The 288358-nt window shown below is 44.1% G+C and overlaps 1 protein-coding gene across 4 annotated transcripts; it reads right to left on the bottom strand.

Moving 5' to 3' along the window:
- Nucleotides 1-126174: 126174 nt before the first annotated feature.
- Nucleotides 126175-247339, bottom strand: SYK (spleen associated tyrosine kinase). Of its 4 annotated transcripts, XM_083187654.1 has the most exons (16): nt 247203-247339; nt 225238-225300; nt 217485-217549; nt 187297-187758; nt 165619-165779; nt 162031-162169; nt 160473-160554; nt 157838-157905; nt 155005-155073; nt 147903-147984; nt 143065-143248; nt 140690-140890; nt 138724-138913; nt 134299-134439; nt 128013-128125; nt 126175-126535 (listed from the first exon to the last, which is right to left on the bottom strand). In XM_083187654.1, exons 4-16 carry the CDS (start codon nt 187696-187698, stop codon nt 126463-126465), a joined length of 1905 nt encoding a protein of 634 aa, XP_083043780.1. In that variant the 5' UTR covers nt 187699-187758; nt 217485-217549; nt 225238-225300; nt 247203-247339; the 3' UTR covers nt 126175-126462. The 4 variants fall into 4 exon arrangements, with proteins under 4 accessions (XP_083043780.1, XP_083043807.1, XP_083043798.1 ...); XM_083187681.1 differs by lacking the exon at nt 155005-155073; XM_083187672.1 differs by lacking the exons at nt 217485-217549; nt 225238-225300.
- Nucleotides 247340-288358: the final 41019 nt, after the last annotated feature.

Raw genomic sequence — 288358 nt, 5'->3', positions numbered from 1 at the left:
CCTGCCATTTATTTGTAACATTTATCTTATTTGCTGTCCCTATCAAACCTGTTGAAACAGCAGTACTGTGTAAAGGAATAGGTGAACATGACAATGGTACTGATTCAAGCAGTACAGCAAATAAGCGATACCATGTAGCTAATATGTTAATGCAGCAGGAGATGTCTGGTGTAAATAGATGACCTAAGCCTGCTGCCACCCTTCTGCTCTGTACATCAAGGCCAGACTAGGGTATTTCACTCTCTCACTCTCCGACCAATACCCACGAGCAAGCCGGATGAGTAGCAGAAGTGATCCTCCATTTTTCTCTTACTACTTCTATTCAGCTGATATTATATTGTATCATTTCACAATTAATGGGTGAGGACCACATCCACACATCCCTTCTCACGTTATAAACCAGCAACACCTATAGAAAGTGCATACAGTAGATGTACATGCAATTTTGATCTGTATCCCCTGATGGTAAAGATTGGGATACAGTACATTGCTTTGTGATTGTGAATTACCCCCACAATGGAAGATCGCTTGCTTCAGTCATCAACCTGTTGGCGGTGAAGCCGCATATCACCGGCATTCTAACATGCTACCGGTACCTTTAAAAAAAAATAACTTGACTAAAGAGGGCCCTTCCCAAAGGAATTACTTTAAGCAATAAATTGGAAAGCAAGGTGTTTGGCATGTTATTCTGGTGTATTTCCAGTGACTTCAGCTGGCTATTATATACAGGTATTTGTATATTTTATATTACCATCCCTAAACTTAGCTTTACAGTCACTTTGTTGCCTAATGTACAATTTGTGCAAATGAAATGCTAACATTAATGTGTATTTTAAAAGGGTACACTGCTCTTTAAAAACTAACGCTATATTTCACATAAAAGCAAATGTATTTCAAAAGTTTACTAACGAATAAAGTACAAGTTTACTATTAATATAAATCATGAGCACAATTTAATTATTTTGTCATTGTTCAGCAAAAATAATCGTTAACACCTGCCTTTTAAGTGTGGGAAATAAATGACACAATAAGTCATTATGCAAGAAGCAGTTTTAGTAAACTATAACAATGTGGCAATAGAAGGATGTTTGCCAGAAATTTCACACAAATAAGCAGCTTCATAGTTGGAGTAGTGCCAGAACATAGATACAAAGAGAACTCACTTCTGAGCTTTAGTATGAGTTTTAGCCATGAGTATGAGTTTTAGCCATGAGTATGAGTTTTAGCCATGGAGTATGAGTTTTAGCCACGGAGTATGAGTTTTAGCCACGGAGTATGAGTTTTAGCCACGGAGTATGAGTTTTAGCCATGGAGTATGAGTATTCGCCATGAGTATGAGTTTTAGCCATGAAAACGGGTCTTTTCTAATAGTAGTGCCAGAACATAGATACAAAGAGAACTCACTTCTGAGCTTTAGTATGAGTTTTAGCCATGAGTATGAGTTTTAGCCATATTTATGAGTTCTAGCCATGGAGTATGAGTTTTAGCCATGAGTATGAGTTTTAGCCATGGAGTATAAGTTTTAGCCATGAGTATGAGTTTTAGCCATGGAGTATGAGTTTTAGCCATGGAGTATGAGTTTATCCACGGAGTATGAGTTTTAGCCATGGAGTATGAGTTTTAGCCATGGAGTATGAGTTTAAGCCACGGAGTATGAGTTTTAGCCATGTAGTATGAGTTTTAGCCATGGAGTATGAGTATTCGCCATGAGTATGAGTTTTAGCCATGAAAACGGGTCTTTACTAATATCTTAATTTAATCTGGTGTCATTTCTGGAAATATAACTGTGCATTGTTTTTTAATTAATGTTAAAATACTGTTGTCAGTTCTTCCCCTGAAACATTCGGAAACAGCCTCTCATTTTTATTATAAACAATGTCACAATGGAACTGTTACAACATGTTGCTTGTTAAAAATCTCTAGAGACACAGAAATTGTCCAGAAAAGATGGTTATCACTTGATGGAAAGAGGCTAGGAGCATGAGTAAGGAATGGAATTTGTCTCATAGAATGACTCATCTATTGATATGGAATGAAGTCATCAACTGCAGGACATGTACATGAGAAAAGTAAAGGAAGAGATGGGGACAACTAAAAAAGCTTATATTAATGTACAATCAGCAGACAGACAGGAAACACACACACACATATATATATAATATATATGTGTATATATATATATATATATATATATATATATATATATATATATCAGCATACCAACAGCATCAACGGACTATAAGTGTAACAAAAAACTTGCACACAGAGGCTGAAAAACTTCAGCAACATTTCAATGTAATTTCAACATGGTCATCCGGGTTAAACACAACATATAAATGCATACATTTAAGTAGACATGTATCACCCACAGTGAGATCTGCATTTACAGATGCGGGACTGCACACCCAGCCCGCCTGTGCAATCCTGACGTCATCAGGCTGTTCCCATTTCCAGGGACACCGGAGGCATCATACAGTGTATAATGGTTGCATAGCAACCCCCTTCACCTTACAATACCTAACGTGATTAAATACAAATGGACATCACTTAATTGCAATGATAAAGAATGACAGAAAAATACTAACATAAGAAGAAGTCTATAATATATGTTTAGAAACAGCTTAATCCCAGCTGGTCATTTAATCCATAAGGAACTAGTGTTTTCAATCGCATGCTCCATTGGCATTCTTTTATAAGTAAGACTGCTCCCCGGTCACCTCCACGTTTAAGAGGGGGGACATAGTCTATCATACGATACCTGATAGATGCTACAGCAAGCTATGTTTTCTGTCCACAAAATGTCTTGCAACAGGCTGCTCACTATCACCCGCCTCCAATGCAAGCTTTATCGCTGACCTGTGTGCAGCCATTCGTTCATAGGACGCCGTGTGGTCGGCTGGCGGCATGGGATATTTTGTAAATGTATATTTAGGTATGTATTTTCATTTGTTCTTTTAAGCCTGTTGACAATGACTGGCTGGCATTGAAACGTTGCTTTATGCTAAAATAAAAGTTTATGCGTCCAATTGGGCTAAATGAGGAATTTACTTTAGTACCTTTCATTTAGGTTTACTGTGTTACAACTACTGCTGCTCCTTATAGAATTGCACTGATGCCTCTATTTTATTCTATCTTATAAGCTGCTATTTTGTGTACTGCAAATACGGTTCTTTTTTATAATTGTTTATCTTCACATTATGTCTGTGTTTTTTCTTGTTATGTAATCTGGGGTGACATTCTATGCTTTGAGATAAATGCGCATGTTTTTTTAGAGCACCACATCGCCGCAAATCGCACTTTTTCAAATCGCACTTTTCAGTAATAATTTGCATATTTAATGTGATGCGTTTTGGAGGCTGAAAAGTGCGAAGTGGTGCGATTTGCGGCGAAGTGGTGCGATGTCTTTAGTCCTGAAAATGTGCGATTTTCATGTCTGAAAATCGCACGTTTGCAGGAAAGCGCAAATGAAAAAAAAACAAAAAACGAGCGCGGGGTCCCCCGCCAGAGCATAACCAGCCCCGGGCTCATTGAGCCGGTGCTGGTGACATAAAATCAGGGTCCCCGACAAATAGGGGTCCCCTTGATTTAATGAAACCAGCACCAGGCTCAAGGTCCGGCGCTGGTTCCCAAAATACGGGGGACAAAATGACTAGGGGTCCCCCGTATTTTAAGAACCAGCACCGGACCCAACCAGCCAGCAGGGTAATGCCACAGCCGGGGGACACTTATTAAATAAGGTCCCGCGGCCAAAGCATTAACCCCCTGGCTGGTCAGCATGGGCAGGGGTCCTGGGGAAGTGGGGACCCCCCCAATGAAGGGGTCCCCCCCCTCCAGGACTTACCAGCCCATGCTGATAGTCCGGGGCTGTCCCCGATGCCCCAGGGCGGTGGGCATCGGGCTGATGGATTGTGTGAAAATAAGAACAACTATTGTTTTCTACTGGCGAACTATGAGTCCCAGCAAGCCTACCCCGCATGCTGGGACTTGGAGAACCACAAGTCCCAGCATGCGGGGCATTAAAGGGCCAAGGCCCCGGAACCGGACTCTTCTGCCCTGGAGCCCCAGAGCCCGGACCCAGGATCCAGGGACCGACCGACGGGCTCAAGGTAGGTAAGTATCAGTGTGTGTGTGTGTTATGTGTATTAAACTTTTATTTTTCAGGGTGTCAGTGTGTTTTCTTTAACTATTTTTGTACTGTAGAACTACAAGTGCCAGCGGGCCCTTTAATGCCCCGCATGCTGGGACTTGTGGTTCTCCAAGTCCCAGCATGCGGGGTAGGCTTGCTGGGACTCATAGTTCGCCAGTAGAATACAATAGTTGTTTTTCTTTTTTTTTACACAATCCATTAGCCCGATGCCCACCGCCCCCTGGGGCATCGGGGACAGCCCCGGACTATCAGCATGGGCTGGTAAGTCCTGGAGGGGGGGGACCCCTTCATTGGGGGGGTCCCCACTTCCCCAGGACCCCTGCCCATGCTGACCAGCCAGGGGGTTAATGCTTTGGCCGCGGGACCTTATATAATAAGTGTCCCCCGGCTGTGGCATTACCCTGCTGGCTGGTTGGGTCCGGTGCTGGTTCTTAACCCCTTCCCGACATTTGACGTACATGTACGTCATGGTCGGGAAGTACTTCCCGACATTTGACGTACATGTACGTCATGGCTTCTAACTGTCACTGCGTCTATAGACGCGGTGACAGTTAGGAGATGTCTGCTGTCCCTGACAGCAGACATCCCCCCTCGCCGCCCAGGGGGGGCAGGGGTGCCCCCCCGGTCGGCGATCGCTGTGATTGGCTGTTCAAATCTGAACAGCCATTCACAGCGTTTCCTGTGTTACCGGCGGCTAAGCCGCTCGGTAACACAGGGATCGGTGGTGATCGGTGCTGTTAAGTACAGCACCGATCACCACCGATGAGCAGCACCCCCCTCCCACCCACCCGGCACTCACCCGGCCCGGCAGCAGGCTCACCCGGCAGGCAGGAGCGCACGCACCCCCCTTCCCCCCCCCCTGCCAGCCGCAGCAGCTGCATGAGCTGCATAAAAAGTTAAAAAAACAATGATAATGAACTGAATTATATATATATATGTGTGTGTGTGTGTGTGTGTGTGTGTGTATGTATGTATGTATGTATATATATATATATATATATATATATGTGTGTGTGTGTATATATATATATATATATATACACACATATATATATATATATATGTGTGTGTGTGTGTGTGTGTATATATATATATATATATATACACACACACATACATACATATATATAGATATATAGATATATATATATATAGATATTCCCGACATATGACGTATATATACGTCATGGTCGGGAGGTACTTCCCGACCGAAGACGTATATATATGTCATGGTTTTAAACTGTCACCGCGTCTATAGACGCGGTGACAGTTTGGAGATGTCTGCTGTCCCTGACAGCAGACATCCCCCCTCGCGGCGATCGCTGCGATTGGCTGTTCAAATGTGAACAGCCAATTGCAGCGTTTTCTGTGTTACCGGCGGCTAAGCCGCTCGGTAACACAGTGATCGGTGGTGAGCGGTGCTGTTAAGTACAGCACCGATCACCACCGATCGCCAGCCCCCCCCCCTCCCACCCGGCAGCCCCCCTCCCTCCCACCCACCCGGCTGCCGCAGCGCCAGCACCCCTCCCACCCCCCCGCCAGCCGCAGCGCCAGCCCCCTCCCAAAGCTGGTGACCAAAATGGGGTCACTTGTGGGGGGGTTCCACTGTATTGGTGCTTCGGGGGTCTTGCTAATGCGACATAGCACCCACCATTCATTCCACCACCAAATATCACTCCTTCCCTTCTGAGTCCTGCCATGCACCCAACTGGTATTTTTTGGTCACATGTGAGGCATTGCCGTACTCGGGAGAAATTGGGGCACAGATTTTGGGGTGCTTTGTCTCCTTCATTCCTTGTGAAAATGAAAAATTTTGAGCCAGAACTGCATTTTTCTGTAAAAAATTACATTTTTTTACACAAAAATGCAGATCTGGCTCAAAATTTTTCATTTTCACAAGGAATGAAGGAGACAAAGCACCCCAAAATCTGTGCCCCAATTTCTCCCGAGTACGGCAATGCCTCACATGTGACCAAAAAATACCAGTTGGGTGCATGGCAGGACTCGGAAGGGAAGGAGTGATATTTGGATTTTGCAGCACAGATTCTGGTTGAATGACCCCCGAAACACCCATACAGTGGAACCCCCCCACAAGTGACCCCATTTTGCAAACTACACCCTTCAGGGAATTCATCAAGGGGTATAGTGTACATTTCAAACCCCCAGGGGTTTCACCAATTTTGATACAACTGAGCTGTGAAAATGAAAAATAATTTTTTTTCATTTTCACTGCCCAGTTGTACCACAATTGGTGAAACCCCTGGGGGTTTGAAATATACACTATACCCCTAGATGAATTCCCTGAAGGGTGTAGTTTGCAAAATGGGGTCACTTGTGGGGGGGTTCCTAACTTTTAGCTTCTTATGGTGCCTAGAAACCTACATGGTGCCTAAAAATTAATCTCATAAAAAGAAGGCTCCAAAATCAAGTAGGTGCTCCTTCTATTATGAAGCCTGTGGTTTGGTCACCGTGCACACTAGGGCCACATATAGGATATTTATGAAAACCAAAGAATTGGGGGAATCAATTTTTAGTCACATTTCTCTAGTAAAATCTGCTGTGTTCCTTAGAAAAATGTATTAAAATTGAAAATCTGCAAAAAAAATGAAATTTTGAAATTTCACCTACACTTTGTTTTAATTCCTGTGAAACACCTAAAGGGTTAACAAACTTCCAAAATGCTGTTTTGAATACTGTGAGGGGTGCAGTTTTTGAAATGGCATCATTTATGGGGGTGTCTCACATACAAGTCCCTCAAAGTCACATCAGAACTGAACTGGTCCCTAAAAAAATCAGTGTTTGAAATTTTCTTGAAAATTTGAGAATTTGCTATTCATATTTTAAGCCTCCTAGTGTCCAAAAAAATGAAAATGAGGTTGAAATAATGATGGCAACATAAAGTATACATATGGTCTATGTTAGTTATTAACTATTTTGAGTGGTAAGATTATTTGTCTCACAAGCAGAAAATTTAACATTTTGCAAATCGCTAAATTTTCAATTTTTTTACGACATTTTGGTATTTTTCACAAAAAAACACAGACTGTATCGACCAAAATTTACCACTAACTTGAAGTACAATGTGTCACGAGAAAACAATCTCAAAATCACTGGGATAAGTAAAAGCAAAAAAAAGTTATACCCACTTAAGTGATACATGTCAGATTTGAAAAAAAGGGCTCTGTCAGGAACGCAAAAACTGGCTCTGTCAGGAAGGGGTTAAAATACGGGGGACCCCTAGTCATTTTGTCCCCCGTATTTTGGGAACCAGTGCCGGACCTTGAGCCTGGTGCTGGTTTCATTAAATCAAGGGGACCCCTATTTGTCGGGGACCCTGATTTTATGTCACCAGCACCGGCTCAATGAGCCCGGGGCTGGTTATGCTCTGGCGGGGGACCCCGCACTCGTTTTTTTTTTATTTTAACCGTTTTTTTTTTTTTTTTAACACCAGAACCCTGCACAGAACATTGCGATCTGTGCAGGGTTCTGGCTAATTCGCCAAACAGAACCTGGTCTGAAATAAGTGCGATAATTAGACACCTAAAAAGTGCGATTTGCAAATGCGCATTGCAAATAAGCGAGTTGTATACTGTTCTGTACGAAAACATCTGGATGCGATAAAAATGCGAATTAATCTCGCACTTTTGGTCAGCATGCATTAACGCACATAATATGCGATTTCTGTCCCTTAGCGCATCCTATTAAATATGCGATTTGAAGGAAAAATGCTATATCGCCATTTTTTTTACTAATTAACGCAAAAAAACACAAATCGCAACCCATAGAATGTCAACCCTGGTGTCTAGTATGTATTTTTCATGTAAAATTGCGTGGTGAACATACTATTCGGAATGCCGATAGCAAATTAAGGAACCATGGCAATGTGTAAACTGATGACACGCTCACTTCCGGCACTCCGGTACCCTCTGTTTATCCCGTTGCAGAATGACCACAACATTGGTTCCGTCCACCTGGCGTCACTTCTGGTGTGGTGGCTCCGTGCTGATGGTGGGCGGGAGTGGCAGCTGAGTGATGACCGGGGCTTGGGAGACCTTATTTAATACATCACTGTGCACTGTTTGTTGCATGTTTGATAACCCCTCTTGAAAAAGGTGTGGTGGGCACCGAAACGGCCGTTGAGGAAACGACCAGTTCTGATGAGTATAAGCCAGTTGGATGTCACTCTGTATATATTGTCATGCTGCATGAAGCACTGAGATGTTTCTGGTAGACAATTAAAATGCATACTTAAAAATTGAAATGGACTGGTGCTGGTCTTCCCTATGATATACACTGTGATATATATATATATATATATATATATATATATATATATATAACAACACAATAACAGTGCGCAAAGTTATATAGAGCAAGCCAGTGTCCAAATATTGACAATAGTACCCTTCCACACGATATCCTTTTTCAAATGTGTGAGTCTTTTTTGTAAGCACTCAGGAAAATTAGACCCGGCAGCTCCAAGCTCTCTGCCTCTCCAAGGCAATCCTGAATCCACAGGTGTTTTATCTAAAAAGAAATTAGGAGAGCGAGCGCTCTATAGTGCATGAATCCGTTTTAAAAAGAGGATTTATTGAGGGCAACAACAAGGTGAAAATACCGCAGGTAGATCGCATTGTATTTTCACCTTGTTGTTGCCCTCAATAAATCCTCTTTTTAAAACGGATTCATGCATTATAGAGCGCTCGCTCTCCTCATTTCTTTTTATATATATATTTGATGCACTCACCCAATCCACCAAGCAGACAGGGAAAGAAACGACCAGCACTCAAAACGAAGGTGAAAAGAAGAAAATTGTATTCACAATGACAGTATGGTTATACAGACATTGCTACAGCTGACCCGACAGCCGTTTCAACCAGGGGGTCCTGGTCTTCATCAGGACCCCCTGGTTGAAACGGCTGTCGGGTCAGCTGTAGCAATGTCTGTATAACCATACTGTCATTGTGAATACAATTTTCTTCTTTTCACCTTCGTTTTGAGTGCTGGTCGTTTCTTTCCCTGTCTGCTTGGTGGATTGGGTGAGTGCATCAAATATTATTCCTCTATGGACCCTGCACCTGCATAACAACTAAAAGTGAGTGCCTGCCTGCCTTCTCTTCTATATATATATATTATATATATATATATATATATATATATATATATACACTAAACATCGGCACTCACCTTTCCTAGTTTTGGGATGCCCTATGGCTTGTGACCACATTGTTTAAACAGACATTGTAGGGGCTCTGCACACTCTAAATTAACTGATAATAAATTGTGGAGATTTGGTTCATGAATTGACCAAGCATTTAAGCCTGCAGCCCCCTTCACGGGACCCCACTTTTCTGCAGGTCCTAACACTATCGCTGAAAATGGCTACAATACACATAGCTATCACATCAATGTTTGATTCTAGGCATGCTATCTGGTCTAAAGCTCACAGCAGACTGTGCTTTTATAGGTGAAGGGGGCTGCAGGCTTAAATGCATTGATCAATTCATGAACCAAATCTCCACTATTTATTATCAGTTAATTTAGTGTGTTCAGAGCCCCTACAATGTATATATATATATATATATATATATATATATATATATATATATATATATATATATATATATATGCAGGCAGGGTCCGGCACTCCAAATTTACTGACACAGCTGCCTTTGTGCCTTCCAAGATGGTAAGCACAGTAAAAAAGAAATAGGGATATAGTAAAGCATGACCCTGAAATTCCAGTGTTCAAAAATACAAGGATCATGCCATGCTATAAGAGGGGTCACAGCATCCATGATCATTTGTTTAAAACAGATGTAACCAGCCTTGGCAAAGGCCCTACCAGACACTTCTTATCTTGGAAGCCTGGCAACTACAGACCAGTGGTTGCGTGACCTGTGGATATCTTGAACCCAGAGACTCATTTACACATCCTTATTCAGGTGAAAGGTACAAAATCAGACAAATCCTGACCTGCACCAGTCGCTACGTGATATACATCATCCGCTGCCCATGTGGGCTCATCTATGTGGGCAAGACCACCAGAACTTTTAAGGAGCGCATGGCAGGGCAACGCTCATCGATCAAGGCGGCACTCGAAGGAGTGGCATCGGATTAACCAGTTGCCTCACATTTTAGCGACCATAAGCATCCTTTACCCACATTAAAATATAAGATGATAGACCCGCCATCCAAGTCTTTCGGATGTGAGTGTGGGACTCTCTGCATATATATATATATATATATATATATATATATATATATATATATATATGGATTAACAAATAAAGATTTTTCTACTTTTGCACAAAGACTCGAGAGTGCCGCTTCATTCCCTCATCCATATATATATATATATATATATATATATATATATTGGGCGTAGACGGCGGCACTCGGGTCCAAAGAAAACACGATACATGTAACTTGTGTGCAACGTTTCAGCCCCCGTGGCGCTTTTATCAAGAACAATCTTACAAGTGATAAACTCCCCATTTATGAGGGAGCCCAGGCCCAGTGCTGGTCACGTCGCCATCCCCTTCCGTCCTCCTGGCGTGTTGCCCAGTCACCCGGAAGTAACGCCGTGTCCCTGCTCCGGTTCCCTAGCAAATTGTATATACAAACAAAGTGCGGTGTTTATTATACATTACAATATATAGTCAATAGTGCAATAAAAATACAATATGAGGATACCAACATGTATCCATGAACTTATGTGCTAAAGATACAATAAAAAAACGTGACTACATGATAGATTATATCTTTTGCACATAAGTTCATGGATACATGTTGATCCAATTACCTAGGGTTTTGGATTATGTTAATATAAAAAGTTTGGTAGATCATGTTATGATGCTTACCTATGTATAAGTCTATCATGGTACACATGTGCAGCTATGCTCAGATTGGTTATTATTGAGGTGTGTACACCTGTTGCTGCCCTCTTGCCAACAGTTCAGGGGACACTTTCCGGCAGAGCCCCTGATGACAGATCGTGATGATACTTAGACTAAAGCATGTCTGTGAAAATTGCATTGCAATCGGTTATGTTGTTTCAGAGTTTATCACAATCAATCTGAACTAAAGCCCTACACTCTATGTCAGTGATGTGGCTTCCTGAGAATAATGGCAAAGCCAACAACTACAATCTCCCTCCTGTAATCTCTCATATTTACTCATCACACATACCACCTCATAATGAAAACAGAGCAATAGCAACATCACAACCTTATCCACAACAAATAAACCTAAAATGTATAGCAAGATATATGAAAAGTCCTCTCCGACTTATCTGTGTTTGGCATAGTTGATAGATTGTAAGCTTGCAGCAGGGCTCTCCTACCTCTGTTGTTACCCAGTTTGTTTTATCACTGTCTACTATTGTAAAGCGCAACGGAATCTGCGGCGGTATATAAGCTGTAAATAAATATATCAATAGTTGACTACCCTCCTGCATTCTGCAGGAGACTCCCTGAAATAGCAACAATCTCCTCTCTCCCTCATTACTCTAGAAATCTCCCTCATTTCACCTAACCCAAATTACACTGTTACATTTTTTGGGAAAAAAAGGAATGAGCGAAAGATACAGATACATTGAATCATCAGCACCATTTCCTAGCACTTTACCAAGTCCAGTAGCTCTTACTAACTGCTTTGGGGCTCATCTACATTTGGATAGAAGTACAGTAATTTTAAAATATTCTCTCAGATGTATCAGTACACACCCACGCTTCTAGGAGCCACATTCGCAATCTCTATTAACAGTTTCACCATATATGGAACTAGACACGCCCTTTGGGTTGAGCATGACACGCCCCCTCAATAGGGCACTTTGCACAATTGTACTGCCAACTATAATTTTCCTGAAACTAGTTTCCAAAACTAGGCAAGGGGGGTTGGGGGCTGGGGCTGGTCATAAGTTTGTTGGATCTGCTCAGGTGACTCCAAGAGGACAACAACCACATTACAGAAAGAAAGTGGAGATTACTGTAGAAGCAAGCTTCCTCTGGCTCTTAGTTCATCTGGAAGAGACTGCCTGGTTAGAGTGTTGGTAAAAGAGTCTCTCCCTGGGAAGTCAGTAGGACTGTGTCTGTCTTTATGTATGAGCGCTGTCCAGTGCTGGACTGCTGTGTACATGCTAATGGAATAACTTCTTGTGATGATGCCTTGATGATAGATCTACAGTCAATGGGTTGAAAAAAGGTCAACATTCATTAGGTTGACAAAAGCAAAATGTTGACATGGCAATGGTCTACACTTGAGTCAACATGAGTTTTTCACAATTGTTTTTATTGTTTGGACTTTTTCATGTTGTACAATATACATAGACTATGATTGGGAACAGTAAAGTTTGTTGATCGCAGCAGTAGTGAAGCGAGGCACCATTCCTGACAGTACGTATCCATTCACACCCCTTGTGATACACCCCAAATAATACCAGGAATGTGTAGGACTGATGCTGCAATAACAGTCCCCTTAAAGGCTCTCCACTGTGACCTAAAGTCTAATCATCAACTTTAAGGAATAAACGAAGGCCTTTTCAGTATCCCATTGATAATATTTTACATGGTTCTTTTTTTTTAACTGATTCAGCACATGGGGCCTGATTCTAGTTGAGTCAGTAAGATGCAAAGATCATGAAACGCCAATGAAAAGCTTGGTATTCCCATGCCTCAGCACCGCCCCAGTCCCCCCCGTGCGAGCACCAAGCCAACTGTGCAGGTCAGTGAAGGCGTCTGCACAGAAGCCCTGCACATGCGCACAATGAGAATATGCGCATGCGCAGTACTTCACCATAGTTCCCCCGTGCCAACACGCGGGGGGGCCAAACCAACGAGAATCGGGGTCAAGATACAGTTATTTCCCCCCTGTTAACAAGCTAATCTTCAGACAAATAATCTACTGTATAACTCTACACCTACAATATATACAGAGACTTGCAATACCAGTTACATCTGTAGATAATATATACACCATTGGCGAGGAGTACAGCTTAGTCATGATTGGTTTACCAACATAGGGGGTCATTCTAATTGTATTGAATGGGTTAATAGAAAGGTCTATCGCACATCCAGCAGACAGTAGCCTAATATTCCAAATATAAGGTCCCTCTATAAAGTCTAAACCTTCACCAACACCACAAAAAGAAAATAGGAATATGACTTATCCGGCGCTTGGGATCTTGATTTCACCTGGATCTCTCCGGTGGTAATTCACATAAAAGTGAGAAAATAAATACATGCAATAGTGAAGAACGTTTTAAACCCCTTCTTCATTTAATACATTTCTAGTCCTCTAGAAAAAGTCCTCCGTTAAGAGGAAGAAACGCGTTGGTGATTGTGCATATGGACTGGTGAGACTGACTGGAACCCGGGAGAGAACGGCAGGACCTGGAGCCCAGCTGATATATCCTTACAGGACTGTCATTACAAACTCATTTGGAACTGTTTACACATCCGTTCCTACTCATCCGGTAATTCTCAGTACCTTCTCACGGGATGCAGTTACAATCCCGGCAGTCGGGATCCCGGCGTTCAGAATCCCGACGCCGGAATCCCGACCACCGAAATGCCGACACTTTCTCCCTCTGTGGGTGTCCATGACACCCCTGGAGGGAGAATAAATTAGTGTGCCCGCAAGGGGGGGCTATCCACGTCCCCCCCTTGTCGGCATTTCGGCATTTCGGCTGTCGGGATTCCGGCGTCGGTATTCGGAACGCCGGGATCCCGACCGCCGGGATTCAATACTGAATCCCTTCTCACTTAGGATTCTGCTTATGCACTTTAAAACAGTGCTGTGTGTATTACTGTGTATTTGGGATATTTTACATGTTTTTATGTCATGTTTTTAATAGAAATGTATTAAATGAAGAAGGGGTTTAAAACGTTCTTCACTATTGCATGTATTTATTTTCTCACTTTTATGTGAATTACCACCGGAGAGATCCAGGTGAAATCAAGATCCCAAGCGCCGGATAAGTCATATTCCTATTTTATTTTTGTGGTCATTCTAATTGACCTGGTAAGCTGTGAAGCTCAGAATAGGCCCCATAGCCGCTTCCTAGTGCATAATGGAGAGAGAGGAGCTCACACTGACCTCTCAAATTCAGAATGTTACGGAGTGAACAAATCCGAGTGTTTCCAGCTTCAGAAACCCCTGTTAGCTACTTTATGTGCCAAGGGCCATATATAGGGTTATGCTAACATTAATGTGACTTTCCTTAAGGCTGTTGGTGGTGAACACTCTGTATGTTAGAAAGGAGCATTGTGAACATCATTCAATGGAATAAAATAGAGCTACAGTATTATTCAGTGTTGATTGAGTTGGTATGGAAGTTAAAAATAATATTAACCAACTACTTAGGCTAAAGGTGGCCATACACACGCAGATTTATCTGCAGATCTGTCTGGTTGGAACAAAAACATGGTTATGGATGAGAGCAAATGACAGTTGACCGTTTGCTTGGAAATGCTGGAAAACTGCCAAACTGTCACTCATCCATAACCATGTTTTTGTTCCAACCAGCCAGATCTGAAGATAAATCTTACTAGTGTATGGGCACCTTAAGAATCACAAATTAGAATCCAACTTTTGGATGTTTACACAATAAAACACAGGATTTATTAAAGACACCCCATAAGTGCACCAAAGATATTATGACCTATCTGAAAGGGCTTAACAGTATTCGTTTCATGACAACAGTAATAAGTTGATAATTATACTTTTGTTTAGTGTTAATAGGTTAACTCAAATTGTAATATATAAGTATTGAATTGTTATAAATGTGACTGCTAAGGTTAAGGACATTAGGAGGGTAGAATGTACTAAAATAGTTTTTAATAATCTACTGTATCACAGTTTAGAATTGTTTTGGTGAGGTACTGTATATTGCTTATTTTAAGAAAATGGAATATATTTAATATTAACTCTTTAAAGCAAGCCAGATCACGACAGTGAAGTTGGAGAGTTTGGTATAAAAAGTTGAGATTAACTTTGTTAATATTAATCAAAGCATGGAGAGAGATAAAGTGGAGAGAGATAATGGGATGTATGTAATAAAGTGTGAGTCCGGTAGTCATACGGGATGCTGGCCGAACTCGGAACAATGCAATGTAAATGATTGCCCATCTAAAGAAAACTCAGTGTTTGGCTGCCAATGGAATAGTTGGACTGTAACTCATAACTGGTGTTGAGGGCAGTTACACATAGACACTCTACAGTGTTCTGCCTCTTTTCCAAACTCTGCAGGTCCTAACAGTCATTTTTTTCCCCTAACATGCATTGTGGTTGTTAGGGGCATGGATTAAAGTGGTCCTGGAAAGCTGGTGGACAGGACTGCCTCTTGAAATTGTGGGGCCCGGGTCTGACCGAATATACAGCCCCCCCCCCCCCCCCCCCCAAAAAAAAATATTTTGGATTGGCTGTGTACTTACTCTCTGAGCACCGGGGCCAGTTGTTTATTGGATTTGAGTGCCGGCAGGTTTGGATTCTTTATATCTATATATATATATTCATCAGATGAAAACTGCTCACATGCAGTTGAAACGGCTGTCAGGTTGGCAGCTGTCTCTTTGTGCAATGATGTAATTGCAATAAACCCTTTTTTTCTTCACCTACTACCGTGTGCCGGCTCCAATCCTTTCTGCGAGGGGGTAAGTGCTTTCTATTAACCACATTATGTGCCTGGCACCGGAACAGTTTTATCTTTAACCAGAGTGCCAACCTGAGAACCCAACTGTCTATATATATATATATATACACTGTAGATATATAAGGCGATGAAGAAGTCCAGCACTCAATAAAATTCTGAAAATTTAAATGATACTTGCTGTGGTGCCTTCCTATGACCTAGGATAAGGTCCAATTCATATAGGCAGGGGGGTGAGGCGGCACTCAATCAGACTTGCAGCTGAGAATTAAAAGTCCTTTAATCGATCCCAAGTCCTTTAATCGGTCCCAATTATATATAGGTGGAGGGCATAGGGCTGGGAATGGAGGGCATAGATGGACAGATAGGTAGTGGGTGGGACAAATATTTACATTGTCGCATTGTCACGCAGTATGTCTGCATGTAGACAGTCACCACAATCACACTCATAGCGTCTGCCCAATGTTGTGCCCACATGATGAACTGTTGACAAACCGTTGCAGGTGGTATTGTGGGTACTTGCCTTCTCCCAGTGACATTGGTGGCTCTAGCATATTCTTTCAAGTTTCCACAGCCATTAAACAGTCGATTCCAGCATGGATCTCCAATGCTGCAACGGTCCGCTGAGTATTTCTGGCCTAACCCTACCCCTTTGTGCCTAACCCTTAACACCCCTCTGCAACCACATCCTAACTCGGGATTTGGTCCATAGGTCAAGAGTAATTAGGTTGACAGCCAAAAGGTTGATTACTATTGGTCGTCAGTCAATAGGTCGAAATGCATCAGGTCAACATAATCAAAAAGGTAGACACAAGCCATAGGTCAACATGAAAAAGGTCAACATGTGTTTTTTTCATACTTAACTATCAAGGAGGACATAGAGGGAAAATATAACAGTGTGCCTAGTGCGGCGAGGCACCATGCCTGAAGCATGGCGAGCGAAGCCATGTGGGGGGACACAGTACACTTATATGGTTTTCACGTCAACTTATGTCGACACAGCCACAAAAGAACCACCAAATTTTTTTTCTTTTTTCATGTCGACATATTGCTTCTGTCAACATTCTGGCCATGTCTACATTTTTATTGTGTTGACCTTTTGACTGTAGACCAATAGTGGTCGGCCTATTGACAGTCAACCTATCTACTGTTGACCCTATGACCCTTAGCCTCCTAACTCTATCCTGCCTGCAGCTTAACCCTAATGTCTGCATTCTAAACCTGTCAACATTTCACATAGTGACATTTAAGATGTCGAAAAGTATGAAGATTTGAACCATGTTGACATTGTTGTGATGGGGATGCGGTCATTTGGTCTACAGCATTATGGTCGACAGTCATTAGGTTGACACCATTAGGTAGACATGGGAAAAGGTTGACATGGGAAATGTCGACATGGTTCTAGGTCGAAAGGTCATTAGTTTGACAGGTCGTTAGTTCGACAGGTCATTAGTTCGACATTGTCTAGGTCGACATGGAGTTTTTCACTGTTTTTCGAGCCAACAGGCGGTATTTCATGCCCTACCATCCATTAGGGCGTGGTGGGAGAATAAAATAGTGTGCCCGACGCATAGCGAGCGGATGTGGTGCACTTTAAACTGTGTCCATGTCGACTGTGTTGACATTCAGGTAAAAAAAACAGTGAAAAACCCCATGTCATAGAAACATAGAATTTGACGGCAGATAAGAACCATTTGGCCAATCTAGTCTGCCCCTTTTTTTTACCCTTCAGGTAAACTCAACCCTTTTTAATCCTTATTTCTTTGTAAGGATATTCATATGCCTATCCCAAGCATGTTTATATTGTTCTACTGTCTTAGCCTCTACCACCTCTGATGGGAGGCTATTCCACTTATCCACTACCCTTTCTGTGAAGTAATTCTTTCTAACATTTCCCCTGAACCTACCTCCCTCCAGTTTCAGTGCATGTCCTAGACATTGGCGAACTAATGACCTGTCGATCTAACGACCTTTCGACCTAGAACCAGGTTTACCTTTTCCCATGTCGACCTAGACCCATGTTGACCTTTTCCCGTGTCAACCTAATGACTGTCGACCATCATGCTGTAGACCAAATGATCCCAACCCGTTGTGAAGACATTGTGGCATTGACCTTATTAACATTGACATGGATACTGTTGACCACTGGACTGGATACAATTTGAACACCAAACGTAACATATTATTGAGTAGATGTACTAAATGCTGCAGAGTGATAAAGGTGAGAGAGATAAACTATCACGCAATCAGTTCCACATCTTTAAAAAAAAAAATAAACACACAAATCAGCACCCTAGTGAAAATTTTGGTCCACAGGAAAACAAATGGGTAATATCATGCTGTTACTATACCATAGCTGCCTACCCTCTTGCATTCTGCAGGAGACTCCCTGAAATAACAGCAATCTCCCTCACTTCCTCATTAGTCTAGCAATCTCCCTCATTTCACCTAGCCCATATTACACTTTTACATTTTTGGGGAAAAAATAATAAGAGATAGATACATTTACAGTGAATCATCAGCACCATTTCCCAGCACTTTACCAAGTATAGTAGCTCTTACTAACTGCTTTGGGGCTCATCTACATTTGCATATACCGGTAAAGGTGCCCACACACTAGAAAGATCTGCGATCGTAAGATGTGCGCATAAATTAGCCTTGAAATCTTTTGTCTGTCCTGGACAAAAGATTTCAGGCAAGCGCACATTTTTACCAAAGATTTTTCTTAAGATCCCGTGTGCGTTCCTATGGATCTTTTGTTAAATCTTCTGATCTTTCGTGCAGCACGTAAGATCAGAAGATTCAGCTAAAGATCCACGGGAGCGCGCATCGGACGATTTACGACCGATTATCAGAAAACATCGGACGATATATCGTCCGATTTATCGGAAATCGGCCAATCGGCCCAAAAATCGTTCTAGTGTGTGGGCACCTTAAGTCATTTTAAAAGATTCCTCTCAGATGTAGCAGTACACACCCACGCTTCTAGGTGCCAAATCCACAATCTCTTTTCACAATCTCTCTATATATGGAACTAGACACGCCCTTTGGGTGGGTCATGACACGCCCCCTTAATAGGGCGCTGTGTAAAATTCTACTACTGACTATAATCTCCCCGAAACTAGTTTTCCAAAGTAGGCAAGTATGCACTATACTGAGTATAAAGTGAATCTCTCCCAAATATAAAATATAAGCAACAATATTGTAGGCTGTATCATTGTCTATTAGAATTCAGCCTACCGCCTTAGAAAGTTCCCTCCTAATGGACCTTGGAACGGTGTAAAGGATTACTGATATAAGATGAGTAATATCACAACAAAACAACATAAAACTATGGATAACGTGCTCCCTCTCTCCTAAGATTGCATGAACGTGTTTGTACTTCATCACAGAACTCTGTGTACGTGCAGTTTGCAAGTGAAACAGTTTATACTACACAGGTTGTGCATCTAGGGCATGATAATAACATCCTATTTATATTTCAGATTTCGCAAGTGTTCATTTGGGTAATGCTGATATGTCCTAAGGAGGTTATGTCATTCCAACTAATAAATAAGGTCTTGCTTCATACCGGTCCTCGGCAAAGTATAGCGGTCGAACCCCTGTGATTTTTTTTATATCTATATTACTTTTTCTGATCAAAGAAATTGAGTAGATTCATGTGTCTGTGTATCGCACATGCCAGGAACCACTTAAACAAAGTGCCCTTGTCTTTCAAAATAACTATTAAAAAGCAGAGCCAAGTTGGACCTTTTTTGTATTTAACTGCAGCCAAACACTTCAAAGATGCAGCTTCCCTGTATAACTGGAGAGTAATGCAAGTAAGTTTGTTTCTCTCCATATCATCAGACTTAATTATTAGCATTAGCTTACTGCTGGCAGCCGCCTTGCGTCACATGATTGCATTTCAGCTTCAGAAAAGGTCAGCATATGGCACAAACCCTGCTAAGAGTTATACAACCTTGTACTCTGATCACATTGCACATGCTCCAGAAAGCATTATGCAATGTTATGTTCTCTGATTAATGACTCCTTGCACAAGAAGTTTCTCATTACCCTGTATCCCAGCATCCTGGGAATGATTAACGCAGTGACATAACTCTTGTCACATGAATATGGAAGACTCAAGCCAGGCTTCAGAATAATGTGTTTCAGAAAGACTCTACATCTTTATTGGAGTGCAGTATATGTGATTTATAATGGTTTTTAAATTGTCGTTGTTCCTGTCAGCATTTGACTTGACATTTACAGAGCTGCATGCTTTCTGTATAGCAAGGTTGTCACTTAAACAACTTCTAGGCAGTTTGCTGAGTGTTTCCAGTACTTCTTGTTTCCGAAGGAAAACTAAACTTTTATCTGCGATAAAAGAAAAACAGGTGATTCTAGAAATGCAATTATAGATTGCGTTATTGATATCATGTAACAAACGTGTACTGTTTCTATTGTGGGCTGTGTTCTGGTCTTCTAAAAAAAATGTAAATTCTTTCATGATTATTTAAGAAGCTATTTCCACCACCACCACTGCCAACATGTATGTGCTCCCATTTTGGCACCCAGTACTGGAGAAGGCACTTGTTTTGGTGGTAAATGGTGAAACCAAATAGGCAGTACGTAGGGCAGGGTTGCCTACCCTCCTGGAAAGGGGGGCAACCCTCCAGCATAACCCCCCATCTCCTGCGATCCACCACTCGGCGGGGGGGTCCCTGGGTAAAATGCTGTGATCACTGCATTTTTGCCCTGCCCCCTCACTGTGCAATGCCTGAAATACAGGCATTGCACGGCGAGGGGGTGGGACCAGGGCCGGTGCAAGGTACCGGAGCGCCCCAGGCGAGTCGGGGTGGGGGCGCCCCAGTGCCGGGGTACCTGTTGCGACATCTGGGGAGCGGGCAGGGGGGTCCAGGCTGGCGTCTGACAGGAGCCAGCCCTGCAGTGATGTCCTTGCCGTGCGGGTACCTCCTGCGGCGCTGAGTATAAAGCTGGCGGCGGTGGGGGGTCCCTTCAGTGAATAAGAAATCACTAGAGCTATGCGGCGGCGCGGGAAGCGCTTCTGTTTTAAAAACACTGGCCGCACGGCGCACGCTGATGGAACAGCAAAACGATGTTTTGCTTTTTTTTTAAGTGCCGGTACATGGAGAATAGCTCCGCCCCCCGACACCCACAGGACAATCAATCAAACACAATGGATGACCATCGATATGTAAAAATATCGATGGTCATCCATTGCATAGTTTAGCACTATAGATGGTTAGTTGCTGAATTGCCATTGATGGTTGCAATGATGGTCATCCCTACTTGACTGTGCCACATTCTTTCTACTCACAACCACTACCATAAGATTGCAGCATAGCTAATAGGAGACAGGTGTCTGATCAAGAAGAACCTAACGTCATCAGTATTTGACTCTTCATTTCTGATATCCTAAAGCAAATGGAAAATGTTGACACATGAAAAGGTCATCAAGTTTTTTTTTTGCTCGCCATGCTTCGGGCTTGGTGCATGCATCGCTCCACTGGCACTTTGCTCGGGAACACTATACCGTTCCCTATTGTAGTTCACGTCGCTGGTAAGGTGTAAAAAAGGGCAAATTTTTTTAGAAAGTGTGAAAAACTCATGTCCACCGTTTGTCAATCCTGGCCTAGTGCATGTTGAACTTTCTGTTTTGAACTATTGCATGTTGACCTTCTGGTGTAGACAGATTCATGTGTCCTCCGTTAATACAGCTACAGTATGTATAAAATAGGTTTCTTTTTTCGCACAAAGGGGGTATTTATAAAAGAAGGAAAGAGAGAGAGAGATAATGTACTAGGTCAGCTTCTGTCTTACATGTTACAGCTGTGTTTGAAAAATGTCAGTTAGGTTGTCCCGCAATTGTATCTCTCTCCAAGCTTTGATAAGACTCTGTTGTACTGTGGTTAGTATGCAGAGCAGTAATAGCGACAGTACTGCATTTGTCACTCCAGAAGAACCATACAGCGTCATGGACCAGCATTCCAGCGTTCTGTATCAATATGAGCTCCGCATCTCAGGTCTGTGCACTAGTCTGAAGAATGCTGGGTTACACCTTACTTTGTCCCTACAAACCTTATGAAAGCGAGATAATCATTTCCCAATGCGGATTGCTGAAAAAAAGGTCTTTATCCCTCCACAGTATACATGAAACCTGATATTTTGTCTGGTTGCCTTCCTCATGGCTGACACATAAATCACTTGGCTTTGTGCAATAAAATACTTAAACCGCCCTTCCTTTTCTAATCATTATGCAATACATGTCTGCATTCTGTATCTGCATTGTTCAAAGTGAAGTGATTCAGCATCTTGATTGTTTCACACAATGGGTTTAGCTGAACAAGGGCCACACTGTACTTAATGTTAAATCAAACAACATTTGTGTTAGAATGTTTTCAGTGGCGCTTCCCCTGCTGCTCATCAGCATTTGCAGTCCATTATTCTCTTGCTTTTTCCCTTTTAGTCTTCGCTGCTAAAAGTAGTGTTTACAAGATGTTCTGGCCATGCAGACAATGCAGTGATGATTAGGCCTTGTCTTTTTCAGTAGCGTACGTGAGAGCGTAAATGTAGCAGAGCACTATGCACAATCCTGCGCTCGCAGAGTGACGTCATTGTGACTGTAATAAAATGAAAGACATTTGTGCTTTGAAGTGCACATAGCCAAAGTCACGCAGACCTCTAATCACCTATCAGTATGAGCAAGGAACCAAATGGATTGAATATAGCCCCATACACACTAAGGGATATTATAAACAATATCGCTTATTTTGTCCCTTTTGAGCGATATAATTTATAATACAGATGAAGCCCTCTTCATCTAACACTTTAATAGGATTAAGTAAGTAATAGGATTACTCTGCTAATCCCATATTGTATTGTTCTATGTATTGTATTGCTGCTGAGAACAATAGGATAACCATGGCTAGCCATGGTGGGCCATGAATTAAGGAAGATAGTTGAGAGGGGCTCCATCTGTATCATTCAGTGTGTACACTTAATATCGTGAACAATCCACCTCCGTTATCTGTACTTCATGCCTAATGTTGACTATATAATCAACGAGGCATGCCAGCTGCTGTGTGATGCGCTATATAATTCAACCGGGAATTAAATGATAATGTTATGCTGCTTTCAGACCGCATAACTGGCTTTGACCCTGTATTTGGAAACGTTTCCAAAAACGGGTCTGCCAGATAAAACCCCTTTCACACCGCAGCACTTAAACGGTATATTACCGTTTAAGTGCCGATTTTTTGACACTGGCAGACCCGTTTTTGGAAACTTTCCAAATACAGGGTCAAAGCCAGTGCAGCCTTCAGCCCTCCCCTCCGTGCAGCTCCCCCCCCCCCCCCTCGCGTGTCGACCGAGAGCATGTCGACGCCCCCCGCGCATGTCGACGCCCCCCGCGCGTGTCGACGCCCCCCGCGCGTGTCGACGCCCCCCCACCCCACCCCGCGTGTCGGCGCCCCCCCCCCCCGTGTCGACTTACCCCGTGCCGGTACCTCCGTTGTGGACTGCAGCTCAGTATGCTCGGAAAGCACTTATGAAAAAAGTGTCTTCCAGAAAATGGCTGCCCCATAGGAAACCCTGTTTAAAAAAACTGTCTTCCGTATGGGGGGCAGCCATTTTCTGAAAGACACTTTTTTCATAAGTGCTTTCCGAGCATACTGAGCTGCAGTGCCGGGAACCACAACGGAGATACCGGCACGGGGTAAGTCGACACGGGGGCGGCGCCGACACGCGCGGGGGGGCGTCGACACGCGCGCGGGGGGGGCTCCAGTGCTGTGAATACTTAATGAGCGCTCATTAAGTATTCACTGTGCTGAATTTAGGACCCAGCTCATTGGCTGGGTCCTAAATACCGTTTCTGAGCCGATTTTTGCGCTAAAATACCGGTTCAGAAACGGGTAGGACCCTGCATTTTAACCGGTTAGAAAAAACGGCATTTTCTAACCGGTTAAGTGGGACTGGACCTTTCAGACCGCACACATTACCGTTTTAAAACGGTAAAAAAACGGCAATTTACCGTTTTAAAAGTGCGGTCTGAAAGGGGCATTAGTGAAGTGTACCAGCTAGTTTGTATGCGGCTTGGTTGACCCAACGTGCGATGATTATAGATATTAGATGGAGCCTTTATTTTACAAGTTCTACAGCCACTCTGGGTTCTATCTGTGTGTGTGGGGGGGAGGGGGGGGGGGGGGGGGTGGTTGTCCTGCAAGGTCTTCTTGCTGTAGAAGGATGTTATAACATGTAAATATTGGTTATTCTCACATGTCTTATGGATATAATAAAGATATCGCATATAGCATCTGCCATGTCAGCCTCTGCTTTGCATTCACTATTATAGAATGGGTGACGCTCTCATAGCCCTAGCTTTGCCGATGTAACTGTAAAATCTTTTATAGTTACAAATGGAATGACGCCACCCAGTGTCCAAATAATCCTAGGATTGCTGATGAGTTTGAATATAGTTTTTCTTTTTAAACAAAGAAATCTGCAAGATGTCAAAGACTGTGCCAGTGTTATTAGGAGACAGATTTTAGTTCAGACATCTGATGTCTGTATTGTTCTATACCTTTAAATTGTAAGCTTATATGATATAAGCATACAATTTACAGTTATAGGAGAACAATACAGACATCAGAATATGGGTAGAGATCTCTGTATATGTTTCTGTCTTGTTTCCCCCCATTGCATTGCTTTAATGTCATAGCAACATCATTAGCGCCATACAGCTAGAACTATATGGGTCACATGTAGAAATCGCCTCTTGCTGACTGAGGACTCATAACAAAACAAAGAAAACATTCTACAATTTGTTTAACTGCTAGCTTCATTTTCCTACTAAAATTAATCTGGTTCCAAAACTCCCAAGTCCAATTTGTAACTTTGACATGTAGCTTCCATAGAAATATCATACCCACTGCAATGCACTGCACTGAAAAATGCGATTCATTGATAAATGGGCCCCTAAAGGCCCCCATACACTAGGACGACTTGTCCTAAGGACAAGTCAGCCCTGATTTACCCTGCGCTTCCCCGGCTGCTCCTCGGGGGAGCTTGATAACATTTGGCACTTGATGTGCCATATTTTACATGTGATAAATGAAAAATCCGGGGAGCTGCAGGGAACGGCAGGATGGGAGTGGGAAACGGCCGGGGGAGTGACAGGAGCAGGCTGGGTCCGGTCTTTTGAATAGGATGGTTTCTATTCTCCCGCTCGCCGTGGGGACCGCAGAGCAGCAGGAGAATAGAAACCATCCTATTCAAAAGACTGGGCGGCCGCTGATTGGCTGAGTTCTCAGCCAATCAGCGGCCGCCCAGTCCTTTGAATGGGATTTCTTTCTATTCTCGCGCCACGCACCCAGTCTCTCTGCATCTGCAGTCCCAGCTCCTGACCCTGCCTGCCGCAGCGCCGCTACATCTGAAGAGGCTGAGGCTCTCCCAGTGCACAATATAGATTACAGCCTGCACCTACAGGTACCCAGGACCGGACCCCTCCCCCAGCCTGCTCCTGTCACTCCCCCGGACGGCTGCACATGATTAATCTTATGTGCAGACCGTCCGACATCCGGATCTGACCCGATGTACACGGGACCGCGCATCGGATCAGATCGGATGTCATACACTACGCAATTTGCCCCGTTTCACCCGATTTCTCGGCCCAATCCTCCAGAATCGGGTGAAATCGGGGCCAAATCGCGTAGTGTATGGGGGCCTTAAGAGAATGATAACAATGAGTAGACAGGAAGTGACTGTTGAATAAACAAGATATCAGCGCATCAATAGCCTATTAATTAGTACATCTGTGATTTCTTTTACTAATTACTACAAAACAGCGGGGACATTGAGTTTGTCAGAGTCTTGGAGTAGGTACGTAATATAAAGTAAAAGTGTAAAGACTGTCTTACTAATGAGTGATGACTCATGCATGCTCAGAAAGCAATCACTCCGCTTTTACTGCCTGTGCTGTACATTATGTACTCTTTATATGAGCCACAGACTGTATTACATCTATGTTTGTTTAACCTTTAGCCATTGTTGTTTGCTATACTGTTAATATGGACAAAGTAATCTGATGTTCAGTAGATTTTATTGCTCTTAGTGCTACATGCGGCATGTAAGTTCACTTCCTTCCCAACAATACACATCTTACACCTCCACTGAGATACGTGTCAATTTAGTGTTTTGTTTTAAATCAACACCATTATCAATGTGGATTTAATTGATCTGGGAATGCCACAAGTGGTGGTTGTAAAGGGAAGTTCGGATTAAGTATTAACTACCACTGTAGCCACCTAAATATAGTTACCAGGACTTATCCCCCCCCCTCCCCTGCCTACGTGCACAGCCAGCAAGTATTTCAGCTGTGATGACGAAATGCCATACATTTCTTCCTGGAATAGTACAGATGAAAGGCCTCTTGTTAGGCTGAGGTTTCGGAGCTTACAAAACACTGTCAGACATCTACTGGGTGCATTTAGTCACTACTTAGCAAAGATTTTATGGAAAATAAAAGCAAGAGAGATCAGAGAGCTGATACAGGCTATGATGAAGTGTTTTAAACTGAGAATGTATTTATTTTATGAAAGATTTAAAACAGTGAAAACTGGCAGACTGAATCACTGTGATCTGCCCACAGGAAAAGCACGTTTCTACAGAGCTGTCCAAATCAGGCCTGAGAACACCGCAACCTGTTGCAAGTAACATTACCACTTCACTGTTTACATTGTCATCATGCCATGTGTCACACCGCCGGTACAGTAGGTGTTCTGTCTGTTTCTCGCTGAAACATATCAGCAGAAGATAAATATATTAAAATATATTTAAAGTGCTGATAAACAAGAGCACAGATGGTGTATTGTATGTACTTTGCATTCATATCTGAAAATGGAATTGTTTGGCCCTTTGTGAGATTTGGATGGTAACATAAATAGGGTTTAGGACCTGGTCATATCCCAATTTGCCCCCTATTCAGGGATTTGAATAAAATGAAAATGTATTTGTTTGCTGCTGGGCACTACATAGCCTGCATTGTTGTACAGATCATCAGCTAAAGGTTTGAGGTTGTAGCAGCTACGGAAAGTGTGACTTTGGGAATAGTCATGGAAAACTGGAAAGAATTGTTCCTCTATTTTGTTTGCCCATAAATCCAATCCAATATGGAGCTCATTCTGATTTCCAAACGTCCTCATGCGTTCACACGGGGGTTTGATGGTGAAGCTCTGGGCATAGTCGCTTATGCGCATGTGCAGGGCTTCTATGCGGGTGCCTTCAGAGACATGCATAGTCTCCGTGGTGCTCACAAAGTGGGGGAGTGGAGGCAGCGGGCAGGGGGTATTCATATGCAAACGCCCTGTGTTTCCTGGGTGTGCAAACAGGGAAATGCTGGGCGTCCCCATGAGAACGCGGGCGGGTGGCTGACGTAACCCGATATCAGCTGCCCGCCCAGTTCTCAGAGCAGGACGCTGCAGATCTAAGCCAGCAGAGCCTGATGTAGATTTGAGAGCACTAGAGAAATCATTCGATGGTCGGTGACCATCGAATGATTTTGGGCCTGCACGCTAGCCTGCAAATGGATGTTTATGCAAAACATCCCTTTGCGGTGTGGCGGGTACATTTGATGTGCTGCAGGGGGCAGGCATTCTCATGCACGGCGGGCGGCATTCCAAGGCTTGCTAATCAGCGAACTAACGCTGCTTAACGAGCCAGCCAGAATGACCTCCTATATTGTCAAGTAAACCTCTGCCTATCTCCCCCACCAGATTATTGACTTGGATTGGATATAAATTAACATGCTAAGTACAGTTAATTGGCATCTTCTCCAATAAGTCTAAATTGGACTGATCACAAAAGGGTAGAATACTCCCAGTCATTTTGTAGTTTAGATATACAGTACCAGACATCCCTCAATAGGATGGACACTTGTCCCAAACTGTGATGCAGAATTAGCAGACTAACAAATTATCTCACCCAGACATGCCAGGAATTACAGCTCAGACTGTGGAAAGGCTGGAATGCCAGCAAGTTCATGACATAGTAACTAAATATTCTACAGTCATTCTTGAGTACAACTAAAGCCCCATACGCACTAGACCAGGGGTACTCAAACTATTTTGCTGTGGGACCCCATCAGACAATAAAAATAATGACAGGACCCCAGCAAGTTACTGCAGAAGGTCATCACGTCACATGTATAGTCAGCAGACAGCACATACATGGCAGCATTGTGGAGGCACAAAATGATGGGAGGAGTCTAATATAACAGAAAATTCAAGAGATTTGTCAGATTCCTTGATTCACTGACTGAGATTAGAAAATTCATCAGTCGGATGGTCAGCAACATGGAGTCGCGACCCCATGCTGAGAAGGTCGGGACCCACTTTGGGGTCAGGACCCACAGTTTAAGAACCGCTGCATTAGAGGATGGGGGCCGCGGCTAATATAGTTAACAATATTGGCTGCTAATATCATTTGGTGACATCACCGGGTCCCGCTAAACATGCAGGTCGTTTGTCTATATTGCCTAATTGACTTGCATGTTTGGTAGATATCAATCATCATTAACTATGTGTGCTGCTTCACATCATTAACGATATCGAGCGTACACACTAGACGATATTGACTAGACGATATTGTGAAAAATATGGTTCAGAAAGTCCTTTCTGAACAATATATTTCGGGTGAAATCGGCCCAAAATCGCATGTGTGTGACATCCGATCCGATCTGAGGCGCGATCCACAATCACATTTAGCTTAGCTTTGTTTTTATACAGCTTTATTAACTCTTTGATTGCCAACGTTGCTGTGTGTAATCCTCCAAATATCGGCTAAAAATTACATAATCATTCACAGCGACTGTTCTTTTAGTGTAAATAAATACAAATACAGCCAAGTCAATTAATTGAAGTTTAGGTAAATATTGCGCCCGTCGCTGGCATTTTTATTATATATTTTGAGGATTGCTCACAGCAACGTTGGCACTCAAAGGGTTAAGGAGGGTTATTTAGCTTTAAACTAACTCTGTTCTAGAAGGGTCCAAGTGCTAATTTGAGACACAGGCCAAGCCTCATTTTTGAAGATGTCCCTGAACACTGTGCTCTGATTAAGTAAACTAAGAATATACTGTAAACTCAAATCTTGTTATAGCCTCTGTGTATGAAGATAAAGGAATGCACAGTATATAAACAGTGAGGCTATAAGAAAACTTAATCAGAGGACTAATTAGGAGATGGGAAGCCAGCAATGAATAGTTATCTCTAGCTATAGGGATCATTCAGACCTGATCACTGGGCTGCAAATATAAAAGGCTGGATGATTATCGATCAACTGCACACGGGTACAAATCATATCGCACATGCCAAAACATTCTGCATCTGCTTTTGATTGCTGGCCGTTTGTATGGTGACTGACAGGAAGCCAACTTTGAGGGGGGGTGTTGGTGGTAACCGTCCAATGTGATCTGGTTGAAAATGCACGGAGCACATCGCTCTGTGTATGGGCACCTTAAGGCAGCGAGTCACCTGTTTATTATATTTAGCTTGTTTGTGTTTAAATATGGATATGTAAGTAGACTGTTTTTTTATGAGGGAGAGGGCTTGTTGTGTTGGACCAGAATGGGGGCTGGTGTCGGGTTATATAATGGCAGTGTAAGGATTGGGGAGAGGTGTGGGTGTGTTGTAGAAGAAGGAAGCTGCAGGGTAGGATGTAAAAGTTGCAGTGACACATTAAAAATGTGTTCTTTTTTCCCCTGCTTATTTCCCTACCTTCCATATGCCTTTGCTCATTTTTTATTAGTTTCATATAGGCTATGTACTATCTACTGTAGCATACATGTATGCTTTTGCTAAGGAAAACACACTTTATGTTTTTAACAATTATATTATACTGTCCTTTTTTTCATTTAGCATTCACCGTGTGTGTATACAGTATGTATGTGTATGCGTATATATATATATATAGCACTGTGTACAATGTAATCATTTTTGCGAGAAAAATATCTTACATTCCAGTTTTCTACACCAAAGCTATGATTGTTTATCCAATTCCTCAATGTATACTTAGATAACATGATTTATAGATATTTTACTCATAGCACTTTGCATTAGTCATTCGACTTCCCGTTTGCTGCACTGAAAAGCTGTTTCCTGGTTGTACATAATTTACCTCACACATATGTCATACCTTTACTACACCAAGTGTGTTACTGCTTTTTTTCTTAGAACTGTGAGCACACCCAAAATTCTGTAGAAATGTTGCTGACAGGTGAACTCATTTTCTTTAAATCACATCCACTGAATAAGAGCATGTATAGTGCCTAGCTGCCTGTTGTGTTTCCGGTGTCATATCAAGAAAGCTTTTGCATTAACTCAACTTAATACATTGTCAGCCATTGACTTTGTTACCATAAAATTGGTAAAGGTTTAAAATGATAGAAGCAAATGACATCAGCATTCGATTGCCATTGTGTATATTTGTGTTGAGTCTTTGTATTTACTGTAGTATATACAGGTAGTGTAGTACACACTACCAGTGGCCGCTGAGATGAATACCGGAATTTGTGGTGCAGGGCTAAAGTTGTGGATATCACATTATTTTGCATCATTTTAGCTCTGTTCCTTCTCGGAACCACAAATCCCTACATTTATCTTGAAAAAGGGCAGGGTTTGATGATGTCAGACAACACCCCCAAAAGTGCAGCATCAGCATCTCTTTTGCAGGCTTCTCACAGAGAAAAGATAAAAAAGTACAGTAGGTATGTGTTTTTGGAGTTGTGAGTAAAACAAAAAATAGTAAAGGAGCCCATACATGGTGCGATGATCGCACCCATTATGGTCTGGATCGCATTGCATTGCAATGCATGCATTTTGCATGCGATTTGCATGCAATGCGAACATTGGGCAGTACAAAAAGTATGTGCAGCACATACTTTTTGTACTGTGCGTTGTGATGCCCGTGGGAGCGCGCATCAGATCCCGCGGTGCTATCGCACCGTGTATGGGCACCATTAGTAACTGTGCACCTGAATAAACAATGTTGACTTGTAATGCAAGAGAAAAAATACCTCGGTTTTTTTTTTTACATACAGGATAAATCGACAGAATTATTTTTACACTGCTATTTAGATTTGACTTTGGGCATGCACCTCTCAAATGTATCTCATTTTAAATCTGATAATCTGATATCTGTCCCATGTGCAGTGCAACATAGTTTTACCAAGATACAGTTACTTGCTCTTTATTGCTTTACTCCCACCTCAGAATCATGCCCCATAACTCTCCCTCATCCATCTACCCACAAAGATGAAAACAAATGCTCATTGTTGAGTGTTTAGGATGGTATGTTAAAAAAAACCCAGTGGTGCTGCTCAGTGTAGTGCACACATTAATTAAAATATATACTTGCCTTTAAAAAGAGACCTGGAACGTGAAATGCATCGATTTGCTGCCCATCATCCACCAGGACCACTGCCATGGACATTCATTGGCCGGACTGAACTTTATGCTCATGAGCCTATAAAGTGTAAGCAGAAATGTCTACAAATATGCCCATTCATAGTAATTTCTGGCCGTATACGGTTGTAAATTCATGTTTTTCAAATTTACTATGACCAATATACGACCATTCATATTCGTATTCCAGGCGTATTCCTATTCCTGTTCAGGAATACAAATGCATATGCCATCGAAGGAATACGAATAGGAATCACCATTCATTAGTATGGTGATTCCAAATATACTAACAAACCGGCCGTATGTAAAATACGGCTGGTAATTGACCCTGAAAATATGGTGGGCAAATATTCCTCATTTTCCAGCTGTATTTGGCAGAAGCCTGAATGGATCAAGCAGATCAGTGCAGGCTTCAGTGTGTAAAAAATAGAAAAGTTTAATAATTAAGAAACCTGACATGCTGTCCCCCCACGGGGCAATTACTAGCCCTGGGCTCAAAGAGCTGGTCCTGGTTCTAGAAATTCACAAATTAAAAGATGTAGGGGATCCCTGGAAATTCTAAAACCAGCACCATGCTCAAGAGCCGGTCCTGGTTCCCAAAATTTTGGGGACAAAATGAATAGGGGTCCCCCATATTTTGAGAACCAGCTTCGGGCCCAAAAAGCCAGCAGGGTAATGCCACAGCTGGGGGACACATATTATGTAAGGTTCTCCCAGCCAAAACATTTACCCCCTGACCGGTCAGCTCAGGAAGGGACCATGGGGGAGTGGGACCCCCCCAATAAAGGAGTCCCCCCTCCAGTATGAACCATGCCCTGGCTGAAGCCCTAGGCTGTCCCTGGCGTCCCTAGGAAGTGGGCACCGGGCTGATTGAATTGTAAAAAACATTCATAGGTACCCGGCCATACGTCATTTATTTAAAATTGATGACTTTACATGATCTTCTGTTTCTTATATATGTTTTTAATTTTTTTATTTTTATATATATGTATATCCTCCTGATGAAATCCGGCCCTACAGGTGAGGGCGTTTATGTAGGGGTGATTATTGTCTTTTTATCGATTCTTATCTTATATACTATGTTTTTATCTGTACATATGATATGTTATATTAAAATATTAATGTAATACCCAATTGGTCACCTTATATATATATCTTTTTAATTATTTAGAGCTCCACCACTCACCTTTTTCGTTGTGGTGTGTACACATGGTGAGATTCCTTTGCTATTCGACTAATGGTGTGTACACACGGTGAGATTCCTTTGCTATTCAACTAATGGTGTGTACACACGGTGAGATTCCTTTGCTATTCAACTAATGGTGTGTACATACTGTGAGATTCCTTTGCTATTTGACTAATGGTGTGTACATACTGTGAGATTCCTTTGCTATTTGACTAATGGTGTGTACATACTGTGAGATTCCTTTGCTATTTGACTAATGGTGTGTACATACTGTGAGATTCCTTTGCTATTTGACTAATGGTGTGTACACACGGTGAGATTCCTTTGCTATTCAACTAATGGTGTGTACATACTGTGAGATTCCTTTGCTATTTGACTAATGGTGTGTACACACGGTGAGATTCCTTTGCAATTCGACTAATGGTGTCTACACACTGTGAGATTCCTTTGCTATTGGACTTGCTATGCAATCTTTGTTAACTCATGTGCTATTTACATACAATTCATGCTATCTGCATTCGATCTCCACTATATAGTCATTGCTGCCCTGTCTATCTGGGTTTCCATTGTGCTGGCACGCATCGGGATCGCAAGGTAAAAAACCTGTGCGATCTGCATGCGATCCAAATGCGATTTTAACTATATAGTCAAAATCACATGCTGGATTGTACCGTGTGTACACACCATATCTCCATACGATGTATATACGATCCCGATTCGATTTTGACTATATAGTCAAAATTCAATGTCAAATTGTACACAGCATTACACAACGGTTAAGGTAAACTTCTATCATTGTCTCCCTCTTGTGGCATAATGCAGTCATGCAATATATTTTTACTGGAACATTGTATGCAACAATTTTGTGTAAGATTGTCACACCTTTTATTTTAAGCAATTTAGTATGAAATGGAGAAGTCATGCAGCACAGTTGCCTGAAAATGACAAAAGAGAAATGTATGCCAATTATTTCTCTTACGTATACTGTATAAAGTTATCTCAGCATGTTACATAATATACACAGACTTTACAGCAACATGAAACAACTGCTAAAAAGCTGCTAAACAGGATATTTAAATGAAATGTGAATATCTGAATAATAATTGTTATTTTTGTAAAATACATGTTAGCAATAAGTTCTCGGGCTAGGTTTACTTTGCAGGTAGAGCTACAGTTACATTTTATGTCATTTTGTTCTGTTCTTGGTTACAGTCCATCTATGTGGAGTTTGTATGTTCTCCATTAGTGTTCACTCTAGGATTTTTTAAGGGCAGGGTGCTGACCACCAGACACGGACTTTGAAGGTATCTAATGCACTTTTCATCAAGTAAATAAGAAATAGGTATATATACTCCCCTTCGAGATGATTGTTGTTTCTTCCTCAAGGGGTGGTCACTTGTGATGCTCCTCAGTCGACATATAGAGTTGGGAGACTTTTTGGAGTCCAGCGTCAGATGCGCTTGCCTTGTTCTCAACAATTCGCACAGCACAAGAGAAAATCACTGGGATTATAGATGCAGCACAGACTTTCTGGAGACCTGTAAATGCGCTGTAGGCTATTGCACAGTGCCAGTCTACTCACCTGTGCTGGCTGCTATAGAGGAGAGTACTCCTCTATAGCTTCAAGCGCAGAAAGTCTCCCAACTCTATATGTCGACTGAAGAGCATCACAAGTGACCACCCCTTGAGGAAGAAACAACAATCATCTAGAAGGGGAGTATATATATATATATATAAAGAGATATATATACCTATTTCTTATTTACTTGATGAAAAGTGCATTAGATACCTTCAAAGTCCGTGAGGAAAGCGCCTAGGTCCCGAGTACACTACTAAGATTATACACGTTTGCCACGGATAAGGGAAATATCCCATCACCTGGGACGGGCGAACTCCTATCATAATAGCGCCACAGATTTTTTCTAAAATCTTAAAAACCTGTAGGGTATTTTTTTTCAATTGAGAAGGCACATTTTATATTAGAAATTAATCAGAAACAAAAAAAACTCATATGTAAAATATTGCACACTGCACTAGGATTCCGCCCATTAAACATTGTCATACTCTGCTATGCCTATTACATATTTTTTCGGAATGCATCCCGTACACACACCAGCACACATCCCATCCCTCTGCATCCCCTACACCAGTGGTTCCCAAACTGTGTGCTGTGGCATCCTGGGGTGCCATGGGGGACTCGCAGGGGTGCCCCGGGTTGGCGATCCAGAACCAGTTCAAGTTTTTAATGTCCATTGTAATAGTCAAATTGTGGACAAACAGAAGGGAATCCTGTCCATTACCACATAATGGATACTAAGGATGAGATATAAACACAATTTATTTATATTAATATTTGTTTCTGACTTTCGCAATGAGAAACCTTTAGCCTAAGGGTGCCGTGAAAACATTTCTGATGCTTTGGGGTGCCGTGATTCAAAAACGTTGGGAACCCCTGCCCTACACACAGCAAGCAGACGTCCCATTCCTCCACGTCCCATACACACAGCGAGCACACGTCCCATCCATCTACATCCAGGTGTGTTATAGCACCCCGACAGTCATTAGCCCGATGTCGGGATCCCGACTGCCCGGACTCAGACAGCGGGGGGAGCACAAGGAAGCCCATGTACACACAGCGAGCACAAGCCCCATCCCTGCGCATCCCGTACATACAGCAAACACATGCCATTCCTCTGTGTCCTGTACACACTGGAAGCCTGGTTTTGCAGCGTATCAGCTCTTCCAGCCACAACCCGCCTCCCGCTGTGCTGACAGGTCTCTTAGGGGGATATTCAATGTCAGGGTCACGGCAGTCGAGCTTGCTCGACCGCCGTGACCCAGTCCCGTTCTCGGTCAGCTCAACCGAGAACACGCAGGCGGGATTCAATGTCCCGCCTGCCGGGGAGCGAAAAGGGGGCGTGGCCGCGAGTTGCGGCCGGGAAGAGGCGACCTGCAGCCGGCAGCTCGTCACTTCCCGGCTGTTCTCGGCAGAACGAGCCCAACAGCTTGTGATGTCGGGCTCGTTCTGCCGAGATACCCTGCTCAATGCTGTCGGGGAAGACAGCATTGAATAGGGCCCGGCGGGCATCTCCCCGGTGGGAGGTGCTCGCCGGAGATTGACTATCCCCGTTAGTCCTCACCTCTTGATGAGCACGGCTGTTAGCCTATAAGCACAAGGGCGAATTAGAATGTTTTCAAAAGGGGCAGGGCGCTGCAATAAAGGGAAAAAATGGGCAGGGCGTGGTGCCCCGCAAAATATAGCTAGTGGGAACGTTACTCCATGTATTTGCGTGGGTGTTACTCTTATAATTACACGTAGCAATATTGTGTCATTTTATAAGCAATCTGACTTAAGGACCCTGCATAGCTCCATGTGTAGGGGCCATAGCAATAGCAATGTGCGGCACCATGCATCACTATTGCCGGGCGATGTATGATAAACCTAGTCAGATCGCCAGTGTTCTCGCTGGAGAACACTGGCCCTGACAGATTGCTCAGCACACATAACTGGCACATCGCTGTGTGCTCTGCAACATTGCCAAGTGTGTAAAGCAATGAAGAAGGCAAGTCAGATGCTTGGTTACATAGGGAGAGGAATCAGCAGTAGAAAGAAATAAGCAATAATGCCACTGTATAGGTCATTGGTATGACCTACATTAGAGACTGTACAAAGAAGGGCAACTGAAATGGTGCATGGCCTACATCACAAAACGTACCCAGAAAGACTAAAATATCTCAATATGTATAGTTTAGAGCAGAGAAGGGAACGAGGGGACATAATAGAAACTTTCAAATATATCAAGGGTTTTAACAAGGTACAGGTGGGAGACATTCTTCACAGGAAGAGGAGCAACAGAACAAGAGGACGAGGAGTGAGGAAGATTCAGGAGAAATTTGAGGAAGAATTACTTCAGAGAAAGGAGTAGTAGATAAGTGGAATAGCCTCCCATCAGAGGTGGTAGAGGCAAATACAGTAGAGCAATTTTAAACAAGCATATTGATATCATTACAAAGAAATAAGGGTCAAATATGGTTTGAGGTAACATGTTTAAAAAAGGGGCAGACTAGATGGGCCAAGAGGTTCTTATCTGCCGTCAAATTCTATGTTTCTATGTTTTTATACGGTGTACCTGTGTAATTGCTGGTGAGGGATCATCTATGGTTCTGAGAAGGTCCAACAATATAAGGTATTATAAGTGCAGAGAAATCCGGAACCTTATATATGATTAGGCTTTAGTTTTAACACAAAATAGGCTCAAAAGTCACTGCTGTCAACATGTGCGGTTACTGATTACATAAATATGGTTACATTATGTAACAATCTGAAATACAGAATTTAAGTCTTGCATTCTACTGAAAATGATTAAATTGAATTATTCAGTTGAGAATGTACTTCACTGGAAAAAGTGGTTATTGCAATATTAAAAGCCTAAGATTTTTGGGGACTTTTTATTTACAGAGGAACTAGCGATGTGACTATACTCTTCATTCCCAGATTCACTTCCTGCTTTGACTTTACAAATGGGGATGTTATAATGGAAACTGTGAGACTGGGAAATGTGATTGTTTCTAGAAATCTACTATTATTAAGGACAATATATATTTAGACATTTATGATATTTGGGTATTTATGCTATTTCTTGCTATGGGGTTTATATTTCTGTATTTCATGTCTTTCCATAACAGCAGACTTCTGCAATAAGTATGCTGCATGACATCTGCAGATTAAAATCCCAACCCTTATGTTCAGTATACTATAGCATAAGTTTTGGTTCTGCTAAACTCTATTTTATATGTATTGCAAGTTAATTGTAAACAGAGTTAATTGAATTTTAATAATATAGAGGGGATTGGTAGATTAGGTGCTGGGCAAATTACACAGAAACATAAGAAATAAGAACCATTTGGGCCATCTAGCCTGCCCCCTTTTTAACCATATTGTTACCTCAAACCGTATTTGATCCTTATTTCTATCGAAGGATGTCCTTATGTCTATCACATGCATGTTTAAATTGTTCTACAGTCTCAGCCTCACCTCTGATGGGAGACTATTCCACTTGTCCACTACACTTTCCGTGAAGTTATATTTCCTCAGATTTCCCCTGTAATTGTGTTCCTCAAGTTTCAGTACATGTCATCGTGTTTTTTTTCCTCCAAACTCTACATTTTTTTAGTCTCTAATGTATTTATATTCTTCTGGAGATATGGCCTCTAGTACCAAGCTTAATGATATTTCCTCTGCCACTAGTTTATACAGTATAGCCATCATTTAACCTAATAAAGATCTCCTGTGTAACCAAGTTTCATAGATGGACAAAAACTCGTCACAGGAAATTTTCATCATGGAAATCTGTATATTTGTTTTAGAAGAATACAGTATTTCCTTTAGTTGTCTGTCACTTTGTAGACGTTGCTTACTCACTCAGCAGATCTAGTAAGTATACATGTATAATGAGTATGGGTGTGGTATAGGGGTCCGACAGTTGGGATCCCGTCAGTCATTATCCCGACGTCGGGATCTCGACTGGCCGGACCCAGACAGCATGGTGAGCGCAACTAAGCCCCTTGACCCTCCAACATGACCCCTTCCATTAGGTACCCAATGCTTGGCTCCTGTACTCTGTCATTTGTTGTTTTTGTTAGTTGATGACAAAGGTCTTTCAGAACATGTGCCGGAAAACATAAATTAAGAGGGAACTCTATGAGCAGAGTTATGTACCTGATGGAAGAGTCCATACTGGAGGGTCTGCATTGTTGGAGAGGTACCAAACAATCAATATTACACAGGTTCAGACAAACAGAAAAGATTCCCAACAGTAGAATACAAGAAATTAAAGAACCAAAATAGTGTGCAATGAAGAAAAGCAGCCAATAAGGTATATACTCCGAAGGTCCCTTAGCCCTTCACCATTCACGTGTACAACCAAAAATAATAGGTATAAAACCTATCTGGCGCTATTCATATGGAGAATTCTTGTGTCCAAAAAAACAAGCTGCTGTATGCCTCCATCAATTTGGCATGGATTTAACATGAAAAAAAGATGTCATATCATAGTGAAGTACAGCACACACAATCTAATGTCATATGAACACACATACAAAAGCACATATAATAATGCAATAAAATGTGGAATGAACCATATTAAAGAAATGCCAAGGTGTATGGTGGAAGATTACCAGATCATTTAGAACTGAGGTTAAATGGTTCTAAAACAGCATGAGAGTGTCATTAAGGTCTTATATCACCTTCCGTGACAAAGCTGCAGCGGCAGCCTGTCCTCTCTCTCCCTCTAATTTATTGTTATTTCATGGAGGTATGGCCAGGCCCCCTCTCAGAGGCCCCCCCGCCAGTGGCCACACCCCTCCATTTTACTGGGGCACGGCTGACCTCTCGGCACCCCTGCTGTATGATTCCCCAGGGGATCAGTATAATTGAATACAGGCAGCAGGCATCATACGACGCCCTGGAACCAGCATACATCACACATGCCTAAGCACACCCCAGGACTGCCATTGGCTTGTTTCACTGGAGTCAAATATACATACTAAAAAAATAAAATAGTAAGAAAATGAAAAACCTGTGATGTCGGCTACATCTGAGACCATTCTGTGTGTTTTCAACAAACATATGGTAATTTTTAAAAACCATTACTATTTTTGTCTAAAACAGATGTAATAAATCCTTAAAATAGACCAAAAAACCATCATGGCCGGAAGAAATATGTTGTCAGCTTTTTCTTCTTCGTCAGCTTGGTGAAAAACAAATCTGTCAGCGATTTCTCTAGGTTAAACTACATGTACACATGTGATTCTATTAGGAAAGCTTTTAAGGACTTGTTTAATTGAGAATACTTAAAGATTTAAGTGTCAACAAATTGCCATCTGTTGTAGGAATGCTATTTATCAAATTAGATGAACTGTGCGTTCTGCTCAATGTTTTACAGCAATTATGTTGCTCCTTACCTATGAATTGCCACTTACAAACTGAATGCGATATTTGAATATTACATTGTACCCTGATGGTACTCGCATAAAGTTTCGAAAATGAGATCCTATAATACACTTTTGTTAAAGTCACTACTCCATATTCTTGAATCCATATTCAGGGCCAGCAACAGAAATCTTAGGGGGGGCCGGTACACTGATATCACCCCCCAACCCCGCCCCCACCTGAGCAGCGGATTTTTATTACAATTCATATGGAATGTGTTTTTTATTATTACAAAAAAATATATTTATTATTTAGGGGGGTATTCAATGTAGGGTCACGACTGTCGGGCTGGCCCGATAGCCGTGACCCTGTCCCGTTCTCGGTCTGCTCGATTGAGATTTTCCAGGCGGGATTTAATGTCCTGCCTGCCGAGCACCGAGAAGGGGTCGTGGCCGCAAGACGCGGCTGGGAATCGACGAGCTGCAGCCGGGAGCTTGACAATTCCCGTCCATTCTTTGCAGAATGTGCCCGACTGCTTGTGAAGTCGGGCACGTTCTCCCAAGATCCCTGTTCAATGCTGTTGAGGAAGACAGCATTGAATAGGGCCCCGCCCACATTTCCCCCATCGGGAATGGCGGCGGGAGATAGAATATCTCCGTCACTACGCAATGTAAATAAATTCCGCAACACTACTGCTAAGCACAGTGGGAAATGACATCACTTCGACACTGTCACTTTTACCGAAGCACCTCACTGGTACTGCCGGCAGGGCCATCTTAATATATTTCTCAATGGGCAGCTGCCCAATTGTCCCTCATAATGGGCAAAACATTCGTTTGCTGACTTCTTGTAACAGCTACTTTGGCACACGTAAAAGCTTCAGTGCAAATATTGTTCATATATCACATATAACTTGTCATTGGCCTTGCTTATGGCAGCTTTCAGAATAAATTGATGGCATATTCCCATGTCTCCTCCATGATTTCACTGATTTGCTACACATCAAATTTCCACAAAAAGCAAGAACTAAATTAAAATGGACAATGTTTCATAAGATTCATGCATTACAAATATTTCATTGCATAAACTACAGTTCCTTGAAAATGAATAGCAACACAGTGACAGGACCAAAGTCAATGTTGTGTAAGATCCATTTCTCAGAATTGTTCAGCAATCCCAGCTATCCACCTTACACAACTTGATTACACACTGCAATCAGATGGCTTCTTGCTAAATCGTGTAGGCCAGAATGATAAGGGATGAAAATAGATGTCACATATGGATCTTGTTAAATGAAATTTATTATCTGCAAACAAATTTTCCCACATAATACATGGATGCTGTAATCTGTAGAATAGTTGTCTGTATCTGTAAGAATGTGCTTCGTCTGATTTGTCAGGGATGCGAGTGGTGTCCACCCTTTCTGGGACGCTTTCCCTCTATTCAGATATGAGATTAAGGTGACTGAGAGGAAAGTTTGTGTATATTAACATTTTTACCAAGTAGCAAAAATTTTATACTTCTTTCTCTCATCTTTTAAACCTATATATCTACCGATGGTAGACTCAGGCCTGAAACCCTTACCAAAAATGTCTTACCATGTAAAAATAATAATAATAATAATGATATTTATATAGCGCTTTTCTCCCAATCGGACTCAAAGTGCTTTACCATTGTCTTTACAGCTCGAAATACAAAACAAGCTTAACAGTAGATGTCAGTGAAATGCCTGAGTAAATGGGTACGTCTTTAGTTTATTTTTAAAGGATTCTACAGTGGGCGCTTCTCGCACTGTGCGAGGAAGAGAGTTCCACAGAGGGTGAGCAACAAAGTTGAAAGCTCGACCCCCAGATGAATTCAGGGAAATTCTGGGTACTGTTAGTAGCCCTTCTTCAGTGGATAGTAGTAATCAAGTAGGACAGTAAGGAATCAGAAGCTGCTGCAGGTACTTTGGGCCCTGGTCATGAAGGGCCTTGAAAGTGAGTAAGCCAATCTTGAAAATTATTCGCCATTTTACAGGCAGCCAGTGAAGTGAATGGGAGTTATGTGGCTGGAGCGGGGCTGGTTAGTTAATAGTCTGGCGGCTGCATTTGGTACCAGCTGCAAGCGGTGCAATTATTTTGCTGGAAGACCCAGGTAGAGAGCATTGCAGTAGTCTAGTCATGATGATATAAATGCATGTATGACTTTAGGCAGGTCTTCTGAGGGAAGAGAGAGGGGGGGGGGGGGGGGGGGACCCGCCGCACCATAAACTTATGCTGGAAATTTATAAATTGTGGATGGCACAACTGTCAGTCAGGAGGGAATTTTAGCATATATATTCCCCTACTGGCTTAGGGTGCTGCCTACTGATTTGGATATTTAGTACACAATACAAAAAAGAAGAAAGAAATCAGTTTGTTTAGACACACTCCTCATCCACACAGTCTTATTTGACTGAAAGACACAATTGTGTATTACCTTAAAGGTGTATATTTTATTAGATCTGGGGTAGCCAACCCTAGTCCTCAAGAGCAACCAACAGTGCATGTTTTGCAGGTCTCCTCACAGAGGGGCAGATGTATTAAGCTTTAACAAGAGATAAATGCAAGGGTGATAAAGAGAGATAAATGTCCAGCCAATCACCTGCTAACTGCCATTTTACAGGCTGTGTTTTAAAAAAGTCAGTAAGGAGCTGATTGGCTGGATGTTTATCTCTCTTTATCACCCTTGCATTTATCTCTTGTTAAAGCTTAATACATCTGCCCCAGAATCACAAGTGAGCTAATTAGCTCCATCTGTGTATCTTTTAAAATGTGTCAGTGATTAATGAGTGCAGCTGTGCAGCAGCTAGGTTGTCTGGAAAATGTGAACTGTTGGTAGCTTTCGAGGGCTAGGGTTGGCTACCACTGTATTAGATTATTATACTTAACTCTATAGCTAGCAGGCCATCAGCTTAAATCTTTATTGTATAATTTTATTAATTATGTGTGACCTGATAGTCTAATTCCCTGTGTCAGGGATTGATATGGCGAATATTATTAAAAAAAGAAAATAGTGAGTATAGAGAAAAAGAACATTTGAAAGATTAAAATTGTTCTCTGTAATCCGTTTATATTTGTAATCAAAGGAAGGCTTTCTTGATGCCTTATCAAATTAGATGTGCCAAGTGTACGTGTTCCTGTATAGACACTATGCTGCTTTAGTCACAAAAGGGTGTATGTCAGGTCTGATCCCAATTCTTCTGATGAATATGGGTCTCTCCGTAAACTTATCCTCACGTATGACCAGTGTGTATACTTCTCATTTGCAACATTTGTATTTTTGTATTTATAATGTGTGTACAGCCAAGGTATTTTGTAACTTGCATAAAAGTATCTATTACAAGTGCAATTGTATCCTGTGTTGATTTTTAGACTGAAATTTCTGTCAGCCTTATATTATCTACATGAAATTCACTAAAGAGCCCTATTCTTGTGCTTTATAGTGCATATATTCAATAGACAGAAACAATTTAATTTGCTTTTGGTGTCATTATTCTTGTGCAATTGGACTACCCCAGGCTTATGCTTTATATGCATACATTAAATCAAGACTCAGATAGGAGGTGTGTTTGCCGCCAAGCCTATCACCCTCCCCTTTGTGTCTGATATGTCACCGTAATGTACACACTGTGCAATTTTGAAATTGTATTATGCATATAAATATAAAAACACTGTGCAGGATTCAAATCGGGTAGTATCCACACTAGGTGGTTTTATGACATTTATAAATTAATGCTCGGGTATAGATTTTATATTATTATAATGCACTGTCATATATAATTGCACAGTGGTAGGTGATGATGTATTGGGTTATTGCCCGGGTATAGTTCACAGATATGTTGATACTAAGGGGGGAATTTACTAAAGGAAATTTGTAAAAAATAGGTGTAAAAATAGGTGTATTTGTATCCAGAAATACACTTATTTTTGACATTTACTATCCCGAAAATACGGCAATTCGTATTTGTATTGATGTTCTATCAATACTAATACGAATTGCCGTATTTTTGGGATAGTAAATGTCAAAAATAAGTGTATTTCTGGATACAAATACACCTATTTTTTACAAATTTACTTTAGTAAATTTCCCCCTAAATCTCTGTTAGAGATTGTGCTGACATGAATTTTATATACACACTGGGCGATTTGATCTCTGTAATAAACACATCACTGTTTTATTCAATCACAGGTTTTACACCCTGAGCAATACAATCTCTATCAGTGGCGGAACTACCGTGGGTGCAGGGGATGCAGCTGCTATGGGGCCCGGCGGCTGGGGGGGCCCGATAGACAGCAAGCACTCCCCTGCACCGTGCTTAGTTTTTTTTTTTTTTTAGGGAGCCGCGGCCGCCTGTATTCTGTTGTTCGCTGGAGGGGAGAGAGGCTGAGCAGCAAGCAGACGTAAGGAGCCGGGCGGGGGGATGGGCGGGGGCGCTAGTCCGGAAGAGAGACTACGAGGGAGGAGGGACTGTCTGCCTAGCGCACTAGCGCAGGCACGGCAGTGGAGTGCTACATTCTCATTCAGTGCTACTGATGGCGATGTGCAGCCGATTCCCAGTAATGTGCGGTGGTGGCTGTGTCCACAGAGAGGTACAGCCACTCACCACAGTAGTCGCCACCTCCTGCTCCCCGCCGGCTGCCGCCTATACCCTACCCTCCCCGCCGCCTAAAAATCTCACTCCCCTCCAGGCTCCTCGTGCTCCAGTCCCCACTAGGAAACCATGGACTGAGCTTCAGGAGCCTGCTGCTACTTTCTCCCCTAATACTGGCTATCTCTGCTCTGACAAGCAGATCGGGGACTGACAGCCAAACTTCTGGAGACAGCGCAGGGGCATTTTGACTTTGCTGCTGTCAGTGAGTGCTCACAGATAGGCAGTCATCCTGATTGGCTGCCTGTACGTGAGCTGTGATTTACTTCAAGAGAGCAGCACATTCAAAATGCTGCTGCGCTGTCTCTACAAGTTTGGCTGCCAGCCAGACTCAGTCAGTACCCAATCTGCTTGAGTCAGAGCAGAGACAGACAGTCCTAGGGGCGGAAGTACCACCGGTCTCCTGAAGCTTAGGAGCTTTGTATCTGGGTCACCAATCTCCTGCTATGCCGCCCGGGGGTCTTTGGGCCTGAGACACCAGTCCCATTTTCCATCTCCTGATGGTGGCCCTGCAGCAGCACGCACACCTGCCCCCCACTCCTGCTACTGTTGCATAATTAAATGGACCCCTATGCTCCCACATGCTGGTGTACAGGCCTCTCATACTCCCACACCTGTGAAGCAGAGAGGAGCCGCGGTGACTGAGAAGCAGCGTGGGACAGAAATGCGGTAAGTTTGTAATTGTTGCCTAATGTGTAATGGGCTTTGCGGTGTGTCACTTAATGTGTAATGGGCTTTGTGTGTTTTTCCTAATGTGTAATGGGCTTTGCGGTGTGTCCCATAATGTGTAACGGGCTTTGCGGTGTGTCACTTAATGTGCAATGGGCTTTGCTGTGTTTCTACTAATGTGTAATGGGCTTTGCGGTGTGTCCCATAATGTGTAATGGGCTTTGCGGTGTGTCCCATAATGTGTAATGGGCTTTGCGGTGTGTCCCATAATGTGTAATGGGCTTTGCGGTGTGTCCAATAATGTGTAATGGGCTTTGCGGTGTGTCCCATAATGTGTAATGGGCTTTGCGGTGTGTCCCATAATGTGTAATGGGCTTTGCGGTGTGTCTCATAATGTGTAATGGGCTTTGCGGTGTGTCCCATAATGTGTAATGGGCTTTGCGGTGTGTCCCATAATGTGTAATGGGCTTTGCGGTGTGTCCCATAATGTGTAATGGGCTTTGCGGTGTGTTATAATGTGTAATGGGCTTTGCGGTGTGTCCCATAATGTGTAATGGGCTTTGCGGTGTGTCCCATAATGTGTAATGGGCTTTGCGGTGTGTCCCATAATGTGTAATGGGCTTTGCGGTGTGTCCCATAATGTGTAATGGGCTTTGCGGTGTGTCTCCTAATGTGCAATGGGCTTTGCGGTGTGTCTTATAATGTGTAATGGGCTTTGCGGTGTGTCTCATAATGTTCAATGGGCTTTGCGGTGTGGCATAATTTGTGAGGGGCATTACCCTTTGAAGCGAGGCCACATACTTTTTTATAGAATCTGTCCATTCTTTATTTTAGAAAATATATATTGGAGGGGCACATTTTTTTCTGTTCACACTAATGGTGGCCACACCCGGCGGGATGCGCACTGGTAGAGACCTGAGTTAGGGGGGGCCCCATTATAATTTTTGCTATGGGGCCCACAAAGTTCTAGTTACGCCTCTGATCTCTATAATAGATAAATCACTATTGTTAAGTCACTGGCTTTATTGTCCACATTGCACACTGGTCTTTATCAGCGGGGGATATATGCTAACGTTACTTAGTAGTACGCATACTAGGTGTGTTGGTAATAGTGGGGTATCGAGTCTTTGCCGGATCAAACATATTTCACTGTCCGGCTTCACTAACACGCTGTCAGGAGTTTACTCTGCTTCAGACAGCGTGTGTCCAATCACTAGTATTAGCTCCCACAATTGTATGTATGCATACCTCCCAACTTCTGTGCTGATGAAACAGGGACACTTCGCCGCGCGAGTGTCCGAAAAGGGGGCGGGGCGTATGCAAATGAGAGTGCGGCTTATGCTAATTAGCCGTGACCTCATTTTCGTACTAGAATAGACGCTGTACGCATGCGCACAGCGTCTATTCTATTAGATTGGGGGGTCTCCCAACTGTCACCCCCCGCAGCGGGACAATGCCTGCCGCGGGTGGGACAGCGGGACAGGACCCGAAAATCGGGACTGTCCCGCTGTAATCGTGACAGTTTGGAGGTATGTGTATATATGATGCTGCACCTTTCAATATTTCTGGGCAGTACGTATATTTATACTATTACATAGCACTACTCATGTGGGTATTCTACTATTGTGATGGAATAACAACCCTGAGCCGGAGCCTACAGACAGCGCTATCCGGCTAGGTTAACACGCTGTCAGGCGTTTACTCTGTCACAGACAGCGTGCGCCAGCGCTTGTTTGAGTGCGCTCTGCTTCAGGGGCTCTCCAACGCTGATAGCACACTACGTATTAAGGTCAGCTGACTGTACATAATTACAAACAATACATTTGGCTACATCTATTAATCGGATTTACAGAGGAACATTGCCAATGCGCATTTCGCCCTTGCAGGCTGTTTCAAGGCTCAACCTAGGTCACCATATCAATCCCTGACACAGGGAATTAGACTATCAGGTCACACATAATTAATAAAATTATACAATAAAGATTTAAGCTGATGGCCTGCTAGCTATAGAGTTAAGTGTAATAATCTAATAAAATATACACCTTGAAGGTAATACACAATTGTGTTTTTAAGTCAAATAAGACTGTGTGGATGAGGAGTGCGTCTAAACAAACTGATTTCTTTCTTCTTTTTTTGTATTGAGGTCTTCTGAGGGAATGAAGTGCTTGATTCTGGCTATGTTTCTCAGATGAAAGAATGAGGATTTGATTGTGGCTGACACCTGATGTTTAAGTGTCAGGCCACTATCCAGGACAACACCAAGATTCCGCACATTTTCAGAGTTTTTTTAGTGCTGTGCCCCCCAGCTTAAGACCTTATAGGTGTAACTTATAGGTGATCAATTTTATACATACACCGAATAAATGTATTTTGGGGAGACAGATAAATGTGCTAATTGGATGAAATTACAGACCCTGTTATTGCAGCAGATTTAAAAGTTCAAAGGGATTTAACCAACCATCCTCAAGGTCCATGCACAGCTAGGTGGAGTTGTTGGTCTCCTGACTAGGGGATAACATCCAACGTCCCTGGGATGAAGAGTGTTCCTTTTATGCTCCAAATATATTGATCTGCCAGTTCTCTCAGATACCACTCTGCAAAAAAGACAAAGGGTAGGGAAGAGCTGTCATCAGGATCAAAGAGACACGAGTCACTGAGCAATAAGACAGCCCCTGATTCCCATCTCCACCTTCTCAATCCCTTCATTGAACAGAACTTAAGTTAATATGCCTAACAAACCAACGCTGCATCAGTGATTAACCCTCTACCAGGCCAAATGTGGGTCTTCTTTCAGCCTCATGTATTTGAAAAGTTGTAACTGAAGTGGAAACAAAACCCACTGATACTGTACATTAGGTCATTAGAGTTACTTCAGCACGTGTAAAATACCATTTCACAGCAATGTAATCTTTTCAATGGCTGCTTCTGACCATTCATGAAGGCTTAGACAAAAAGGATTGCATGTTAGTTAAATTATTTGGGTACCAAAGCCCTAAAATGGTCACCCCCTGATCTTCACTAGCTAGGCCTTCTGGCATGGTACAAACAGTGATCATAAATGTTTTTTTTTCCCATTACTGACAACACAGCAACTTTATTTCAGTAGAAACATTTTGATCAGGCCATTAATATGAATCAGAAGCGTTTTTGCATTCTCCTGCATGGTAAGCACCTGTCCATGCGTGACCATAGGGCATAGAACATTTTGTGGGAACATACTGAAGTCATCTAAAAGTGCCTGGCTCAGACTGACAATGTTAAAATCAATCCTCTAGTTTACAGATTACCACTGCAGGGACTGAAGGTGACTGAGCAATATAAAAATACCACGGCTTATTTGCAAAATGTAAACTGCAATAACTATAAAACGTCAAAAGGTCATGGTAGAGGGCACTCAACAAAAGAAGAAAAAGAAGTGTGAATTTATTTTGTATTTTGGTGCGTCCTTAGTAACCAGATGTTATTAATGTTTCTGATGGTGTGTGCATGCAGTATAGAAGTAAGTGTTATTTACTGGAGCAGGCAAATGGGTTCCTGATGAAGTATCATGTTGGTATTTCTGATTGTCACCTACAGGTGTCATCCTTCCAACAAAAACTCTATCACGAAATACTATATAAACCCATGAAGGGATAATGGGAAAGAAACATAGATAATTAATGAATTGGTGACAGCTTCTGTAATTGGAATGTCCAGACTAATGCTTTAAACTTTGCATTTAGATTAGTAGTAAAGACAAAATAAAATCTTTATTGAGAAGAAATGTTAATTGGTTTTTAAAGATTACGTTTAAAGAAAATCACTTAATGCATTTTTTACATTAACCAAATGTGAAGCTCTTCAATTAAATATAAAAGAGAATAATTATCTTGCAGAGAAGACTTTTGTTAACAAAACATTATGACAATCCCACTTAAATGAAATGCATGCTCTTTAATGTTGCTGTTTGCTTTGCATTTTTCTATTTGTGATTAGAAGAATAAAGATTATAATGTTTGTATAAAATGGAAAGGATTTTGTCTCCTTGATATCTTCCAAGTGATCTTAATGCCTGAATAATATTTCCATACTTATTAGGTGTTTCCCAGATTGTTAAAGTTTTTGTTTGAATCATGTTCATATTAATTGAGAAAGTTCTGCGGGTATTTTGTACATGCTTGATAATCGCAGCTAAGAAAAGCATAACATCTATTATCCAAGCCAAGTTGTGTTAAAATAAAATAAATAAATTATAACTTATAATAAATGTAAACAGCAGCAAACAGAAAGCATACCTCTCACCTTTTGAAAAATAACTTAGGTCGAGTGACACAGGTCATTCTTAAAAGCTGCTGATTGGCTGTGTATGCAGGGATAGGGATTCATATAATTTATGATAGATTGTTATTTAGAATGAAATCCACCCCCACAGCCCAAACTTTGACAATTTTGTTGCTGAATTGGTTTAGGGTTCACGCACCAATTTATGCCTCACTCCTGCTGTAGCTCCACCCACAGTATCCACAGCTCTGATGCTCCCCAGTTGGTGCCTATTTTGTCAGTACCAAGCACCAACATTTCTGATAGCAGCCCTGAGGACAGCCTTTAAATGACTGGTGAAGGCCCACCCAAATAAGGACATTTTGGAAAAGAGCATAGTGGGCCACTGCCATATTAAACAAAGTTGATAAAAAAAAAAGAACAGCTGGCACTGTGGTGGGAGGAGAGATGGATGAAGCCATTGAGCAGAATTAAGTAGATAAATGAATAAGCGCTGAGAGGGAGAGACTATGATAAGCAGAATGGCTGAGACTTGTGGTTCTATAAAGAAAGCTCCATTAAAGTGAGTGCTGTGTTCAGGGAGGGTGCTAGGTTCCTGGGTTACCAAGGCAACATGTCATCTATAGACCCTGCTCTATCTAATCCATAATAAGCCACACATTTACTCACACTGCCAGCCCTTATTAAACCACAAACAGACATTCTCCCTGTCAGTATTCAATAAATCCACCCATCCTACAAACACTCATATGTGAAAACTCAATAAATCCCCCCCCACACATTCACTTTCCAGCACTTATTTTACCCTCCACCCCCACACTCACCCTATCAGCACTCAATAACCACCCCTCACACAAGCATACAAATGCCCTACTAACACACATTAACCCTGCCATGTACACATATATACTATCCCTATTAGCACTCAGCACACACACACACACACACACACACACTGGCATACCCTCCAACATGACCCATTCCGTTAGGTACAACATGCTCTGTTTCTGGACTTCCTTGCCAGTGGCAGTTGTAGAGGTGGGCCTACAGCACAGTCCAATATTAAAAAAAATGGGAGCCACACCTAATGCCACTACAAAAATCACTGCCTGGACTCACTGGCAGTTGATGTGACACCCCCCCCCCCCTCTTTGACAGATTTGGACTGTGCTGGAGTCCAACCTCTGTAACTGCCACTGGCAGGGAAGTCCAGGAACAGAGCATTTTGTACCTAATGGAATGGGTCATGTTGGAGGGTATGTACTGGCTCAGTGGCATTCTCCAGTGTCCAACACCCTTAGGCAGCTACCTCATGGTAGCGCTGACCCCGGCTATGTTTCCTTTTGGAGGAAGAGTAGAATCCTGACATTACAATACTTTGGGGAAATACCCGTAAACCCATTTATATGTCCATATGCATCCATCGTTGTGAAACAGACATAGTTTGTGATACATTTATATAAAAAGCACATTGGGTCCTGTTGAAGAAAAAGCGCTATATACTGTACATATTTTTATTATTATTATTGTTATTATTTTTACTATATCAGTGCTGCAATATTGCTCTCTGACTCCTGACACTTTAAGGGAACTAACTTGCACATGTTCAAATGTGTCCCAAATTAGTTCTAGAAACCTCTGTTATAGGCTCTAATTGCTCAGAAATATCCATAAAATGCCAAGTCCTATCCCAAAATGCATGCCTTGAGAAAGGACTCAAAGGTCTAGATCTGAAGCCCCAATACCATTGAATCTCCATTAAAGTAAGGAGTCCAAGGAGTCCTATTCATAGCTTAGATTCCAACGAGACCCATTCACTTTTGTAAATTCTAATTCTCTTCGCATAGTGTGGAATCTTATCCCTGCGGAAGTCCTAATGATAAAACCCATTGGGTTTAGATTTCTTTATATGTGGATTTCATAAGAATACCAAATGGAATGAAATGCTTAATTTTTTTTTATATATATATTTTATTTGTGGTATTAAATTTGATATTTCCCAAATTGGTCATATTAATTGTGACCACCTAGTTATGAACATGGTATACTATTTCAGTTGGTGGCGGTATACTTTCTGGCACACTCTAATAACTGTCACTCTACCTACTTTTTCCTCCTCTAACAGGGGGGACTTATAGAGCTGCTGCCTATTTATCATAACTCATTGAAAGGGTTATTATATATATATATATATCAGGACTCAAAATCTCTAAAATTGCGCTCTTTGACTGTAAAAATTGTCGCTAATAACACTCAATCCCCTACTAGTTAACCAAATATCACCCAAATAGTGTAATTTTTAGAGCCCCAATATGATATTAATGGATAATTTATGTCTTTCAACTCCTTATAAAAACATCAAAGAATTTTGACATATATAAAACATTTATTAAAAACTCAAAGTTTAACAAATAAAACATTTTCTTATCAGTTATTGGTATACTGGTGTTCCTTATATCTTGTCGAGAACATGTACCCGACGCGTTTCGTCTCAACGAGACTTCATCAGGCGTATGAATTTTATAAATATAAATATTTAAAATTAAATACATCAAATGTAGAAATAATTTCTTTAACATAAGGAGAAAAAGGCAATTTAAACAGCAAAAATTATTGTTGTCCTAATTGGTCTATTAGGTCAACTGATTATAATTGGACGGATTATAATTTCATTGCATTTTGACATTTTTTTTACATTTTTTACATACAGAAAAAACACACATATACATACATAGATATATATGTGCTATATATATATATATATATATATATATATATATATAAAAATATACCCTTGGATGCGCTATAGTGCACCAGTGCCACCTCTATAAGGCCCCCCTGTTAGTAAGGGGCAGTAGATAGAAAAATGGACAAAAATGCAACAGGCATCATTAAGCCTGATGAAAAGGCCTATTAAAAGGCATTGAAACGTTGCCTTGAATAACCTTCAGTTTGAGAGTGGTTTATTTTGCTGTGAGTGCCGCACTCCTCCCCAGCATGTCTATGTCTATATATATATATATATATATATATATATATATATATATATATATAGTATACAGCAATAGGATATAGTATACAGCAATAGGATATGCAGCACTCCCGGCTCCAGAAAGGTATAAAGGAGTTACACAGGTATATCCTATTGCTGTATCCTACATGATGCTGATGAGGACACACGTGAAGTATAACACATATATATACAAGCATTAATGTGATAGCTATGTGTATTGTAGCCATTTTGAGCGATAGTGTAAAGACCTGCAGAGAAGTGGGGTACCGTGAAGGGGGCTGCAGGCTTAAATGCATTGATCAATTCTCCACTATTTATTATCAGTTAATTTAGTGTGTGCAGAACCCCTACAATGTCTGTTTAAACAATGTGGTCACAAGCCATAGGGCACCCCAAAACTAGGAAGGGTGAGTGCCGATGTTTAGTGTTTATATTATATATATATATATATATATATATATATATTGGGGTGTTCATGGTGGAAGGACCTGCTCTTGATACTGTTTGGCTTTGACAAAGGTCTGTGTTGAGACCGAAACGTTAGCCCTGTCATGTAATAAATCGTTTTTCTCTTCAAATTTATTCAACGATTGGTGAGTGCCCTCTTTTTTTGCTCTTTATTATCTGGATATCTCATCCTTGGAGCGAGCACCACCGTGGTGACTCGTCTGTGATAGGTGCGGAATTTCCAGGAATGTATATATATATATATATATATATATATGTATAGATATTTAATTGATCAGGTGGCACTCCCGGATTCTTAGTGAAAAAAACGTGCAGTTTAATATCAATCCGACATGTTTCGGGTTCCCTGAGGACGGGTAATAGCCCAAAATAAATGTTGGATTGATATTAAACTGCATGTTTTTTCACTAAGAATCTGGGAGTACCGTCTAATCAATTCTATCTACAATGTGTGTGGACTAAGGGGATTATTACATTTGGCATTTTTTGCCCACAAATGGTATATAGACCTCCAATTTTGTATAATTGTGGGTTTTTGTACTTCCAAATACCTGGGGTATCTAATTAAGAAAAAAATGGTTAAATGATTGTTTGCAGGCAAAATCCTGCATTAGGGGATATTTGTTAAATTAGCCTGCAGATGATGTGTGCAGATGCAAGGGGATAGGGTAATGTATGAGGGGAGCGGGTGCAGGGAAGGGTTATCGGTAGGATTAGGGGTAGTGTAGTGTGTGTGGGGAGTGGGTGCAGGGTTAACGGTAGTATAGTGCATGTGGGAAGCAGGTGCAGGGGGTGTTGAGTGTCGGGAGTGAGTGCAGGGTTAGCGGTAGTGTAGTGTGTGTGTAGGGGGGAGCAGGTGCAGGGTTATGGGAAGTATAGTTTGTGGGGAGCGGGTGCAGGGTTAGCGTTAGTATAGTGTGTGTGGGGAGTGGGTGCAGGGGTAGTGAGTATGGGGAGTGAGTGCAGAGTTAGCGGTAGTGTAGTGTGTGTATATGTGGGGGGGAGCGGGTGTAGGGTTAGGGGTAGTATAGTGTGTGGGGAGCGGGTTCAGGGTTAGGGGTAGTATAGTTTGTGGGGAGCGGGTGCAGGGTTGGCGGTAGTATAGTGTGGGTGGGGGGAAGCAAGTGTAGGGTTCTATGGCCTGTACACATGGAGCGATGTACAGGCATTTTCTTAGTGATTTAATGAAATCACTTAGAAAATGCCTTGAAATCGCCCTGTGTGCAGGCCCCATTAGGGATAGCACCTGTTCTTTGTCCAGTCCATGGATAGAGTTGTGTAGAGGTGACCATTTTAGGACTAATTAATTGAATTGTATGTGTATATATGTATATTTGTAAGCCACTCCCCTAACATTCTATTCATGCCCATTTTTACATGTCCCTTTCCCTGTGAAAACCACTTTCTTGTATCTGTCCCCCAGGCTGACAGTTGCCAGCCAGCCCCTGTTCCTGCGTACTCCTACTATGCCTTCATGTTGGAGATCTGAGCTTTCCAATCAACTGGTTAAATAAAACTAAATTATAATAAGATACCCAATGTAACTTGTACACTGTAAAAACTTGCTAGCAAGTAAAGCACATTTCCCTTTATGCTGGGAAATGAACTATTGTGTTAACATGGAAATGCTCCCTAGCTGCACCATAAGGAAGAGGAAGCTTTGCAGCAGCTACACTCACCGTCACACCTGTTTCTATCATTGGATAGCAAATCTTACTAAGCACAACTGTACATACTGTATGAACCCCCGAGGTATTCGATGATATTAGGAACAATGTGCTCACAACCCAGCAACAAATTAAAGGATAACTGCTGGCAGCCCATTGCAGTGATTGTTGCTTCTGATTAATTCTCATTTCTTCCTCTATTTTGGGATACTCTCAGGGACTTTAGGAATGTGTAGACGTGCTGTTTAGAAAGAAGTTCCTATAAAAAGGATGTGCTTGGCTAAAATAAAGTATGCTTTAATGGGAAATATTTAACTTCCCAATAAAAAAAAGTCTGAAACGCTTTACAAAAAAATAGCTCATAAGGGGTCATGGAAAAGTCATGTTTGTTGGGCTATAATGTTCCACCAGTAAACAGTATTATCTGTCAAGCCTAGCATTAATCATAATGTGCAGTACGTGCATTATACAGGAAGCGCAGTCGTAACATTAGCGGGAGCTGAATGCAGTTGTTTTCTTGTGAAAGTACGGGATTATGTAAGGAACATGCAATGTGCGTCAAGTATCTCATACTTCCAACGTGACACATCAAGGGTGGAATGTAATGCCGCCCGAGTTGGTGGCAGTGCGGGATGCCGGCCAATCTGAAACATTTTTTTAAAGGAACAATCAATTACAGTAGAAGGCAAAATCATGCCTTGTCAGACCTTTAAAAAAAGCTTCTGGGTTCAGCCGGCATCCTGCACTGCCGCCAAATCGGGCTGCATTACAATCTGACCAAGTTAGTAGTGGATTTTACAGAATATCTTTCTTCTGTTCATTTATTTGTGGAAATGTAACACTTACACCTGCTTGCACCTGGAAAGGTGGGACAGGGGATGGAAGGGGTAGACTAAAGCTGGATACACACCTAAAGACTGTCCAATTACAATCAGCCATTTGCTCCCAAACACTGGAAAATGGACTTAAACGATTGATCGGATACATTTGTTGTATTTATGGATTTACACACTTTTTCTGAATGACCACTGTCTGCTTTCCAGTATTCGGGAGCAAATGTTCCATTTTCATAAGCTACCATATATTACCAGATTTTTGTTCCCACCCCAAAGATTGGACAGATAAATCTTTACGTGTGTACCCAGCTTAACACTGGGCAAGTATCACAAAGTGTTTCTGTAATTATGAACAGACCCACGCAGACACCAATACAGTATAAGCCCATCCAAGCTTTATCTTCCGCAGGTCAGGAGAGGCAAATACACACTGATGATTATAGTCACTAGTAGTAAGCCGCGTATTATTGGCTCATTGTGAGTTTACCAATGATGTTGGGAGGTGCTATATAGTAAGCCTACTATTATATTATGTGCTTGTTTTAGTACATTTTTCTGTACCTAAGATGGGGAGAAGTGTCTCTTGTATTGTAGATAGATATTTTACATTGTATTAAAGGCTAAAAGAAAATGTGAATATTATGCATTACCATTTTATGACAGGCTTATAGAATGGCCAATGCAAAATTCTTACTAGGGAAAAATTTGCCTAAAAATACGAAGTACTGTAGTTTGTGGTAGAGTCCAGTAAGATAATATAAAGGCTAAAGATAAAGATAAACTACTGCATTAACCAAATGTGGCAAGTCCGCAATGGTACAGCACTCTACTTCACCATGAACTTTATCATAACTCGCTTAGAAAATGCCCCTACGTTGGTGTGTGTGTAGCGGCTATAGCAACAGCAATGCACATCCCCGCACGACGCTGTCGCTGGCCGAGATTGATGAGCAGTGTCCATCAATCTCACTGGTCACCAGTGTACTCCACCGGAGAACACTGGAGCTGTTAGCTTGCTCAGCGCACATTGCTGACAGCTCCCGCTGTGTGTGGGCTGTCAGCCCTGTATGCTGAGTGACATCACTGCAGCAGAGGCTGACCCAGCATAGCTACTGTAGGTCGCCCTACACACATCTCTGTGTGTAGGGCTCATTACCCTGCAGGACTTGCAAAAATTAGCTGGATCAGCAATTAGCTGCTAATCCATTTGCAAGCCACTCACCATCGATTGATTTCTCCAGTGTGAGCAGTCTGAGTAAAGCCCAACACTTACTCGGTGCCTGCCGTAGAAACATCAGATCAGGGCTGGAGCTGAGGTCACAAGCCTTCCCCTAAAATGCCTGGGCACCCCTGCGTTATCAATAACACTCCTAGAGAGCAGCTGGTTACCACCCACAAACGCTGTCTTCCTGTCCATCAACTTGCATAGGCCAGAGATAAAAAGTAGGAGGATTTTATCGCAGAATGGTCTTGCGCTTACGTGCTATGATCCATATGCATGTGCAGTCTATGGATAATTGCCCTTCCTCTGAACTCGCAGCCACGTGATCAGGTGTGAACTCTGAATAACCTCTGATGCCTACTGCTGGAAACCAAATAATCAAATAAGCATGAAATATGATGTACAGGCGACAGTAACAGTTAGATTGAAGGGGACTTTGCAATCTTCTTTTATATTGTGTAGTGTCATACAATCTTTGCTCCAATAATATGCTAACTTTATGGTGTACCGTAATGCTTTGCCTTGTTAATTTGTGCATACTTCTCAACTTTGCCTGAGCTGGAGGCGGGACGTAGCTGTGCGCACCGGAAATTGGGGGGGGGGGGGGGGGGCGTGGTCTAATTTCGGGGCATGGCCTATACTCGCGGCTCTCCATTTTGCCGCTATGGGGGCATGACCCAGAGGCTCTGTGAGCCTCTAGCCATGCCCCCAGCCCCCTGGCTGCGGGAATAGACGCTGTGCGCATGGGCGGACTCCCAAAAGCCCCCCCTCACCGCGGGTTTCTGCCAGCCGCGGGAGGGACAGCGGGACAGGCCCGCTGTAATCGGGACTGTTGGGAGGTATGTTTGTGGTGTATGGTGAATAACATCCATCATTTTTTGCCCTGATAGCATAGCAATTTAAGTATTTGTCATTAACTGAGTACATTAATTTCTCATTGTGCTTTGCTAAGGTAATATTTTAGTGGTAAATTAGCTTTGAAATGACCTGGCTAATAATCTTACAATCTCTCAATGTCACTCCAATTTAAAAAAAAATAAAAAAGTGTTAGGACTGTAGGCTTTCCATTCATAGAAGTGCTCTTGTACTTAGGGGAACTCCTTCATACTGATAATAAGTGAGTCCCTGTGACGTTCCCGGCCTACCACACTCTGAATAATAAGCAACTGTGTTAGTATAAGCCACACAACCGCTTCATCTATCCTGATATTCCCATTGGACTTTTCCAGTTGTTTTCTCAGCCAGGAATTAGCTACAATCACTGAATTGTTGAAGTAGCTGTGCAGTCACTTCCTATACAAGTGAAGAGGCCTGCCACAGAGGTCATTCAAGTTTATCAGGGATCTCAGTCTTGGCGAAAGCTATTCCGGATGAGTTGTAGAAGTGTAAAATACAAAATAGCATAACACTGAATTAGGCTAATAGGTAGGGTGAAAGTCCCTAACTCTGTTTCCTTCCTCCTCCCCTTTTCTATATGACACTAATGTATAAATGAATAAGGCATATTGGCAGTGTAGCATTGTGTTGGTTTCAGTCAGTCATTGTATGTGGCATATTTTCTCTATGGAATATATTCATGGAATGCACTTTGCCCATGCTAATTGTGTTGGTTAGCCCATTCCGGCATTACACAAATCGCAAGCATCTGTTTGCCCACAAATGCTGGAAAATGGACAAAAATGATTGTTTGGATCATTTTGTTAAATCAAATTGATTTAACCAATTTGTCTGAAGCACCATTGTCTGGTTTCCAGAGTTAAGGAGAAAATGGTTGATTATGATTTGCTCCCATACATTACCAGATTTTTGTTCCCACCAGACAGATTGGACATCTTTAGGTGTGTACAGTGGCGTAGCTATAGAGGGTGCAGGTAATGTAGCTGCTATGGGCCCAGTGGGTTAGGGGGGCCCAAGGCCATCCCTTACATCCACTACATTTTTTTTCTTAATTTCATTTTTTTTACCCTCCACAGCTTCTGTTAGCCATGCGCTGCCTGTGCTAGTGACTGCGTGCAGTGGCAGGACTGGCGGAACGGCGAGTATAATGTAAGTCTGCAGCGAGGACATCGTGTGGAGATTGTAGGCTGCTGCTGCAGGAGCCAGTCCAGCGGGGGTTGGAAGCTGCTTGGAAGCCACTCCGGAGGGCCCAGCCTGTAGTAGGGCTACTGGTAGTGTGCATTGTGGCATCAGCTGCAGAATAAGGTGCTGATAAATCATTCAGGTGAGAGTGGAGGGTGCTATGTAATCTGCAGTAATTGAATATGAAAAAGTGAAAAGCCTAGGGCTTCCCTGTCTCTGTGCTCCCTCCCGTCCATCCCTCCCTCTTTGTGCCCCCATCCATCTATCCCTCTCTGTGCTCCCTCCCATCCCTCTCACTGTGCCCCCTTTCATCTATCCCTCTCTCTCTGTGCCCCCTCCAGTTTGTCCATCCCTTTCTCTCTGTGCCCCTTCTGTCGGTCCATCCCTCTCTCTGTGCCCCCTCTCAGCTGTCCCTCTCTCTGTGCCCCCTCCTGTCCATTCATCCCTCTCAGGGCGGTTTCACATGCTCCAGCTAACGCCGGGCGGCGAAACCCTGCATGGTCAAAAGCCATGCCGTACACAGTAGTTAACAATGGACAGAATTGTGTCCATTCACACGGGATGGTCACGGCTATGTGGGCTGTGGCCATCCAGACCATTGTAAACTTTTTTGTACGGCATGGCTTCGTGGACGTGCGGGAATTTCGCCACCCAGCATTAGTCGGAGCATGTGAAACCATCCTCTCTGTGCCCCCTCTCATCCACCCCTTTCTCTGTGCCCCCTTCTGTCCATTCCTCTCTCTGTGCCCCCTCCTGTTCATCTGTCATCTTCTCTCTATGCCCCTTCTGTCTCTTCCTCTCTTTGTGTAGCCCCTCCCATCCATCCCGCTGTGCCCCCTCTCATCCATCCCTCTATGCCCCCTCCCCGCTGTCTTTCTCTCTCTCTGTGCCCCCTCCCATCTGTCTCTCTCTGTCTCTCTCTCTCTGTGCCCCCTCCCATCTGTCTCTCTCTCTCTCTCTGTGCCCCTCCCATCTGTCTCTCTCTGTGCCCCCTCCTGTCTGTCCCTCTCTCTGAGCCCCATCTCTCTCTGTGCCCCCTCCCATCCATCTCTCTCTATCTCTCTCTGTGCCTCATCCCATCTGTCTGTCCATTTTAGTCCTCTCCCGTCCATCCATCTGTTTATGTCCCCGCATGTCCATTCATCTTTCCGTTAATGCTTCTCCCTCTCTTGCTCCTCTTTTTCTCTCTTCCTCTCTCTCTCATTTCCTCCTTTTCTATCTTTTCTATGAACCCCCCCTCTCTATCTCGCTCCTCTCTCTCCCACTAAGGGGCATTGTAGTGACAACGGCTGGGGGCACACCATTATATTAGTACTACACACCACTCACTGCTTCCAATACTCCATCCCTATTGGCAGCTGGTGAATCTTACAGGGCAGTTTCATGTCTGCAGATCATTCAGAACTAAGAACATTTCAGCAGCCAATGAAAGGTGGAAGAGGGAGCAAGGACAAACAAGCTCCTACCTGAGGGATATTCTTCCTAATGCAGAAAATTTCACTTTGGTTGGAGAACTTAATTTTAGCATTATCCCTTTCTGGGACAGTACTAATTGCAGACATCAATCATAACCCTCAGCTTACTTCATAGAGGCAGTAATCAAGGATAAGTCTACTCTTCAAAGTGCTAGGCTCAAGCTGGTATAGGAGTGTAAGAAATGGATCAATGTGGTGCTTGACTGAGGGGAATATGCAAATACTACTACCTATGTGAGCACTGATGAGTTCCCCTTTCCAGGCCAGGCAACATGAGGGATCTAGCTGATTAACAACTACGCCCATGTAAACATATATGAATGCAGTTTTGGCATCCCACATTTACATGGATGCAATGATACAAACTTCTATCAATGTTCAAAATTTATATGAAATTTTATGGGAAATACAGTAACAGCTGACGTGTCTACTGAATCCAAACAGAAGACACTTATACAAATTGATACATTGTGAATAACAAGAAATCACAGGCTAAAATGTTTCTTATGGGAAAATGATCAGCTGAGACTTGGCAAGGAAAGAGATATGGAGCAGCATTCATACACAAGGCTGGAAATAGCAGTGCAATATATGTAAATAGAGAGCTTATAGAAGACTGTAGAGTAGCACCGTCACTCTTTTGCAGTATGTCTGATTATATACTGTACAGCACTACTAACAAAGGTGGATTTTCCACAAGGCAACCTAGGTGCCATCCTAGAGCCCAGCAGGTGCCACCAAGATATCCAAGCCATTCAGAATGTTCCTAGAGAAGCCTAACGTGACTACCGCGTGACATCATGGCATCACCCACACTCCCAAAGTCCCTTTGATCAGAAATGTTTGGACACATGGTTTCATCCACTGTATGCGGGCAGCCATTTTACTGTAACTGTACACAGTAATAAGCCGCCTGATCCAGATTTGCACGCAATAGCAATGTTCATGTAATCGGTAGACTGTATGCGCGCCAAGGTACTCTATCGATGCTGCCTGCAATCAGCAGCAAAAATACTGTGCTACCGATTGTTGGAGGGAGGAGAGTCCCAATCCGGTATCTTGCATAGGGCCCCCTACCATCTAAATATGCCTCTGACTATTAATGCTGAATAATAGCAAGCCTCAAACTAAGGAGTAAATTAACTAAGATGGGACTTCTCTTGAAGATGGGATGTTGCCAGCAGCAACCAATCAGATTCTACTTCTTAGTTCTTTAACACCTTCTAGAAGATAACAGATAGACTCGTATTAGTTGCTATTGACAACATCCCATCTTCAATAAAACTCCCATCTAAATAAGTTTGCCCCTAGGAGTTTTTAAAATGTCATCACAGTAAATTATACCCCATATATGAACTAATGCTGCAACTTTATTGCAAGCCGCTGTGCTCATGTACAGTGCTCACAGACCAACAAAAGCTTCAAATAAAATATTATCCCTGTAGTCAGCACATTCTCAAGTACTGTTATCATAGAGAAACAAACATAATCACACACAGATGATGAACTGAGATGTACAACCAGTGAAAACAGAGATAAACCACCCATCATGCAAAGCAAATCTCAGCAGACCCACAGTACAACATCTCTACTGTGAGATGCTAACAGTTGGTTTAATTTAGGACATTCATGAATCATAGCTGCCTACCCTCCTGCATTCTGCAGGAGACTCCCTCAAATAACAGCAATCTCCCTCTCTCCCTCATTAATCTAGCAATCTCCCTCATTTCACCTAACCCACATTACACTGTTACAATTTTGGGGAAAAAGGAACGAGAGATAGATACATTTACATTGAATCATCTGCACCATTTCCCAGCACTTTACCAAGTATAGTATCTCTTACTAACTGCTTTGGGGCTCATCTACAATTGGATATAAGTCATTTTACAAGATTCCTCTCAGATGTAGCAGTACACACCCATGCTTCTAGGTGCCATGTTCACAATCTCTTTTCACAATATCTCCATATATGGAACTAGACACGCCCTTTGGGGGGGGCATGACACACCCCCTCAATGGGGTGCTGTGCAAAAATCTCCTACCAACTATAATCTCCCTGAAACTAGTTTTCAAAAGTAGGCAAGTATGTCATGAATTACTGCATGCTGTATTCTTAAAAGTGTAATGAACACTGTGATCATCTATGTGTAAGTTAAGAAAGTTAAAATGCCACCGTTTGGGCAGCACTTATAATTGAACCTGTAAAATAATGGGTCAACAAAAGCATTAGGTCGACAATGGGGAGGTCAACAGTCATATGTTAGTAATATTTAATTGTATAGAAGAAGAATGGGTACTTATGTAGTATCTGGGCTCCCGTTTTTCTTATGACACCGCATACCCTCGCGGGGCTCGCTGCGCTCGCCACGCTTCGGGCACGGTGGCTCGCTGCACTCGCCACACTATATAAAATCAACTCCATGCGTAATTGGATAGTAGGGGTATGAAAAAATGGGGTGCATTTAACATGGGAGCCCAGATAATACATAAGAACCGAAGAATGTTGTGACAGATCTGTACTGAGCAACCCAAGGGCAGCATTTCACTTCATCTACAGCATAAAAGGCAGCTGTTTAGAGATGACCTCATTTTAACTGCTTATCAATCCGTTGCTGTTTGTTGGTGGATGTCATTTTGATCCCCTGTGCTCAGTGACATTGGAATTCAATATAGCTATAATGGGAAGTAACTTGTTTTGGAAATGCGCCCAGACAAAAATTCAAACAATAGTTAAACCACAAATGAGTTAGGGTATGTATCTGCATACTTCCAATAATACACTATTTGCCATAAACCCTTCGGAAGCTCTGCTTTATATTCCCTAGCAGACATTCAGGACACAAGTATATATTTTTAAATGAGCTACACTTAATTTACACTTCAGTACTGAAATGTATTTTCTCTAGCAGTTTAAGTAATCTGGTTCTTGTGGAACTGCCCACATAAAATATAACTGTAAATACTGTGTGTGACTACTAGTGGAGGCTATAACACTGTGTATTGGACCTTCAAAGACTACTGTGAGTTATCTGTGGAGATCCGGGACCTCCTAAAAGAAACTTCCATTTTCAATTTGAAATATAGGGGGGTATGCAATCTGGAATCACGGCTTTCGATCCCCGCCGACAGCCGTAATCCTGGCCCATTTGCTGTCTGATTGACTGCAGAATGACAGGCAGGATTCAATGTCCCACCTGCCACTAGGCACAAAGGGGGTGTGGCCACGAAAACGGCCGTGGATTGGCGATCTGCGGCCGGGATCGCGACAATCCACGGCCATTATCAGCAGAACGGGCCCAATAGCTTCTAAAGTCGGGCCAATCTGCCGTGATCCCACATCTTTGCTGTCGCTAAAGACAGCATTCAATAGGGAGCCGCCGCTATTTCCCATGTCGAAAATAGCGGCGGCACATAGCATACCCCCCACAGCCTTTGTATAAGGCCATACACTGTATTATGCCCCCTTGTGTATTTTTTAGATTGTTTTAATTTGAGTTGAATAAATGCTTACTTTACACTATGTAGAGTATTTATCTCATCTTATCAGAGGGAAAATTAAGACTTTACAAGTTTTTGAATGCTGGGAATATATTGTGGAGAATCTGTGAGACATCTTGTGGCCTAAGTTAAGGCCCCATTTGCATATAGGAACACCCAGTGATTCATGGGGGCAGATGTCAGCTGCCCGCCCACCTCCTCCTGAGCTTCCATGCATATGTAAGTGACTTGAGAGTCACTTTTACCTTCGCCATCATTCGATGGTCGCCAATCATTGAATGATGTGGGTGGATCCCCCTAGGCTGTGAATGGATGTGTTACGATCCGCCTCCAGCGGATCAGTGTAAATGTGCAGTTTTACATATTCTGTGTGTAGTTTGTCTGTTTTCCCTGGATTCTGCTCCCTGGGTTTATTCAAGCCTGTGTGTGTGTTTACTCGCTGGTGGCCTCCAGTGGTCAGCCTGGGCCATTGCAGCTTACTTTCAGTGGTGTGTTATCAGGACTCAGGTGTGTCTTAATTAGGCTTCTAGCCTGCAGTGCTCACCTGTAGGCAATGTGTAATCAGCACCACATTGTGCTCTCTATATAAACCCTCTTGTTATTCAGTCCCATGCCGTTTATAGTTCTGTCCTGCATGTCCAGAGTGTTCCCGGTTCCTTGGCATTACCCCACCTGTCCAGTCTGTTGGTTCCCGTGTCCTGAGGCTTGTCCTGTCTGTCAAGCTCAGTTTGCCTGTCCAAGTCACCTGCTGCTTCTGTCCTGGAACCTGTTACCATCCAGAGTGTTCCATACCTGTGAGGGAAGCAGTGGTGCCGTGGTCCGTGACAGTCCCGTCCGAGACACCCCTGTCACCGTGAGTCCGGGTGGGACACCCTCCGGGGGTTCCCCCAGTATATCCTTTTACATTCCTGATTGTTCAGTGAGATTTTGTTATTGGTGCCAACTTTAGCATTGTTGCTATTCACCATTGGGTTATACCATCCTGGCCCTACTGTCATTTGTTGTTATCTTTTAAGACCAATACGCATTGTTGCGTTTACCTGCGCTTCCCGTAGTCAGGTCATTAGCGGGTTTACCACTGTGTAGGCATCTCCCTGTGTCATCCACTCAGTTGTGGTTCTGGGGTTCCCCGCCTTCATTGGGTCTAGCTAGTTTATCCCCTTGTTCTCTCCTGGCCTCGGCGGACGAGTTGTCCATACTTAAGACCTGCCTGTAGCGGAGTGGGGCGGACCTAATTCGCCCTTCAGCCGAGACGGGCCCAGGTGAAGCCTAGCCCTGCACTCAACCGTTGATTCCAGGCAGAGGCAACGGAGTTAGGGTTTGCGGGGATACCCCCAGATCCTAACAGATGTTACTGTGTAACATCCATTCGCAGGCCCTGCGAGGGAGTCGCCCTTGCGAATGGGTGGCGGTCAGGTTTGGTGGTCTCGCAAGGCTGCGAAATCAGCCAGAATAATGTATGCTGACACTTACAGGAGCGTAGAAAGCATATTTTAAAATTATAAATTAAGTTATTTAGCCTTTAAATTCTACATTTTAGAGTTGATTGTAAGATCTAACTCATCATTTCCATTGTTCAAGCATGTCTTTTTTTTCAGTTCTAAATCTTGAGTTTTGTATGTCACACTTCAATAACTTTACCACATGATGCAGTCAATAAAGCACATCAAAACAGTAACTGGGGTTGTGGAAAGACATCATCTTCTAGGCTGTAAACAATGCGTGTGATTGAAACAAAGAATGAAAACCAAGAATAATGTTGACAGATTAGCGGGTATATTTACCAAATGTTCATTTCATTCGATTTTACATCAACCTAAATCAATGTTGTGTTTTAACAGCTAAAAACAGACATTTACTAACAGAACATTTTTATAACCATTTTTAAATATTAGTAAGTGTACAATTTAGCCATTGTTTAGTAAAATTTCATTTTTGCAACATATCACTGTATCTCTGTATTGGCTGCTAAAACTTTTTAGATAGTCCTTGTTAGTATAAAACTGTCTAAGGCTCATTCACTAACATTATTTTTAGCCACAAAGCTTGTACGGAATCACAGTTCCCAATCACCAACATGGATGGGCTAGGCTTGGATTTGGCCTTTCAGCTGCCTGCAGCTCCACACTGCATAGACATGGAAAGATCAAGCAACCATTGACCAGGTAACACAACCCAGAAATACTGTATGTCTTGTATTTTAAACGCAATCAGTGAAGCCAGACAACATCTTATGTATGCTTCAATTACTAGCCCTAGTTTTTGAAGGGCTTTTATTGTTTATTCTGTAGCCAATTTAGGTGGTGTCCACTTGATGCTAGTATATAACTGTTAACATCCGGGGCGAAATGTAATAGGGTGCGTTTTTTTAGACTAAAAAAAAATCGCACCAAATCGCACCTTTAAAAATCGCGTTTTTTGCAGCGAATTCGCATATGTAATGAGATGCGAATTAGCGGCAAAAAATGCGATTTGCCGCGATTTCCAGTCATGAAAATGTGCGCATTTTCAGTCATGAAAATGTGCGCATTTTCATATATGCGATTTTGGGTAAAAAAATAAAATTAAAAAAAAAACGGCGTGGGGTCCCCCCTCCAGAGCATAACCAGCCCCGGGCTGAAAGAGCCGGTCCTGGTTTCATAAAATCACAGGAACAAACAAGTTGGGGTTCCGTGCATTTTATAAAACCAGCACCAGGCTCAAGGGCCGGTCCTGGTTCCCAAAATACGGGGGACAAAATGACTAGGGGTCCCCCGTATTTCAAGAACCAGCACCGGGCCCAACCAGCCAGCAGGGTAATGCCACAGCCGGGGGGAGACTTTTTATACAAGTCCCCCCGGCCAAAGCATTTAGCCCTCTGACCGGTCAGCATGGGCAGGGGTCCTGGGGGAGTGGGGACCCCCCCAAAGAAGGGGTCCCCCCCCTCCAGAACTTACCAGCCCATGCTGAAGCCCGGGGCTGTCCTCGATGCCCCTGGGCTGTGGGCATCGAGCTGATTAATGGTGTAAAATAATAGATCAACTATTGTTTTTTACTGTGCCACTACAAGTGCCAGCAAGCCTCCCCAGCAAGCTGGGACTTGGAGAACCACAAGTCCCAGCCTGCTGGGCATTAAAGGGCCCGCTGGCACTTGTAGTTCCACAGTTAAAAAAATAGTGCACAAAACACACTGACACACATTTTAAATAAAACTTTAATACACACATTACACACATACTAATACTTACCTATCTTCTTCCCGTAGGTAGCCCTGGTCCTGATGTCCTCCGGTCCTGTGTCGGCGTTCCTCTTCATGTCGACGTCCTTCTTGAAGTCGACGTCCCTGTCGGCGATGGCGTCCGGTGTCCGGGTCCGACGAAATCCATGGAGGAAGCTGTGGAAGGAAACCATACTCACCTGTCCCAGCGCGACGTAGTCCAGGTAAGGGTCTTGGAAAAAAAACAAACCGACACCCGAATCCAAGCGGACACGACGGAGACGCACGTGTGTTTGTTTACATCGTGCGGCTCCGCCTCCCGAATGCCGCTATTGGCCGCCTTGCGGCCTAGCGGCTCCTGATTGGCCGCTAGGCCGCAAGGCGGCCAATAGCGGCATACGGGAGGCGGAGCCGCACGATGTAAACACCGTGCGTCTCCGTCGTGTCCGCTTGGATTCGGGTGTCGGTTTGTTTTTTTTCCAAGACCCTTACCTGGATTACGTCGCGCTGGGACAGGTGAGTATGGTTTCCTTCCATTGCTTCCTCCATGGATTTCGTCGGACCCGGACACCGGACGCCATCGCCGACAGGGACGTCGACTTCAAGAAGGACGTCGACATGAAGAGGAACGCCGAAACAGGACCGGAGGACATCAGGACCAGGGCTACCTACGGGAAGAAGATAGGTAAGTATTAGTATGTGTGTAATGTGTGTATTAAAGTTTTATTTAAAATGTGTGTCAGTGTGTTTTGTGCACTATTTTTTTAACTGTGGAACTACAAGTGCCAGCGGGCCCTTTAATGCCCAGCAGGCTGGGACTTGTGGTTCTCCAAGTCCCAGCTTGCTGGGGAGGCTTGCTGGCACTTGTAGTGGCACAGTAAAAAACAATAGTTGATCTATTATTTTACACCATTAATCAGCTCGATGCCCACAGCCCAGGGGCATCGAGGACAGCCCCGGGCTTCAGCATGGGCTGGTAAGTTCTGGAGGGGGGGGACCCCTTCTTTGGGGGGGTCCCCACTCCCCCAGGACCCCTGCCCATGCTGACCGGTCAGAGGGCTGAATGCTTTGGCCGGGGGGACTTGTATAAAAAGTCTCCCCCCGGCTGTGGCATTACCCTGCTGGCTGGTTGTGTCCGGTGCTGGTTCTTAAAATACGGGGGACCCCTAGTCATTTTGTCCCCCGTATTTTGGGAACCAGCGCCGGACCTTGAGCCTGGTGCTGGTTTTATAAAATCCAGGGAACCCCAACTTGATTGTTCCTTGGATTTTATTATACCAGCACCGGCTTTTTAAGCCCGGGGCTGGTTATGCTTAGGAGGGGGGACCGCACAACGTTTTTTTTTTTTTTTTTTGTTTTAACTATTTTTTTACAACAGAACCATGCACAGATCTCAATGATCTGTGCATGTTTCTGATAAAAGCGCCAGGCAGAACCTGGTCTATTTTTTTTGCGATTTTTAGTAAGCTTTACTAAAAATCGCAACCCATTAAATATGCGACTTCTATCCTTTTTAATGGGAAAACATCTGGATGCGATTTTTAGTCTAACTAAAAATCGCACCTTTAAAAAATGCGATTTTTCCCGCAAATCGCACCCTATAAAATATGCGATTTTCGGGAAATGCCCGAAAACGGCATATTTTACGGGAAAAATCGCAAAAAAAAAAAAAAACGCCTCCCATTACATTTCGCCCCTACTGTTTTGCGGAAGGTGTTGGTGTGGATATACAGTAGCCGTTGCTAAACAAATATACCAGCAGGACAATTTAAAAGACTTAGAAGACTTTATTCAGAATGAAGACTTCACAACTCAACATCAAGAACTTCAGAGACAGTTCTTTGAAAAAGCTATGACCAACAGCTGGTTCTAGATGCATTAACGAAACACTTAACCTAGATAGAGACTTCTTACTGACATACACAGTACAATAACTAGGCACGGCAACTACAGAAAATCCCCCAGTACCATTTTTCTAACTTTAAACTTAAAACACACATATTATCCTCAGCAATATTCCCTATCTAGTACCCTAGATTTCAGATATACACATAGCAATACTTAGAAGTAGAAACTGTTAGTGTCCATTGACTAGATATATTTGCAAATATCTGATCTAATAAAGTTTATCCAGTACTTTTGTGAATCCAAAATGGATTATTAACCCTAGCTTTACATACAGTAGCAACAATAAGCAGCATACACTGATAGCATCCTTGGATAATATACATTTAAAATGGGATGCAGTTACAATCCCGGCGGTCGGGATCCCGACGCCGGAATCCCGACCGCCGAAATGCCGACACTTTCTCCCTCCGTGGGTGTCCACGACACCCCTGGAGGGAGAATAAATTAGTGTGCCGAGCGTGGCGAGCGCAGCGAGCCCGCAAGGGGGGGCGATCCACGTCCCCCCCTTGTCGGCATTTCGGCTGTCGGGATTCCGGCGCCGGGATTCTGAACGCCGGGATCCCGACCGCCGGGATTCAATACTGAATCCTTTAAAATGATCTGCTACAGAGTATCAAAACACTGCTACATGTAAAGTGAACCACCAGCATTCAATGACTGGAGACCACATTGATAGACAGAAGTACCATCCAATGGAAATCCTGTTATTAATATCCAATCACCTTGAGGGCCAGATCCAAGATGGCTTCTTAACCCCATCCAAACTGGCCCATGCTACACACCAGTCCTGAAGAAAGCTTAATGGCAGAAACATGTTGGAGACACCTAGTGCACCTATTCCAACAAGAAGAAATCTTGAGTTGTCTAACACCAGTCCTGCTTCAATACCCACCTGAACCACTAATATATACCCCTGGTACATTATATTTACACAGGACAGCTACTAACTTTTTGGGACAATACTTTGATATACTGTACTGTATTGCTGCTGTAACACTATTACTGTACTGGCTAACAAATCATATTATTATAACAAGCAACAGAGCGTGACTCTCCATACTACTTTTATCCTAGTGAGGCCCCGTATCCTCACACGTATCAATTGCATGGTTGCTGCTTTTCATAGAATATGAATGGCAGAATATAGTATGTGTTCATTGTTTGACCTGCTCCTTCAGTAATGATAGTAGGTTGTCATCATGAGTGGAATAATTCACATGGGCTTTCCCTGACATGTTTGCATCTGATCGGACCAGTCAGAAACTCCCACTGGGTGGCTGCTGGAAGATAATCTTATTACTGTCAACAATCTCTAGGGGACCTCCCGGACCCTCTGCATCTTTTTCAACACCCCCAGAGCTGGCGGTGCTGCTGAGAGTAGCAGAAATGGGGGGAAATGTAGATGAAGTAGTCCCCAGTCTTCCAGCAGCTGCAGAGTGGAGAAGCTGCCAGGGAAAAGTGAAGCCATAATGTCACAATGTTCTGATAATCATAGATCATCAATATATATCGATGTTCTAAAAACCCAGTATTTTGAAAGTGTGTATATATATATATATATATATATATATATATATATATATTTATATTAAAAAGAAAAAGTATGGCATAGGTTTTAAACAGAAGTTATTGACCTAATTTAATCATTAGAAATGTAAAATTTTCTTAGCAGATTTTGGAAATAAGCGGTTAACAAAATACCCCAAACATCATCATATATCAGGCTTGCCTATCTCGTTCATATTTGTGGGATATCGCCCGACACCATCCAAATATAAATATTCCTGCAAATGAATGTATGGCGGACCCAGTAGATATTGGAGTTATCTGCTGCAGTCTCCAATTTAGTGCAAAAGTAGGCGTGAGATCACAAAATTACATTTGCGCTACGTAGAGCCACCCTGGGGTGAGCTACAGCGCATGAGCACAAGGCTTATGTGCTGTGGGGTACTGGCAGGGATTGCTGCGGGGGGGTTCATTTCCCCAAACCGCCAAACGAGATAATCATACATCTCGTCACTAGTGCTTACTGCTTTGATCTCAGTAAATTGGTGAAGCAGGAGGTCATATACTGATAAGATCTGTGCCAGTATCATACATTAAAATATATGAATGAATCATATTCCAGGTGTTGACTCAAAAAATACTGCATGTCCTTATAAAAGATGATCCCTGACTTCATCTGTGTTATACTGTATATCAATCACTTACAGTATATGAAAGACAGTGGAAAAACACCTACATATATAATTTTATGCTAGAACAATATTATGAGTGGGTGTCTCCTCTAGCAAGTCACATGTGCTTTTAGTGCCACCGAGTAGTCTCTTTTGTGGTGTAATGACTGTGAAGATGGAACTGAAAAGAGGAAACTGGTACCACAATTCACATCATAGTGGGTAGTTCCTAATAAACTAAGCTAAATTATTTGAAAATGTTTTTCCAGGTTCAGAAATACCTCTTTGGCTTGCAGCAATAGCAGAACTGTGGAGAGGTACTGCACACAGCTGGCTTTCAAAGTCACATTTTACTTTGAGAACCAGTAATGCTGAGAAGTCAGTAGAAATGACTTTGCACCATATTTGTTCATAGCTTTATAAAAGTTACTGCACAATATCAACGTAATATTTTTAATTGCATACTTGTCATCATTTGTTATATTTTGCAATTCTACCCTACGGAACTCTTTGCCTCTCACAGTATGATGCATTTTGTGGCTCGTCGTCTGGTTATAATCTTTCAATTAGTGGATTGGTTTCTATGGCATTTTAGTTTTGTTTTTATTAATATATCACTATAAAAGCAACGTTTTTTGTAGACATGAGCCTTTACGCTATCCATTGTAAATTGTCAGATGAGCAGACAAGTTGCAGTTCTTAAATGTGATACTGTACTGCATACCTCCCAATTGTCCCGATGAAAGCGGGACATTCCCAATTAGATGCTGTCTAATGGGCTGCATTGTCCCGTGGTTAGGGGCAGGTTTGGGGTGGCCTGTAGTCCCTGTTGCTCTGCAAAGTAAATACGCACAACACCTAGCAGGGCAGGGAGGGAATCCGGGGGCTGCCCAGCTGCTCCGGGAGCCATGGACACTCCCTCAAAATTATGATGAGGGGCCATGTCATGATGCAATGCCCCCCTGCGCTCGATTCGCATCTCCTGCACCCAAATACCGCCCCCTTTCCAGCCACATCCATGACTTCCAGTTCCAACCTCAGAAGGTTGGAAGGTATGGTACTGGGCCATACATACAAGTAATTATAACATGTTGAATTACTTCCTTTAAAAAGAGGGATACCACAACTTGGTTGGAACTCACCAGATGTATTAAAGCTCTGTACAGAACAATATAAATATGAGTAGAAAATGAATATAAGGTCACAGTACACATGGCAAGGGGGGGATTATCCAGCCATCAGGAACTGTACTCACAAAGATCTTTTAATCTCACCATACTATCACCATGCTATTATTATTATTATTATATATTATTATTATTATTATTATAGCTTCAATGTAGAATTTTAACCCTTATCTGGTCAGAATGCTGTTCTGAATATTGACAGCCAGAATATTTACATAGTCAAAATCTTGACATGTAAAATTTTGACATTTACTTTTGTTGTCATTGTCAATATGTTAACATTTTAATTTTAATTTTATTGACAGTTAAAGTGCCCGTACACTGCCTGCGATGCCGATACCCTGCGAGCCGCCGGGACCTTTACAGCTCCTACCTGTCATTTTTCAAACCAAGCCTGTAACTTCACAGGTAAGAGCTGATTGGCCGGTGATAATAACCAGACAGATTATCACTTCACGAGCTTAATAAATCTGCCCCTGAGCACTCTATATGAAGCCTATTTCTTTGAAGAAAGAATAAGGGAATGTTGTACAGAGTCAAAGGACATATTGGGACAATTATTAAAATTGAAAGATGGAGATGAATTGGGACCTAGGGCAAGATGCACTAAGCTTCAAAAAGTGATAAAATGGAGAGTGATAAACATCCAGCCAAGCAGCTCCTGCCTGACATTTTTCAAACCCAGCTTGTGCCATAGCAGGTAGGAGCTGATAGGCTGGCTACTTATCACTGTCCATTTTATCACTTTTTGAAGCTTGATGCATCTGGCCCATAGTGAGAGAATGAGACAATGTGTAAGTCTCCACAAGGAGAGCACAAATAATCTTAGAAAATCATTTTCATCAGAATAGTAGTTGCACAGTTCACACAGTCGGTATCTAGTGAACTTGTCATACTGGCGAAAAGAGATACCATTCCATCATGGATCAACCTATTGCATATACTATATAAATAATTTGTGTGTGATTCATGTAAGGGCCACTGGGTTGTCTGTCAGACAGAAGTAGAAGGGGGTGGAAGACAAAAAGGAGCTTTACAAAAGTATGTCAATTAAGTAATAGGAACGTTTAAGAGCAAAGGTTACATCACACTGTTGTCTTTAAGTAAACCTACTGTGCATCTCATAAGCATGTATTTCTTACCTGAAGATCCCTCAACCTACGCAAAAAATCCCAATAAAGTCTGATACTGTTTGATACAGCACTATGCACCCATAGGTCTCCTCTTACTTTATGGCTCCAGATAGCCGAGTTACTAAATTTGGAGAGATGTCAAATGTGCCAAATATGATAAATGGAAAATATGAACAAACAAGGGAACTTTTTTCTTTTGTTCAAGGAAAATGTGAACAGCGAGGACTAAACTTGTCATGACATTATGTGAACAGGATTAAGATGCAGAGTCTACCACAGAATGATTCAGGATCCCATGAAAATATAGGCGGAATCTATTATAAAGCTATGTAGCCTTCTGAAAATCATTATCATAATTACTTACATATGCTTTTGGAGACATTTTATTTGCACACGGTAACCTCTTTAATGTTTCCCTGCTCAATGCAGTGGTCAGAGAAAACACATAGACATAATTATTGCGAAACCATTGCTATAAATATTTGGATTCTCTCAATTCAACTTAATTAACTATGATGAATCCAAATAACAGAGTACTACCCAAAGACATTGTACTTTATTTGGATCTGTCCATAGTAGCTAATGCAATGATTTACTTTCTTTGTTCAAAGCTGGAGCTGTTTTAAAAGTTGTATTGTTACCTTAAATGACACAGATCTGCTCATGTGCAAGGAATAATAATGGGCAGTATTAAAGGGGTTGGATCACCTAGAATGACATTTATGATGTTATAAGTGCTTCCTGGCCAACTGATAGAAAACTGATGTTAAACTACATGGGAACTGGAAATAAACTTCCTTGGATAAGATAATGTGGTGTCATCGGTACTTTGAACAATGTACTTTGCATACAGGGCCTGATTAACCAATAGACTGATTAGGCTCAGGGGCAAACGCAGGATTTTCAGAAGGGGGTTTCCAGAGGGGCTGAGCAAAGCACGGAGATGGACACTTAGGTGACCCAGTATATGCCGGGTCAGTTAAAGTATTACAGATAGACCAAATGTATATAAATAACAATAATAATAAAATATATATATATATATATATATATATATATATATATATATATATATATATATAGGATAGTGAAGAAACAACAGCGGCACCCTGGGGATTTTTAGAAAAAATATATTTTCAGCAAAAAAAGCTTCCAACGTTTCGGGGTATGTGACACCCCTTTGTCAAGGGGTGTCACATACCCCGAAACGTTGGAAGCTTTTTTTGCTGAAAATATATTTTTTCTAAAAATCCCCAGAGTGCCGCTGTTGTTTCTTCACTATCCTGTACTTCTGTTCCTGAAGGCACCTGGGTTACTTATACTGCTGGAGGAGTGCCAGGCCTACACCTCTACCTCTATATATATATATATATATATATATATATATATATATATATATATATATATATATATATACACAGATATATATACACACACATACATATATATATGGGGGAAGCTTTGATGTCCCGCGGGTGGTAGGGGGTATTATATCAACCGCTCAGCATGTAGGGCCTGGATCAATAATTTCCACTAATTACCCCTTTACTGCACAGATGGTGGGAGACGGGGTGGGAGAAGGGGGCATTGGGCTGAATGAAGGGGCCCCTATACATAACTTCCAGGGTGGTAGAGGATGTTTAATATGCAGAGGAGGGGTGTATAGTGGAGTGAGCTTATTATTCATAATTTTCTGGTGGGAGGACAGCTTGGTTGACTGCAGATATCTCCAGTTCCCGGAAATAGATTTCTTAGATTTTAATGGAATTATAAACTAGAGAATCCCACCTACCAAATAGTACTGGGGACTAGGGGATCAGAGTTCAGGAGGCAGAGCAATCTGCCAACGAGTATACAAAACTACATACCAAGTGTGTGGAGCTGGAGCCGTAACCAGCTGCTGGAAGGCTGATCTCTCTGGTTCTGGGCAAAGTAGAGACAAGCTACTAGTGTCCCTCAAAGGGGGAGAGTCCCAGCTTTTGGAATATACCCTCAGAAAAACTCTAAGTCAGACAGAACCTGAAATATCTGACTGGTAAGTGTAATTAACAGGCTTGGATGGGGACCACTGCTTTGAAGTCAGATATCTCCGGTTCCCAAGGGCCGATTTTAAAAATTATTATACCCCTGGAAAGAGGGGACCCTCAGCTTTCAGCCTAGGGTCCTTAGACTCCTGGGGGGGTTTCTGGATACTCAGAAACCCCCCCTGCGTGCGCTACTGAGGCTGCAGCCTAGGGCACCAGGACTGGGGGAGGCATCATGCAGGTGACAGCTGAAGGCACCATGAAGGTGACTGCCGGATGGCTGTGCAAATGTGACTTAGGGCCAGATGTACAAAGCTTGAGAAGGGATAAAAGGGAAAGTGATAAACCACCAACCAATCAGTACATAACTGCCATGCCACATGCTGTGTTTGAAAAATGACAGGTATGAGCTGATTGGTGGTTTATCCCTCTCCATTTTATCACTTTTCAAGGCTTAGTACATCTCTCCCCTACTGATGGAACCATTACTTTATCTACAATGTTCTACAATGCCAGCCTAAAGCCAAAATCTCCTTCCCATGCCACAAGCATTATATCCTACATGCCAGTTGTATAACCTTCATTGCATGCACATGGGCAGTATGACTGACCAGTCCCTGAGCGCCCATACATGTGTGTCTAGCAGCATTACTAGGGGAGCTACATGTGTATTAGCCTAGGGAACCTGGAACCTGTAATTGGGCCCTGTTCAGATAAAGATTTAACCACGTTCATATATCCTGTTGGCCCGCCATCCTGGCTTCGTTGTCGGGCCATTGTCCCACAAAGGCATACTATGGTGAAAGCATGTAATTACACTGCTTTGCAGGTAGGTGGTGACTGCTCCAATAATGAAAACTACAGTAGAGTGCCGCGGATGAATATGTGAAGCGCCATTGCCATTTACTGTCAGCCTTTGCTTCCACCTTACCTGTGTACTGTATGCAAAGCTTACTATAGCTTCATAAATATGTGCTCCCTTGTGGCCGATAGTCTCGGCCTGCCAGCGTTTCAACAGAAATGATGCTACATAGACACTCATTCAGCCCCAGGGACTCGCTGTGGAAATGTATGCCGAGCTTTGCTGCGTAAGAGTGGGCTAAGCTTGGCATACATTTCACCACGAGCGACTGTACAACACGGTGGTGGGCCGAGCCTATCAGCCACGAGGGAGCCCTCCAACACCCAGCAGCATTTACATTAAATACACTTTTTGTAATAAAATCATTTTGCTTACATTGTAACAAACCCCGAGCTTAGCCCTAAGCGCCATCAGGTGTGACTGAAATGTCAGGATTGTGGTAAAGTATCCCTATTGGCCTTCCAGTTAAGCGCACTGCATGGCATGTGCAGGGCCTGGGCTTCGGATTATGGTTAAGTCAATTGATTTGTTGTTTTATATTTGTACATTAAAATGTGTCTATACTGTTATCAGGCTCTGCTTCCACTTTGCTTGTGCACATAATTTGGGGTGTGAAAAAACACCCAGTCAGTTTCTCACAAAATGCGTAGCTGTAGCTGTGTTCCTGCCCCAGACTTTAAACGGTATGCTTTGCCACTCTTAGCCCATATTGGATGCTACACCGATAATTGACCTCGTAGTGCACTGCAATGTACAGTAGCAAGACGGGCTGATTGGAAAGTTGTCACAAAACCACATTTCTATGGAAGAGAAGCTAACAAAAGACCCTCCCACCAGTGGCGTAACTATAGCACCGCAGCCCCCGCGGTCGCGGGGGGGGGGGGGGGGGGGCGCTGTGCATATAGGGGGGGGGGGGGCTGCGGTGCTATAGTAATCCCCCCGCCCCCCATGCCCTGCATGCTTACCTGTCCGCGCGTCCCGGCTCCCCTCCTGGCTTCAATCAATGCTATGGAGACGGACCACTATAAAATGGCTGCCCCATAAAGCAGACTGTTCTCTGAAACTGTCTGCGGTATGGGGGCGGCCATTTTATCGTGGTCCGTCTGCATAGAATTTATTGAAGCCAGGAGGGGAGCCGGGACCCGCGGACAGGTAAGCATGCGGCAATGGGGGGAGGGGGCCGGACGGACGGGCGGGGGCCCCCCCCATTAAAAAAGGGAAGGTCCCGCGAAAAACGGGACTATTGGGAGGTATGTAGTGCTGTCCAAAAGTCTTCACACACACACTGGCCACACCCCTGCAGATGGGCCCCTACCACTGGTTACTTGTTTTGATTAACAGAAATGCATGTTGGCCTTGCTATGTACGTCAGCTTAAAAAACAAATACTTTATTTACTCAGCTGTCTTTTCGTTACAGAGAGAACTAAAATTATTTTTCACTTACTGTACTTTAAATGTAGTGTCAAGAATGCAGGGACTTAATTTATTTAATTATCCAAGTATTTGCATTCCTAGCACCTGATGCAGTAGTATTAGACAAAGCACTTATGCTAATATGCACCTGTTTGCATTTTAATTTTAATTTGCTAATTAATCCATTGCTAATTTTACCTGAGCAAGTAAATGTATAATAGATATATACAAGTGATAACTTTTCTCTTCTTTTCTGGAAAGGTCTTTTATTTATTTGTAACACTTTAAATGGAGAGACAGACACAAATAAACCATTTGTCTTGTGTCTGCATACTGTACATACTTATATGTGCATCATTTTTTTGGGTATGGAACCTGCAGTATACTATTTTCATTTTCAGAAATTCATCTCTATACATACAGTATGTCTAGTGTCCATTTGTGTGTCTCTAAAACACTGCCATCTGTGGGCAGCAAGTGAAAATACATATTTTTCTCTCTCACACATGTACAAACACAGAAGGAAACACAAGGTATCAGACTAACCTTCTAAGCATTTGCTTTGAGCGGGTTCACTGGTCTAAAGTACGAGTCAATGCTCACTTTATCTTTGACAGTCTATATACTGTAGGGAAGATTACCATGCATTTCAAAAAATATTCTCTGTGATATGTTGTAATTGTGAGATTTATCCAGATTAGCATTTCACACTAAGGGGATGATTCAGGTTGTTTTGCAAAAGCAAACTCCTTCTAAATGCTGAATGCCAATTAAAATTCCAGTTTGAACACACCCCACCCGAATATATCTCTCTCTGCACATGTTACATCTGCCCCAACTGCAGTGCACATAGTTTGCCCATTAGAGAGAGATTTTGCTTTTGCAAGCCAACCTGAATTAGGCCCCGAGAGATGAAGCTTCCGAATTCGTTTCCAACACAGTTCTTTGGAAGACCGCAATGTAATCTGAAAGACTGTCTGGCTAGAGAACTATTGATAAAACCATAAGCATATGTCTCCAAGTGACTTTCTAAACTGACCCCTTCTACTCATTATCAAAATATCTGTTACTGAATGTCACTCTTACATTAATATTTCAGTAACTTTTAGTGAGTTAAAAAAAGTTAATTAATTAACTAATGTTTCAAAATTCCCTTCTCTTCAATTGTTTTAGCTAGCAATAGTTAATTATGGACAGTTTGGGGGTTATTTGGTTCACTCTTTCAGACAAATTCCTTCTTAAGCCCCATACACACGGGGGAGATATATTGCTCAGCCAATATATTGCTCAGTTTCTCCTTTTCATCAGCGACCAGAGATGGTTGCTGATGAAAGGGAACCTCTGCCATCTCTGGTCGCTGATGAACAGGAGACACTGAGCAATACAGTATATTGCTCAGCAATATATTGCTAGCAATATATTGCTGAGCAATTGCCGGGTGCGCGCTCCTGTTTTCAGCCCCGTTCTAATCGCTAGTCGCAGGAGCTTGCTCCTGCGACCAGCTGATTACCTCTGTGGCACCGCTGGCATAGGTTCCCTTTCATCAGCGACCATCTCAAGCTCCTGCGACCAGCGATTAGAACGGGGCTGAAAACGGGAGCTCGCACCCGGCGATTTATCACCGGGGCACACTCCCATCACTGGCAATATGGTCGCCTGCGACCATATTCCCAGCGATTTCAGCCCCTATTGCCCCCGTGTGTACACAGCTTTAGTGTGCGTACATACGGGGGAGATATATTGCTCAGTGTCTCCTGTTCATCACCGACCAGAGATGGTCGCTGATGAACAGGAGACTCTGCCTGGGTAAAGAGCAGGGAAACAGAAAGCTCCTGTGACCAGCGACCATCAGGGGCTGCACACGGGAGCACTCACTTGGCGATTTATCGCTGACAGCACAAACAAATCAATATTCCCAGCGATATGTGCTGAAATCGCCCCCGTGTGTACACAGCTTAAGATGACAAAACCATGTGCATCCGCAGGTGGGGCATATGTTACTTGTGCAGAGAGAATTAGATTTGGGTGGGATTTTACTTAAGTGTGATCTATATTGCAGTGTAAAAATAAAGCAGTCAGTGTTTTCCCTGCACAGAAACAAAATAACTCACCCAAATCTAATTCTCTCTGCACATTTTACATCTGCCCCCCTGCAGTGCACATGGTTTTGTCCATCTAAGAGGGAATTTGTCAGAAAGAGTGAACCAAAATTAACCTCCTTTGTGAGTAAAGTGAACTGCTGAGTCTGCCAACGGGATGTATTAAAGCAGGGGACCAGCTGGCAGGTCACCTATCAACAGTTGCTGATAATTCTGCTCCCCTGGCTTTGAAGGTCAGAGATAACTGAAGGTAGTTAGTTAAAGATGTAGGAGACCCAGGGCCAGATTCTCTAATGGTGCCCACACACGCACCGATCCCGGCGGTGCGATGCTATGCGATGGGGTGCGCGCTCCAGCGGCATCTCAACGCACAATACAAAAAGTATGTGCTGCACATACTTTTTGTACTAGCTTTTTATCGCATAGCATCGCATCGCATGCACATCGCATGCACAAGGCATACGATTGCGATGCTATGTGTGCTAGTTAAGCACAGAACGCACGCCGGGATCGATGCGTCTGTGGGCACCTTAAGCTTCAAAAGTGATACAATGGAGAGTGATAAACAGCCAGCCAATCAGCTCCTACCTGCCATGTCACAGACTGTGTTTGAAAAATGTCAGGCAAGAGCTGATTGGCTGGTTGTTTATCACTCTCCATTTTATCACTTTTGAAGCTTAGAGAATCTGGTCCCCAGTCTGGTCTGAAACTATAAATTTTGGGAGCACAAAGTCTGTCAATGGGCAGTATTCAACGTGAAATATTCTCCGTGCATGGCGAGAGATTTTTTCTCTCGCCATGCACTCGCCCTGTTCCGGAGGGCTCGCTGCCTCTCCTGCTCCCACTATTCAATGTGGTTAAGACTCGCCTCCACTCGCGGCGAGTCTTAACCCCTGGCGGCAGGGAGCTGGCAGGGAGCCGGGGGACGGTGGCAGCCAGGGAGATTAAAGTCTCCCTGGCTGCCCCAGAACATATGTGGAGTGGAGGTGGGCTCCCCGGGACCCAGGCAGCACAAGCTGCCCCCCCCTATAGCCAGCGGGGGACCCAGTATTCACTGCACCCGATCGTGCATATGTAATGATCGGATGCAGTGAATATATGAATATCTAATGAGCGGCTCGAGCGCTCCGGCCCCCTGCTGGCTGCTCTGTGTAAAAAAAATAAAAAAAAATTAAATGCTCCTTCCAACGCGAAAGAGCACAAACTCGCCATAAAACAAGGCAAATTTTTCTCATTGAATACTGGCCATTGAGCTATAGTAGGATTCAGCAGAGACTCCTGGCAAGGATTGCAGCCCCCTCCCTCCAATTGAGTACCAGATATGAGTTTCTTTAAATGGTAGATGAAGCACAGACACAGGAGAACCAGAGACAGGAAAATAAAAGGGGGCTCAAACACAAAGGGCGGTATTCAATTAGGCTGATTCGCCATGTTTTTATGGCGATTTTGTGCTGTAAGGCGAATTTTTGACTAAAACGGTGAATCACCCTATTCAATGACCAGATGGTGAATACATTTCAAGTTTTTTTTCGCCATGATTCACCGAGTAGCAATCACTATCTTTTTATGGTGAAGTGGAATGTGAACTTTTAAAATAAAGTGTTTTGTTTTTTACATTTGGTGTCAAAAAATCAGGAATTTTATTCTGAGGAGGGGCATGCTATTTTTATTCATGTGCTGTAAGCACATGAATATATATTTAATAAAAAAATATATATTTTTACAATATATTACATATGCATGATCGGGTGTAGTGAATATACCCGGTCCCTGCTGGCACCCCCGGGGGGCAGCCTGTGCTGCCTGGCACCCGGGGAGCCCACTTCCCCCCCACAAACGTTCTGGGGCAGGCAGGGAAACTTCCATCTCCCTGCCTGCCGCCGTCCTCAGGCTCCCTGAGGCATCCGCCGCAGGAGTTAAAATTTGCCGGTCAGGGGCAGCGAGCCCCTTACTCGTTGAATACTGGAGCCGGCGAGGCTCCGGAACGCGGCGAGCAGTGGCGAATGTAGAGCGAATCCTAAACAGGATTCGCTGCACATCACCAAAATGCTCATTGAATACTGCCCAAAGTAGTGAAGCACCAGAGACTAGATTCTAGAACAGAGGTCTTCGAACTATTTTGCTCTGGGACCCCATTAGACAAAAAAAATAATGACAGGACCCCAGCAAGTTACTGCAGAAGGTCCTCACATCACATGTGTAGTCAGCATACAGCACATACATGGCAGCATTGTGGAGGGATGTGAGTCTAAAATAACAGAGAATTCAACAGATTTTTCAGACTCCTTAAATCACTGACTGAGATTAGAAAAGTCATCAGCCTGATGGTCAGCAACATGGAATCGTGACCCCATGCTGAGAAGGTCGGGACCCACTTTGGGGTCAGGACCCACAGTTTGAGAACCGCTGGACTAGAATAACCAAATGTATTGAGACATGAAGAGCAGCTATACCCACAATGACTTAACATCTGATAATGACAAAAGGTACTTATCTGGTTTAAATAACCAACTAAATGAGGAGACAGTAGTTTGTGGTGCTTCTATATACATGTACATGTAGACACACACAAACACACACACACACACACACACACACACACATATAGTATGCCCATGTTCCAACATGACACATCATCTGGAAGACTTTCTTGACTGCGCCACTGAAGAGGTCCTAGATAGCGATTTGGAAGGTCAGGCGAGTGACATAAAGATCTGCCTACACACATTGAACAGTGAGGTACCAAAGTAAAATCTGGGTGCTTTTTTGGTTTTGGTGGGAAAAGGGAACTTATTATAAATTGACCTTTCATAATGGAAACTCTTTGAGAATAGACAAATATAGATTTATTTTTAGTCCGTAATGAGTCATTAGTTAATTTAGGGCCATCGTGGTAACTGTCAAGGTCACATGGAGGTATCTGCTGCTTCATGATGTCCTCTGCCAGCTCCTCCTTGTAGCTGGTAACAGGTGTGGCAAATCAATCTTGGCATCATCTGATATCAGATCCCGCTGAACACAGCAGTGGTGGTGAATAGAAGAAGGGTGGGGAAACACACCTGTAGCTAGGGCAAAGTCGAGTATTGGCCAGCAGCAGAAAAAATATAAAGAGAATCAGAGAGCACTGAGGGTGGTGGGAAGCAAATAGAGCTAAAGAGGCTCTTGTGCAGCAAAGGTATCTATTCAGATGATCACCCCCCATTGTTTCCTTTCCTCCCTGCTGCAACTCTCCCTCCTCCCCAATCCACTACTCTCACCAGCTCAGCCACATGAAAGGGGGGGATCTCACATCTCTGGTGGTGTTATAAACCTGTCTGCATATCATGGCTCTGGCTGTTCCCTCTGATAATGTTGCCCTGCTGTGCTTTGTTCCTGCTGCACTGGTCTTCCAAAGTACTTCACACGTCTGGGCCTGATTCAGCATGGCTCACTAAGCAGCGCACCTATGCTGCTTAGCGAGCAGATAAAAGCCACCTGGCCGAACACCTGCCCCAAACCACCGCAAACGGTACGTAAACACATTCCCTCACATTCGGCCGAAGGGTAGAGAAATCAGTCAATAGTCACTGACCATCAAATAATTTCTCTCCCCATTGGTAATAATTTGGTCTAAATTTACTGATGGGCACTGATGTCATGTGACGTTAGCTGCCCGTACCAAGCAGGGAATGCCACACCTGCCTTCCCAGGGGAACGCCCAGCAATTTCTTGGAGATTTCCATAAAACGCTGGGCGTTCCCATCCAGCTAACCCCTGCATGCCTCCCTCCCACCCCTACCCATGCAACGTCCCGGCAAGTGTCATACTTGCCAAAGGCGTTCACACAGGTGGTCTGCACATGCGCAAATATTTATTCTCATATAACTCACTTTTTACATGATAAATAGACCCAGGGGCGCTGGAACGTTTTTAGGTTGGGGGGGGGGGGGCAAGATATAATCTCATTTTGGCGCCCCTAAATTGCTATATGTTACCCCCGGGCACTATACACACTGGCAGCGGCATATACACGTGGGCATTATACACAGGGCAGCGGCATATATGCGTGGGCATTATACACAAGGCAGCGGCATTTACGCATGGGCAGTTATACACAGGGCAGCGGCATTTACACGTGGGCATTATACACCGGGCAGCGGCAATATACATGTGGCCAGAGACACCAGGACTGACATTAATCCAGGGGTTGTCATTTACTCGTAAAAAGTGGAAAAAGTGGCAGTGTCACCCCCAAACAGATTTATGTGATTATGTCTGATTATGATAATCAGACATAATTACATAAACCTGTTTGGGTGTGAATCCAGGGGTAAATGACAACCCCTGGATCTGTCAGTCACTGGGGAAGGAGGGTGAGAGGAGCAGCATTTACCTTTAAGTTTTAGTTGTGGCAGCACAGCGTGATGGCTGCTGCTGCGGCTGTTGTAGGATGCTCCCGCGGCTCCCGCCCATGCACTGATCCACGCGACCAGTCTCCCTCCCTACGGCCCGCATCACGCCCGCCAATCACTGTGGACGCATCACATCCACAGCCACTGTGATTGGCGGGCGCTGGTTCTCAACATCTCCCCGCAGCAGTCATCCATGTGGGCGGACGGCTGCGAATAGGAATCGGATTCTTGCTGAGGCGCTAAAGCAGCTGTGCGGGCGGGCGGCTGCGATTAATCAGTAATATAGGCGGACGGGCGGGAGGCTGGATCAAGCTTAATCAGCCCACCGCCCGCCCGCCTATATTACTGATTAATCAGCCGCCGCCCGCACAGCTGCTTTAGCGCCTCAGTAATTTTGGGGGGGGGGGGGGGGGGGGGGGAAGCTGCCCCCTCGCCCCCCCCGTTCCGGCGCCACTGAATAGACCACTGAATGTGTGTGCTTCCTCTGAATACTTTTCAACAACCCTAACTGATAGGTTAATTGTCTTCTGACAAAATAGATCCTAGCATTACTATTAATCCTCTGTACAATATATCTTAATGTGATTGACAAATAAACAAACTAACGTAATAACCTTTATTTACATATATGTGTATGTAGGTTACGGTATAAATGGTAGATGTCTAGGTTGACACTGACTAGGACGACCACTAAATATAAACAGGGACTAGGTCGACACCTTGAAATGGTCGACATACCCAAGGTCGACATTGACAAAACGTTGACACAAGCTTATATTCGACGTAGACATGGTTTACATGAATAAGGTCGACAATAGTTTTTCATATTTTTTGTGTCTATGTCAATATATGTCAACATGGACACCGTACAAGTGTACCGCCTCCCCTTGCTTTGGGCACACTGCCTTGGTGTTCCATGCCCACTTGTATAGTAAAGTATGAAATACCACCTCTTTTTGAGAAAAAAAAAGTGAAACCCCATGTCAATTATAAGCTTGAGTCGACCCTTTGTAAATGTTGACCTTGGGTATGTTGACCATTTTGAGGTGTCGACCTAGTGATTGCCGACTATGACCGCATACTGTGTAAGTAGGAGGGCACACAACCTACAGTATGTTCTTTAGATTTTATTTGACAGTTTTTGCTATAAGAAGATTTCCGATGGCTAACAGCGCCACCTGGAGGACAATATGAAGGAAATAATAGTTATCAATTCATTATTATCTGTTTCTATTTGGCCACAATTTGGTGAAAGACAAATATTGAATTTACTTTGAGAACTTCAATTGTCTGTTCCAGATAACAAAGGACATTCAGCAAGGGGTGGTCTTCATTACCTGAATTTTGTGCATTAACAAGATTTGTCTTTAAAACAAAAAAAGCTCTGGATAAAGTGGTTTAATAACAGGCACCCAGCTCAGGGGTAAATGCAGGATTAGCAAGGGGGGTTTCCAGAGGGGGTAATGAGACACATTTGGTTGAGACTGAGGTGAATAGGTATATACCTGGTCAATTAAACAAGTGTAAGTAGATACAAAAATGATATATATAATATCTGGGCATGGTATGACTAGCCAACGGTCATGATCTTGATGGTCAGTATACTGACATCGGAATCCCGGACGCCAGTACTCCGACAGAGGGGTAATCGCAAAAATAAGCCCCTTGCAGGCTATCTGGCTCACTGCGCTCACCACAGATTCCATTCTGCCTCTATGGGGGTCTTGGATCCCATGAGGGAGAAAAGCCCCTGTTGGGATCCTGACTGTCGGGCATTTGGGATTTCAATGTCAGGATTTCGTCACCAGTATATGACCATCGGCATGCCAAAATCAATCAATAAAGACAATTTAAAGCATGTGGTCAACACTCATTGCCATAGGGGGTTACATGCTCGTTGTTAGGAATTCCATGCTCATTGCCATAGGAAGTTTACATGCTCGTTGCCCAGGGGAGTTAAATGCTCATTGCCCAGTAGGAGGTAAATGCTCATTGCCCAGGGGGAGTTATATGTTTTTATTGTTGGGAGGAGCGGCACTGTGGAGGAGCAGAGTCTCTGACAGCATTAGAGACCCAGTGTCTCTCCAAAAATGGCCGTCGCTGTAAAGGAGACAGCCTGTAGAGGTCCTCCTGCACCTCTAGCATCTGTCATTATGACAGACACTAGAGGTACAAGAGTACCTTTAGCATGTCTTCTCACCATTTTTGGAAGGTAGCAGGGCCTATGTACAGGGGCGGATTTAGGGATGAGGGCGCCCCTAGGCACAACAATAATGTTTACTAAGTAGGACAGTTTATAGGGGCAGTATCTGCATGTCCTATCCATTTACACTCTCTTTAAGATGGAATATAGTACAGTACAGTGGATATTTTGCAGCTATTGGTACATTTTGGGCTGACAGTACTATCACAGGCATCCAAGTGCCGCCCCAAAACATGTGCCGCCCCTAGGCCGGTGCCTCACGTGCCTAATGGGAAATTCGGCTCTGCCTATGTAATGCTGTCAGTGACACTGCACCTCCATGGTGCAGCACCCCCTAGCTTGTTAATGCACTCAAAACTTTTTTATCAACGTTATAGTGCTACAGAGTTGATGTGATAATAGCGCGCTATTCTGCCCAGCACCAGCACTAATATATATACACATACATACATTAATTAAATAAATAAATAAATAAAGCCTCTTACAATTGGCCAGCAGCAGTTTCAAGCATTTGGAGTGGAGGACAGGACAGAGCCATACAGGAATCACACACACACAGTAGCTGTGTGTTCTGTTGACAGGTTATCTGTTTTCTTCACAACCCGGTGTTTAAAAAAGGGGCGGGGCTAATTTCAGGGAGCGGGGCTTAATCGTGGGCCGCGGCAGTGGGTTTTTAAAGATTTAAAATGTGTTTTTGTATGTATGGGGGCCGGGGGGGGGGGTGTTCTGGTTACCCAGAAACCCCTCCTGTGTGCATCACTGATCCAGCTCTACATTACCACCAGATATACCTGCATTGTTGTTCACAAGGGGCCTAATGCTAAGAGCAATATGTTAGGTCAACAGTGTCTAGGTTGACAGTCAAAAGTTTGACCATTATTGGTCAACAGGTAAAAGGTTGACACATGAAAAAGGTCCACGTGCATTAGATCGACATGGTCAAAAGGTCAACATGGAAAAAGGTCCACATGAGTTTTTCATGATTATCTTTTTAAAACCGACCTGTTCATACTTTACCATACCATTCTGCATAGAGGTTGAACATGATAGTGCCTGAAACATGTTGAGCGGACACGGTACTAAAGTGTCCATGTCAACCTATGTCGACATTGAGACCAAAATGAGAAGGAGAAACAGCCTCATGCGAAAGGTGACTGCGAGTTTGCCATTGGTATTACAAGTGAAAAGATCAGCAACATCTTTATCGCTGGAACATCCTGTAATTATACATCTGGTGCTAAAGGCCCCCATACACTAGTAAGATTTGGGCCGATTTCACCCGATCCCGATGGATTGGGCAGAGAAATCAGCCCAGATTGGAGGTGTCCCCTCCAACCCAATGCAGCTGTCCCGGGCCCCAGCCTCTGCGGTTTTGCCCACCGCAAACCCCCCCCCCCCCCCCAACTGCCTCTGCTGTGCTGCCTGCGCTGCACTCGGTGCACTGAACGAAGCACAAGCTTCTTCAATGCAGGACACTGGCAGCCAATTAAAATGCTGCACCGGCTTTTGAGCCAATCAGAACTCGCGTACCATTAGCCAATAAGAGCGGCTGCCGGTACACAAGCTCCAATTGGCTCATAAGCCAGAGCTTCATTTTAGTTGGCCGCAGGCGTCCTGCATTGAAGAAGCATATGCTTGGGGACCTGCTGCGTTCAGCAGGAGGGGATGAGGGAGCAGGAGTCAGGCAGTAAGTGAAGGGATGCTCTGTTTCTAAAGGGCAGACTGAAGGAGGCCATCTGAGCTCTGGTGAATGGTTTTCTTGGTTTGATTACTTTTTTTACCCTGATTGAGGCTGCTGCTGTAAATGAACTGAGCTTGAACCATAAAGAGATTTTCTAATAATAATCTATAATGAGCATAATGAGGTGAGAAACTGAATATGTATTTATATCTAATAATTATACATATTTTACAGTAGTTTAATAAACATGACCATGTTTACCACATATACTGTACCATTGAGCATCGCTGGGATCCTCTTATCGACTGTATATGGTACATCTCTCAAGTATTGTAACCTCTTTGGGTTGTGGGGGAAAACTTGCATTGTGAGTGGACTCGATGCGCCATTCTAGAACGGCACACGTCTAACTGGCTGAATTGAATTGGGCCCTACTGCATCTCAGAAGAGTACTTAATACATAATAAATATAATAAATGTAGCACTATTACTTACTATAATCATGCTATAGTATATCAAGTAACATTTTTTTCAAAGTTAAATTTTTTTCACAAAAACAGGAAATATAATTTAAAACAAACCATCTATGTGGCGTTACATATGATATAGACAATTATAGAATCACTCCAAAGTGTAAAATTGATGCATTTGGAAATACCACAGCAGGAAGTACAATGCCAACCGCTACTCTCTTTTAATTGTAGAGCGGGGCAAGCACGTGACAAATAGAAGACAATCTGTATAACATCATTTAAAAATAGAAATGAAAGATTCCAAAGGCAACTGACCACACGGTGACCACACATTATACCGTAAAATAAGCCACGCCCAAGTGGAAGATTTTTTAAAGCACTGAAGTTTGATATATCGCTAAATCCTAGCATCACATATGAACAAGACAAACCATCACGACGCCTGTGGCATCTTACTGTGTTAAATGATAGAGCTAGAGAATAAAACAAATGAAAGCGTGTAACCACTTTTCAAATACATTATTATAAAGTTGTTTTTTTTAATCTGGTTTCATAGCATGTGGGATTATTCAAAATAGTGTAATAAATATTTCAATTTTTTATTGCAACAGAACATGTTATCCGCAGAACACATATTTTGCAGCAGTGAGTTTCATTTTACTCCATGTAGGTTGCAATATGACAGAAGCCAGTATAGGTTCAGTAAACATTGAAGAAATGTGATTACAGATTACCCATGACCATGGCCTAAAGTGGTCATGCAGAGGTAGGGGAACTCATTTCTCTATGACACCTAATTACACCCCCTGGGTCAGTGGTAGGGTTTTTGGCATCCCCTGCAAACTAGAATGATTTTCTGTGAGAATTATTGTGCAGGGGCAATGTGGAGGTTAAAATGTTCCACCTCACCATTATAGGTGGTGGGACTCAATTCCACCCAATTCACCTTCACTTTAACCCATGCCCATGACTATGAAGACAGTGGCTGAACTTGTGGATGGTGAGCCCTGGTGCAAAAATATAATTTGCCCCCCCCCTCCTGCAGGGTTGGGATCGTTTGGTCTACAGCAAGTTGGTCGACAAGCGTTAGGTCGATACCGTTAGGTTGACATGGGGAAAGGTCGACATGCTTCTAGGTCGACATGGGTCAAGTTCGACATGGGTTTAGGTGGAGAGGCCAATAGGTCAACATGGGGTTTTTCGCTGTTTTTTTATCCAAATGTCGACACAGTTGACATGGACACAGTTTCCAATGCACCGCATCCCCTCGCATTGCTCGCTTAACTCGTGATGCTTCGGGCATGGTGACTCGATGCACTCGGCACACTATTTTATTCTCCCACCATGCCCTAGTGAATGGTAGGGCATGAAATACCGCCTGTCAGCGCATTTCGGCTAAAAAAACTGTGAAAAACCCCATGTCGACCTTTTGACTGTCGACCTAGACCCTGTTCACCTAATGCTTGTGTCGACCTAATGACTTGTCGACCTAAACCCATGCCGACCTAAACCCATGTCAACCTAGAACTATGTTGACCTTTCCCCATGTTGACCTAACGGTGTCGCTTGTCAACCAACGCTTGTCGACCAACTTGCTGTAGACCCAATGACCGTATCCCCTCCTGCACCCCAACCCAAGTTCACAATATGCAACAAGAAAGTGGGTAATAGGGAGAGGGTGACAGGGGCAGCAGTGGGCCGTTTAGTGATATCTGCACCCTGGTCGAAAATGCCAATAGAACATTGTAACGTTGGATACACAGCAGGTGGACTGTTGATTATTCTCAGTGGAAAAACACACAGCATAAATTATATACCTCTGCCCAGGGTGACACAGCAGAGCCTTCACCATGAGCTCCAGATTGCATATATAGTGGAAAAGAAGAAATGTGCACCCACTGGAGAAGTTCACAGAAACGATTTACACAAATGTTAGATGACATATGGTGCTTGATAATATTGTTTTATCTAAAAGAACTCAAAAAGAAGAGGACCATAGTGCAATAATGCCTTAGGAGAAAGTGATTTTATTTTCACATAATGCACTCACATGTACATGTGGTTAGAAAGCATGTCATTATCTTTTTCCAATCCGCACTGTTTTTCCTCTTTGGGTCCTGAGTGGAACTTTGATAGAGATAGATATAGTGTAAATACCGTTTTCAAATATATATATATATATATATATATATAAAACACAATTTATTATACAAACTTACATGATAAAGATAAAATCAAGCATATAACCCTTGAGGGTAACGGATCCCATCAGCATAGAGCTGGTAGTAGCTTGCTAGCACCATCGAATGGATCCACTTTGTAAGGCAGCAAGATGATCCTACGTTCTCAGCATCAAAGACGAAGGTTGCAAATGGTGGTGAGGACGGCAGAAAAGATCAAAGGGGCAGACCTCTCCACTGTTCAAGAACTATACCTAGCCAGGGTCAAGAAGCATGCAGGAAAGATCTTGGGGGACAAGCTATACCCTGGCCACAACCTGTTCAAACCCCTCCCATTAGGTAGATGCTATAGGTCCATCCCAGCAAAGTCGACAAGAACTACAAAATGTTTCTTCCCAATAGCTACCCACCAACTGAACAATTTTGAACGTGCTAAATTCTAACATGAACTGTTCTATATGCATGATATGTTTGTGATGTTTGTTTAATGCCTATTTTACCGTTCCCCCCTTGTGTTCCCTGCTTGATGCTGCACTGTTACCAGGAGTATATGCAAGTATACCTGGCCAATAAAGCTGATTCTGATTCTTGTTACTGTCACCGCTGTTGCTGGATCCTGCAGTCCTTATGAGGTGAACTACTTCCAGCTCTATGCCGATGGGATCCGTTACCCTCAAGGGTTATACTGCATGCTTGATTTTACCTTTATTATGTGAGTTTGTCCAATAAATTGTGTTCTATTTATATCAAAATGGTATTTGCCCTATATCTCTAACAAGTTACACTTAGGACCCAAAGAGGGAAAACCAGTGCGGATTGGAAAAAGATAATGTCATGCTTTCTAACCACATGTACATGTGAGTGCATTATGTGAAAATAAAATCACTTTCTCCTTTAAGGCATTATTGCACTATGGTCCTCTTCTTTTTGAGTTTATTTAGATAAAATTATTTTATCAAGCAACATATATATATATACAAGGGTGGATCAATAAGTACCCGTGTTTGAAGACAGTTGACGTTGCTGAAGAAAGTTGGTATTACTATCGTGTACTACCATCTTTCAAACAACGCCATACCAAATTTCACATTGATTCATAGGTTATTTTTTATTCCCTCCACGACAATGCACCAGCTCCTTAATCTGGAATTGTTGCGTCCAAATTGCATGAATTGTGCTATGAATTGTTTTTTTTTCCCCTCAAGCCACGTTTTCAGGTTAGGGAGCAGAAAGAAGTCACAGGGAGCCAAGTTCAGCGAGTACGGTGGATGTGGCAACAATTCATAGCGCAATTCATGCAATTTGGCTGCAACAATTTTGGATGAGGGAGCTGGTGGAAACATTTTGTGTTTTGTATATTTTTGTTACTTTTGTCTTTTTGGGTTTGTATGCTGCCAGCAGGAAGTTGATCACTCCAGTGTCCACAGAAGATCCATTCCATTCCAGCCCAGCCAGACCAGGCTGTTAAGGCAGATGGAATGCACAGCGATGCCCTTTGGATCGCACACTGTTGGTTCCTATGGTAACGCCAGTGCCGAGACTGGAAGTATGGCTGTGGTGGCTTCCGGCGGGACAGACGCGGCAGTGAGTGAGACACGGGCTGCTGGTAAGTGACAGGGTATATGTACAGTATGTGTGTCTTGTGAGTTCTTAATTTGGCTGTATGTGGTTCTGAGAACGGGAGTGTACTCCCGAAAGTACTAAACCCTTAATACAGGGTGGAATTTGTTTCAACATTATACAGTCTCCGAGTGCCTTCTTCATTGTATATATATATATATATATATATATATATATATATATATATATATATATACAATATATATACAGTCCACAATAACCGGCACTCCCTCAGCGTCAATCCAATGATTCTTTTACCCGGTGCCTCCCTATCAGGAACTCGTCCTTAAATATAGAGTGTAGGCAAGAAGGTGGCACTCCCAGATATAGCAAGTGAAAAAAAAGCTATTTTATTGCTAGTACAAGTCCTCCGACATGTTTCGGGCACAATCCGCCCGTCCTCAGGGATCAAAGTACAAGTGGCAAGTGACCGTTTTTAAATACAGAAAAGAAACCCACCCCCAACAATTATTTGTGTACATTCTACTCACCTGTATATATACACTTAACATCGGCACTCACCTTTCCTAGTTTTGGGGTGCCCTATGGCATGTGACCACATTGTTTAAACAGACATTGTAGGGGCTCTGCACACACTAAATTAACTGATAATAAATAGTGGAGATTTGGTTCATGAATTGATCCATGCATTTAAGCCTGCAGCCCCCGTCACGGGACCCCACTGTTCTGCAGGTCCTAACACTATCGCTGAAAATGGCTACAATACACATAGCTATCACATCAATGTTTGATTCCAGGCATGCTATCTGGTCTGAAGCTCACAGCACACTTTGCTTTTATAGGTGAGCAGCTACCAACACACCTGTCACTAATCATCTAGGGAAATGGTTAACATAAGCTATGGACAGTGGCGTAACGAAAAATTTTGCTCCCCCTGCCGGGACAATTTCGCCGCCCCCCCCCCCCGACAATTTAGCCGCTGCCCCCGTTAAAAGACCCCCCTGGGGAGCTGGCAGGGGGGTCCGTGCGGCGCGGAGGTACCTGTATTCAGGGAGAACCTGAAGGTCCCTGCGCCTGCGGCGCTGAGTATGATGTTGCCGGGGTCCCTGCAGTGAAGTGGAAATAACGCGCTATCTCCGGCGGAGAGTGGGGAGCTGGCAGAGAAAAAATAGCGCCCGCAGACCCCCGGCGCCTCCCCGCCACCGCGGGGGCTGCGGCCTTATAGTTACGCCAGTGGCTATGGAGTCTTAGCTAAAACATGGTGCATGAGAGAATGTGACCACAATAAGACTAATTTAAAAAATTAATCTAATAAACAATATATACACTAAACATCGGCACTCACCTTTCCTAGTTTTGGGGTGCCCTATGGAATATGACCACATTGTTCAAACAGACATATATATACACACACACATACACACACGCTATAAACATACTGATTCTTACCAATAAATGCATATTAAGCCTTTAACTTGAACACAGGGGATTTATGATCTACTTACACATCCCCATTAAATTCTGATTATGTTGTTCTACCACTTTACAGTTGCATAATTTGGAAAACATAATTATTACTTTTGAAACTACATATCACTTTATTCCTCATTACCACTAATATGGAAGACTTCATCTATGAACACTACATAACATAACACTAATAATGTGAGACCTAACTAGTCATAGTTGGCAAGATGTATCAAGCGGAGAGTGACAAACAACCAGCCAATCAGCTCCTAACTGTGATTTTTAAAACCCAGCCCGTAACATGGTAGTTTGGAGCTGATTGGCTGGCTGTTTATCACTCTACAATTTATCAGTTTTTGAAGCTTTTTACATCTGTCCCAGTATAACAAATATGACTGAGATATAATTGTCCACTTAATAATTAACACAGAGAATGCAAATAACCAGCAATACACGCAGTATCAGTAATCAACAACAGCTATTCAGTATAATGATTGACATAGCAATAATTTAATTTGCTGCAGCTATATTTCTGCAATTTATGTTTGTCATGTGTCCGTCTCTAAAATCCCTGTGAAGCATGCAATCTCCTTCCATGTTAGTAAAGCTTTGCTTGAAATGAGGAATGTGTACTGTAGATCCGGATTTACAGGGATCTCAAAGAGATCTTATTGGCTATCTGGCTGTCACATGATTTGGAGCCAAAACATGTGACAGCCAATAAGATCCCATTTTGAGATCCTGGTAAATCCAGATCTGCACATGCTTACTTTATATTTGAGGAGCTCGGCAGACACCTTTTGTAAAGTGAAACCTGTGTAACCGATTTTTTTCCGTGCTTTTTTTTTTTATCCTAATGTTAGTCAGTCATTAAAGAGTACACGTTATATTCTTTCAGTAAGAACTATTTGGTTTTATGTAGAGAACTGCAAAGATTTATCAACACATCTGCTTTAAAAAAAAAAAAAAAAAAAAAGTAATCAGAATTCTGTATGGCTCTTTTGGTATTTTCACACATTAAAAAATTAACCACAAGACTTTGATGCAGCTGCTGATCATGTAATTGCCTTTTCAGTGTTCTAAAATCCCTGTGAAGCAGGCAATCTCCTACCATGTTAGTAAAGCTTTGCTTGAAATGAGGAATGTGTACTGTAGATCCGGATTTTCAGGGATCTCAAAGAGATCTTATTGGCTATCTGGCTGTCACATGATTTGGAGCCAAAACATGTGACAGCCAATAAGATCCCATTTTGAGATCCTGGTAAATCCAGATCTGCACATGCTTACTTTATATTTGAGGAGCTCGGCAGACACCTCTGTGAAGCTCCTCAAATTCGCAGCTGATACCACACTGATAGGTCTTATTTCATAAGGAGACGAGTCTGCCTACAGGGCGGGGGTCGAACGGCTGACCTCCTGGTGTGGCAAATTCAATCTACTGCTAAACGAGAATAAAACGGTTAAGATGATCGTCGATTTCAGGAAGAACCCACACTATCATCTACCACTGGTTATTGAGGACAGCATAGTAACTATGGTTGACTCCTTCAGATTCTTGGGCTCCACGATTGCCAGGGATCTAAGATGGGGACACAATATAGAGAGCATAGCAGGCAAGGCCCAACAGAGGCTATACTTTCTCCGGCAATTAAGGAAGCTTAAAATGCCGCAGGAGCTTCTCGTACTCTTCTACACAGCGATCATCCAATCAGTACCCTGTTCTTCATTCATTGTATGGTTCAGCTCGGCCTCAGTTCAGGACAGACACAGACTACAACACATTGTGAAAACAGGAGAGAAAACATAGGCATGTTTTCATGTTTTTCTCCCTGCAGCTAAGGACATCTATCATGCCAGGGTGCTGAAACGAGCAGGCAGAATCATTAAGGATGAGTCACACCCTGCGCATATCATGTTCAGGAGGCTACCGTCTGGCAGACGGTACAGCTTAAGGCCTACAAGGACTACTAGACACAGGAACAGCTTTTTCCCACAGGCAGCTATCCTCATCAATTCCTCATTACTGTAACCCGCACCCTGTCCCGATCATATAGTCATGTATCTATAATTGCCTCTTACCTATGTCGCGTAAAGTATGTTGTGTACTGTTATTGTGTCCGATGTAAGGAACTACATGTTTTGTAATGTCACAATGGGTGGTAGTTATTGGAAACAAATTCCTGTGTATTATGCCTTTTGTATTGGTACACCTGGCAATAAGATGATTCTGATTCTGAATCTGAAATACAGGAAAAATACATCGGGCAACAATTTAATGAATTTGTGACAAAACATTAAGGCTGTAAGACTGAGGCAAATGGACAAAAGAAACAAAGTAAAACTAGGTGTATTGCATGAGCTAATTTGTTTAATAAATTACTAAATCATTTCCATTTGCGGAATACAATTCCCTGTTGCAATTAGGATACATACATTTTACTAAACACTGTGTAACGAGAGAGAAAAAGCACAGTTAAAAACATAAAAGTTGTTAATTCTACACAAATCTGTCTGCGACAAGTCTAATTTCATTTTTATAGTTATAGTACAGTATCCAAATAATATTCATAGTAATGGATTGGTAAGATTGCTGTTACTACTTCAGCGATGGCTCACAACATTGGTTCTCAAACTCAGTCCTCATGGACCCCCAACAGTGCATGTTTTGCAGGTCTCAACACAGAATCACAGGTGAAATAATTATCTCATAAAATGTTTCAGTGAATAACGAGTGCACCTGTGCACCTGCCATGTGACTGGAAAATGTGCACTGTTGGGGGTACTTGGGACCGAGGCTGAGAACCACTGGCTTACAACATATAGAATTATAAAACAAAGCAACACATATTTCTTTAGAGTTAATTACAGTTCTAATAGACCCAACTAAAATATACAATACTACTGTACTGTATATCAGAGATATTATATTTTACAAAGCAAATCTATATATTATTGAATGCATTATTTAAATGTGAAACATAACTTAAATGACAATAATTGTTATAACTTCCACTTTTTTATATTTATTCATTTTATTTGTGCTTACAGTATTTTTTTCCCTGTAACTATAAGGGGAACCAGGATTGACAAGTTACAGTTGAGCCGTTTAATATATGGAGCTCATATTAAAGGCCCCAAAAATATCCTATACAGTATCTAGGAGTAACAGGTGCTGTGGTCCTACGCTTTGTGTACCACAGTCATGAATGTTAACTGCCCCCCCCCCCTTTCTTACAGAAATAGGACTGCTGGCCTCAGGTTCTCTGTTTTGAACAAAATACACCTAATATGGAAACACAAGGGATGATATCAGATCAAACAGGCAATGCTTTCTTAAGCAGCCCTGAAGACCCATCGTTGGTTGTGGCTACATAACCGGTACAGTGCGGACAGCTGAGATGAGAGTTGACTCCCACAGAGGAGGTCCTGTTTCCGGCAGATGTCCAGATACCAGGTCTTAAGATCCCACCACAAAAAAAGTTGCGTAAAATATAAGTATAGTATCTCTGACAAGACAAAGATGTATCACTATGTAGATGTCTTGAAACTTGTTTTACAACCATTTATGACATGTGGGAGATGCTTAGTAACGTCTCAATCTATAATTAACCTAAAGACACAAGGCAAAACACACACACACATTTTCCTGATTCCAATCTAGAAAAAAATAGCTATATAATAATTTATTAAATGTTAGTATAAAATAAATTTGCTTTACTACATATTCATACTGGTGAATCTTATTGTTTTCTTTTTCTTTTTTCTTTTAGTATCGCTATCTATCATATGGCTTTCCATAATTTTACACATCACATGATACAGATAATAGAGAAAAATGGAAACACCTAGATAAATGAGGTATAGATAGAGGCCTGTTGAAAAAGGTAGGTTCCACGCAACTGTGATCCTTGTGTTGCTTATGCAGACAACATTGAGTTTACGTACAAAATGTTAGGCTTCCCGGGATGCTTATAATTATGTCCTACCTACCTGCAAGTACGACTCTGAGAGAGGAGTGATTGTTGTGGTAAGCTTTAGTGACCAATACTGTGTGCCCTGCTAATATATCACAATCTGCAGTGTCTAAGGATGTCAGCAATGGGCAATAGTGATATGATATTCATGCATTCATTTGAAATGCAAGAACAAGCAAATAAGCAACTGCACATAAAATGATTCCCAACCATTTCAATAATATAAATCTAACAAATGCTCTAGCCAGCTATAAAATGGGATAAGCGTTGCAGTGCATACTCCTCTCCTCACACTTGGCAATGACTGTTTCTGAGTACAGTGGTGCAAAGGGCACCAACTAGTGGAATAAAGTGAAGACCTCTTGTGGTTTCACTACATATTGTAAACATTTTTCTCTGCATGGTTTTGGTGCAGTTATTCCCTTAGAAAGCAATGATAATGTATATTGCTACCTACATTATTGGTGCAGAATGTTCATCTTCACCTAATCTTCAGCACACAGCAGAGTGGTCAAATAATGCTTTGATGTAAATTATATTGATATTATCCATGCGCCATATATGAACCTAACCATGAACTTGTGGAATCTTCTAGAACACAGGTTCTTAAAGTCGATCCTCAGGACCCCATGCAGTGCATGTTTTGCAGGTCCCCTCACAGAATCAAGTGAAATAATAAGCTCCACCTGTGGATCTTTTAAAAAGTGTCAGTCAGTAATGAGTGCACCTGTTGGGTGACGTCAAAAATGTGATCTGTGTGGGGTCCTGAGGACCGAGTTTGTGAACCACTGTTCTAGAATTATGATACATCATTTAATACCACATCCCTTACGTGAGTTTCTTGTAGAAAGGCAGTGATGATCGCAATTGCATAGCACATAGTGGTCAAACTGGTTGCATGTGATAGCCCAAAATTATATTAAGTCACACTAGTGTTTCATTTGTTTATGCTCCACCTGTACTTAGTGCACTATACACAGTATATATCATTCAGTACTTCCAGACTTAGGGGGTTATTCAGAAAGGATCTCAAAAGCAAGTCTTTCTCTAATGGGCAAAACCATGTGCACTGCAGGTGGGGCAGAGTTAGATTTGGGTGAGTTATTTTAATCTAATGCTCTCTGCACATGTTACATCTGCCCCATCTGCAGTTCACCTAGTTTTGTCCATTATGGAACAATTTTGCTTTGAGATCCTTACTAAATTACCCCCTTAGTTCACAGTTTAAAATTAGTTTTCCATTGCCTGTCCGCATAGCAGTTTTCAATAGCACTTAGAGTATTCCAAAAGTGAATGTGTGCATGCAGTGGTGGAACAATGGTGCCGTAGACCCTGCGGTGGCTTGGGGGAGCCAACGCTGCACGGGGTCTGCGGCTGTGCTGAGAACACACAAGCTGCCATGCAGTGTTGAGCTGCTCCAAGTCCCAATCAGTGAACAGGGATATGGGGTCTGCAGGAAGTATGGGGCATAGTGCAGGCATCCCCAGCTGTCCTGCGTGCCGGGTCTAATCTCTCTTGTTAGTATCAGCAAAGATTGCATGTGTTCAGCTCAACATGTGGATGACCTGAAACATTCTATCCTGAATTTGATTTGATCCTGTCTAGCGAAAGGTTCAACTTTGAACCAAAATGTCGACAACACTGTATAAATGGATTGCATTGACTGACCAGTGACACAGTTGGCTTATCTGCAATATACTGAACTATAAATTGGTGAGTGCCTACCTTTGGATTAATTCCATAATATTGCCTATTATTGTTGGATTACCCCCAGTGATCCCACAGTTGTGCACCTGTATAGTTGTGCTACACTTATGGATATACTGTACTAGGGATACATTATGGAATACTTCTTTAACTTTTTGTGTGCCAAGCGAATTTGTCAAAATAGGTGTTAAAATTGCCAAGCAAACATTTTTGTTCATCATAATGACCTGAATATTTTACTTTGTATAGAAAATATAATCTTTTACACATTTTTATTTTGAATTTATATAAGAAATGTGAGAGACGCTGGCATTTTCAGCAGGTGCCGCACATTGCACATCTCTCACAGAGATGTTGGCACTCAAAGGGTTACAGGCACTCTCTAGTGGAGCACTCTGACCTTCAATATGTCTGGATGTGAGTGCAGATACTGATGCATGTATATATGATAGATAGATATATTGATATATTATATACACACACACATTTATTATGGAACACTGCAAGAAAATGTATCTGGATGCAAATCCTCTTCTTTTATACCTTTATGAATTAAAATATTTCAATATACTGCCATAACCAGTATTCTAAGTCATAAACTGCTGCATTTCAGTCAAACACCCTACTTATTGAGGTATTTGATCCTGCATTTGAGCTATGAGATTTCTAACTATATATAGCTTTTTGAACTTTTTTTTCAAAATAATCAACCTTGCAACTAAGCAGATCTATATTATGTAGTGTGTAGCCACACAGCCAATCCCTTGCAATCACACACAACCTAGATCTGTGCAGCTGCAATGTTGATTATTTTCTTCACAAAGTACAAGGTGAGCTTCAGATATTTAGCATTTTCTAGCTTTCTATGCAGGGTGCAATTGAGTGTTTGGCTGCAATGCCACAGGTTATGAGTTCAGTGTGAATGAATAACAAAGACCTCTCAAATTAAGTTCATGAATGTTGTACAGGTATTAGTGGGGGAAGGATACAGGTGTAGTCCGATGTCAGGCTTCAAATAGGAGGGAAGCTATATGTGAGAGTAATTAAAACAGCTAACAGTTCCTCTTACAATGCAGTGCTCTGTGCAAGGCACACTCAGCACCACTCTAGTTGTAGCCCTGTTGACCAGTGTTCCCTCTAAGCTGTGCGCGTGTGTGCGCGCACACAACTCACCGAGCATGCGCACAGACATTACAACAGAGCGCACAAAGCAGCAGTGGTCAACTTTTTGCAGTTGTGGACTAAATTCATGTGTGTTTCACCCATTAACTACATTGTGTGCTGTGTTTTGAATGTTTAAATGTTTTGAATGTTTAATATAATTTTGAAGAAAAGTTAACACAAATGCTGAACGTCGTTTTCCAGTTATATATATATAGGTGACGCACAAAAATAAAAATTTCCTTCCAAAGTTGCACAGCCAAAATCTTTTGCCGCACACAGTCTTCATAAAATTAGAGGGAACATTGCTGTTGACCCCCACCAGTGATAGCTAGCCATGGTCAGGGCATGCTAGACTTACTAAATATCAAGGAATGGAATTTGGTTAACAGCTGTCGGGATACCAGCAGTCAGAATGCTGGATCCCAGTTTGCTGCCAGAAGACTGGTGCCAGAATATTGTTATCAATGAATGCTGACAATGGAATTCCAACTCGCGGCATGCTGATCATAATCATGTGGGGCAGGTTAGCTTTAGGTTGGGGGGGGGGGGGCGTGTTAGATGTTAGGTGTAGGCACTAGCAGTAGATTTAGGGTTCGGCTGCCCTGCTGCAGGGGCGGTGAACGTTTGGGTTACGCTCTGGGGATGGAGGACTAGGGTTATGCACTTTGAAGCGGGGGCTAGAGTTAGGCTTCAGGGTGGGAGGGTTAGGTTTGGGCTGCGGGATAGGAAGGTTAGGGTTACGGTATAGTGGGTGGACAATTTCTAGGTTGACAGTCACTATGTCGAACACTAATGGTCAACAGTGACTATGTCGACACCTGAAAATGGTCAACATAACATAACATAGGTCGACATTGCCAGGTCGACATACTGTTAAAGTTGACATGGTTGACACTCAAAAGGTCGACACAAGTTTTTTTTCACGGTTTTTGGTGTATATGTCAACATGGACACCATATAAGTGTACCCAAATCCCCTCGCATGCTTCAGGCATGGTGCCTCGAAGTGCTAGGCACACTATTATATTCTCACTCCAGCTCCTGAGAAAGGTGTCGGCTTACCACACCAAAACACGCGGAGCCTTATTCAAACCAGTGGTTGCGGACCAGCATATCTTTGGAGAAGTTCCATTGCGTTACCGTCACCGTGCCTTTTGTAAGGACGCCTTGCTAAACATGGAATTCACCTGAAGGACCTCTATTTTGAGTACCATCTACCTCCACCTTGGCAATCGACCAGGACTAGAAAAACTGGTTGACCTTCCTACCACGCATATTTATGCCCACTGACCACCAGCAGCTCACCTGCACATACACTGCTTGGTATTTTATCAACTACTTACCAAAATATTTCCGATGACCACATAGAGTTATAGTAGTCACCTACAACAACATATGGAAGATGACAGCTCAGTATCTGGGGTTAATAGTATTTAGAACCAATTGTTGAAGTTGACTAAACACAAAGAAATCATGGTCACCTACAGCAACATATGGAAGATGACTGAACACCCAGCACAATAGTAGTCACCTACAACAACATATGGATAATGACAACACACAGGGCTATAGTGTCACGGCCTGGACTGTCTGTGTTCCCGGCACTGACCTGGGTGCGCCAGTGGAGGGCGCAGGAAACTGGAAGCGAGGAGGCTTGAGGTAGCTGGAGCTCATGCACGGAGGCTGGAGGGAGATGATCTGCCGGGGACACAGAGGATTGGCTGAGACCTAAAGCAGAGGCGCGGGGTCTAAGCCGACAGTGGTATTCACCAGGGACCCCCGCAAGGGGATATGGACTTCGCTGCAACTGCCGACCAGGTCGCGGCCCTCTGCCCAGGTTCCCCTGTGGCTTTAGCAGAGTTTGGACAACAAGAGTCTTTAATGGGGTACTTAAACCATCGATGGTGATCGATGGCACTGAATGCTATACAGCAACACGGAGGGTACTTGAGGAATGTGAGATGCGGCCTGGAAGCCGGGAATGACACGGAGGTAACACAGGGAGACGCTGGAGACACTGAGAAACACTGGAGCGGCTAGGGAGCCGATACTTGAGATCACAGGAGATCGCTGGAGCGGCTAGGGAGCCGATACTGGAGATCACTGGGGATCGCTGGAGCGGCTTGAGAGACGAGGGGAGACGGGCACGGAACCCACGGATAACCGGACACTGAGTAAGTAACCTGGGCTGCACGAGAAGACAGGATCACACGGCAGATGGAAACACGTGGAGACTTCTGGCAGGAGTGGAATGACCAGGACGCTGAGAGTAACACAGGTGACAGCGGACTCAGGAAACCGGACCTCTGGAGCACGTGGGGAGTCTTGACAGGAGCTTAACGCTGGAGAACTCACAGGTAAACTGACGAGTTGTTCAAGACAAGGAGGAGACTGTGAGCTGGGTTTTTATCCCTCCCGGTGATTAGGGAATCAGACGCAGGTGATGGAATCAGCCGCAGCACACAGACCAGGAAGTAAGTTGGAGCTTACCTGGATCATGTGACCCGCAGCTTGATCAGGGAATACACCTGGAGCTCACAGTGATGCAGGGGCGACTTGGAAACAAAAGACATCACGCCAGGGATTGCCGACTGTGCCGGCAACCGACCTACGGAGGACACTACCCCAGCGTGCCGGTAAGGGGCGCATGCGAGCAGTGCGAGAACCGGGGTTCATGACATATAGTGATCACCTACAACAATATATGGAAGATGACTGAACACAGAGCTATCATGGTCACCTCAACAACATATGGATAATGACAACACACAGGGTTATAGTGGTCAACTGCAACAATATATGGAAGATGACTGAACACATAGAGCTACAGTAGTCACCTACAACAACATATGGATCATGACAACACACAGGGCTATAGTAGTCACCTACAATAACATAGGCATAATGACAACACACAGAGGGCTATAGTGATCACAACAATATGTGGAAGATGACCCTACACAGTGCTATCACGGTCACCTACAACAACAACCTATGAATATGATTGAACAGAGGGCTATAGTTATCACCTACAACAATATATGGAAGATGACCCTACACAGAGCTATCATGGTCACCTACAACAACATATGGTTATGACTGAACAGAGGGATATAGTGATCACAACGATATATGGAAGATGACCCTACACAAAGCTATCACGGTCACCTACAACAACAACAACATATGAAAAGTTTGGTAAAGGGATTTTTTGAAAGGCAGACATGAGGATTGTTTAATTGAACACATTTCAGTGCATAAGAATGTAATAGAAAAATAATTTGTATATAAATCATTGCCTGCATTTTTAAGAATCCCATGATTCTGACTTTTTATAATAATTTCAATGATGAACAGATGCTATTTTACTCATTCATTCGATGAAGTCATCAAATTTCAAATTGGTTGAGTTTATTAATAGCGCTTGATTAGGTTTTCTTCTCAGAATGATTCAAGCTACATTTTCTTCATTAATGCAGACTCTAGGAAAGTAAGATGAAGATGTAGCATGGAAATAGAGCCGTTCATTCTTATTTATTCTGATTGGTTTACAATATTTAATCAAATGCTTGTTTTTTATGTAATATGCATTAATTGCAACAATTTGTCTTATCGGAACACTGAAAAGGGCAATTACATGATCAGCAGCTGCATCGAAGTCTTGTGGTTAATTTTTTAATGTGTGAAAATACCAAAAGCGCCATACAGAATTCTGATTACTTTTTTTTTTTTTAAAGCAGATGTGCTGATAAATCTTTGCAGTTCTCTACATAAAACCAAATAGTTCTTATTGAAAGAATATAACGTGTACTCTTTAATGACTGACTAACATTAGGATAAAAAAAAAGCACGGAAAAAAATCGGTTACACAGGTTTCAGTTTACAAAAGACCATCTTGTCTTTTAAACTGGAATGGACTGCCCTCTGGGTTTTGTTAATACCAAACCATCACAATAGGTGTTACTCATTGAGATATTGATATAAATTTTATTTTATTAATGAACCATTATTAAAAAGACAAATTATTCAATATTATTATTTCCGGACTGGACTACTGTGGAACGTGCACCCGAGAAACAATTCCTTGTTATTTTAAAGCCACCGGTCTAGAGGAATTTTAAACTCTGATCAGGGGTGTAACTAGAACTTTGTGGATCCCATAGCAAAATCTTGAAAGTCCGTCCCCCCCCTGTGCAGGGCCGGCTCTATCACAAAAGTCTGCCAGAGTCTGCCTATCAAAAAAGTATAGATGTTTATGATGAAGATAGCTTTGTTGTACTTGATTCAGGTGGCGACTGAGAGATGTCTAAGATGTCACCTCTACACATAATTGGGTATTGGTGGCAGTGTTGGGTTTGGAGGAGAGGGGGGGTCAGTAGATTGAGGTTTTGCCTAGGGTGCTGAGAAACCTTACACCGACCCTGCCCCCAAGTCCCCCAACTGTTGTCACTGCAATGTCCCTTAGTGGAATGAGAGAAAGGGGAGTGAGAAAGAAAGAGGGTGTCGGGGGAGAGATAGTAGCGAGTTAGAGAATGAGAGACAGTGTCAGGGAGAGAGAAATGGAGGAGTAAGAGAGAGCAAGTGTTAAGGAGAATGAGTGGTGAGAGAGAGAGGTAGAAGGAGAGAGCAGGAGAGATAATTCTTGACTACAGCACAGGACGCACGTGGAGGCATATTCAGACAGATAGAGGAATGGACAGACAGGGTCATGGGTGGATTGGGCATAGACAGATGTTGACAGCATTGATGGATAGACAGAGCACCCTATGGGGAAATAGACAGACAGACAGGAGGGGGCATAGGTAGACAAATGGCTGGATAGAGAACCATATGGGTCTATAGACAGATATACAGGAGGGGTTATAGAAAGGTAGATGAGAAGGGGGAATGGATGGACGAACGGGAAGCGGCATAGACGAGCCCTCTAACTATACTAACAAATCTGCAATGTTAGGCTGTGGGGTACGCACTTGTGAGTTGGATTAGGGTCAGACTGTGGGGATGGAGGGTTAGGGAGTAGGGAAGAGGTGATTGGCTGCCTAGCAGAACCCAGCGGCCAATCGGGAGCCGCTAGGCGGCCATTAGCACTATTTGGGGGGAGAAGCCACAGAAAGTAAACAATCTCTCTGCAGCTTCTCTTCAGTGACTGCAGGGCATTGCAGAGGTCGCGATCCAAGCATAGAAGGAGATGAGTATGGCTTCCATCCACAGGTACTCAGCAGTTGGATTTCTACTGGACAAGGGGACCGATCTACAAATCAAGATAGGTAAGTTGGTATGAGTGAGCTATGTATAAAATAAAGTTGTATTTTTCTGCTGTGTCAGCATCTTTTTTACCTATTGGTTCTGCTATGGAATGAAGGTCCCAGCAAGCCCAAAGCCAAAGCTTGCTGGGACTCATAGTTCTACAGCCGAACCCAATAGGTTTATCTTTCATTTACACTTACATCAGCCCAGTGCCCAAAGCCCAGGGGCACCGGGGACAGCCACAGACTTCAGCCCGGGCAGGGGTATCTCTGGAGGGGGACTCCTTTATTGGGGGGGTCCCCACTCCTCCAGGGTCCTGGCCTAGCCATGGGGATGAATGCTTTGGCCGGTTGAACTTGCATAAAAAGTCTCCCCCCGGCTGTGACATTACCCTGTTGGCTGTTTGGGCCCGGTGCTGGTTGTCAAAATACGGGGGACCCCTACTCATTTTGTCCCCCATATTTTGGAACCAGGCCCGGCCCTTGAGCCTGGTGCTGGTTTTAGAAACCCTGGGGATTCCCTATGTTTTTTGATCCCTTAAGTTCTAAAACCAGGGCCGGTTCTTTGAGCCTGGGGTTGGTTATGCTCAGGAGGGGTGACCCTATGCGGGTTTCTTTATTCACAAATCGCACATATGCATTACTTCACACATTTCCATGACTAAAAATGCACCATATTACATTTTTCACCCACTAATTTGCATCCTATTAAGTAGTCAAATATTTTTACAAAATTCACGATTTGCAAAAATGCAATAAGGTGCAATTTCAGAGCCTTAATAAAAAATTGCATCCTATTCAATGTCACCCAAAGTGTAATTTTGTAAATGGCCTTATTTTATATTGGATTCATCAAGGTACAGTATAGGGATTGACGGTGCAGTGTTGCTGTAAAACATTTGGGTCTGATTGCGAGTCATGTGCAATGCCAGCATTCACACAAATGGGAAATGTTTTTCAACTGAGCATAATTCATTAGGATTCACACATGCGTAATTTGTTAGAAAGTCAAAATAATTATTGATGATATAGAACACAGGTCTTCAACCTGTGGCCCTCCAGATGTTGTGGAACTACATTTCCCAGTATGCCCTGACAGTTTTGGCATGTTCTTATAGGAAAAAATGTGGCAATGCATGTTGGAACATGTAGTTTCACAACATCTGGAGGGCCATAGGTTGAAGACCCATGAAAAAAGATGGCCTACTAAGTAAAATATTTATTTTCATGGACGATACTAAATTGTGCAGGGTTGTCAAATCAAATCATGATGTCTCGATCTTACAGGGGATTGGGCAGACGTATGGAGATTGTGGTTTAACGTAGATAAGTGTAACAGCGTGCAACTTATAAACTAAATGGAGTAGGACTAGGTGAATCACTAATGGAAAAGGACCTAGTGGTACAAATTGACAATAAACTTAGTGCCATAGGGCCTTATTCTAGTTCACTCTTTCTGACAAAATCCTTCTTAGATGGACAAAACCACGTGCACTGCAGGGGGGCAGATGTAAAATGTGCAGAGAGAATTAGATTTGGGTGAGTTATTTTGTTTCTGTGCAGGGAAAATACTGTCTGCTTTATATTTGCACTGCAATATAGATCTCACTTTGAAGTAATACCGCACCCAAATCTAACTCTCTCTGCACAAGTAGCATCTGCCCCACCTGCAGTGCACATGGTTTTGTCCATCTAAAAAGGATTTTGAAAGAGTGAACTAGAATAAGGCCCATAGTGCTCAGTGCCAAGGAGCAGCAGCCAAGGCAAATAGTATACTAGCTTGTATAAACATAGGTATAGAGGCAAGGGATGACACAGTAATATTACCATTTAATAAAGCATTGGTGAGGCCTCACCTGGAATTCAGTGTGCAATTCTCGACAGCACACCATATAAAAGGATATTATTGAATTGGAAAAGGTGGTACTTGTGTACTAGCACAGCGCCCATCGCATCGCAGACCATAAGGCATGCGATGGTATGCGATGCGATGTTACGCGATGGCAGGCGATGTTATACAATTTGTATGCTATTGTATCACATATACAATGGTATGAGATTTAAAATTGTATAAGCCCCCTAATGAGTTTTTCAACAAAGTGCCCCCTATAAGATAATGAAACGTGATGGGTGCTTAGTATGTTAAAAGCACCCCCACGCCTCCCCCACTATCAACGCCAACCCGAAGCGTGGCGAGCGCAGCGAACCCGCGAAGGGCGGTGGTACGCATCCTCCGACCTTTTCATACCCCCACTATCCACGTCGGCGTGGAGTTGACTTTATATAGTGTGGCGAGCCCCGCGAGGGGACGCGGAATACCTGTAAAGTAATACGCTTCCCCTCGCGGGGCTCGCTGCGCTCGCCACGCTTCGGGCTCGGTGGCTCGGTGGCTCGCTGCGCTCGCCACACTATATAAAGTCAACTCCACGCCGATGTGTATAGTGGGGTTATGAATAGGTTGGAGGACGCGTACCGCCACCCCTCGCGGGTTCGCTACACTCGCCACGCTTCGGGTTGGCGTTCATAGTGGGGGTGCATTTAACATTGTAAGCCCCCATTAGGGTGCTTATACAATTTAAAATCGTATAGGGGCCTTATACAATTTAAAATCGCATTGCATCGCTGTGCATTGGGTGTATGGCATGTGATTATATATGGTACGACTTGATATCGTGGGCGCCGTGATAATACACAAGTACCAAAAAGGTACATACAGTACAGTAGAAGGGCAACTAAACTGATCAGCAGTCTAGAGTCTTGAGCTACAAGGAAAGGTTGGCCAGGATGGATATGTTTACTCTGGAGAAGGGGCATTTAAGAGGGGATATGATCAATATCTACAAATATATCAGGGGTCAGTATAGGGAACTGTCAGAAGCTACTTTGAGGACTATGCATAGGATACGCAGGCAGCCATTGAGATTAGAGGAAATTTCATACCCTCCAAAGGAAGGAATTCCTTATGGTAAGGGCAGATACAGTTTGAAATTCTGTACCAGAAGAAGTAGTGTTGGCAGACTCAATAAATATATTTAAGAGAGGTCTAGACACATTTATAGCAGAGAAAAACATACAGGGTTACACACCTCAGGGTAGTGTACATTAAGGGGACCGGTCAGTGATACATTAGCCACTAAATAATATACTGTAGGTTGAACTGGATGTAAATTGTCTTTTTTCAATCTCACAAATGATGTAACTATGTAACTACAAGTATAACTACTTGTATATAACGCAGGTTTCCCATGGATATCCAAAGGTGCAGTGCAAATTGAGACACACAGTATCAGAAATGTATTTGAAATGTCTAGCACATTCCATGGCAATGCAGCTGGCTATTCAGACTCACAGAGGTTGTCTATCTTATAGGCATATTTGAGGGGTGTGGGGATATTGCAGAAGTGGTTGCAAACATTAGCGGACATATTTTAATGGAGCATCTACAACTAGCAAAGAAGCAGTGCAAGTTTCAGCGGTGTTGTCTGGTTCCGGACACTAGGCTAATTCCTATAGCCAAATATGTCACTGACATCTCCTCAATTCCTTACTGTACACTCACTCTGGTCCATACTGTAAATACTGTACATATATGCATGACCAGCAGTGGGGATGTCAGCAGTCAGAATACATATGCTGGCATCCCAAAGGAGGGAATCTCTACAGGGTCCAGGTAAGTTTACAAATATTCTCCATGCCTTCCCCTGTCCCTCCCTGCAGCCTAACGCTAACCCTCCCTGCTACTGCCTAATATTATCACCCGTACCCTGCCACCTCAACCTAACCCCCTACCACACAGCTTAACCCTAACCCTCACTGCCCGCAGCCTAATCCTAACCTTTCCCCCTCACAGTCTATCTGCATCTTGCACTAGTGTCTAAATCAGGGATGTCAAAACTTTTTGCAAAGAGGGCCAGATTTGGTGAGTTGAAAATGTGTGGGGGCCGACAATTCAGCCTGAACCATGAATCACATCAGAAGACTAAACAAATAACTTGTCTTTCCTGGTCTATTGTGAAGGGTGATACTGAGATCTTGACTGCAGTAAATAATACAGGTCTGCTCCCCCCTTCTCTGTATGTCCCCCACTCTGCCCCCATTCAGTGTATTTCCCCCAGCCTGCTCCCCCCTTCTCTGCATGTCCCCCACTCTGCCCCATTCAGTGTATTTCCCCCAGCCTGCTCCCCGCATTTCCCCCATTCTGCCCTCATTCAATCTATTTCCCCAAGCCTGCTCCCCCTTCTCTGCATGCCCCCCACTCTGCCCCCATTCAGTGTATTTACCCCAGCCTGCCCCCCCTTCTCTGCATGGCCCCCACTCTGCCCCCATTCAGTGTATTTCCCCCAACCTGCTCCCCCCTTCTCTGTATGTCCCCCACTCTGCCCCATTCAATCTATTTCCCACAGCCTGCTCCCCCCTTCTCTGCATGTCCCCCACTCTGCCCCCATTCAGTGTATGTCCCCCAGCCTGCTCCCTGCATGTCCCCCACTCTGCCCCCATTCAGTGTATTTCCCCCAGCCTGCTCCCTGCTTCTCTGTATGTCCTCCACTCTGCCCCCATTCAGTGTATTTCCCCCAGCCTGCTCCCCCCTTTTCTGTATGTCCCCCACTCTACCCCATTCAATCTATTTCCCCCAGCCTGCTCCCCCCTTCTCTGCATGTCCCCCACTCTGCCCCCATTCAGTGTATTTCCCCCAGCCTGCTGCCCCCTTCTCTGCATGTCCCCCACTCTGCCCCCATTCAGTGTATTTCCCCCAGCTTGCTCCTTCACAGTATATTCCCCTGCCTGACCCTCCTACCCTGTATGGCCATTTCTGTAAGCCACAGGATGTAGAGGCCAAGCAGGCACCACAAGGAGAGGAGACAGATGCCTGTGCTCCCCGCTCCCGCAGTCGCCCTCCTCTGCTGAGTCTGCTCTGCATGCTGCTCCTTCCTCCCGGGATACTGTGATCGCGAGCAGGCGGAGAGATTGCAGACGGAAGATGGAGTGGAGCCAGGGCGGGGGACGGGGGTTGGACACATACTCACATGAAGATGCCGAACAGTGGCTGCTGACAACCTCTCACCGCTGCAGACAAGGTAATGCACGCTCGCTGTAGGCCCCACCTCTACAGTCCTGGGCTGTGCGTCCTGCTTCTAATGCTTAGCCTTCTTCTGGCTGGAGGCTGCGGGCCACTTAAAGTGACATCAGGGGCCGCAATTGGCCCCGGGCCGGACTTTGGACATGCCTGGTCTAAATCTAATCCTTACATTCGGGATGCCGGCAGTCTGGCCGTAGGTGGGTGGCTAAAAACTTCACAAAGATATTGCATCTTATGGGACTGTCACTGAAAGTGGTTGCTTAAACTTTAGAACAGCTGCTCACATAGGAGGCTATACTAAAATGGAAAAACTGCACCACCCATAGAGCTGGTAAATATGTGTATGCTGTGACCAATTATATGTTGAGAATAGCCCTATTGTTTTTATCACAATTTATTGCTGACCCAGTCCCACATGAATACAGCCCAGCTTGGGGCTTGTTGTCACCATAGTGGGAGGAACACACACTGCAGATTTCCCTGCAGCAGAGCCAAGTGCTAGAAAGAAGAGGTGACAATAGGTTAGCAGCCAGTGGTGGATTCAGGGGGGGGGGGGGGGGGGGGGGCACCTGGGCACGTGCCCCCCCTGTCATTTCATTTGGTAGCTGAGGACCAAGGCTTTCCAACGAGCCCAGCCCCGTATTTCTAGCCCCCCCGGGAACCGTAGATATCGCCTGGCAAAGCTGTAACGTTTTTTCCCCATAGGATAATATGGGACCTGTCAATTCCGACCCCCACCCGGTTCCGACGGCTGCCAGTTCCCCCCTGGCATCACAGAAGCTTGTGGTTGATTTAATTAAATTCCAAATCGCTGGGTCTTCAATATGATACCAGGCTGGTCCATATCGGTCAATCGGTTCCGAAGATATTGCGTGTAAACCGATTTTTTTTATTTTTTAAATTAAATTTCATAGCTGTTCATGTTCTTTGAGGGCAGATTACTCTGGAACCAAACATTCCAGTTTCACTGGACCAAAATCATTCAAAGCCCACTCAAAAGTTCTTCAATATGATACTTGTCTCATGTAAATGGGTCAGTTGGTTCCGAAGATATAGCCGGTTAAATCAGATAACTGGTTAAAGGGGGGGAGTGGTGGTTTTCTCTCCCCCTCACACCAGAAAATGCAGGGACTAGGCTGGTGTAAAAGGGGCCAACCTGGGAATACATTTTCTGGTGTGAAAGGGGTATTATTTCAAATAGTCGGGACCTGCAGTGCTCTGAATACAGCCAGGCTCTGCCACTGTCAGTGGCTATCACTTCTGCCTGGCGGCGGCTGTCCCCCATTTACCGCAACCATGTATTCCCCCTTGGCAATGAGCATGTAATCCCACATGGCAACGAGCATGGAACCTCTGGCAATGAGCATGTAACCCTTGGCAATGAGCATGTAAATAAGCAGCACTTATGTAGCATAATTTTTAATAGGCATTATGGTGTTTGGCATAATACATAATGGACATAATGGTGTGTAACTTAACGTGTAATGGACATTATGGTGTAAATGTTTAATGCGCGCCTTTGGTGGACAATGTCCCTGTTTATGAAGCGTATTGTGAATTTTGGCTTAATCTGTGTGGCATTATGTGAATTCTGGCTCAATCCGTGTGGCATTATGTGAATTCTGGCTCAATCCATGTGGCATTATGTGAATTTTGGCTCATTCCATTTGGCATAATGTGTAAGGGGCAAGTATAATGGTGTCTAGTATTTTGTTGCATAATGTGTAGAAGTTGGATATGGTGTTGTACACTACACTCAAGGACACGCCCCCCATATTGAGTGGCCACACCCCTTTTCTGGAACACGCCTTCTGCGCGCGCACAATTACATCCTTCACTTTTGTCTCCATGGTGGGCCTGCGTACTTTAAATGCCAGGGCCTATTTTTAATCCCATTCCCACCCTCTCTCTGCCGCTCTCTTAGCTTGTACACTGGCACCACTAACACCGCCCCTCCCCCACCTAAACCCTCTTTTATCATGGTGCCCCCCCCCCTGTCATTTTATCCTGGATCCGCCCCTGTTAGCAGCACTAATGCAGGTTGCTCTTTGGGGTGATGGGGGTATTTATTTATTTATTTACGCTAGTGAGAGATCCTAATCAGCATGGATCTTGCACCAGTCTGCATACATACTGAGATGCACCACTTCACAGCGCACATCCCAATTATGCAGGGGCGTAACTAACTATTTATCGCCCCCCCCCGCCGCACGTTTATTCGGCGCCCCCCACCTAACCTGCCCACCCTTCTTACCTGCGGTCTGCGTCCGACTCTCGCCCGGCTCTCTGTCGGGACCTTCCTGACGTCATGGTCCCGGCCGGCTCCTGCTGCTACAATGAAAACGGATTCTTAGAAAATGGCTGCCCCCATACTGCAGACAGAAAACTGTCTGCAGTAAGGGGGCAGCCATTTTGTAATTGTCAGTTTTCATTGCAGCAGGAGCCGGCCGGGACCGTGACGTCAGGAAGGTCCCGACAGAGAGCCGGGCGAGACGCAGACCACGGGTAACTATAGCCCCGCAGCCCCCCCGGTGGCGCCCCCAATTTCTCTGTGCCCCCCCGCCACCGCGGGGGCTGCGGAGCTATAGTTACGCCACTGCAATTATGACAAAACACTACAATGCACTTCCCTACATTTACTGATTTATATTTATATTTACTTTGCTCTCATGTTTACGGCATGGTTCAGACTGGATTGCAAAGCACATTTTTCCCCCTCTATTGTGCAAAACCATGTGCACTGCAGGTGGGGCAGATGTAACATGTGCAGAGAGAGTTACATTTGGGTAAGGTGTGTTAAAACTGAAATCTAAATTGCAGTGTACAAATACAGCAGCCAGTATTTACCGTGCATAGAAACAAAATATTTCACCCAAATCTAACTCTCTCTCTGCACGTTACATATGCCCCACCTGTAGTGCACATGGAGGGTTATTCAGACCTGTTCGCAGCCCTGCGATTTTTCAAGGTGATTATTGATCGACTGCTCATGCGTACGGATCGTAGTGTGCATGCATGAGGCCAAACCACAAAAAATTAAAGCAGAGTTAATTCTGCTTTATGCACAGACTGGTAAAATCATTCAATGGTGAGTGAGTTGTGAATGGATTTGCAGTAAAACATCAGTCAGCATGATTTTTTGCAAGCCATTCGCAGTCTTGCACAGGGCAGGATTTCACCCTAGCGCTGGTTATCTGATCGCAGGGCTCTGCTAATTCACCCCATTGCAATCAGGTCTAAACAGCCCCCATGGTTTTGTCCATTAGAGACAAAAATGTTCTTGGCATCCAGTCTAAATAAGGCCCTCAAGCCCTTCTATAATAATATATATAGATAACCGCAAAGTTTGGCGCACAAGGATAAAGAAACATCTCAAGAAGCTTCTCAAACGTATAACAGAAATACATTGCTTATTACTGATTAGATTTATGTAAATGCACTACCGGTTCCTTTATGTAACCTCAGAGAATATAGAATAAGCTCAGAGCAGAACAGAATATAAAATGAAGTTCTCCAATGGGTAATATTTACGAGAACATGCAGAGAGAAAGATAAAAGCAACAGTCTGTGAAAGTGTTCTTCTAGAACTACCGCTCAGGTAAACCATACATGGCTACTTTTTATGTTTCCTCTCCACGAAAAGGCTTAAACATAAAAGTGAAAATAAACATCTAAACAGATATTTAAAAGAAAAATAAATCAATTTTATGTTGCAATTGGAAATCGAACCCTTAGGTTCCTCATTTGAAGCCACTTGCAAAAGAATTGAGCAATATCAGCTCTTAATTAATTAATTTATTCATTATAAATTAACAGGAAATTTGTGGATGATGTTAATTCAACAGTGAGAGACATGTAACGTGAACCTGTAACCTATTTAATAAAAAAAAAACACACAGGAAAACCTAATAAACTCATCACCTCTATCTAATGCTGCTTTCACACCGCAAAATCTGCTTAGACCCAGTATTTAAAATGTTTCTCAAAACGGGTCGAAGCAGATTTTATGCCCCTTTCAGACCGCACATATTACCCGGTCTTATACCGGGTCTAAGCAGGTTTTGTGGCCTGAAAGCATCGGCATTTACAACCCCCCCCCCCCCCCCCTCTAGCATCCTATAATACCCCCACCCCGCAGGGGAAGGGATCCAGGCAGCAGGGACAGCCAGCACAGGAAAGGGATTCGGGCAGCAGGGTCAACGCTGGCAGGCAGCCCCTCTCCCCCTGAGGCACCCCCCCCCTCCACTGAGACAGCCTGTAATTCCCCCCCTCCTCCTACCTGGACAAGGCAGGGAAGTGATCCGGGTAGCAGGTTGGCAGCGGGTCCCTGCTGTGTATGTTAGATCAGCGTCAGGAACTAGTAGTTCCCATCCACCGCAGGGACCCTGCCACTGATCTCATATACGCCGCAGTGACGCGCTGCCCGGATTACTTCCCTGCCTTGCCCAGGTAGGAGGGGGGGAATTATAGGATGCGTCAGGGGGGAGAGAGGCTGCCTGCCAGCACTGACCCTGCTGGGGGGGTGTTGGAAATGCCTCCGTCCCAGTGCATATCTAATGAGCTCAGTGCATACTTAAATATGCACTGCACTGGGTCCCACTCATTAGATATGCACAGAGCGGGACCATTAGTGCTCACTGCTGCCTGGGTACCTTTTCAGACCCGTTCAGATACCAGATTTTTGGAAACGGTAAGTTGACTCTGCACCTTTCAGAACGCACATACTGTATTACCATTTTAAAACGGTTAAAAAATGGCAAAATACCAGCTTATAAGTGCGGTCTGAAAGGGACATTAAAGGCAGATCCCCCCCTCCTTTTAAGTACAATATAGAATTTAATTTTATATAGGTGGGAAGTGGCTAGCCTTATATTAAACATACTTACCAACAGTCCCACATTTTGGTCACTGTCACACTGTCCCACCCATGGGTCACAGTAACTTGTGGGCAGAGGGACAGTTGGGAGAGCCTGTGATCACCGCTGCTGCTATTGGCCGCCTAGCGGCCAATCAGGAGCCGACTTTCTCGGCTCCTGATTGGCCGTTAGGCGGCCAATAGAATCAGTCTGAGGAGAGTCGCGGAAGATGAAAATCTCTGCGTCTCTCCAGTCCGTGAACGGGTACCAGCCGGGAGCAGCGTGTCTGGAGCTGAAGATGCCGGGGTCATCGCCGGGAACCAGGTGAGTAGGATTTCCTTTCTCAGGTACCCCTTTGGATTACTATGGATCCAGGACCCCGGAATCTTCAGTCCAGGAGCCCCGGACCCCGGACCAGCCCCGGAACCAGGACCAAGGCCCCGGAACCGGACTCTTCAGCCCCGGACCCCAGACCAGCCCCGGAACCAGGACCAAGGCCCCGGAACCGGACTCTGAAGCCCTGGAGCCAGGACCCCGGACCCCGGATCCAGGGACCGACCCACGGGCTCAAGGTAGGTAAGTATCAGTATGTGTGGGCTGTGGATGTATTAAACGTTTATTTTTCTGGGTGTCAGTGTGTGTTTTATTTAACTATTTCTTGTACTGTGGAACTACAAGTGTCAGCGGGCCCTTTAATGCCCTGCATGCTGGGACTTGTGGTTCTCCAAGTCCCAGCATGTGGGGTAGGCTTGCTGGGACTCATAGTTCTACAGTATTAGACAATAGTTTTTATTCTTTTTTTACACTTTTCATCAGCCCGATGCCCACCGCCCAGGGGCATCGGGGACAGCCCCGGACTTTCAGCATGGGCAGGTAAGTCCTGGAGGGGGGGACCCCTTCTTTGGGGGGGGGTCCCCACTTCCCCAGGACTTCTGCCCATGCTGACCAGCCAGGGGGATAATGCTTTGGCCGCGGGACCTTATATAATAAGTGTCCCCCGGCTGTGGCATTACCCTGCTGGCTGGTTGGGTCTGGTGCTGGTTCTTGAAATGCGGGGGACCCCTAGTCATTTTTCCCCCGTATTTTGGGAACCAGCGCCGGACCTTGAGCCTGGTGCTGGTTTCATTAAATCAAGGGGACCCCTATTTGTCGGGGACCGTGATTTTATGTCACCAGCATCGGGTCAATGAGCCCGGGGCTGGTTATGCTCTGGCGGGGGACCCCTCGCAGTTTTTTTTTTTAACTGTTTAACCCTTTTTTTTCCACCAGAACCCTGCACAGATCTCAATGATCTGTGCAGGGTTCTGGCTTATTCGCGCATCAGAACCTGGTCTGATTTTTGGGCGAATTTTAGACACATGTATACAAATCGCATACCATTAAATATGCGATTTGTATACTTTTCAATGTGAAAACATCTGGATGCGATGTGCTGCGAGAAACAGCCATCGCATTTCCAGAACGTCCAATTTGTTGGCCAAAATCGCACTTTTTTCACATTTTCTATAACTATAGCCCCGCAGACCCCCGGCGCCCAAACTTTCTCTGCGCCTCCCCGCCACTGCGGGGGCTGCGGAGCTATAGTTACGCCACTGACTCGATCCTAAATGATTCAGTCATTTGAAAGCTAATCAGTTTGATCTCTGTAATTGATCACTAATACAGTATATTGTATCTGATCAAACTGCACACAGATCTACAGTAGCTCATATTAAACAGCCAGATCTCTCTATCACAGTATGTGTAGTTTAACAGTAAGTTTTCTATCGCTGTGACATTGGCACATTTAAGGACAAGTTTAAGCACACAGACTAATCAAGCTTGTTTATTGGGTAATTTATGGATAGCAAAATAAAATTAGTATTTTGTCCATCCTAACCTTAGTATGTAATTTCTGCTGCTTATTTCATACCACTTGTAAGGGCTGATCTTCAAAAGATCATAAATATATACTATATATTGTTTCATATTTAAGATGTACAGAAATAAACTTTACTTCTGAGTAAATATAAAATTCATATTAATGCAGATTTGCACTTGTTGCTTGTTCCAATAAAACTGTGATTAGATTTTTTAATTATTATTAAATAGAGATTTTCTGCCATCTAGTGGTTATAAGATTTTTTTACAGTCTCATGTATTGTAGTTTAATATATTAAGGTCATTTTTTCAACTGCCCAGTGACTACTATCTGCACAAGAAACTATGCTGGCTGACATCACATGGCATCATCGTCGGCCCCCTTTTTGGCGAACAGCGAGATGGAAATAAAAGTAAGTTTTCACTGACTTTTATTTCTGAAGGGGAGATATTGTGATAAACGGTGTATGATGCACAACGTGATGATCGTAGAATATGGAAATGAAAATAAAACAAAGTGTCAGGTTAGAATGATGTGCTGAAATAAAAGAAGAAGGGGGTGGTTTCGTACCGAACTCACAAGGTAACGTGTGAGATACCATGTACGAGGTATCTTTATGGGAACACATCCACTGTTATTCAGAATGTGTAGAGAACAAGTGTGTACCGTACTCACAAGGAGAATGGTGTTTGGACTCCTATAACGGTTCTTTATAAGTGACAATCAATTTCCTTCCTCCGTGCCGGATGGGTTCATATTGTGATTTTCATGTATCGTGAAAAAAGATGGAAGCTGGTGAGTTTGTGATCTATCAACTTAAGAATACATACCACATGGGAGACCAAAATGGCATACCCGACTCACTCAATGGGTTGTGTAATACCGGGCCTCATTCAAGTTCACTCTTTCTGACAAATTCCTTCTAAGATGGACAAAACCATGTGCACTGCAGGTGGGGCAGATGTAACATGTGCAGAGAGAGTTAGATTTGGGTGTAAAAATAAAGCAGTCAGATTTTACCCTGTACAGAAACAAAATAACTCACCCAAATCTAATTCTCTCTGCACATTCTAACATCTGCACCCTTGCAGTGAATATGGTTTTGTCCATCTAAGAAGGATTTTGTCAGAAAGAATGAACTAGAATAAGGCCCACCATGCCTATCAAGGTTTCTTTTTAGGGATAGCACCAGATGTGGGATGTTTCCAAAGAATGGGAGCGTACCGTACTTACAGCACGGATGGCAGGGTAAATGCTTTAGTGGTTTCTTTACATCCGGAATGTCCCCAATAACACAACTCATTTTACGAGTGTGGGCATAAAAAAAAAAAAACGGTGTGTGGGAACCGGTCTTAGTAACTGGGGACATTCCGGAGGACCCTTATGTAAAGAAACCGCTATAGGGGTTACCCTGTCATCCGTGCTGTAAGTACCCTGCCATCCGTATTGTAAGTACCCTGCCATCCGTGCTGGGCAACTGGTGCATACACACTGTACAATTTTTTTGACCAATTTGGTTGAAAGACATTTCCATTGAACCCAGTGTCCTGGACTAAAGATGTTGACGAAAGATATTGACGACAGACGAAAGAAGAAAGATCTAGCTACAGTTTATAGGCTCTTTTTGAAAGATATTCAAATTGAGCTGCATGCACAGTTGACGAACAATCTTGATGAACAACTGGCGGGTATGCGCATCATCATTCATCGTTTGTTTGTTGACAATATCTTTTGTCAACATCTTTCGTCCAGGACACTGGGTTCAATGGAAATGTCTTTCAACCAAATTGGTCAAAAAAATTGTACAGTGTGTATGCACCTTACGTTTAAATATTGCAGACTTGGATATAAATATTTTCCTGACACCAACGCTTATAAAGTTACATTGAAGATAGCTGAAGACATAGTTTCAGTTCCAGAAATGATAGCGCAGGGACTTAACTTTCAAAAAGCTGATGGTTCTAGTCAGAAACGTGATATATACATTGGACCAGTTGGTTAATCCGAGTCTCGTGCTTAGGTGGTAGGGTTAGGCTAAGGGGAGGGTTAGGGTAGGGGGGCAGGGGGAGGGTAAATGAACCTGACCACCCTTTGGATTCCCTCCTTCAGGATTTCATTGTTAGTACTAAATACCAACATCCCCACTGCCAATCATCTGTATGTATCCCAAATATATATATACAGATGGAGCCGGCCCCAGCCCCCGCCAGCCATAGGAAGGGGGCGCGTGTGCACAAGACAGTCACACGCCCCATTCCAATGGCGCTCCCGTCATCATCGCCATTCCCACCGCCACCCCGGACCCCCCCTAACCCTGCCCATCTCCCTGAAGCGTGTGAGACGCATGCGCATCCCAGTGTGATGGAGTCCCTCTCCGCCAGCGCTTGCCAGCAGGGAGGTTCTGGCGAGCGCTGAGAGTGAATGAGAGGGGCTCCATCTGTATAACATCCAGAAGCAATCCGGCACTCACTTCTCCATTATGTTAATGCTGGGCTGCCCTCCGAGGATAGGTGACCATCCAATATAATCTGCAGAGGGGGCGGCACTCACTCAGACTTTTTTGCGCAGTGGGGTTTGTGGAAAGGGGTTACGCCATCAAAGAATTGCTGGCCTTAAAGAGAAGGTAATGAAGATCCCACGCTCAAATCTATTGCAGCACATAACTAGCTCTAGTGACAAATCCCGAAATCGTATCCCGTGGGGCAATAAATACACTACTAAAAGTAACCAAAATACGACGAAGGCCAAACAGTTGTGGCCTTTTCTGACCACGGATAAAGAGCGACCTTTGCTAGCAGGAGCAAAGTTACAGTTATACCAGGGTGGGAAAAATAAGGGAAGTGGTTAAGTTTTACATCAGAGGGTGGGATAAACCACATGGGGCCCAATTTTTGGGGAGAAAAAATGGGTGTTACCATTGTTTGGGGTGCGTAGCCTGCAGATCCATGTCTGTAGGTCCCACATTCATCCATCCCTATACTGGGGGAAAAAAATCGGTACTTGTTTCCAAGAACGGCACCCACGATTTTGATCTTAGGCATCGCAAAGAAAAAAATCGCGTCGGTCGCATCGCATGCGGCCAAAAAATTGCATGCGATGCGACCGACGCGATTACCGCAATTTTACATAGGGAACAATGTTAAATGGCCCAATTGACCCGATTTTACATAGGGAACAATGTTAAATGGCCCACAGACCCAAATACCCACCCTGAAGTGTGAAATGGCCCCCCCAATTGTTAACGCCACCCCACGATCAACGTGAACCCAAAGCGTGGCGAGCGCAGCGAGCCAGCGAGGGGCGGAGGTACGCGCCCTCCAACCTTTTCATACCCCCACTATTCACGTCGGCATGGAGTTGAGAATAGAAAGTGTGGCGAGCGCAGCGATCCCGAAGCGTGGCGCTGCGCTCGCCACGCTTCGGGCTCGTATTCCGCGTCCCCTCGCGGGGCTCGCTGCGCTCGCCACGCTTTGGGGTCGGTGGCTCGCTGCGCTCGCCACACTTTCTATTCTCAACTCCACGCCGACGTGGATAGTGGGGGTATGAAAAGGTCGGAGAACGCGTACCGCCGCCGCCCGCCACGCTTCGGGTTGACGTTGATCGTGGGGTGGCGTTAAAAATTGGGGGGGGGGGGGGCATTTTACACTTCAGGGTGGCTATTTGGGGTCTGTGGGCCATTTAACATTGTTCCCTATGTGAAATCGGGTCAATTGGGCCATTTAACATTGTTCCCTATGTAAAATCGGTAATCGATTTTTTGGCCGCATGCGATGCGACCGACGCGATTTACATTTTACCATGCATTTCTATGTAAAATCGCGGCCATCGCATCGGTCGCATCGCATACCATTATAATGGCATGCGATGCCCGCGATGGGTGCCGTTCTAGGAAACAAGTACCAAAAAATCCTATTAATTACCCTTTATCCTGCACTTCCAGGAAGGGGTAGTTAGGGGTAGGGATGCCCCTTCTAGGGTAGTTGGGCACCTCCAAACACATAGCAGCCAGGAGAACAGCACACCAGTCCAGTTTTGTGGGGCAATCTAGCCTTGGCTACTTTTAAATACTAGTCCATCTGTAACTAAACATGATAGATTACACTCTCATCTCTCACAGTGGTAAGATCCAATGCCCCTACCAAAAATACAGAGATACAGTATGCAAAAGACTAACCATCAGGGCCGGCGCCACCACTAGGCAGCTTTAAGCATTTGGCCACTGGAGGGCGGAAGTTGGAGCAGGTGTTCCCCCCCCTGGATGGAATGGAGGTGAGCGGTAATTCTCCCCCCCCCCCCATCCCCCCCTGTCCAGCATACCACACACTGCGTGCGCTATCTCTTCCTGCAGTGGGCCCGGCACCACCCCCCACACATGTGGAGCGACCTGGCAGCAGCAGCCCGTGTCTGCTGCGCGGCCTGCACCGCATTGCCCGGCACCCCCGTGGAGTGCCGCCGCCGCATCAACACCCACCCACCCCCCCCCCCGCCTGGGGCACTCCGATGCCTTGCGCCGGCCCTGCTAACCGTCAGTCACTGGTAGTGATAACCTAATCAAAGCCGTGAACCAGCTAATATTATCCTCTTAAGGTGCCCATACACTGGTGAGATGTATCTCAGCAATTGGTCACAGGCAATTTGCATGCAATTTGGACGGGACCTTCCTAGGGGCAGGATCGCATATGATACATTGTATGCTGTCCTTTTGCATGTAATGTATCTCATGCGATCCTATTGGAGCTGAACGGGCTGCAACAAATCTTTGTGGCAGCCAGTGAGATCTGCGATTGAGATGCGAGGCACATGTGACCGTGCCTCGCATTGCTTTCGCACCAAAACCATCTGCGATGTGCCTGTTTACTTTTCATGAGATCCGTTGCAGCAATGCATCGCAATCACATGAAAACGGGCCGTATGAGCACCTTTACAGGTGCAGGTAATAAGTAGCTGAAAGTCTGATTTGGGCTTTATGGGTGGAGTCCTCTCCTCTCTCTCACACCCATACCTCCAGGACCCTTATCCATGTTAGCCGAAAGAGGGGGGGGGGGGGGGTACTAATTATCCAGGCCTGGGCTTGCTGGAGGGGCCCAGCGGGGGCCCTGGTCCGAACCCTCCCTTCCCCCTCTGTCCCTCCCGGGCAGCAACAGCAGCACATGTGCTGTGCTGACAGCAGGCTCAGCATGAGCGCCTCACTGACAGTGTGAGAGCTCATGCTGAGCCTCCTTTAAAGCCATATCAGCCATGCTGAGGCGCAGTTTAAAGCCGTGCCAGACAGAGCTGTGCACTGCCCGGCTGTAAGCTGCTTCCCCTGCACCCATCCACAGCCCAGCTCCGCACACTTCACTACACTCCTGCGGAATCCTGACACTTTCCCCGAAAACGGGGGACAGATCACGGATTTCCGAACATCCGCTCCTCCTGTCCCCTGCATGTGGCCCCACCCCGGTTACACATCACTCACTATGCTCTTCAGGCAGCACGCCCACTGCTTCACAGACTCTGCTGCTCCGAGGAACCTGTACTGCCAGTATGACACTGAGAGCAGCTCCTGCAGTCTGTGGCATCATCAAATCATCATCAAACAGCACAACAGATCCATAGCAAAATAGCAGGGTAGGCTTCGGTCACAGAGATTCAGTGGAATGTTGTTTTGGTTTTCACTTTCTCCAGACTTTCTGCAGCTCATTTACCCCCCTTCCCACACAGGCTCCCTTCTGCTCACTCACTCCCCCTCCCCCATTCACGATCTCCACCCCCCCACCCCCCCCCACACACACACAGGTTCCCTGCTCACTCACTCCCCCATCTGAGGCACGGCACCCCTTCTCCTCTGACCCTCCCCCATTCACGGAACACCCAACCCCCCCCCCCTCCCAGTCATGTGCAGCACCAAAGACAGATCCACCTGCACCTTCTCATCATTACTAGTAGCTGTATACTGCATTATTATATTTGTCACATATCAGCCACACCACAGCCTGTCATGTGCAGCACCACAGGTAGCTCCACCTGCACCCTCTGTATAAGGACCATTAATACTAGTAGCTGTATACTGCATTATTATATCTATCCTGCTGCAGCCACAGCACAGCCTTCTGCTCATTCACTACTCTTCTCCCATCTGCAGCACCCTAACCCCCCTTCCCACACAGGCTCCCTTCTGCTCACTCACTCCCCTTCCCCATTCACGGTACCCCCCCCCCCACACACACACAGAGGTTCACATTTGCTCACTCACACCTCACTACCTCTCCTCCACCCCTGACCCCCTCCCCTACTCGTTCCTCACACGAGGGGGAGGATTCACAGCACCACTGACCCCCTATTGAGCTTCTATTGGCTCACGGGGCAGGGCAAAATTTCTAAATAGAAGCGGCGTGGACCTCGGACTGTCCTGCTCTGAGTCTGACAAGCGGGAAGCGCACAGCTCTCTGCCTGGCTGTCACTGAGCAGGATTTCAGCCCATCTTGGCAACAAGCATTTCAGTCCCCCTTGGCAAGGAGCATTTTACTCCCCCTTGGCAACAAGCATTCTACTCCTTTGTGGCAACAATTCCCCCTTGGCAATGAGCATGAAACACCTTGATAACGGACATGAAACCCCCTTGGCATCGATTATGAAGACCCTGGCATTAAGCATGTAACCCCTGGCATTGAGCATGTAGGTAGGCCGCACTTATGTAACACAATATGTAATGGGCATCACAGTGTGTGGCATAATGTTTAATGGGCATCACGGTGTGAGGCACAATGTGTAATGGGCATCAAGGGGTGAGGCACAATGTGTAATGGGCATCACGGTGTGTGGCCTTATGAGTAATAGGCATTATGGTGCATGACATAGTATGTAGTAGGCATTACAGCTTGCAGAATAATGTGGAATGGACATTATGGAGTGCGATGTAACATGTAATGGGTATTAAGGCATGTGGAAAAATGTTTAACGGGCATTATGGACTGTGATATTATGTATAACAGGCAATACGGCATTTGCTATAATGGGCATTATGATGTGTGCTTAATTTGCCACACCCCCTTTTGTGAGGCCACGCCCATTTGGTGCGCTGCTTCGCCGTGCAAGGGTCCCTTCGAAAAATGAGTAGGGGTCCCCCGTATTTAGTGAACCAGCACCAGGCCAAGCCGGCCAGCAGGGTAATGCCACAGCAGGGGGACACTTATTATATAAGGTCCCGCGGCCGAAGCATTAACCCCTACTGACCTTTCAGCCCGTGATCGGGGCATCCCTGGGGTAGTGGGGACCCCCCAATGAAGGGGTCCCCCCTCCAGGTTTAACCCTGTCCGTGCTGAATAAATGTGTAAAATAATAGAAATAAACTATTGGGTTCTGCTGTGGAACTAATAGTCCCTGTAAGCCTGGTCCGCATACTGGGACTTGGAGAACAACAAGTCCCAGCTTGCGGCCCATTAATGGGCTTGCTGGGACTCTTAGTTCCACAGCAGATCCAATAGTTAAATAAATACAACACCAGAACAATAAAACTTTATTACATTCAGATCCTTTCATTCATACTTAGGAGATCGGCCCCTTGTCCTGTAGAAATCCATATGGGAGTAACTGTGGTACGAAGATCCCTATACTGACTGAGGAGAAGCTGCAGTCGGTTTATATACTGCGGCTCCTACTCCCAAAAAGCGCTATTGGCTGCCTAGCGACTCCTAATAGGCCACAAGGTGGTACTGGTGTCGGGTCATTCATTTTTTTATTTTGCCAAGTACCCTGGATGCTACTTGGAAAGAAGAGGACGCAATCTATGCCGGAGAACTCCCGTAAGTATGGTTTCCTTCAACAGGTACCCACATTGCATTTCTTCAGGACCAGTGGACGGAGGATACCTACCTACGCAAAAACGTAGGTAAGTATCAGTATGGATGGGTTCAGTGTGTAATAAAGTTGTACTTTAATGGTGTATGTTTTTATTTAACTATTTGTAGACCACTTGTGGTTCTCCAAGTCCCTGGATGGGGTGCAGGCTTGCTGGGATAGTTTCACAGCAATACACAATATTTTTTTCTATTTTTTACAACACAAACATCAGCCCGGGGACAGCCCCAGGCTTCAGTGTGAGCTGGTAAATTCTGGAGGGGAGGGACCACTTCATTAGGGGGGCACCACTTCCCCAGGGCCCTGCCCAGACTGACCGGTCAGGGGGTTAATGCTTTGGTCGGGGGGGGAATTGAATAAAAAGTCTCCCACCGGCTGTGGCATTACCCTACCTGGTGCTGGTTCACAAAATACAGGCGACCCCTACCCGTTCTGTCCCCCGTATTTTGGGAACCGGGACCAACCCTTGGGCCTGGTGCTGTTTTTTAAAAATACAGGGCACCTCTACACGGTTTGTTCCCTGATTTTTTCTTTAAAACCAGGACCGGCTCTTAGAGCTTGGGGCTGGTTATACCCGTATATATGGCCGGTAAATACGAATGCTGCAGTATACAAATGCATACGCCATCGGCCAAATACAACTTCGTAAATACGTCAGATTAGTAAATCTGGACTATTTACGAATCGTATTTCTGAAAAAATATGACCGTTGCCAGTCGCATGCATTCATATTAAAATATTCGTATTCGTACTAAATTTTCCCCTCTATCTTTCCAACGAGACCCCATCTATTTTACCAGTCCACACCTTCTGTCTCTCCAGCCAGACCCCTACTGTCTTACCAGTTATCTCCCTTCCATTTCCCTCCTGCCTCTCCAGCCAGCCCCCTTCAGTCTCTCCAGCCAGTCCTCTTCTGTTTCCTCTGCTTCCCTCCTTCTGTAGCCCGCTGACTCGTCTTCATGCTGTGGCTCCTTACTAAGTCAATGGCATGGCATGATGTGACTCGCACTTTGTCGCAATAATGAGAAAAAAAACCCCTTTGCTGCAACAAGCCACTGACAAGCAGTAGTGGCTCTGGGACCCCACAGATGACAGATCAATCTATCTATAACCACTGCTGTGCTGCTGCAGTGATCAGGAGGCAGCAGTTATAAATTGATCTCTCTGCACCCCCCCCCCCCCCCCCCAACACCTTGCTCTACTAATACTCTGCCATCAGAATCTCTTAATAATATAAATAATCCAAGATAAGTATTTTTTAAGTAAAAACTTGTTTTAAACTGTAATAATTTCATACAAATTGAACATTAAACATCCTGCACTGCCAGTAGAACCAATCATTTGTCAAATATCAAATTGTAAAAGAGAAACTTTGGTGAAAGAACATACTGCAAGGATTTTCTTTCTGTACAAGAAACAGGAAATACAATAACTCTGCTTTTAAAAAAGAAAAAACAAAACAAAAACAACAACTTATAATATGTGTATGGAGAAGCTGTGTCCAATTGCTGAGCTTTTCTCATGAAAGGTTACTGGGCAATGTCATAGTAATAGTTTCGTAGTTTTAGCTCCACACTGGAAAAAGCCGGACGATCTTCATATCTGTAAACATAAGAGAAAATATCGTATGACAAATATTTTAATAAGGTGGAAAAAGTTTTGGTAAACAGAATTTATAAACAACTGCTCTGTGCGTGCCATACTTTATTTTCAGTTTATTTTAAACTGAAGCCGCCATCCGCAATTTAAAGAATACCGGGCAAATTCAGCATGGTTCACAGTGTGCATGGTTCTGGTCAAAATAGCAAAACAAAATCTGTACACATAGATAGCGCTAGATAGTGTTTGTGAAAACAGAGGTGTGCCCAGTTTTTTTTTGGGGGGGGGGGGGGGGTCTCTGACATCTGAGATGACCACTTCCAGCCTGGTTCTTGAGCAGATTAGTGTGAACCTTAGACTGGGGAAGATGATAACAAACTGATCGAGGTTTAGGTTTTTTTTGTGAATGGATGAATATTTGCATTGTATTTGGGGGGCTTTTCTTTATGTCTAGGTGGCGGTTTTCGCAGGTCTTCTATGATTCTCTGATTAGCGATCCATGGTGAATTAGGCCACTATTAGAAAAAGAATGTGACACATTTATATTAAGTAATCAAAAGAAATGAGCAGCACTTTTATATGCAAAAATGCACCCATTTATATGCCAGCCACTACTCACATCCATCATGTTTTCTGATGATTGTAAAGGTGCTTTGTGCATTATTCTGTCAGAAATGCCCAACTCTATACTCTTGGCAGTATAACTGTAAATATGAATGTGGTGCGGGGATTATGTTGTTCAGTGGCGTAACGAAAACTTTTGCTCCCCCCCGCCGGGACAATTTCGCCGCCCCCCCCCCCCCGAACAATTTTGCCGCTGCCCCCCGTTAAAAGACCCCCCTGGGGAGCTGGCAGGGGGGGTCCGTGCGGCGCGGAGGTACCTGTATTCAGGGAGAGCCTGAAGGTCCCTGCGCCTGCGGCGCTGAGTATGATGTTGCCGGGGTCCCTGCAGTGAAGTGGAAATAATGCGCTATCTCCGGCGGAGATAGCGCGTTATTTCCACTTCACTGCAGGGACCCCGACGGCGGAAACATCATACTCAGCGCCGCAGGCGCAGGGACCTCCAGGCTCTCCCTGAATACAGGTACCTCTGCGCCGCACGGACCCCCCCTGCCAGCTCCCCGCTGCACCCACAAGCAGTGGGGAGCTGGCGGAGAAAAAATAGCGCCCGCAGACCCCCGGCGCCTCCCCGTCACCGCGGGGGCTGCGGCCTTATAGTTACGCCACTGATGTTGTTGTCAAGTACGTGGTCTGCTATGTACTTGTCTACATTCTGTATCCAAGTAGCACAGCTACATACTATACATTCAAATATCCCCCTGAATGAATTAGTGTTGGCTCTTGCAATACTGTAAAAATAAATACTGAATATTTGACTAAATAATAAAAATAAAGGAAAAAGCTTTCATAATAAATTTTTTTATTTTTTATTTACAGTTAAGAATATTTTTTTTGCTACCATTCTGTGTTTTCTACTCACTTGTATGTCCAGCACAATTTAATGAGATCATAGACTTCTGGGGGGCACCTAGGTGGGCACTCCAATCGGTTTCCGCTTTCAATCATCTTTGCCACCTCTGCTCCTTTCATTCCCTAAGGAAGCACATTTCACAGTAAAAATACAGATTGTAGGATAGCCTAGTTGCAAAGTGCTTAGCATTACTGCCTTACAATGCTGGGGCAATGGGTTCCACTCCACACAGGACACCAGTGGCTTTAGAGGATTTTTTTAAAGGCGCAAACATTATTGCCCCTTTAAAAAAACCTCAGAGATCAGCCGACATTCCGCATGGCTGCCGACCTATAAAGCTATTACATTTGGCTTCATGTTTTTGATTTCTTTTTCTCCATCTGATATACTGGGGCACATGTAATGCGGTACGAGTTTGCTGGAGGTGCAGGATGTCGTCCAATCTTGGGCATTATTTTTTTAAAGCAGCAATCATTTACCTTTGTAAAACTGCCATTTCCGATTGAAAAAAAAGTCTAAGATCGGCTGGACCTCTGGTAAACTTGCACCTTATTACATATACATACAGATACCTACTTGCATATGTTTATTTATATTTTTGTCTGATAGTTTTTTCCCAACTTTATTCCTTATGGACCCCTTTTGAATATTTTACTCCCATGTCACAAGTCAAACTATCGTCTCCAATGGATCATTTCCTGTGTCAGCCTTTGACGTATAGACTTGTGCACCAGTTAGGAGATCTGTAAAACCTGTACTGTTAGGGGATCCATATGATTGGAGTTTGAAATACTGCTGTAAAGCACACTGTTATACACCTCTCACATTACATTTCCAGGTTGTCTGCAGGATATTGTAAATTTGGATGTGACCCAGCTGAGATTCTTTCAGATGAAGCAAACTCAGTTGTTATCCTAGAATACAGTACATACATCACATACCCATATATAGACAGATAAAGCAGAACCATTTACAAACACATTAGTTACAAATATCCACAATGGAAAACTGAGAGAAGTTATTATTATTATTATTATTATTATTATTATTACTACCAGCAGTAATTTATACAGTGCACACATATTCCACAGAGGATACAGTCATTGGATCACCAGCATGATGGTCGTCAGTCATTAGGTCGAGACCATTAGGTCGACATGCATTTAGGTTGACATGAGTCTAGGCCGACATGGGCTATGAGTCTAGGTCGACATGGGCTATGTCGACATGGTCATTAGGTCAACATGGGTTAGGTCGACATTCAAATGGGGTTTTTCATATATTTTTGTGGGTACTAGTGTATTATCACGGCGCCCACGAAAATCGGCCGAAAATCGGCCGAAAATCGGCCGCAAATCGCATGGAAAAATCGGATGCGATTTTGTGGCCGATTTTTATCCGATTTCCGGCCGATTTTCGACCGATTTGCATGCTGTTCCATCATTGCACACCTTGCACACCCCCGATTTCCATCGTAGTGCATCGCATGCAATATAGTGGCATGTGATGCATGCCATGCGATGCATGTGAAGTGATTCGATTTGTAATTGTGCAATCACCCTGATGGGTGCTTACAATGTTCAATGCACCACCATTGTTAACGGCACCCCCACAATCAACGCCAACCCGAAGCGTGGCGAGCGGCGGCGGTACGCGTCCTCCGACCATTTCATACCCCCACTATCCACGTCGGCGTGAAGTTCACTTTAGATAGTGTGGCGAGCGCAGCGAGCCACCAAGCCCAAAGCGTGGCGAGTGCAGCGCGCCCCATGAGGGGACGTGGAATACATGTAAAGTAATCCGCGGCCGCTCGCCACGCTTCGGGTTCGGTGGCTCGCCACACTATTTAAAATCAACTCCACGCCGATCTGGATAGTGGGGGTATGAAAAGGTCGGAGGACGCGTACCGCCGCCCCTCGTGGGCTCGCTGCGCTCGCCACGCTTCAGGTTGGCGTTGATAGTGGGGGTGGCGTTATTAATTGGGGTGCATTTAACATTGCGAATCACATTGCATCGCATGTCACTTGCTGGCATGCGTTGCTATGCGATATTTAATTGTACAATTGGGCATTTTCCCGAAAATCACATCGCATAGTACCTGGGGGTGTGCAAGGATGGAATAACATGCAAATCAGCAGGAAATGGCTGAAATCTGCAAAAAATCGGCCAAAAATCGGACGCAAAATCGCATCGCAGATCAAATCGGCCAAAAAATCGGCATAAAATCGGCCGCAAATAGGCCGATAAATCGGATGCGATATCGGATTTAGATTAAATCGGGCGCCGTGATAATACACAAGTACCTTTTTGTGAGCCAAAATGTGCCGACGTGCGGTATTTCATGCCCTTTTTTTGTGTCAAGCAGGGGCTGGCTGGCAACTTTTAGCCTGGAGGGCGAGTCCAGAGGACTGGCCCGTAACAGCGCATCATTAAATGGAGGTTTTTCATTTAAAAAATATGTATTTGATAAAAAAAGAATAATGGCCCTTATTCTGATTCACTCTTAGAGGCAAATTCATTCTCAAATGGACAAAACCATGTGCACTGCAGGTGGGGCAGATGTAACAAGTGCAGAGAGAATTATGTTTGGGTGGGGTTTTTCTTCAAAGTAAGATCTATATAGCATAGAAATACGGCAGTCAGTATTTTCCCTGCACAGAAACAAAATAATGCATCCAAATCTAATTCTCTCTCACATTTTACATCTGCCCCACCTGCAGTGCACATGGTTTTGTCCATTTGAGAAGGAATTTGCCTCTTTAGGTGCCCATACACGTTACAATTATTGTACACAATATTGCATATCGGTTTTGCGATGAGATGAGATCTAGTACAAAAAGTATGTGCAGTATACAATAATTGTAACGTGTATGGGCACCTTAAAGGCCCCCATACACTATGCGATTTTTGGACGATTTCATCCGATTTCGGCACTTTGGGCCGATAACCGGGTGAAATCGGCCCAAAATCGCAGGTGTGTGATATCTGATCCGATCCGATGCGCGGTCCCGTGCGCATCGGACCGGATCAGGGAGTTCGGACGGTCAGCACATAAGATCACGTCCGACCGACCTGTATGCATATGCCTGCCCACCTGACAAGCATATGCATGCAGACTACTGGGGGAGCAGTGGGACGGGAAGCGGGTCCCTGAGCGCTTAGCTGGCGGCGCCAGCGAGTGCTGACCTGGCCGGGCGGTGTGATGATCACAGATATCATTCAGCAGCGCTGCCGGACGGAACATGCAGTGTCGGGTATTAGATTTTTAAAATACCTGTCAAATGACTGGCCGTTCTTTGATTGGCTGAGCTCATTTCTTAAAATAAAATATACAGTAATCTCTATTAGGTCACCAATAGGTGGCTATGAGACGTGTAGACTACATATCATATCTTTTGACTAATACATAAAAAGTGTGCCCCCAAAAAAGAGAAATCCCTTTTTATTAAATGGCTGGTTTGTTCTCTTACACCCATCCATTTATAATTTGAGTACTGGTATTTCATGCCCTACCATCCACTAGGATGGGGTGGGAGAATAAAATAGTGGGCCGAGCGTAGCAAGGCACCGTGCCCGAACCATGCCGAGCGCAGCAAGCCATGCGAGGTGATGCGGTGCTACATTTCAGTGTTGACATTCGGGATAAAAAATGTGAAAAACCCCATGTCGACCTTTTTATTGTCGACCTAACCCATGTCGAACTAACAACCCTGTCGACCTAATTACACAGGGAAGCATTGTATGGATCCGTGCAATGCTTAATTTTTATCGGTATTTTGCAGCCGGTAAACTCGGCAGAGAATTTCAAATTACTTCACCATCGGAAAATACCAATCCTGATGCTTAGTAAATAATCTGTTTTCTCAGGTCGTATTTTCGGGATGATCGCTGCTGATATCGGTCGTACGCAATCGTACAGGAATCGGCCGTGATCAGGCGATCTTAGTAAATTTCCCCCTACATTTTCAGTTGTTAGTAGAACTGATTTTGAACGCTAAATTATGTTAATGACTACACCAGTGGTTCCCAACCCTGGTCCTCAAGTACCCCCAACAGTGCATGTTTTGCAGGTCTCCACACAGAATCACAAGTGCTATAATTAGCTCCACCTATGGATCTTTTCAAATGTGCCTGAATAATGAGTGCACCTGCCGGGTGACCACTGGACTACACAATGGCATTCTTTTAAGTGATAAGTTCTCTGTTGGGTACCAGCAAATGAGGCTGACTGCAATAGGGGTCAAGTTTGTGGTTGTTGCCTCATTTGCCGGTTCCCACCATAGGCACCCATGTGAAAAATGGTGAACTCATTAGCTCTTTTGACTTCCAATATCATCTCTATGCTAATAATACCCAAATCTACCTTGGGTCCCCTGACCTTACTTCAGTTATCTCTTCTTGGCTGTCCTAGCTCTTTCTCAAACTTAACCTGTCTTGGAGAGTTGTCTTTGACTCCTCCCTCTCCTTCAAACCACACATTTAGCATCTCTCACAAACCTGCCGTTTTTATCTCAAAGCAGCCTGGCTCATCTTCCCCACCAAATGCACTACATCCATCTCCCCTCTTCTACAAGCCCTTCACTGGCTCCCCATCCCTTTTAGTTCCCAATACAAACTTCTCCTAGTCATTTACAAAGCTCTCATCCACTTCTCTCCCATTTACACTCCTGCCCATCCTTTTTACTCTGCTAATGCAAGCCGCCTCACCTGCCTACTGTTTACTTCCTCCAACTCCTACCCCCAAGACTCTTTACGTCCTACTATCTACCTCTGGAGCTCTCTAACTCAGGCTCCTCTCTACAAAACTTCAAACAGGCTCTCAAGACCTATTTAACTCTCATCCTATCCCACTGTTACTTGCTCACTTCTGCCCCATCTGTGTCACCCCTGTCTGTATGCCCCTCCCGTTGAGGGCAGTATTCAATGAGAATTTTGACGATGTGCAGCAAATCCTGTTTAGGATTCGCTGCACATTCGCCACTGCCCGCCGCGTTCCGGAGCCTCGCCGGCTCCAGTATTCAACGAGCCAGGGGCTCACTGCCCCTGACCGGCGAATTTTAACTCCTGCGGCGATGTCGCAGTGAACCTGAGGAGATGGAAGTCTCCCTGCCTGCCCCAGAACGTTTGTGGGGGGAGGTGGGCTCTCCGGGAGCCAGGCAGCACAGGCTGCCCCCCGGGATAGCCAACAGGGGACCGTGTATTCACTACACCTGATCATGCATATGTAATGATCGGGTGCAGTGAAAATATGAATATCTAATGAGCGGCTCGGCTCCCTGCCCCCTGCTGGCTGCTCTGTGTAAAAAAAAATAATATATATATATTTTTTTAAATTAAATATATATTCATGTGCTTACAGCACATGAATAAAAATAGCATGTCCCTCCTCATAATAAAATTCCTGATTTTTTTACACCAAATGTAAAAAACAAAACATTTTATTTTAAAAGTTCACATTCCACTTCACCATAAAAAGATAGCGATTGCTACTCGGTGAATCATGGCGATAAAAACCTTGAAATGTATTCGCCATCTGGTCATTGAATAGCGTGATTCACCGTTTTAGTCAAAAAATCGCCTTACAGCACGAAAATAGCACAAAAATCACCGTAGAACAGGGCGAATCAGCCTCATTGAATACTGCCTTCAGAATGTAAGCTCTCACAAGCAGGCCCCTCTTCCATAATGTGCTTTTCCTTCTCTTACTTATACTTTGATGGCACCAAATCCTACTGTTTTTCTGCCATACTGATACTTATTCAGTGTCATCTGCTGATGCAGCTGTATTTATGTACCCTGTATTCCTCCTCTACTGTATTCAACTGTAATGCTGGCCACACATCAGACCAACTATCCTCCAACCATCCAACTAGTTGGTTGGATGGACTAAAAACCTGGTACTGAATAGGAGCAAATGTAATTTGTAATTAAGTAATTTGTTTCCCAAATTGTAAAATGGACAACAACTGTCACTCAGACAATGTACTGTAATTGGATCTATTTGATTTAAACAATTTCACTGAATGTTTTTGTCCATTCTTCGAGTTTGTGAGCAAATTGCTTATTGGTATTTGCCCCCACACAGTACCAGATTTTCAGTCCAACCAACTATTAGGATGGTTGGAGGAAAGGTGGTCTGATGTGTGGCCAGCATAAGTCACTGCTTTTCTTATTCATTTATGCACTCTGTAATTGGGCGCTGTGGATTCCTTGTGGCACAATATAAATAAAGGATATTAATGACAATTATAATAATAATGGCAATAATAATTATCAAATAAATCGGGTAACTTACTTTATATGGCTTTTGACCATATGAATATGCCTCCCACATAAGAACACCAAAGCTCCACACATCACTTTTGCTTGAGAATTTGAAGTAGTTAATACTTTCTGGGGCATACCACTTGATTGGCCAATGCCCACAAGTTTTTGCCTTTAAAACAAAACATATGAACAATAAATAGATAAATAATTACAACTATGATTGTATTTTGTATTATGATCATGAAAAGTATGCATTTAATTCTTAAACATGGAGCATTCTCAAGGTTCCTGTAAGGCACAGAGATCATAATGTCCTTTATTCCTCACATTCAATCAGTCGCTAGATCATTTTACATGCACTTAAAAAAAACAGCCAACATGTGTCCATATCTTACACAAGACACTGCAAAAATTCTAATACATGCACTGATGGGGTGTTTTCAATGTGAGCTGGTTTTATGGTGAGGAATGCTTGAAAACAAGCCATCCTTGCCATTTAATCCCTTGCCGGCCGCTCATCCTATTCTATGTTTCGGGGTAATCCTAAGTGAATTTGAACCATTAGTGTTCAGACTGGTAGCTCCAGATGAAGGTAAATTGAAAGAATAGATAGATTATATCTCCAAAAGCCTCCAATTACTAATGGATTAATTTATAGCTGGTTTGAGCTCTCAATGGAGAATGGAGTGGATGTGAGAGCTGTGACTGGCACCGCAAATGGCGCCAATTCTAAATAGCCCACAATGCCTATTGACTGGTGGTCCATGAGCTTCGATTGTTATGCATTGTAACATGTAATGCATGTAACTGCATGTAATTGCATGTAAATTGGCACCACACCTGTTGCCTGAGGCTTAGGCTAGAGATCAAGGTAGGGCCAGAACTACCACCAATTCAGTCGGGGCATTGCACCAAGGCCGGCGGCAGTGAAGGGGCCAGCAGCTGTGCACTGTAGAGTTTCCCTCTGCCTCCCCACCAGCAGAGCCCAACCACACAGGGGAAGAGGCTGGCACACAGTAGGGATGGCCATTGACCATCAATGTTAGGAATCATCTATGGTTTATGGCCGATAAATGGAAGAGAACCAGATGGTTTCCCACCATCAATGTCAAGCTTAAACAAATAGTTTCGTTTTTGCTTTTTCCCCAAGGGGCCAAGACACGGAGCATAGCACTAACACCCTTCCCCCATATTTTGAATGGCCATAAAGCCAATCAATCAAAGAAAATGGATGACCATCGATATGTAAAAACATCGATGGTAATCCATTGAATAGAAATACACTATCGATGGCCAGTTGAACTTTTGGCGATGACAAAGGCAACGATGTCCATCCCTAGTAAACAGTCCTGCCCGGGTCTGGCTCCACCAGATCCGCCTCTCACTGCCGTGATGTTCCTGCACAGAGTAGTGCCTGGGGATCTCCCAGCTCCTGACAGATAGTGCTACCTCATAGCTCCTAATTGGTCATTCAGAATTCCCTTTTTAAAACTTTTTGGCTCACTACACAGAATGAGGCACAGGGCATTTGCTGAAATCAACTTATTCCTAGCTGGGGTGTGTGTTTGTGTGATGTAGTGTAGCATGTATGGGGATGTGTGGGAATGTAGTGTAGCATAGTGTGTAGGGGGATTTAGTGTAGAGTAGTGTAGTGTAGCACAAAGGGGAATGTAGTGTAGCGTGTAGGAGGATGTAGTGTAGCGTATGGGATGTAGTGCAGTGTAGCATGTAGGGGGATGTACAGATGGAGCCGGGATCACTCTTGCTGGCGAATCGCCAGAACGTCACCACTGGCGATCCGCCAGCAGCCCGGCTCTCCATCTGACTGAGACGCGCAGTTTCCGTGCGGCGGGACGAAGGGAACCTGTCCATCTCCACTTCAGGGAGACGGACAGGGTTAGGGGGGGGTGCGGGGAGGTGGCAGGGACCCCGGGGGAAGCTGCCGGTAGGGGACGCGCGCATCTGATGCGTGCGTCCCCTTTCGCAGATACAGATGGCGGGTGGCGGGGGATGGCGTCTGGCGTTGCCATCGCCATCCCCTGCAAAGAAGAGACCCGCTCCATCTGTAGTATAGTGTACTGTGTAGGGGAATGTAGTGTATTGTAGTGTAGCATATAGAGGGATATAGAGTAGTGCGTAAGGGATGTAGTATAGTGTAGCGTGTAGGGGGATGTAGTGTAGTGTAGCATATTGCGGGATGTAGTGTAGTGTAGAGTGTAGGGAGATGTAGTATGGTATAGTGTGTAGGGGGATGTAGTGTATTGTAGTGTAGCATATAGGGGGATATAATGTAATGTGTAGGGGGGATGCAGTCAAAATCCCGACAGGGTCAAAATCCCGAATGGGTCATAATACCGACAAGGACAAAATTTCGACATGGACAAAATAACGACATTTAAAATCCCGACAGGGTCAAAATACGACATATAGCATGTACATTTGAAACCGTCAATATGATTTTGCGTCGACAGGTCGCAAGGTCGACATGGGTTTTTACACTGTTTTTTGACCCTGACGTGTGCTGACAGACAGTATTTCATGCCCTACCATCCACTATGGCGTGGTGGGAGAATAAAATAGTGTGCCGAGCGCAGCGAGGCACCGTGCCCGAAGCATCACGAGCGAAGCGAGCGATGCGAGGGGCTGCGGTTCACTTTCAACTGTGTCCATGTCGACTGTGTCGACATTCAGGTAAAAAAACTGCGAAAAAACCCATGTCGACCTCGCGACCTGTCAACGATAATTCATGTTGATGGTTTCACCTGTACATTCTATATGTCGGTATTTTGACCCTTTCGGAATTTTAAATGTCGGGATTATGTCCTTGTCAAGATTTTAAATGTCGGGATTTTGTCCATGAAGTGATTTTGTCCTTGTCGGTATTATGACCTATTCGGAATTTAGACCCTGTCGGGATTTTGACCGTCGGGATTTCATACCGAATCCGTGTAGGGGGATGTAGTATAGTGTAGTGTGTAGGGGGATGTAGTGTAGTGTAGCATATAGGGAGATGTAGTATAGTGTAGAGTATAGGGGGAGGTAGTGCAGTGACGTAGTGCAGTATATGTGGACACACAGAGAAGCTTAGGGCATTTGGGGCACTCTAGGGCGATATCATCCAATAAGTTGCCCTTTTCTCTATATAATTGATAATCTGTTTTTGTTGTTTATTTTGGGGGGTGGCATTAAATTACTGCCTTACTCCTGGTGACAAAAATCCTAGTTTCGTCCCTGCCAACCCCCTCCATCAGCTTCTCCCCCATGTGCATTGGCCAGCTTCTGGAGCCCCCTGCTCAAAACAGCGATCAGCTTCTACCAGCCTCCCCCAGCAGCAGCCGCCAGCTTCTAACCCACGTGTGCATCAGTCAGCTTCTTCAGCCCTCCCCTCCCTCCACTTGCAAAAGCTTCTCCAGACTCCCCCTACCCCCAGCAGCAGTGCCCAATTTCTGAAGCTCCCTCCAACAGCAGAGACTAGCCTCTAACCCCTGTGCACAGCAGCAGCCTGCTTCTGAAGTCCACCCATCAGCAGAGGCCAGCTTCACCCCCCACGTGCAAAGCAGTCAGCTTCTGAAGGGCTCCCTCAACTTGCTACAGTGGTCAACTTCTCCCATACTCCCCACTCCCAGCAGCAGAGGACAGCTTCTCCACCCCCCCCCCCTTGACAGCAGAGTCCAACTCCTGTGCCACTACCCACTATCTTCCCTCACAGTTGTGGTCAGCTTCTCCCTCCTAGCCCTATTTCACTGCACCCCTTCCCATTAAGCTCAGAAACTTCAATTTGCAATGTCCTCTTCCCATCCAGTCCAGTGCCCTCACCATATATAAATATACATAACCCACTCCCTCTCCCTTTCATCCACTTCCTTTCTCCCTCTTCCTCGTGTAAAGAAGCCCATAGGTGTTGCCTAACATGTACAAGCTCTGAAAGATTTGGATTTTTGTAGCTTGATAAATATGAGAAATGTGTAATGACAGCATTTTTTAGCTTTGTTACATCTCACCCACTGTCACTCACTGCCTCCCTGTCACCCTCTACCTCTCCTGGCACCTACTGCCTCTCCCTGTCATCTTCTGCTGTGTAGCATTTTATAACTTGGGTGGAGAGAGGACCAAAGCATATTTTTGCACCTGGGCCCATCATTTTCTAGTTCAGCCTCTGGGTCAATGTGTTGGCTGGTCCCATCTCACAGGGCATCCTGCACTCTCTGTTATGGAACTTGCCAAGCCACCCTACTTAAGCGATGTATAGATTATACCTACCTACTTTCCCAAAGATCCATGAGACTCCCAATTTTTAGGGAAGTACCCCAGACCCTGCCCACATCCTTGGGAATCAAATGTACTTATGGGTAATATGTGCATTGTGAGACAGTCTTCTCCTGGAGAGAAGATATGAAAAGTAGGTGCAGTGAGTATGATATAAATCGAAATACGTAGTGCATGCCAGACTTACTTTATAGTAACTTTCATCAGATCCGATTGCTTTAGAGAGCCCAAAATCACTAATTTTGGCATAATGCTGAGTCACCAAAAGAACATTTCTGGCTGCCAAATCCCTGTGGACAAAATTCTTTTCTTCCAAGTACTTCATCCCAATGGAAACTTGATGTACGAGTTCAGTCACATTCTTTTCGGAAACGTCCCTTTATGTAGTGATAGAAAAATAATACAATAGATTTGGAATAATATACTGTAATATTAATAAAATAAAGTGTCAGTCTTGTTGTAGACACGAATATAGAACATTCTGATTATAGATAAGAAGTGCTTATTTTGTATGAATTATCATTCTCCTTATACTGTACTCTCGAAACAAAAATCCAATAGAGAACAAAACGTGCCTTTTACATTACACAAAGAGATCACTAAATAACCCATGTAACCAGTATCCAGTACTTTATGGAATTGTTAACATTAAATCCCCTTAAGAAAAAAATAACACAACTGGTTGAAGAAATAAGCTTTTGGGAAAGGGTAGGGAGGTCCAAATGTAAAAGTAAAGCTATAGGTGATAGTTTTGTGGTTTGGAGCAGTATACAGTAGTTCACCAAACATTTTAAATATTGAACTTAAATCATACATGGATTGAACACATAGAATAAGCCACTTCCTAAGTAAGAAAAGTAAGAATTGTCTTGTCATTGTCCGGGTTTGGGACATCTCTGACTACTAGAGATTGGCAAATTTGAGATGATTTGTGTCACATAAAGGTTTGTGTCCACGTCTGCATCAGGCACAAAGAGGATCTCCAAGGGCCATACCACCTTTTCTCGATAATAAGACACTGGGCAAAATTTTCTAAGAATACGATTAAGTGTCAGAGTTATCCGGATTTTATATAGGACTGAATACGACTGTTATCGGTGGAGTATTACATTTTACACATTCGTATTCCGGAGCATCATTTACAAAGGTGTCATATTTTTGAGATTCGTATTTTTCAATGTTGTACGTGTCAAATATATTTTTGGAGTATTTTTTTACGACTTGTAATAGAATACGCCTACTATACACATGTTAAAAGTCTGATTTTGTGAAACAAACCTGCAAATTAATGTGTATTTTTTTGGAGTATTTTTTTACAACTTGTACTAGAATACTCCTAGTATACGTTCGTATTTTGAAATGCGACTTGATAGCAACTTTCAAAATTACATTGGAGTCATGTAAAATTCAAGGCATATTCTTTTGATGGTGTATTACTTCGTATTTATGTAAAAATACGAATACGACAGGTTATTACGTTACTAACGTAACAAAACTACTAACGAAATACTAACATTATTTCACATTAGTAAATTTCTAAAATACGAATACCTGCCCGAATACGAATATGACTGAATACGAATATGACCATTCCTACCGTATTTTTCTTATTAAATTTTCCCAACTGATAGGGCTTATTTTCAGGGTATGTCATTAACATTGATAGCAATTTCAATATCAGGTAAGTGTGAACAAAAAAATCTACCTTTATTCAAAAATGGTCATGTCATCTTCTTCAACAACATCATCATGTATCCATACCCCAAATTCCACACTCCAGCGTCATTCACAGAAAACTGTGAGACGCTGCAGCTGTGATCGGATGCCACTGTTAAATATTTAACAGTGACATTCACTTCATGCGTGGGGCGGAGCTGGAAGCATTGTATTGTAGCACAGGGACTGGGAAAAATGGGGATTTGGCTAGGTCTTATTTTGAGGGTAGAGCTTATTTTTTACCATTCTTCAGGAGTAAGGGTAGGTCTTATTATCGGGGTAGGTGTTTTTTTCATGGGAACACAGTAGTTGTTCATATTTACCTGCTCTGTGTTGCTAAGGAAGCATTGTTTAGTGTTTTATGAGCATAGCAGTATAACAATGGAGCAGTGAAGTTATTCTTTTAACAATGTCATCATCCTGTTTATTTACTATACCTGTTCTTAGCCAAGAATTTATTCAGTGGTCCTACTTCCGCAAGCTCCATTACCAGCATCCAATTCTCTGCTTCACAGATGCCGATCATTCGGACTATATATGGGTTATCCAGCTGCTGCATGACTGTTGCTTCTGTCAGCAGTTCTGAAGCCTCACTGCTGTCATTCTTAAGAATTTTAACAGCCACTTGTCTTTTTGATCTGTAATAGTAGAATTGTGATCATTCAGTGTGCTGACAATTCAGGGTGACTACTAACCCCTTCTATAAGGGGACACAAGTTCTATGGTTGGCAGATTGAAACCAAGTGATATCATTATTTCAAGTCTACATCCAAGTCTTCATATAGGGCCTGGTTCAGACCCACTAGCTAGGCAGCGTACACTCACTACATAGTGAGTGGGTAAGTGCCACCCACCACCCCAGCAAACACCCACCCCCCTCGCGCCACCCGCGCCGCTCGCAACCTCTTGGCAACATATATGAGGGCATGTGCTCGCTAAGACATCCCCTTGCATACAGCGGCAAGCAGGAGAAGTCATTCGATGGATGCTCACTGCCGAATGATTTCTCCTGCGTTCAGTAATAAAAGTCACTGACTTTTATTACAGCCGCTATACGCCTAAAAGGGGGCAGGCTCTGATGTCATGTGACGTCAGCTGCCCACCCCACGCAGGCATCAGCGCGTCTGCCTTCTCAGGGGAACAGCGATGGAGCTACTGCCGAAGGCATTGACACAGGATGTCTGCACATGCACAAATATGCACATGTGTATCTTGTATCAAAGTGATGAGTTTTGTTTTATAAAATTTTTTTTGTTTTTTGTATCAAAATATCAAAATACACACACAAGTCACACAGGCCATGACTAAAACATATGGGTACACTAGTGGAATAAAGGTAAATAACCCTAAACAAGTAATGCAGTGTATATAAAAAAAAGATAATATCTGCTTAAAAATAGTGGCAGCAAAGAGCGACAAAAAAATATTCTAACAAGGAATTGGGACCAGTAACACAACAAAATATACAAAAATGTAAACTAATGCTCGTAGAATCTCCTTGGTAGAGAATGGAAGAGTCAAAATGAAAGTTTCCCACATAAAAGGGGCAGACTAGATGGGCCGTCAAATTCTATAATTTGTGTTCCTCCTTCTGGATAGATTCCCCCAACCAATCCATATGGTTCGAAAAGAAAAAAACTTTTCCTTTAACAGGTCAAGTGATGGTGGGATGTTTTGGTTACACAACCAATGGATACATTTTTATGGTCAGTAGATAAATAGCTAACAGTAGATAATAATTATTCACACCCTTTGAGGCCATTTGGAATGTTTTCAAAAATTGTTCATTTGAGAGTTAGGGGGTCATACTGCACCAGGTGGTCAGAGGCAAATTCAAACAGGTAACCAGAAGCATTAAGTCATTGAGCATGCACATAGCAGTGATACAAAGAATTAAAAATCAGTACTAACAGCACTAACATAGTATTGAGCCTGGAGAATACTATTCTAAATAGGCAGGATAAAGATCATTTATTTATAGCCTTGGTGTACACAGGGCCACCGAGAGGTATACCGGGCCCGGTAAAATTTTAGGGCGTGGCCTAATTGCGGGAGGTGTGAAAATGTTTAGAGGGGGTAAAAAAACACTCTAAAGTCAAGGGGGGGGGGGGGTTTGTTATTTTCGGCCCCTCCCCCTCTGCAGCAGCAGCACACGCCTGACAGCAGGCTCAGCGTGCAGTAGGTGTGTGCTGCTGCTGCCCGGAGGGATGGCTGGGGAAGGGGGGGGGGGGTCGGACCTGGGCCCCTTCAGCAAGACCAGGCTGGGTAATTAGTACCCCCCTCTCGGCGGCCCTGGGTGCACAGAGCGTTCTCATTGAGGTTGACCAATTGAGGACAACCCCTCTCTTTGCTATAAATGGAGAGGATAAAAAGCCCTATCTCACATGAAATCAAGATTTGGTAAGAATGGCAGCTAAATAGAGGGCACTGGTCAAAGGACGCACAGGACACAGCCGCTGCTTCTTTGCACACAGCGACTGTGCAATGATATGCCAAGGCTGCAGTCAAGAATACACTCTATTGTGGTATACACAGATTGTACCCTAACTATGTATAGATGTTATTTATTTAATTATTTACACACTAGTTCCCAGACCATCAGGTACCATCTACTGGCTGGTCAGCAAGTGTAAGCAGTAAATATTTGGAAAAGGTTGACACCAACTTATATTATTGCCTTGTTCATATAACAGCTTGTGAGAAAAATTCATTTGCATCATATATGTAATGTATTTGTTGTTCCCTATATTTACTGAATAAACAAGCAATGCAAATCACATGTAATTGACTATACTTTATCTTATGTACCTACTTGGTCATTGTCAATATTCCCTTTTTCACAGTCCCGAAGTTACCAGAGCCCAGTTCCCCCTCTATTAGAGAAAGCTGCTCTCGCTTTATTTTGAGGGTTTGCGCCCTTAACTCATCAGGGTCTTCATATATCCCACGATATACGTCCGTGTCCATTGGCATAGACAACAGTGATGCATTTGAAGCTGCGGATATAAAGAATATGTATTATACCTTTCTTAAAAACATGTGTTTACAAGGAAGTCTCATATATGAAAATACGCTTGTTTACATGTAATTGTAGTAGACATGTTTGAAGTGAGAGATTAAAAAATATACTGTATTTAAATTAGGTTTTTAATTTGTTTGTTTTACCAAATTCTGTTACTCACATTTATACATTTAACATTCTACTAAGAAAAAATATACGTAATACATTATTACATTATAATGACTGTGAGAATAATTTATGGCATGTAGACTAAAGACAATGACTGTATTCACATCTACAACATATTCTGCATGACTATTATCCCTTTATGGAAATAATTTCCTAACAGTGAGCTCAGTTTAAATGAAGCCAATGACAAGCTATCAGGTCCATTGTTTTATGCAGTGTCTTTTTATTATTATTATGAAGTAATCATTAATTATATGACAATAAAAATGCATGTTAAATGTATAGCATGTAGAGTTTGTAAATATATATATATATATATATATATATATATATATATATATACACATACACATTATACAACAATACAAGAAGATGCTCATAATGTATTCATTGTTTAGGTTGACAGTCAATAGGTTGTCTACTATTGGTTGGCAGGCAATAGGTCAACATATGAAAAAAGGTCAACATTGACAAAAGGTTAACACAAGCAAATGGTCGATATGGAAATGTTGGGCTCTCATTTTAGACAATCTGGATTCTGACGAAGTCCGGTGTGATGAAACACGTAAGGAGGGTGGCCTATCGTTACCATTGAGAGTACCGACGGAGGTGACTAGGAGAGAGTGTAACTGGCTCCAACGGTAAAAAGCGCCTTGCACTATAAACAAGCTGATTTGATTGCGGTGATTTGAGCCGAGTGTTGCGGTACGTTATCCCAATTCTCTTTGTGTGCATGTGACCAAATAAAATAGTTTTACATGGATACTTGCACTATGGAGCGCTATATTTTGTTCTTCTAGATTCTTGTGCACACAAGTACTGTAACTCTGTAGGCTGTACTGTGCATACAGCCTGTGCATACAAGTAAACGCAAGTAAAATAAACACTTTTTTAAAATGTAAAATATTTATTCTGCTGTACCCCCCTGTGCATACAAATACTGGGACTTGCAGGCTATACCCCCAGTGTGCATACAAGTACTGTGACTCTGTAGGCCACATCCCACTGTGCATACATGTACTGTGATTCTGCAGGTTGTACCCCAATGTTCATAAAAGTACTGTAACTCTGCAGGACATACTACACTGTGTATACAAGTACTGTGACTCCACAGTAAGTTAGACATAGTTGCCTACCCTCCTGCATTCTGCAGGAGACTCCCTGAAATAGCAGCAATCTCCCTCTCTCCCTCATTAGTCTAGCAATCTCCCTCATTTCACCTAGCCCACATTACACTGTTACATTTTTGGGGAAAAAAGGAATGAGAGACAAATACAGTTACACAGAATCATCAGCTTTGGGATTCATCTACATTTGGATATAAGTCATTTTAAAAGATTCCTCTCAGATTTAGCAGTACACACCCACGCTTCTAGGTGCCATGTTCACAATTGCTTTTAACAATCTCTCCATATATGGAACTAGACACACCCTTTGGGTGGAGCATGACATGCCCCCTCAATGGGGCACTGTGCAAAATTCTATTACCAACTATAATCTCCCTGAAACTAATTTTCAAAAGTAGGCAAGTATGAAGTTAGAGCATCTAAGGACCTCTACATTTTTAAGTAATCTGCAGAAAACTTATGACAAGTATCTGATAAGATCAGAAACTGGTGCTAAAAAACATCAACAACCAGTCCAATATCAGCTAGCTCCCTTCTCTCACTAGATCCCAGCATATGCAATCTCCACCAACAACACCTTCATCCACAATATCCTCAGTATGATAAGAGTAAAGTCCTGTGACCAACTTGTTAATGTTAAGTGACTCCTCCCCTTTTCAGGATTCCTTTAGAGGAATCCTTGAGTGGTAGGCCTGCTGCTGCAGGGGGTGGAACTTCATCCCAGATGTGGACCCAGAATACTACTAGTAGTAAGACTGGGTATGATTGGGTGAGTACAGTATGACAGTACTCACCCAGTCACACAGCGGATCACAGATGCCATGATTGCTATGCTAGTATTAAATCTGTGTCCAATATCCACCATTAATTCAGTGGGTTTACACATTTAATAGAGGTCCTATGTCTCTGGTACCAAATTCCATCTCGATTTAAAAAAAAAAAACATTCCTTGGCTGAACAGGACGTTGTATTGGCTTACAAAATGCTATTGTATACATTGTCCACTTAACCACAGATATGTGGACAAGCAGTAGTGGCCAATCTAAAGACTACATGACTGGGTGGGTGTATTGCCTTCGGCAGAAGATACAATATCTAATAAAGAACACCAACTCATTCAGAGGCAGGCTACTCTGTTTATTACTGGCTTCACTAAGAGGCTTACTGCTGACAACCGCTTGGAAAAACTAAGGGTTGTTATAGCGACATGGCTATAACAACTTGGACTATAGTGGACTCAGGTTTTGTGATTTCTGATAATGCAACAAATATTGTGAAAGCATTAAAGCTGGGTGAATTCCAAATCATCAACCCTTTTGCTCAAATTATTAACTTGGTGGTACAGGTTTTTTTTTTATATGACAGGGGGCATGCAGGAGATGCTGTCTGTGGCTCTCTGTCTCCCAAACATTTTTGGGATATTTTCAGCAACAATGCAGGAAAATTGAGTTTTTGGATTCCGCACAAGGTGATAGCCTGCCACCAGTGGGGGAGGTCAAGTGAGGCCTTCTCCACTATGTGGTGGGATTCGGCCTGAGAAGCCTGATACCAACTATCTTAGCAGTATGATCCCAAGTGTGGGAAAAATATTTTAAGGTTGGTGGTACTCCCCTGAGTCCAGTATAAGCATATAGAGAGCGAGAAAGGAAAGAAGAGTCTTTTCCTTTCTCGCTCTCTATAAGCACCTGCAAGAACCCTAAAATTTTCCCTGTCATCAACTGAAGCAAGAGGTGGTAATAAGGTGGAACGCCACCCTTTATATGCTTCAGCACATGGAGGGAATGTACCTTAGCATAGTGCAGTGGATAATACTTTCTATCTTGTGCAAGGTTCTAAAACCCTTCAAAGTAGCCACCTGTGAAGTGGGTTCTGACACTGCTAGCTTGAGTCAGGTGATTCCCTTTATAGGTACAGTAGGAGCAAGTTTCATCTTTGCTCCTTTGGCCATGGCTAGCCATGGCTATTCTATTGTTCTCAGCTGCAATACGTATTGTATTGCAGCTGAGAACAATAGAATAGCCATGGCTAGCCATGACCAAAGGAGCAAAGAGGAAACTTGCTCCTACTGTAGGTAGAAATTCCTTGTTGACCACACCCTTCGAGTCAAAAAAATCGATTTGGTATTTGATTCCCTCATTCGGCCCTTTTTGGGCAAGGCGGCGATGGTATGTGCCACTCTGCACTTGGCCTCTGGATCATACTCAAAGATCCAAGTTTCATCATCTGTTCTCACTTTCTCAAAAATCTTACTCACTTTGCACAATCTCTTGATCCTTTCTGCTACCATTCCAAGGCTTAAATGACAGTTTGTGTTCAAAACATTGTTCACTTTGTTCACATTTACTCATTTCGGCTTGTCTGCTCTTCTCAAAGAATTTAAACATTGTTCACTTTGTTCACATTTTGCTCATAACGTCTTCCTTGACCTTCTCAAACAAGTTAAACCAGTGGTAAATTTGCGCCTTTTACAAGGCATTTTTGAAACATGGCAAGCGCCTTGGTACCTGATTTCCAGAGTTTAGCACAAAACGTGATTGCATAACATTCTCTGATGCTCCATCTTGAACCTCGACAGAGGTAAAAAAGAACGCTTTGTTTACATACAGGCAACTGCCGTCAACATGAATATGTAGCTGAGATACCTCTGCACCCACCCTGCCTTACAGCGCCTACATGCATGGCATGAAAATATCAGTGATTACTTTTGGACAGACCCTATAGACAAAAGGTTGACACATGAAAAGGTCGACATGAGTTTTCATCTGTCGACATGCACTTCCTATTAGACAGTGTAATACGTACCTTCAAATGGCTTGCTTCATTCGACACACTTTACAGTTCTCAATTGTAGTCAACATGGATTGTAAATTATGAACAAGTTATCTGAATAATTTTTTTTTTTTACATTCATGTCAACCTTTTCATCTGTCAACCATCGCCATGCCAACCTTTTGTTAATCACAACTTTGTGCATGTCGACCTTTTGACCATGTTGATGTTTTGCCTCTCGACCAATAGTGGTTTTCCTATTTACTGTTGACCTAACAAACACATGAGCAGATCAGTGTGTTCCATGAAGAGTGCAGACTTTCTGCAATAATATGCTGATTCTGCACATTTGCACATTTACTGTTACTGCATATTATTTGCAAATGGAAGCACGTCTGTACTTTTATTGCAAAATTATTATTAAAACTCCATTGTATAAACAACAAACTGTCCTTATTCCAAATATGGCTGTGAATGCTCTCGAATACTATACCACACACTCTATACAACTGACGATTTTTTTGTACAGTCATATATTTTAATTAGAACCTAATTTTAACTTACCACCTTCACCTGGGTCCATTCTTGAAACATAAGGATTTGTTGAAGAGATGCTCACTCGACGGCGAACTTCATCTATGCTTTGCTACAATGATTATAAATTGTAAATATAGAGCATTATTCATATTGTTTCCAAGGAATTATGAATGTACAGTAAGTAAGTAAGTAATGTACTGTCGAATTTCACACAAGCTTTCAAAACAATTCAAAAAGTTCTTTTGATGTATTGGAACTCAAATGAAAGTAGAATGTGGCCTTGGCTGGTGGATTGTCTACAAAGACCCAAGTCCTTACTAGATGCACAACGGGTGGGGGGAGCATTGACTTAAAGATTAGCAAGTGTAGCTGTAAGACAAGAAATAGTGATGCAGGTGAGCTGTGCCATGATTACAGGTGACTGATGAATACAGTGTTGCAGATTAGATTGCCTCCGTAAAAAATTTGTATATGATTGTTCTAAATATGGGAAGGGTTATGGTCAATGTGGTTTTATAGATGGAAGTCTTTAGTCATGTAAACCAAAATCACTTTAAATGTATGCTGTATGTGGATAGCGGATGTTGCATCAATGCCATGCTCTTTGTCATGCAGGAAGTGCTTCTGCAGCCACAATTCCGTATGATTGCAGTGAGTAAAGACACACTTCTGCAGCACTCCAGAGTCCTGTGCTGATTTGCACACAGACCACTTAAATGGTTTTAGAAGTCTAACTGTGATGTCACAAATTCTCTAACACATAGATCTGTTGGTGGACTTATGGCTCATGTTCAAGAAAGAATTACACGGCATAATGCTGTGCAGGACTCTCAGGAAAATCCGGGTGCCGGATGGGGTCACGACAGTCGGGATCCCGACAGGCATTTACCCGACGTCGGGATCCTGACTGTCAAAACATAGACAGCCGGGTTCCCGATGGCCACCGGCTATTTTCCCTCATGGGGGTCCACGACCCCCATAGAGGGAGAATAGAATAGGTGGCTTGCGTAGTGAGCGCAGGGGCTTAGTTGCGCTCACTAAGCTGTCTGACTCCGGGCAGTCGGGATCCCAACGTCGGTCTACTGACTGTTGGGATCCTGACTGTCTGACCCCTGTACCGCACCCGGCAAATCCACAAAGCTACAGCCAAATACAATGATCAACCTAGATGAGTGCTGCTGAGGCTGTTGAAAGGCTGACATATTTGCCTATTCAGAGGTTTAGGATCAAGAGTAAATACTAATTAACATGCAAACTTATCAGGGACAGGATTGTATGTTGAATGTGTAATGCTGTTACTCGTGCACAGTTATTGCATGAGAAAGATAACACTACACATATACAATCTATGTTAGCATTCCAATAAAAGTGCAGCTGAGTTTAAAATACTGTTTTATGCGACCCCCAGCAACACATGCAGCAACATACATAGGGGGTTATTCTGATTGACATGCAGCGCTGCGAAGTTAGCAATGCTGCTTGTCTTTTTAGCCCGCCGTTCACATACAACCCTTGCGAATGGAAGTTTTGCATAAACATCAATTTGCAGCCTATGGGGCGACAACCACATCATCCGATGGTCACTGACCATCGAATGATGTGGTGCGCACACCTAAATCTAAAGGCCCATACACACTGGGTGACTTTAAACTGAAAGCCGCTCAAAACAGCAAGTTTGAGCGGCTTTTGGCTCAAAGCAGCCCAGTGTGTATGGCCTGGCGATGAGCAGTGAGTGCGGCTGCGCGCTCCCGCATAATCGCCGGGAAAGCCTCTCATCTGCTGGTAATACCAGCAGATGAGCGGATTTGAGGACGGCTTTGCATAGTGCTGTGCTATGCAAAGCCGTCCTCCTCCGTCGGCGCTGGGCAGGGGGAAAGCTGCTCAGTAAGTATGCACTCAGTGGCTTTTCCTCCAGCGATGATAGCGATCAACGCTGTCCGTATACACTGGGCATAAAAAGTGCTAGGCTAAAGTGTGTATGGACCTTAAGACACTCTCAGCTATGTCCTGTGCGAGGACAGGGCGGGCAGCTGACAGCGCCCACGCCCCGGCACCCACGTCACTGGGGCACTAGCATAAGAACGCCCATGAAACGCTGGGCATTCCCATGGGTGCATCTCTCGGCCCACTGCCCCATGCACACACTGTTGTGTGTGAGTGCCCGGCGAACACTCTGTTTGCCGTGGCCTCTTACACATGCACAAAAATGCACATGTGCAGTTTGGAAACATTGCGATCCTGTGTGAATTTGCATGGGAGCGCATGGACCTGAATAAGATCCATACTGTATACATTTCTGCAGTCACAACGCTCATGAATGCACAAATGTCCTGCTTTTGCATGCTGGTGCAAGTCTGTTTCTACATTATGTGCTCCCAGACGTGTGCCCCTGGATATCAAAGTAAAGAGATAAAGGAGTTAACTCACATGACAGCATTGGGCATCATTGCTTCAGTGGCAGAAGCTAACCAGCCAAATTACAATGCACAGTGAATCATGCATGCTTCATGTGTTCATTACACCTACCTCCCTATGTCCTACTGCATATGCACTGCCAGTGACATATCCCAACCTTGCATGAAGTATCTCTTCAAGGAATAGCCTTGTGAGATCATTGTAGATGGCATCCTCATTTTGTGTCACACCATTGAAGAATATGACATTTGCCTCCCCAACATCTCTCCAAAGAATGTGTGAAATGAACATGCAGTTAAATCCTGAGTCAGTGAAAAAGTATTTCAGAGTCATGCATGTTCAGCATGTTGGCCACCACCTTCAGAGGGTGTTTAAGTTGTAGCTTGCCAAATCACAGGCTATCCAACAAATGCTTTCCGACAAAGATGAGTCTACAGTGCTTATTGGATATGAGTGAGGTCACAGCCACATTTTGTACAACTGTGTTTAATGTGTTGATTGGAGTGCCATGCTGCTGCTATTTCTTGCCTCAACGCTATGTTCACTTTTAGCCTAGTGTCCAATTTTTTGCTGTGCACATTACTGTTGTGATCTCAGGCAATGCCTCCAAGCGTGGTCTTGATGCTGTCTGTTTGCAGTGTAATAAAACCATCAGTTTTGTATCCAGAGCCCTTAATGAAATTGAAAATAAAATGTTGGCTCTAGTCCTTAACACAGACTTCAAACCCCAGATTACCAGTCTCAAGCTCCAAAAATACAATCTGAATGTAGTGTACAAACATGGAAAGGACTACCATGTCGCCAATGTCTTATCACATGATTACCTCCAGGATTCATGTGTTCCTGATGATAATGAATAAAGGGTGAAAAAAAAAAATATCACATTTTCATATTACAGTTTTTCCAGATAGATTTAATCCCAAACCAATTAATACAACAGTCATTAATAAAATGCAAATTCCCTTTTGTGCGCATGGCATACCAAGTCAATGACTTACTAACTATGACATTCATTTAATAAGTGCTAAATTCCATACTTTCACCAGTGAGTGTCCCATCTCACATGCCACCAGCAATCCTCGCTCTCCAAAGTCCAACAGACTAGCAAAAGGCAGTACCTTTTGCAAAACACCTGTTATACAAATTTTATAAAGATGGTTCTGACTTGTTTATGGTGCTCCTCAATTTTAGAAATTGACTTCAGTATCTCGCTCAGCAACTTCTGCCCTGGTGCATCCACACTATAGTTCCCTTACCAAGTTCAAACTTAGACTATAAGTTGAGAACAATGTGCTAAACTCCATTATGTGACTCAAAAGAACTTATAAAACATCCCATCGCTTATGCCCATTGTTCCATGGACAGACACTCTGCATCCAGACCCTTTTGTATTTGCCAGAACTGCAACTGTACAAAAATCTTGTAATAGGTCCAACAGCTATGTGGTGTATACTGTCAGCGTTTTGTAGGAGTGCAGAGAGTGCCTCCTCCTGGCGGTGTCAGATCCAATACCTCCACCAGAGGGTGTCAGAATATCCATCATCATGGACAATGGGTCCTTTGAAGAAACACCTATTGGGGTGCAGACAGTCCCATGCCTTTGCCCAAGAGAGAGCTTATGCAGTGATGAACATACCACTAGCCCTTTTCTTTTTCGACAGGTCTGGAAGAATTTTCAGGCCTAATCAAAAATTCCAGAAATATGTTACCTTGTCTTCCAATTATTTATTTTATGTTTGTTATTTTTTGCACTCTGTCACAGGTGAAGGATACGATGGAGTTGTGTGAGTCACAGGAAGTCAGGAGACAAGTCAGGAGAAGTTGGGTTAAATTGGGCAGTTTTAGGGAATGATTTTTCCATCAATAGGAACAGATAGGAAGGCACTCAAATACTTCTTTGAGGATAAAGTGAGGACAAATAAATACAAGGCAATAAGTTCTTGTGTAGGGTTAAATAATATGAAGCAATAAGTTCTTGCGCGGGGATTTGAAGAAGCTGATGGTGGGGTACGATGAAGACTGTGGCTGATGGAGAAGATTATTGGATCCACTATGGAGAGACTAAGAAGGCTGAAGATAAATGGAAGTCGAGTACACTGGAATTGGGCCCGAAGGGATATCGTCCGGACTGGACCAGTAGGAGCGGGCCGGGTTGGACTGGACCGACTGCTGGGGAGCTGGAAACCTGCTACGGAGCATGGATGCAGGTCAGGGAAAGCAGATGGCACTAGAACAGTCAGGAAGTCTCCCAGGGAGTAGCTGCCATAGGCTGGAAGGTCAGGGAACCAGGAAAACCTCAATCATGCATTTGCCCATACTTAAGCCCTTAACAAAGGTGGTGGTGCCAGACTCTCAGCGCTACCTGAGAACACCCTGCCTCTGGACAGTGTGCCCTGCTTCCCCTGCTGCCGGAGACTGGAATGGAGCCCAGCCGCCCACCACCAACCCCGGGGAACATCCAAACACAGGATAGCCGCCGACGGGCATGTACGGGTGAGTAGCCCTAAGTGCATGTTTTACAGATCTCCTAGCTGGTGCATAGGTGTATTTATTACCAATACATTTTTTAAGGGATCAGTAGGTAGTGCTAATTACGTTACTTGTGATTTTGTGATCATACCTGGATTTTGTATATTTGTATAGTTTATTGTATAATGCCCAGCCAGTAAGAGGATATTAGAACTGCTTTTATTTCAGGAAATAAGTAGTTTCATATGCTACATATGTACATATATAGTCTACACCTACTACTTGCATTATAAATAGCTGTAGTATATGTTATCCTACATTGGAAAAGCCTAAAATTAAACTTCCCTGCAAAAAAGGAACAAGTACAAGTGTATGTGCAGTGCTAGGCAGGGCAATAGTTCATTTTAATTTGCATAACAAATGTGGTTTTGTGCAATTTGAATTATTGTGCTTCTAGTTCATCAGTAACTAACAAAGGATTATCCTAATACAAAATATTCCTCCCAATCATCAATGTATATTCTCCCAGTGCTTGTGTGGGTTTCCTTCAGGCGCTCTGGTTTCCTCCCACATTCCAAAAATATACAGGTAGGTTACCCCCCCCCCCCCCCCCCCCCAAAAAAAAAAAAAAAAAAAAACCTAGAATGTCTGTATGTGCATGTACATGTGGAAGGGAATACAGATTGTAAGCTCCACTGGGGCAGGGACTGATGTGAATGTTCAGCTATTCTCTGTAAAGCGCTGTGGAATATGTGTGCGCTATAAAAATAACTGGTAATAAATGAATAAATGATGGTGCATTAATCATGCTAGGAATGCTGAGCCAGTATATGAAGGCTTCCGCCGAACCTGGATTTGAGTAATCTGATGATGTTCATTGACTTTGTGATCTACAGTAAGCTGGGATTTCCCTTTCATTTAGTTACAAAACAAATGCTTTATATTTCTCACATATACTGTAACTAAAAGCATTACATTATATAGCCATATATCTAATTAAATAAATTTACCATTAGCCATATTTTAGTAAAGTGGTAATAATTGTTATTGGTTAAACAGTGATTGCAGTATTAAACTCATATTGTTTTCTAGTTTTATTGTTTTTTTAAGTAAATTGTTATGAAGAGAAACTGAATGATTGGCATAAGAAAGTATATTGTTATCTTTAAACATCTAGGATGGGGGCGGGCATGGGTGCTGATCATTGGACTACAGTAGCTGGATTAGGTTACTACTGGCTGTGTCTTTGTAAAGGCTTGGGCTGTGATATCTTGTCTTCCCACATCCATCCACTTTTTGAGTTTATTGTTTTGCCTCAATACATTTCCTTAAATAAATATATATTCCATTTAATAAATACTAAAAAAAATTCTGCCAAATCTACACCTCAGTTTCTTTATTTACGCATTGTTATATTATAGTTGTTAAGTAATTTGCACACATGACACACCTCACCCAGTAAATGCTTGGGGGGAGAGGGTGCTTCTTTAGTAAGTAACCACACCACACAGTTAGTAGGATTAAAGCGGTATTACTTGCTCATAAAAAATGCTACAACAAACTATGGAGCGTCTTAAAATGCCAACATTCATAACTCAAAATAACTGAAAATAACCACAGGGAGAGGGAGGTTTAAAAAGCAGTTGACTCTTGGACAACCCCTACTACTAATGCGAAGTATACTGTTGTGGCTTGGTAAAGCTGACACCAGGTAGAAAATGCTGACAGAATATGGGCATTCCCATGAGAACACTGGGCATTCTCATGCTAACGAGGTCATCACCGGATGCCCACAGCAACCTCACATATGCGTGCACCTTCCATATCTTTCGATGGTGTGGGATGGTCCTAGTGGCATGCGAATGGATGCTTATGTAAAACATCTATTTGCAGCCATTGCGAACGTATGCGACTTGCGAATGGTGGGCCGTTGTGCCACCATTCGCAAAGGTGGGATCTAGTTCACTCGCAAGGATTCAAATTCACATCCGGCCGAATGAACCAGAATAACCCCCAATGTCTATTATTAGTTCAAAACCACAAACTTATCAATTGGATATGAGAAATTCATCTTCTGCCACAAAGTGGTAGCTTTGAGTCTATGTTATCACATTTTAAAAGCGATACATAGTTTGTCACAGGGTAGGCGCATAAATCATGCTGTACTACTTTAATGCAAGCCATGGTGAGCAAAGCAGCCAAAATGCCAATGATTGAGAAAGCTATGAAAGCGTGTAATGTGCACCTTCTTGCTGCCAGGCTTGGGAAAGGAGTAGGATTTGATTCTTGAGATTATTCCACCTGCTGACCAATTCTAGAAACCACAATGTCAGAGAGGAAGAATAAATGGGCTTTCACAACCTTTTTACAACATGCAATGTTATCACTATTAACATATCCATGTACTTAATAAAGAGCAGTTAGGATGGGTTTGGTATCACTTACCGACAGTCTGGTTTCCTACGGTCATTTTCCGACATTGGAGTCCTGACTGTCAGGAGCCCGTCAGGGGGCGAGCACATTGAAGCCCCTTGCAGGCTTGCTGCACTCGCCATGCTGCAGGCTCACTCCCTATTCTATTTTTCCTCTACGGGGGTCAGACTGTCAGCTCATGACAGTCGGGATTCTGATGTTGGTGAAATAACCGTCGTAATCCCGACTTTCGGTAAGTCATCCGGCACCTGTTAAGATACTGTATACAATGCTGGGAAGTGGAACTCATGCAATGCAACCTGTATTAGATGCTGTACCTTAAATAAAAATACAAATAAAAAAAAACAAAAAACAAAAGTAAGTAGACAGCCATTGTTCATACAGACCTGTGGATTATTTGACATCACTGTGTTAATATTTATGTAGCTTGTGCATCTCTGTACACCATGCATTTGACCTTGAGTTAACCCACAAATCCAGCAGATGGTTCAGTGACTCAAGCATTAAACTAACCATGGCCAAATTGCTCATCCTCTGTTATGTGCACTAAGACATCTGCTTGATATTTAATCAGTGGAAACAATGAACAAAGGTGACCAATGGCAGGTAGACATTAATAGGAAAACAAAGGATTATGAAAAACAGTTCAGCCACACAAATTAAATGCATTGTTCTTTCAAAGTATTTTTATATAAATGTTACAAAACAATATATATTATTCAAAAACTATAAACGTTACTTTTGTGTGGAATTAAACTTTGATTAATTTTCAGCACACTATTGCTATACTGTTACATTAAATACATGTAAATGTTAAAATATATGTGCATTATGGTGCTATGTACGGTATGGAAGCGGTACATCTGTCAGAATGAACTTAGGTCTACAGTCATTAGGTCGACCCCACTAGGTCGACTGGCAGGAAGGTCGACCTGACTTAAGGTCGACATGGGCCAATGTCGACATGACTTAAGGTCGAATTTGCATAAAGGTCGACATGAGGAAGGTCGACTGGTCATATGGTCGACATGGGTTTTTCACTGTTTTTTTATCCGAATGTCGACACAGTCGACATGGACACAGTTGGCAATGAGAATCGGACCCTCGCATCGCTCGCTTCGCTCGCAATGCTTCGGGCACGGTGCCTCGCTGCGCTCGGCACACTATTTTATTCTCCCACCTCGCAATAGTGGATGGTAGGGCATGAAATACCGCCTGTCGGCACATGTCGGCTCAAAAAACAGTGAAAAACCCATGTCGACATTATGACCAGTCGACCTTCCTCATGTCGACCTTTATGCAAATTCGACCTTAAGTCATGTCGACCTTGGCCCATGTCGACCTTAAGTCAGGTCGACCTTCCTGCCAGTCGACCTAGTGGGGTCGACCTAATGACTGTAGACCTAAGTTCATTCTAATAGATGACCGCTTCCCGTACGGTATGTATGTATGTATGTATGTTTGTATGTATGTATGTATTTATGTAAAACTATGACATTAAAAAGGTGTTCCTCCTCAAAAAACTGGACCCCAGCTACTGTGTTTAGACTGTTATTAAATAACAAAAACAGGGAAGGGGGTTTCCCCATATTTTCCAATAACCATCACTAGGCTGAGCCAGCCAGGGCATCTGTCAAAGTAGCAGGGGGACTCTCAGCATTGGGTTTCCATGCCATAACAGCTACTACACTCACACTTGTAAGCCCAAGGCTGAGTTCGCTAAAAAATTGGATCTATTTGCCCAAGATCAACTGGTAAAAGCATGGGATCTGGCACGAAATTACTAATATTCAAGGTCCCGTTCATTTCTAAAGAGAGTGTTCCCGAGTGACCTCTCAATTATTATGGGGCTCCAGGAAGAGCAGTAGTTTTGTTTATTGCTTTCAAAAGAATCATAGATTTTGTAATCCTTTTATAGTCCGACTCCTTTTATAAATAATAAATGGAGAAATTAGGTTTTTGTTGGGGTGTGTATATGCACTGGCCAATGCCGGCACCCCACCAGATCCTGGCTGCCACCAATATTGGCGGCGGCGGGGATCGTTTAATGTGATTAATCGTTTAATCTCTCTGCACTGATTATGTCAGCGGTTTCCCTCCCAATGGCAGGGGAATGCTTGCGATTTCTGGGTAAACCCCAGAAAATGCTAGCGGCACGCCCGCAAGGTGTCAATCACATTACGAGCCTCGCTGTCTTCGGAAGTACCGCTCGCATATGTGCACAGAGTACCAAGTACATGCGTGGTTATTTGATTATCAATCAGCCTGCAAATTCCCAGCCCAGCTTATATGGGTCTTTTTGCTTTTTTTTGCAGACATGCATTGCCAGAAAATTTCAGGGACAAAATCTGAAATGTTACCATCAGAATAAGCTCAGTGTAATAGATTTTTAATTAATTAAAACAATGTTTTCACCCACTTTACTTAGGCGGGTGAAAATATAGTTAAAATGTATTTAAAATTTAAAAATATAGTAAAAATTCTTTTGATTGCTAAATGTTGCTGTAGCCTTTTTTTTAGTTATGTGTATTTGTTTTTCTTTATATTTATTTATAGTATTTATTTATAGTCCCACAGATCATAAGAAAGTTTACAGGTGTACGATACTGAACAAAATGTGATTTATTTTGTTTAATGTAGCTTACCTCCGTAGGCAGGTTAGGAAGTCTACTACGGTCCGGTAAATGACATGTTCCCGAGATAAAACCTACAACTGAAATAAATTACATTATTTGTGTCATACAAAGAGAATGTAAAGCTATTCTGCAATTGCAGAATGTCTCTTACATAGTAACATAGGGGGTTATTCTGGTTGGTGCGGTGGGACCGTACAGGGTCGGATCGGGTTTTTTAAAAATCTGCGCATGCGTATTTTTCGCAATGCGTATGTGCGGCGACCTCACACCGCTCACGGACGGGTCTCTCCGTGCGAAAAAACCTGTCCGCAAGAGCACGGTCATTGTGGGCGGCATGTGGGTGTTTTTATGGGAGCGGCCGGAATAATGAGGAAAACTGGGCGTAAACATGGGCGTACACGGGGGTGTGCACACAAAATGCACGGTGCCACAACCGCCTCGATCGGCAAACGCGCTGTGCATTTTGGCCCAAAAACAGGCGGACGCCAAAGATAGCTCCAGACCACTCCTAGAGATACCGTATGAGAGCGGACGCCTGGGTCTGCTAATTAACACTGATTACTAGTCAAACACATACACCTGAATGTAATAAGCAATGCTGCAGGCTATTAAGTAAAAAACAATATTTCACTACCTGCAAGCCACACACAGCCCTCAAACACATTGGAAGCTTATCTTTCTACACTTCTCAACATATAAAGGTTGGTTTAATTTTAGGTAATATTCATTCTAAGACCTGATTATATATGTCATGGTAGTTATTTTATAACCATCTACACCCATTCAGAAAGTGTTTTAGTATACTTTAAAAAGCAGGACACTCAATTCACAGGAGTCGACATGTGTCAACTTTTTCACTGTAACAAACATACCAGTTTTTAATTATGAAAAAGACACATAAACCACCTCTAAGTGCAACAAGGATGTTTTTGGACTCAATTTCTACTTGCAATGGTGGAGCAATGTCCTAAGGCCATGGCCACTATTTTGCACACAATCTGTATATTTTTTCCCAACAACATACATTATGCACTTTCATATCTGCTATGAACTTCCGTCCGTGCACTGTGGCGTACACTCTGATGTACGCCAGGTATCGGTGGCTAAGAGGGAGATCTGTCCATACACGGTGGCATACGCTCAAGTGTACGCCACTCCCCATTGTCAGTGTCTGTGACCGTCCGTGTGCGGCTTTTCTGTGGGCGGACGTATGCTCACCGTGAGCGTACGGGAAACTCATGGTGCGACTGACTGTACGCACGTTTCACCGATCCGATCAGAATAAGGCCCATAGTAACATACTTAAGGCTGAAAAAATATGTTAGTTCATCGAGTTCAATCTATCTGACTTGTAACTACGGACTTTAGTCATATTTATGGGATTCCCTTAGCAGCCAAAAATGTATCCAGTTTTAAAATTCATTAACAGTAGTTGCTGTAATCACCCCGACCAGTAATGAGTTCCAGAATTTTACTGCTCTAATGGTGAAGAATCCTCTTCTAATTCAGTACGGAATTTATTTTCCTCGAGCCTCAGTGCATGCCCACATGTCCTAAGTATAGGCCTGTTAGTGAACAAATCATCTCCCAGTTCCATATGATTCCCAATCCTGTATTTGAACATCCTAATCATATCTCCTCTCAACCTCTGTTTCTCCAGTGAAAACATATTCAGCCTGGTTAACCTATTTTTGTATTCTAATGATTCAAGACATTTTACTAGCTTAGTCGCCCCTTCTCTGTACCTGTTCCAATTCATTTATGTTTTTAAAGTCCTTTTTATAAGAAACTGTGAATAAATAAGTGCGGTGCCCAGAAACAAACACTATTCCTAGTGTGGTCTTACCAATGCCTTGTAAAGAGGCACTATCACATTGGCATCCCTTGAATCCATTCCCCTTTTAATCTGGCACTTTGGCATATTTACAACTTGTAATGACTGTAACCTGCATAATCATTCGTGTTAACAGTCATAAATTGAACAGCAGCATTAAATGTTAAATTCTGAATAGATACTAAAGATCACAGAGGAAGCCAGTATCAGTGCCAATCTTACTGATGTTTGTTTGTTAAGCCATGTAAGAATCTCGTGGTTAGTGACAGCAGTAATAGGACATTTACAGTCTTGTATGGTGGAGTGCTAACCAGCCAGGGGATGTTCCTTGTGGACACACTAAAGGTGGATACCATTATATGCAAGCCAACTGAAAGCCTTGCTGCCATCTACTAACCATACAGTGGCAATTATAATTAACCCTGTCATTATATGTGGACATACACTACTAATAACCACTCCAGGACAAATTTAACCAAACTTGCTACTAATGACTAATTCTAGACATACCACTATTCACATGCTCTAGACAGGTGGTCAGATAGTAGATCAAGAAAAAGAGAGATAAATATATATATTTTATGTGTTGGCTAATTGTAATAGTCTTTATTTTTATTGTTAATTTATGTTGGATATATGTAAAACATGATAACTGTATACTCAAATGAATTAAAATTGTGGGTATTGCAACATTTCCAGGTCCTCTGAGACCGTATTGGGCGGCATGTGCTTACAAGTGGTTGCTCAGCTGCACAATACTGTTAGTGTATATATGAATTTTTGTATCAAAGAACTTTAACTAATACTTACCAGGCGTATTAATATTTCGGGGACATGGATTTGTTAGGGCCCTCAAAAGTCCATCAGGTTTGTATGAATAATGTTCAACCAACTGTGAAGTTATAACATTTGGAAATGATTGATTATTATAAATTAGATAAAATGCATTATAATATTATTGGAAACAATAATAAGAAACATAGTAATATAATCAATTAAATGTACTCATTACGGGCCTTATTCTGGTCTGTGCGGCCGGAGCCGAATATGCGGCCAGGACCGTGCATCCTAAACCCCGCCTTCCGTACGGATCGCTCACTCCGTCCGAATGCGGTAAGCCGCTGACCGCACGGAGCACGCACAGATTTCTCATGGATTTCTCTGGGCGTGCAGCTGACATCCGGCAATGTCATATGTCCGCCCCCTGCACGTGCGTCACCATTACCATACGTACGCCCAGCGTTTTCATGGGAACGCCCATGAAACGCGGGGCGTATGCATATGTTAATGAGGCCAAACAGCCCTTCACGCCCCTCTCCTCCCCCTGTTCGTAGTGTAGACATTTCATGCGGAATTTGGACGTATGTCCCTTTCGCACATGCGCAGATATGCCTCTGCACATGTGCAAACACAAAACATCGGCGGCCCGAACGCACGCGGATTTATCCGCACCAACCAGAATAAGGGCCTACATAACTAAACATTACTCAAGATACCAAGACTTAACAGGTACTCCAATGCTGTTTAAAGGTACTCAGTATGCATGATGGGTATACGGGATGCCGACAGTCAAAAGACTGCATCCCACAATTGGCATCCCACAAAACAGAATCCAGACAGGGGTAAGTATACTTACCCTCTCCTCCTAACTCTCCCCACTTGCAGCCTAAAGGCCCTCAGACACTATGCGAATTCTCCTATGGGAGAAGTCACATCCAATTTCCCTTAGGCTACACAGGACCATCCCGGGTGGCAGGACCGCATGCCATACATCGCATGCAGCCCTTCTGCATGCAATGTATTGCATGCGATCCCTGCTCCCTGCCGCTGGTCTAAGTCAAAGTCTAACCCGGAGATCTTCCGCACTGCAGTATGATCTTCGTGTCCAAGCCAATGTGCACGGGACCACGCATCTGATTGGATGAGACCTCAGACACATGCTATTTGGGCCGATTTTACCTGATTTCTCAGCCCGATCCACCTGAATCGGGTGAAATCAGGCACAAATCGCCGCCAGGCTTAGTTCTAACCATCCCCATTACTGCCTAACCTCCACAGCTTAACCCTAACTCTCTCACCTTAGTGCCTAATCGTAACCCCCACTTTTTAGTGCCTAACCCAACCTGGCTTAACACTATGATACTAAGCATACTTACAATCAGGATGCCGGCTGTCGGATTTCTGACATTGGCATATACACTGATGTCCGTACTCCACCGCCGGAGTTGTGGCCACCGGCTGTATTCCGACTCCAATATTTTGATAGCCAGAATCCCAATCACTAGAAGTTTAACTGTATCCCATTTAAAGAGCATAATATATATTTATATAATTAGTGTAAGCCTTTGGTGTTTATAATATATAATACCTGCCATAAAGTATCAAATTTTTTCCCTTCTGGAATTGACAATTTCCCAGTTTTGTCTAGGTCAATGCGATAATGTGAGATTTTTCTATCATGTATCAAACATAGAGCATAAGATCCATTGCTGTCCCGTTCTCTTATTCTGAAAATAATGAAAATATCATCAATGAAATGACACAAGAGGAGCATGCAGATATTCACTATGTAGGGCCTAATTCAGGTTCTCTCGGAACGAGGCAAATTTAGCCCTGTTACGATGCTTGGGGGCCTGCGCATGTGCAGTCCCTGGCAATGAACAGGTTCTGGCGAGTTACGATATACATCATTTGTATACATATAATTTGTACTGCTCAAAGCAGTATTTTCCGTCCAAAATGGAAAAGCACCGTTGGTACCAAAGTGGTAGAGGGTTCTACTTTGATGTGACATTTACTTTACATTTGTACAGTGCACCTATTCAGAATGGTCACTGCTTGATACATCTACACACTTCTAAGTTGCACAGACACCTCCTCAGGAGGGAGGACAGACTTGAACATTAAAATAAATGACAGTGTTGGGAATTTGCAGTGTTCATTGGCTGTGCTGCATAAGTGCCCCTACATAAACACACTACATCCAATAAGGGGCTGATTCTGATTGGCTCAGTAAGCCGAGTGCCAGAGAGCCCGTCCCGCTGAATAGCTGCCCTCCCCCCTACCGCCGCCGCTGAGTCCCGTCACTACCATGCGAGGGGATGTGTAATGTAGACACATCCTCTCGCATGCTGCCGCTGTAGGAGAAATCATTCGATGGTCCACAACCATCGAATGATTTCACCTGCCTTCACAAATAAAATTCAGTGGAGAATGACTTTTATTTGCGGGCAGCTGAAGTCATATGACATCAGCTGCCCGCCCCTGGCACAATTCGTCCCACATGCATACTTATGAGAATGCCCAGCCCCCGGCTCGCCCTGATCCCTGTGAAGCCATTCACAAAAGGGACCTGCACATGCCCATAATAGTCCGTACACAAGCGCAGTCCCCCACCCATCGGAATGGGATGCATTCGGCCTCGTTCCGATGGGTGGGGGACTGCGTATGCGCATGGTCTATTATGCGCATGTGCAGGTCTCTTTTGCAAATGGATTAGAATCAGCCCCCGTGATCACCAGACAGACAGCAAATTGCCCCCGGTAAAACATTGGGAGTGGAAAACATCAGATTTTTTACTATTTGTCCCAATGATTTGCCAATGTTTTTCATCACGCTATTCTATTGGCAATTCGATCAGCAATGGCGGGTTATAGCATACAGTATCCCCCAATGTATACAGATGGGGCCGGCCTCTTTCTTGCAGGGGCTGGCGATCGCCAGCCCCCCGCCAGCGGCTGGCTCTCGCCAGGAGCGTGCGCGCACGAGATGCTCGCGTGCCTCGTGGCTACGGAGCTTTCTCCACCGCCCTCCGCCTCCCCCGGTGCCCCTTACTGCCCGCTGTCCCGCCTATCCCTGCCTGTCTCCCTGAAGAGGAGACGGGCAGGATGCCACCACGGCGCCATCCTGAAACTGGGACGCGCATGCATGCTGGCATGCTGGCGATCCCTGGGCAAGGTTTAGAGGCCCTCCATCTGTATTTTGTTTTGTAACTTTGGTGCATTTACAGGCTTTAGCATTCTATTGCACTTTATCCTATATATGGTTTGAACTAGTATATAATGTAGTTTGCAGTATGTTTATGATCCTCAGCATTGACCATAAATATAGCGTATAATTCACATATCTGCATAAACAATGTAAATAGATTTTATGGCAAGACATTTCATTTATTGGTCAGTTTGTTACAAAGAAGCATATTGTTCTTTATACTGTATGTTTAATGTCAGTTTCATGCTTTGACAAGCAGCTTCCTTCTAACCACTGGTCAGTACAGGAAGCGATATGCAAAGCACTTACCAGCTAAGAAACCACACAACATGTTTGCATATCTGTAGCGCTTACATACTGTATTTCTGCAATTTGCAAATATATATATATATATATATATATATATATATATATCTATATACATACATATATATTGTGTGTGCGTGTGAATGGAATACATTGAAAATGTAGTAAACCACGATCAGTATGGTATTATTAGCAAGGTAAGACATTCTGTCTGTGTAAGGTGCAAACACACTGAGCATTTTTGCAGAGCAATGATGGAGAAAAATCGTTGGGCTTAATCGCTGTGCATACACACTGGGCGATTTACACCCATCTAATTGATTTTCCTAAGGGGTGGACAGCTTTGGAAAGCCGTCCACCCTGTCACTCATCTGCTGGTAATAATGATGTACTTACAAACCTTATTGAGTAGTATTTACAAGGTATATAGTTTTCACCTTGGATTTTGTTTTTATTATGCTTTCTTCATTCTTTGTAATAATGCTTTTTTCCAGTGCATGGATTGTACTAGAAGATCCACGTTTTCATCACATTATCCCCTACAGTCCAGCCATGGAGACCCCCATCTCCTGTGTGTGATTCGAGGGTGCAGGCGGGAAAAGTGCAGTGCTGTAGAGCTTGAAGAAACTTGGGGAAACGATTCCAGCGACACAGATTACCTGCTCTCCCCGTCATACCGTCCCTGTAGGGTCAACTGGGCCAACCCCTAGTTACAGCTAGAGGCCCCATGGAACCTGATAATTAATTACCCAACTTATTGTGAGCAGCAGTGATGGATAGAAAAGCACCATTTTGTATTTCACCATTGCTCCATCATCAGATCAGATGTCCACATTATTATTGAAACATAGCACAGTTGAGTCTGACTGGGCAGTGCCACTGCACATTTGGTTTCGAGATTTTGGGCTCATGTATGCACAACTGCCTGCAGAAGGAGCCAAACAGGGGCAGAGATCTATATCCCTCTGTGCAACCCAGGGCTCTGTCCATAGGGAAGGAATAGGGTAAAGGAGTCAGGATGGATGAAGGTTCCCAATGCCAAGCTCTGAATACAGTATGTAGTATTATTAGGGCTTGATAAATTTACTAGTGTATGGGGACAATAGGTGAGGTTGGGACTGAAAGGTAAGCAGGAAATATCCTTCTTTACCCTTATAACAAATAACAATTTCTACTTTATTACAAATGAATGTATAATGAAGATACCCCTTAGGTGCAGATGTATGCAGAGCAGAGAAATCACTAAGAAAATGGCAGGCGACCTATTTTTCAGTAGATCTGCATATGCACATTAGCGTTGGAGCCCTCTAGTGCTCAGACTCTACAGCACTACATGCAGAGGTGGTGCGGACAGAGGGAATGATTCTAATCACCATGCTCCCCTGCATGTTCACGCAATGGAGCGATGGTGACCGATTGGGAACATCCATTCGCAAGCGTGAAGCAAAATCGGCGTGCAGAGGTTGTTGGCCGTTCGTGCTGCTGTGAATTTGGCTACTTTGCATGTCAACCAGAATGACCTCCAGAGAAGGCTGCACACAGGCCTGCTCCCCACTTAAAACACCCCTAGAAGGAGATGAAGGCTGCGAGTGAATGTTTGGACCATGAACCAGGGAATTTTAGAAGCTGCAAGAAAAGAGATCATATTAAGTCTACTCACAAAAATGTTCCGTTTGCCTTTTGTCCTTTCAGTAGCTGTTTCTCAGATTCATCTCGTGAAATAGTCCCATGGAACCAAGGCATTTTTTCATGAGCTGTTTTAGCAATCAGCTTCTCAAGCTGAGGTTTTTGGCTAATTATAGCTTGTTCAAATGCTTCACCCTTCACATGAGAAAATAATACAGAAACATATTTTATCTTTATCCGTCCTGAATGTCAGAACATAAAAACAATCATCTAAACAAGTCATAGACTTGACTGATAACTATGTGTATTGACATCGCTGATAGTCCATATTTTGTGATGTCATGTGCAGAATGATATACATATATTTTAAAACATGTACATGAAAAACATCTGCATAACATATGTCAGTTCATTACAGATTACTGTATATTTGTTCAATATAATACTTAAGGTGCCCATACACGTTACACTTATTGTATACAATATTGTATAAAATATCGCCTCTCATCGCATATCGGTTTTGCGATGAGATCAGATGAGATGAGATCTAGTACAAAAAGTCTATGTGCTGCACAAACTTTTTGTACTAGATCTCATTTCATCTGATCTCATTGCAAAACCGAGATGCGATGAGATGCGATATTGTATACAATATTGTATACAATAATTGTAACGTGTATGGGCACCTTTAGGGTTAAGAGTGTCTAATCATTCAAAATGAATATCATAGGCAAACGCAGGGGTTTTTCCAGTTTCCTGGAAACCCCCCTCCAATTGGCAAGTTGCTCAAATTGTAACAACAATAGCAATAGTATAATAGGATTACTTGAGCGGCACCAACATAATGCAGTGTATGGGACAGAGAGAAGAATTGTGGGCACTGGAGGGTTTTGAGGCTCCTCCCCTGTGCTTTAAATAGTATATTGAAGCAAGATTCAAGAATAAAAAATGTATAGTAAGGCTCTAATTGGACAGCTGCTGCAAGTGTTAGTGAGTCTGCTAAGAGCTCACAATAATGGTACAGAAAGAAATTGTTAACACTGTGCACTGCTGACCTTAGAGTATTGCTTGGTGAACCACACTGAATAAAAGGACACCTGGACACACTGTATATATTAGACTTTATATTTCATATGAAAAAAGTACATTAATAAAAACAAAGTTTCCGGTTGGTTTCCTAGGAAACGAAACACGCCGACGTCACTTCCGCCCCCACGTCAACGCTTCTATGAGGTCACGACTCTACTACACGGAGCAGGTTCACCTTATTCTTCCCTGCAAACTCGCTGGAGCCCGCTACAATATCTGTAGAGACCAGCACCAGAGGCTTCATCTATCGGCTTATTCATCTGCCGCATTCTATTGGAGTGTCTATTTATGGACGACAGCACGTGCACCGGGTTGAGCCGTTGTGCCATCGGGCTCCCCGGTCCCTCCAGATTCCACTACTAAGGAGGGTGAGCATTTACTTAAGGATCCCTTGTGTACCGAAAGACTGCTACTTTGCGTTTCATGCGCTAACAGGATACACTTATAATAATTACTTTGGTCCTCCGACTGACTGATTCTGCTTGTACGTGCATAACCCGCTTAACAAATCACTCCACTACAAATACTCTGGCTTGTCTAACCTACTATTGACTCTCTACTGCTCCAAGAATTAACCCTTTATCAATCTATTACCAAAGAATTAACCCTATATCCACCTGCCATCCGTGACCTCAATTGAGTCTGCTATTTATTGCCCTATTCAAGCGCTTATTTCATTACTGCAATTGTCCACTATAGAGGAAGTTGCAATTTTTATACAGTGTGTAATTTATATTATATTTGTGTGTGTGTGTATTTTGTTTTTATTACTGTACTTTTTTCATATGGGTGGGGGGGGGGGGGGGGATTTGAGTCCTCATTCAGTGCACTGAACCAAAGAGCAACTGCCAGGAAGAAGAAACAGGAGCCTTACCACAAGGTGGGAGATTGTGAGGTTAGAAAGTGCAGTACTGGTTCTATTATGTTTATGTATTTATTCCTGACCACTTATATATATTATGTAAATTGATACAGCCTATACTATGGACAATCTATGATACACATTATGACTGTATTCCATACCATATTCAGTGTATAAAAAGACCAATGTTTACACACTAGGTTTTTCTACCACTCCCCCAGTGACTCCTGCCCTTGCTCCAATGTTCTACATAGTGGGAGATTATGGACTGCATTTGGAAACCCCCCTCTAGAAATCCTGTGTTTGTCACTGAATGTGGACTATGGAATGTTTTCTTTCATGTGATTATTATTAGTGATGAGCGGGTCCGGATCTCCGAGATCCGGATCCGCACGGACGTCCTGAATCCGAATCCGGATCCAGGACGTCCGCGGACTCCCGCGCAGGCCCGGAGCCGAAATCGAGGCCCGACGTCACATTGGTGACGTCGGATTCTCGCGAGATCCGGATTACATAAAAGCCGGGACCCGCCGCCGCCATCTTCATTCTGTGGGGCGACGCAGAGCAGGCAGCAGTGCTGCCAGAGAGGGGGGTTTTATTTATTGCTCCGTGAGGGGGGTTTGCTGGAGCGTTGTGTGTGTCACTGTGCTGCTTGCTGCTAAAGAGCTGCAAGTACAGAGGGGGTTTAATCATTTTTATTGTGCTGCTGGAGAGTGATTTTTTTTTCTATATTGCTGTAGCCTGCTCATCTGTAATTTGTGTCACTGCTGCTGCTACAGAATACTACAGACAGAGGGGGGTTTATTGTACTGCCGCAGAGGGGGTTTTCTTTCTATATTGCTATAGCCTGCTCATCTCTAATTGTGTCACTGCTGCTGCTAGCCTGCTACAGAATACTACAGACAGAGGGGGGTTTAATAATTTTTATTGTGCTGCCAGAGAGGGTTTTTGTGCTGCCTGGCTACCTGTTATATGGTTGTAAACACCTACCAGGCAGTCACCTCTGTTGTTGCCAGTGCCACTACCTTGTACCTACCTCTCAGAGTATATAAAAAAAAAATAAAAAAAAAATTAAAAATATATAAAAATATAAAAAAAAATAATTAAGTTGTTGTTGTTGCTGACACCACTGGCTGCTGTTAGATATCGCAGACTCAGTAATTAAATTTTTAACTGTGGTTTGCTGACGCCACTTGTTGTGTTACCTACCAGTGTATCCACTTTTGTATCTTGCTGCTGTTGTCACTGGCTAGTGACAACAACCAGCTGATATCTGGGTATCCAGTTTGCTGCCACCGCTGCCGTTACATATATCGCAGTAAATAACTCCGGTTTGCTGACGCCACTTGTTGTGTTACCTACCAGTGTATCCACAAAATAAATATTGTATCTTGCTGCTGTTGTCACTGGCTAGTGACAACCAGCTGATATCTGGGTATCCAGTTTGCTGCCACCGCTGCCGTTACATATATCGCAGTAAATAACTCCGGTTTGCTGACGCCACTTGTTGTGTTACCTACCAGTGTAACTATCCACAAAATAAATATTGTATCTTGCTGCTGTTGTCACTGGCTAGTGACAACCAGCTGATATCTGGGTATCCAGTTTGCTGCAACCGCTGCCGTTACATATATCGCAGTAAATAACTCCGGTTTGCTGACGCCACTTGTTGTGTTACCTACCAGTGTAACTATCCACAAAATAAATATTGTATCTTGCTGCTGTTGTCACTGGCTAGTGACAACCAGCTGATATCTGGGTATCCAGTTTGCTGCCACCGCTGCCGTTACATATATCGCAGTAAATAACTCCGGTTTGCTGACGCCACTTGTTGTGTTACCTACCAGTGTAACTATCCACAAAATAAATATTGTATCTTGCTGCTGTTGTCACTGGCTAGTGACAACAACCAGCTGATATCTGGGTATCCAGTTTGCTGCCACTGCTGCCGTTACATATATCGCAGTAAATAACTCCGGTTTGCTGACGCCACTTGTTGTGTTACCTACCAGTGTAACTATCCACAAAATAAATATTGTATCTTGCTGCTGTTGTCACTGGCTAGTGACAACCAGCTGATATCTGGGTATCCAGTTTGCTGCCACCGCTGCCGTTACATATATCGCAGTAAATAACTCCGGTTTGCTGACGCCACCTGTTGTGTTACCTACCAGTGTAACTATCCACAAAATAAATATTGTATCTTGCTGCTGTTGTCACTGGCTAGTGACAACAACCAGCTGATATCTGGGTATCCAGTTTGCTGCCACCGCTGCCGTTACATATATCGCAGTAAATAACTCCGGTTTGCTGACGCCACCTGTTGTGTTACCTACCAGTGTAACTATCCACAAAATAAATATTGTATCTTGCTGCTGTTGTCACTGGCTAGTGACAACAACCAGCTGATATCTGGGTATCCAGTTTGCTGCCACTGCTGCCGTTACATATATCGCAGTAAATAACTCCGGTTTGCTGACGCCACTTGTTGTGTTACCTACCAGTGTATCCACAAAATAAATATTGTATCTTGCTGCTGTTGTCACTGGCTAGTGACAACAACCAGCTGATATCTGGGTATCCAGTTTGCTGCCACCGCTGCCGTTACATATATCGCAGTAAATAACTCCGGTTTGCTGACGCCACTTGTTGTGTTACCTACCAGTGTAACTATCCACAAAATAAATATTGTATCTTGCTGCTGTTGTCACTGGCTAGTGACAACAACCAGCTGATATCTGGGTATCCAGTTTGCTGCCACTGCTGCCGTTACATATATCGCAGTAAATAACTCCGGTTTGCTGACGCCACTTGTTGTGTTACCTACCAGTGTATCCACTTTTGTATCTTGCTGCTGTTGTCACTGGCTAGTGACAACAACCAGCTGATATCTGGGTATCCAGTTTGCTGCCACTGCTGCCGTTACATATATCGCAGTAAATAACTCCGGTTTGCTGACGCCACTTGTTGTGTTACCTACCAGTGTATCCACAAAATAAATATTGTATCTTGCTGCTGTTGTCACTGGCTAGTGACAACAACCAGCTGATATCTGGGTATCCAGTTTGCTGCCACCGCTGCCGTTACATATATCGCAGTAAATAACTCCGGTTTGCTGACGCCACTTGTTGTGTTACCTACCAGTGTAACTATCCACAAAATAAATATTGTATCTTGCTGCTGTTGTCACTGGCTAGTGACAACAACCAGCTGATATCTCGGTATCCAGTTTGCTGCCACCGCTGCCTACCGTTAGATATCGCAGTACATAACTCTGGTTTGCTGACGCCACTTGTTGTGTTACTGATATATATCCACTTTTGTATCTTGCTGCTGTTGTCACTGGATAGTGACAACAACCAGCTGATATCTCGGTATCCAGTTTGCTGACACCGCTGCCTACCGTTAGATATCCAAAATATGGAGGATAAAAAAAAAGGAAAAGATGAGGAGCCACTTCGTCGTGCTTCTGAAGCTGATGCCACTAGTCATCATGACATAGGCGATGAAATGCCATCGACGTCGTCTGCCAAGGCCGATGCCCAGTGTCAAAGTAGAGGGCATGTAAAATCCAAAAAGCCAAAGTTGAGTAAAAGGCCCTTAAAAAGAAAAAGCAAATCATTGGAGGAGAAACTTAAAGTTGCCAGTGTGCCATTTACAACGCGGAGTGGCAAGGAACGGCTACGGCCATGGCCTATGTTCATGACTAGTGGCTCAGCTTCACAAGATGATCAAAGTCCTCCTCCTCCTCCTCCTCCTCCTCCTTCTCCCACTTTAAAATTTAAGAGATTTAAGGTGTCACCAACAAAAATCCAGCAAACAACTCTGCCTTCCAAAGAAGACATGGTATCACAAATCCCAGTGGAGAGTCCAAGGGTGTTGGTGGTTGCGATGCCTGACCTTCCCATCACTGTACGGGAAGAGGATGCTCCTTTCAGCATTCGCAGCACACCCTCTGCATGTGCTGGAAGGATCACAGACAGTGCAGTTGCAGATGTCGATAATGAAGGTGTCAGTGTTGTACACCAGGAGGAGGATATTGATGAAGCTGGTGCTGAGGGAGAAATTGACGAGGAGGACGATGCTGATGCGGTTTGCTTAAATGAGGCACCGGGCAAGACAGTTGTTGTCCGTGAGATCCCAAAGGGCATCACCATGCCTGGACAGAAGACCAATAAATCCACCTCTTCGGTCTGGAATTATTTTTATCCCAAACCGTCCAACAATTGTTTTGCCATATGTAGCTTATGCAAAGCTCAAATAAGCAGGGGTAAGGACGTTTCCCACCTAGGGACATCCTCCCTTCTACGTCACTTGAAGAGCGTTCATAAGTTGCTGTTTAGTTCAGAAACTGTGGCTAAGAATGTACACAGTCCAGGGACAACTAAATCCCTTTGTCCTGTTGTGTCCACGTGCCCAACTACACCGCAAAGTCCCTCCTCGTCAATTTCTTCCTCAATGAGGATTGGGAGTAGTCCTATAGGCCATGTTACTTGCCTGACTGACTCCTCTCCTATCCGGGATTCTTCTGGAGGATCCTGCATTGCTACGCCTCCTACTGCTGCCGCTGCTGCTGTTGCTGCTGGGAGTCATTCATCATCCCGGAGGGGAAGTCGGAACACTTATTTCACTAAGCAATTGACTGTCCAACAGTCCTTTGCCATGAAGATGAAGTATGACAGCAGTCATCCAATGGCAAAGCGGGTAACTGAGGCCTTAGCAGATCTGATTGTATTAGATGTGCTTCCGGTGTCCATAACTGCTGGAGTAGGATTTAGACGATTGATGGACTTAGTGTGTCCCCGTTACAAAATACCGTCAAGATTCCACTTCGCTAGACAGGCGATACCGAAGCTGTACAGTAAAGTGCATAAAAGTGTTCTCAGTGCCCTGAAAAATGCGGTCATACCCACTGTCCACTTAACAACGGACATGTGGACAAGTGGAAAAGGGCAGACTAGGGATTACATGACCGTGACAGCCCACTGGGTAGATGAATCACCTTGTCCAGCAGCAACAACAGCAGCAGCACCAGTAGTAGGACCTGGGAAATGCCAGCTCCTTCCTAGGCAGGCTACGTTGTGTGTAACCGCTTTCCGTAAGAGGCACACCGCCGATAACCTCTTACAGAAACTGAGGGTAATCATTGGGCAATGGCTTACCCCTCTTAGACTCTCCTGGGGATTTGTGGTGTCAGACAATGCCTGCAATATCGTGCGGGCATTAAAGCAGGGCAAATTCCAGCATGTGCCCTGTTTTGCTCACACGATAAATTTGGTGGTCCAGAGTTTTCTAAGAGACAACAGAGCTGTGCAGGGGACTCTTTCGGTGGCCCGAAAAATTTGTGGCCACTTTCGTCATTCGGCGGCTGCATGCCAAAGACTGGAGCGGCAGCAAACACTGTTGAACCTGCCCCTCCATCAGCTGAAGCAAGAGGTCGTAACGCGGTGGAACTCAACCCTCTATATGCTTCAGAGGATGGAGGAGCAGCAAAGGGCCATTCAAGCCTATACATCCACCTATGACATAGGCAAAGGAGGGGGTATGCACCTGACTCAAGCACAGTGGAGAATGATTTCAGTGTTGTGCAAGATTCTCCAACCCTTCGAACTTGCCACACGTGAAGTCAGTTCAGACACTGCCAGCTTGAGTCAGGTCATTCCCCTCATCAGGCTTTTGCAGAAACAGTTGGAGAAAGTGAAGGAGGAGCTGAGACGGAGCGAGTCCTCTAAGCATGTGGGACTTGTGGATGAAGTCCTTCATACGCTTTGCCAGGATTCGAGGGTGGTACAAATTTTGAAATCAGAGGAGTACATTTTGGCCACCGTGCTCGATCCTCGGTTTAAAGCCTACGTGGTGTCACTCTTTCCGGCGGACACAAGCCTGCAGAAGTGCAAAGAACTGCTGGTTAGAAAACTGTCATCTTCTGAAGTGGAAAGTGACTCAGCAGCACCTTCTCCTTCATTTTCTCCAGCAACTGGTTCTGCAAGGAAACAACTGCGATTTCCTAAACCCCCCGCTGGTGGTGATAAAGGACCAAGTTTGGACATTTGGTCTGGGCTGAAGGACCTTCCAACAATTTCTGACATGTCTACTTCCACTGCCTATGATGCTATCACCATTGACAGAATGGTGGAGGATTATATGGGTGACAGCACCCAAGTAGGCATGTCAGAGAGTCCTTACCAGTACTGGCAGAAAAAAAAGGAAATTTGGAAGCCCCTGTACAAACTGGCTCTATATTACCTCAGTTGCCCTTCCTCCAGTGTGTACTCCGAAAGAGTTTTTAGTGCAGCTGGGAACCTTGTCAGCAATAAGCGTAGGAGGTTGCTTCCAAAAAATGTGGAGAAGATGATGTTCATAAAAATGAATTATCAATTCTACGAGAAAGACCAGCGTCCACAAAGTACACAGGAACCTGTGGTGGTGGATTCCAGCGGGGACGAATTAATACTCTGTGAGGGTGAGGAAGAACAAGATACTGATGGTGGTGAGGAATCGCTGGATGAGGATGAGGACGACCTTTTGCCTCTGTAGAGCCAGTTTGTGCAGGGACATATTAAATGGCAGCTTGTGATGTGGGGGCCCAAACGAACCAATCATTTCAGCCACAGTCGTGTGGCAGACCCTGTGGCTGAAATGATTGGTTTGTTAAAGTGTGCGTGTCCTGTTTATACAACATAAGGGTGGGTGGGAGGGCCCAAGGACAATTCCATCTTGCACCTCTTTTTTGTCTTTTGAATAATGTGCTCTTTGGGGCCTAGTTTGGGTGGGAGTGCCGTAGGACAATTCCATCTTGCACCTCTTTTTTGTCTTTTGAATAATGTGCTCTTTGGGGCCTAGTTTGGGTGGGAGTGCCCTTGGACACTTCCATCTTGCACCTCTTTTTTGTCTTTTGAATAATGTGCTCTTTGGGGCCTAGTTTGGGTGGGAGTGCCGTAGGACAATTCCATCTTGCACCTCTTTTTTGTCTTTTGAATAATGTGCTCTTTGGGGCCTAGTTTGGGTGGGAGTGCCGTAGGACAATTCCATCTTGCACCTCTTTTTTGTCTTTTGAATAATGTGCTCTTTGGGGCCTAGTTTGGGTGGGAGTGCCCTTGGACACTTCCATCTTGCACCTCTTTTTTATCTTTTGAATAATGTGCTCTTTGGGGCCTAGTTTGGGTGGGAGTGCCGTAGGACAATTCCATCTTGCACCTCTTTTTTGTCTTTTGAATAATGTGCTCTTTGGGGCCTAGTTTGGGTGGGAGTGCCCTTGGACACTTCCATCTTGCACATCTTTTTTGTCTTTTGAATAATGTGCTCTTTGGGGCCTAGTTTGGGTGGGAGTGCCCTTGGACACTTCCATCTTGCACCTCTTTTTTGTCTTTTGAATAATGTGCTCTTTGGGGCCTAGTTTGGGTGGGAGTGCCGTAGGACAATTCCATCTTGCACCTCTTTTTTGTCTTTTGAATGATGTGCTCTTTGGGGCCTAGTTTGGGTGGGAGGGCCCTTGGACAATTCCATCTTGCACCTCTTTTTTTCTTTTGAATAATGTGCTCTTTGGGGCCTAGTTTTTCTATCTGCCACTGCAGTGCCACTCCTAGATGGGCCACGTGTTTGTGCCGCCCATTTGTCTTGCTTATCATAGTCATCAAGCTACCTCGGTGCAACATTTTGGCCTAAAAACAATATTGTGAGGTGTGAGGTCTTCAGAATAGACTGTAAATGAGTGGAGAAGAAAGCTGATGGGGTTAATAATAGCATAGGAGCAAAAAAACACCTAAATTATGCAATGTTAACCATTTTTATGCTTTTTTCAAAAAAATCAGAACCCAAAACCCAAAACCTTTAGGGGGTGTTTTGGCAAAACCCATTAGAACCCAAAACCTGAAGGTAATCAGAACCCAAAACCCAAAACCCAAAACCCAAAACGCGAAAAAGTGTCCGGTGCACATCTCTAATTATTATTGACATTGGAAAATGTAGGTCACAGAGAAATTGAACATGTGCAGTGTTTCCTGTTTATTTCTCATGATTGGCAGGTATTTGCCCTTCATCATCAAGCATGTGTAATACTTCATACCCTCCAACTGTCCCGAATTACCTGGTACAGTACCGGTTTTTAACGATCTGTACCGGTTAAAATAAACTGTACCGATTGTACAGTTTTTTTAAGAAAAGTCCGAGTCCCTGCATGCTGTGTGCGTCCATTCAGCAGTGCCAGACTGTGGATTGCTCTCCCCATGCCACCCCAGCCGCTACAGCACAAGCTGCCGTCGGGATCAAAGAATGGGCAGCGTGATGTCACAAGCGGGCGGCCTAAAGTGCTGCAGCGTGAAGAACCCGGCAGTGGGGAGTGGGGACTTAGGGCTAGATGTATTAAAACGAAAATGCGGTAAACCCCCGTTTTACCGCATTTTCCTATGTACTATTACCCGGCCGCATTGATATCGCCGGGCAGGGAAGCCTATGGGCTTCTTTTTGCCGCCTCCACCGCAAACCCGCTGCCTCGCTGACCCCCCCTCTCCCCCTCCCTTGGGCTTACCTTCTTACAGGTCCTTCTGGACCCCGGAAGCCACACTGAGCTGTCCCGGCTGCAGGGGAGAAGCATGCGGCTGGGAGGTGACGGAGACCCCCCGCAGACCACAGTACAGGTATCGCGGGGGGCCTCTGTCATCGCATCGCGATGCCACCCGCATATGTTAGTACATATGCGCTGGCATCGTGGCGGGGGCATGGCGAAGGGCGATGATGTATATTAATACATCCTGCCCTAACAGCGGCCGAAGTTTCCCTTCATCTTCCAGCCAGACCCCACACAGCCGATGGGGCAGAGGTAGGGACAGCCAGCGCAGTCATCTCTATTTAAAAATGTGATTCTAAAAAATGTTGGATACTAAGTGGAAAGTAAAAGGGTCATGGCCACTCCCCCTTTACCCATGGTCATGCCCCTCTATATATAGACACACCCCCTGTACCGATTTTTGAGTCAGATATGTTGGAGGGTATGATACTTTTTTTATGTCACACATAGATATAAGTTAAAGATACTTACACACTACCACAACTTAAAAAAAAAACAATACTTTATGTATATTACAAAACACTGATATAGTCAATATCTAGGCACCCTGTTTGTGCCACACATTCAGTTACAGTAGTATATTTTACAAACTTGCATGCATTTGTGTTCTCTGCATAGGGGTGGGCACTGACTATTGGTGGTTAGCAACAATTGATGTTTTATCACAACGGGTGATAATTTTGACAAATATAACAGAAACTTTAAAGGTAGCCACTATTTCTGGGCACAGGGTGCATGGTGCTTAGGGCCTGATTCTAGCTGGCTCCGTGCCCCGCGTGTTCGCACAGGGGACTGATGTTGAATCCCAGCGCATATTTGCTTATGCACATGCACAGGGTGTCTGTTTGTGCACCTTTTAAGACTTGCATAGTGTATGTGCCGCTCGCATGGGGGAATACATGGAGGCGGGCAGGCTGCGTTTCCTGTGAGTACCCATAAAAACGCTGGGTGCATCTATGAAAATGCTGGGCATCCCCATTTGAATGCGGACGTGCATCTGCCTTCCGGGCGTCAGCTGCCTGCCCAGCTGTCGGAGCAGGACGCCGCAAGTCTAAGTCAGCAGAGAATGACGGATTTGTGAGCACTGTAGAAATCATTGGTGACCATTGGCTGATTTGGGGTATTTTCACTGGGTGGTGGGCGGACATTCACATGCCCAGCAGGCAGCGTTACAAGGCTTGCTAAGCAGCAAACTACCACATTATTATTAAAAGAAGGGTGGGAACAATAATCTTGTCAGATCCTAACATTGTTCACTTTGTGTCGCAATTGTACGGCCCTCTAAAGCATATTGCGGTACTCCTGAATGAACACAAGGAAAGGGCTCAACAAAGTCAGAAACAAAGTTATGACGTCACAACAGTCAACTGGTCCTTTAAACCGGAAGACAAGTTGAGTGTTTGTGTCCACTACAGAAAGTAAAATGTATGCTCAATGGTTGGGCCCTTATGAGATCATAGAGGAGGTGGGACCAGTCAATTACAAGGTTTGGGTAGAAGAAGAAGATAAAAATCTACCTTATAAACCTGTTAAATCCTTGAAAGGAAAGAGCCAGTAAGTCCTCTTTGATAACAAAACAGTTTCCAGATTGCTAGATACTCATTAAAGTCACACTTAGGCCCTTATTCAGATCTGATCGCAGTACAAATTTGTTCTCAAAATGGGCAAAACCATGTGCACTGCAGGTGGGGCAGATGTAACATGTGCAGATAGAGTTAGATTTGGGTGGGGTGTGTTGAAACTGAAATCTAAATTGCAGTGTAAAAATAAGGCAGACGGTATTTACCCTGCACAATAACAACATAACTCACACAAATCTAACTCTATATACATGTTACATCTGCCCCCCCCCCCTGCAGGGCTGGCAACAGAAATCTTGGGGCCCCGTACACTGACATCCCTGCGGCCCCCCTTGACCCTGCACACAAACACACCACCACAACCTTGACCACCAATCCCATACATCTCTACCCAGTGTGTACCAAGGGTTTGTTATGTCACCAATGTGTGACATGAGTCATGATATCACACGCCTCCCATCTTTATGTCTGCAATGCTATGGACACAGAAACCATGTCACTAATATAGTACTTAAATGGCAGCAGTGCACAAAGAAACAATCCAAAAACTACATACACTTGACACCAATGAAAAAGTCACAATACCCATGCTAGAAAATTGAATAAACAGAAATAAACTAAAAAATAGAAAAAAAAAACTAGAAGGAAAAATGGGAAGAGAGGGGGAGAGAAGGAGGGAGAGACTGAGAAAGAGGGTGCAGTAGAGGAATATAGAGAGTGGGGTAGTAGGGAGGGAGAGAAGAACAGTATATATGTGATGGAAGGAGAGCGAGGGTAGGAAAGGGAGCGCGAGAGAGGGGGAGAGAGAGAGTGTGTGTGTGATGAAGGGAGAAAGTGGATGAGAGAGAGGGGGCGGAAGAGAGTATACATGTGATGGAGGGAGTAAATGGTTAGGAGAGAAAGAGAAGGAGCCGGAGAGAGGGGGAGTAATGGAGGGAGAGAGTGACAAAGTGATGGAGAGGCAGAGGGGGGTGCAAGAGAGAGAGATAGAGAGAGGGATGGAGGGTGTCCTCAGCTTGTGTTGGGCTATTGGCAATAGTCACAACTTTTGCGTGCATATTTCCTGTTAAATCTAATTACAACCAACTTCACCCGAATCACCCATCTCTCACTTCACTAATAAAACCATCAATCCTCTTCTCCTCCAATCCCTGGACCCCACCTTCAACCTTACAGCCACGGCCACGCCACCTCACCTGTCCTCCACACCTGGCACCAGTTCCAGGACTTCTCCTGCTGTCTGTAGATTAGAAAAGATAGCCAGGGCGCGGAACAAATGTCCGAGACTGCAGCCGAGAGCGGGTGCAGTACAGACAGCCAGGCTGCAGTATGACGTGGTTATATTATTAATATATAATTAGGAAAAATTCATAAATTCAAAAAAATGTAGCAGAGAAATCAATAGTACTTTTTGAATTGTACTTCAGTTATCCAATGTTCCACCAAAATTCATAATTTACCACTTAAATAAGAGTTTCCCAAACTCTGTCCAAAAGGCATCCTAACAGTCAAGGCTTTAAGGATAACCATGCTTGGGCACAGGTGATTTAATTAGTACCTTAGTTAATTTAATATTACCATCTGTGGTCTGCCATAGATATCCTTAAAACTTGAACAGGTAGGGTGTCTTGAGGACTGGGTTTGGAAACTACTGGTGACTGAAAAATACTTTCCTGTGCATAGAAATGTGGCAAATAGTTTATAGATTATAGAAATAGATTACCCATTAAATCTGTCATGTGCCCCAGAACATGGCAAACTATCCCTCTCTTTAAAAGCATTCTGATAAAGATCAGCAATCCCTGCACCTGTTGTATGCCCATTACTTCGTGTGAGCCTGCGTCTAACATGGTAAGAGGAACATAAATGGTGTTTCAGGAAGTGCAAAACATTTTGTTGTTTAGTACAGTAGCTCCATTTCCCAACTAACATGTACACTTATCCTGAGACACCTCAACTGTCCTCCACACCTGGCGCCAGATCCAGGACTTCTCCTACTGTCTGTGCCTGCAGATTAGAAAAGACGGCCAGGGCGCGGAAGAAATATCCAAGCCTAGTGCCGAGAACTGGGGCAGGCCAGACAGACGAGCCTGCAGCCAGGAGCACGCGCAGCTGCAGCACATTGACAGTAGACAGCTGAGTGAGCCGGCCCAGTCAGACAGCCAAGCGGCAGCGCCGCCGCAGCGGGGCATGGACAGGCGGCAGCAGCAGGGCACAGACAGGCAGCTGCAGCCCTGCTCTGCCGCCACAGTCATGCTCTGCCTCTGGGGCCCCTAAGATAGTCAGGGCCCATCACAGTTGTCCCCCTTGACCCCCCTGTCGCCGGGCCTGCCCCCTGCAGTGCACATGGTTTTGCCCATTTTGAGAACAAATTTGTACTGCGATCAGATCTGAATAAGGGCCTTAGTCATGGACAGAAACAGGAAATGGTGAATTTGGTTGCACAGTACTGTATCAAGATTTGTTTTCTGTAATTCTGGGAAAGACACAGATCATACAGCATGATGTTGCGACTCCATCCTGGGTGGTCATTAAACAAAGACTGTATTGCCTGTCCAAGGCAAATTGGGCAGCAGTAAAGCAAGAGGTGGAAGAGATGCTATACCTAGGGGTCATAGAGGAGTAAACCAGCAAGTGTACCTAAGCCTTTGGGTGCTTTAAGATACTGCAATGACTGCTGTAAATGAAATCAAGTTTCTTGATTTAATAAGGTGGTGGAAAATTTAGCTAAGAGTCACTATCTTACCACTCTTGATTTGACCAAAAGGTATTGGCAGATTCCATTGACAAAAGCTGCTAAGGCAAAAGCAGCCTTCTCTACCGGTATCTGGACTCATGATAGATTGACTCTAAGTTGGCAGTCATAAGGTCGACCACTATTGGTCGACCGGGTCAAAATGTCAAAAGGTCAACATGAAAAAGGTTGACACAAGTTTTTTGAAAATAATTGAGCCGACATGTGCCAACAGGCGGTATTTCATTTCCTAACGTCTGCCATGGTGTGGAGGGAGAATATAATAGTGTGCCGAGCATATTGAGGCACCATGCCTGAAGCATGGCGAGTGTAGCGAGCCATGGGAGGGGACGCTGTACACCTAGACAGTGTCCATACCGACCTACAGTATGTCAACATAGACACCCAAAAAACCCATGCAAAACTCGTATCGACCTTTTTTATGTCTTCCTTTTGATCCGGTCAACCTTTTGACCCTGTTGACCTTTTGTCTGTCGACCTTTTGACCCTGTCAACCTTTTGCTGCGGCCCATAGGGAATATGCAGCTGCATATTTAGACAACATTGTTATTGTCAGCTCTGACTAGGAGTCACACCTTCCAAAGGTAGAGGCCGTGCTAAAGTCTCTACGGGCACACAGGTTTACCGCCAACCCTGAGAAATGTGCCATGGGTATGGTAGAAGTATTTGGGGTACTTTGTGGGCAGCTTACAGGTTAAACCTCAGCCTAGTAAGGTAGAATCAGTCCTCCCTTGGTCTAAACCGTAATGTAAGTCACATCTTAGGACATACTCGGCCTGGTGGGATATTATCGCAGGTTCATTCAAGGTTTTGCCAGTAGAGCAGCTCCATGAACTGAATGTCTTAAAAAAAAACAATCCCCAGACAAGATAACGTGGTCTAGACAAGTGGAAACTGCTTTGCAGCATTTAAGACAAGCTTTGTGTACCGAGCCTGTCTGGCAAGCTCCTGACTTTAAAATACAATTGGTGTTACATACGATGCCTCTGGCACAGGGTTAGGAGCAGTCCTTTCCCAAGAGGTAGATGGAGAGGAGAAGCCCATCCTCTACCCTAGAAGTAAATTAATGCCCAGAGAGCACAAGTACTCAACTGTAGAGCAGAACAGCTTAGCAATTAAGTAGGCAGTTGAATCCTGAAAGTACAGTATTATTTATTGAGACAAGAATAATTGTGGATCACAGACTATGCTCCCTTACAATGGATGCATATGAACAAAGGGGTGAATGCTTGTGTGACCCATTGGTTTTTGGCCTTAGAGACATTTAGGTTTGAGGTGCCGCATCATCTGGAGAAAGAGCACCTCAATGCTGATGCTCTTTCCAGGAGTTGTGTAGGTCCCGAGAAACCCTATGATGAAGCGAGGGGAGGAGGAAGAAGGCAACCTCTGGAAAGTGGTGGAGGGCTGTGTACACAACTAGAGGTGGGCGAGGCAGAAAGCTCACCTGAATATTTAGTAGCTTCAGTTAAAGCTAAGGGGGGAGGAGTGAGAATATAAAAGGATTATTTATTTTTATTTATTTATTTACAGTTTCTTATATAGCGCAGGAGATTCCATTGCACTTTACTCTTGTAGACAGTGATATAACAAACTGGGTAACAACAGGCAGACTTGGAGGTAGGAGAGCCCTGCTGCAAGCTTACAATCTATAGGGATATAGGAAGGAAACACAAGGACAGTAATAGCATAGCAGTCCCACCAAGTTACAAGTCTAGAAGGGAAGCTATATAGTACATAGGTGCCTCAGAGGGTTATGCGTGTAGAATTTAAATATGATAGGCTTGCCTGAAGAGGTGAGTTTTCAGGGAATGCTTGAAAGTTTGGAGGCTAGTAGAGACTCTGATTGTGCGTGGAAGGGCATTTATTAGGGTGGGAGCAGCCAGATGAAAGTCCTGTAATAGTGAATGGAAGCAGGTGATCCGTGCAGATGAGAGACACAGATCTTGTGCAGAGCGGAGTGGTCGAGATAGGAGATATTTTGAGATAAGTAGAGAGATATATGCTGGTGCAGTATGGTTAATAGCTTTATATGCTAGTAGAATTGTTTTATATTGAATACGGTAAGATACAGGTAACCAATGGAGGGACTGGCAGAGCGGATCAGCAGACGATGACGATGACGATGAGCGTCTTTGCTAGGAAGATCAGCCGAGCAGCAGCATTTAAAATGGATTGCAGTGGCGAGAGTCTGTTCTTGGGAAGACCAGTTAGAAGACTATTGCAATAGTCAATGCGGGATATAATGAGTGCATGGATAAGAGATTTAGTAGTGTCTTGTGTAGGACAGGGTCTTATTTTGGATATGTTTTTTAGATGCATGTAACATAATTTGGAGACAGATTGAATGTGGTGAACAAAGGACAGTTCAGAGTTGAGGATGATCCCTAGGCAACGAGCTTGTGGGGTAGGGTAGATTGTCAAGTCGTCAACAGTGATGGAGATATCAGGATGGTAACTGTTCTTGGCTGGTGGGAATATAATTAATTCCGTTTTGGAAATACTGAGTTTGAGGTGGCGAGAAGACATCCGAGATGAGATGGCAGAGAGGCATTCAGAGACTTGGCCCAAAACCACTGGTGACAACTCTGGGGTTGATAGATAGATTTGAGTATCATCCGCATACAAGTGATACTGAAATCTGAAACAGTTGATTAGTTTGCTAAGAGATGAGGTATAGATTGAGAAAAGCAGAGGATTACACTGAGCCTTGCGGAACTCCAACTGACAGAGGTAGTGAAGAAGAGGTCAGAGAAGCGAACACTGAAAGAGAGATCAGCAGAACCAGGATTACATCCATTAGTCGTAAGAGTACGGTACACACTCAAAACTGATTAAATATTTTCAAAGATACCTTTATATGTGGAAATGACTCCACTTTGGTGTGAGTATGGTACGCCATCTAAAGCAAAATACTAATGCTGTATTGCCTCCACTGTATAAACATCACTCTCTTTGAATATGTACATAATACACTATGGGGATGATTCTGCTCAGATTGCAAAAGCAAACTCCTTCTTTAATAGACAAAACCATGTGCACTGCAGGTGAGGCTGCTGTAACGTGCATTTGGGTGAATTCTTTTGTTTCTGTGCAGAGTAAATAGTGGCTGCTTTATTCTTATACTGCATTATAGATAACAGTTTAAACACACCCCACCCAAATCTAACTCTCGCTGCACATGTTACATCTGCAGGCGCAGCATGGTTTTGTCCATTAAAGAAGTAGTTTGCTTTTGCCACCTGAATCACCCCCTATATTTGTAATTTTTTCCTTTTTTCATGGATAACGTTTATGAGGAGAAAAGGAGAAGTGATTTTACATCTACCAGTGCGGCAAAGAAGATATACTTCAGTGGGATTACTTGTGAACCTTATTTAATAGGAGCGCCGTATGGTATACGTAAAGCCCCTTTTGTTATGTGTATTTGTTATAAGGTTGTACCTATAGCTGCTCAGGTGTGCGCTAGCCACAGTGCTACAATCTTCCTGTTATTTGCAGCATTATGGTTTCCATTACAACCATTTCACAAGTAAGAGAGTGGTACAGTATATGTGAGAGCCACTTACCCTTCCGTGGTCCAGTAATTTGCTACAAACTGTAGAGTATTGGGTGCCATTATTGGGGCAAGATCAGCTGCTCTCAAGTCACTTCAGAAAATTGATGGATTGCACCATAATCTGCTAAACTCTCTCTCTCTCTCTCTCTCTCTCTCTCTATATATATATATATATATATATATATATATATATATATATATATATATATATATATACTTATAGTGCCTTCAAATAATGAAATCAAAATATTGCTAGGTTTTTATAAATATTTTATACTAAACCATACTTTAAGTGGTGCATTGCTTTAACCCTTTGACAGCCAAGTGAATTTGTCAAAATAGGTGTAACAAATTGCTGAGCATACATTTGTATTCTTCATAATGACCAGCAATGTTTACCTTATATAGGAAATTTAATCGTTTTTTACGCAACATTTTTTTGCTTGAATTTATATAACAAATGTGAGCGACGCTGGTATTTTTTGCGTATATTTTGAACATCTCTCATAAACATGGTGGCACTCAAAGGGTTAAAGAAAAGTAGTAAACATAGTGAAGTTTGTATTTATTTATAAGAAAAATACGCAATTTTACTGTGAACATTATGGGTGACATTCTATGCTATGCGATTAGCGCTATTTTGCGGTAATTAGACCACAAAATGGCGCTATCGCATTTTCCCATTAAATCGCCGATTTAATGGGATGCGCACAGGGGCTGAAATCGCATATTTTGTGCGTAAATGTCTGGTGAATAAAAATGCGAGATTAATTTGCATTTTTATCGCATCCAGATGTTTGCGCACAGAAAAGTATACAAGTCGCTTATTTAATGCTATGCGCATTTGCACATCGCATTATTTAAGTGACTAATTTTCGCACTAATTTCAGACCTGGGTCTGTTAGGCGAATTAGGCAGAACCCTGTACAGATCGCAATGTTCCGTGCAGGGTTCTGCTGTAAAAAATAAAACAAAGGGTTAAATAAAAAAAAAAAGAGCGCGGGGTCCCCCGCCCGAGTGTAACCAGCCCCGGGCTCACTGAGCCGGTGCTGGTGACATAAAATCAGGGTCCCCGACAAATCGGGGTCCCCTTGATTTTATGAAGCCAGCACCAGACTCAAGGTCCGGCGCTGGTTCCCAAAATACGGGGGACAAAGTGACTAGGGGTCCCCCGTATTTTAAGAACCAGCACCGGACACAACCAGCCAGCAGGGTAATGCCACAGCCGGGGGGAGACTTTTTATACAAGTCCCCCCGGCCAAAGCATTAACCCCCTGGCTGGTCAGCATGGGCAGGGGTCCTGGGGAAGTGGGGACCCCCCCAATGAAGGGGTCCCCCCCCTCCAGGACTTACCAGCCCATGCTGATAGTCCGGGGCTGTCCTCCATGCCCCTGGGCTGTGGGCATGGAGCTGATGCTTTGTGTAAAAAAAAGAATGTCAACTATTGTTTTACACTGGCGAACTATCAGTCCCAGCAAGCCTACCCCGCATGCTGGGACTTGGGGAACCACAAGTCCCAGCATGCGGGGCATTAAAGTGCCCGCTGGCACTTGTAGTTCTGCAGTGTAAAAAATAGTGCACAAAATCACACTGACACCCTGAAAAATAAAACTTTAATACACACAAAACACACTGATACTTACCTACCTTGAGCCCGTAGGTCGGTCCCTGGATCCTGGATTCGTCCTCCGGGGCTCCAGGGCAGAAGAGTCCGGTTCCGGGGCCTTGGTCCTGGTTCCGGGGCTGGTCCTGGGGTTCCGGGGCTCCTGGCGTGAAGAATCCGGGGTCCGGGATCCGTGGTAGTCCAGAGGGGTACCTAAGGAGGAAAATCCTACTCACCTGCTCCCCGGCGGCGACCTCCGCTGACAGCGCTGCTCCCGAATGGTACCCGGCTTCAAGGAGTTGGTCCGGCGCTGAGATGTTGCTCCCTCGACGTCTCTGAACAGAATGATTTCTCAGCCAATCAGGAGCCGAGAAACTCGGCTCCTGATTGGCCAGAAATCATTCTGAATATAGACGCCGACGGAGTAACATCTCATTCGGGAGCAGCGCTGTCAGCGGAGGTCGCCGCCGGGGAGCTGGTGAGTAGGATTTTCCTCCTTAGGTACCCCTCTGGACTACCACGGATCCCGGACCCCGGATTCTTCACGCCAGGAGCCCCGGAACCCCAGGACCAGCCCCGGAACCAGGACCAAGGCCCCGGAACCGGACTCTTCTGCCCTGGAGCCCCGGAGGACGAATCCAGGATCCAGGGACCGACCTACGGGCTCAAGGTAGGTAAGTATCAGTGTGTTTTGTGTGTATTAAAGTTTTATTTTTCAGGGTGTCAGTGTGATTTTGTGCACTATTTTTTACACTGCAGAACTACAAGTGCCAGCGGGCACTTTAATGCCCCGCATGATGGGACTTGTGGTTCCCCAAGTCCCAGCATGCGGGGTAGGCTTGCTGGGACTGATAGTTCGCCAGTGTAAAACAATAGTTGACATTCTTTTTTTTACACAAAGCATCAGCTCCATGCCCACAGCCCAGGGGCATGGAGGACAGCCCCGGACTATCAGCATGGGCTGGTAAGTCCTGGAGGGGGGGACCCCTTCATTGGGGGGGTCCCCACTTCCCCAGGACCCCTGCCCATGCTGACCAGCCAGGGGGTTAATGCTTTGGCCGGGGGGACTTGTATAAAAAGTCTCCCCCCGGCTGTGGCATTACCCTGCTGGCTGGTTGTGTCCGGTGCTGGTTCTTAAAATACGGGGCACCCCTAGTCACTTTGTCCCCCGTATTTTGGGAACCAGCGCCGGACCTTGAGTCTGGTGCTGGTTTCATAAAATCAAGGGGACCCCGATTTGTCGGGGACCCTGATTTTATGTCACCAGCACCGGCTCTGTGAGCCCGGGGCTGGTTACACTCGGGCGGGGGACCCCGCGCTCGGGTCTTTTTTTTACTACCTTGCGCTGTCCTGCAAATGTGCGATTTTCAGACATGAAAATCGCACATTTTCAGGACTAAAAACAGCGCACTACATCGTCGCAAATCGCCCCTATTCCCACTTTTCAGCCTCCAATGCGCATCACATTAAATATGCGCATTTAGGCAGAAAAATGAGATTTCAAAAAAGGCGATTTGCGGCGATATGGTGCGCAAATAAAACATGCGCTTTTAGCGCAGATCATAGAATGTCACCCTATGTATTTACTTGCATCTATTTATATAGCGCCAGCATACTGTATTCTGCAGCAGTTTACAAGTTGTGACCATATTAGTTATAAAAGAGAGTGAGTGATACAAGACAACGGTAGAATGGATTTACCTTTAAATTCCATGTTTGTTTAACATATTCTCTGATAAGACTTTCCTTTAGGTCTTCAAAGGGTCCTATTTTTGGTTGAACATTAGATGGGCGATTACAGGGTTTCTTCAGCAAACAGACAAGTCCGCTACTTTCAAAAGTGTGGAAGTTGCAGAGCTCAGCCGGAGATGGGTGAGATATTCCACCAACTATTGCATATGTTCCACTTAGCTCTCTTTCAATTGTATAGTGGTAACTCTTGCGTCCATGTGATACTGATAGAGCATAGCCACCAATGAAACTTCGACTCTGCCGTAATAAATATAGACCGTCACTCATCCCCGCTTGCTTCAGGTAATCCTCAGCTTCCTCCCGTGTTATGTTGCCAAAAAAGTAAGGCAAATGGTTTGTGTTTTCTGCCATGGTACCTGGCTGTCTGCAGGACCTGGTCTGAAATCAGTAACGGCAGCTGTACCCCAAAACCTGCACAATGAAAGGCAACATTTATATAATACATAGAGTTATTATTTAATGCTTGCATAATTCATGGAAATTTCAGACTATTTTTATCATCAGTGATGTGGCTCAGTAAGTATACCATATTAGCAGCCACAGCCAGAGCTGTAACCAGCGCCTACCATAGAGGGCAGGGGGTAATTGGTAAGAACATATATACACACATGATCTGATGGATCAATCTCCTGGGGATTGCCAGTACTGAGTGCATCAGATTCCTTACAGCGCCTGGGAATCAGCATAAACCATTTCATACTGTTAAGCACACCCACAGACTCCTGTGAAGCTAGCCAATTAGTGTATGCATGTCCAAACTATGGCCCTCCAGCTGTTGTGAAACTACAAGTACCATCATGCCTTGCCACAGTTTTGCTATTAGGGAATGCTAAAACTATGGCAAGGCATGCTGGGATGTGAAGTTTCACAACAGCTGGAGGGCCATAGTTTGGACATGCCTGCTCTAGAGAGATGTACTGTATAAGTTTACCAGTGTTAAACTTTATCACTATTGATAGTATTCCTACTGAAATAATATTTAATAATATCTTAACTATCAGAGGTATAGCTATAGTAGGTGCCATGGTGCCCAGAGCAAGGCTATGTTTCTGCGCCCCGCCTCCCCTGAACGGAATTGAGGGTGTGGCCAACATCAAAATATATATTTTTTAAATCCTGTATTTTATATAGGCCACCCGAAGGTTACTTAACTTCAGTCCTTCCTACAAAGGACCCGATTTATCCTTGTTTATTGAGTTACTAAGATTAACTCTCACAAGAAATTATTTCTTGTTTGACGGGCAATGGTATTTGCAGCGCCGGGGCTGCGCAATGGGATCTTGCGTGACTCCGGCGTTTGCAAATAGCTACATGTTTGAGGTTGAGAGAGAATTCTTTTTAAGCGATGTACAAACTTGTAGCAATATTTTGTTCTTCATTCGTTATATTGACGATCTCCTGCTGATCTGGACAGGTCCCAAGCAGGAACTTATCAATCTCATTGATAAAGTAAATTTGGTAGATTCCACCATAAAATTTACTTATGAAATCAGCGATACAACAGTCCATTACTTGGACGTTCAAATTTCTTTGGTACAGGGCGCTACTAAATCCATCCGATTTAACCAATTTATCCAAATGACCATTTCTGCCTACTCTCTGGCTTTTGTGAGCAAAAGGTTAATTGTCATTTGCTACATAAATTGCAAGATTTTCACTACAACCTGACAGATTCGACAGACAATCTCATAGTGTGTATGCAGGTTTTACAGATCTCAAGTTGGTGCACAGGACTATTTTGTTACAGATTTTCTACATTCGGTGTACAAATATGCAATGTAATAGCTGCTGAAAATAGCATGGATTACTGAGAACTGCAGTGTAAGGATAAAAACAGCAATCATTTAATGGGGTGTGGTGTGGTCTAAGTTTTGGCATAAATACAAGTATAGTATCTTCTGGAAATCAGATTAATCAGAGTTTCTATTGATTATCCAATTATCACTGATGATTTTGTCTGAAAGATCAGATACAGGGGTAGCCTGGTGAAGAACAGTGGAGATAAAGTAGAAGATGATAATGCACCAGCCAATCAGCTGCATTTGAAAAATTACAGTTACAAGTTGACTAGCTCACATCACTATACAGTATATTGTTATTATTTTTATATCTGATGTTTCTAATACCCCTTTCACACTGCACTTGTAAAACGGTATATTGCCGTTTTTTTTCACATTTTAACACGTTTAAGGCTGCAGTGGGAAAGTGCCAGAGTTGATTTACCGGTTAAAGATAACCGGTATTTCAAAACGTTTAAAAAGCAGCGAGAGTCCTACACGTTTCAGAGACGATTTTTAGGCAGTGAGAATGGCTCTGAAACGGTATTTAGCAAAAAACAACACATTACAGACCTGTGATAGGCTGTCCCCTGCATTCTGCCTTGAAACGTGTTGAAGGGATTAAAATGGGTTGACTGATGTGAATGGTATTTAAATGGTATTTAAAATGGTAATCTAGTGCAATTTTCAAGGCTCAGACCCGTTTTAAATACCGTTTTAAAATACCGTTTTTTAAAACGTGTAGGCAGTGTGAAAGGTATAATATGGTTTATAGAAACATCAGATATCTAAATAATAATATTTAATGATGTGAGCAAAGTGTCTCCAGAATGGCCAGAAAATGGCATTTTGGGGCAGATGTATGAAGCAGCCCTTAACGTGTGTGAAATAACAGGTTCCACTTCTCGTGTGCACCCATTTCAGGCTGATGTATTAACCCACCCGCCGATAAGGAGAGCCGTTATACCCAACGTTAACAGCTCTCCTGATCCACACCCCCACAGCTCTGCACATGCACATTTAAAAACCTTCTCTCCCCCCAGCCGGCTCTCTGGGCATGCGCGGGATCTTGCTATTATTGTGAGATCTCCAGCGCAACCTGGACCCAGCAGCAGGGCTAGCATTGTCCCCGCAGTGGGGATAGGACAACACTAGCCCTGGGCTGGCGACGCAGGCCGGCTCGATTTAACCCCTAGGCGGCTGATAATACATTACCCCGAAACCCCCCAGTTAACTAGTGTTAAGTGCAGAAATGCACTTAGCGCTACTTCATACATTTGCCCCTAAGTGACTTGTATTTTTGATACAGTAACAAGTACAGTAATGATGTCCAGATTGCTAAGATTTGGATTACCCCTATTGGTCTCTTATAATATACTGCAAAACTGCAATTTCACTTTTAACATGAGCAAGTACGCCTATTTGTCCAACCAGTGCATTTACATGTGCACACCCACTGCCGGTCTTTATAAAAACCCCTGTGAAAGTAACATGATGTACATTTTGTGGGTTGGGAGATGCTCAAGAAAATGACCACAGTGGAAATAGTAAACACGTCACATAAAAGTCTGTTAGAAGCAGATAATGCAACATACTGTTTAGGCAGCATTTAAGATTTTCTTAATATAGCACAAAATTTACTAGCAGCTTGCAATGTAGTAAGGAACTTCTCAGGCACATGTCACTTTCTCGTTCCTTGTTTTCTTCCATTGTATTACAGGGACACAATCAGAGCAGTGAGGCAGTATTCTTTATATGTAACCCAGCCTGCCAACATGCTATTGGTGGATGACTGGAGCTATCCACAAATCAGAGTGCTCACAGCCCTTCACTGTATGGTAGCATGTGGAGAGATGGAGCAGAACTGCAGAAGGATACTGCTATGATTTTCTTTCTTGGTTCGTGTGAATGTGCCTCGCTGCATTGCTTTGCCCCAGTGCATTGCTTTTGAGTTCAGTTAAGCCGCCGCCCCATCAGAGTGAAATGCCACTTTCGGAATTAATGTGCTTGCTGTGGGAATGGATTTGTACAACTACACATCTATGCAGCCAAGCGAACAGTACAGATGGGGCAGGCCTCTTCTTTGCTGGGGAATCGGCAGAACGTCAGCGCTGGCGATCCGCCAGCAGCCTGCCTCACCATCTGACTGAGATGCGCGTGCGTCTCACGCGCACGCGCGTCTCAATCTACGTCGGCGGGGCGACGGGAACCCTGTCCGTCTCCGCCTCAGGGAGACGGACAGGGTTAGGGGGGGTGCAGGCAGGCGGCGGGGACCCCGGGTCACCGCCGTCAAGCCAGCGGTGACCTGGGGGAGCGTCTGGAAGCGCCGTCGGAAGGGGATGCACGCACCTCTCATGCGCGCGCGTCCCCTTCTCGCTATAGATATGGCGCTGGCGGGGGATGGCGGCTGGTGTCGCCATCGCCATCCCCTGCAAAGATGGGACCTGCCCCATCTGTATATGTCCAAAACCCGTCCTAACAGGCTCGCCATTGAATGATTTTTTACACTGGGCACAGGTCAGTGCAGGCTCAGAGTAGCCAGAGACTTACTCAGCAGTGCAATGAAAAAGGCCTGAAGCTGATGTCACCCACCCACCCTCCCCCCAAAATTCTCAGGCCCGCCTAGCATTTTACTGGACACTGCCAGAGGTTTCCTAGGCACACCTGCATTTTTCCTAAACTAAACAGCCAGTTTCCATCCTCACAATCCTACTTCCTGTCCATAGAGGAGCGCACCAAATTACCGATCACCAATCCCCTAAATGGAGATAAGTTTTATTGGAGGGGTGAGCTGGCGACAGATACCCATTAGAAGTGTGTGGAGACAAGTGTGTGCAGGAACAGGACTTTCTCGCAAGCTCTGTCTCTTCATTTTTTGCTATATATTTTAAGTCAGTGGAAGTTTGCGATGTTATTTACAATAAATTAATTTCACTACAAAAAGAAATTGGTAGAAATAAAGCGATTCAGCACAATGATGTGAAGAAGCGGTTCACATTACATGTATTTATATATTATAGCAGTGGTTCCCAAACTGTGCGCCGTGGCTCCCTGGGGTGCCTCGGGACACATGCAGGGGTGCCCTGGGTTGGTAGTCCAGGACCAACTCAAATTTATTAATGGTTAATTATTTATAAGCAAAACCAGTGCTGGTGGCTGCCAATCATAAAATGTGTACAAATAGAAGCAATTCCTGCCCTTTTCCACATAACTGACCCTAAGAATCGCATATAAATCCAACCTAATTAAAATAAATTTGGCCTAGGGGTGCCGCGAAAAAAATTCTTATACTCTAGGGTGCCGTGATTAAAAAAAGATTGGGAACCCCTGTATTATAGGATAAAAGCGCTATGAGATATTGCCCCCCTTACACCATATAATGCCCCCCACATCATATTAGGCCTTAACTGACCGTGATTCCGTCTGAGCGCCCCACATTGGTTAGTGGTTCCGGGCCAGGAATCCTAGCTCTTCCGAGTACCGCTGATAGTGACTGCATCTATTAGACTGTAGTTAATGTTCCTCCATAAATTAGCGAAGGTTGAACTTGATGGACACAAGTCTTTATTTAGCCTTAACTACTATGTAACTATGGGCCTTATTCTAGTTCACTCTTTCTGACAAAATCCTTCTTAGATTGACAAAACCATGTGCACTGCAGGGGGCAGATGTAAATGTGCAGAGAGAATTAGATTTTGTTTCTGTGCAGGGTAAATACTGGCTGCTTTATTTTTACACTGCAATATAGATCTCACTTTGAAGTAAAACCCCACCCAAATCTAAAACTATCTGCACAAGTGACATCTACCCCACCTGCAGTGCACATGGTTTTGTCCATCTAAGAAGGATTTTGTCCGAAAGAGTGAACTAGAATAAGGCCCTAAGTAACTACCCTGATTGTGGAGATTCTTGTGCCCTGTAGTTCACTCAGTGTTACACAGTTATCTAGCAGCTATATAGTGAAGGTATGATCCACTGTATGCCGTTCTTAACTCCTCAGCCATTGTGATCGCTGACTGCTTCCCTGCCTTGAAGTCCCCTGATATAATGACTACTAGATCCCTTTCCTTCTCAGTAGTTTCCATTATATATTCAGTTAGTCACATTTGCTTATTAATTCATCATGTGCGACATTAGGAATGTTAAATGATCGTTTCTCTCTACAGTCAGTACGCATAATATGATATAATGAGCTGCAACACTGACGCGGGCAATATTATTCCTGAGGCATACTCATAATGACAACTAACAATGGCAACAAGAGGTGGCTGGTGTGTTATCAGTTTTATTTATGATGACCCTCACATTTCAGTTGCCCCAGGCCGCAACAATCCTTAAACTGGCTCTGCTTGCCATTAAGTGGTAGGTTCAAGGTGATCAAAACGTGCACATTTACCTGTTACATTAATATAGTTTGAATGTTAATTAAACAATGCAGAGCCAAGGTGATAAATATTCCCAATTGTTGTCTAGGTTATGGCACAAGAGGGAGGGACAGTGAGGTTGAAAGGGAAAGAAGAGCTGACTGGAGTGGTCAGTGTCTCCCTACCCTCCTCCACGGTCCTCGGTGGGTTTCCTCCTAGTAGGTCTCCTGGGGTATAGTATCTCAAAGAGTTCCTCAAAAAGCCACACTGTTGTGGGCCAGCAAATGTGCTTTGTACTTTCTTCCATTTGTATTTCTGGGCCTCCTCCTTTGAATGTCGTTATTGTGGTACAGTGTCTACATGAGTGCTGGACAGCTATCTGCTGTTAAAGCCACAGTGGGCTCTAGTGCGCACCAGCTCTATTACATTTTACAGATACAACAGATGTCTGCTAAATGCTGATCTACTTTGAAAAAAAAATGCCAGAAACAAAAAGGGTTATCCATCGATAGGGTTATTACTGATAATCAATGGTTTCTAAATAACACCAGAAAAAAACATTGATAGCAGAACAATAGATGAATCACAGGTGTGCATGTACAGAAGAAAGGAGATGCCGCCACGAATGAGCAATGCTGAAAGTGACGGACCAATCATCATCAGACTTCTACCTTCAACCATCATCAGCAAAACTTGGTGGCTGCTAACCATAAATTGTTAAAGGCCAACCATATTCCAGAGCAGGTGACCATAAGATTAGCAGACATTGGCCTTTATTCTGATCTGTGCGGATATTCCCGCATTCTTACGGAGCGGTCCGCACGCCACGGTGTTTTGCCGCATGCGGCCATCGTCCGTAGAAACGCCCACGTGTCCTCCGCATTCGGACGGACTCACTCTTTAAGAACAGGGCGTGTTTACGGACGACATACAAATCATGCGTGTGCGGGAGAAACACTCCGATTCGGCACGGTATTACAGAGTATTACAGAGTATGCTCGGGAATACCGCATCCGACCGGGAGCCAAGCGGTGCTACCGCACGTAAGCGGAGGATTTACGCCAAACAACCCACTATGAAGTATCTTCTGCAAGACATCACATGACCCACTTATTCAATTACCTATCCTCATAAAAAACTGCTTATTTGGAATTGGAATCAATTAGATTCCAATATATCCTTACAAGCATGCCTAACACATGCATTGCACACATTAACCCTTACAGCAATGTAAGTGCAATGCTTTGTATTACACCCTGTGTAAAAGATTATAAACAATCTACACATATACTATTTAAAGTGCAAATAAAACCAACAACTGTGAACTTGCATAAAGAATTTTATTAACGAGACAAATAACATAATGAAAAAAATATAAAATTAGAAATTAAAGAAGCAGGTCCTTCAGGTCCTGCAGGTCTGCTTGCGCCAGCCGCAGATGGTGCTCCAGTCGCCGGAGGGCCCCATGCACACCCTCATCTGCCGGTGTGGTGTCATCTGTGGGCATGTCAAAGGGGCAACAATTAGTCATGTTATTCTTGCATACATTTCACATACTGCGACAGAAATTGCACAAATGCTAGGTGACATGTGTGTATATATATATATATATATCTATGTAGAGCATGGGTCCTCAAACTGCGGCCCTCCAGATGTTGGGAAACTACAAATCCCAGCATGCCTTGCCACAGTTTTGCTATAAGGAAGTGTTAAAACTGTGGCAAGGCATGGCGGGATTTGTAGTTTCACAACATCTGGAGGGCCGCACTTTGAGGACCCATGATGTAGAGAGATAGAGACACACATAGATAAATAGATATGACACATATATACATACATGCTAAGTTATTTACTACATACTGTATTTTTTGGCCTATACACTTTACTCTGCAGAAGACATAACAGTCATATTGTTTCTTCTCAGTCACAACCCACCCATGACTAACCAATGACAAGCAGGTCATGGCCTCCGTCAATAAGAACTTGTCACAATCTGCTCAGTCTATAAGTTCAGTGATGGTTCGTGGCATGGGAGTTATGCAAATGTAAGGAATGCACAGTACACATCCTCAAAATCATAATTCTGTCTAAACCAACCTACAATTCTGTGACGGCCAAAAAAAAAACTGAAGTACAGGGGGTGTTTAGGTAGAGGAGGCTCCTGGGACACTGGCAACTTCTGACTCCATTCCAAGGTAGGCCGGGCCATACTCCATTTATAGCATACATCCTAGAGTTTATAAATAACATTCACCAACAATATAGATTCCACTATTTGATGGGTCATAATCCACGCTTGCAGCAGGTGAATTTAAGCCACAAATGATCCACTCATCCCTTTACTCCAGGATCCAGTTTAACTACAACGGTTATGTGGCAGTCAAAATGGACCTCCAACCCATCCCACAAACCTGTGTAATTCAGAGGTGTCCTGGATGAAAGGGATGCCTTGGACACCCCATCTAACCCGTACCTGTATCTGTAGCTACCCACTTTGGGGTCTATATGATTAGTATGGGCCCAAAATTTGTAATCACCAGTGCTAAAAAACAAATACCAGTACAACTACTTCATGAATTATGCATTATGTCAACATACCGATCTGCGCCGACTCCGGTGCCTGGCACGCCTCCTCCCCCTCTGAATTGGAGGTGTCCGGGGCAACTGTGGCCTCCTCAGCCCCCTCCTCCGCCATCTCCTCGGGCACAACATCCTCCTCCTGCAACTCCTCCTCCACCTCCTCCTCCAACTCCTCCTCCACCTCCTCCTCCAACTCCTCCTCCACCTCCTCCTCCACCACCACCACCACCTCCTCCTCCTCCTCCTCCTCCTCCGCCACCAACACCTCCTCCTCCGCCACAAACTCCTCTTCCACCTCCTCACGCAACTCCTCCTCCTCCACCTCCTCCTCCACCATTTGCTCCTGGCCAACTTCCTCCTCCTCCACCCTTGCCGGCACGTCCTCCTCGGGGTGTTGGCCCTCGTCCTGGGCCAGGCCTGCCTCCGCCTCTTGACGGGCCTGTCGGGCTCGGGCTCGTGCTGTGTGGTAGAAAAAAACATCATGGTCAATGTTGGCTCATTGGGGCACATTTATTAATCCAAAACAAGACATACATGGAAGGGTGATAATGATGGCAAACGATGCAGGAAAGTAGCTCCTTACTGTTAATGGATTCCAAATAGTGACATTTAAATTAGTATGTGATTGGTAGTAATTTGTTCACACATTACAACCCAGGCATTTATCAATGTGTAACACATATTAGATCTGGCACATTGTATGCATCAGAATCCTCAATGCTATGCCATTACATATAAAAGCCACATGACTGCATGTTAACCAGGAAGAAGCACACATAACAGTCTATGGACTTTTAAACCCATGGACACCCACTTATCATGAGACACATTTTATTGTTTATATATGCTATGTTGTAAGTGCGAAATTTCATAGCTAAAATACTCACACTCAGCTATTTCGCCCCTGAGTTGGTGAAGCAGCTGGGGCTGGCGCCTGCGGAGGTCCGACCACCGCCTCTCCAGCTGCCCGAGGGACCTCCGCACCCGAGTGCGGGCGTAAATTCGGCGCCCTGCCGCAGCATAGGCCCTCCGCTTGTGCCTGTTTGTTATAAAGGGCCCTGCACGGCCCAGCCTTGTCTCCATGACGGAGACAAGAACTCGCAGCTCCTCATGCGTGAAGGGTTCTGCCCTTCGTGTCTCCGCCATGTTGACAATGGCATCTATCAACCAATCAGGTGGTGGCATTGGTTGATCACAGTTATTTGTGATAATAACTTTATTGTTCATTTTGACATTAACAGCGTCTCTGCGCCAACACAAATGGTGACAAATTCGCATGCCTTCAAAACCGTAGTGTTGATGTATGGCAATGAACAAATCTGATATATATAAAACACAGTGTGTATGCCCTTAGCAAATCCAATAAGGCCGCGCTCCGCCAAGCAACGCGTGCTATAGCTTAGCAACGCATAGCTGTAGTTAGCATTAATTACTCTATGCATCTATGTGTATGCGTACATTTATGTGTAAAAGACACATACACACACTTGCAGGTATCCTGAAACCAGCATTATACACCAGCCCTGCCTGCCTGCCTGCCTGCCTGCCTGCCTGCCTGCCTGCATGCTCCTTGAAATGTTGAAACATGTGAATAAATTCCAACATCATATATAGATATATATCTATATATGCAAACAAATCATACATCAACACAGGAAATAATCCCCAACACATGATAGAATAAATCAATGTACTCACCAGTCATCAGGGATAGTATCAACTACAATAATGAAGATATAACAAACACATAAGATCCCTTGTCCAAGGTATAATAATTAGCACCTATATTGAACTTCCCCCCAAACTAAGCACATATGATAAATATCTCCTATTTCTTTGCCATTAGGAGGGCAGGCTGGCTAATTTTCGTGTTGTAACACTGACAACTAACACACTGTACTTATTTGAAGGGGTGATTTGTACATTAATTGGTGTGTTCTGTCAACTCAATAACATGTACCTGAAGTATCTTTGCGCCACAGAGTCCCGCAGCTGGTATCCCCTCCGGCATTCAGGGGCGCGGGATGGGCGCATGGGCGGATCTTGCGGCTCAGATGGTACCTCCCACTCATCAAAGGGTATCTCACGCCGCACAGCAATGTTGTGGAAAAATATACACAGGCCCACGATCCTCGACACCATTTCAGGCGCATATTGTAAGTCACCACCAGTGCGGTGGAGCACTCTAAATCGACCTTTTAAAAGCCCAATTGAGCGCTCCACCACTTGCCTGGTGGCAACATGCGCCCGATTGAATGCCTCCTGTGGGCCCGGTGCTGGGTAGCTGTACGGCGTAAGTAGCCAGGGCGTACATGGGTAACCGGAGTCACCCAGAACCCACGCATCACGGCCTTCCAGCTCTTGGAGTCTATGCCATATCCCGGTTTGTCGGATGACATGAGAGTCATGGGCACTTCCGGGAAACTTCGAGTTGAAGGCGAGAATCTCCATGGATGGGCCACATACCACCATCACGTTCAGTGAGTGGAACAATTTGCGGTTCCTATATATCTTCTCACTTCGAGATGGAGGCACAAATGGTACATGGGTGCCATCCACAGCCCCTATCACATTAGGGAAGCCAGCAATTTGATGGAAGGCCTGCTGGCTTCTGCGCAGGGTCTCGGTGGCAAATGTCATGGCCATGAAGTGCCCCTTGCGCCTGAACATGGCCGACGTCACACGCCTCAGGATTCGGCAGAAGGCCGGCTGAGATATTCCAGCAAGTACTGCCACTACTTGTTGGAATGATCCTGAGGCGCAGAAATGCAACACCGCCAGCAGCTGTGTGTGAGGCGGAATTGCTGTCGTGATCCCGTGTAGAGGTTCCAGATCGCTCTGAATTAAGGTGAGCAGATCCAGAATGACATGTGGCGGTAACCGGTACCTAGTAAGTACCTCATCATAGGGCATAGCAAACAGAGTCACCCGTGTGCGATAGATTCTAGCACGTCCTGGCCTCCTTGGCCGACGAGTGGGGAGAGCCGCAAGTGCCCTTAGCCTCCTCTCCATGTAGCGCATAATAGCTTCTGCAACCTATAAAGAAATGAACATAAATACTGATGCACCTATGCACATAATGGCCATATCCCACTACAAATAGATTTGTAGCCTTCAATACGTACAATAGATGGCCGCCCCATGAAATCCCGCAGATCCATTTGACTCTCTAATGATGACACAATAATATGAACTCAATACACACCGTCCAAAACACACAGATAAAGGTGTCAGCATTTTTTGCAGACATCATGTACTATGACACATTTCATCTATTGCTGGGACATGTTGTCCTGCAATAGATGAACCCACACAGGTTTAAGCCCTGTGAGTGAAATAGTGAACATGTGACATGTTGCAATAATAATACACCACTTTGCTGGCCCAACAATCTGTAGTCAGTGAGGCAATAGTGCATACATTCATACACTTACATTGTTAATGGATATCATATCTACAAGGAGCATGGAAGAGCTTACCTTAGACCCTGACAAGTCCAGATCTGAAGACAAATGATTCTAGCAGGAAGACATTATTTATAGGGCTCTCACATGTGTGGTCTATAACAGTAGAGATGAGTATTGCATGACTTGTGGCCTGGATTCTCTAAGGGAATGGGCTACTTTTAGCTTGCACTAAAACGCCACAATACCACAGTAGTCATGAATGAAATGTCATGTCATGCTAGCAAATAGCATGTGTATTGAGCAATAGTCACAGGTGTATCAGAAGATTCGATGCAATGTTAGCATTGGTGACCAGTATTTCATGTCGAACTTTCGCCAGGTTTTACACAATGGAATTTCCGCCACCGTATGCGGCGCGAAAAACCAGCGACGTACGCTCACGCACGGAACGCAGCTGCCGCTGATGTCCGCCAAACAGATTACACAAACAGTATATAAAGGTGTATTAGAAGGTGACAATGTTGTTGCTAACATGTCTGGAACCCAACCAGAGGTGGACCCAGTGCTGCAGCAACTATTTGACCAGATGGACTCCAGCACCACCTATGTGCCACTGCACATGCGGACAGTGGGTAATGAGGAGGCTGCTGGCCCTTCTCCAGCAGGGGAACCTGCACCTGACCATTCTACAGCAGGGCAACCTACACCTGGCCCTTCTGCAGCAGGCCAACCTGCAGCGGGCTCATATCCACCATCAGCAGAATTGTTTGGAACACAACAGGGGACTTCACAAGGTAGTACCATGGCCAGCACTTCAAGTGCAGCGACTGGTGCCAGGGGGCGTGGCCAGGGACGTGGCAAGGGGCGAGCCAGTGCAACAGCGGAACCACCCAAAAAAAATAAGGCATATGAAGCACAGGAGCTGGCCATCCTGGTTCCCCGAGCACGTGATTGGATAGAGTGTCCATCCGAGAGGCTGACACACACACGCAGATGGAAGATTTGGGAACAGATAACGGCAGAGATTAATGAAGTAGCGCCACAAGTTCGTGAGACGGACCATGTGAAGAAGAGGCAAGTTGTTTTGTGATACATGTGGCCAGTAATAGCCAAGTAATGATTGAATTGATGCTTAGATGCATTTAGCAAATGGCCCGTGAGGTTGTTACAATACACATACATTATTGCCATGTAATTTCATTGTGAGTTAGAGTACGGTGATTGTGAATGTGTATTGTAACGGTTGATATCATAGTTGCATGTAAAATTATATATGGGACAATAATCACATGTTGTAATATGTAGCACAGAGCAATGGCTGCAACAGCTAACATTGGGAGTGACATGTATTAATATGTCAACTTACATTGCAGGTGGCAGGACTTCAAAACCAACCTGAAGAGGAAGCTGACCAAGCGGTGGGACCACAGCCAGACATCTGGGGCCGGCCCCATGCCATCAGGGCTAGAGCTCACCCCCCTGGAGGTGATGGCCGAGAGCTGCATATCAGTTGAGGAGATCCGGGGGGTGAGCACTATGGATAGCGAGGCCCCAGCTGAAGTGTTTGCGTCTTTTCTGGAAGGTAAATATTGGTCATGCCATAAACTTGTGCAAGTAATTATCGTAGAATGTCTCCTAATTGTGTTTATCTTTGCCCACAGACACCCCACCGCTTGGTGACGACTCTGTTCAGGAGGTGGAGGAGTCCGTGCCACCTGGCCCCAGAGGTAGGCCTGTGCAGCAGCAGGCATCGGGCCAAGCCGATTTGGCCGCCTTGGCCGAGGTGCTTGGGGACATCAACCAGCAGGGAGACTTGGCATCAGAACGGGTGCGTAGGACCGAGGAGATCCTGGCGAGCTTGGTCAGCACCCAGCAGTCCATGGCTGCGAGCATGCAGGCCATGGCTGCAAGTGCTCAGGTGCTGGCCGAGCAAGCCACCCGCCAAAATGATCTCCTCCTCCACCATAATGAGCTTATGGTGGAGCTGGTTACCAGCAACAGGGTCCTAATGGCATCCGTTTCTGGTGCATTACCAGCGGCAACACTCCCTGCTGGCAGGAGGGGTAGACCAGCCAACCCCTCCACATCATCTGCTCCACCTGCCCCAGCATCTGGCCGTCCCCGAAGAGCTGCTGCACAGGCCAAGGAGCCTACCAAGGCCAAACGTGGTCGGAAATGAACTTGTGGCTGCATTAATCTCTGCCGTTATGTGTTCCCAAATCTTCCATTGTGCTGTGTGTGTCAGCTTCTTGTGTCCAATCACGTGCTGAGGGGAACCAGCTGAGGCCTTGCTTCATATGTCCTTTGTGGTTCCCCTGTTGCCCTCTTTTGCCTGGCATTACTGTCAGCTGTACTTGAAGTGATGGCCATGGTACTATCTTGTGAAGTCCCCGGTTGTGTTCCAAATGATTCTGCTGATGGTGCATATGAGCCAGCTGCAGGTTGGCCTGCTGCAGAAGGGCCAGGTGTAGGGTGCCCTGCTGTTGAATGGTCAGGTGCAGCTTGCCCTGCTGTAGAAGGGCCAGCAGCCTCCTCATTTCCCACTGGCTGCATGTGCAGTGGCACATAGGAGGTGCTGGAGTCCATCTGTGTGCAATTATATTTGTTTTGTATTATTATTTATTTTGCGGCATTCCTGCCATGTTGTTTATTGTTTGTATGTATTATTTTATGGTCATTGCATCACACTGCCATTGACTGTGACATGAATATAAATAAATGTGTTTACTTTACCCAAAATGTGTGGTTTCATGAGTACATGTCAAATACACATGTGTATTGCTAGTATTAATATTCTGTCATGTCCATTGTTAGCAGTTTGAAAGTGTCTGACAAGTACAGCATATGTGGGTGTTTAGTACGGGTTCCTTGAAGCAGCAATGGTTTCAATTAAAGCACTGACAAGCGTCCTATTAGTGAGTAATGAGTAAAGGAGTAGATTCTATTGGGTTCAGGTGTTAATGGTTGTAGTCATTAGGCGTACGTTCGCCAACCGCATGAACGAGTGGTGTCCGCAAAGCAATAGTACACTTGTGGACACCGCACATTTCTGCCCATTTTTCATCGCGTGCATTCGTAGTGGTTTCCGAATGTACGCCCCCCAACATAAGTGTACTCCCCCGTGTCCGCCCATGTTTCCGCCCCGTTTTGCCCACTTTGAAACTACGCCCATGTGTCATTCCGCATGACGCCCATAATACGCCCCTATTTCCCGACTGATAGCGGTGAACAGTTTTGGACGGGATTTGGCCGAACTGGTACCGAGTCAAGGCGTGGCACATGCGCGTAGCGTTCTCCACGCATGCGCAGACGTCAGAAAGACGCGATCCGTAAGTACGCGGTAAAGTCCGCATCAATCAGAATAAGGGCCATTGTTACTTCAATAAGAAGGTCATTTAGAAAGTTTCTGAGAGTAGGAAAACCTTAAATATGTGTTATACACTGTATTTCTGAGTCAGGATTGGCTATTGAGAGAAAAGAGAATGAAGATGTACAGATAGAGGAATCCCTATTTAAAAAAAAAATAAAAAGATTGGGTTTGCGCACTTTAACTACCCCCATCATATGATTGCAAAGGTCCTGCATAAGCGTAAAGTACAATGGAATAATACTGGGACAATTTAAGAAAATGAAAAGATATAGTACCTGCTGAAGCACAAATATCGGCAATGGTCAGTGCTGGCATCAATAGGGACATATATAGTAGGCGGTAAGGAAGGGAATAAGAGGAATAGAGAATAAATAAGGGAACAAGAGAAATCATTATGGAGAACAGCTGATGGTGAGTGAGAGACGGATAGTTTAGGTGAAGATAATACAGTTAGCAAACAATTTAAACATTGGGGCAGATGTATTAAGCATGGTAAGTGATAAAGTGGAAGGTATTAACGCATCAGCTGTGTTTGAAAAATGACAGTTGGCTGGTGTGTTATCATCTTCCACTTTATTACCGCTTCATCACCAGGCTGTGGGGTAGATGTATGAAGCAGTGATAAGGGAGGAGAAGTGAGCCAGAGGAGAAGTGGCCTCAGCTGCTCTGTATAATTTTATATTATGCAAATTCCACTATCAACAAACAGGTAAATGTAACAATACATAAAACACAAATAAATATTCATCAATTATTATTATTATTATTATTATTATTTTTAATTTTATTTTTTTTATATGGCACCACAAGGGTTCCGCAGTGTCTAACAATACATAAGTGAGCCAAAACTAGCAAACTATTTAGGATTACATGGTACAGAAAAGTTATTTGCATCAGGGGACAGGACACTGAAGTAATTATTAGAGTCGCAGAGAACTAGGGTTAGGTGCAGGTCCATGGAGCAAGCCGTAAAAAAAGAATTAAATATATATTCTAAGAAAGGTATAAACACATGAGGAGAGAGGGCCCTGCTCATGCGAGCTTACATTCTAAAGATTACGAAGCTTGAAATGTATTTAAAGCTCACTGTATTTCAGGTGCTTTACTCACCAGGAATCAGTTTTACTGTATTGTAAGTATAGTTAAATATGGAACAAGGAAAGTAACACAGGAGGAAAATTGATTTGTAAATTGAAAATAATAAAATACCAATGATTGTCTCACTACTTTCCAAAAAAAAAGAATATACTCACAGGCTACAAATGAATAATGTGTTTGTTAGTTATCAACAAAACATCTCAATCGGCTTTGTAAACAATGACTAGTATCAAAGTGTTTTGTATCTTAATGTTACACTTATCAGCTTTATGCAGTTATTGGGCCTTATTCTGGTTCACTCTTAGAGGCAAACTCCTTCTCAAATGGACAAAACCATGTGCACTGCAGGTGGGGCAGATGTAACATGTGCAGAGAGATTTAGATTTGGTTGAGTTATTTTGTTTCTGTGAAGGGAAATACTGACTTCTTTATTTCTACACTGCAATATAAGAAAAACCCCACCCAAATCTAATTCTATCTGCACAAATTATATCTGCCCCACCTGCAGTGCACAAGGTTTTGTCCATTTGAGAAGGAATTTGCCTCTAAGAGTGAACCAGAATAAGGCCATTGTCTTCAGACAAGTGTGTCATATGTTTTCACTGATTATAAATATGCACACTACTCTATTGTGAGTATACAATTTTGTGCCGGTATGTCCGGCAGTCGAAAATACTGGCACACATGTTTCAAACGCATTGAAGGCATGCAGATCATCCCACCAAAAAGTCGAAAACTTCATTATTGTACATGGTCAGTGGATTCGAATTAGGCCAATTGTCTTAGCATACTTTGAACAAAACTTGCTTTCCTTCTACTTAAACTTACCTCGTTCAGCAACACACAAATCTGAATGCAGAGAGAACCTCTCACATGTACTTTCATTTGTCTGTCCTGTCCTGCACTAATGTTGCTGTCTCATTCTAAAAAACTTCACTCACCACAGATCTAGAGGGGAAACCACCACACACTGTCTTCAAAGACTTAAAATACCAAAAGCTAGCAATACAAACAGATCTTTAACCTGTAAATGTGCGGCTGTATTACAACTGTAGTGCAACTGGTGAAGCATATGTTCTAATCCAGATCTCCTTCGTCACAAATGTATTTGTGTATGTCTTCTTACAACACGATCCTCTCATTTACCAGGAAACTTGCTTTAGATTCCTAAATTTCACTCAGTCAACCAACCCCATCATATTTTTGCTCCATCATTTCTCTGCCCTCTCATCGTTCTCTGCCCACTTCCACCACCCCACCGTTCTTCCTTCACTGCTCATGACTTTACCATTAATTTACAAGGTACATTTACACAGTCTATCATTATCTCCTTCATCATGTCAAGCCTACTTTCTCCTACTCTTAAATACAGTTGACAGTTCTTTCTCTTGCATTGCACTCCACATTTTCTCTTTCCTCAACTCATCCCCTTAATGCTATTTCATTTAAACTCCTCCGTTATCTCCCCCTAAGGTTTGTCGAAGCCTAGTTTAACTATTCAATCTGTCTATCTCTCCTAACCTTTCACTTCTATCCTCAAACAAATGCTCACCTCTTCTATACCACTTCTCAACCCTATTTCTCTCGTCAGTTCTTATCCCATTTCTCTCCTCCTCTTTTCTCTTAAACTACTTGAGGGACTTATAATGAACCACTTTATTCACTTTCTATTCACTTTGAAACCTATAAAAATGGGCTCCAAGTTGTACATAACACACATTGGGGCAGATGTATTAAGCCTTAACAAGAGATAAATGCAAGGGTGATAAGGAGAGATAAACGTCCAGCCAATCAGCTCCTTACTGACTTTTTTCAAACACAGCCTGTAACATGGCAGTTAGCAGGTGATTGGCTGGACGTTTATCTCACCTTATCACCCTCGCATTTATCTCTTGTTAAAGCTTAATACATCTGCCCCATTGGGAGAGATACTCTAAGATATATCGCCCCCCTCCGCCGGGCTTCGCAATGCTAATGATCGCATATGCTCTAATATATGCGATCATTAACGCAAGGGATAGCTCTTGTGATAAGAGCTGTCCCTTGCGATGCTGCTCCGGTGCTGGACTTCCAGGTCTGAGACTCGGGAGTCCGTCTGCACATGCGCAGAGCACGGTGCCGGCCGCAGGGCATGCTGAGAGGGATCCATGATGGATCCCTCACACAGCACCGAGGTAAGAAGCCCACAGGCTTCTGCAGGAAATCACCAGCTTTTGCTGCCAATTCCACTAATGGCAGACACCATATAAAAACAACCTACTGTAACAGTCAAGGCCGGAGTACTCCACTTTGCAATAGGTTGACTGTTTTCAGATGATTTCATCTTTCTAGCAAAGGACTGTTGGACAATTAATTGCTTAGAAAAACAAGTGGTGTTGCTACTACCTTTCTGGGTTGATGAACGACTACCAGTAGCCAAAGCAGCAGTGGTGGCTGTTGGCACAGCACTGTAGGATCCTCCAGAGGAATCCCAGATGGGAGAGGAGTCAGTCATGACAGTGACATTGCCTGAAGGAGTACTACCCATCCTGACTGATGAGGAGGGAGTAGATGGTGTGGATTGCAAGCACTTGGATACAATAGGAGGACAAAGAGATTTAGCTGTCACTGGAATGCTTATGCTCTTAACCAAAATATCAGAACTTGATAGTGACTTATAATGAGCATGCTGTAGGTGAGGTAACAGGGAGGATGTTCCCAGGTGGTAAACATCGTTACCCCTACTAATTTGACCATAACGTAGGGTACATATGGTGACACAGTCCGGACTGGGGTAGAAATAATTCCAGACACATTATGTGGCTCTTTTGGTCCTCTGCCCAGGCATGTGGATACCCTTTTCAGATCCCACAGACAACTGTCTCATCTGGTGCCTGCTTTAAACAAACCACATCACCACCAGCATCCTCATCCACTTCCTCCTCAGCACCAGCTACTATCCATATCCACATCCTGGAGTACTTCAACAGTGACATCTTCAATTTGAATATCAGAAACTGGACTGTGGGTGCTCCTTCCAGCAAGTGCTGAGGGCAAGCAAATGGTGGAAGGAGCCACCACTTCCTGTTCAGTGTTGGGAAGGTCAGGCATCGCAACCGCTGACACAATTGGACTCTCCTTGGGGATTTGTGATACCATCTTTGAATGCACAGTTTTGTGCTGTGCTTTCACCAGCTTAATTTTTTTCATTTTGCAAGCGAAAGGAGGGCTTCCTTCATCATATAAATCTGAACCACTAGTCATGAACATAGCCCAGGGCCTTAGCGTTCCTTACCACTCCATGTTGTAAATAGCATATTAGCATGCTTACGTTTCTCCGCTAATGATTTGAACATTTTACTGAACTTTGGCTTTTTGGATTTTACATGACCTCTACTATGACATTGGGTGTCGGCCTTGGCAGATGATGTTGATGGCATTTCATTGTCTATGTCAAGGCTAGTGGCAACAGCTTCAGCACTAGGAGGAAGTAGTTCTTGATCTTTCCTGAGTTTTGGTTTTGATCTTTCCTAAGTTTGCATGGTCTTTCAGTGACCGGTGTGGCCGGACAGCCGACCAAACGCCCACTGTTGGAGATTTTCACAGCACAGCACGAATCTGCATGGAACTCATGCTTCTAACCCATTAAACACTTATCCAAACTCTATGGTCTTTATTACTTTCAATTAAATGCATTTCTACCCAAATTACACTTTACATTAACCCTTGCAACATTTCTATGTATTTAGAATGTGGCATTTTCCAAACTACCTGCGTTTATGTGTCCCACAATTTGATATACTGCAATGACTTAATGGGTTAATGCATGAAATCTCACCAGAGGAATGGGTTAGTATTGTGTGCAGCTGGGAGTATTTTGGCTGTGGGGCGTACTGATTGTCTGACCGAATGCGGTGCAGATGAACTAATGCTCTCCGAGACATGAAAGCTACTTGTTTGCACCAATGGTTTGAGGGTGTAGGGTCGCGGCCGCTCGATAAGTGGTCTGAGAGCCTGCCTACCACCACAACCATGTTGACGCACCGATTTACGCCCAGTTTTGCACACTTTCAAACTGCACCCATAGATACGCCCACATTACGCCCATATTGTCCGACAGTGTTCGGTGGACATTTTATTTGTGTAGCAATCCGACTGAGTGCGGTGTGCCGCCGTTGCACATGTGCAATGTTTGGCTATGCATGCGCACTCAGCAGGAATATGCAATCCGAACGAATGTGTAGCTGTCCGACTCAATCAGAATAAGGGCCTAAGAGTGTGCCAATACACACACAGGGCACCCCTTAATTGTATGTGTCACACAGAGTGTACCCAATACACAACAGGCACCCCTGCTGCTGTATTGTGTCAGTTTACCCAATACACAACAGGCAGTAATGTGTAAAACAGAGTGTGATTAATTCACTACAGGGCCAGGCACAGCACAGGAGTCAGACAGCACTCCTGGACTGGACTGATACAGCAGTTTGCCAGCAGAGACTAAGAGCACTGAGCGGAGCAGGTCGTCTCACCACCCCACGCCCCCCCACAGCACAGACAGTATACTGTAGCTACTGTAGCACGGATGCATGTGGTCATGGCGAACAGCCTGTTCACTGGGTGCACGCACTCAACATTGCAGGCGGTGGGTGAGGGGGGTGGGGGGCAGCACGCCGGGGTACTCGTCCATGGGAATGCCCAGTGTTTCATGGGTGTTCCTATGAAAATGCTGGGAATTCCCATGTAATTCTCCCAGGGATGTGGACACCAGGGGTGGGCAGCTGACATCACCAGCTGCCCGCCCACTTCCTGCCGAATGCCCACGAACATCTATAGTTACCTGAGAGTAACCTTAGATGTGCGTGTGCCTTCCACATCATTCAATGGTCGGTGACCATCGAATGATGTGGGTGTTCCTCCACAGCCTGTGAATGGATGTCTATGTAAAACATCCATTCGCAGTACATGCGAGAATACATTTTGTGCAAGAATAACCCCCATTAAGTATAAGAATCATTTGAAGTTTCTAAAATGCAATTTAAACAAGATACAAATGTTACATTTTATCTTTTTTTAAAGCTCAATCAGCTGCCTCTTCCCAAAAGTGCTTTGTTTAGTAAAAACCTGTGTTCTGTACACTGTAATGTGGCTACCAGATCGCAGTCAAAGCAGTTTAAAAAAAAATTGCAGAATTGGATGAGACGTAGAGGCATTCAGTGAATTATCTATAATGGATGCACAATGTGCAGTGCACATGGGCCTCTAGGTCCAGGAAGGCATACAAACCACACTCTGCACCCATACTGTATAATTATGCTTACCCCTCCGGAGTCCCACAGTGGCCAATGCTGCAGACATAAATCACAGACAAAATGGCGCAGTGGCCATTGTTCTTGGGATTTGCACATACACATTAAATATTTCCTGGGAACAAGGCAAGGATGTCATGTTCTCGGAGATCTTATAGCACAAAGCCAGAGTCTACAGAACTGCAGCCACTGCCAAAGAGGAGGACCCGTTATGTGACTGCCAGAACCTCTAACAGTGACATCAAAACAAATGTGAATGATCGCCCAGTTGTGATGTCTGGCCAGACATATCGAGTGACTGATTGGTATACTGTATAACTTGCCAAATTGGTCGCTTGGTCGGATGGAAGGTCAGTCAGCCAGCATTACTTATGAAGGGAAATTAAAAAGGAAAGTTAGGAAGACTGGTCATGTATTGATACTATTAGTACCTTCTTGCCCTTGTAATAAAACAGTTTTTACAAAGAGTGTCTGTTTGCCTTTTGCATGTGCTTGTGCTGTGGTAGCAGATTGGATTATAATCAAAGAGTGAAGACAAGAATTTTCTTTCTGGGCTGCCAACTGCCATGATAAGAAAAAATGTTATATATATATATATATATATATATATATATATATATATATATATATATATATATATAGTCCTCCAATGAAAAGGCACTCCAATTGCAGATAAAAAACTTTTAGTAAATGGATGTCACCTTCAGGGTCAGCGCCCCTTCTTCAAGGTACAATCCAAAACTGGAAACAGTTTTTTATCTGCAATTGGAGTGCCTTTTCATTGGAGGACTGTTTGTATTATTTAAAGTGCACCCAAGCCAGCTGACCCTGAGACCCCCGAGTGCCGGCATATAGTGGGATATATATATATATATATATACAGTGGTCGAAGTGGAAATTTTGAAGTGGGGGTATGGAAATTTTGAAGTGGGGGTATGGAAAAGTAAAGAGTGAATATAGTGCGCACCTTCGGACACCCCCCTGTCCATCAACGTCCCTTGCCAGACTGCCCCGTTGTACAGGGGTATTACAAAAGCATAATATGTGCTGCTGAGTGATCAGAGAGCATCCTGAGGGGGAAAAAAAACTTTTTTTTTTAATCTTCAGATTAAAGTGGGGGTATGCCATACCCCCGTATACCGCCCCACTTCGACCACTGTATATATATATATATATAGTACAGCAAGTTGAGGCACTCCAGGATTCGTAGAATACAACTGACCGGGGTGCTGCATAAAGGGTGATGCAGACAGGGGTAAACAGCACCATCCGTTGGATGTGTTGGTCTCGATAAAGGAGTTATATCCGAAACGTCGGCTATTGACACCAAGTTCCACTGAGTGGCGTAATATTTCTTCCTCATCCCCCAAACACCCTGAGCCTGTTAATTAGACTGGGGCTTAGAAGGCACTGCATGCGAAGACGCAGCAATTACTGTGCACATGCACAGTGTCAAAACCATTGGACCAGTCATGCCTACATTCTATACTATAGATCAGAGGTGGGCAACAGGTGGCCCGCGGGCCGGATGCGGCCCACGAGACGCTTTGCTCTGGCCCGCTGCACTGACCCCCAGTACTATGACAAGCGGCCCGACTATCAATAGCAAACGGCAGTCCTCTCTCTCCTGGCTTACCCCCCCTGGCTTCCCCCCCTCTCTCGGGCACCACACGGCCCTGAAAAATAAAAGTAAGGAACAGCCAATTATTTCATGTACATTAGTTTATATATGTGTATATATATATACACACACACACACACGTGTAACACTGTGTGTGTGTATATATATATATATATATATATATATATATATACTGTATATATATATCCTTCATTCATTAACATATATACATATATATATATATATCATGTTAGCTGTTTTGATAAAAGCCGAAAGGCTGAAACGTCAACCGTAAGGTATGGCTCCTGTTGTTTGATTTCATTCCGCCCTGAGTGCCGCGCTATACCCCCCGCATATATATATATATATATATATATATATAAATATATATATATATATGACTGTAGCAAGATAGCGCTCCTCTCATCCAAACAGCTTCTCTGGTGCCTTTCCTAGGGTTCCCACAGCGGGGGGCCCACACATATAGCACAGACTGGACAGCACTCAGAGAAGAAACAACTCACAGACGGTGTATTTCCAACGTTTCAAAGCTTTGGCAATACACCGTCTGTGAGTTGTTTCTTTTCTGAGTGCTGTCCAGTCTGTGCTATATATATATTTATATATAATTGTGTAATCCGGCACTCCACAGCAAATATCTTGTATATACAGTATCTTGTATATACAAGATATTTTGTGTGCGGCACTCGAATATTTACTGGAAGTGTTAAGCGGCCCCCCAGCCAAAATAGTTGCCCACCCCTGCTATAGATCATCTATCATGTTAATTATTACTACTTTATTACATAGACTATTCAGTGTATTAGGTGTCCAATGTGTACATACTATAGTTGCCCAGGAGCCTTTGCTATGTTTTCTCTTGTTTCCTTCTTCTAGACATGCTCCTATGCTTGGACTTGGATCATGGGATGGGTTCTACATCTGGTGGGATGTAACCCTGCTGCCTTATTTAAACTCTTATTGTGATTGCTGGCCCTGTATATGTCTAATGTATTACATATACTGCACTTTGTATCAGTGGCGTAAGTTCAGATGAAGCGCCTGGAGGCAGTATAGATAGTGGTGCCCCCTCCCCAGTATTTGTAGCTACCATACATTTTTTTATGTACTGTATATATATATATATATATATATATATATATATATATATATATATATATATACACATACATATTACACACACATTAATATATATGTATACATCATACAATACAGCCAGTCTTACGTTTACTGTAACATAGAGCAGGAGCACTCACTCGGCATCCCCCTGCTGCAGAGCTAGTGTGGGCAGCCATTATAATTGAACCTGCGGCACCCTGATTGACTGCCTGGAGAAGGAAGGACGTGGATCCCTGTGTGTGTGCACAGAGCAAACTCAGCGCTGCCGCTGCGTGCCGTCGCTGAGTTTGCTCTGTGCACACAGGGATCCACGTTCTTCCTCCTCCGGGCAGCCAATCAGGGTGTTGCATGCTGCAGGATCAATTATCATTGGACAGCTGAGCCGTTGCTCAGCTGTCCACACTAGCTCTGCAGCAGCGGCACCACCATCTGACGGGACGGGTTGACGGGAGAGCATTGGGGCCGCAGTGACAGGAGACATGGACAGAGCGGGGGAGTGGGGGGTTCTCCTGTCACTCGCCCCCCCTGATGGCTAACGCCCGGCGGCAAAAGTCTCCATTGCCTCCGGGAGTTACGCCACTGCTTTGTATGAGAAACACTATGGGTTTATTCAATTAAGTCAGTTTTTTCAGCTAGTTGAAAAAATAAAACGGACTTTAGTATTCAATTGCAGTTTTAAGGGAGTTATTCAGACCCAGTTACAGCAGGGCAATTAAGCAAATAACCGTCGCTCCGCCAGAGTGATGTTCATGCATCATTAAAGGCACCGGACCAAGCCTTTAGGTCAGGTGACAAAAAAAAGCCTACAAACCAGCTAGGATTGCCCTAAAGAAATGTATTAGAAAGGCAAAGGTTGATCATTCGATTAAAATCGGTCATATGTTGGAAATGTAGAGATCCAAAGAGTCTGTGGCAATGTGTCCAGACTATAAATAAATCTAAGGGATGGGCGGGTTCACATCTCCGAGTTGTGAGCCCCCCGAACTTTCCGGTCCGAGGCAGGATCCGAGTTTGGCTCCAGACTCGGATCCCAGACCAATGCAAAACGTCATCATCCCACTGTCGGATTCTCACAGGGTTTTTGATCCTTTATAAGACCCCACCAATCAGTGCTATCTTCACTCCAACATTGGAGAGGGTAGAGGATTGATATCTGTCTGCCTGTGGGTGATGTGGGGTGGATGCTGTCTTGGAGTGCTGTATTGAGGTGCTGGCCTGTGCTGTGTGTAGGGGTGTTGTGCTGTGCTGTACAGGATGCTACTGTCTTGGGCTGTAATGATTTGCTGTCCTGTGTGCTGTAAACATAAAGGGTAGCTGCCCCGTGTGCTGTAAAAATAAAGGGGTGCTGTACTGTGTGCGCTGTAGAAAAAATAATACAGGGTTGGTGTCCTTTGTGTTGTTGCTGTAAAGGGGCGCTGGTCTGTGTGGTGTAAAAATAAAGGGGTGCTGTCTTGTCCTGAAAAAATAGGATGAGTTTGCTGTGACAGAATGTTTTCATAGGGTTTCTTTTTCTTGAAGTTGAAACATGACTAAAAATAGTTTAAAGTGGCATTTTTTTCAACTGTTGAAAAACCTGGAACGGAATTGATTATTTTGGCTTCTTCATGGACTGGACACATAAGGCATTTAGAAAACCCCTCTAGATTTCCTGTGTGTGTCACAGATGTATTTATAACCATAAATGATGCAACTTAGCGTACTTAGTGTACCTAATGCAGAGTAAAAAATTAATAAATTAAAAAAGGTTATGACTGTACGTCTTAAAATTCAAATGTACCAAAGGGGAAGTCAAATAGGGAAGAGTCATAGATCTTATTTATTTTTACATGTTCTTTAGTTCGCCTGAAACTGCATATACCATAGAAAATTACACGGATGTGCAATAAAATGCAAACACTAAAACCATTTGGTTAACATGCATCTGAAGTCCAAAAAGTAACTAAGAAACCTTAAGAACCTTGCCACGTTGTAAAGAAAATTTGTCCTGCTTCTGGTCTTTATAGACTTTTAACAGGACATAGAGGGGGGGGGGGGGGGGGGTGTAGTTTTGAACTTATCACAATTTAGAACACACCATTACTACTAAAACACACCAAGGAAGAAATTATATTGTATCGCTAATCAAATATGAAATTAAGTAGCAGGAAAACAATATTCAGTCTATTGAACTATGGATACAAAAGACAATGCACCCCCCCAAAAACATGATTCCAAATTGTGTGTCAATATAAAAACAAACAAATCCACCTCATGGAATATTTTGCTTGGTTCTCAGCATGTTAGCATTTCCACATAAAACTGCCATTATTATTCATACTTTAATCTGCACAATAGATCCCAAATGTAAAGTCATCAGTGCTTCTATTATACCCCTTTCACATCGTACTTATACCCAGGTCATTGCCAGGTTGCTGCCTGTTGACCCAAGACGACCAGCAATGTGAAAGTACCAAACCTTATAACCCGGGACGACCAAGCTGACATTTTGACCCGGGTTATAAGAAGAGTTAATCCCTGGGCAATCCGGGTTTAGGCCCTTATTCTGGTTAACTCGTAGAGAGAAATTATTTCTTAAATGGACAAAACCATGTGCACTGCAGGTGGGATAGATGTTACTTGTGCAGAGAGAATTAGATTTGGGTGGAGTTTTACTTCAAAGTGAGATCTATTTTGCAGTGTAAACATAAAGCAGTCAGTATTTACCCTGCACAGAAACAAAATAACTCACCAAAATCTAATTCTCTCTGCACATGTTACATGGTTTTGTCCATTTGAGAAGGAATATGCCTTTGTGAGTGAACCAGAATAAGGACCCTAGTGTGAAAGTTCTGGATCCGGGTTGTAGCCTAGTCAGAGCCAGGTACTGTGATGTAAAAACAGTATTAAAGAGGTTTGATTGCATTAATAACAATAGCAGTTACCCATCATACCTCTGATCCATTTGGATTTCAGGGCTCTGTCTCGTTGTCTTGACTACATTCATTTACTACAAAAGACTACATTGTCCTAATTACCGGGCATTTGGGAGGTCGTTCCATTAATTGCAGGGAAGTTAAAGGGTGGTAGGAGGAGCTAAGAAGCAGATAAGGGGCAGTCTAATGTGGTAACTACAGTTTCAATTCTGGGGATAGAGCTGCTGTCCAAAGCTGCCTCACATTTATAGTCTGAGGGCTAGAATGGGAGATTCCTCTGGATTTCGTGAAGAATTTTATATTCATCATGTAACCTGGTGACCTGGATTTGGTCAGCCCAGTTCATATGGATATACGCAGATACAGCAAGACAACATAGTGCAGATATAGCAAGACAAAATAAAACAACGGACTTTACATATTCCACAGAAGCATTTAAATAATAAAGTAGAAAAGGTAAATTAAATCAGATACTGAGAGGTAAATATAGTAAGTTAGTAACGTTTCTAAAAATCTTTAATTTGTCAATTGTATTCTAGAAAATGCTAGACATTATCTGATTGGTTACAATGGGCAACATCACCTCTTTTTCTATTTAGAAGCGTTAGGAAATTCATCCCTGAGACTCCAATTGAAACTAATTTATGATAGGATTCACAGTCATTTACAGAATATATATGTTTACAAAATAATAGTAGTAATAGAATCACATTTCATATATATATATATATATATATATATATATATATATATATATAGATATATATAGATATATCTATATATATATAGATATATACTGTATAGATATATATATCTATATATATATCTATATATATAGATATATACAGGGCTATTTTTGTGCAGGCTCTAGCAGGAACTGTGGCCCTTATTCTAATTCACTCTTTCTGACAAAATATTTGTTAGATGGACAAAACCATGTGCACTGCAGGTGAGGCAGGTGTTACTTGTGCAGAGATAATTAGATTTGGGTGGGGTTTTACACCTGCCTCACCTGCAGTGCAAATGGTTTTGTCCATCTAACAAATATTTTGTCAGAAAGAGTGAACTAGAATAAGGGCCACAGTTCCTGCTGGAGCCTGCACAAAAATAGCCCTGGATATATATATATATTCTGTGTGAGCCGGCACTCCCAGGTGGATGATGCTGAAAATACTGACCCGGTGCCTTCCAGTATGGACTTGCTGGTCCTGGTATAGGGTCAATGATCAGGCGGCACTCACGGATTTGATGAAAAATGTGAAAAACTTATTTATTCATCCGATATGTTTCGGGCACACGGCCCATCCTCAGGGATAAACAACAGTGACACTACAACAGCATATAAGTGTGTTCTAGTGTCACTGTTGTTTATCCCTGAGGACGGGCCGTGTGCCCGAAACATGTCGGATGAATAAATAAGTTTTTCACGTTTTTCATCAAATCCGTGAGTGCCGTCTGATCATTGACCCTATATATATATATATATATATATATATATATATATATATATATATATATATTCAGCATTGATCATGCAAACAGAGAAAACATAGACTAACTAATTATATGGGTAATTCATAAGTATAAAGTTTGATCTGTAATTGAGGATATGGTAACTTGTGCAAACGAAGCATTTTGTGTGATCTAAAGGCCCCAATACACTTATGCGACTTCTTCGAGGGAGAAGTCGTATAAGAATTCCATGGGTGCTTCCTGGGTGGAAAAATCGCATGTGATATATCTCATGCGGTCCTTTTTTACGATATATCTCATGCAATCCCATTCCATGCTGCAAGCAGGTCGGATCTCTGACTCTGCCGATGTTCACGGGACCGCGCATCGGATCAGATATCAAAGACATGCAATTTGGCCACTTTTCACCCGATTTCTCAGTCCGATCTGTCGGGTGAAAAGTGACCAAATTGGACAAGTGTATGGCCAGCTTAAAAAACACTGTACAAATGAAAGCATTTACCCTCTAGGAACGCCTATGAAAATGCCTGAATGCAATGTTAATTTCTTATAGACAGTGTAATCTTCCAATTAAAGTTTGTTTTCCATTCTCCAGTATGTACCATAAATCCACAAACTGCAATAAAAGTACAATCACTAAAGTACAATCGCTAGATAGTCTGCAGGTACTGTACTACTCTAGCAATCAGATTGGACCATTGTTCCCTCTCTTTGTTGTTTTACAATATGGATTCCTTACTACTCTGTAATCCTCCTAAGCAATATATTGTAGTAAATCAACTGCTTATTTTAAATGTGCATTTTTTTCTTTTGTCATTACGGTTCCTTTCTGATGTCTCTTTTTGCTGTTAGTTACTACTATTTTTGCAAAACACTTTTTGTTGATGAAATAACTTGTGCTAAAGGTTAACACCACCACTGCTAACCTTAATACAGCTGATTAACGTTCTCACACAAGAGAAGATGGTATATTAGCAAAAAACTATATAGAAATACTTTTTTTAAGCAGCTGTTAGATATTTTGATCCTTTTTGGTATTGTATTTAATTTGGAGACCTAGTATTTACACATTACATACAGAGCTTAGCGATTATTGCATTACTTACTTTTGCAGTTGAATGCTTGCCGTTATAATCTTTTCAGCCTTGAGGGATTGTGGTTCTTCAGAGACCTAAGACACGTTTAGTAATAGAGCTTTGTGAATAGCCATCACTAGAACTCCAGGAAACAACATATAAGTTGCTCAGAAACAAGAAAAAAGAAAAACTATTGCTTTTGTTGCTTCTGCTCTTAAATAATGAATATTAAACAATGATTACACAAGTGCAGGAGCATACAGTAATAGTCTATTAGCTGGAACTCATCAGCTGCTTCCTCATTTTCTCATCTTGATACATTTGCTCTGACTTCCTTAACGGCTCTTTGCCACATTACTTCCTTTTACATTCTCTATGTACCCTGTTATCACACAGGGATTGTATTGCATAATTAGCATGTCATTGACCATGCAGGCCACACTGAGAAAGACTGAGGTCATTAACACTATTGTACTTTAGGGCCGATTCACACCTGTTCCCACAAGTCTGTAAAGTGCAACGGAATATGCTGCGCTATATAAGAAACTGTTAATAAATAAATAAGTCTGAATTCAGCCCCCGATAATGGGGGACTGCGCATGGGCATAGGTGCTAATGAGCATTTGCAGTCCCCCACTGAGAGCGCCTTCAGCGATATTTTTAATTGCCGGTGTGGTCGCTGCATGATGGACCTGTAGGGGGTGTTCCAGGGTGGACACCCGGCGTTACATGGGCCTGAAAATGCTAGGCGCACCCCAGAGAATGCAGGCGTTCCTCTGCCTGCTTGGGGTGGGCAGCTGAAGTCACATCGAATGATTTTTCTTCTGTCCAGGTGCGTAGCAAGGGGATTTTGGTGGTGGGATGTGTGCGTTTGGCAGGGTGGCGTAAAACTGCTCGATAGGCTCCGAATAAACACAGCCTAGCAAACAGGTCTGAATTACCCCCTTTAAGTATAACCGATGGGCAGTGGCGTAGCTAGAAATTTTTCTCCCCCCATGCCAAAAAATACCGGTGCGCGTTCCGCCCCCCCCCCCCCCCCCAAGAAGATGTGAGGCGATTGACTATGGGCGCCACTGACTGAGCTGACAGACAACTCAGGCAGAAGTGAGAGCTAAGCATATGTACGGGGCAGGGACCCGCTCATTAAATATACACTGCGCTGGGTCCCCGCTCATTAGATATGCATGGAGCAGGACCAGCTCAGCGCTCACTGCTGCCTCAGTCGTCCTTCAGTTCAGCCAGCGGCGCCCACCGCAGACCCCACTGGTGCCGCTCCCCCAAGCCACCGCAGGTTCTGCCACATATGTAGCTACGCCACTGCCGACGGGATAAAGTAAACATACTGGATGCCCTTGTGTTCTCTGAGATTTCTTTCTAAAAAAACAAAATAATTAAACACAAGTAAAAAAACAAATGTATTTGCTACTAGCATTTTAGTGGCATTTTAAGGTCATTGGAAGTGGTATCTGGTCCCTGGGTTGACAATATCTAGGTTGACAGTCACTAGGTCGACCACTAATGGTCGAAGGTAACTAGGTCGACACCTATAATTGTTGACATACTCTAGATCAACATTGACAGAAGGTCGACAAAAGCAAAATGTCGACATTGACATGGTCGACACTGAAAAGTTTGATATGAGTTTTTTTCATTTTTTTTTTGTTTATACCGACTTGGAGCCTGATTCAGACCTGGTCTGCTGCCCCGCCCTGTGGTCAAACGGGAGAGAAATCATTCAATGGTCACACATCATAGAATGATTTCTCTCCCCTTTGGGAATAAAATTCAATGTAAACTGACTTTTATTCTGGCCGTAGATCACCAAAATGGGGGCGGTCGCTGACGTCATGTGACACACTGTTGATTCCAATTGTAAAGCACAATGGAATATGCTGCACTATATAAAATGAAAATAAACAAACAAATGAAAAAAAAAATGGAGGCAGGGTCTGTTGAGGGGGTGGGGTCTGTCAAGGAGGCGGGGTTACTACCTTGTCATATGGCAAGATTGTGCGTTGGATGAAGTTGCAGCTTTCATTGTGTCTTTTGCTGCAGTTGCGTCTGTGACTTCATACTAATGACACTACAATACCCTTCCATCTTGTACCTCTATGTGTCCAAATGTGTATGGACTGAGAAACCTTCTGTCAGAGTGTACACGTGCTGCAGTCATGCTTTGTGCTTCTTTATACACCACTATCGATTGCACCATAGAGATTTGTACCAGCCCCATGCTGGGTGATGATCATCCTTCTTCACTACTGTGCGGTGTAATGTGTTTTGCGCTGTGTATTTGTGCCACTGCTCTGTTACTTAGTTAACAGTCAGCTTGCTGCACGCTATGGCCAACATTGCTTAAAAGTTAAAAGCAACATTGTGAGGTGGTCAAAATTGACTGAAAATTACTGGAAAATAATGATATTGAGGTTATGGTACTTGTTTCCTAGCACGGCCACACCGATTTACATCGGGGTGGTCGTGTCAGAAAAATCGGGTCGATCGCATCGCATGCGATTTGGTCGCATGCGATGCGATCGACGCGACCGACCCGATTTTTTGATTGAATGAAATGTAAATCGGGTCCCTGGGACCCGATTTTACATTGGATTCAATGTAAAATATTCCCAACCCCCCCCAAATTTAACGGCGTAAACCCCACCCCATGATAGACGCCAACCCGAAGCGTGGGGAGCGCAGCGAGCCCGCGAGGGGCGGCGGTGCGCGTCCTCCGACCTTTTCATTCCCCTACTATCCACGTCGGCGTGGAGTTGAGAATAGAATAGTGTGGCGAGCGCAGCGAGCCACCGAGCCCGAAGCGTGGCGAGCGCAGCGAGGACGCGCGCCGCCCCTCGCGGGCTCGCTGCGCTCGCCACACTTCGGGTTGGCGTCTATCGTGGGGTGACGACGGGGACATCTATAATGTGAAATGGGTCATATTGGCCCATTTCACATTTTTCACATTTTCTCACGATTTCAATGTTAAAAAATATTTTAACATTGAAGCCTATGGAAAAATCGGGGGCATCGCGTCGGGACCAATGTTAATGGTCCCGACCGACGCGATGCCCCCGATATTTTACCTTTCCCGACACGATTTCAATGTTAAAATATTTTTTAACATTGAAGCCTATGGAAAAATCGGGGGCATCGCGTCGGTCGCGTCGGGACCAATGTTAATGGTGTCTTAGCCGGCAAAATGGACCTGATTTCAAAGGAAATCGGGTCCATCGTGTGGATCGTGTACCTTAACTTAAAGGTACACGATCCATAAGATTGTGGCCGTGCTAGGAAACAAGTACCGAGGTTACTAATACCCTAGAAACAAAAATCTAATTATATGATTTTAGATCTTTTTGTAAATTAAAAAAAACTGCAAGCAAATCCAAATCCAGTCATGGCATTGGAATAATCCAAATCCAAAACTGGACAATGAATCAATCAAATCCAAAATGGTCTGGCACATTGTCGGTATACGGTTGAATTATCAACCACACTTAGGTCGACAGTCATTAGGTCGACACTGTTGGGTCGACAGGTGGGAAGGTCGACAGGTGTCTGGGTCGACATAGGTCAAGGTCGACAGGTGTCTAGGTCGACATAGGACCAGGTTGACATAGGTTTAGGTCGATATAGCGTTAGGTCGACATGGGTTGTGTCGACGGGTCGGAAGGTCGACATGTTTATTTTTACTGTTTTTTGAGCCGACATGTGCTGACAGGTGGTATTTCATGCCCTACCATCCACTAGTGCGTGGTGGGAGAATAAAATAGTGTGCCAATCGCAGTGAAGCACCGTGCCCGAAGCATCGCAAGCGAAGCGAGCGATGCGAGGGGCTGCGGTTGACTTCCAACTGTGTCCATGTCGACTGTGTCGACATTCGGGGGAAAACGTAAAAAAAACCATGTCGACCTTCCGACCTGTCGACACAACCCATGTCGACCTAACGCTATGTTGACCTAAATCCATGTCGACCTTGTCATATGTCGACCTAGACACCTGTCAACCCAGACACCTGTCGACCTTCCCACCTGTCGACCCAACGGTATCGACCTAATGATTTTCGACCTAAGTATGGTCGATAAAACGATCCAAACCCCTCTTGTCTAATCCTCCCTGTATATATCCAGTACTATCCTCCCTGTATATCCCCAGTAACAGTATACCCTTCTTTCCAGCGCTATCCTCCTTGCATCTCTCCAGCGACGTTATCTCCAACTCTCCGGCGCTAGCCTCCTTGCATCTCTCCAGCAACATTATCCCCAACTCTCCAGCACTATTCTCTTTGCATCTCTCCAGTGCCATTCCTCATGTCTCTGTTGCAGTGGACTGGGTGGCTGCTGGAGATGGAGCCAAAAAGTGTGACTCACAATGAGCTATGCAAAGGCCCATGTGCATATGCAGAAGCTGCCTCGGACTGCTACCAAATTGGGGCTGAGCTCCAATCAGGGTAGACGTAGTCTGTCCTGGCCTGGCAGAGACAGCATGGAACCAGTGGCGTCTCTACATTCTGTGAGACCCAGGGTCAGATTTACAATGGGGCAGATGGAGCTGCAGCTTCAGACCTCCACCTAAAAATAAGCCCATCATCATGATAGCATTATTTATCTATCACCAGTTATTTATATAGTGCACATATTTTCTGCATGCTTCTCTAGAAACATGATAATCACCAGCTGGCCACATGGTTGACTATAAATCATAAGTATTAAAATTATTTGACTATTTCCCACACAAACTTATGCTATTTTTTTTTACTCAGCTCCAGCCCCATGACACTCTTAATCAATCCCTGTTGACACCCGATGCGGTAAGACATCTGCATTTGCATCGGCAAAAGGGCATATTCTGAACTACAGATGGAGCCAGGCTCATCGGGTTCATGAGCGCACCATGGCGATGGTTTTGGGGCACCACTTTTTTAGTGTGCTCAGGTGCACCGAGGTGCGTTGATGCACCCCATACAATATCCTTGCAATACATATCACCACCACTAGGTGTATAATGCTCTACCAATCCAGCGGCGGATTCATATACAGATAGAAGAACCGCGCCATTCGCCAAGAATGGGATGCACTTACGTGTGATATGTTCATGTGTCTCATTCCCATGAATATCGCTGCGGCTCCAACTGTACAGTACAATACAAACTTGAGAAAATTTTCTGTGTAATGTCCGGGTCCCCTAGGCAAATAATAACTGAGGCCTGCAGTTCTCGAAGCTGATGCTGAATATTGTGAACACAAACCCCTGGACTGTCTCATTCTCAGCAAATGGCATTACGGCTCCATCTACTTGGGATCACTCTTTACATAGACTCATGAGCACTGGCTGCTATCACCAGGTGGCGTAGACTAGTGGATAACTGCGCCGCTCTTCATGCTGGAGACCCATGGTCGATTCTTACAGTGACATTTTTTTGTGAACGCAAATCCCGAATAGGCTCAATCCAGGTGGCATAACGGAAATATTGGCTCAGTCCATGTGACAGTATTGTTAAAAGTTATGTGGTACTCCACTCCTGTGGTACCCCTTTATGTGTATTTTAGATTGCAGCTGCAGCTAATGCTGTCTATGGAGCCTGTTAGCCATTCACTGCAACGGTTAAAACCCCTTTCCCCAGTTGCTAAGCAGCCCCAGTAACCTTTAGAGCTCTAGGACCCAGGGAAATGCACCAGAATCCATGAAGAGTTGAAAGCTGAGGGGGGTCGTGATTGGCTGTGAGCAGGGTGAAGCAGGAAGCAGCAGAGTAGAGTAAATGCAGCACTAGGGATGACCATCTTTGCCTTTGCCATCGATGGTTTCCATCGATGGCAAGAGTGCAACTGGTCATTGATAGTGTAGAAATATTCAATGGATGACCATTGATGTTTTTACATATCGATGGTCATCCATTTTCTTTGATTGATTGGTCTGTGGGCCAATCAAAATGCGGGGGCGGGGTTTCATGGGTGCCGGGGCAGGAGCTATGCTCCATGTCCCGGCACCTCGGGGGGAAAAGCAAAAACTATTTGTTTAAGCTTGACATCGATGGTGGGAAACCATCTGGTTCTCCCCCATCAATGGCAAAACTATTTGACATCGGCCATAAACCATTGATGATTTCTAATCATTGATGGTCAATGGCCATCCCTATGCAGCACGTGGAGACTTGCCATGAGGAGTGAGGAGCTGTGTGCAGGAGTTTGGCAGCAGCATTGAAGAGAGTGTGTGTGCACTGCAGAGCTGACGGGACGGATCAGAGAACACAGCAGAAAGAGATAGGAGCTGAGCTCACAGCTACTGTTGAAGTGAGACCAAACAGTCTGACACATGTGGGGCCTGTAGCATGCAGGAGTGAATAAATAGCGAGCATCAGGAGCCAGCTACTAGATCAGGCACTGCCTTGCACCCAACCCCAGCCAGCCTGAGCCCACTATAGTCGACCCCAGCAGGCACATCCTGGTTAGACTATCTCAATTACCCTCCCTAGGGACAGACAGACCCAGTGTGTCTTCAAATATTGTGGAACTGAGATTGGGACTAAGTGCCAGGCCAGCATGACCCTCAGGAGTCACACCATGGAATCCAGGGTGTGGGAATAGACTACTTTTGTGTGTAAAACATATTTACCCACAGCGCCCCTATCTGTTAACACTGAAGTATAGTGCTTATGCTCTACAGTGGCCCCTATTGGTGACTCTAATATACTGTCCATACTACACAGCACCCTCTATTGGTGGAAACTGGAATACACTGCCTGTGTTGCATAGCGCCCTCTATTTGTGGAATATAGTATGTACTGACTGTTCACATTCTACAGCGCCCTCTGTTTGTGGAACCTGGTATACACTGCCTGTTCATACTTCACAGTGCCCTCTAATTGCAAGTTCGAGTATACCTGGAAACAACCTGCATACAGTACCATTTACTGGATTACAAATAGTTCTGCACAGTTCAATCCTATTACAAAACTTCCAAGAGGAGATTACTATATGGAACATTCCAATGGCACCGAGTGAACTGAACCAATCCAGCGCCACCTTGTGACCTTGTGATCCTTTGATAGGCAAGTTCAAGTTTACATTTACTGCATGTGATTGTAATGAATATATTTTCACGTGAAAGCTTTCATGTAACTTATGCTAATACCTGATATTACCGGATTGTCAGTATTGAATGTACTATTTCTGAGGTTCGTAGTACTGATGTTTATTATTCACACATTCTAACTTCCATTGATTTGCAGCAGTGACCAGTTAATAAATATTATTGTCACCATCACACTGTATGCTGGTTATTGTGTGCACTGCTTTGGGTGTTCATCCTTCTGCTACAGGCTTCCATCAGGAAGAAGAGGTCATTGAGTAATTGAACCGGTCCAGCAGACCGAGGAAACCAGGTACGACACTACACCATCACAGGAGGGCTGTTACAGTTAGATACAGTACAGTCAGTATACACGAATGCTTACTGTCTTCATGAATGCTGGATGGCCCAGGGGTGCTGGGAGCAGGAAGGGTGATGGTTGGAGGAGGGTTGAAGGGACCTGGAGGCATGGTGGGAACAGGACGGGGTAAAAAAAAAAAAATTTGGTGGCAGGAGGGGTGGTGGGTGGTGGAGGGGTTGCAGTCCCCTCATCCTTGTGGAGCAATGGCACTGTGGAAAAATGAGTCGGTACTGTGAAAAAGCACACAAAAAAATAATAGTTTGTAACGTGCAGAATGCAGGCCACATGTTCAGTAGTGTACAATTCTGGTCACACAATCCCACCGCTAAGCGAGGAGGAAATCAGCAGAGTACTTACAAGCTGATCTGGGCCCAGGGACCTCCATATCTGGGGGTGCGGGGGTCTACTGATGCGCCGGTACTGTGAAAGCACAAAAAAAGTTAGTTTGTTACATGTACAGTATCTACCGCACAGGCCACAGATGGTCTCTCCCAAATTTTCCACAAGGATCAGCAGGTCCCAAGGGGCCCCATATAGATACCCTGCCCATATAAAGCGTTTGGAGAGGAGCATTGCCTGTAATGTTACAGCATAGTTGCCTACCCTCCTGCATTCTCCAGGAGACTCCCTGAAATAGCAGCAATCTCCCTCTCTCCCTGAAGAGTTTCGCAATCTCCCTGATTTCACCTAACATTATGCAACTGTTACATAAAAAAATAAAAATAAATCAGAGGTATATACATTCAAATTTGGTCATCAGTGCCATATGGCTCCGGATATTTTACTGCAAATACATGGAACCACATGTAAAACACACTGCACAGTAAACAGTAAATAGTTGCAAACAAATCCAATATTGCAAGCAGCAATATATAGTATATTGTATAGTTAATATTGCTGAGAAATGTATTGCAACTCACCTAAATTCATCATATTCAAGTATTCACGTCACAGTACTGGCCATGAGTCACATTGTGTCACAGAGTAGAGCACCTTATTCCTGATACATACTGTACTGTACATCACAGTAATGCAATATACAGTACTTAAATACCATAGGGTTGCCACATCTCCCAGATTTCCTGGATTCTCCCGGATTTGGTGGCAACCCTCCAGGAGGCTTTTCCAGTCTCCCGGATTCCGGGATTCTACCGGAATCCGGGTGACTGGAAAAGCCTCCACAGCTGCCCGGTCTGCTGGTTGCTGCAGGCAAGTTCCCAGTTGCAGCGGGATGGGGTGGTCATAGGGCAGCGCACAAGATACACTGGAGGTCTTCAGGACCAGGAGTAGCGCTGAGGGCACACGCTGGCTGTACTGAGTACCATCTGCCGAAGTGCTGTGAGTGCCGGGGGCGGGACCCGCGGGAGACATTGAGTGGAGGGCAGAAGAACACCGGCAGATAAGTGAAGACTGGCAGAAGCCAGCTGCTGCCGCATCTGGACCCTATTTGTCCCTTGAAAACTCTTTTGCTGCACTTGTGATGAGACACCAGGCCCCCTCCTCATCCATCCTGCCCAACTAAAGCCTTCCCCGGCATACTCTGCAACCCCAGCCATACTCCTAGCACTCCTGGAGTTAGTTGTCAACAGACAGCCCCACAGGGCCCCAGCAAGTGAGAGAAGAGTATTCGGGTTTGGACTCAGGCTGGCCTGCGAAAATCATCTAACAGCCTGCCTCATACTACCAGCAGTGCAACAGCTTGCCTCACAGGAACACCAATAGGGCTCTCCTCTCTGCCTAATAGCCATCATGGCTGCAGCCTGCAGGCGCCGCCAGCATCGGATGTGGTGACATGTGGGTAGGACGCACTTCAGGCAGATGAGAGAGGCTCAGGCTCATCAGCTCCTCCCCTGCTGTCTGAATGACAGAGACCATGCCCACATTTCTGGTGAGGACACGCCCATTTGTACAAGCCCACGCCCACCTTCCAGGGAGCATGCGTGCCTTTGGCGCATGCATGAGGTTGGAGGAGGGGATCTCCAGGAATCAATGATGCGTGAGGTGACAACCCTACATATACTTCACTACTGTGATGTACAGTCAGTGCCGTCTTTCCCATTGGGCACGATGGGCAGTTGCCCGGGGGCCCTAGGACCTAGGGGCCCCCGGCCCAGCCCAATGGGAAAGATGGTGGCCGGGGTCCGGGAATCCGCTCACCCTCGCTGGGGGATCCGGGCAGGGGGATCAGGGCGGTGGCGTGGCGGTAGCTAGAAGCCTGATTCGGCGAAGCTCTATTTGCCGGCGGGGCAGGAAGCGCTGTTGCATTTGAATAGACTGGCCGGACGCTGATTGGCTGAATTCAGAAAATCAGCATCCGGCCAGTCTTTGAAAAGGCAACAGCGCTTCCCACCCCGCCGGCAAATAGCGCTTCACCTCCTAGCTAGCAGTGAATTTAATTTCGGGGGTCCGTGTGCCGGGGTTCTGATCACCCTCACTGGGTGATCCGGCAGGGGGATCAGGGCATCGGTGGCGGTAGCTAGGAGCCCGAAGCGGCGAAGCGCTATTTGCCGGCAGGGGGGGGGCGAGAAGCGCTGCTGCATTTAAAATGACTGGCTGAATGCTGATTGGCTGAATTCAGCCAATCAGCATCCGGCCAGTCTTTTCAAATTCAACAGCGCTTCCCGCCCCCGCCGACAAATAGTGCTTCGCCGCTTCGGGCTCCTAGCTACCGCCACCGCCGCCCTGATCCCCTTCCCCAGCGAGGATGGTCGGATCCCCGCCACCCGGCCACCATCTTTCCCATTAGCGCTATTTGCCGGTGGGGCGGGAAGCGCTGCTGCATTTGAAAAGACTGGCCGAACGCTGATTGGCTGAATTCAGCCAATCAGCGTCTGGCCAGTCTTTTCAAATGCAACAGCGCTTCCCGCCCCGCCAGTTAATAGCGCTTTGCCACTTCAGGGCAGGCTCCTAGCTACCGCCGCTGCCCTGATCCCGCTGCCCGGATCCCCCAGCGAAGATGATCGGATCCCCGGCCGCCGGAAGCTGACTGGCTGCCGCACGGAGCCAGAGAGGTGAGGGTTGGGGAGGTGACTGTGGGCTCCTGGGCAAACTAATTTGGGGGGGGGGGGGGGGGGGCAGTGAACTAGGTTGCCCAGGGGCCCTTCCTAATGTTAAGACGGCCCTGTGTACAGTACAGTATGTATCAGGAATAAGGTGCTCTACTGTAGAGATCTGCAATAGTCATAGACCTTATAACACAATAGGCAATAATCATGCTCCTCTGAATACAATCTGCCACAGCAATGCCCTTAGCATACACTCCTGCACAATAATGCAGGCACCTTTGAATACAATCTGCCACAGTAATGCCCCTAGAGTAGTACAGTATACAGTAATGTGCTACAACAATGCCCTTAGTATACACTCTTCTACAGTAATGCCCTTAGCATGTTATCTTCCACAGTTATGCATGCAACTTTGAATACAATCTGCTACAGCGTTGCCAGATGTTGGGGGTTATTCTGGTTGATTCGCAAGGCTGCGAATTCGCAGCCTTACGAGTCCACCAAACCCCACCTTGCGAATGGGTGGCTACCGCCATCCATTCGCAAGGGCGATTCTCTCTCGCAGGGGCTTGCGAATGGATGTTACACAGTAACATCCATTTGCAGGGCAGGGGGAACCTCCCACATCTTTTGATGGTCATGACCATCGCAAGACGTGGAAGGTGCACGCATATGTAAGGTAGCTCTGAGCAACCTTACATATGCATGCTTGATGGGGAGGAAATGGGCGGGCCGTTGACATCCGGTCATGTCATGGCCTCATGGGCGTTCCCATATGCTAATGATGCTGCCCGGCACCCCACACTCCTCTCCGCCCCCCCCCCCCCTACTGTGTTGGGTGTGTGCACTCAGCGAACATTCTGTTCGCCGTGGGTGCACGCACCCTGTGTATGCACATGTGCAAGCATGCACACTAACAAAACATTGGTCCCCATGCGAACGCAGACTAGCTGCGAATGGACCTGAATAAGGTCCATTATGTGCTGGACTTAATATCTATTGCATTGCATGTGTGATCGCATGCAGTTTTTAATCGCAATGCGATCTGCGTCAGAGGAGGGCTGTGCAGCATACCTGGCGACGGGTGGTGGTAGTCAGTGGAGCTGGCAGCAGGCGGCAGATTTTCAAAAAAAATTGTAAATACTGGACAGCCCTCTGATTGGCTTAGCTCATGTGAAATGTGTTTTTTTTATTCTGCCGGCTGCCGCTAGCTCTGCTGACTATCGCTGCCTGCGAATCCTCCTGCCGCACTACACAGCCACACGCTGTCAGACAGCCCTCTTCTAGCACTGAAGATGCAATCGGATGCGTTGTGAAATTGCATCACAATGTTGCATTGAATCCGATTGCACAAGTGTGCACCATAATGCATGTGCCTTTGAATATAATCTGCCACATTAATGCCCCTAAAGTAGGACAGTATACAGTATAATCTGTCACAGTAATGCACATAAGGTGTGCACACAATACAGTGATTTTTTTCGAACGATCTCGGACGATTTTGCCACAAATCGTCCGCAATCGTGATCCTTTGCTCACTCCTGCTGATCTTTTGCTGGATCTTTGGATGTTACCTGCTGCAGGGAAGATAAGTAGATGCAGCTAAATACTGTATCTGTGTGACTCGGGTATTCCGATTCTCGTACATTCCGGTATTCTGCGTTGGTTCGCTCAGTCGCTAGGGTATGTTCAGGCACTTGGGTGTGTTCGGATACTTGGATATTTGGACTCTCGGGCGCGTTCGCATGGTTGGGCTTTTGGGAGTTGGTGCGTTCAAGTGCCCCGTCAAGTTAGGACACTCCCGGGGTTTGGGTGTGTTCATGCGCTCAGGTGAGTTCAGTTGCACCTGGAGGAGTTTGTGTGCTTATGGATTATGGTGGTTGGGGAAGCAGACAATGTTTAATACAGTACATTAACTAAAAGTTCAGTAATAATGGGGCAGATGTATCATAGTAGTGCTTATCGCGCCGCTATGATACTTCCTGCTTCGCCTCAATAGCGAGGCGAAGCAGGAAGGGACATCGACAAGATGTATTAACATCTTGTCTGCCGAAGCGGGGGAGCGTTAACTCCCCCCTTCGGCGATGTCCCTTTCTGGAGATAGCGCATCAGTTAATACTGATGCGCTATCTCCTGTCCCCCGGCCGGCCGCACTGGGCATGCGCGGGATCTCGCTGTTCACGTGAGATCCCCAGCGCAGCCCAAGCCAGACGCAGGGCTAGCGTTGTCCCCATAGTGGGGGATAAGACAACGCTAGCCCTGAGCTGGCGAAGCGGCCGGGGTGAATTAACGCCTTGAAGGCTGTTAATACATCACCCCGGCCGTTAATCCCTGGGGGGGATTGCAGGGACAGCCCCGCCGAGCGTAACTCGGCGGGCTGTCACTAGCGCACGTTAGGTGCGCTAGTAATACATTAGGACAGACGTAATCCCCCCCAGTTAACCAGCGTTAAGTGCATTTTTACACTTAACGCTGGTTAATACATCTGCCCCAATGTATGGTACAATACTTACTGTCCCTTAAGGACTGGAGAAGTTTGCGGTGCTGTCAGATAAGGTCACTCCAGTGCCTCCCAAGCAACCTCACAGTCCTTGTCCTGCAGAACTGCTCCCTGATAGCCATGCTCGCCCTCTGGTAGGCCAGGACTTTACCCCTGCTGCTGGGCAGAGGTCTGTCCAGCCATCAAAATAGGAGCTTCAGTTCACCGTGTGTGTAGTGGCGATCGCGTCTTCCCGACATTATACACTAAAGTCAGTGAAGATGCCGTGAACATATGCGTCCTGAGCTGAGCAAGCGTCCGGCTTCACGAGTGCTCATGAGTCTATGAAAAGAGTGATCCCATTCAGATGGAGCCGTAATTCTGTTTGCCGAGAATGAAATGCTCCAGCGTCTCAGACACAAGAGCATCCCATTCCGGATTTGTGTTTACAGTATTCAGCCCACCACTCAGAGTCAGCATGAGTAATGCGTACAGTAGTAATGTACATTAAACAGTATGTTATTGACCGTGCGCATGGAGATGCACGGAAAGCTTTTTAGGACTTTTTGTGTCAGCCTAGTTATATTAAATATAATTTACCTAACTGTAAAATATATTTTTTTTTAAATCCCTCTGTGAATCGAACTCAGGTCTCCAGCATAGATAGCTGTTCACTTATCCACTTGCCTACAACACCTGGTGATAGTGTCCAGTGGTCATAGGTATATGTAAAGAGTGCTTCCATTCAAATGCAGTCTTACAGTAGCTCCTTTCGCCAAGAACGCAAGCACCCCACCTGCAGTGCACATGGTTTGGTCCATTAGGGAGAGAATTTGTTTTTGCAAGTGAACCAGAATCAGGCCCTCCTTCTGTGCTCGAGTCTGTTCTGCTTGTACTATATGTCATTCCTGCTGTAGCGTACTGTATATCTTTGGATCCTATACTGATGCTACAGGTACTGTACTGTACATTGTGTACAGTCGGTTATCTTTCATGCCGTATCTTACCTGACTTGTCGCACCATTTACTGGGAATGGGACGCACAAGCATCTCACATGCACATGCACCATATTCTTGGCAAAGTATTATACTGTACGGTAAAATATATGCTCAGTATTCGCTCACTTGTCCCCGTAGCCAGTTATAAAATAGTGTAAAGAGACACACGTCCAAGCAATTGTATTTTGGTAATAAAAGTGTCTCTCTAACTTACTGAACAGTACAGTAATGTAGTATTGAAATAGTTATTTTCTCTTTAAACATTGGAAAAGCAATAATTTGCTTTTTATTAATGATATACAGTAGCCACAACGTATTTATTCCCATCCTTCAAAGATCTACAAATAAAATATAATATACCTACTCAATGTTTCCACCAATTCCTCCAACTACGTAGTTTTTTCATAGCTAGATATGGTACACAGAATCGATCACCCAACCCACCCTCTAAAACTATAATAGAATCCCTGTATTTTAAACGCGCAACATCTAAGGGCTTAATTTCAATATTATACCATCTTTTACTTAAACAAGGGAACCCTATTCGAACTCTAAATGAACTTTCATGGGAAAGGCACTTAGGAAAGCAAATAGAAGTAGATAAATGGGATCAGATCAAAAAGAATCTGATCTCAGTATCATCTTCGATACGTTATAGAGAAAATGCATTCAAAATTTATACGAGATGGTATATGACTCCAGTCAGGATATCACGTATATACCCAAATACAACTGATCTATGTTGGAGGATGTGTGGACAAAGAGGCACCCTAATACATATTTTTTGGGAATGTCCCAAGATAGTAGGGCTATGGAAATTTATTTACAGCTTAATTAGACAGGTACCAGGGAGAAGCATTCCGTTCTGCCCAATGTTTTCGTTACTACCACATGAGATTCCAAATATAACGAAAACATCGCAAAAACTTATATGGTATATGTTTAGTGCAATTAAGATTAAGATCGCCTCAAACTGGAAACTCCAAGAGATTCCATCTAGGAACGCAATACAGGCAATGTTATGGGATATATATCACATGGAACATATAGCTAGTATAGTAGAAGAAAAATCGGGCATGTTCGAGAAGATATGGTCCCCATGGCTAAACTATCATAAGCATTCGGCCTATGAAAAGGAAAAAGGGTAAAGGTAAACAATAAATACTCCAGACAGAAGGTGGGAAAGTGAGAAAAGAAAACAGATAGAATAACCGTTCACACTTTTTGGAAACCGTAAGTTAAACATTTGTTTCTGTTGCATGGAGGTAAATTCCTAACCAAACAAACAATAGAGAAAATCATGTACATGGTTAAAAAGTCAGATAGGTAACAAGAACGATACCCCCCCCCCACCCCCTTTTCTATCTACATTTTTGCTTTTCCCCTCTTCTTGTTTCTTTTTTTTTAATATTACTTATTATGGAAATATATACATGCGTCTTAAAATAAGAAAATGTATGAAATTGTTTGTATAATAAGAAAACTCTCAATAAAATGTTTATTCAAAAAAAAAAAATAGTTCTTGTGTTACAGTGCATTTCAATACTCACTTCACGCATACGCAATCCAGATTCTTTTGCTATAGCTTTGCATTACACATCTGATGCATGCACAGTGTTTATTTAAAAAAGCGACATCTGGTGGATGATCTCTGGTATTGCACCCATCTGGTAACACCATTCGCCAAACGCCAAGATGAGCGATTTATAGTGTTGTGGCGTGACTAGGCAGGCTGTGGCAAGTTGGCAGGCTAGATGACTGTGGCTCCATCTGTACATTTTAGTCACTCATGGTGTGTCGGGATTCGGCTGCCCCTAGAGACCACACTATGGACTTTATTCTGTTTGACACGCAGCACTGCAAAGTTCCACCCGTCATTCACACAGACCCCCGCCCCCCATCACAGGGTGATCGAATGGATATTTTGCATAAACATCTATTCGCAGCCTATGGGGTAACACCATCATCATTTGATGGTCGCTGACCATGAAATGATGAGGTGAGTACACGCAAAACTAAGACACTCTCAGGTGTCTTAGGTTTGCGTGTGTCCTGTGCGAGGACAAGATGGGCAGCTGACATCCGGTGATGTCAGCTGCCGGCACCAGCATCATCGGGCAATTAGCATCAGAACGCCCAGGGTTTTTATGGGTTGACCATCCTCATAGTCACCAGACCTGGTCCCTAGTGACTTAGAGCCTTCTTCCTCTTTTCAGCTCAATCATTGGAAGACTTTTGCATTGGATGATATGCCAATTCACTAGCTAGATTGAGACTTTTTTGTAATTTTGAATGCAAATGTACAACTTTATCTAACATAACTGTAATAGAATAATTAGCAATCTCACGGCAGAATATTGGTATACTGTATTTAGTGCTATAGTGCTAGATAATATGAATCTATTCCACCACTTTGACATTTACATATTAAGTGTTTGTTTGATTGTTGTATGAGTCTTAAGGGCCCCTTAAGGCCCCCTTACATTATGCGATTTGGGCACGATTTTGCCCGATTCGGATGAATCGGGCCGTGAAATCGTCCCAAATCGCATATGGTGACATCCCCTCCGACCTGATGCGCGGCCCCGTGCGCATCGGATCGGAGATGGGAGGTCGGACGGGCTGCACATAAGATTTGCTAAATCTTATGTGCTGCCCGGAGCCGTGCTCCCCCACAACAGGGGACCTACCAGAGTCAGACGCAGGGAGCCGGGCAGCATCAGCGGGAGCAGGGGGGGCGGCGCAGAGTACCAGGGAGCCGGGCAGGAGAAGACGCTGCAGCAGCAGCACTTCAAAAAAAAAAGGGCCATACAAACGCATAGGAAGCCATTCATTGGCTGAGACCTCTCTCAGCCAATCAGCGATTGGCTGAGACCTCTCTCAGCCAATCGCTCATTGGCTGAGAAAGGTCTCAGCCAATCAATGGCTTCCTATTCGTTTGTATGGGGTTTTTCTTTTTTTTTTTGGAAGTGCTGCTACTGCATCGTGTTCTCCTGCCCGGCTCCCTGGTACTCTGCGCCGCCGCCCCCCCTGCTCCCTGCCCAACGGCTTCCTGCCCGGCTCCCTGCACCCCGACCCCCCCCCCCTGCCCACTCTCTGTTTGCGGGCATATTCCTGCTGCTGTCCCCCGCTCCCATTGTCCCTGCAGCTCCCCGGGAGTGGCATGTGATAAATCGCATGCGATTCATCACATGCAAAACTTGGCACATGAAGTGCCATTGCATGTGATCCCTCCCGGGGAGCTGCTGGGACAATCGGGTCCGACTTGTCGTTATGACAAGTTGGACAAATGTAGTTTTTACTATATTAGAAAAGTATTTTATTCAACAAATATTTTTGTTTAAGTAGCGCCACAGACTGCTTGGATATTCACCGCTAGTCATTCATAACTGATATATGTTATAATAAGTCTGACACTGTGTACATCTCAATTATCATTAGCCAGGTAGGATCTAATATTTACATTATTATTATTATCATCCTTTATTTATATGGCGCCACAAGGGTTCCGCAGCACCCAATTACATTGACTGTCCTTTGACCTTCTACTATTTGACATACATATGGGCTTATTTTATTTACTTTTTTATACTGCATGTTCTTATTGTTGATTTAATTAATTTATACTCTTTGTAATCACTGTACCCTTGGCGTGATCTACTGTATATTCAGGGCCGAAATATCCCCCAGACGAAGCAAGCCTGCAAGGGGCTTTGTTGCGCTCACCATGCTGCCTGAGTCCGGTCAGGCGGGATCCCGATGTCGGGCTAATGACTCTTGGGATCCCGACTGTCGGAACCCTATACCACACCCATGTGTTCGCATGTGATGTAAGCATATGGGATAGCTCTTTTATTTTATACATAAATGAACAAGCGAGAGGTACAGAATTACCCCCATCGTTTTCTAATTCAGGCAGCCATTAACATATGCATCATTTATTTTTTATTTTTTATATATGAACAGTGATTTATCCCTTGTCCAACATTTAATTCTGGTATGAAGACCTTTTCAAACAGTAATGTGAGTAGGTGATGGCATAATAAACATGAATGGACTTTGTCTATTGATTTTCCTGTAAACTGTATGAGCATGTCACATTCTCCAGTCTGTCAGAGCTGCAGCTCTGGGATATGAGAGAGGTTTGTATGCTTTCAGGAGCAGAGTGGATTCAAACAAAACAGGGGCACCCATTCAAAATAGGGGTGGGATGATTAAAGGCTACTGTGACTGAGTGACATCAATGCATGCTTCACTACTGTGACTAAAACAGTGATGGTTCCCAGTGGCAGCTCTGTATGCAGGTCTACCACCTTTTTGGTAAAAATTCAAATAGGGAGCCACATGTTGATGGGTAATTAGGATCACTCCCCATCCTGCAGCAGCTGATCTTTGCAGATCTGGGGGGTAGAGGGAACTATTCCCTTATTGCACTTTTGCCCCGAGGCATAAGCTCCAGAATGTCATTCAAGATTCCCCCAGTGATGTGGGTGGTTACGGCTTAAATATGGTGCATCATACACTCCTGTTACAACCAACTCAGCGTCATCTCCTGTTGTTACTTATTTTAGCTTTTATGGTTTAAAATTAAAGGATGATCTTTGCATCTTGTAAAAAGTGACTATATACAGCCGCCCCCCACCCACCTTCATTAACTGCTCCTGCCATATACTGCATACTCTGCACCTACTCCTCCATATACTATGTTGCAACTCCAGGTTACTTCAGCAATAACCAGGAATTGGATGGAGGGACCACCAGGCAATCCAGAGCGAAGGCACTGGGGACACTTGTGGCCACTTACTGGTGGGGGGAAGGTGAATCAGTCCAGCAATGTGGGGTGAGCATGGCTGCTGAGGGAAGGGCGGGGAGTGGGTTCTAAATACCCGGACCTGGACATGATTGAGGGGCCTGGCGAGGGCCTTGGTCCGACACTTCCTGTGATAAGGCCATGCCCCCCAAAATTTCACTGTGGCCCAGCAGGCCTCTTGGCAGCACTGGGAGTGAGCAGTGCAGTGAACACTCACATCAGTTCCTGCCCCAGTTAAGATTACAATCTATATTCACTACCACATATCAGTCAAACACATTCATTCTAGGGTTAAGTTGTTGGAAACCAATTAACCTACCAGTATATTTTGGGATTGTGGGAGGAAACTGGAGTACCCAGAGGAAACCATGCAAACATGGGAAGAATATCCGGATAATAAACTCCGTACAGTCAGGGCCATGGTGGGAACCCATGACCTCAGTGCTGTGAGGCAGTAATGCTAACCATTACACAGTTTGTGCTGACTCTATATATATATATATATATATATATATATATATATATATATATATATATATATATATATATATATATATATATATATATATATAGACAAAAGAGTAGAAATGGCACTCACCAGGGCTTTCTTTATACAATCCAATCAGGATATTTATTCCATCACTTCAGCAAAAACACATATAGATCAGGTCGACGTTTCGGCCACAGAACGTGGCCTTACTCATGACCACATCACACGAACAGACAGATGTGGTGTGGTCATGAGTAAGGCCACGTTCTGTGGCCGAAACGTCGACCTGATCTATATGTGTTTTTGCTGAAGTGATGGAATAAATATCCTGATTGGATTGTATAAAGAAAGCCCTGGTGAGTGCCATTTCTACTCTTTTGTCTGTTTATGTGACCTCTACGTGGGACCACTGAAAGGCGACCCCAGGCATTTGGACTGTGTATAAGTGTGTGCCAACCTGCTCCAATATATATATATATATATATATATATATATATATATATATATATATACAATAATGTTGGAGCAGCACGACCACATAAATTCAGATGCTGTATGGGTGCTGCAGCCTGGTTCCAGAGATCTCCGGTTCCTAAATAAGTCAATGTACATTCGGCGGCACTCCAAATAATATCAGCAGAAGTCAGGGGTATGGCGACGTTTCGAGTACTTTAATTCCTCGTCATCAGGTCAACATTACACAGAAAAATAAACATTTATATACATACATACCAGTGCGTGTCCCTCCTCTCGCTCCGGACGCCGTTCTTCCACTTCCGCACATGTCATCGACGTGCGTCGTACGACGTCACTATGCACGGACGTCTGTGCGTCATGCCGTCCAGACGGCCTCCGTCGTCAAGGGGATAGGGATCTAAACATAGAAAAAACTTTATTGACACCAAATAAGAACAAGTGAAAAAATACCCAAGGAATAAAAAAGATTAAAAACGATTAAAAATGATGTCAAAGTACGTGCAGACACAAATAGCATGCAGTAATAATGCAGTACTAGATATTTTATCTTAATAGCTTCCTAAAAAGGTTAATGGAAAAAAAGCATGGGAAAACATAAGTCACGTTACTGCTGATAAAATGTAATATATGGATATAACCGTTAGGATATAACTACTTATAAAAGGCATTTGAGACCCAGATATTCATTAAGGCCCTTAGGAGCTAAGGTTTGGAGGCGATATATCCAGGCAGTTTCGCATTGTAATAATTTCAATGATCTATCACCTCTTCTGATAGAAAAAGGGATATGATCAATGAGAATGAATCTTAATGAAGGGATATTGTGGCCTGCCTGTTGGAAGTGGCGTGCCACGGGTTGGTCGCTAGATCCAGTTTCTAAAGCTTTTTTAATGGAAAAGCGGTGTTGGGCCATGCGTTCCTTTACAGGTCTGTCGGTTTTACCAACATAGCTCTTGCCGCATGGACAGGTCAGAAGATAGACAACAAACCTGGTAGTACAAGTCAGTTTGTGTTTGATGTAGTATTTTTTCCCGGTTAGGGGATGACAAAAAAATGAAGAAGTGGTCATGGAACTACAGGTTCGGCAGCCTAGGCACCTGTAGCAACCGTTCTTCCTAGAAAGGAAGCCGTCACTACATACCTGGCTCCCTGTCATGCCCGTTACATCAGTATGGACCACCCAGTCAAAAATATTGCGGCCTCATTGATAACAAGGCATGAGGCGGCTGTCACAGAGTCCAATCTTAGGATCTGCGGTGATAATGGGCCACCACTTTTTGGATGTTTTATTAATAATGGTACTGGAAGAGTTAAAGTGGTTGACCCAAGGGAGTCTACCAGCATTAGTTTTTTTAGGGTTAATACGTAGTAAATCCCTACGTTGCATTTTAAGGGCTTTTTCTTTAGCTTCCAGTAGAAGCTTGGTGTCATAACCACGGTTGGAGAATTTGGTCACCATCCGATCCATCTGACAGGCTGCCGCCACATCTGTACTGCATACCCTTCTGGCCCTGAGGAATTGTGAGTATGGTAAACCATACTTCAGGGGTTTTGGGTGGCAACTGTTTGCATGCAAAATGGTATTTCTATCTGTGTCCTTGGAGAAGAGATCGGTACTCACCATCCCATCATTCAAGGACACAGACACATCCAGGAAACTCACACAAGTAGGATGAATAACTCATGTAAACTTAACCGGACTATCTGTCCCATTGTGAGTCGTTAAGTAAGTCTCAAGTACATCAACAGGTCCCTACCAAAAATAAATCTGGCGTACGATATTATGATATTTGAAGTACAACACAAGACCTCATTTGAGTCTGATGTCGACAACAGCTGACTTGATAAATTATCGAAACAACTATCCACGTATAAAAGGGACCTTATTGCATTTAAAAAGCAAAAATTGCAAAAAGTAATCCTTGATTATGAACAGAACAGGGTATACCAGTGGACCACTGGGGGTCGCACTGAGGGTCCAGCACGTGGTCGTGAGAAATTTTCCAATAGGCGGAGATGGAGACCTGCTCAGGATGCAGGTTCATCATATGAGGCCATTACCTCTAGTGACTCCGATACTGTCCAAGCATCACAAAATTCCTGCGGTAACTCCCCTTTAGGGGTACGAACCAGCGCCCAAGAAACAAACGCTGGCGCAGGTATACCCGCCGAGGTGGCAAGAGGAAGAGGGAGAGGTTGTGGCAAAGTGGGACAGCCCCCCCTCAACCGCAATCGGAGACAACAAGGATAATTAATTTGTCTTCACATACTCTGTCTGATTCAGAGATTGGAGTTTTGAACAAAGGCCTTTCATATGTTCCATCTACCAGCTTCAATGGCCTTAAATGGGAATCCGAAAAATACCGACTCCAGCGACAATTGAAACTAAAAGAATATTTCTTTAATAATCCATCACCGCAGACCACAGACAACATTCCTCCTCAGTTGCGAAAGATTATGCCAAGGTCGACATTCGAGCCTATTTCTAATAACATATCCATCAAGTCCTTTTGCAACATGTTGGAAACTGAAATTAAGCCTCCTAAAACAGCATCAGTTCCTAACAATTTAACTCAGGAGGAATATTCAGCATTGATGGACTTATCAAAATATAATGACATCGTCATACGTCCCGCCGACAAGGGCGGGGCGATAGTCATACAGGATCTGGGACAATACAAGCAAGAAATCTTTCGTCAACTTTCTGATTCTAACGTCTATTGCAAATTGTCTGGCGACCCTACCGATTGTTTTAAGAAAAAACTTGGTGCCTTGTTGAATACAGCGGTCATGGCAGGAGCCATAGATCAGAAACTTTGTGATGCACTTCTTCCTCAGGAACCTATGGTGGCCGTTATGTATACACTACCCAAAGTGCATAAAAACATGGAGTGCCCGCCAGGACGGCCAATTATATCGGCCAAAAAATCCTTGTTTCAGGCAGTGTCAGTATACTTGGACACTCTGATCCAGCCTTGTATAACCAATAGTCCAGGTTATATTCGGGACACTACTGCATTTTTAAATACGCTTTTGTTGGCTGGTGAGATACCTCTTGGTAGTGTATTGGTAAGCCTAGATATCACAAGCCTGTACACGATAATTCCGAATGGGGCCGGCTTGTCTGCTATAAGAAGGCTCATCATGAATAACCCTAACTATATTGGTCCACCTATTGAGCTGATCATTGAATTACTTGAAATGTTGTTGACCCATAATTATTTTATTTTTGACGGTCAGTTCTACCTGCAGGTGTCGGGCTGTGCGATGGGGTCCAATGTGGCCCCATCGTACGCTAATGCCTACATGCTGCAGGTAGAACGTGAGGTATTTTTGGATAAACCTGGCATTAAGGAATACATAATATCGTACGCCAGATTTATCGACGATTTATTTTTCATTTGGTCGGGACCTGTTGATGTACTTGAGACTTATTTAACGACTCACAATGGGACAGATAGTCCGGTTAAGTTTACATCAGTTATTCATCCTACTTGTGTGAGTTTCCTGGATGTGTCTGTGTCCTTGAATGATGGGATGGTGAGTACCGATCTCTTCTCCAAGGACACAGATAGAAATACCATTTTGCATGCAAACAGTTGCCACCCAAAACCCCTGAAGTATGGTTTACCATACTCACAATTCCTCAGGGCCAGAAGGGTATGCAGTACAGATGTGGCGGCAGCCTGTCAGATGGATCGGATGGTGACCAAATTCTCCAACCGTGGTTATGACACCAAGCTTCTACTGGAAGCTAAAGAAAAAGCCCTTAAAATGCAACGTAGGGATTTACTACGTATTAACCCTAAAAAAGACTAATGCTGGTAAACTCCCTTGGGTCAACCACTTTAACTCTTCCAGTACCATTATTAATAAAACATCCAAAAAGTGGTGGCCCATTATCACCGCAGATCCTAAGATTGGACTCTGTGACAGCCGCCTCATGCCTTGTTATCAACGAGGCCGCAATATTTTTGACTGGGTGGTCCATACTGATGTAACGGGCATGACAGGGAGCCAGGTATGTAGTGACGGCTTCCTTTCTAGGAAGAACGGTTGCTACAGGTGCCTAGGCTGCCGAACCTGTAGTTCCATGACCACTTCTTCATTTTTTTGTCATCCCCTAACCGGGAAAAAATACTACATCAAACACAAACTGACTTGTACTACCAGGTTTGTTGTCTATCTTCTGACCTGTCCATGCGGCAAGAGCTATGTTGGTAAAACCGACAGACCTGTAAAGGAACGCATGGCCCAACACCGCTTTTCCATTAAAAAAGCTTTAGAAACTGGATCTAGCGACCAACCCGTGGCACGCCACTTCCAACAGGCAGGCCACAATATCCCTTCATTAAGATTCATTCTCATTGATCATATCCCTTTTTCTATCAGAAGAGGTGATAGATCATTGAAATTATTACAATGCGAAACTGCCTGGATATATCGCCTCCAAACCTTAGCTCCTAAGGGCCTTAATGAATATCTGGGTCTCAAATGCCTTTTATAAGTAGTTATATCCTAACGGTTATATCCATATATTACATTTTATCAGCAGTAACGTGACTTATGTTTTCCCATGCTTTTTTTCCATTAACCTTTTTAGGAAGCTATTAAGATAAAATATCTAGTACTGCATTATTACTGCATGCTATTTGTGTCTGCACGTACTTTGACATAATTTTTAATCGTTTTTAATCTTTTTTATTCCTTGCGTATTTTTTCACTTGTTCTTATTTGGTGTCAATAAAGTTTTTTCTATGTTTAGATCCCCAACCCCTTGACGACGGAGGCCGTCTGGACGGCATGACGCACAGACGTCCGTGCATAGTGACGTCGTACGACGCACGTCGATGACATGTGCGGAAGTGGAAGAACGGCGTCCGGAGCGAGAGGAGGGACACGCACTGGTATGTATGTATATAAATGTTTATTTTTCTGTGTAATGTTGACCTGATGACGAGGAATTAAAGTACTCGAAACGTCGCCATACCCCTGACTTCTGCTGATATTATTTGGAGTGCCGCCGAATGTACATTGACATATATATATATATATATACACACAGGGCCGCTGCAAGGTTTCTCGGCACCGTAGGCAAAACATCAACCTACAGCTTTCTCAGAAATGTAAATATGCAAATCCCAGAGGCACTAGAGACGCCAGCCTCTGGACTAACAGAACTGAAGGGGCACCGGCATGTACAGCAGCACCTGTTTGGTTCACAATGAGATCCTAGTGTGACTGCTGCTTTTCCACCGGCGCTCTGCAGTGCACCCACATAATTAACTGTCTGTTTCACAGGATTCAGACTCTGTGGTGCCCCCAGATCCTGGCACCCTAGGCAGCTGCCCAAAGCTTCCTAGTGGTCGAGCCAGCCTTATATATATATATATATATATATATATATATATATATGTGTGTGTGTGTGTGTGTATGTATTGCACACCCTGCATGGGCCATGCCAAGAACCTTCCGGCCACTTGCTGGTGTCTACTGATCACCCATAAGCCCATTCTGGCTGGGAGCTGTGCGGGGACTGGTGAGCTTACATGTGCCAGTACTGGTGTATATAGTGCAGCAACATTATACTCTGGCCATTACAGATACACAGCGTCTATATACATAAAAATGTATGTTGTTCCTCACTTCTGTGGCGTGCCATACACACCTACACATGCGCAGCTCCTCAACATGACAGGGCACCGGCTATCAGAAGCAGAAGCTCCGGAAACCAGCTCCACTTTCAGTACTGACCCCTCCTCCCCTCCCTCCTATAATCCAGCCCTGGTGTCCATCATTTCAATGAGTTTTTAATTATTAATAATAATACGTAAATGACATAATCAACTCAAGATGAAATAACCTGTAATAATTGCAAGTTATCACCAACTAAGATACTGCATATACAGTACAATGTAGATTTTACACATATCTTCATATAATGTGAACAACACAGGAACCATCTGGCCATCTTAAATACAGTACATCTGTGGCCAGGATCCATTCAGGCAATAAATGTTTCATATCTGCATCTCATAGTAGGCTGAAAAATATTTTAAATCAGTTTCTTTATAAGTAGTTCGTTGTAAATGAAAGAAACAGTAACTCTCCTACCAATTACCGAACCAAAATCACGGATGGCAGAGAATTAGCATCAGGCTCATCAGCTGTGTTGCCTGCGAGGAGATGGCAGATCTAATCAGAAATATTCAGTTGCTCTCCCCGGTAAAGCTCATTAATATGTTATCTCCTCAGACCGATTTGCGGCTTATCTTGCACAGTTGTATAATGAAGGATTCAGACATTTGTCAATCAAAATAGCAGAATAAATCATCTCAAGGTTCGGACAAATAAATTCAGCCACTATTTCTTATCTGCTATTCTGTCACCTTGTTGGTTTTGAATGTCAGCTGGAGGATATAACATTACTATATAATAATTATGGTTACTGCCAATATTAAAGCAAAATATTTTTATTTTGGTAAATTATATTAAAAAAAATAAGGTAAAAATTTTATAAATTACAAAAATTGGTATTAATTTGCATCAGACATTTCAGTCCATTTAATTAACATATCTACTGTATATCATGGCCAAAAGCTTGTTATGCACTATAAGCGGTAAAGTTAATGTCAATTTTGGTTAGATTTGTGTTTTTGGCAACATTCCCACAGTTCTAAATCCGAAATTTGCTGAAATCAAAACCAATGAAAAACGGCTTTCCGAGATCGACTTTCCTATAGAAAACACTAAAAATTTAGCTTTACAATTGACTGGTTTGGTTTTACAATTCACTAAAACCCAACACAAAAACAATGACTAACCCTCCCAAACAATAGATTTGTCTGTGGCAGGCGAGATAGGGACAAACACTACACAGATTATTATGTTCCCTGCAGGCTTCTTACAGGGAACGAAGTGGACCGATCCACACCAAGGAGCTTGTAAGTATAATTTCCCTTTCCAGGTACCCTTTATGGAATTACTACTGGAGGATGGGACCGATACCTATGTGCCAAGATACTGTAGGTGGGGTGTGTGTAATGAAGTTATACTTATCGTGTGTGTGTATATATTTGGCTTTTGGTTCTGCTGTGGAAATAAGAGCGTGCCGAAGTCCCAGTATGTGGCCCAGGCTTGTTGGGACTCATAGTTCCACAGCAGTGCACCCACAAATTTTATTTTTACACAATGGCCGGTGTTAAAATCTGTCCGGTGCCCACTGCACTAGGGCACCAGGGACAGCCCCGGGCTTCAGTCCAGGCAGGGTTAATCCGCGAGGGGGGACCCCTTTGGGGGGGTCCCTACTCCCCCAGGGTCCCTGCCCTTGCTGACTGGTAGGGGGTATAATGCTACGGCCGCAGGACCTTATATAATAAGTGTCCCCCGGCTGTTTTTTAAAAATCAAGACCGGCTCTTTGAATATGGGGCTAGTTATAGCCGTGGGGAGGGGGGACCCCACCCCATTTTGTTTATTCATTTATTTCAATTTTTTTTTTCTTACACTGCAGCCTGCACGGATCTGACTGAACCGTGCAGGCTGCCGACTCATTTTTGTGTTTTGGAAATTGAACTTTAGCCATCTAGAACACACGGACAGCACAAATTAATCAATACCACTAGACCTAAACAGAGCTACTGACAGTAAGAATGATTCATTATTTTACTTTCATACTGAAAGGGAAAGCCTATATTTTCTGGTAGAGATTTTTAAAGGATGATTATAAATATAAAAAAAATATTATTGTTAATTTATTAAATAAAACAAATCTCTATAATCACATTCCCAAAAATATATACTGTATGCCATTACAATGACATGCTGCGACATGTGGCATTCTGTGTAACATAGTTTTCTATTCTACTGTTAGTTATTCCCCTAAATTACAAGTTATCATAATCTCAGAAATGACCATGCGCCAGACCCCTAGGAGATGAGAGAAGATGAAGTTTAATAAAAAAATTTAAAACCTGTGTTTGTGTTGTTTTTTTTATATTTCCTTTACAGGGGGCTATAGGTACTGGCAGGCCTTTAATGCCCCACATGCTGGTACCTGTGGTTTTCCCAAGTACCAGCATGTGGTGCAGGCTGGCTGGGATCTGTAGTCCTACTGTAAAGGACAATATTACTGTTGAAAGCAGCTATCAACCCTGAACACACCGCCAAGGGTTACAGGGGATAACCCTGGGCTTCAGCCCAGGCATGGGGTGTCCTGGAGAGAGGGGACCCCTTTATTTGGGGAGTCCCCACCTCCCCAAAAACTCCAGGCCTGGGCTGAATGGTTACGGAGGGTAATGCTTTGGCCACGGGACCCCACCAAACGTGTCCCCTGGCTATGGCATTACACCCCTGCTAGTGGAGCCTGGTGCTGGTCCACAAAACACGGGGGACCCCTTCTCATTTTGTCGCCCGTATGATCAAAGTTGCCACCCAGAAAGAAAGAATATACGCCCCTTGCAAAATTGTGAATACATTGCAAATAGCAATATATTCACAGATCCATACAAATGTTTGTAAATCGTTTGATAATTGGCTAAAATGCAATTACTCTAACTAAGGCAATGGGACACATTTGTTTTGGGAAACAGAAGCCATTGCTGCCCTCTGTCCACCATGTGTAACGATGCAGGACCTATACTGCACATGTGAATATGGGTCCAGCGCATGCGCAATGTGCTTGAAAATGGTGTATTGTGTGCAACTTCTCCTTGTGACCAGACCTGAATCACCCCCAGTGTGTCTGTTCTGGGTGCACCTTGCACTCATCTATAGATTGTAAACTTGCGAGCAGGGCCCTCCTACCTCCATGTCGGTTTGTTTCCACCCAGTTTGTGTAATCACTGTTTCCAATTGTAAACCGCAACAGAATATGCTGCGCTATATAAGAAACTGTAAATATATAAATTATTTATAGATACACCCCTGGTAATAAGCTTCACCATGATAAAAACTTTGATTCAAATCTCATAAGCTCCCGAAACATTTGGGCTCATATCATACAGTATGACTGTTAGAACTATTTGTTCTATATAAAACAATTGCCTGTATATTTTAGAACACTTTAACCACATTTATCTAATACTGTATGATGCTAAAGAAAACTGATGGCTGATTAAGCACAGAAGTAACATAAAGGGTTCTGGAGATGCTGGCACTTTAAGTAGTCAGTTTGTAGTTCTTAAATCTTGTGTTATGGTATAGCCAATAGGGTGCAAGAGGGGAGGGGTTTTAATATAGAAAGTGAAAGGAATTATGTAAGTCCTCTTTGTGCAGTTTTCCCTCCCTCCCATCCCTGTGTTTGGTGTGCATGTGTGGGTGTGGTGGTAAAGAACGGTCGTTTGTTTAAATGTTTAGTTTAAGAACTTAATGGGTGCGCTCTCCTGACATTGTGATATGTCGTAAAACCCATCATCCTGGACAGGAGACGGGTTACTCTGCCTGAACGGGTGGGTTGCTAGACAAAGAGTTGATCACCATTGGCTTTTTGGTATGTGTGTGTTGTCTATCTCGATTAATATAGTCATTTTGTCAATTAATAAATGTAATAAATTATTTAAAAATAAAGCGTTAAGCATAAAAGATACCCAATGGTGAGTTTATGTGGGGCGTAGTATGATGAAGACTGCAGCAACCCAATATCTAACAAGACAGTATTTTATCTGACCTGCTGGGCTGCACTGGCTAACCATCAGAACATATTGCACAATACTGTAGTTCTATTAAAATATGACAAAGCGCAGAAATGTTTTCAAAGAACACACAAAGCTCTTAATATGTGCAGATACAGACCAATGCACACACTTTCAGTTACTAGAGAAAGTATAACAGGTGTCACCCTGCCTTAGAACAAGATTCTCATACCTATGGAACAATCAGCAGGTGTGTCAGCCCTGAGGGTAGTCCGGGCATGGTTGACTGGCACAGTTCTAGTAAACATATACTGTTTTAAGGAAATAAGTTGGTTCATGCTGAAACCAGAAGTTTAAGGCAGAACCTATTGTTTTGCTTAGAATATGAGTTAGAGTAACAATATTTCCTGTTGCATATTTACAGTACAGTACCTTCCTTATTTTGCTCTGCTGCAAGTGTTCCCTTGTCTCTACGTAGCAGACATCTTCCTTCTTCCAACAGAAAATTGCTTTATGACAACTGTTATTTGCCCCAAAAAATAATTACACCTTAGTCCCAGCAAGAAGGAAGCAGGATTATTTATTCAAACCACTCCTCCTGCATTGCCTAATCATTAATGTATTAATGTGAGTTGGCCAAGCAAGGGCATGCGGCCAGAAATACATCATACAGTATGTCACTGTAAAGCAGTGTACTCTAGTCAGTTCTTAGGTGAATAAACAGAACGTAACTGTCTGTCTCACTCTCTCTTTCTACACACACACACACACACACTTTTACCAAAGCAAAAGTACAATTTGTGCTGTGCCACAAGGAAATAAAGTTAACTCTTGCCCATGACAAGATTAACAAAATTAACTCTTGCTTATTATACGGGTATGGGTAAAAACCGGACCAGGACAAGACCCCCGGTCCGCCGGACCGGACATAAAATTCTGCAGTCCGGAGCTTGTAGCGTCCGGTCCGGGGGGTGTCCTGTCCGGGGGTGTCCTGCCTGGGGGGGCTGCCTGTGATGCCTGTCACCAGGGAGTGGAGGAGGGGCAGAATATGGGCTATTTCACACACTCCGGCTCCTGCCGGGCGGTGAAATCCCGCACGGTCAGAAGCTGTGCCGTGCATAGTAGTTACTAATGGACACGATTGTGTCCATTCAGACAGGATGGCCACGGCCCGGACGCCCGGTTGCAGCCGGATCCCACCACTGGAAGGGACGGCTGCCGGGCTGTGGCCATCCCCTCCATTCTAAACTGCTGTGTGCGGCACGGCTTCTTGCCCGTGCAGGTTTTTTGCCGCCCGGCAGGAGCTGGAGTGTGTGAAATAGCCCTAAAGCCTCCCTGTATGGTCCAGGCATGTAGCAAAAACCGGACGGTTCGGACCACAAGGGGAGGCAGCAATCTCCCCTTCCCCATGTCCCTGATGATAACTATCACAGGGAACCCCCGGACGGGACACCCCCTGGACCGGACAGTACAAGCTCCGGACTGCAGATTTTGATGTCCAGTCCGGCGGTCCGGGATTTAGTCCGGATCCGGTTTTTACATAGTCCCTCATTATATGAGTAAACAGGCAAAAAAAGCAAATACGAATTCTAGAAATTAAAAGCCTTGTATTAGTTATTATAATTATTATTATAATTAGTACAAATAAAGAGCACCACAGTTCAATACACATTACAGCTTAAATATAAGTAGTGAGGACTCAATCAACATACAACTAGAGGCTTGATGCCAATGATGCAGACAAAGATGGTCACTGAGTGTTTCAGTATAGGAGAGCTGTGAGTGAAATGTGAAGAGAAATGGGCTTTGACAACAGGAGGGAAGAGGGCCCTGCTTGGAGGAGCTTACAATCTAGTTAATACAAAGAATATATATTAACGAGCTAGAAACAATGTCTATATGTAAAAAAGAAGAATTTTTATTTAACTACTATATTTCACTGGCCAGTGATGGAAACAATTAAAAATATGATTAAAAAAAATCAAAAATCAAAAACAACCACATTACATATAACACGGATTTGTTGCTATTTTAACAAAAGCTGCTAATTACTGAAATAATTAGAAAATAGCCAGTGGATTGTTGTCAAGGACCTCTGAGGGGGGACTTTAAAGTCCATCAGACTGATTTCCTGTTGGTAGTGAGTGACAGATGTTAATATTGCTTAATGATAAAGAGCAGAGTTCTCGTGTTCCCTATCTGGCCACGAGTCACAGTATTTACTTTTCATCTGAATGCAGGCATGGAGGGGATCCCCTGTTGGCTCCAGAGAAGATGGTACTACAGTAGGTGTAATAAGTCATATGATGAGTTTCTCCACCTCTTTTTACTGTGACTCACTTTCAGCAGAATCCTAAAAGTGCTTGGATGGTCAAAAGCTATTTCCTCATATATCTTAAGATTCTAGGCTAAAACTCCTGTTTGAACTGTCCATTACACAGTCCATTACCATCTGGTAACTATCTCCAGAGCTTTCTGCGCATAACCTGTTTTCTGGATATGTGTAGCTTATTTGTGATGCAATAGTCAGGAAATAGATTATTGTATTTTAATGTGCAATTGATGTATATACCTTTGATGTTTTTATGGTACAGTATGCTACGCTTTGATTTATATATGCTTCTATTTCATGTGCTGCTAATGTGATCTTTGAACTGTGGGAGAAATTGAGAAGTACTTTTCCCCTTGTATTAAGCGCTGGTGAAATATATTGCCACATATTTTTACCTAGACTATTGCACTGTTTGGGGTGACAAAGAATACTCCTGGTTTTCTTCTTCCTAGCTGATAGAGTGCACAGTGATTTTATATATGCTCTCTAGATATACTTATAGTCATGCCAAATATAAGCATATAACCAGAACAAGCAGCTTTATTATAAATGATATTGGTTATTAGAAAGTCTTTGCATAGATGTTAATAATGAGAAGCAGTATATTAGTAATAAAAAGCAATACTCCAGAAATAAACCAGAAAAGTCCAGTCTCTGCACCTTACACAGTAATATTCACATATTTCTCACAGCTGGTGCATAGATATTAATTATGAGGAGCAATACGCCAGAAATGTCCAATCTCTGTATTTATAATTATAAATGTTCACAGCTCTCTCACAGCTGGCCACGCAAGGTCAAAGCCATTTTTGGTGTGTAATTTTTAAGCAGATTCCATGCAGAAGGCCAGACCACAGCATGGAATCAGCAGAGACTCTCCGCCACTGGTGTTTTGTCTGTGGTGACATTTTTACGCCACTAATCTCCATCATGCATTTTCACCAGCCCTATATTTAGTTCCCATTTGCAGCCACTACCCTGGGACAGGGGGCGACCTGGATTGTTGAAGCTCTCACATCATTTGGATTTGCAGGGTGAGCCATAAGATACTGACAGTGGATGAGATGTACTAAGCTTGAAAAATGGAGAGTGGTAAACCACCCAACAATCAGCTCCTTTCTGTAATTTTTCAAACACAGCCTGTGACATGGCAGTTAGGTGCTGATTGGCTGATGGTTTATCACTCTCCATTTCATCACTTTCCAAGCTTGGTACATCAGGGGTACTTGTGTAGTTTCACGGCGGGCTATGCTACATATTCAGTGTAAGCTAAGCTACGTTGTCAGCGTAGCCCAATGACTGCCTAGCGTAGTCAGCGTAGTGACTCCGCGGCAGCCCTGCTTAATCAATGTAGTGTCCCCGTCAGGCAGGTAGTCACCGTTTTGTCCCCAGGAGCTGCAGCTGTGTCCCCGGCATCCCTGGCAAGCCTAGTGCGCGCCTCTCTCCCCTACGCTGGCTGAGAGGGGATCATGCGGGCACCGGCGGAGAGGCGCTACATCTTTCTGAGATGCACAAGAGTCTCCTACGCTTGTGTGTCTCAGTAATTATTACAACAGGGTATAGCAACCCTGCATGTGTCCACTTCTTGGAGACGGACAGGGTTAAGGGTTCGGTAGCGCGTGCGTCTCGTGCACAAAGGGGGAGTGCGGTGTGCAAGTACATCTCATGCACAATAAAGGATGCATTTGCCAGTGCTCCATGTTACATACTGGCGTGGCTAGCGTGGCGAGCCCTGCGAGGGGACTTGGTACGTGTCCTCCCAACCTGTACATACCCCCACTATCCACGTTGGTGTGGAGTTCATTTTATAAAGTGTGCCGAGCGCAGCGAGCCACCGAGCCCGAAGTGTGCCGAGCGCAGAGATCCCCGAGAGGGGACGCAGATTTCTTGACGTGTATTCCGCGTCCCCTCGCGGGATCGATGCGCTCGCCATGCTTCAGGCTTGGTGGCTCGCTGCGCTCGCCACACTTTGTAAAAACAACTCCACGCCGATGTGGATAGTGGGGGTATGAACAGGTCGGGAGGACGTGTACACGTCCCCACATGAGCTCGCAATGGCACTTCGGGCTGGCATGGATAGTGGGGGTGTTTCAGGAACACATTCACACCTGTCATGTGAGGCAGGCTAAAATGGTCAATGGTTCTCACACAATGTAATAAGCGCTGACTGACTACGCTAACTGCGTAACGCTGACTGACTACGCTATCTACGTAAGCTCCGACTGGCCGTGAACGGGCGGGAACACTATGCTGATACTGACAGGGATGCCTGACTGACTACACTAACTATGTAAGCTCCGGCTAGCCGCGTATGAACACTACGCTGATACTGACAGGGATGCTGACTACACTGGCCGCGGGAACACTATGCTGATACTGACAGGGATGCTGACTACGTTGCCTACGCTGGCTGCGGGAACACTACGCTGATTCTGACAGGGATGCTACGCTAACTACGTAACTGCCACCGTGAAACTACACAAGTACCCATCTGGCCCTTTGTGTGAGGTTCAGATATCTAAGCAAAAACAGAGGGACAATAAATTTGTATCTTCATAATTATCTGGAGTGCAGACTTTGCACGAACAGCAGCCACAATAATTAGTAGAATTTCCACTGCATACAGAGGGGCACTTTATTCTACTGTAAGTATTACATCTGTATACAATCTAAAAAACCTTCCATGGTAAAAAAGGTATTGGTTACCTGATATCAGTTCTCTGCTAATAGTAGGAAAGACCACTCCATCAGATTGTGGGATAAATTTCTTTCTATGCATGGTATGTAATACTCATTTTATTCTCATGTTCCATGAACACCCTGACTGACTGCATTAGTGTTAATAACACACTATCTCCCCCTTGACAGGCCATCAGCCTCTCCCATCATTTTAAAAGGCTGTGAAAAATCCCTACAAATAGTAGGAAAGACCCATCTACTAGATTGTATGATAGGTCTCTTTCCATATGTGGTATGTAAATACTTTTTTCTTGTGTTTCACATATACTCTGACTGAATACTCTAGTGTTAATATTACACGATCTCCCTCCAGATAGGCTTCTCGCCATCCCAGATTTCTCTAAAAAGAAAAACTAAAGAACTATTCCGGGCTTTTTTGCCACTGGACCTCTTTTTACCACTTTTACCATCAATTGTACATGCTCTCCTCCTCATTCCCTCCAGAAAAACTAGATTAAGATAATCACTCTATTTTGTTTATAGATTGTGGGAAGTCTTACTAAAACCGACACTTCCATCGGTGATTGATTCTATACTGTTCTTTTTCGGTATGTACCTACTTCATTATTGGACTTTATCTTACTTGTTAATAACTTGAATGAACAGTGTAATTTATGTTTGGCATTTTTCTACCACTTGCAGTGCACATGTATATACAAAACCCCTGATGAAGCCTTTGTGAAAGGCGAAACGCGTTGGGTTATTTTTTGGCATCCTGAAAGAAATGAAAGAATATGTCTATGGAATTTTAAAAAGAAAAACTTTTTAATAAAAGATTTTTTTAATACTAAGTTGTATACATTGTTATATGCGGTGTAAAATCACACTCTAACCAGGTGGTGGAACATAACTTAGCGCTCTCTATATCTTGGGGTAAGTATTTCTATATTTAGGAATGACACTCTCTTTTATTTTAATGACTGTATACTTTATATGAGAAGTCCATCCAATTTCACATAATAAAGATGTGGGTGCCGATAGATGCCTGGAATATATTTCCTCAGAAATGTTGGTGGCGCACCAGAGAGTTAGTAATAATGACACAACAAGTGAAAGATAAAGAAAGAAGATTATTGTGTAGTGCTCCCTTATTATACGACTAAATAGACTTCTAAAATAACTTTAAAAAATGACTTTTTTTAAATCGACAGTATTTGTTCATATAATTGGAGCGCACCACACAATAGTATATTCTTTCCTCTTTTGTGGTCTGTTGGTCTATCAACACTCCTCATAACATGCCCACGGCACACATGTGTCCTGCATGGGAATGCTACTTTTATACCTTGTAATACCACTGTAACAGTCAAGATTCTGAATTGCTCATAATTGGTCCACCCCAGTTCTATTCCAATTGGCTGGCAGCTTGATCTTTCCCTTTTATAAAGCTGACTAGGCAGATGCTCTATTTAACATGCTTGAATTCAGCTCTACCCTGAGGTCTACCAAAATCTGAATCTAATTCAGACACATGTGATCCCTTACTTTGCCACATGCCATGCACCATAATATCACCAAATCAAGGCCCTTATTCTGATTCACTTGCAAAGGCAAATTCCTTCTCAAGTGTGCACTGCAGGTGGGGCAGATGTAACTTGTGCTGTTGTGTGTTCCGCAGCCATCCCAATACTCTCCAGTCATGCTGCTTTTTGCTGTGCGCCTCCTGGGTGAGACATCACAACTTCTCATCTCCCCTTCCCAGTGTTACTAGTGCACCTATGAGGTGGTGGTGGTGGTGGTGGGGGGGGGGGTAATGGAGGAGTGAGCATAGCCTAGTGAGTGAGTGAGAGCCCGGCGCTTCCCTGCAATGCCTGGTGTATGCGGTAGTGGTCGGCAGGGGGGGGGGGGGGGGGCTTTCCAATGGGGCCCTTGGGCAACTTCGCTAAGACGGCCCTGATGAGAGGAGAGAGAAAGGGAGGAGTGCGAGCAGGAGAAAGGGAGAGAAGAAGAGGGGATCAAGAGTGTGAGAGTGTCAGGATGAGAAAGGAGGAGCGACAGGTGGAGAGGGAGAGGGTGTCAAGAAGAGAGAAACAGAGCCAAGTGTAGAGATAGGGGGGAGAAAGAAAGGCTGAGACTGTCAGAGAGGGAAAGGGAGGAATGAGAGAGAAGTGGGAAGCATGGGGAAAGAGGTAGGTAGAAGAGAGATAGAGGATAAAGAGACAAGGGGTGGTGGGTGAGATGGTACTAAGCCTTGAAAAGTGATAAAATGGAGAGTGATAAACCACCAACTAATCAGCTCCTACCTGTCATTTTTCAAACACTGCCTGTGACATGTCCGTTACAAGCTGATTGGCTGGTGGTTTTTCACTCTCCATTTTATCACTTTTCAAGCTTAGTACATCTGGCCCAGAGAGATAAATAGAGATGTGAGAGAGAGGGGGAGGGAGAGAGGGTTGAGAGAAAGAGGGGACAGAGGGAAGAGAGCAGGAGGTGGGGGACAGAGAGAACATGAAGGGAAAAAATGAGAAGAAAGTAAAGGGAATGGTGAGCAAGCAAAAAAGAGGATAGAGACGGGGTTAGGGTGGCCAATCCCGGGATCGGGATCGGCGGGATCCCGGGATTTGGCCCTAAAAAGTCCGGGATTTCAATCCCGGGATTGGAGTATCCAATCCCGGGATTTCGGTATTAGACTGCGCATGCGCAGTCTAATACCGGGCAGCTTCTGAGCACTCGCTCAGACACTGCCCAGTGCCCGGATGTTTCAGACCCCTGCGTGCGTCCTGCGCAGCGTGACGGTCACGCTGCGCAGGCCACGCACGCTGCCCACACTACTGACTACTGCCCACACTACTGACGCTCCTCCTGGCCGCCCGCCCCCCACCTCTCCTCCTGCGCCGGCCAGCCCGCCCCTTCACCGACGCCGGTCCTGCGCCTTCCTCCCGCTGCAGTGATGATGAGATGAGGAGGTGCACGAGCCCGACGGCACCGTGCACCTCAGAACCCACCTCCACTCCCGGCCGCCCGCCCGCCCGCCCATGTAAGTAAATCTGCGGGTCGGCTGGTGTGGGGGTGGGTATCGGGTACACGCCAGGAAACTAAGGATGCCAATCCCGGGATCCCGGGAATCCCGGGATTGAGCATTTTTCAATCCCGGATCCCGGGATTGAAAAAATGCCCCGGGATTGGCATCCCTAGACGGGGTGGTGGGGAGAGAGACTAAGAGAGGGGGTATGGGGGGGTCAGGGGGAGTGAGTGATGAGGGGAGGAAGGAGAAGAAAGAGGGGAGAGGAGAGGGGTGTAGGGGATTACAGGGGATAACGGAGAGTGGAGGGGGAAGGGCAGTGCAGTGCGGGAAGACGAGAGGGGGAGGGGGAAGAGGAGAAAGAGGGGGGGGGGGGAAAGGGGAGGGGGATGGGATGAGGGGATGGGGAATGAGGGGGAGGGGAAGCAAGGTTCTTAAAATTATTTGGCTGGCTTCCCCCTGGCAGTGGCAGGTCTGCAAATGCAATCACCAGCTTCTTTCAATGATGCTGGGTTCCCCTGCTCTGGCCTACAGGCTGATGCCATCCTGACCTTTACTTCTTCTGTGGCGCCATAGGGCTCCACTGATCCTTGGGCAGCGATGGGCTCCACTGCTCCCTGGGAGATGCCGGATTCCACTGCTCCATGCATAGCGGCAGGAAGTACTGCTTCCTGGCCCTGAGCTCCACTGCTCCCCAGTGTTGCTGTATTGTATACAAAAGGGCAGCGCAGCAACTGCCCCACTGTAATATAAAAAAAATGCATAAAAGAAGCTCTAGCGGTACAGGATATAGCCTGCTGGGGCCCCGGGCCCCATAGCATTTGCACCCTCTATAGTTATACCACTGATGCCGCCCAGCCAGAGTGAAATGCCACCCTGTGCAAGCCTGCAAATTACTTAGCCCTGTGATTAGCTGCAAATCCATTCACAAGCCGCTCACCATCTAATGAGTCTGGGTCTAATATCACACGACTTCCACTCAAATGTCTGGGCATGCCTGCATTTTCCACGACATATTCCACACACTGTGATGCCCATTATACATATGCCACACACTGTGATGCCCATTACAGATATGCCACACACTGAGATGCCCATTACATACTATGGTACATAAGTGCTGCTTATCTACATGCTCATTGCTCATTGGTTCTTTCTCAATGCCAGGAGTTACATGCTCGATTCCAGGTTACGTGCTCAATTCCAGAGGATTCCTGCTTGATGCCAGGAGCATCATACTATATGCCATGAAGGTTTCCATTGCCAAGGTGGTAGCAGTCTGACAGAGTTGGGCTGCCCAGCTGTCTTCAGAGAGGTCCACAGCGGCTGCATTGAAACAGTGTGAAGCCGGGCAGAAACGATGGGTGCTCAGATGTCTTCAGAGCTGGTCCGTGGCAGATTGAAATTCCGCGCCGGGACGCCAGCCATTAGGAGCTTGCGATCTGGCTGCCAATCAGGAGCGGCAGCGGCTGCCAGCCCAGCGTGAGATTTAAAAAATCTGCGGACTCGCTCTGAAGACAGCTGGGCATCCCACCGCTTCTGACCGGCTGTCTCACTGTATCAGTGCTGCAGCTGCGGACAATGAAATTAAATTCCAGGGGATAATGGATGGTTGTGCTGCCGAGACACAGTCAGGCATGCATATAAATTCAAATGCATGCCCGGCTGTTTTTGATAGCGCAACCGTCCATTACCACCAGGAATTACAACATTTTTACCCCATTTGGGGTAATTTACCCCTGTTCCCCGACCACTGGGCTAGCATAACCTACATAAGATCATGACCTTTTAATAATCAAGAACCTCCACAGGAAGAGGTGGCAAGGGGTAAAAAAGAAAGTTATATTGATATTCACTTACTGTACTTTTATATCAGAGAACAACCTCATTTAAGTGATTGTTCTAATTATCTGAAAGTGGACACCATCATATTATTTCACATAGAAAATATATATAAAAATAATCCCTGCTGGAACATAAATTTATTCTGATCATGAAAGGACAACTGTTCAGCCATTAAAGGGTTTGGTAAAATACCAAAATAAAAAATTATTGGCAAATGTATTAAATTATGCATATCATCAAATAAATATCTACACTAGATGGCAGCATAGATAAGTAATGCAATTTAGTACAGTACATTAAGTGACAGAAGGCATTAGGGTTCATCTCCTGTAGTACTCCAAGAACCTCCATGTGCCGCTGATCTGTTTGACGTTTCTTACTAAAACTTGAGATTCTCTTTCATTCAGCTCCATCCAATCTGTTAGAGCACATCCATCTGTTCCGGACATCATTACTGCTATGAGGGCTAAATTTAAACATTAATAAGAACTACAAGAATAGTTCATGTTTCCATGCTGTTTTATTTGCATCTCGTTATAACAGTCTATTTGTTTCACTTTATGCTTTATATTTTGCCATTTCTCTTTCCATCTAAATATAAATCGGTTTCTGCACTGCTGAATTGTTATTATTTCATAGAGGAAATATGTATGTATTTGCTCGAATAATTAATATATTATTGTTAATTATATAACGTAAAAACTGAATATTGACAATGAGAATTATAAACAATAACAGATGAAGATAGAGGTATTTTAACATTCCTCTGCGTCAGGCATGGAGGTAAATTTCAAACTCAGAGTTTCCAAAGGCAAACACAGGAGTTAAATCCCAATTTGAAGTGCGAAACACATCCGAATCTGCAAATAAAACTCAATACAGCATCAAATCAACTTGCAATAGAAATAAATAAAACATGTCAATTTAATAAAAATTCTGTTTCTAAGCATGGAAAAAGTCTGGGGTCCCCCCACTAAGCATAACCAGCCCCGGGCTCTTGGAACCAACCCTGGAGACCGAGGTCTCCCATATTTAATAAACTAGCATGAGCTCTGGAGCTGGCCCTGGTCCTAAAAATAATGGGACACAATGAGTAATGGTCTCCCATATTTATAGAACCTAACTACACTGCAAGGGTGTAATGCTTCAGCCAAGGGACACAGTTCACAGGGTCACCCCGGCCTACCCCACACACAATTAGTCAGCCCATGCTGGGGATTCCTGAGAAAGTCGGGAAGCCCCCAATAAAGGGGTCCCCCATTTCCAGCATACCCCTGGCCTGGGCTACAGCCCAGGGCTATCCCAGGGCTTTACCTAAACGCCCCTAAGCAGTGGGTGCAGAATTTTTAGCTTTCAACAAATAATATACTGTTCTGTATGTTAGTAATATTGTCTATTACAGGAGGAATAAAGGTCCCAGCAATTCTGCCCCACATGCCAGTATTTTGAGAACCACAAGTACTAGCCTGCAAAGCATTAATGGCCCACTGGTACATATATCATCATTGCAGTCCACCGCTGCTCATCTGCTGGTATTACTAGTACTCAGTGCTATTTTTCAGCAGGCTCCAGCAGGAACTGAGGCCCTTATTCTATTTCACTCTTTCTGACAAAATCCTTCTTAGATGGACAAAACCATGTGCACTGCAGGGGGGCAGATTTAAAATGTGCAGAGAGAATTAGATTTGGGTGAGTCGTTTTGTTTCTGTGCAGGGTAAATCCTGGCTGCTTTATTTTTACACTGCAATATAGATCTCACTTTGACGTAAAACCCCACCCAAATCTAATTATCTCTGCACAAGTAACACCTGCCTCACTTGCAGTGCACATGGTTTTGTCCATCTAAGAAGGATTTTGTCAGAAAGAGTGAACTAGAATAAGGCCCTAAGTTCCTGCTGGAGCCTGCTGAAAAATAGCGCTGCTAGTACTAATTGCTTTTTTGTTTGCATATTGGTCCATATAATAAACTGTACAAAAGTTATTATACTTACCATTCAGTTAACTATCATGCCAGTGGCTCTCGGTGAACTGGAAAAGAATAAAACAGGTACATTAGGTTGTAGAATTGAGAATATAATATATAGTCAGTCCCTAGTGAAATTGTTTATAACTAAAATTTCTATTGGGCTTACCCAAGCGAGCCCCTAATATATGATAGCTTGGGTGTAAAAAGTAAGGACATTATTACCCTTATTCGACTTGTACGTTTATCCAAGTTGGAAGAGGTTCTAGCTAGTAGGGTAGAAAACAAGCAAAAAGTGGGAAATAATACCAAACACCAGTTTCTCCGTCTGGATGATATATGGTTGTTGGGTCAACACACACAATGTTGACCACTGAAAGTTGACATGGCTTAGGTTGACACCTGATATGTTGACAGGTTAAATGTAAGCATGGTTGGAAGGTTGAAACAAGCATTAAGTCGGCAGTGTCTAGGTCAACAGTCAAAAGGTTGAACATGGGTTTTTCACTTCTTTTTTGCACTGACGTGTCCTAACATGTGCCGACAGACGGTATTTCATGCCCTACCATCCACTAGGGCGTGGAGGGAGAACAGAATAGTGTGCCGAGTGAGGCACCGTGTCCGAAGCATGGCGAGCACAATGAGCCCTGCGTGGGGACGCGGTGCACTGATACGGACCATGTCGGAACAGAAAAAGTGAAAACCCCATGTCGACCTTTTGACTGTTGACCCAGACACTGTCTATCTAATACTTCTGTTGACCTTCCATCCATGTTGACCTTAAGCATGATGACCTATTTGAGGTGTCGACCTAAGCCATGTTGACCTTCTGAGGTTGATCTAATGCAGTGGTAGCCAACCCTAGCCTACGAGAGCTACCAACAGTTCACATTTTTCCAGACAACCTAGCTGCTGCACAGCTGCACTCATTAATCACTGACACATTTTAAAAGATACACAGATGGAGCCAATTAGCTCACTTGTGATTCTGTGAGTAGACCTGCAAAACATGCACTGTTGGTAGCTCTCGAGGACTAGGGTTGGCTACCCCAGATCTAATGCATATCTACTTTTGGTGGGTCGACCCAATTTCCCATACCCTTCTGGGTATCCAGCACAACATCAATGTGGTACAGATAGAGACCAGCTGCTAATGGATTCCCCACAAAGAGACACACACACACACACACACACACACACTGGCCCCTATTCTGGTTGACTCACAAGGCTGCAAATTTGCACCCGTGATCCCCCACATGGCTGTGAATGGATGATTATTCAAATATGTGTTATGTCAGATCTGTTGCCCTGTGCATGAAGCAGGCAGGCAGCTGACATCCACTGATGTCAGCTGTCAGCCCCCCTGCACTTGTGTAATCGGGTAATCTCCATGGGAGTACCTAGCATTTTCATGGGAATGCCATTGAAACGCTGGGCGTGCCCATGGGCGAATCCCCTGGCCCACCAACCCCTGCCCCCTTATGCCCCCCCCCCCCCCCCTCAGACTTCTCACCATGCCCATTATAAAGTGAACCTTCATGGGGGGGCATGTAAATGTAGGAAAGGGGGCTATTTTGCTGCAATGATGTCCGTTATTTGCGGAAATCTAGTCTACATAACAACTACCAGGGCAAATGCCTCAAGAGCGGCAACCCATCACTGGAGAGTTTCTGCCAGGACATTGCCAGGACTATGCACACCCTGCCAGCAGCAACCTACACTGTGTGCCTCAGTCAGATGGCTGCATGGATGGTTTCTCCATTGGCAGGTTACACTATTCATGTGTGTCAGGCCTTAGTCCTCAGGGCACACTGGTGGTGCAGGTTTTTGTGGTATCTGGTCTCTGGCACAGATGGTTAAATCAGAACAATTGAGGTACTGATTGGGTCAGCTGTCCTCAGGCATGGATGTTACTGGGGCACGGGCTGCTGGTGTGCTTTGGGTACTGGAGTCTGGAAATGCCTGACACAGACTATACATCATTATGCACAAGTGTGACATTTTTCCCATATATTCCTTGTATGGATTATCTCCCAGTGTAACATTTGTAGCCCACTATGGCTGCCTCACCTGGTACGCTTTTGGAAGGAATGGAAAATGGGCCCGACTGTGTTAGGACTCATTTTCTGTAATTCTAGGAATGACATATTCTTCCCAGGGTAATCCTATGTAGTGCACCCGATATGGCTGCCTCACCTGGTACCTTTCATGAGTGGCATAACCTAGTACTGAGGCTGCTCTCCCTACCTACCGCTTTATGTCCTGGCCATCCCTGCCATGCTCACTTCTTGCCTTCAGGCCTCCTTGCCTGCACCTCATGTTGCCTATCTGTCTCCCCTTCTACTGTAAGTTCCTGCAGGGTTCTCTTCCCTCCTGTTCTCACAGCCCTCTTCTTGCATTTCAGTTACAGCTCTCTGAGGGGCAGATTTATTAAGCTTGGTGAAGTTATAAAATGTCTGGATTTTATCACCAGCCAATCAGCTCCTAACTGTGACGTTACAGGCTTAGGTTGAAAAATGAAGGAGCTGATTGGCCGGTGATAAAAACCAGACATTTTATCACTTCACCAAGCTTAATAAATCTACCCTTAACTACCATCTACACCATCTACACCTGCATCTGTTCTTACTTTGTTTCATTTATCTCTACCACTAACAACTTTCCCCTGGTAACATGCAAACATCTCCTCTGCTTCCCTACATCTCAGCCATAGGCGTGCGCACAGGGGTTTGCACAGGCCCTCCTAATGACCCTTTGCACGATTGCCGACATTTCTAACTTTTTTTTATACTAAAGTTCGCCGCCCCCCCCCTGCTGCGGACGTTGCCCAGTGGGGGGGTCATTGAGGTGGTTGCGTGCCGGGGGATGGGATCGGATTTCTGTTCCCCAGCCCTGTCCTAGCCGCCACAGCCACCGGTGACTTCAATGCTGTCTTAGATTGTGCAGCCTGCGCCGGGCCTGCGCAGGCTACATGAAAGAGACCAGAGCCAGCACAGCCACCTGCAGCAGCAAATCGAGTCACCTTATCATGCCTGGCTACCGCAGTGTGCATATGAGAACTCAGAAGCGGATCAGCAAAGATAGGTGGTGTGGGATTTGAGGAGGGAGAGGGCAGGGAGGGAGTTATGGGATGTGTTCAGCCAGTCCCAGTGTGCCCAGTCTGCCCCATTAAGTCAATGGCAAATGCAGTGCTCCAGGCTCCAGCCCTGCCTCAGAGTCCTCCTGAGCCCTCCGGGCATGTAATCCCCCATGGCATTGAGCATGAAGGCCCTAGCAATTAACATGTAGGTAACCATGGCATAATGTGTAATGGGCATTACATTGTTTGGTATAATGTGTATTGGGCATTACGGTGTGTGGCATAACATGTATTGGTCATTATGGCATGTGGTATACTATGTAATTGGTGTGTGAGGTGTAACAGGCATTACGGTGTAAATTTTTGGTGCACGCCTTCGCCGCGCATTGTCCCTGTTATTCCTATTTAAGAAAAATTTGTCAAGCCCTGGCATAATGTGTAATGGGCATTATGGTGTGTGGAATTTTGTGAAATGGGCATTACTGTGTTTGGCATTATGTGTAATGGGCAATATGTTGGGTGGCATTATGTGGAATGGGTATTACTGTGTGTGGCATAATGTGTGATGGGCATTATGGTGTGTGGCATTATGTGTAATGGACATTATGATGGGAGGCAATATGTGTAATGGGCATTACTGTGTGTGGCATTATGTGTAATGGGCATTACTTACGTGGCATTATGTGGAATGGGCATTATAGTGTGTGGCATGTGTAATGGGCATTACAGTGTAAATTTTTGCAGTGCTTTCGGCGCGCACTGTCCCTGTTCTTAGTATGTGTGTGGAGGGGAATGATTAATTCTGAAACCCATATACATAAATAAGTCACCTTCTATTTAGTTTGCATTGACGCCCAGAAGGCGGTAATGGACACGCCCTGTAAGCTGTGATGGACACGCCCCTCCAATGTTGCACCACCTAAGAAAATGGGCTGCGCACGCCTGTGATCTCCGCTGTATTGTGTACTAAGAATTGTGCTGCTAATTATTACATGTGCTCTGTTCTTCAGTTACTGTTATATTTAGTTCTGTGGACCCTGTATTGTTCTTATATGTATGAGGCATACCTCATGTGGCACCTTTTAAATAAAAATGTAATGATAATAATAATAATAATTACACCTACCCTTAACCCTCTAAGCATGTCATGCTTCCAGAAAATCCATGGCACCTGCCACAACCAGCAGCTTATCTCCTCTGTGATCCATGCTTTCAGAGAGATCCCATTTACAAGCCAAAAATTCAGAGCCACTATTCATCTCTGACTAGACAGTAGACCGCAGTGGTGGCTCTTACCTCTGTGGAGAAGGGGGGCTGCTGACCCCCATCGCGGTCACGTGACCAGCACATGCACAGTAGCTTCTTCGGTACTGCACATGCACAGAACAAATTTTTATAGGCTGCTGCCACAGCAGCCCATAGAGGCATCTTATTCCCAGAGGGAGGGAACCTCTCCCAATGGGACTGCCTTGAGTGACTGGCAGGTCAGACTTCCAATAAGAAGTCACTGCCAGTCACAGTGAAGCCAGTGCATTCTCACAGACTGCATCTGGCTTCACACAGTGGTGGATTTTACCTGGGGGGGCTGCAGCCCATAGGTAAAAACCACCACTGCCCAGTATGTATGCACTTAACAGTTTATTACATCCACTTAAACTCACACATATTGTACATACGTATCTTCGAATATTGTGGGTTTTTGGTTGATAGCTATCATTTTAAAATAAAATATCTTATTAAAGATGAGAATGTTGATTTCACAGTTTCAGACAGGACACAATTACTGCAATGCAACAGTCTACGATTAACAAGTTTAAAACATTAATTTACCATACGCTAAGAAAAGTGTTAGCATACACAAAAACATCACAGATACAGGACGTGCTGCATGATGTACAGATCAGAGAAGCTCTTATTTTGTTAACAGTGTATTAGGGCCACCAGATGGCATAAGAGAGCAAACAAAAAACAACTCTATACAAGAGTGTGCGGAGTCATCTACACCCAATCATTATAATCAGTTTGCTGGAGTATATATATGTTATACCTTGATGTACCATATTGGTCATAATTACCTTGTTTATGTACACATTTTAGGTGGTACCAGAAAAAGAGATGCAGTGGAGGTCAGAGGCAATAATACATTTGATGTTTGAGGTTTTTTTTTTTTTAGATGTGCAGATGAGGGAAGAAGTGAGTCATATACAGTATATATAACTCAAGTGCTGTGACTGCTGCATAAGGCAATTGTGAGGAAATAGCTTGGAATGGCTGGGGATTATGGACCGTTCAACTGTCTTGGTTTGTCACTATCCATAATCCCTAGCCATTACAAGCTATTTTCTCACAGTTGTGGGAGGAATTCTATGTAGTATTACAGGCAATAAAAGCATTTTGGAAATTGGCTGGAGTGCGGCACGTCTGTGGATTATATATATATATATATATATATATGTATATAGACCTTTGTAGAAAACAGCGGCACTCTGAGTCTTCAAACAGTGAAAAAAGTGAAAGCTTTACTGGTCTACAGTTTCGGGGATATCACCCCTTCATCCTGATGAAGGGGTGATATCCCCTGAAACTGTAGACCAGTAAAGTTTTCACTTTTTTCACCGTTTGAAGACTGAGGGGTAGATTTATTAAGCTCGGTGAAGTGATAGACTGTCTGGTTTTTATTATCTATCTGGTGGGAACAAAAACCTGGATATGTATGGGAGCATATGACAATCAAAAAATTGTTCCCAAACACTTGAAAACAGACAGTGATCAGTCAGACAAATTGTTTAATCATTCTAACATAACAAATTTATTCAAGCATATATTTTTTTTTCTGTTTTCCTGCATTTGGTTGGAATTTTTTGATTGTCATATGCTCCCATACATTTCCAGGTTTTTGTTCCCACCAGATAGATCAGACAGAAAATCTGTACGTGTGTACGCACCTTTAAATAAATTTCCCCCTCTTCGACAAAGGGGCAGAATTTCCCTTGGGCGGGAAAGCAGGTACCTGATCGCTGGGCTAATGGTGCCCACACAGGGTGATTAGTTCAAAAGCGCATTGAGTCTAGTTCAAATCGCAACATGTTTATTTTGCCATGTGATGCACGCTCCCACGTAGTTCATATCGAAAGGCAAAATAGTATGTGCAGGCAAGGTTTAATAAACAAATATTATTTTTATTTACTAAATAGAACAGAGACAACCTTTTCCTCATATTCCACGATTTGACTGCTCGAGAATCACTGGCAGCATTGGTTAGTGGCTTTCCTGTGGCAAATTTGTAAATCAATGGTTATTGGAGGTCAGATGAAAGGAGACAGATACTGTAAACACCCCAGCTTCCTCGCTTGTCTGCACTGTATAAAAATCTGTTAGAAGTGTACATGTGAGGTCATGTGACCATGGGCGCGCACATGACACTTTTTCTACTGCCTGCAGCAATTCGGGAGGGTTGCTAGCTGAAAGCATGCCGTGGAGAGAGAAGAAAGGGACAAGCAAGAGCATATGGATGAGTAACTAATGCGTAGCAATAAAAAAGGTGTGGCACCTGCTCATCCAGTCAGAATGAGATTAAAGGTAAACTGAGCTCTCTCAGTATACCAGAGACAAGCCAGAGGAGGAGGTCACTAACTTCATGTTTTTCCAAACCGGTTCTCCAACCATCCAGGTCCTCTGGGCATGTTCTCTGTCTGAGTCCTAGATATGCCTCTTCCTCATGACTACAACTAAGGTGACTGATGTATAGGTGAAGACACCTGGAAATCAATTCAATACATTGTTTATGTATTTATTTTTAAAAAGCAGCTATTATGGTCTGAGGGGATATCTGCTGTTATATTGGTGCAGTAACTCCTTACTGAGTAGCACAAGTTCCTTTAAAAGAAAACTTGGTTTCTAACTGGAGACAAATTGGCTTCCGTAATGCAGGTGCTTGACGGGATCCCGACAGTCATTTACCCAACGTCGGGATCCCGACTGTTAAAACACCGACAGCCAGGTTCCCGACAGCCACCAGCTATTCTCCTTCGTGGGGGTCCATGACCCCCATAGAGGGAGAATAGAATAGGTGGCGAACGTAGTGAGCCACTGTGCCCACAGCGTGGCGAGCGTAGCGAGCCCGCAAGGGGCTTTGTTGTGCTCGCCATGCTATCTGAGTCCAGCCAGTTGACACACCCCATAATGCTTTGTACAAACAACAATTTTGCCTATTCCGATGGGTTGATTCTGAGTGTGCTGAGTGTGTATGCACTTATTGATGCCAGCTCTTCACCAGGTCCTCGTCGCTAAGGAGATCGCACTGGTAGTCAGATTAAGTAAGCCTGGCACCAGCTAATCAGCTTCTAACTGTCAAGCATAGGCGAATCTAGAATTATGGTAATGGATGGTCCCAGATCCAGAAATAACAGTAGGGGGACCTTTGCGCGGCGTAGCCGTGTGACAAAAGGGTGCGTGGCCTCATGGGAAGGGGCGTGGCATCACAAAAAGGGGTGTGGTATTACACTTTAGACCATACACAGTAATGCCCATTACACATTTTAGCAAACTCCGTAATACCCATTACACATAAAGCCACACGCCATAATGCTAATTACACATAAGGCCACACACCATAATGCCCATTACACATTGTGCCACACATCATGATGCCCATTACATACTATATAACAAACCGTAACGCCCATTACATATTTGCCACATAAGTGCTGCTTACCTACGTGCTCATTGCTAGGGGGTTCTTGCTTGATGGCACCATAGTACCCATTACACATGATGCCGCACACCATAGTACCCATTACACATGATGCCGCACACCATAGTACCCATTACACATGATGCCGCACACCATAGTACCCATTACACCTGATGCTGCACACATAATGGGGTTTATTCTGGTTGGTGCGGCTGGGCCGTACGCGTACGTTCCGGGGTTTTTAATGATCTGCGCATGTGTACCATCTCCAATGCGCAGGCGCGAACACTCCACAACGCTTACGGACGGGTCTCTCCGTGCGAAAAAACCTGTACGCGAGAGTACGGGCATTGGGGGCGGCATAGGGGCGTGTTGAGGGGAGCGGCCGAAATAATGAGGGAAAATGAGCGTAAACATGGGCATACACGGGGGTGTGCACCAAAAATGAATGGTGCTACTACCGCTCGATCGGCTAAAGCACCGTTCATTTCGGACACAAAACAGGCGGCCGCCAACCGCCACCTCAGACCACCCCTACAGATACCGCATGACAGCGTGCGCCTGGGTTTGCTAATTTACGCTGATTACTACTCAAACACATACACCTGAATGTAATAAGCAATGCTGCAGTCTATTAAGTCCAAACCATGATTTCACTACCTGCAAGCCACACACAGCACTCAAACACCTTGGAAGCTTATCTTTCTATACTTCTCGACATTTAAAGGATTGTTTAATTTAAGGTAAGAATCTTTGTAAGACCTGCTTATATATGCTAAGGTAGGTATTTGTTAAACAGTTATACACATTCACTACATGCTTTCATAGACTTTACACAGTAGCACACTCAATCTACACAAGTCGACATGTGTCAATGTGTTCACTCTAATACAAACATATGTTTTGTATTTATGATACAATAACATAAACCACATCTAACACCTACAAAGGATGTTTCAGCAATGTTTTAAGCCCATGCCCACTATTTTGCGCACAATCTTTGTATAGTAACCAAAATACAGAACTGTACCACTTTCTGATCTGCTATGAATTGGATTTTACTACACTCTGGATGTAAGATGCCACCAATCACATTATTGCACTCACATCTCTCTAACAAAGGATTCCTACATCTGCTTATGACACTGTAAACTCATATATATTTAAATAGTTAAACATGTTTGTTCACAAGCAATTTTATCATGTTTGGCCGATTCACACATTTTTTTTTTAGGGAGGACACATATGCATTCCTACACAAATGTCCCTTTTGACCCTTGTTTGTCTACCTCACCCACTCCATGAGGAAATCATTGTTCTGGACCTGCTTTTACCTACTAATGTAGGAGCTACCTCACCTGCACACAAACTGCTTTCTCACCTATTAAGTTGCTCTGCACATGTGCTGACACAAACTAATTAGCAGGGAAAAGTTGGATATGAACATGTGAATGGCCATGGAGAGGGTTACACATGGGAAACTTCTACCACACTTCAAGAAATGCTCAAAAATACCCTGGTCAGTAAGTACACATAAATGTAGTATTTGTTTCACACAAGAAATTACACATACAACAATTGTGTTGTAATTGGGAAAATACATTTATTTGCTGTTCAGCATCACAGCTTATTTGCCACTTTAATGTCATAAATAAAACTAAAATATAAAATATACACAAAAATAAAAATCAGCCAGAACAAGAGGTTGCATATCTCCAAACATGTGTTACCCTGCAAATGCAATGGTGAAAGAAATGGGGACACCAGAATACGTACTGCAACAACCAGGGTGAATACTAAGCATGATACACACCACCAAAAATTTATCTTGCATTTCTAGAGGTCAAAATAAGAACTTTAATGCCCATGGCACGAAAATGGATCGATGGCCAACTCAGGAAGTGGATGTCCAGTGCAATTTAAACATTTGGGGTCCAACCACAGAGGAAGTGAACCAGGTGTCATTATTTGGGCCCTTTTTTCCCCTTTTTAGATGGGGCCTTGGGGACAGGGGCCTTTGGCTCTGATGGCTTGCGCCGTCTTCCCCTAGTGGACACAGGAGGGTCAGCAAAGGTGGAAGGTTGGGGAGCAGCTTGAGGTGGGCCAGCAGATGGGGGATTGTCCCTTAGGGACCTGGCGGTGGTGAGCAGCTCCACAAGAATGTAATTCTGGCGGCTGAATTGCTGGTCAATGCTTTGCATGCCAGCCGCCAGAGTGTCATTGATGCGGTTTAAGGCCTCACACTGCTGCCTCTTTGTGGACTTCCAATCTGCCAGAAATTCCACAACCTTCTGCTAACAGACCGTAGACTCCTCCACTCGCTGCTCCATCCTCTCCAGTATCACCATCCACCTGGCATCCCATGTGTCCTGTGGCTGGGGGTGTCGTGTTGGTGGAGGCTGGACCACTTGCTCCACCTGTGGCTCTGCAGAGGAAGATGCTGCCGGTTCATCCTGTGATTCTGCTTCTTCTAGGATAATAATTGAAAACAATGTCACCATCACATACGCACTAAAAAATATCTTTCCAAATACAATGCATTACTGTGACTTACCATCAAAAGCAGCAGCAAAGACCTCCACCGGGAGCTCACTATCCATATTGGATATCCCCCTGACCTCGGCCACATCAATTACATCCAAGGCGTCCTGCTCCAGGGGGGTATATTCCAAATGATCTGGCATAGGCCCCCTCCCGGTGGACATGCTGTGGTTGTACCGGTCAGTCATCTTCCTCTTCAGTGTACTTTTGAAGTCTGTCCACCTACAAGTTTAAAAATACAAATATCACCATGAGATATGTGCACCACTGTGCTAGTGAACATCATGACTACGTTACATTTCCTAGTGTGGGTGATCTTATGTTTTTTAGCCATATGTTTCCCACACACACATTAATGTCTCCATTATGAGGCATTTCAGTGTCTTATCTCATTCATTAGGCCACTAAATGCACATACATAGATCACTATGCAGAAATGACATAATCCATGGCCAAATTATGCACCTCCACCTGTTGTGAAACTATACATTTCACCATAGCTTCACAGTGTGGTTATTATGGAGTAATTTAACTATGGGAAGGCATACTGGGATGTGTAGTTTCTCACCAGCTACATGTGCACAGTTTGGTCATTCTTGTTTCAGTAGCATCATATGGAACATGTTACAAAAACTCTTTTTCAACAACACACTTTCTGTTGTCCCATCACATACTTCACATGAGCAGAACTGTGCCCATAACCTCACATCACACCAATGGTGCATGTTTCATATATAAATGTGGGTTATTAGACATGGTTGTGTTCACATGTGACATTGAAGTGTAGCACTATCTACAAACACACCTTTCTATTATTCTCAAAACATACATGTAACATATGTACACACATATGACATTATCAGGGGGAGAAACACACTTGCCTTTTCTTCACTGCTAGCCAATCTCTGACCACTGGTGACACCCTGTTCACTTCCTCTGTGATCTTCTCCCAAAGGTTTCTCTTTGCACTGGCACCCGGCTTCCTGGTTGGCAATTCGATCCATTCGCGTGCCCTGGGCACTAAAATTCTCAATTCTGCCTCTACAAATGCAGGGTTTCTCTTTTTGGTGGTGGTATCCTGCTCAGTCCTCACCCTAGATGTTGCAGCTCGTTTTCTGGTGGCCCCAGTTCTCTCACCATGCACCTGCTGGGTCACACCTGTTTGGAGAGATGCAACCTCTTGTTCTGGCTGGTTGCTTGGCCCTTGTGTAGCTGGTGGCATTGCAGTAGTGGCTGTTAGTGAGGGGCCCCCTTGCTCTTGGGTCCTCCTTGTCCTCTCCTGCTCCCTCTGCCTCAACCTTTCAAGCAAGGATTCTGCTCTTGCTCTCTGTAGAGCGTCCTCAGCTGCGGAATCATCTGAGCTAGACATGTTTGCAGCAATTCTGGCCTGCATCTGCCTGAATATTTATATGGTAATCTCCCGCCATGAACAAGGGGGCGTATATTTTTCCCGCAATGTAGTAGCTAATTTACGCCGATATTTCCCGGCGATAATTCCCGCTTAAATTACGCAGGTCTCAACGCACCTGAACATTCACCTGTACATGCACATACACAGGTTGTGGAGCATTGTGTGCTACATGGTGAAATGTGTGCACCTGTCATTCCAATGATGAGTGTTGTCAGGTGGTATCTGTTGGAGTTTGTGTATGCTTTCTGAATCACATTTCAAAACATCACGTTATAATGCTTTCCTTACATATGTAATTAGTATGAAATTGTCATACACCAACATGTTGCATTGTGCCTTTTTTAGCAGCGTATTTATTAGTAGACGGTTGCGTGTATTATTTTCAGCACACTGTATATATAGTACGGCTCTCCATGGAAATCGTTGTATTGTGCCTTTTTTAGCAGCGTATTTATTAGTAGACGGTTGCGTGTATTATTTTCAGCACACTGTATATACAGTACGTCTCTCTATACATTGAAAGCATACTGTTGGTTATGGTGTGTGTATATCAGAACGGTCCGCGTAAGTTTCTATTCGCATCCAGTTTGTTAATGTAAGAAGGATTAATAAAGTTAATACTAAACAAACAAGTTTTTAGACCAATCAGCAAGCACCAAAAGTGATATATGTACCTGCAATTAATAACTGCGCCATTGCCAATATGACTTCAACCAGGGCTAACGCCTTTCCTAACCAGGAGCTGGTGGCCTTGGTTGAGGTCATGGACCGGCGCCTGGGGCCCAGGGGCCCATATGTGTCCAACATGGACAAGCGGCGGGCATATAATGCTGCCCGCCGGCTAATATACGCCCGGACCGGCGTCCGCAGAAGCCTGGCACAAGTGGAGCGGCGCTGGTCTGACCTGCGCCGGCGGCAGCCAGTGATGCTTTCTTCAATTCGCCGCCATATTGCCCGATGTAAGTTTTTATTTACTAGTATGTCTGCGTTTTTTTGCAATGATTTCTGTACTTTTTATAAATATGTTCATGAGTATGTGGGTGTATATGGGGTGTATAAGGGGTATATATGGGGTGTATAAGGGGTGTATATGGGGTGTATAAGGGGTGTATATGGGGTGTATATGGGGTGTATAAGGGGTGTATAGGGGGTATATGGGGTGTATATGGGGTGTATAGGGGGGTATATGGGGTGTATATGGGGTGTATATGGGGTGTATAGGGGTGTATATGGGGTGTATATGGGGTGTATAAGGGGTGTATAGGGGGGGGGTATATGTAGTCGCTCTGTTTTTGGGTGTAGCATATCAATTAGTTAGCATGATAAATGTATGAAATATAACAGAAATGATAATTTGTAAGGTTATGAGCATGACTAATGTGAATTTTTCATTCCCCCATTTTTATGAAACCCAACCTTCGATTTCTATGCCATCAACATGAACATTTCAGCACGCGCAAGGGCACACATGGAAGCCCGGGAGGAGGCAGCCCGGGACGAGGCAGCCCGGGAGGAGGCAGCCTGGGAGGAGGCAGCCCGGGAGGAGGAAGAGGAGGAAGAGGAGGAAGAGGAGGAGGAGGAGGACACATTGGGGCCTGCTGGAGCACACCCCATATCAAGATCCCCTTCCACCAGCCACTCCCCTACCCCCACCCACACCCCTACCCCCACCCACAGCCCTACCCACACCCCTACCCCCACCCAAACCCCCTCCCCACCCCATTTCCAACCCCCCTACACCTCCCCACCACCCACCCCCAAACCTCTCCAATCCCCACTCCAACCCACTACCTCTATTCCAAGTCCTATCCCATCCCCCTTGCTCCTGACCCCCCCAACCACCAGACACCGAACCAGCGGCGAGCAGGATGGCTCAACTAGCCGTAAGTAAATAATGTGGCCAATGTTTACCTACACATTTCTACACATAAACAATCACAACAACCACATATGTGTATCCAACATCAACATTAGTTGCAACATATTACTGCAGGTCGACCATGAGGTGTGGCCTGCCCTTCTCCAGGAACAAGGGTCCCCTTGGTGTTTTTTTTGAGTGTGGCCATGCCTCACCCCTTGAATAATTGACATAACAGTACATCCAATGACATATCCGACATTAGTGGTGTTGTAGTTATGTGGATCCAGGTGTTGTGTAACTCCACTTCCCAGCATGATGTGCAACATTAATTTATAGATTGTTTTGTTAATAGTATGTGAGGCCATGCGGATGCATGCTTTACAAACATAGCTTTAGGCCTATAATTTGTACAGCAATGGCAAACATTTTACTAAGTAAGGAGTGGTTAAGCCACAACAATGTCATTACCCTTAAATAGCACAGGTTAATTGTGAGGTTAGAGGTGATTCCCCCAAAACAAACCTCCCAATGGTGATACAGCATACATTCATCCAATAAGGAGGAATTTATTTCATTTCATGTAATATGTACAGTATGTGTGTGAAAACATACTAGTCTATTGTACCGTGTTTACAGCAGACCCATCTTCAATGTAGTAGAAAAATGTATGTGGGCTTCAGACTTAACTCACAACTTCTTATTATGTTAAAATACAACAAACATTTGTGGATAATATATATTAATTATAATGTTCTTTCCCCCTTCACTACAGACACTGAACAGCACCAGGATGATGTGGGGCAGAAAATGCAAGAAATTTTCTTGACCCTGCTATATCTGCAAATTCTGTTTACCCGATTGGAGGCCCTGCTTTAATTCCCCCCCCCCCCCCCCCCTTTCAGTTTTGTTATAAATAAAAGTTTTTTTACAGTTAGAAGTTGCCTGTGTTTTTAATCATAAATATGTGAGAGGGTTTGTAAGGGCAGGTACATACAGATGTGTAATGTAAGTTATATTGGTAATTTGAGGTGAGGGATAATGAATGATGTGTGAATGTGTGTGTTTTGGGGTGAAATAACACATAGTGAAAAGGCATGATTTTTTATTGTTGTTAGATTAAAACATCACACATAACATCAGGGTAGGTATACATGTTAAAAAAATCAGATCAAACTAATTATGGACATAATTTAGTACATACACACAAACACCAACATAAATTTATTTAAAAGTAAAAGCAATGTGGGGACACATAGATAGTGATTAAAATGCCACATTAGAACATAACAAATATACATGTAATGAGGGTTAAAATGTTGTGTTATTAGGGTCTTTATTAAGGTAGACAATTGAGTTAATAGAAAACAATAATTGAATAACAATTAGAATAATTAATTAATTTTCTTAATTATAGATGAAAGCCAAGATTTGCAGGTCCATATATGTGAAGGGTATGCCAGCGTGCACGGACGTACGCTCACTCTCATGAGCGGTGACATACAGTACGCTGAGTTTTCCATTGAAAACAATAGAGACCCGTCCGTGCAAGGTGGCGTACGCTCAGATAGCCGCAAGAAGTCGGTGGGAAGACGGACGAGAAACGTCCGTAAACGGTGGCGTACGCTCTGTTGTACGCCAGTTGTCGGAGTCTAAGGGGTGAGCCGTCCGTGTACGTTAGCGTACGCTCAATTGTACGCCACTCCCCTTTGTCGGTGTTTCTGGCCGTACGTATGCGGCTGATTGGTGGGTGGACTTAACCTTAACGGCCGCGTACGGAGAGCGTACGCTAATATGTAACGTACGCAAGTTTGGCCGCACCGATCAGAATAACCCCCAATGTCCCTTACACATGATGCTGCACATATAATGCCCCTTACACATGACGCTGCACACATCATGCCCCTTACACATGATGCTGCACACTGTAATGCCCCTTACACATTAAGCCACACATTATGCGTAATGCCCCCACATACCGCCACTTGTAGCATCCCTTAAGCAATGCCCCCAAAAGTGCCACTTACTGTAAATTTTTATATGAGCCATCACTGCTGCTGCAGACAGAAATGAAGAGCGGTGCAGCTGCTTCTATGGGGAGAGGAGCAGAGCGCAACGCAGAGCACGCTCCCACTCCCTCCTGGTGTACCCTCTAGCCAAGTGGACATTTGAAATATTGTGCGCACTGTTGTTGTGCGTGACATCGGGGGAGCACGCCGGGCGCCGGCACCACATGATTAAAGGGGGGGGGGGGGCTGAGGTGAAAGCGGAGAGAAGAATTGGAGCAGAAGCTGCTGGGGTGACAGTCATTGACAGCTGGGCAGAGAGCAGGGGGCTGCCCGGCTGTATTCAGAGCACTGCAGGTCACGGCTGTTTGAAATACCCCTTTTACAACAGAAAATGCAGGGATTTACCCGGGAATATGGTCCCAGGATGATGCAGGGACATTCCAGGCTGACCCCTTATACACCAGCCTAGTCCCTGCATTTTCTGGTGTGAAGGGGAGAGACAACCACTCCCCTCTCCCTACCCCCCTTTAACCAGCCAGCTATATCTTCAGAACCAACTGACTGATTTACATGAGACCAGTATCATAGTGAAGAACTTTTGAGTTGGCTTTGAATGATTTTGGTTCCGTGAAACTGGGTTGTTTGGTTCCAGAGAAATCTGCCCTCAAAGAACATAAACAGTCATGAAATTACATTTAAGAAATGAAAAAACGGTTTAACCTCAATGTCTCTGGAACCAATTAATCCATATGGTTCCAGCCTGGTATCAGATTGAAGGCCCAGCAATTTGGGTTCGACTGAGATCAACCTCGAGCTTCAGTGATGCCGAAGGGGGAACTGGCAGCCGTTGAACTCGGTGGGAGCCGGAATTAGCGGGTCCCATGTTATCCTATAGGGAAAACGTTCCAGCTTTGTCTGGCAGTATCTCCGGTTCCCAGGGGGCTAGAGACACGGGGTTGGGCTCGTTGGAAAGCCCCATCCCTCAGCTATGGACCACCCCCTAGATTCGCCTATGCTGTCAAGTTACAGGTTGGGGTTGAAAATGATAGTTAGGAACTGATTGGCTGGTGCGGCAGCCTCCCTCCTGCACTGAGATAGGTGCCATCAATGAATATAATGGTTTAAAAAAAGCAATTCATAGAGTTTAAATGACATGCTTAAAGCACCTGTATAACAAGAATATAAAAAAAAGTCAGAGGTCTTCTTTTAAACTACATGTACACAGCAGTGCAATGAAAAGCTGATAATATTGCATTGGGTTGTAAACTACTCAGCAACAATCTCTTGCCCAAGCAAATTGGCCATCCAGATTGTAGGTCGACAGTGTCTAGAAAGACAGTCAGTAGGTTGACACCGAAAGGTGCCAGCTCTTCACCAGGTCCTCGCGCGCATTAGATTGACATTGACAAATTGTCAACATGCACAAGGTCAACATTAACAGAAGGTCAACACGAGCAAAAGATAGACATGTTAATGGTCTACACATGGAAAGGTCGACCTCTTTTTATTTATTTTTTAATTTTTAAATTAATTTAACATCCATGTGGACAACAAAGTGTGCCAAGCACAGTTAGGCACCTGGCCTAAAGCATGATGAGTGAAGTGCTTACCCTCTGCAGTAATTGAGGATCCATGTGCTCAGGTGTCAACATTGACACCAAAAAAACCTTTTCCATGTTAACCTTTTACTCATGGTGGTGGTGAGGGGGTGTTATTCTGGGAAGCAGGGGAGCGCTGAGCACAGATTTAATGGTATGTTGCTGTGGATGGGGGGAACAGGGGAGCAGCCAGAGTAAGATATGGTGTGGGTATGGCTTTCCCTTTCCATCCCCGTCACTCGGCCATCCCCCTTGTCATACTCCATTCTACAATGCTTCTCTACCAATTTGCCTCTCCCTAGTCACTCTCTGCCATCACCCTCTGTCATCACGTATCAACCTTTGCCTTTCCCATTCACCACTGCCATCCTTGTCACCCACTGCCTCTTCATATTCACCATGTGACTACACATCATCCTATGTCTCCCTCTGCCTCTCTTTAGTCACTGTCTGGCTCTCTTATGTCACCCTTTGCCTCCATTTGCCACCACCCTTATTAGCCTTTGCCACCCCCATCACCCACTGCCACTCCCTAATCAACCTCTGCCAACTTCTGTCGGTACTTGTGTAGTTTCACGGCACCAGCATGGCGCTGTGCATCTGAGTCCCCTTGCGGGGCTTGCTTCACTCGGCCACGCTGCGGGCTTGGGGGCTCGCTACGCTCGCCACGCTATCTAAAATCAACTCCATGCCAACATGGATAGTGGGGGTATGAATTATCCATGTTGGCATGGAGTTAAGTTACTTTATTTTAGATCGTTTGCCAAGCGTACAAACCGGAAGTAGCACGGCGCTATGCTGGCGCTGTGAAACTACACAAGTACCCTTCTTTCTCTCCCAGAAAACCAGAAAAAAAACATCTATCTGTTCCTGAAGGTAGAGATAAATGTTCCTATGTGATAAAGTCTCCCAGACCTCTCAGTGCATTTGATTTTCCTGTAAGTCTGTCTCTGAGGCCTGTCTGTATGTCCTGTCAGTTTTTATCCATCCTAGACCTGACATTGTATTACAGTATATCAGTCTATCATGTCAAGCTATTAGAAGTTATTGAAGCATCACAGATCAATGAAACTATTTCAAACGTCAAACAGTTTAACACATTTGAGCTGGATTACAGAGTATTTGGACAGATGTGTGAACCAGCTCAAACATATTAAAATATAAACTGATATATTTTAAACTGACCTGGTTCCTGCAAAATTCTAGTGCACCACCACATGCCTCTGAAAGAAATTCTATTTTCTCAGTCCTTGATACTTTCAACACTCTGCTTCAGCACCACCACTTCTTCCCTCCCATACTCCCTCCCTGCGACTGACTTTGCATTCTTCTCTTCCAAAATATGCAAAATCCATCACAAGATCTCCTCCCATTTCCCTACTGCAGTCACACTATTCGCTTGGCCTCTCTACCTTATGCTCCTTCTGCCCCATCCACGGGTGACAAAAATCAACCCCATCATATTGTTCTCTTCACCTCTACCTGTATCCCCTGCTTCTTGTCTCCTCTGCTCCCTCTCCACTACTCCCTGCTTCCAAACTTTCTTAGCTCTTTAACTTATTTGTCTCCATTGGAATCTTTTCCTCACCATTCAAACATTCTATTGTCTCACCTATTCTTGAAAACCTCAACTGCCACTTGAACAGCTGGTTTACAACTGTCTCACCAGCTACCTCTCTAACAACTTTATCCTTGCTCCTCTCCAATGTTGCTTTTGCCCAATTCTCTCCACTTTACCTGCCCTTGGCCACATCTAAGGGCCGCTACTATCTGCTTAACCTCCTGGACCTCTCTGTGGCATTCAACACCATGGATCATCCTATTCTCCTCTGCACTTTTTTATACTATGAACATTAACATTATTTAAATCCATGTCTGGTTAACCTCTTACCTCACCAACTGATTCACCCTATTGTCTGCCGCTGACTCCACCTTACCCCTTCATTATTTGCTATTGGCATCGCACAGTGTTTTGTCCTTGGCTTCCTGCTCTTCTCCCTCTACACCTCATCGCTGGGAGAACTTGTCAGTTCCTTTGGCCTTTAATACCATCTCTATGCCAATGACACACAATATACCTCCCCTGATCTCGCCCCTTCTGTATTTTCTTGGGTATCTAGTGGTCTCTCTGCCATCCTCTGCCCGATACAAAGCTGATTTTTGAAGCTGAACATAAACAAAACCAAAGGCATCTTCCCCCTAACAGAGTTTCCAGCTATTCATTCCTTTCCTAGAATGGTACCAAACTGATTATTCACTACCTAATCATTTCTCTGTTTGCTCCACAACCTTCTCCAAACTGGCCTCCCACATTCCCATCTCACTCCCCTCAAGTCTGTTCTTATATCACCAAAATCTGCACTGGCTCCCATTCCCCTACAGAACTTCTTCAAGCTTCTCTCACTCACATAAAAAGGCAATACAAGGATGTAAGTATAGATTTCCCATAGATTAAAAAGTTGGGTAATTTAGATTCTTTAGCCAAAAAAGCCTCCAGCCAAACCAGCCTAAACCAATAAATTCATTTTTCCTTAAAAAAAGAGAAAGGAGGCACTCCCAGCTGAATCCATAGCTGCAATATGGTCTTTTTTGTAGCAGCTTCAGTAGGAGTTTCTGACACGAAGGCGACACCCACTGGCCCTGAGGCAGAATCCTTAATATAACCCATTTGAGAGTCAAGGTTATATTGACCAAATGCTCCAAACTCAAAAAATTCTAACAAGATTACATGGCCATAAACATGATATAGAACTACTTTATTTTCCCCACAAAAAGGACAGCTATGGAAAGGAGAAGAACGCTTTAAAAATCCCTTATGCAGATTAATATGTTTACTATGAAAAAAAACACATTTTAAAATAACTCCCTATAAGAGTTTGCACGGAGGAGACAAAAAAGAGTCTGTAAGGGCTCCAAGCAACTTGTCAATTGTTAAGTTCTGGAAACATTGCAACTATTATTATTTATTTATTTACAGTTTCTTATATAGCGCAGCAGATTCCGTTGCGCTTTACAATAGTAGACAGTGATAAGACAAACTGGGTAACAACAGACAGACTTGGAGGTAGGAGGGCCCTGCTGCAAGTTTACAATCTATAGGGCTTGACCGGATTGTGGTATAGTCTAGGTCTGGGGTAGCCAACCCTAGTCCTCGAGAGCTACCAACAGTGCATGTTTTGCAGGTCTCCTCACAGAATCACAAGTGAGCTAATTAGCTCCATCTGTGTATCTTTTAAAATGTGTCAGTGATTAATGAGTGCAGCTGTGCAGCAGCTAGGTTGTCTGGAAAATGTGAACTGTTGGTAGCTCTCGAGGGCTAGGGTTGGCTACCACTGGTCTAGGTCAATGATGGCTAACCTTGACACTCCAGCTGTTGTTGAACTACACATCCCAGTATGCTCTGCTACAGTTTTACTATTTGGCCATGTTAAAACTGATGCAGGGCATGCTGGGATGTGTAGTTCAACAACAGCTGGAGTGTCAAGGTTAGCCATTACTGGTCTAGGTTATCTCATAGGAAAGCATGGTGAAGGTAGGACATATCTGGGTGTTGGACAGAAAAAAACAGAGTGTCTAGGAGATTTTCCTAATCAAACTCAGAGAAATTACAAATAACCTGTCCAATGTAATGTTAAACATGAAAGTATGCAAATGGATAGGGGATAGGTGCTAGAAACTCATATTTGTCCAGTCTGATGTAATGATATTTATTTATCAATCAGAGTAAATACCACTCCCGGTCAAAAACAGGAAGGTATTACAGGCCAAGCATGGAAGTCTGGATGGCATAAAATAGGGAGAAAAAGTGTATTATAAGCATTCAGACCTGCTTTGTATTGCAGTACAGTATTTGCCATTCTTGTTGAGGGTATTCGCCTTTAACTGCAAGGGGACTGCATATTTAAGGAAGCGGTACATCTGTCAGAATGAACTTAGGTCTACAGTCATTAGGTCGACCCCACTAGGTCGACTGGCAGGAAGGTCGACCTGACTTAAGGTCGACATGGGCCAAGGTCGACATGACTTAAGGTCGAATTTGCATAAAGGTCGACATGAGGAATGTCGACTGGTCATAAGGTCGACATGGGTTTTTCACTGTTTTTTTATCCAAATGTCGACACAGTCGACATGGACACAGTTGGCAATGAGAATCGGACCCTCGCATCGCTCACTTCGCTCGCCATGCTTCGGGCACGGTGCCTCGCTGCGCTCGGCACACTATTTTATTCTCCCACCATGCCCTAGTGGATGGTAGGGCATGAAATACCGCCTGTCGGCACATGTCGGCTCAAAAAACAGTGAAAAACCCATGTCGACCTTATGACCAGTCGACCTTCCTCATGTCGACCTTTATGCAAATTCGACCTTAAGTCATGTCGACCTTGGCCCATGTCGACCTTAAGTCAGGTCGACCTTCCTGCCAGTCGACCTAGTGGGGTCGACCTAATGACTGTAGACCTAAGTTCATTCTAATAGATGACCGCTTCCCATATTTAAGGCATAAGCAATAAAGTTATAGAAAACAGCAACAGTAGACCTTAGCGAGTACCTTTATGAAACTCCTTATACGAAAGGTAATCTAGCAAGCAAGGTGTAGTGAGCATAAACGAGCATTTGAAATGATTGGCAGTTTCATTTCACAATGATGCGTGAACCTAAGTGTGCTGACAGGGAAGGATGGGTGCAAATGCATTTAATGTGACACCTTATTTTACTATGCGCCATCTGGTTGAAAATGATCCCCATTATATTACTAAACAAATGGTTTTAAGGAAATTCTGCCAGTTTTTATCTTCTGGTGGTTAAAATTTTCATATCAAAAGACTTATTTTCCCAAGTGCTCCTGCCTTCTCAGAGCCAGCTCTTTCACGTGTTCATTGATATGCAATAGCTATCGGGAGCAGTATAATTTAAGAGGCTTACAATGAACTGTTCTTTTTCACACACATTTTTATTCTTTATCACAATTTGGCACACATTCTGCTTGCTGTGCATTCATTAGCAAAGTCAAATATAATTACATAATTTATCCCTTTTTGGCTAGCTCTAGGAAACATACTGACAGTTTTGATGATCTTTTCTCTTTGCTCTAAAATGCTTCTTATGTTTTAAATTATTTCCTTACATAATATTTTAATGTTCCAAAACTGAATATTTATGATACTTTTTTTTTGGAGTGTTTTTTTTTTAAATTATTTAAAATGTGTCATTTTTAGAAATAATTAGAATATTTTAAGTCACAGAGGCAGAGCAGTTCCGTGACCATATAAACTCTGTGGTGACGTCAGTTGATATAATGTTTTTAAAGCGGAGCGCAACATATGAAGAGTAGTTTTATGACAAAGTAAATAAAATATGTTAATCTTCTAATTACCACTGTTAAATTTTATTTTGGTGTTTGCGTATGTACTTTTATGAGGGAAAGTCAAGCTGGCAGCTTGTCACACAGCTCTGTGTTATGATAAAACTCTATTTTTAACACAGTGGTAAACAGGGGCGGATTGGGAATTAAAACCAGCCCGGGAAATATCTTGAAGCAGCCCTAAAGGGAGGGGGGGGGGGGGCGGGTGTTGATGCGCGCCGTAGGCGCACCCGGTTTTTTTATGGGGGGGCGTGGTCTATCAATATGGGGGTGTGGTCTATTTCAACGAGGCTACACCCAATTGGGCATGGCTAGTGGTTCTCTGAGCTGCTGGCTATGTCCCCAGCCCCTCAGGCTGCAGAATAGGCGCATGTGTACAGCGTCTATTCTGCAGCATATATATATATATATATATATATATATATATATATATATACATACACACACCGAAATGCCCCTTACACATTATGTGACACACCGCAATGCCCATTGCACATTATGGGACACACCGCAATGCCCATTACACATTATGTGACACACCGCAATGCCCATTACACATTATGGGACACACCGCAATGCCCATTACACATTATGGGACACACCGCAATGCCCATTACACATTATGGGACACACCGCAATGCCCATTACACATAATGTGACACACCACAATGCCCATAACACCTTATGGGACACACCGCAATGCCCATTACACATTATGGGACACATCGCAATGCCCATTACACATTACGGGACACACCGCAATGCCCATTACACATTATGGGACACACCGCAATGCCCATTACACATTATGGGACACACCGCAATGCCCATTACACATTATATGACACACCACAAAGCCCATTACACAATATGGGACACACCGCAATGCTCCTCACACATTATGGGACACACAGCAATGCCCATAACACCTTATGGGACACACCGCAATGCCCATAACACCTTATGGGACACACCGCAATGCCCATTACCAGGGGCGGATTTAGGGATGACGGCGCCCCTAGGCACAACAATAACGCCGCCCCCCCACCCCCGTCTAATTAAATTATTTTTATTGATTACTTATAAGCCCTCATTTGATAATAGCCAATATAATGGATTTATAAAAAAAAAGCCACTAACTGTGACATGTTCTTTTATTATGAATACATATTTACTAAGTAGGACAGGTTACAGGGGCAGTAACTGCATGTCCTATCATTGACACTCTATTTAAGATGGAATATAGTACAGTACAGTGGATATTTTGCAGTTATTGGTACATTTTGGGCTGACAGTACTATCACAGGCATCCATGTGCCGCCCCCAAACATGTGCCGCCCCTAGGCACGTGCCTTATGTGCCTAATGGGAAATTCGGCTCTGCCCATTACACATTATGGGACACACCGCAATGCCCATTACACATTATGGGACACACCGCAATGCCCATAACACCTTATGGGACACACCGCAATGCCCATAACACCTTATGGGACACACCGTTATGCCCATTACACATTATGGGACACACCGCAATGCCCATTACACATTATGGGACACACCGCAATGCCCCTCACACATTATGGGACACACCGCAATGCCCATAACACCTTATGGGACACACCGCAATGCCCATTACACATTATGGGACACACCGCAATGCCCATTACACATTATGGGACACACCGCAATGCCCATTACACATTATGGGACACACCGCAATGCCCATTACACATTATGGGACACACCGCAATGCCCATTACACCTTATGGGACACACCGCAATGCCCATTACACATTATGGGACACACCGCAATGCCCATTACACATTATGGGACACACCGCAATGCCCATTACACATTATGGGACACACCGCAATGCCCATTACACATTATGGGACACACCGCAATGCCCATTACACAATATGGGACACACCGCAATGCCCATTACACATTATGGGACACACCGCAATGCCCATTACACATTATGGGACACACCGCAATGCCCATTACACATTATGGGACACACCGGTATGCCCATTACACATTACAGGACACACCGCAATGCCCATTACACATTACAGGACACACCGCAATGCCCATTACACATTACGGGACACACCGCAATGCCCATTACACATTATGGGACACACCGCAATGCCCATTACACATTACGGGACACACCGCAATGGCCATTACACATAATGCGACACACCGCAATGCCAATTACACATTATCTGACACACCGCAATGCCCATTACGCATTATGCAACAATTACATACTTACCCACGTTCTTTCTTATTCTGTCCCACGCTGCTCCTCAGGCACCACAGCTCCTCTCTGCGTCACAGGTGTGGGAGAACGAGAGGCCTGTACACCAGCATGTGGAAGCATAGGGGTCCATTTAATAATGTGACAATAGCAGGAGAGGCAGGCAGGTGTGGGACTGGTGTCTCAGCCCAAAGACAGGGGGACGGCAGGAGATTGTGGACCCAGATACAATGCTCCTAAACTGCAGGAGACCGCTGCTACTTCCGCCCCTAGGACTGGCAGGCAAATTTGTAGAGACAGCGATGCAGCATTTTGAATTTGCCGCTCTCCTTAAGTAAGTCCGGCAGCCAATCAGGAGCGGCTGCCAATCTGCGAGCAGTGATCAGTTCACTCACAGCGGCAAATTTAAAATGCAGCTGTGTTGTCTCTACAAGTTTTACACTACTGGGGAGCCTGGATGAGGGGGAGGGGTTCCGGGGACCGCAGTGGGTATGGGCTGCGGGGAGGGTATGGGCGGCAGCCGGCGGGAGGCTGGGGGGAGGTGACAGCCGTGGTGAGTGGCTGTGCCTCTTTGGACACAGCCACCACCGCACTAAGGCGGCGTGCGGGGGGCTGAGATGGGTGGGGGGTGCCGGGCTGCCCCATTGCCATATGGGAACGCCCAGCGTTCCATGAGCCTTCCCATGAGAACGCTGGGCGTTCTCATGGTAATGAGGCAGTGACGCTGGTGCGGGTGTGGGTAGATAACATCACCCCTGGTAGTTCCGCCACCGCCACTGTACACACACACTTAATGAGGGCACAAAAAACTTCAAACAATTTGTATTCATTAAATATAAATCACTTAAACACATAAAAAAATAAAAATAATGCCAGTCATCTTACAGCTCCTCTTTGGCGAGTCTGCACGCTGCCACTTCCATGTTATAGCCTAGGCAGTCGGCACTCACTCCTCAGCCTTCCCACGTTGCAGGCAGCCTTGTAGTGTGCGGGTGCGCGGTGACGTCACCCGTGCACCCGATGCGGCCACATCTGCACAATAGCTGTGGGAGGAGCTGCATGCGGCCGCGCATGCGCAGCAGCCCTCCTGCAGCCATCTTGACTGTGGTGTGGAACAACTCGAGGCCAGCCGCGGCCATCTTTAAACAGGGCAAAATACACGGAGATGCCGCGGCCGGCCCTGTTAAGGAGGGAGGGCGGCCCTTTACACTAAAAATATGCCCACACCAGTTGCTGACATAATGCATAATGTCCACACCAGTTGCCTACAGTAGGGACGCTGCATAATGCCCACACCAGTTGCCTACAGTAGGGACGCTGCATAATCTCCACACCAGTTGCCTACAGTAGTGATGCTGCATAATGCCCACACCAGTTGCCGAAAGTAGTGAAACTGCATAATGCTCGCACCAGTAGTAGTGCTGTGTAATGCCAGCACCACCACTTTATTTACCTTAAAAGCTGGCAGGCAGGCTGGCAGTGGATCTACTTCTCCTTTCTTTCATTAATTGTGCTCCCGTGTAGCTCCGCCCCTTCCACTCGCATAGCTCCGCCCCCTTCCACTCGTGAAGCTCCGCCCCCTTCCACTCGTGAAGCTCAGCCCCCTTTCCACGATGTGCTGTCATGACTGATGACATTACAGGGGGTTGGGAGACAGGCGGGAGCTCGGCTCTGTGGTCTGTGCTGCCGGCGCTGCTGTCTCTAATGCAGCAGTCAGTGTGACAGTGAACTGGCAGCCGGCAGCAGTAATGTACAGCAGGGAGAACGCCTCTCATTGGCTGCTGCTCCCTGCACTTCACCTCACACAGACGCCGGGCCGGTGACACTGCAGACTGAGAGACAGGACCGCGGGAGAAGCTGCATGCTGACGGACATGCGCACCAGCCCTCCCGCGGACATGTTTACAGTTGCAGCCATATTTGTTTGGGGCAAAGTCTGCAGCCCAGCCTGGGAGGTGAACAGCCCCTTTTTGACTTTTATGGGCCGGCCCACCGGGAAACGGCCCGGTTTCCCGGCAGGCCAATCCGCCCCTGGTGGTAAATAAAGTTGATTCTATTCTTCTGCATTGAGAAGCGGCTTAGGTAAGGCAAAGTGCAGGGTTGTACTGTACATTTAAAGGAGGAATATAAGGATGAAGGAGTGGAGATGTAAGTACTGTTTGCAAGCAGTATATGAAGAAACAAAACACACACTCACACACACATATATAGGTGGCACTCAGCCAAAGAAACAAGCGCAGGCCCAATGTGACGCATCACATTGGGCCTGCGCTTGATTGTTTTGCTGAGGGCCACCTTCCAAAAGTTATGTATCCCGACCATTGGAGCCATGATTAGGAGGACAACGCCTGTCATTACCTGCCTTTGCACCGTGTGGAGTGCCACTCGAACACAGATTTGTATATACGGGGTGCAAGGCCAATAAATTAAATATAGATGGTCAATCAATGGAGGGATCTCACCCCCTCAAAATACAGACAGGGCCAGCACACCCTTATAATTTCATAAGAAATGCTTTAATATTCAAATAACACAGTATATATAATACTTATCGATCCAGATGCTTGTAGGCAGTAGCTGAAGACAGCAACATTATTGATTCCACAACTTTGCCCTATGAAATTATAAGAGTGCCCTGTTTGTCTATCTGTCTATGCCATTGATTGACCATATACAGTATATAGTATATACATTTTAACTTGGTCATAGATAAGGAATGTCCTTAAAAGGAAATCTCATTGAAAGATATTCATTTCTTTGACTGGCCATATCATAGTAGGTAGTTAAATAAAACATGAGTTTACAGCATACAAGTATTCCCAAAATTCATATATAATTAAATTGGTTCAATACAGAGTTCATTTCCTGATACTGTAGCTGTGTGAACACAGGTGATTATCACATGGTGTACAGCTGTGAGCCATTGTGTTCCCTGGTATTTACCAGAAATGAACCTCAGTGACCACAGATGGGATGTATTTCACTAGAAGATCTAAGATCACAAAGAACATAGAAATTGTACGGAACGTTCTTTCTGACATAGGGACTACAAAATAGAGTATAAAAGAGGAAAAAAGATATATAAAAGGTGGTAAAGTATATGTTGAGTTCGAGATGTTTTTTTTTGCATTCCAAGAAACATTCATTGGTACTTGTTTCCTAGCAGGGTGCCCAGATTTCTTACGTACGCAAACGTAGTGAAATCGCATCTCATCGCATGGTACGTTTTATATGATTGTACAAGCACCCATGCCATGAGATGTGATGAGTGCTTACAATGAGATGTGATGGGTGCTTACAATGAGATGTGATGCTATGTGATGTGATGTGTGCATAGTATGTGATACAATTGTAAGCACCTGCACCTACGCCAGTGTTTAGCGTCAACCCCAGTATCCACGCCACCCGCCAAAGGGACTTAATGAACATGTGGGATATTCATATTTTTTATAATATATATCTTTTGCAATATTTATGTAGTATTTTTAGGTCCATATAGTGTGACACTTTGTAATTAACGTGTTTTGAATATTGACAGTGATTATCTAAAAAGTCATTAAGACAGATTCAAATAATTGAAGAAAGTCCTTACACGGTGCAGACAGCGTCTGAGATTAGTAATTCATAGGCAGGTAGCTCTTCATGTAAGTAATTTGTGGATTGTCTGAAAATATAGACTGGAGCTTCAAAGCTATTTTTAAGTACATATAGCAAGAGAAAGAATAATACTTTTCTGTGTGAAGCTCCCATTTCCCTCTAGGGGATGTTGGTGTATATAGTTCAGCAACTACCTCTGGGAAATTACTATTGAGGTATAGCTCAATGCAAACACGCACTGCTGCTGATACAGTTTTGACTACAGTAAAATATTTGTTAAGTGCTGAAAGAAGAATTTTAATGTAGGACAAATAAATATATAACAACCATCTCTTTCTGATGGAGAAAGCAATCCCTGTGTTCATAGTTTCTCTATCTTCAGCACAGTGATGATTGGTTGTTTTACTAACCCTTAGCCACCTTACACAATATTACATAGCCCTAGTTTCTAGCTGGATCTGTTAGTTCCATGTAGCTCCAGACTTTGCGGCAGTGTTTCCCAACTCCAGTCCTCAGGGTAATCTAACACACTACTTTTAAAACACCAGGAGAGAAGAAGCAGCAGGAGGATTTAGGGATGGAGCAAAGTGGGTGCATGTGCATCATTTTAGCTCTACTGCATTTGAGATTCCCCGCTTTATCTATGTATCTTACTGCTTCCCTAGGAAGTGGATGGGATGTCGGAAGAGCATTCACTCTTTCAGGGGTTGCAGGGGGGGGGGGGGGGGGCTTCCCCAAAATCCAGGAGTCTCCTGCAACTTCCAGGAGAGTAGGTAAGTAAGCCTACTATTGCATGTCTGACAGCTATCCTCCGTATCGCAAGTAACATAATTGGCTCCACCTGTGGATTTTTTTATGTCAGCCAGTAATGAGCACACCTGTGCTCCAACCAGCATATCTGTAAAACGTGCTGCGTTAGGTATCAATGAGAACAGGAGTGGGGCAACACTGCTTGAAGGTTGCGGATTTGTTGTTGTTGTTGTTATTGTCTAAAATTAAAATGTTTCCTGTAAGTGTACAGTATATTGCTGTGCTGTGAAAAGCATATTTTGAAAGAGGTATAGAAATACAGAGATAAGGTGATTAATACAATTTTTTTAAAACCATACAGATATTTGATGCAGGCTTAAGATGATAACTAGGAATGGAAGGGTATATAGCATCAAGCCCTGTCTAAAAACAGTTAATGTTGAGCGGATTCAGAGTTGTACTCAAGTCAGTTTTGCATCCAGGTCATGTGCCCGCACCGTTAGCATCCACTGCAAGTTTGAAACATAAAGAACTCTGTTGCATCTACAGTTGTGGCTGAAATGTCAAAACTCTGTGGCATT

This window comes from Crinia signifera, chromosome 1 (genome assembly GCF_055691185.1).
Source record: "Crinia signifera chromosome 1, ASM5569118v1, whole genome shotgun sequence".
NCBI lineage: Eukaryota > Metazoa > Chordata > Amphibia > Anura > Myobatrachidae > Crinia > Crinia signifera.
The sequence above is the reverse complement of the archived record's forward strand: the minus strand, read 5'-3'. Positions and strand labels throughout refer to the sequence as shown.

Bases quoted from the DNA above. Each gene is read 5' to 3' on its own strand.
- SYK (XM_083187654.1), bottom strand. From the start codon at position 187,698: ATGGCAGAAAACACAAACCATTTGCCTTACTTTTTTGGCAACATAACA. The intron at 138,914-140,689 runs GTATAGTAAATA...CACTACATAAAG, and splicing joins AAATTCTTGGCTAAGAACAG to GGACGTTTCCGAAAAGAATG. The intron at 134,440-138,723 runs GTAAGTCTGGCA...TTTGTTTTAAAG, and splicing joins CTGATGAAAGTTACTATAAA to GCAAAAACTTGTGGGCATTG.